The 288358-nt window shown below is 44.6% G+C and overlaps 2 protein-coding genes across 4 annotated transcripts in view; both read left to right on the top strand.

Moving 5' to 3' along the window:
- The window catches only part of SLC17A6 (solute carrier family 17 member 6), an 88347-nt gene extending 67721 nt beyond the window's left edge, over positions 1-20626 (top strand). Inside the window, exons 9-12 of the mRNA XM_082270284.1 lie at positions 2076-2208; positions 8941-9051; positions 17514-17641; positions 19870-20626. Of these exons, the coding sequence (XP_082126410.1) occupies positions 2076-2208; positions 8941-9051; positions 17514-17641; positions 19870-20205 (708 nt within the window). The 3' untranslated portion in view covers positions 20206-20626. The remainder of the gene's footprint in view (positions 1-2075; positions 2209-8940; positions 9052-17513; positions 17642-19869) is intronic.
- A 113089-nt stretch (positions 20627-133715) lies between these two features.
- Positions 133716-270297, top strand: GAS2 (growth arrest specific 2). 3 transcript variants are annotated; one of them, XM_082270297.1, is made up of 8 exons: positions 133716-133732; positions 197764-197924; positions 202112-202239; positions 215432-215573; positions 230319-230382; positions 240104-240251; positions 241717-241824; positions 269640-270297. In XM_082270297.1, the coding sequence occupies exons 2-8, from the start codon at positions 197780-197782 to the stop codon at positions 269856-269858; spliced, it is 954 nt and encodes a 317-aa protein (XP_082126423.1). In that variant the 5' UTR covers positions 133716-133732; positions 197764-197779; the 3' UTR covers positions 269859-270297. The 3 variants fall into 3 exon arrangements, with proteins under 3 accessions (XP_082126423.1, XP_082126424.1, XP_082126422.1); XM_082270298.1 differs by lacking the exon at positions 133716-133732 and adding an exon at positions 177466-177923 and having other exon boundaries at positions 202115-202239; XM_082270296.1 differs by lacking the exon at positions 133716-133732 and adding an exon at positions 177466-177923.
- The last annotated feature ends 18061 nt before the right edge of the window (positions 270298-288358 follow it).

The raw sequence follows: 288358 nt of genomic DNA, 5'->3' as shown, positions 1-288358 counted from the left end.
AAAATCGCAATAAGCGTATTTTGATTGGTTTGCGCAAAAGTTAATGCGTTTACTAACTAAGGGAAAGATTTCTGTCATTTTTGGTGTTTTTTTTTTTTTAACGAGTAATGGCGGCGATCTGCGATTTTTTTTTTTTGCGAGACTGCGACATTGCAGTGGACAGATCGGACCCTTGACTGACATTTTTGACACTTTTGGGGGTACCAGTGACATTACTACAGTAATCAGTGCTATAAATATGCACTGTTACTGTAAAAATGACACTGGCAGGGAAGGGGTTAACTTTATTGGAGAGGGAGGGGTTAATGTATGCCTGGTGCTTACTGACATGTGTGGGGGAGGGGACTGAGTGACACAAGGACAGATCGCATGTTCAGCTATGCAATCTGCAATCTGACCCTGCCTGTCACTTAGGAGATCCGCCCGCTCTGTTTACACAAGCGGGCGGATCTCCAGACTCGATTCCCCGACGATCGCTGTGACTGAATACAGCGGGAGCGAGCCTCCGGTGGCTCGCGCGCGCCGCCGAGAAGGGGGAGTGTCTGACGACGTAGGTCTACATCGTCAGACCTACAAGAGCCACTTTGCCGCAGTAGAGCTCTAGTGAGCAGCGGTAAAGTGGTAAAAATGTAATTATTGTGGGTGGCATTTTTGCATTGAAGCCAATGTGACGCGATTTTCCAATGAAGTCAATAAGGGGATTTTTTGCATTGAGGTCAATGGGACGCGATTTTGCATTGGTCAAGGGGACACGATTTTGCATTGCAGTCAATGGGACGCAACTTTGCATTAAAGTCAATAGGGGCATTTTTTGCACTAAAGTAAATGGAACACGATTTTGCATTAAAGTCATTAGGGGGCGTTTTTGCATTGAGGTCAATGGGACGCGATTTTGCATTGGTCAATAGGACACGATTTTGCATTGCAGTCAATGGGACGCAACTTTGCATTAAAGTCAATAGGGGCATTTTTTGCACTAAAGTAAATGGAACACGATTTTGCATTAAAGTCATTAGGGGGCATTTTTGCATTGAAGTCAATGGGACGCGATTTTCCAATGAAGTCAATAAGGGGATTTTTTGCATAGAAGTCAATGGACGCGATTTTGCATTGAAGTCAATGGGACTTAATTTTGCATTGAAGTCAATAGGGGGCATTTTTTGCACTAAAGTAAATGGAACACGATTTTGCATTAAAGTCATTAGGGGGCGTTTTTTCATTGAGGTCAATGGGATGCGATTTTGCATTGCAGTCATTGGGACGCAACTTTGCATTGAAGTCAATAGGGGGCATTTTTGCACTAAAGTAAATGGAACACAATTTTGCATTAAAGTCATTAGGGTGGCGTTTTTGCATTGAGGTCAATGGGACGCGATTTTTCATTGGTCAATGGGACACGATTCTGCATTGAAGTCAATAGGGGGCGTTTTTGCATTGTAGTCAATGTGTTTGTGATTTTGCATTGAAGTCATTGGGGACCCAAATTTGCATTGAAGTCGATAGTGGGCGTTTTTGCATTGAGGTCAATGGAACACGATTTTGCATTGAAGTCAATGGGACATGATTTTGCATTGATGTTAATAGGGGGTGTTTTTGCATTGAAGTCAATGGTATGTGATTTGCATTGAAGTCAATGGGATACATTTTTGCATTGAAGTCAATAGGGGACATTTTTGTATCAAAGTCAAAGGGACATGATTTTGCATTAAAGTCAATGGGACACAATTCAGCATTGAAGTCAATAGGGGGGGGGGGCGTTTTTGCATTGATAAAATCTTCCTGGGGCTGGAGTGCTTAACACACAGTGAAGATCTCGGAGCTGGTAGGATGGGCTCCTAATTACATCATCACTACGACAACCAATCACAGCGATCGCATGATCAGTCTGCGCCTCTGGTATCATCAACTCTTAAAGGGCCGGTGGAAGCCGGCAGCAAGGGGTTTAATTAATCATTTAATGATGTCATAATAAATACAGAGCTACATTCATTTGTGTTTTTATTACCTGCCTGGAGTTCAGTGGCAGAAAATAAATCTGTATAATAACTTCCGCTCTCATTCACGTTTCATGCCAGGTTGGGATGTTGTCTGCCGTGCCGCATCTGGTCATGACAATTATTGTGCCTATCGGAGGACAGATAGCCGACTTTCTGAGGAGCAGAAATATTCTGTCCACGACGACCGTTCGAAAGATCATGAACTGCGGAGGTCAGTGACACCGCCTCTTATTGGGGGACTTAAAAGGGGCATTCTGCCCATAACTGATATGACTGATATGACTGATATGATTGATATGAGTGATTTGACTGATATGACTGATATGATTGATACGAGTGATATGACTGATATGACTGATATGACTGATATGATTGATATGACTGATGTGACTGATATGAGTGACTGATATGAGTGATATTACTGATGTGACTGATATGAGTGATATGAGTAACTGATATGAGTGATATTACTGATGTGACTGATATGAGTGATATGAGTGACTGATATGAGTGATATTACTGATGTGAATGATATGAGTGATATGACTGATATTAGTGATATGACTGATATTACTGATATGACTGATATGACTGATATGAGTGACTGATATGAGTGATATTACTGATGTGACTGATATGAGTGATATGAGTGATATGACTGATATGAGTGATATGAGTAATATGAGTGATATGATTGATATGAGTGATATGACTGATCTGAGTGATTTGACTGATATGACTGATATTAGTGATATGACTGATATGAGTGATATGAGTGACTGATATGACTGATATGACTGATATGACTGATATGAGTGATATGAGTGATATGAGTGATATGACTGATCTGAGTGATTTGACTGATATGACTGATATTAGTGATATGACTGATATGAGTGATATGAGTGACTGATCTGAGTGATATGACTGATATGATTGATATGACTGATGTGACTGATATGAGTGATATGAGTGACTGATATGAGTGATATTACTAATGTGACTGATATGAGTGATATGAGTAACTGATATGAGTGATATTACTGATGTGACTGATATGAGTGATATGAGTGACTGATATGAGTGATATTACTGATGTGAATGATATGAGTGATATGACTGATATTAGTGATATGACTGATATTACTGATATGACTGATATGACTGATATGAGTGACTGATATGAGTGATATTACTGATGTGACTGATATGAGTGATATGAGTGATATGACTGATATGAGTGATATGAGTAATATGAGTGATATGATTGATATGAGTGATATGACTGATCTGAGTGATTTGACTGATATGACTGATATTAGTGATATGACTGATATGAGTGATATGAGTGACTGATATGACTGATATGACTGATATGACTGATATGAGTGATATGAGTGATATGAGTGATATGACTGATCTGAGTGATTTGACTGATATGACTGATATTAGTGATATGACTGATATGAGTGATATGAGTGACTGATCTGAGTGATATGACTGATATGATTGATATGACTGATGTGACTGATATGAGTGATATGAGTGACTGATATGAGTGATATTACTAATGTGACTGATATGAGTGATATGAGTAACTGATATGAGTGATATTACTGATGTGACTGATATGAGTGATATGAGTGACTGATATGAGTGATATTACTGATGTGAATGATATGAGTGATATGACTGATATTAGTGATATGACTGATATGACTGATATTACTGATATGACTGATATGAGTGACTGATATGAGTGATATTACTGATGTGACTGATATGAGTGATATGAGTGATATGAGTGATATGAGTGATATGAGTGATATGAGTAATATGAGTAATATGATTGATATGAGTGATATGACTGATCTGAGTGATTTGACTGATATGACTGATATTAGTGATATGACTGATATGAGTGATATGAGTGACTGATATTAGTGATATGACTGATATGAGTGATATGACTGATATGAGTGATATGAGTGATATGACTGATCTGAGTGATTTGACTGATATGACTGATATTAGTGATATGACTGATATGAGTGATATGAGTGACTGATCTGAGTGATATGACTGATATGATTGATATGACTGATGTGACTGATATGAGTGATATGAGTGACTGATATGAGTGATATTACTGATGTGACTGATATGAGTGATATGAGTGACTGATATGAGTGATATTACTGATGTGACTGATATGAGTGATATGAATGTATTGGGAAGATGATTTGGGGTTTATTCACCCGCTGCCTTCTCCTACCTCTCAGGGACTGTGGTGGTGAGTAGTGAGGATTCTGGGAAATCACTGATTTGACCAATTTTAATTCAGATGAATAGTTGCATGTAGATCTGTCTGATCTGCGGGGAACTATTCAAATAGAGAATCCGAGCAAACCTGAATCATGAAAACTGGAAAGTGTGGAGGAATTGAGTCACTCTGATAAAAAGCAATGTGCAGCTTCCCAATTCACTTCCCAGTGTCTGTACTCCCAGCACCAGCAGTACCCGGGATCCCCACACTGCCTGTTGAACTATCAAATGTATTCTACTTTATGGGGGATGATTCATTGCCATTCACACTCTTTTTTTGTCCTTCCTTCTTCCTTCCTGCTTTCTTCCTTCCTTTTTTGTTCTCCCTTTCTTCTTTTCCTCTCTTCTTTCTTTCTTTCTTTCTTTCTTTCTTTCTTTCTTTCTTTCTTTCTTTCCTATTCCCTTCCTTCCTTCCTTCCTTCCTTCCTTCCTTCCTTCCTTCCTTCCTTCCTTCCTTCCTTCCTTCCTTCCTTCCTTCCTTCCTTCCCTCTTCTTAGCTTCTTTCTTACTTCTCTTTTCTGTGTTTCTTCTTTCTTCTTACTTGCCCCTTCCTTTTTCTTTCTTCGCCTTCTCTTCTTTCTTTCTTTCTTTCTTTCTTTCTTTCTTTCTTTTTCTTTTTTTCTTTCCTATTTTCCTGTTCCTTTCCTTCCTTCCTTCTTCTTTGCTTCTTTCTTACTTATCTTTTCTGCGTTTCTTCCTTTTTCTTTCTTCTCCTTCTCTTCATCTTCTTCTTTTTCCTTCCTTGATTCCTTCCTTCCTTCCTTCTTTTCTCTTTCTTTCTTTCTTTCTTTCTTTCTTTCTTTCTTTCTTTCTTTCTTTCTTTCTTTCTTTCTTTCTTTCTTTCTTTCTTTCTTTCTTTCCGTCTCTTCTTTGTTCTTCCATCTTTTTTTTCCTTCCTTCTCCTTTCCTTCTTTCTTCGTTCTTGCTCTATGAAATTATAGGTGAGAACAGAATGAAATCATTCAGGTGATTAAACAGAACCTCTCTGTTGCACGAAGATGACTTTTGGTAGAAATCTTGTTGGTATTAATGTGATATTAAAGTCTCCTTTTTTTTTGGTTAAAAATAACAAGCATGTTCTACTTCCCTCCTCTGTGCAGTTGGTTTTGCACAGAGAAGCCCGGATCCTCCTCTTCTCGGGTCCCTCATTGGTGTTCCTGGTCCCACCCTCCTGTTGAGTGACCCCACAGCAAGCAGATTGGTATTGGGGCACCCGAGCCAAGCTGCTGCACGTTTAGTCTATTCAGACACGGAGGGAGCGGCAGCCCGGCCACACCCCCTTTCTATCCTCTCTGGCTGGCTGACTTTGACTGAGAGCAGCAGAAGCCAATGGCACTGCACTGTTGTCTCAGGCAATGGGAGGGAAGTCCCGGAAAGCCGAGAAACTCTTACAACATCGCTGGATCTAGACGGGGCTCAGGTAAGTATTAGGAGGGCTAAGGGGGGGGGGGGGGCTGCTGCACACAGAAGGTTTTTTATCTTAATGCATGGAATATATTAAGTTAAAAAAAACCTCCTGACTTTACAACCACTTTAATGTATGTAAACAAAAATATATATTTTTTCTGTATTTTGCTATTCAGTCTCACTGTGTACTATTTCCTCAAGCTCAAAATCATTTTTTTTCTTAATCTTCTGCAAATTTTTGTATCAGGAGATCCTGCCAGTAACAGGACCTATTGTTGCATGCCGACAATGCCAAGCTAATGCCTTGCTATTAACAGCATAAATGACCAAAAGTATGTGGACACCCCTCCAAAGCATGGTGTTCATATGTATCCAGTGAAGGCTACTGGTAATGCTACAGCATACAATTGTGTTCTTCCAACCTTGTGGTAACAGTTTGGTGAAGGCCCTTTTCTGTTCCAGCATAATGGCGCCCCTGTTTACAAAGCTAGCTTCATAAAGACATAGTTTGACCAGTTTGTGGGGGAACTGGAGTGTTCTGAACAGATGAATTGGAATTTGGGATGAATTGGAATGAGCCAGATCTTCTCAACCAACATCAATAAATATATGGTTTAATGAGTTTGGTGTGAAGAAACTTGGGTGGCCTTCCAGGCAGTGGTGTATTTTGGCCTAGGCCAACATGGCCCAGGCCTAGGGCGGCACTTTGCAAGGGGGCGCCAAAAAACCGATCCTCCTCCACCTGAGACTCTATTGGCCACTGGTTGCTAGAGCCGCCTCTCACAGCCCCTCTCTCTCACCCCCCCTCTCTCTCTCTGACCCCTCCTCTCTCTCACCCCCTCTCTCTCTCTGTCTCTCTCTCCCCCTCCTCTCTCTCACCCCCCTCTCATCCTCTCTCTCTCTCTCTCTCTCTCTCTCATTCCCCTGTCTCTCTCTCATCCCCCTCTCTCTCTCTCATCCCCTCTCTCCCTCTCTCTCAACCCCCCTCTCTCTCTCTCTCTCATCCCCCTCTCTCTCACCCCCCCTCTCTCCTCTCCCTCCCTCACCCACCCCCTCTCACTCTGCCCTCCTCCATCACCCACCCCCCCCCCTCTCTCTTCCGCCCCCTCTCTCCCCCCTCTCGTGAGATCTCAGGGGTTCATGCTGGGACTTGTAGTCCTTCAATTGTGGAGGGAGTCACATTCGTTTTAAAAGGAAGGAGTGGAGCAAATTTACATAGGAGGGGGCGCCCAATTTTAGTTTTGCCTAGGGCAGCACAAAACCAAAATACACCACTGCTTCCAGGCCCAACCTCAACCCCACTGAACATCTTTTGGATGACCTGGAATGAGCCAGGTCTTTTCATGCAACGTATTACTATAGTCGTTATTTAATTAGTTTGGTGTGGAGGAACTCTAGTGGCCTTAACCTCAACCCCAGTAAACTCCTTTGGGATGAACTGGAACAAACCAGGTCTTCTCATGCAACGTATTACTATAGTCGTTATTTAATTAGTTTGGGGCGGAGGATCTCAAGTGGCCTTCAAGGCCTTGACCTCAACCTTAGTAAACACCTTTTGGATGACTTGGAATGTCGATTGTAAGGCAGCTCTTCTCATACATCAGTACCCGACCTCACAAATGGGCACAAATTTTCACAGAAACCCCAAAATCTTGTGGAAAGTCTTCCTAAAAGAGTGGAGACTCTTAACCACTTAAGCCCCAGCCCTATTTCGGACACTTTTTGTTTACAAGATAAAACCAGTATTTTTTCCTAGAAAACTACTTAGAACCCCCAAACATTATATATATTTTTTTTGCAAAGACTCTGGAGAATAAAATGTCGTTCATTGCAATATTTTTTGTCACGCGGTATTTACGCAGCGGTCTTTAAAACGCCATTTTTTTTTTTAAATTTAGAAAAATCACATTTCACTGCATTTAAAAAATACTAAACAGTAAAGTTAGCCCATTTTTTTTTATATATTGTGAAAGATGATGTCACGCCGAGTAAATAGATACCTAACCTGTTACGGTTTAAAATTGCGCCCCCCCCCCCCCGTGGGATGGCGACAAACTACGGTCAATAGAGATCTCAATAGGCGACGCTTTAAATTTTTTTTAACGTTTACCAATTTAGAGTTAGAGTGTAGCTCTTTTTTTTTAAATTATTGCCCACGCTCTGGCGATCCCGGCGATACCTCACATGTGTCGTTTGAACAGCGATTTCATTCGCGGCTCGACTTCCGTATAAGTTTTTTTTTTGTGCGCGAGCTAACGGTGACAGGGGGGGCTAAACATTTTTTTTTCATATTTATTTCATTTTTTTTTAACTTTATTACAGGTTTTTTAAAAAAAAAAAAAATCTGATCACTTTTATTGCTGTCACGAGCAATGTAAACATCCCTTGTGACACCAATATGCAGTGACAGGTACTCTTTATGGAGGGATCGAGGGTCTTAAAGACCCCAAACCCCTCCACTACACTTCCATGTATGCAAAACGCCGAAAACGGCATTTTTGCATACAGTCTTTTTAAAATTTGCCGCCTTTTGCAGCACAGTAACCCGGAGGTGACGTCATGGACGCCACCTCCGGGTTACGTCATCAGAGACCCGATCAAAGCCGTTTCCGGCTTTGATCGGGACTCCATCCAGCCGGCGGATGGGCCGGCTGGGTGCTCGGGGCTCCCAGTGGGACGGGAGCCCCGAGTAAAGTCACGGAAGGCGGCGGGAGGGGGGGGGGGACGTCCCCTCCCGCTCACCTGGGTAACGATCGAGCGGCTCCCGAGCTGCAACGGTCATTACTGACGGAAAGCCGACCATCGGCTGTAAACCACGGTACCCTGGATGGTGTCTCTAGCTAGAGGCATCACCCCAGTATAACACCGCAAAGTTTGCCGACGTACCCCTACGTCACTTTGCGGTAAGTTAAGGCCACAAATGGTGGATAGCTCCATAGTCATGCTCATGATTTTGGAATGGGATGTTCAACAAAGATATGATGGTCAAGGGTCCACAAACTTCTTGTCATGTAGTTTAGTTTTTATCTTGCAAACAGTTGCAGCTTCTATTTTCTAAGAAGTGTCCAGCAAGGAGATATTGATGACTTCAGAGACCAATTTGTCTGGATTTTCAGTCTTCTGACCCTGGTGAAGTAGTTGTATTGCCACTACACGACTAAATCTCTTTCCTGAATGCCAACATTGACTTATTTCCTACCCTGTGTTCCAGGTTTTGGGATGGAGGCAACCCTTCTTCTGGTGGTCGGTTATTCGCACAGTAAAGGTGTAGCCATATCCTTCCTGGTCCTTGCTGTAGGCTTCAGCGGATTTGCCATTTCTGGTAATTAAAATATTTTCTTTTCTTTTATTTAATTTGCATCATGTGATATTTCCTTAAAATGTTGAATATTTTTACGAGGAGCAGAGATGAACAAAATAATTGAGATGGAGATATTATAAAAAAAAAAAAGTTGGGAGAGAGAGCTCATAGGTTTTTTTCTTTTGGATGTTAGTCTGCAAGGGTTTGAACTTCTGTCAGGTTTTCATTGATTTATCTGCCCCTGCTGAGTAGATTTATTTCTATACTTGTTCTGGTGATCATTATCAAAGAGACAGAGAGATAAGAAATTCAAAATTCTAGAGTAGTCACCAGAGCAGGAGGTGAGGGGAAATTTTCCAATGGGGCTGTTCTGTTCTCACTACACGTATGCCCCAAGCGTGTGTGCAGCTCAACATACAGCTAAACCTTTGTTAACTCGTTCACGTCAAAGGCAGTTGCAAGATGATTTTCGTTTAGGTCCCAGACCTAAGACTCTTCAGTTCTAACTCCCTCGTGCAGTGAATTCCCCCCCCCCCCCCCCTCTGGCCAGGAGATGTACAGGCATACAGCACTCAAGCTTGATGGAAATACATCTGATTTATTTATTCACAGCTCACACATTTATGGGCCATTTCAGCGGGAAAAAACAGTTTAAACTGGTGTACAATCCATGGGTCAGTTTAACAATAGAATATATCTACTAAGACAATACATGAAAAGGTTTTTGTTGTCCCTAACACATTGATGTAAATGTGAGACGTCTTGTGTCTAAAGTTGCTTTTGTGGAAGGGCCTTCCCGTCTATGCTCAGCTGTCTGATGTGTTAATATGTCTGTACTTATCAATGTATGACTTGTTAATGCAACTCCCAGAGACCATATTCCATTGTGAGTTGGGCACTAGCTGAAATGCACGTGGGATATCAATATTTCATTAAGGCACATTGATACACTCTTTCAACCTTCAATCCTATAATAACCAGTCTTTTTGTAACTTTAGGCTTTTATTCCAGTGAAAGAATGGTGGTCACATGAAACAGGATATAAGTCAGATAGAATGGATATGCAAATAGGATTGAAAATAGATAGGATTGATTTCAGGTGAAACTGGAAATCAACAGATAAAGCATACAATCAGTATATAAACCTAAACAAGATATGCACTGAGTACAGCTAGCAGTTCATAGGCATACCAGCGATGCTTCCTAGAAGGGTTCAGGAATCTCCCACAGGAACATGAGATGCTGCTTGGCTTGTCCATGAGGTCTAACAATTGAGATTTTCCAGAGAGAAGTGGAACTAATACCCAGTGATAGAGAGCAAGAAATACCATTGAGTACTGTCCATCATTAGTCTTTGTCACAGTGGCATCTTGTGGACAATATTGGTATTGCAAGTTTCAATAACATTCATTCTTTTCTTAGGCTGGAGGCATGACAGGGACCAACGGCTCTGGGGACAACCAAGAGGGGAATTTTGCTTTCTTCTTGTTGTGTCTCCAGGACAGGAAGCTGGGAAAAGGTTTACCAACAGGACAAAAATAACCCGTGGAGAGTGGAGACAATTAATGGAGATGCAGACTCTTGAGAGTCCAAAAATAAGATTTTTACTCTGATAAAACAGATTGGTGCATTCCGCCTATGTATATAATGCATTTCAAAGGTTTAAATAGGGTTTTCTTTATCAGGCTTGGCACATATTGTTGAAGATGGAGATAGGACTTGTAAAATACATGGTGGCGCAAACAAATTAGATAAGGAAGCCAGGGGCATTTTATGAAAGCAGTGCGCCTGTGTGCAAGAACATACCTTGAGCCCTTCTGCTAGAGAAAAACAAAGTGCGGCACATGCGCCAAAAATTGGGTGTTGTTTTCTGTAGCTTTTGGTGGTTTTAGGAAATGCTTGCTGGTTAGTAAAATAAAGATGTCTTGGCACTTTCCCAACTGTGACTTCAGGAACAGACACCCACACAGATCTCAGTGATGAACGAACACAGGAGCGATTGGCATTCAAGAAGGGGCTGGTAAACATGCCCAACTCCTCCCCCCCTGCTCTCCATACCAACACTGGTCTTCCACCCCAGCAACTGCAGGTGGTGGGAGGGTGAAGAAGGGAAGCCGAGTAGCAGCACTGTAAGAAGTGGGCACTGGGGTATTGGTGAGGGGGATGCCAGTATGACGTGATCACAGCAGTGGGAGGAGGACCCTATGGCTCCCCTGCAGCACCCGAAACTGGTGGGAGGGGAGAAGAGGAGAAATCAGCAGCTGCAGGGGAGCCACAGGCTATTGGTGCTGCAGAGGGAATTGGCAGTGCTGCGGGGGGGGGGGGGTGGATTGGATCGCCCCCGGTGTGCAGTATGTGACAGGGCACAGTGGGCCACCCTTCCCTTGGGGCCCATGTTACCTGCATACATTTGCACACTGGATGATTTGCCACCGGAGAGGAGCCCGTCCTAGGAAACCTCCACCCCTGAAATAACTAATATCCAATAAATGAAAAGAGCAGGCCAGGGAAAGTCAGGCAGGGGTGGAGAAGGCTAGATGTTGTCAGATGCTCTCCAGCCAGGAAATGGGCGGGGCTCTCTCTGACTTGCTGCAGCTTCTAAAATACATTGTGAGAAGCTCACAGTGTGCAGTGAAATCAGAGTAAGCCATTTCAATCCAGGAGAGGAGCCGCTACACCTGTACAAGGCTGAAGGTAAGGCTGGGGGTAAATTTAATGATAACTCTTAGGATTTGCCAGTACATTATAACACCCCATGGGATATTGATCCTCCCTGGAGATCTCCTTGGAGCTTAGAAGACAGGAGGTTCCATTGGAAAAATTGAGAATCTGGGGTTTAGTACCAAGGGAAGTGACATTTTTCTTTACAATGCTTCTATAAATAGTTCAGCAGAACCTGTACAGTGTGTATGATGGAACATCTGGGATCAGCATACATTCAGTATCGATATTTAAATCCTTTCATCTCTCTATCGTGCTGCTCTGGGTCAATGAACTTATTTTCATAGAGAAATATATTTGTAGATAAATTTAATCAATTTGCAAAGAGTTTCTGGTTATCATTTTTTGTGACTTTTGCCCGTGGGATGTATGACATCATTTACATAGTTACATAGTAGTTGAGGTTGAATAAAGACAATAGTCCATCCAGTTCAACCTGTGTAGGTGTGTGTGGCTGTAATCATCTCTCATAGCCCTGAATGTTCTGATCCTTGAGATATACGTCTAAGAGTCTTTTGAAAGCCACCATACTTCCCGCAGAAACCACCTCTTGTGGTAGAGAATTGTGGTAGACAATCCTGTAGCCCTAACAGTAAAGAACCCCCCACGTTGCCTGAGGTTATAACGCTTCTTCTCTAATCGCATTGTATGCCCTCGAGTCCTCATGCAATCCCTTCGACTGAACAGCTTTTTTTCGATGCCAAGATCACCATTGAGATATTTATAAATTGCTATCATGTCCCCTCTCAGGCGTCTCTTCTCCAGGGAGAATAAATCAAGCGATTGCAGACACTCTTCATAATTAAGGTCCTCCAATCCCCTAATTAGTTTAGTTGCCCTTCTCTGGAAAAAAAAGAACTACATCTTCTGTGCTCAAGTGTGGTGGTCTAGTCCTGGGTGGACTCTCCATGTTCCAGATATCCTAGGTCCATCCTCACCACCCTTTGCTGATTATACTCACAGACTGACAGAAAAGAAAGGCTTAATACAAATATCCAAGTAAAGGGCAGCCAGAACCACTATGCATGCCTCTTGTACGCTGGGAAGGTTCCACATAGGCCTGCAGATGTTGACGTGTTTCAAAGGGGGTTCCCTCGTTATCAGAGCTAAAACAGCTCTGATGAAGAGGGGACCCCCCTCGAAACACGTCAGCATCCATAGGCCCTTGTGGCACCTTCCCAGTGTACAGCCTTTATTTGGATAATGTGATATACCTTCCTATTTACTTATAATTCTTGCAGTATAAGACTTAAAAATAGTTCATGTTGATTGAAAGAGTTTAGTTCCTCTTTAAAAAAGAAAAGATTAAAAAAATAAATTAAATAAAAATGAATTGATCCTTTTTGCCCCCTTCCTTGACCTAACTGAACCCTCCCCCTCTACAGATCCATACTTACGTACCTCAATCTGATGGTCGTGGTCTCTGGAGCTTATTTACATCTGGTGTAAGTCATTGCTATGTAAGGGAAATGTAAATACTAAAGGTGCACCGAATGGAAATTTTGGTGCCAAAAAAACAAACAGAAACCAACAGTTTAAAAAAAAAAAAAAGAAAAGGAAGAAATATATATATATATAAAGTATTCCACAAAAGTAAGTACACCCCTCACATTTTTGTAAATATTTTATTTATAAAAATGTAAATAAAATATTTACAAAAATGTGAGGGGTGTACTTACTTTTGTGTAAATATTTTATTCTATCTTTTCATGTGACAACACTGAAGAAATGACACTTTGCTACAATGTAAAGTAGTGAGTGTACAGCTTGTATAACAGTGTAAATTTGCTGTCCCCTCAAAATAACTCAACACACAGCCATTAATGTCTAAACCGCTGGCAACAAAAGTGAGTACACCCCTAAGTGGAAATGTCCAAATTGGGCCCAAAGTGTCAATATTTTGTGTGGCCACCATTATTTTCCAGCACTGCCTTAACCCTCTTGGGCATGGAGTTCACCAGAGCTTCACAGGTTGCCACTGGAGTCCTCTTCCACTCCTCCATGATGACATCACAGAGCTGGTGGATGTTAGAGACTTTGCATTCCTCCACCTTCCGTTTGAGGATGCCCCACAGATGCTCAATAGGGTTTAGGTCTGGAGACATGCTTGGCCAGTCCATCACCTTTACCCTCAGCTTCTTTAGCAAGGCAGTGGTCTTCTTGGAGGTGTGTTTGGGGTCGTTATCATGGTGGAATACTGCCCTGCAGCCCAGTCTCTGAAGGGAGGGGATCATGCTCTGCTTCAGTATGTCACAGTACATGTTGGCATTCATGGTTCCCTCAATGAACTGTAGTTCCCCAGTGCTGGCAGCACTCATGCAGCTGCAGACCATGACACTCCCACCACCATGCTTGGCTGTAGGCAAGACACACTTGTCTTTGTACTCCTCACCTGAATGCCACCACACACGCTTGACACCATCTGAACCAAATAAGTTTATCTTGGTCCCATCACACCACAGGACTTGGTTCTAGTAATCTATGTCCTTGTACTGTCCTCAGCTCCCCCCTCACAGTGCCCAATTACTTTCCTCAGTTTCCCCCCCAGCTACCTATTACTATCCTCAGCTCCCCCCTCACAGCTTCTCATTACTGTCTTCAGCTTCCCCTTAGCACCCCATTACTGTCTTCAGGTTGCCTCCTCCAGGGCCCTATTGCTGTCTTCAGGCCCCCCCCCCCAGTGCCCCATTGCTGTCTTCAGTGCCCCCTCACATTGCCCCCTCTTAGCTCCTCCCCCTGTCTTATCTTACATGGAGGGCTGGAGACACAGCGGGTCTGGACAGGGGGTGAGAGCTGCAAGCTGCAAGCTGCAAGCTGGTGATTGGTTGCTAGGACCGCCCTGCATCCAAACAACTAGTCACTAACTGTTAGCTCAGGCAGCCCCGCCCTCTATCCTGAGCTGCCCAGCCTCTCGCAGATGGCTGAGAGAATTACCCAGGTGCGGTCCACACCCCCATAGCGACTCCACTAAGTATGAATCTGCGGAGGGGGGGGGGGGTTCAGTTAGGTCAGGGAAGGGGGCAAAGAAGACAAATGCACTTTGTCTTAAATTGACTTCTGATTAGGCACTCTTTTTTTTTTTTTAATTATATTTTTGTTGAAGGTATTTAAGAAATTCAAAATTTGCATAGGGAAAAAAGGAAACCATACAATGGAGGATTCTAGGACAATATCCCCCCGGACAATATCCCCCGGACATTATCCCCCGGACATTATCCCCCTGACAATATCCCCCCTGGACAACATCCCCCGGACATTATCCCCCCTGGACAACATCCCCCCGGACATTATCCCCCCGGACAATATCCCCCGGGAAACATCTCCCCTGGACATAATCCCCCCTGGTCAACATCCCCCTCGGACAATATCCCCCTAGACAATATCCCCCCTCTAACCCTAACCCTATGTCCAGGGGGATCTTTTCCGGGGGGATATTATCCGGGGGATATTGCCCGGGGGATGTTGTCCTGATACCACAATGATTTGATATCAATAAACAAAACAAGTTCTAGAACAAGACAGAAAACTTGTTGAACAGGCTTATATTTGGCAAGAATGTTATTTGCATTTCCTTTATATAGAAATGTTTTATTTGATGTGTAGGGGCCCTTTAAATCCAGGGAAATCCGGCTTGCTCTGTCGCCCAGGCGGCGCAGTTCTATCCGTGTGATTCTATTTTTATGGATTTCCTCCGGGAATATATGAATAAATAGTCTGATTTGCATTTGCCTTACTTGACACATTGAGTCAGCTTGTGAAAAACATGTATAGTGCGCAATTTTCATTAAGCAAAGTGTGCGAAGATGTGTGTCATTCTCTATATATCCGATATACAGATCACCCTTCATTTACAGCTGAAGTTCAATTCACTTATATTTTGCCTTCCCTGGTTCCTTCCTTCCCCCTCATCAACATTTATCTTACACTGAACTAAATTATAAACGCAACACTTTTTTTTTTGCCCCCATTTTTCATGAGCTGAACTCAAAGATCTCAGACTTTTTCTATGTGCACAAAAGGCCGATTTCTCTCCAAAATTGTTCACAAATCTGTCTAAATCCAATGTCCGCCGGTCATTCGCGATCTCCCGCTGGAGAGGGAGAAAAGCAGGCGGCTGATGTAAACAAAGCCGCCTGTCATTCTCCCCTGTGTAACTGCAGAGATCATACGATCCTGCTATGTAGGATCGTATGTCTCTGTGGTTACATTCAAAGCCACGCCCCTTGACAGTTAGAATCATGCCCCTAGGGACACACTTAACCCCTTGATCGCTAATAAAGTTAACCCCTTCCCTACCAGTGTCATTTTTACAGTAACAGTGCATATGTATAGCACTGATTACTGTAGTAATGTCACTGGTAACCCCAAAAGTGTCAAAAATGTCAGTCAGGGGTCCGATCTGTCCGCCGCAATGTCGCAGTCCCGCAAAAAAAAATCGCAGATCACCGCCATTACTAGTTAAAAAAAAAACAATAAAAATGACATAAATCTTTCCCGTAGTTAGTAAATGCAATAACTTTTGCGCAAACCAATCAAAATTCACTTATTGCGATTTTTTTTTTTTTTACCAAAAATATGTAGCAGAAAACAAATTGGCCTAAAATGTTAAAAAATTTCGATTTTTACATTTTTTTTGAGAATTTCATATAAAAAAAAAATGTGAAAAATATTGTTATTTTTTCAAAATTGTCGCTCTTTTTTTGTTTATAGCGCAAAAAGTAAAAATCGCACAGGTGATCAAATACCACCAAAAGAAAGCTCTGTTTGTGGGAAAATTAGGACGTCAATTTCATTTGGGTACAGCATCGCACGACCGCGCAATTGTCCATTAAATGCACGCAGTGCCGAATCGCAAAATAGGCCCTGGTCTTTGAGCAGCCAAATCCTCCGGGGCTTAAGTGATTAAAGTGAACAACTCAACACCAAGTTCACTATAAGGACCCCTTATGTATTTATACATGGAGATCATATCCCCCCTTATGTATTTATACATGGTGATCATATCCCCCCTTATGTATTTATACATGGAGATCATATCCCCCCTTATGTATTTATACATGGTGATCATATCCCCCCTTATGTATTTATACATGGAGATCATATCCCCCCTTATGTATTTATACATGGTGATCATATCCCTCCTTATGTATTTATACATGTTGATCATATCCCCCCTTAATCTCCTCTTCTCAAGAGACAATAAATTCAGTTCCTCTAATCTCTCCTCATAGCTGAGCTCCTCCATGCCTCTTATCAGTTTGGTTGCCCTTCTCTGCACTTTCTCCAGTTCCCCGATATCCTTTTTCAAGAACTGGTGCCCAAAACTGAACTGCATATTCCAGATGAGGTCTTACTAATGATTTGTACCGGGCCAAAATGATATCTCTCTCTGGAGTCCATGCCTCTCCTAATACAAGAAAGGACTTTGCTTGCTTTGGAAACCCCCTAAAGTCTGAAGGACAATAAACTGGCCCTTTGTTTGGAAAATTTGGATACCCCTGGGCTAGATAATTCTGGGCGTCCTCCAGCCAGGAAACAAGGTGGGGCTCTATCTGACTTCCTGCAGAAGCTCACAGCGTGCAGTGAAATTAGAGGAAGCCATTTCAGTCCATGAGAGGAGCCGGTACAACTGTGCAAGAATGGAGTGAAGGATCTAACCTGTCCTCAAGATTGCATATGTTGTGTACTGATTGGATTGTCTTTTTATTGCTGTGTTGTTGATGGTGCCGACTATGTCTGAATTCAATGTTCTCTCTCTCTAGGATTCAACGTCAACCATCTTGACATCGCTCCTCGCTATGCCAGCATTCTGATGGGAATCTCCAACGGTGTCGGCACCCTGTCTGGGATGGTGTGCCCCCTGATCGTCGGAGCCATGACTAAGAACAAAGTACGTCCATCTCAGGCTCCTTCCCAGGCTCATTACAGATCTGGCATCCGGCTCTGTCAGGAAGAGCGTTGAAGCTTCTAAATATAGAACCTCGAACACTCTCTCTGGTCCACATGTGACCGAGGAGTCAGGAGGTTTTAATTAACTGCGAAAGAAACAAGCTGAGCGCCACAAATACACGGACCGCCAGCCAACACTTATTACAAGTCACAGAGATGTCATCCACGCAGCGATGAATGGGATGAGGAGGGGGGAAAAAAAGAATGCCAAACTGATCTAAATTCATTGTCCTATTAAAGGGAAATCTTGTTGCATTTTTATTGTATATTAATTTTAAATTCACATTTTGGGCCATAATTGTCATGTTTGCCTAAACCTAATCAGATGGTAGAACTTTATCTCTAAGACCAAAATTGTTTTTTTGTACTCACCATGAAATCCTTTTTTGTGGAGTTTCTTGGATTTTAAAGTGAGTACAGATAACCTTGTCCACTGAGGGACTCAGTAAGTCTTTAGTCTGTGGGTTACACTGCCACCTACAGGAGATTTGGACACTGGCAACAAAAACAAAAAAACGTTAAGCCGGCCAAGGATAACCCCTCTACCCAGCATGCCTCAGTTTATTTGCTAGTGTCCCATAATTGTCATGTTTGCCTAAACCTAATCAGATGGTAGAACTTTATCTCTAAGACCAAAATTGTTTTTTTGTACTCACCATGAAATCCTTTTTTGTGGAGTTTCTTGGATTTTATAGTGAGTACAGATAACCTTGTCTACTAAGGGACTCAGTAAGTTTTTCGTCTCTGGGTTACACTGCCACCTACAGGAGATTCACTGGCATCAAAAACGAAAAACTTTAGGCCGGCCAAGGATAACCCCTCTACCCAGCATGCCTCAGTTTATTTGCTGGTGTCCTAGAAGGATTAATATCTGCTTCTTAACTCTGCCGGGAAAAGTCCAACCTCATTTTTTATAGCACAGTGGTCTCTGAATTGTGGCCTGGGGGCCAAATGCAGCCCTTTGCTTGTCTTTATCTGGCCCTTGGGGCACTATTCCATCCCCTGACACCAAGGATAGGCAATATTCCTCACAATGACACCAAAGATGGGACATTATGTACTCCCACTGATGCCAGGACATTTTTTACTTCCACTGGCCACAATCCTGCCCTCCAAAAATTTGAAGGACAGTAAACTGGTCCTTTGTTTAAAAATTTTGGTGACCCCCTGTTATTGCATTTGAACAATGGCAAACAAGTCTTTCACCTCTGGATTATACTGCCACCTACAGGAGGTTTGGACAAGGGCAAAAAATAACTATAGGCCAGCCAAGGATAACCCCTCCCCTACCTAGCATGCCTCAGCTTGTTGTACAAAGTCCTTGTACTGCGTCGTTTCGCACAGCCGAGCCAGCCTGCTGCAGTAAAACTGCGGCAGGCGATCGGCAAGTGGTCAATAATAATAATATTAATAAATACTACTACTAATAAAGATAAATAATACAAATAAATAAATACATTATTATACAAAACAAATAAAAAAATACATTATAAATACATTAAGCGCCGGTTCACACTACCGCAACGCTACTTCGGGTGGCGACCCCTGAGGTCGCGGTGCGAGCAGCGCGCCGCGACCTCGGAGCGGCCGCCAAGGACTTCATAACATTGAAGTCTATGGCGGTCGCCTCCTGGTCGCCCCAAAGAAGCTCCGGACCCTTTTTCTAGGTCGGAGCGACTTGTGTCGCTCCTATTAGAACGGGTCCGTAGCTTCCCTATGGGAGGTGACCTGCGGCGACCTGTGAGGCGACCAGATCGCCTCACAGGTCGCCCTAGTGTGAACCGGCACTTAATACAATAATATTCATAACAATATTTATAATAATAAAATAATATTTTTAAACATGTCTGCATACAGTTATTACTAATATTTCCTTCTAGACATAAAGACTTTGATCACATGACAGTACTGATATGATGATCACGTTGCTTTGTTAGAAAACAAAGCCATGTGTTTTTTGTCTCCCAAGAAATTTTGTAAATGGCACAATTTGCGGCAATTTTTTTCTAAATTTTGGTGAGGGGAAAGTTGGTATTTTGTGGCAAAATGAGTTTTGGAGAATCACTTCCCTCAACCCTGTTCCTTACCAATATATGATTTGATGTATCGCTTTAATAACCTCTCCCTTGCACATTTTCTCTAAATCATGTTTTTTAAAATCTTTTGTAGACACGTGAGGAATGGCAATACGTCTTCCTAATCGCAGCTCTGGTCCATTATGGTGGAGTCATCTTCTACGGCTTATTTGCCTCCGGAGAGAAGCAGCCTTGGGCCGACCCAGAGCAGACCAGCGACGAGAAGTGTGGCTTCATCCACGAGGATGAGTTAGACGAGGAGAGCGGGGACATTAGTCAAAATCATATCAATTATGGTACAGCCAAAACTTATGGCACAACCACGCAGGTGAACAGCGGCTGGCCCAACGGCTGGGATAAGAGAGAAGAGTTCGTACAAGAAGAAGGACAAGCGTCATACCAATATAAAGAAGATGGAGACTACTCCTAACTCAAGTTGTAGCTAGTTATTTTATTTTTTTTCATAGTGTCTGTGGTCAAATTCATCGTAGTGTTTGCACACAAGTGGTGGATCATTGAAAACACATGTCATACATGAAGATAAGATCCAGCTTTGATTACAAGCAACAATTCCGAGTGGACAAGAACAATACATCGGCTTGGCATCATCATCCATGGAATCATCTCTGGAGTTCATTTTAGAATGCCATTACCGAAAACATTGCCACCATTGATGCAGTATCCTAGATGGTCAAAGCACACTTAGATTGAGCACAGCGGAAGTATTTCCAACAAAAACAAACCGGACGTAAAAGATACCCTCTAACAGCTGAACATCTGAAACAATGTTGCCAAATCTTTGCTGTGTCACTTGAGCCTTTTTTATTTAAAATAAATAATCGTAGATCTCTTCAAGACCGATGGTAGTCAACCAATGGGACTGACTCGTAGGTCAACCATCGAGACTGACTCGTAGTCAACCATCGAGACTTACTCGTAGACAACCATCGAGACTGACTCGTAGTCAACCAACGAGACTGACTGGTAGTCAACCAACGAGACTGACTCGTAGTCAACCAACGAGACTGACTCGTAGTCAACCAACGAGACTGACTGGTAGTCAACCAACGAGACTGACTCGTAGTCAACCAACGAGACTGACTCGTAGTCAACCATCGAGACTGACTCGTAGTCAACCAACGGGACTGACCCATAGTCAACCATCGAGACTGACTCGTAGTCAACCATTGAGACTGACTCGTAGGTCAACCTTCGAGACTGACTCGTAGTCAACCAACGAGACTGACTCATAGTCAACCATTGAGACTGACTCGTAGTCAACCATCGAGACTGACTCGTAGTCAACCAACGGGACTGACCCGTAGTCAACCATCGAGACTGACTCGTAGTCAACCATTGAGACTGACTTGTAGGTCAACCTTCGAGACTGATTCGTAGTCAACAATCGAGACTGACTCACATTAGGAAATGGATGGAGATTTTACCAGCAAAAAAATAAACCTTTTGGCCAAATTTTTTTTTTATTTAGTCCTTAAAAGCAGAACAAGTCAAGATACAACTGTTTAACTCACCAAACTCTTGAAGTAATCAAAATAATTTTTCTGGAGCACATAGAGGATTGGTAAATGGTAACCCACCAACTGGTGGTATCATCGATAATGATAATGGAAGCAGCTCGCCATTTGTACAGAAATGTGAATATTTTTCCAAAAATATATCTGGGATTCATGAATGTAGGTGGATCTGGTTAATATTTGGTAGCACCTACAATCCCTATAGATATATATATATATATATATAAATACTTAACTGGTGACCCACCTAAATGCATTTACAATGGCTACACATCAAGAGACATTAAAAGAAGATACATTTAGAGTTGGGTTGTTGGAAATATCATAAATAGGTGCACAGGACAATATATTATTATTATTATTTATTTTTTTGGTTTGGGCTACAATGTTTAATATGTAACACTAGCATCTAATAGTGAATGCAGTTGTGGATGTTGACTGCAATGCTAAAGAGAGCTACTAGTTTTGTATAAACTTTAGCACAAGTTCTATATATTTGTTTTTAGAGTTCTAAAGCAAACGTACAAATACATATTTACTATCTATTGTAGAACCTCCTCTTTAAAGGGACCACATAAAAAGTGTAAACTGACCCCATAAGCTATAAGTAACCTAAACTGTGAAAGGACAACGTTTTTAAAATTTTAGTTACAGCCCTAAATTATATATTGGTAAGCACAACTTACTGTAGTTAAAGATGACAAGAAATCATTCAGGTCTATATTAAAGTTTAGGTCAAATGATTTCATAAGTTAGAAATCGATAAACTTTTATTTTTCTAAAGTTCTGAATATTTTAAAGAGCAGTTAAAAAAACTATAGAGAGTTTATTTACAGTTATTTTATTTTGTATTTGTATTAGTTTAGTATTAGTGTAGTACCGGTAGCAGTAGTAGTAGTAGCGATGGTGGTAGTAGTAGTACCCTAGTAGTAGTTTGTAGTATTAGAAGTAGTATTTATTTGAAATGTATACGATAGCTAAAAAGTAAAACTGTATCAATTTAATTTTTTTGTGTATCTATAACTATAGTAAACTAATAGAAATAAAAAAAAAAAAGGTGTATCTCTGCGCTTTGGTGCGCTGACAAAGATAAGTAATATCCCAAACTTATAATTTATCCTAAGAGAAAGTGCGTAGCGCCAAAAGTGAATGAACAGTGTAATGTGAATATTGTGTTATAAATGGACAACACGTTAAAATAAAGTCCAAAAAAGTGCTAAAGTGAAAAAAAAAAATGTGTGTGTGTGTGTATATATATATATATATATATATATATATGATATATAAATTAAAAAAGATATATGTATATATATAAAAGATATATAAATTAAAAAAAAAAAATATATATATATATATATATTTAAAAAAACAAATATATATATACATATATATATTAAAAAAAGATTGTATATATATATATATATATATATATATATATATATTATATATATATATATATATATATATATATATATATATATATATATATATAAAAAAATCTTTTTTTTAATATATATATGTATATATATTTGTTCTTTAAATATATATATATATATATATATATATATATATATATATATATATATATATATATATATATATCTTTTCTAATTTATATATCTTTTATATATATATATATATATATATACACACACACACACATTTTTTTTACAATATATATATATATATATATATTAGAAACGGTACGGTACGTTCAATGGGTTATTTTTACTCATTATTATTATTTTTATATTCTCATATATATATAAAACATTATGATTTTCTCAGTAAATTACCATAAATAAGTGATCTACTAACAGAAAAGGAACTCTGTATCTGTTTTCCCTCCTTTGAGGGTTGGGGCTCCCGCATTCGCTGGGAGAGACGTTCATCCCGGGGCCATTTTGATGTGGCTTCACCTTTGGTAAGGAAGTGAATGGAACAGCTTGTGTTGTCCATTAATAACACAGTATTCACATTTCACTGTTGTTCACTTTTGGCGCTACACACTTTTTCTTAATAGTAAAATTATAGATCAGGCTTTCTATCAGGGTTCTGTGGAACCCTAGGGTTACTCCACCAAATAATGTCCACCAATGTTAGGGCAATTTCCTACTGACATTCAATGTAAGGGGGCGTTTGTCTACTGAAGACCAATGTAAGGGCAATTTCCTACTGACATTCAATGTAAGGGCCCACTTCTGCAGTGATGTAGGAGTTTTTTTGTCCACTGACAACCAATGTAAGGGAGCATTTATCCACTTATGACCAAAGTAAGGGGGCTCTTGTCCACTAACAAACCAATGTAAGGGGGCATTTTCCCACTGACAACCAATGTAAGGGGACATTTGTCCACTGCAACCAATGTAAGGGGCGTTTGTCCACTGAAGATCAATGTAAGAGGGATTTGTCCACTGACGACCAATGTAAGGGGGCATTTTTCGACTGACAACCAATGTAAGGGGGCATTTTTCGACTGACAATCAATGTAAGGGGGCATTGTTCCACTGACAACCAATGTAAGGGGACATTTGTCCACTGACAACCAATGTAAGGGGGCATTTGTCCACTGCAATCAATGTAAGGGGGCATTTGTCCAATGCAATCAATGTAAGGGGGCATTTGTCCAATGCAATCAATGTAAGGGGGCAAATTGGTCCACTGATGACCAATGTAAGAGGGATTTGTCCACTGACGACCAATGTAATGGGGCATTTTTCCACTGACAACCAATGTAAGGGGGCATTTTTCCACTGACAAACAATGTAAGGGGCATTTTTCCACTAACAACCAATGTAAGGGGGCATTTGTCCACTGATGACCAATGTAAGGAGGCATTTACCCATTGAAGACTGATGTAAGTGGGGCATTTCTCCACTTCTGACCAATGTAAGAGGACATTTTTCCACTGGCCACCAACATAAGGTGGCATTTGTCCACTGATGACCAATGTAAGTGGAGCATTTCTCCACTGATGACCACTGTAAGAGGACCTTTTTTCACTGGCCACCAACATAAGGTGGCATTTGCCCACTGATGAACAATGTAAGGTGGCATTTGTCCACTTATGACAGGTGTAAGGGAGCAATTGTCCAATAACAACCAATGTAAGAGGCATTTGTCTACTGACGTCCAATGTAAGGAAGCATTTGCCCACTGACCACTAATCTAAGAAGCTGACCACCAATGTGAGGGGGCATTTGTCCACTGAGCACAAGGGGACACTTTTCTACTGATGACTAGAGTAAAGAGAGTAATTTTAGCAGGGATTCCTTGAGACCTCAAAATAATTATTAGGGTTCCTTCAGGGCAAGAAGGTTGACAAAGGCTGTACTAGATGAATCTTGCCACAAGTCAGTCTCTTCCCAGGTCAGCACCACGTTGTCAAGCACTAGAAGCACTTTTTTTAAAAATCCTTTTTTTGGTTTTTAGGGCCCATCCAAGCGGTTCCCTAAAATTTGATGCAGATTATTTTTTTTTGCATTGATGTACATTGCGTTGGAGCAGCCCATTCATTTTTTATGGGTCCTTAATGGGGTCCAATGAACCAATAAAATGTACCTGGCACAGCACACCACAACACGTGTTCGCACATCTATGCATTGTGATATGTTGAGGGATAAAGTGTGCTGTTTACTGTAAATCTTAACCACTCCGCTACAATGCTCCCCTCGCTGCTCACCCAACCAAAGGGTGCAAGATCCAAGACAGTCCATGACCTGTTAACAACAGGGGCAGAGAAACAAGAATGGAGCTGCTCAACTTCAAAGAGTCCAAGGTATACTGTATATATATATATGTAACCCCCAGAGAAAATCCACCTGCTCTACTTACTCATTTCACTTCAACTGGAGCTTAGTCTGAGCTCGGTGACTAAGCTCCTGCTGGAGTGAAATGCGTAAGCGAAACAGGTGTGTTTTCTCTGTATTGGGTTACATTGGTGAGCAGTGGACAAGTACCCCCTAATAAGTGTACCTTGGACTATTTCAGGTTGAGAACCTCCAGTCTCATTTCTCTGCTTCTGCTGTTTAATGTGTTGGCATGTATTGGGATCCCATTAGGAATAAAAGGGATGTAGTTGTACAATAAGTGTTACCAGGGCTGGGACAAAGGGTGGGCAGGAGGGGAAGCTGCCCAGGGTGAAGACGTAAGAGGGGGGGGGGGGGTTTACTTGACCTAAGCTATAGATTAGTGGTTAGTAAATAAGGCCAGGTAGTAGCTTCATGTCATGTCTTTGACAGCTACTGCTGTAGAAATGAAGAAAATGGCTACAAATGTGCAGTTCACCATCCATTCCAACCATGGACAGCCGGTGCAAGGAGGCAATGAATGGGCTCAAGGCAGTACACCCATTCTACGGCATGCACTAGATGTGTGGGAGAGGGCACAATTCTGCTTCTTTGCCCAGGGCACTAAATGGACCTGTCCCGGTACTAGGTGTTACCAACACAAGACAAAAAATGCTTTGGCTAGCACATACTGTAAGGGGATGGTCAGCCCTAAAGTCCAACTTTATAATAGACCAAAAGTGACAAATTCATAGATCTCAAAGAAGGCATCTTTCGACACCCAGTTTTCCCACCAACTTGGAGAAAATGTAGAAGATGTTCTAAGCTTCTTTATTAATAGACCCAAAACATCCTTTGTCCAGTTGGGACTATCCAGTCTTGGGCCTACTGCCGATTTCTATTAACCCGTGAATGGTGCCTTTACTCCATTTGCCCCAGGTCAACTTCAGTAGTGGTAGGCCAGAGGTCTATTGGGGAGGAAAGAAAGGGACTTCACTGCCCGGGACATTAGGCCTCATGCACACTTGAACTAAAAAAATCCCTGTTTTACAGGATATTGAGGGTTTATTTCTGCCTCTAAACGCCCCTCCATGTTAGCCTATATGTCCATGCACACAAAGGCATTTACAGAAGTTTAGAGGCGGGTAATTTCGAGGCAGAAGAAAAGAAACCATCACTTGTGTGTTCATGAGAGGAGAGGTTTAACAGATAATTTTAATTCTCATATAAAGACAGGCAACATGTTTTGGGGGGGAAACAGCACTCCTCCTTCATCAGGGGTTTGCCCAGCACAGCAGCCGGCTCAGAGGCTGGGAACCTGAATGGGAGAAGGAAAGCCCCATGCCTCCACGACAACGATATGAACCCAGGAAATTGAGGACTGAAATGACCGAGTGGGCAAACCTACTAAATAGATTAAACGGCAGTGGTGTTGCCCCCCAAAATGTATTGGCTTTTTTTTTTATAAGACTTTTTTATCAACAATTACAATTACCTTGAGCTCTTTAATGTTGCCCCCAAAATGCATTGGAAAATATTTTTTTGGGAAATCTAACATAGGCTTTTTAAATACAGAACCCTAAAACTTAATAAAGCAAACCAAAAATCTCAAAAATATAGAATTTATTGATACAAAAAATTATATATATTCTACAAATTATATATATACTGTATATATATATATATATGTATATATGTATATATACATATATATATATATATATATATGTATGTATATATATATATATATATATATATATATATATATATATATATATATACATACATACATGTATATATATATATATATATATATACATATATTTTTTTTTTCATAAATATAGTGTACATTACAACCTTACCATACATAGTCCTTATTCCATTAATTAATTAAAATGTGTCCAAAATACTTGGACTAAAAAAGTAGTATCTGATTGGTTGGGACAAGTAATGTCAATATTTATTAATACCAATAAAACTGTGGAGTGTTGAACCTATTCATATCAATAGTACTAAAGGAAGCATCATCCCCAAAAAGTAATCTAGGAAAACCTCAACACAGAAAGGGGGACCTTTAATATACCTCCAATAGGGACATTCACAGAAATGATCCAATAAAATAATTATACCTTTTAATACAAAAACGTAAAAAAAGAAAAACACCCAATAGGGCATTAAAACCACATCTCGTTAAATATTACATTGGATAGAAGTTCACATTGGAGATCAGAAAGACATTATCTTCAATTTAAATATACAGAATTAATAGAATGAGAGACAAAGTCTACGCGTTTTGTGGAAACGCGTAGACTTTGGTTCTCATTCTTTAAATTCTGTATATTCATATTGAAGATACTGTCTTTATGATCTCCAAGGTGAATCTCTTTCTAATCTAATATTTAACATATTGTGGGTTTAAAGCCCTATTTGGCCATTTTTACTGAGATTTTGGAAAAAATAAAATATATATTATTTCGGATAATTTCTGTGAGTGTCACTATTGAAGGTATATTGTATATTGAATGTTCCCCTTCCTGTGTTGAAATTTTGCTCCACTTTTATACATGTGGTCCCAAGTGTCAGTAGAATAATTGGTGTAGTTGGTGAAGCATTTACGTTTCATTAATTAACGTCATTAAATAAATTTAAAATTAAATAAATTAGGGTGCCCCTTCTTTCTGTATTTGATGACTGTAAACTGGACTATAATAGATCAAAATTTAAAATCACTATCCGCTTTGTAAATTTTAATTTATTTTCAGGGAGTTAAATATTAAATATTCACATCTCAAAATAAAATCTAATAAAATATATACATTTATTTAAAACCTATATAATAAAACATATAATATGTATAATTTATTGAAAAAACATTTAATAAATTTAAAATGAAATAAATTAGGGTGCCCCTTCTTTCTGTATTTGATGACTCAAAACTGGACTATAATAAATCAATATTTAAAATCACCGCTCTGCAAATTTTAATTTATTTTCAGGGAGTTAAATAAATAATATTCACATGTTAAAAAAATCTAATAAAATATATCAATTTATTTAAAACCTATATAATAAAATATATAATATGTATAATTTATTGAAAAAAACATTTAAAGCATTTCAACAGACACACCAAGCAATAACGTTTAAAAAAACTGCACAATTCTGAATTCTTTTTTTTTTTTTTTTAACGCACACCTTTCCGCTATCTTATACTGCTTAGAGCTGGTTATTTGAGACCAAACGGTAATGCAATCCGCCCATCCAATCCATAGGAGTGATTTTTTTATCACGACGCATAATCCAAACCAACATAAAATGATTCTATATGTGTGTTAGTGACTCCCCCTGTTTTTATTCCATCCATTGTACTGTGTTAGTGATTGGAGGGTCTGCTACTGCAATATCGATCCTTGAAAAAGATATCAAGGACAAAAAAAAAAATGCAAAAATATACAGGCCTTGAAAATCTTTGAAAACTAAAAAAAAAAACAAATAAAATGTTGATTTTTTATTTTATTTTATTTATTTTTTTGCTTTGTGCCTCAAAGTGATGTAAAAATGTGACCATAGCTTTTGCTGTGTTTGATGAAAAGGTGGGCAGTGTCACTTTTGTTGGTGCAAAAAAGTGTTAATAAAATGCTATTTATCTTTTTGTAAAAAAAAAAAAAACTTTTGTCGTTTTTTTGTTATTTGGTTAGTATTTATTTCCAGAATTGGTATACAAATATTATAATGATTTTTACCCATTTTAGATTCAAGTATAAAGGGGAGAAAATGAGATTGATGAGCAGGTTGGGGGTTCGTGATGTTGCATCATTCTGGGATTGGAAGTGTAAGTTTGTCCTCTGCCGGTTGCTGCAGATATTAACATGCTACTAAAGATGGCACATTGCACTTTACACCAAATGCTGGCATACCCTGATATGTGTGCCCACCTGGATGCCATTGGAGCTCCCACCTGGATGCCATTGGAGCTCACACCTGGATGCCATTGGAGCTCACACCTGGATGCCATTGGAGCTTACACCTGCATTTCATTGGAGCGCACACCTGAATGCTATTGGAGCTCACACCTGGATGCCATTGGAGCTCACACCTGGATGCCATTGGACCGCACACCTGAATGCTATTGGAGCTCACACCTGGATGCCATTGGAACTTACACTTGAATACCATTGGAGCTCACACCTGGATGACATTGGAGCTCACACCTGGATGCCATTGGAGCTCACACCTGGATGCCATTGGAGCTCTCACCTGGATGCCATTGGAGCTCACACCTGAATGCCATTGGAGCGCACACCTGAATGTTATTGGAGCTCCCATCTGAATGCCATTTGGAGCTCAAACCTGGATGCCATTGGAGCTCACACCTGGATGCCATTGGAGCTCACAACTGGATGCCATTGGAGCTCACACCGGGATGGCATTGAAGCTCACACCTGGATGCCATTGGAGCTCACACCTGGATGCCATTGGAGCTCACACCTGAATGTTATTGGAGCTCACACCTGAATGCCATTGGAGCTCAAACCTGGATGCCATTGGAGCTCAAACCTGGATGCCATTGGAGCTCACACCTGGATGCTTTTGGAGCTCACTCCTGGATGCCATTGGAGCTCACACCTGGATGCCATTGGAGCTCACACCTTAATGCCATTGGAACGCACACCTGAATGTTATTAGAGCTCACACCTGAATGCCATTGGAGCTCACACCTGGATGCCATTGAAGCGCACTCCTGAATGCCATTGGAGCTCACACCTGGATGCCATTGGAGCTCACTCCTGGATGCCATTGGAGCTCACACCTGGATGCCATTGGAGCTCACACCTGAATGCCATTGGAGCTCACACCTTTATGCCATTGGAGCTCACACCTGGATGCCATTGGAGCTCTCACCTGGATGCCATTGGAGCTCACACCTGGATGCCATTGGAGCGCACACCTGGATGTTATTGGAGCTCACATCTGAATGCCATTTGGAGCTCAAACCTGGATGCCATTGGAGCTCACACCTGGATGCCATTGGAGCTCACAACTGGATGCCATTGGAGCTCACACTGGGATGGCATTGAAGCACACACCTGGATGCCATTGGAGCTCACACCTTGATGCCATTGGAGCTCACACCTGAATGCCATTGGAGCTCACACCTGGATGCCATTGGAGCTCACACCTGGATTCCATTGGAGCGCACACCTGAATGTTATTGGAGCTCACACCTGAATGCCATTGGAGCTCAAACCTGGATGCCATTGGAGCTCAAACCTGGATGCCATTGGAGCTCACACCGGGATGCCATTGAAGCTCACACCTGAATGCCATTGGAATGCACACCTGAATGTTATTAGAGCTCACACCTGAATGCCATTGGAGTTCACACCTGGATGCCATTGAAGCGCACTCCTGAATGCCATTGGAGCTCACACCTGGATGCCATTGGAGCTCACACCTGGATGCTATTGGAGCACACACCTGGATGCCATTGGAGCTCACACCTGAATGCCGTTGGAGCTCACACCTGGATGCCATTGGAGCTCACACATGAATGCCATTGGAGCGCACACCTGAATGCCATTGGAGCTCACACCTGGATGCCATTGGAGCTCACACCGGGATGCCATTGGAGCTCACACCTGGATGCCATTGGAGCTCACACCTGAATGTTATTGGAGCTCACACCTGGATGCCATTGGAGCTCACACATGAATGTTATTGGAGCTCACACCTGGATGCCATTGGAGCTTACACCTGGATGCCATTGGAGCTCACACCTGGATGCCATTGGAGCTCAAACCTGGATGCCATTGAAGATCACACCTGGATGCAATTGGTTGTAATGGGTACTTTCACCGGGCTGCCTATTACAAAGCTTGGCCCACTCACCTCCCTGACATCAATTAAAGCCCACCAGTGGCTGAAGATGTCAGCATGCTGATTAGAAGAAGCCCACTCAAATGCCCACAGCCCACTGCAAGTTCCTAAAAGTACAGTGCAGCTGATCTGAGGTCTGAAGTGCACGCATTGTGGCTGATCTGAAGTATGGAGTGCATGCGTCGGGGCTGATATGTGATCGGCATGCATTGGAGTTGATCTCAGGAATAGCTTGCAAGCACCATGACTGATCTCAGGTCTGAGGTTTATGTATTGTGGCTGATCTGAGTTCTGAAATGCATACATTGGAACTGCTTTGAGGATTGGGGGGCATGCATTGGAGCTCACACCTAAATACCATTGAAGCTCACACAGTGGCGGCAGACGGACCACACCATACCCCCCACCACATCAGCTCCAGCCCCCACTGCCCCCCCCCGGTCCCCCACCGGCTCCAGCCCGCACTGTCCCCCACCAGCTCCAGCCCACACTGTCCCCTGTCCCACACCAGCTCCAACCCACACTGCCCCCCCCCGATCGCTGGCTCACTCACCCTGGGCAGGCAGCGGTGGCTTCCCCCTCAGTCTCCTCCCTCCTCCTCCTCTGCTCCTTGGCCAATAGCATGGCTTTTCCCTTTGGCCAATCGGGAAATGTGTCTGATATGCCTGGTGCCCCGCATGTAGATTAGGGGGCCGGACGCATGGATAGGGGGGCGATGCCCCTGTGCCCCCAATGCACCAGTCACCACTTAAACCTGGATGCCATAGGAGCTTTCCAGAATGCATGCATTGCTCTGCGTTCCAGAATGCATGCATTGGGGCTGATCTGAGGTCCAGAGTGCATGCATTGGGGCTGATCTGAGGTCCAGAGTGCATACATTGGAGCTGCATTGAGGTCTTGGGGCGTGCATTGGAGCTGATTCGAGTTTCAGGATGCATGCATTGGGGCTGATCCAAGGTCCAGAGTGCATTCATTGGGACTGATCTGAGGTCCAAAGTGCATGCATTGGGGCTGAGCCACGGTCCAGAGTGCATGCATTGAGGCTGATCCGAGGTCCAGAGTGCATCCATTGGGGCTGATCTCAGGTCTGAAGTGTGTAGATTGTGCCTGATCTCAGGTCTTAAGGTTTACGCATTGTGGCTGCACTGATGTCTGGAGTGCATGCATTGGTGCTGATCTGAGGTCTAAGTTTTATGCATAAGTGCTGATCTGAGGTCTAGATTGGATTCATTGGGGCTGATATAAGGTCTGGAGTGCATGCACTTGGGCTGATCTCAGGTCCGAGGTTTATGCATTGTGGCCGATCTGTGATCTGAAGTGCATGCATTGGGGTTGATGTCAGGTCTAGAATGCATGCATTGCAGCAGATCTCAGGTTTGGAGTTTATGTATTGTGGTTGATTTGAGGTCTGGAATGCATGTATTGGAGTTAATCTGAGGTCCAGAGTTCATGCATGGGGCTGATACCAGGTCTAGAGAGCGTACATTGTGGCTGATCTCCCTTTCCACCGCCTATAAATGTTGAAGAATGGCTTGTTTACATGAGACCGAAATCGGAAGTCACTTCTGATTTCTGACGTCACACAGTGGGAGGAGCAACATCAGTTCCTCTCACTGTGTCACAGGAACTGGATGGCGCCAGTTGCATTCTTACTGGGTTCCCCAATTGCACGGGAGAGCCTAGTAAAGGCGGTGCCAGGGGGAGGGGTGAGACCCCCTTCCGCAGCCTATAAATGTACAAGCCGGTAATGGCTTGTTTACAATTGGGACCAATTCTGTTCAATTTATTCATAAATAATATAGAGGATGGAATAAGTGGCTCAATCTCAGTTTTTGCAGATGACACAAAAATAATCTGGGCAATAACTTCACAGCAGGATAAAGAAATCGTACAGAAAGTCCTGAACAAATTAATGGAGTGGCCAACTACACGGCAAATGAGGTTTAATGTGGAGAAATGAAAGGTGATGCACTTGGGGGCTAAAAACATAAAGGCAAACTACTCACTAGGGGGTAAACCAGGGGCAGACTGGCAACTTCTGACCCAGGGGGGCAAGTACAAACCAGAGGCCCATGGTGCAGTGACTCGGCCTTCCTCCCACTTTCCCTCATCCTCCCTCCCACTTTCGAAAATCCTCCTCCTGACCCCCATTTCAAGCTGAAGCCCTGCTCAAGATACTCTCTACTTATCGGCTGAATCTGGGTTCCCGACCTGGCCAACAGGGGGAGGTTGGGGGGAGCCGGGACAACTTGGTTGGGGCTGGCCGAGGCAGAAGAGTCCCCAGTAGGGTATGGAACCGGCCTCTGCTCAGACACAGTTTACGCCATCCATGCTGGGGGGGGGGGGGGGGGCGGCGTTCTGTCCTTGTCTTCAACCCACACTTAGTAGGTCAGCGGCATGGACTTTTTACTTCTCTTCACCAGGAATCCTTTAGGAAAGTCTGGAAGAAGTGGTTCAGCCTTTTTACGGGGCATCAGGGCGGCCCAGGGGGCAACCTCCCCCCCTGCCCCCTGGCCTAGTCCTCCCCTGGAGGGAACCTCTGGGGGAATCTTGGATGGAGAAAGATCTGGGGGTCTTAGTGGAAGACAGACTGAGCAATAGCATGCATTGTCAAGCTGCAGCTACCAAAGCCAGCAGAATATTAGCATGCATAAAGAAAGGGATGTATTCCAGAGATAAAACTATAATCCTTCCACTTTATAAAACTCTGGTTTGGCCACATCTGGAATATTCCATCCTTTTCTGGTCACCAGGCCTCAGAAGGGATGTGCTGGAGCTGGAGAGAGTCCAAAGAAGGGCAACAAAATGAATACGGGGATTGAAGGACCTAAATTATGAGGAATGACTACAAACACTAAATTTATTTTCTCTGGAGAAGAGACTTGAGAGGGGACATGATAGCGATTTACAAATACCTCAATGGTGATCTCAGCATAGGAAAAAAGATATCAGTCTTAGGGAGTGTAAGAGGACACGGGGCCACACAATGAGATTGGAGGAGAAGCGGTTTAACCTTAAGCTGCATAGGGTCAGGGCGGTAAGAATGTGGAACTCTCTTCCACAATTGGTGGTGTCAGTGGGGAGTATTGATACTTTTAAAAGCCTCTAAGACGTGCGTCTCAAAGAACTCAATATACAGGGATATGGGAAATGATTATAAACACTGACACACACACACCTGCACAGGTGGAACTGGATGGACTATTGTCTTTATTCAACCTTAACCACTTGCCGACCAGTCGCCACAGTTATACGTCGGCAGGTTCCTGCAAATCGCCATACTTGTACAGCGGTCCGCTGGAGCGATCCTGGGGCGCTCGCACGTGCCAATTTGCCACTGGGGCAGCCAATCCACGGGGCCGGTGGCTGCGGTTGCCACCGGACACCCGCGATGGCTCCCCATGAAGAGAGAATGGAGGTCTGCTGTTATAAACACAGCAGACCATTCTTCTCTCTGGAATCAATGCAGAGCTCCTGTGATCCTCCTATTTGGGAACACAGGTCTCTGTATTGATTTCACAAGCCCATCCCCCTCACAGTTAGAAAGCACCCCTTAGGCATACATTTAACCCTTCGCTCCTGCGTTAACCCCTTCCCTGCCAGTGTCATTATTACAGTAACAGTGCACATTTTTAGCACTGATTACTGTAGTAATGTCACTGGTCCCCCCAATAATGTAAAAAGTGTCAGTTAGGGATCCGATCTGCCCGCCGCAATGTCGCACTACCGCTAAAAATCGCTGATCCCCACCACTACTAGTTTAAAAAATAAATAAATAAAAATGGCAAATCTTTCCCCTAGTTTGTAGACGCAATAACTTTTGTGCAAACCAAACCATTCAAAGTACGCTTATTGGGATTTTTTTTTTTTACCAAAAACATATAGCAGAATACAAATTGGCCTAAAATGATGAAAAAAATTGATTTTAATTTTTTTTTTTTTATTGGGAATGTTATATAGCAGGAAGTGAAAAAAAAAATAAATATATATACATTTTTTTTTCAGAATCGCTGTTTTTTTGTTTATAGCGCAAAAAATAAAAATCGCACAGGTGATCAAATACCACAAAAAGAAATCTCTATTTGTGAGACAAAAAGGACATCAATTTTATTTGGGTACAGCGTCGCACGACCTCGCAATTGTCCGTTAAAATACCGCAGTGCCGAATCGCAAAAAATGGCCTGGTCATTAAGGGGGGAAATCTTCCGGTCCAGAAGTGGTTAAAGCGAAGTTCCAGCCTGTACGAAAAAAAAAAAAAAACTGTAGCTGCTAACTTTTAATATAAGAACCTGTCCGGGGATCCCGCAATGTCAGCACCCCAAGCCAATCCATCCATCGGCTTCGGCATTGCAACTAAAGTTGGATACACATTATACAATTTTCTTTAGATTTTTTCCTTTAGATTTACCAAAACCATATAATATGACGTCACTCCTAAACACTTTCAATTTTTATGGAATCAGGCCGGCCCTTCCACTACAAAGAAAAGGTAAATCTGAAGGAAATCTTCCAACAAAAGTTGTATAGTGTGTATCCAGCTTTAAGGGCCATACACACTATAAGATTTTCTGAAGACTTTTTCCTTTAGATTTACCTTTTCTATGTAGTGCAAGGGCCTGCCAGATTGCATACAAATTGAAAGTGTTTAGGTCTGACCTCATATTATATGGTTTTGGTAAATCTAAAGGAAAAAGTCTTCAGAAAATCTTATTGTGTGTATGGCCCATTAGGCTTTAGACTTCACAGCCGGTTTCCTACTGCGCATGCGCGAGTCGCGCTGCAGTTGCTGAGTGATCCCGTCGTCTTCTGGGGGACACACGGGTCCCAGAAGGGCAGCGGGGGAGGGGATGGCCCAAATCACTCGGGTAAATGACGTACCACGCCGCGGCGCGATACATAGGCAGTGAAGGGGAGGAGGGCCCAAATCACTCGGGGAAATGACGTACCACGCCGCGGCGCGGTACATAGGCAGTGAAGAACAATAACAATTGGAAACAAGGTAAAACAAAAAGGAAAAAAAAAGTTAGCCAAAACTTTTTTGAGGATTTATTAATTAACTAGATGGGGCAAAGTCTTATATGTGGGTGGAACTCTGCTTTAAGTGGTTAGTAAAATATATAATAATTATTTTCTTTTATCAGTACTGACTGAAAAGATATTATCATTTCCTGTGAATGATTCAGCGATGATTCTGCGGCGGACGCGGGGGCGCTGCGATGGATCGGTGATTGCCAATGTTGCTTCTTTGTATCCAGAGATGCTGACATTTTTTTTTCATGAATCACTTTTTTTTTTATTTTTATTATTGTTATTTTTATTTTATTTTTTTTCTATTTAGTTTTTTTTTTAAATACTTCACTTCCCGCACAGGTGCATCGGAGGGAGAAAAAAGCTTCTTTCTGAAAGAGGAGGAAGATAAAGGAACGATTGTGAATGGGGGGGGGGGGGGGGGTAAATGTCAAGGCTGAATGACAGGCGGGAGGAAAACACAAAGCGCCAACAAAGGTCCCTGGATATGAAGAGAGCTGGGGCTGCGCTCCACATCAAGGCTGCGCGGTGAAGAGCTTCTGCCGATCGCTTTGTTCTCTATTGATTTATCTGAGGGGGCGGGGAAGGACGGCGTCTGCGGCATTGAATCATGCCGCATACATCCTATATTGCTAATGAAAAAGTTTTACTTGAAGGTGCAACATTGTATCATAGATAATTACAAATAACTATTATGTATCTCTTTATACCTGAATCCCCTTCCATCATTACATAGCTGTGGCCAGGGCAGCCATCAGAAATTTTGGGGCCCCTTACACAGCTTTAGACCTGGGCCCCTCCGGGCCTGACAATCAAAATTCCCCAGGGCCATCTCGCCACTCCGCCCACTAGCCATCCCACCGAGCCCTTCAGTGCACCCACTTTTGTTTGAACATTCTTACATCTTAATATATGGAAATTAATCCACTCCAGCAAAGAGACATCTCCATATATTCAGCAAAGAGACAGCCCAATCCTGCAAAAAGAAAATTCCAATCGACCAAAGAGACAGCCCAATCCAGTAAGAGACATCTCTTTGGCTGCATCGGCTTACTCTGCGGCCATCCTGCTTTAGCAATTGCTAGTTACTGCAGCAGCAACAACTCAATCTCGTTGGTTGGGCCTGTTCGGCCAGGCCCCTTGGGACGCCTGGGCCCCCTACATGTGCATGGGCTGTCCCCCCTTGATGGCTGCCCTGGCTGTGGCCCAGAACAAGTGCGGCTCCTGACATGGCATAAGGGCCACACATAATATTCAGGGCCCATTCACACCAGGGGGGGCATTCCAGGGCATTAGTTTTTTTGCACATTCCCGCGTGTCGTGTTTTAGGTTTGGTTCAGATCTATGCGGCCGCATGCTGCATGTAGAGCAGCCCATTTATTTCAAATTCGGTGCAAGAAGTCGTTCCCCCCCCCCCCTTTTTTTAATTGTTTTTTTTTTTTTCAATAACAACTCTTATTGTTTTTTTTAACCAGTTCTGGACCGGAAGGATTTGCCCCCCTTAATGACCAGGCCATTTTTTGCCATTCGGCACTGCGTTATTTTAACGGACAATTGCGCGGTCGTGCAAAGCTGTATGTAAATAAAATTGATGTCTTTTTTCCCCCACAAATAGAGCTTTCTTTTGGTGGTATTTGATCCCCTGTGCGATTTTTGTTTTTTGTGCTATAAACCAAATTAGAGCGACAATTCTGAAAAAAAAAAAAAAAAAACAATATTTTTCACATTCTGCTATATAACATTCCCCCCAATAAATAAATAAATAAAAATTTCTAAACAATTCTGAAAAAAAAGTTGGAGTCCCCAGATATTAGCGGGGTGGAGAAGGGCGATGGATTCTGTGCCAGGTGGAGTCTCAAGCAGTCCCCAGCTATTAGCGGGGTAGAGAAGGGCGATGGATGCGGTGCCATTAAGGCCTCTTTCACACGGTCCGCCTCCGTAGGCGGATCCGTGTTGCTCAGCGGGGATCGCGGATGACAGCTCCGTCTCCGCTTGCAGAGCGGAGAGGGAGGTGTCTCAGCCCCCGCTGCCCTCTATGGGGGATCGGATGAGAGTGGACCGGCTGTCCGCTCTCATCCGATCCGATCACTGAACAGATGGAAAAATAGGGTTTCCATCCGTCCAGATTTCACGGACAGGATCGGATATGGATGGCAGCGGGTGTCAGCGGAGGTGTCTCCGCTGACATCCGCTGCCCCATAGAGCTGCATAGAGGATCCGATCAGATCCGCCTAAAAAACTGACAGCCGGATCTGATCGGATCGCCCGTGTGAAAGAGCCCTAAGAGTTTAAGGTTGGCCATTGGCAGGCAAATCGGAAGTACGGCCTAAGAGCCTTGCTATTAGCAGGTGGCCATAAATGCCCTGGACACATGCAGCAGCATCTTCTGGATCCAAGCATGGTCGTGGGGGATGCCGTGTGCGGTGATATATACTTTTATTTTGCATATTACATGGTAGCAGTTGCGTGTGTTTGTCTGTTTTTTTTCCCTGTGTCTTTCAGCCTATGGTGGCTGGAGCCCATTTGCGTTCCAAGCTGCTGCTCTCTCTTCCGGCCTGGCATCCATGGGTTGCTCTTGCCCATGTGCGCTGTGGGTGGCGGGGGTGTCATTACAGTGGAGAAATTCACTCAGCGGTCAGTACTGTTGATATTGGGATTTCTCAGTGGGCAGTTTGCAGCAGTTTCCCTAAATGCTGTGTGCAATCATCACAGGTATATACTCTGCGATAACGACCGTATGTGCTGCCTGTGTGTGTGATCCTGATGGTTCTATCACCTGTGCAGGTTGGCTGTCTGTGCAGTTTCTACATTACGGATGTATCACTGCCCCCCCTTGTGGCCAGCCCTTGTGTAGCGGGGATGAGAAGGTCTGTTTAACCCTCTCTTTTCCTCACTTGCCTGGGCATTCCTTTTGGGTTTTTAACCCTTTCCTTTCTACCCTTGTTTGTTTCCTTTTTAGGGTTTTAAGTCCTTCTAGGTCAGATTGACAATACATGGCACAAGATGATAAAGACCTCATTAGGTCAATACATCAACATTCTTCTTCCAGATTTTGTCATCATTGGTCACGGTCAAGGTCCAGCCTTTATAACAGAAGCTCTGAATCCTCCTTAGGCACCACATCCACCGCCATGTCAGCCGCTCCAAGGAAAGAGCATGCTGGAGATGCAGGACTCAGGTCCCAGGGGGCAAGTCTCTGTGTGACACATATTAAGCCCAGGCAGTTGGAAGAGGGGATGGTGATTTCCAGCAAATGGAATCTCTTGTGCAAAAAACCCTTAAAGAGTGGGGTGCAAGTCACACAGAAAGTCCAACAGCCGTTACAGAGTGTTCTCCCACTAGGGACAGCCAGGAAGAACTGGAACCATCCTAACCAAGCCATCCATCTATGAAGACCCCAGAAAGTGAGGCGGAGCGAGATGAGTCCCTTTTTCCTTGTGACGCCTTTGGTCAAGGCAATGAAGGGGGCATTTACACGAGTAAGAACCTATAGAGTCTCCTACAAAGGAAGAGGAAGTTCTTTAAGCACCTCTAGAGAGAGCGCTCTAATTTCCCATTCATAACGGAAATAAGGAACATCATTTTGGATGTGTGGAGCAAGGTCGCGAGATATACCACCCTTCTGAGCAAGATGGCCAAGCTCTATCCATTCAGAGACAATGATGTGAAGCATCTAAAGGCTGTCTCGCTAGATGTTAAGACCTTGATAAGGCAAGCAAGCATGTCGCTCTTCCTTGGAAGTTGCAGTGAATGGCGGCCTGAAAGTCGGCATGGGCTCTTGTGGCCATGTTTACCCTCTTTACCCCCGCTCACTGTGCCTCTACAGTGGCTCGTTCCCGTCCAGCGACGTAGACCTACGTCGCTGGACTCCTCCCCTTGTGGGCGGCGCTCGCGCACCGCCGGAGGCTCGCTCCCGCTGTATTCAGTCACAGCAGGAGTCGGGCCAGGGGAGGAGCGGCGGCGATCGCCGCTGCTCTTCCCCGATCGTCGGGGAATCGAGTGTGGAGATCCGCCCGCTTGTGTAAACAAAGCGGGCGGATCTCCTAAGTGACAAACAGTGACAGATTGCAGGGTTCAGCATAGCTCAACCTGCGATCTGTCCCTGTGTCACTCAGTCACCTCCCCCCACACACGTCAGTAAGCACCAGGCATACATTAACCCCTCCCTCTCCAATAAAATTAACAGCTTCCCTGCCAGTGTCATTTTTACAGTAACAGTGCATATATATAGCACTGATTACTGCAGTAATGTCACTGGTACCCCCAAAAGTGTCAAAAATGTCAGTCAAGGGTCCGATCTGTCCGCCGCAATGTCGCAGTCCCACAAAAAAATCGCAGATCGCCGCCATTACTCGTTAAAAAAAAAAACACCAAAAATGACAGAAATCTTTCCCTTAGTTAGTAAACGCAATAACGTTTGCGCAAACCAATCAAAATACGCTTTTTGCAATTTTTTTTTACCAAAAATATGTAGCAGAAAACAAATTGGCCGAAAATGATAAAAAATTTAGATTTTTACATTTTTTTATAAAAAAATGTGAAAAATATTGTTATTTTTTCAAAATTTATGCTCTTTTTTTTGTTTATAGCGCAAAAAGTAAAAATCACACAGGAGATCAAATACCACCAAAAGAAAGCTCTATTTGTGGGAAAATAAAGGACGTAAATTTCGTTTGGGTACGGCATTGCATGATCGCGCAATTGTCAGTTAAAGTCGCACAGTGCAGAATCACAAAAAGTGGCCTGGACGTAAGACAGCAAAATCCTCCGGTGGTAAAGTGGTCTAAGGGTGCAAGTCACACAGAAAGTCCAACAGCAATTACAGAGTGTTCTCCTACTAGGGACAGCCAGGAAGAACTGGAACCATCCTAACCAAGCCATCCATCTATGGATGGCTTGGGCACTGGATGACATTGTCCCATTGTTCAGCTGCTTTTGAGGACAGGGTCTCCATAAAGGGTACCTGTGACCTGTACCTGCTTGTTAGTCCCTTGTGATAGCTATATAGTTAAATAAATAAAAAAAAGTAAAAAGTGTAAAAAAAATAAAAATAAATAATAATAAATAAAAAATAAATGTAAAATAAATAACGTAGTTAAATAATTTTTTAAACACATCCCTGCGCATACATGAACATGCGTAGGTCCTCACATTTGTATGTAAATGGCGATTGCACCACACATGAGGTATCGCCATGAATGTCAAATTGAGAGCAATAATTCTAGGGCCAAAATTCAACACTAAAATGATAACCTATAAAGGCTTTTAAAGCATTGCCCATGAAAAATTTTAGGTAGCGTAGTTTGTCGCCTTTTCTCGGGTCTTGGCGTAATTGGTATCGATTTACTTTGACACAATATCATCTCTTCTATTATATTGTGTTTGTGTCCACTAATATTTATTTTAGTATTTTTTCCTGAAAATATGCATTTGATAAACAGCTGTTGAAATGGCCACCATTTTATTCTCCAGGGCTTTTGCTTTCAGAAAATATATAATATTTATATGATATAAAAAAAAAATGCAACAGCCACCATTTTATTCTCCAGGGCTTCTGCTTTCAGAAAATATATATTTATATGATATAAAAATATTGCAACGGCCACCATTTTATTCTCCAGGGCTTCTGCTTTCAGAAAATATATAATATTTATATGATATAAAAAAAATGCAACGGCCAACATTTTATTCTCCAGGGCTTCTGCTTTCAGAAAATATATAATATTTATATGATATAAAAAAAATTGCAACGGCCACCATTTTATTCTCCAGGGCTTCTGCTTTCAGAAAATATATAATATTTATATGATATAAAAAAATTGCAACGGCCAACATTTTATTCTCCAGGGCTTCTGCTTTCAGAAAATATATAATATTTATATGATATAAAAATATTGCAACGGCCACCATTTTATTCTCCAGGGCTTCTGCTTTCAGAAAATATATAATATTTATATGATATAAAAAAAAATTGCAACGGCCACCATTTTATTCTCCAGGGCTTCTGCTTTCAGAAAATATATAAAATTTATATGATATAAAAAAAATTGCAACGGCCACCATTTTATTCTCTAGGGCTTCTGCTTTCAGAAAATATATAATATTTATATGATATAAAAAAATTGCAATGGCCAACATTTTATTCTCCAGGGCTTCTGCTTTCAGAAAATATATAATATTTATATGATATAAAAAAAATGCAACGGCCAACATTTTATTCTCCAGGGCTTCTGCTTTCAGAAAATATATAATATTTATATGATATAAAAATATTGCAACGGCCACCATTTTATTCTCCAGGGCTTCTGCTTTCAGAAAATATATAATATTTATATGATATAAAAAAATTGCAACGGCCAACATTTTATTCTCCAGGGCTTCTGCTTTCAGAAAATATATAATATTTATATGATATAAAAAAATTGCAACGGCCACCATTTTATTCTTCAGGGCTTCTGCTTTCAGAAAATATATAATATTTATATGATATAAAAAAATTGCAACGGCCACCATTTTATTCTCCAGGGCTTCTGCTTTCAGAAAATATATAATATTTATATGATATAAAAAAAATGCAACGGCCAACATTTTATTCTCCAGGGCTTCTGCTTTCAGAAAATATATAATATTTATATGATATAAAAAAAAATTGCAACGGCCACCATTTTATTCTCCAGGGCTTCTGCTTTCAGAAAATATATAATATTCATATGATATAAAAAAAATTGCAACGGCCACCATTTTATTCTCCAGGGCTTCTGCTTTCAGAAAATATATAATGTTTGGGAGTTCTAATTTCCCAGAAAAAAATGCTGATTTTAAAATATGTGTAAAAATTTTTAAAAAATTGCCTTGAACAGAAAGTGGGTAAAAAGGCCTCTATTTTGCCGCTGCCGTTGAGAACGGCCAGGTGCACATCACCTGATATTAAGTTCACCGATCAGTAAAGATAGTCCTTGCTGCAGCTCTTGGTTATTTTTTCCGGCTACCATAATAAAGATGTAATTGGTTTTGTATAGGAATATGACTGAGAATGCCTGAGCAGTCTGGGGGGGGGGGGGGGGGGATAAGTCGATCGTTGGATGTAATTTGGGTCGCAGATAGACGGGGACCTTTGTGTAGAAGCAGATAGGACAATTGTCTGTCTAAGTGGGATAAATAGCGCTTATCCCGGAGTAATGCCGCCTGCTTTTGTCTGCTAATATATCTTGATTGCGGCTCCGCCACTGCGTCTCCAACAACACGGATTGACTTAATAGCAGAAAATTATAGTCAATGGCTGTTATCCCCGTCACCGGATCACACCACGAGGAGAGAACCTTCCAGATGGAGGAGGACTCACCCCGAGGAGAGCCAAAGGAATGAGACAATGGCTACCGGCCAACACACCATTCACCAACACCATGGACTCACATTTCCATGGAATTATACTTAAAAAAGAATCTTCTATAAAGATTTCCACATTCCTCATATAACGTCCCTCCGATACCGACCCAGAACCATCCCAACATCACACACCATGGAGTTCTCTCCAACACTGCATCCATCTATCTACAGTGTCTGTCTGTCTATCTATCTATCTATCTATCTATCTATCTATCTATCTATCTATCTATCTATCTATCTATCTATCTATCTATCTATCTATCTATCTATCTATCTATCTATCTATCTATCTATCTATCTATCTATCCATACTATATTATCAAAAATATTGGGACGCCTGCCTTTACACACACACACATGAACTTTATTGGCATCCCAGTCTTATGCCTCGTACACACGCAACGATTATCGGCCGACCGATCGTCCGACTTTTGTCCAGAGTGGTTTTGTGTTGGTTGGAATGTGCCTAGACTGCACACGAATTTTCTCGGCCAACAAAAATCTACTTCAGAAGTGATGTCATGTGCTGGTTTACTTTCCGTGTGTTTTTTCTTCTCTGAGCATGCCCAGTCTTGCTCATCAGATTTTTGTCTGCCGAAATCTGTACTGACTGACGGAAAATCGGTCGTTGTGTTGACGGCCAACAAAAATTTTATAGCCTGCACACCAGATTTTTTTCAGCTGAAAAGGCGGAGTCGTCTGTCGAAAGCATCATACTAACAAGCCAAAAATCGGCCGATCGGACGTTGGCCCGAAAATTCCCGGCCAATAATCGATGCGTGTGTACGAGGCATTAGTCCATAGGGTTCAATATTGAGTTGGCCCATCCTTCGCAGCTATAACAGCTTCAACTCTTCTGGGAAGGCCGTCCACAAGGTTTAGGAGTGTGTCTATGGGAATGTTTGAACATTCTTCCAGAAGCGCATTTGTGAGGTCAGGCACTGATGTTCGAGAGAAAGTCTGTCTTGCCGTCTCCGCTGTATTTCATCCCAAAGGTGTTCCATCGGGTTGAGGTCAGGACTCTGTGCAGGCCAGTCAAGTTCCTCCACCCCAAACTCACTCATCCGTGTCTTTATGGACCTTGCATTGTGCACTGGTCCAAATCATATGTCGCAGGGGGGATTATGGTGCGGGGATGTTTTTCAGGGGTTGGGCTTGGCCCCTTAGTTCCAGTGAAGGGAACTCTTAAGGCATCAGCATACCAAGACAATTTGGACAATTTCACACTCCCAACTTTGTGGGAACAATTTGGGGATGGCCCCTTCCTGTTCCAACATGACTGCACACCAGTGCACAAAGCAAGGTCCATAAAGACATGGAGGAGCAAGTTTGGGGTGGAGGAACTTGACTGGCCTGCACAGAGTCTTGACCTCAACCTGACAGAACACCTTTGTTCCAGGCCTTCTTGTCCAACATCAGCGCCTGACCCCACATATGTGTTTCTGGAAGAATGATCAAACATTCCCATAGACTAATTCCTAAACCTTGTGGACAGCCTTCCCAGAAGAGTTGAAGCTGTTATAGCTGCAAAGGGTGGGCCAACTCAATATTGAACCCTACGGACTAAGACTGGGATGTCATTAAAGTTCATGTGCGTGTAAAGGCAGGCGTCCCAATACTTTTGGTAGTATAGTGTCTATCTATCTATCTATCTATCTATCTATCTATCTATCTATCTATCTATCTATCTATCTATCTATCTATCTATCTATCTATCTATCTATCTATCTATCTATCTATCTATCTATCTATCTATCTATCTATCTATCTATCTATCGTGTGCAGACACATTTGATCTAGTACATATTAACCAGTACAAAGGTAAAGGCGTTGTTGCCTTGTAACAACCAATGAAATGTTAGCTTTCACTTGCACTAGGAGAATGACAGCTGCACTTTCATTGGTTGATCCAGTTTTCTTCTTCAGTACACAGTCCCTGGAACTGGATGGTTCCTCTCTCTGTCCTATCATAGATCTAGATGTCAGGTGGAGGTTATACTCAGGTGACTCCATTAAGGCCTTCTAATCGGTGCTCTTGGTCCTCCTTGTCGCTCTTAGTCCTCCTCTGTGCTCTTAGTCCTCCTCAGTGCTCTTAGTCCTCCTTGTCACTCTTAGTCCACCTTGGTGCTCTTAGTCCTCCTTGTCACTCTTAGTCCTCCTCTGTGCTCTTAGTCCTCCTCAGTGTTCTTAGTCCTCCTTGTCACTCTTAGTCCACCTTGGTGCTCTTGGTCCTCCTTGTCGCTCTTAGTCCTCCTCTGTGCTCTTAGTCCTCCTCAGTGTTCTTAGTCCTCCTTGTCACTCTTAGTCCTCCTCAGTGCTCTTAGTCCTCCTCGGTGCTCTTAGTCCTCCTTGTCACTCTTAGTCCTCCTCTGTGCTCTTAGTCCTCCTTGTCACTCTTAGTCCTCCTCTGTGCTCTTAACCTTGCACTCTACTATGGAGCCCGGAATTCAGCATATTCCTAACAAAAGACGCTGGCTGTTATTGTATCTCTGTTTCTCTGGTAACCATTTCTATGGAATACGCAGCGGATCTGGTTTTTACAGACCGCCATCCTGCCAGTTAAGTGCCCATCCTTCATTTGTAGGTCAAAGAGAGAAGGGTACTTCATATTCCAAGTCTCTGCAATCCCCCGCTTCCTGGGGCGCCCATAGCCTCCTTCTCTTTGTTTTTCTCACATTTATTAGAGATATTCTGGGATAGTGAGATCTGAAGAAAGAAACAGGAGTAGAAGCCTGCTTTTTAACCCCTCACTGACCGCCGATTTATTATTATTATTTTTATTATTATTATTATTCAGGATTCATATTTCCAACAGTTTGTGCAGCACTTTACAATATTAAAGGGAGACAGTACAGTTACAATAAAATAAAATACAAGAGGGTTAAGAGTAGGGATGATCAAACGGTTCGGGTCAACCATTGGTTCGACCCGAACATTGACTGTTCGAAATTCAGCCGAATTTCAAACTTTTTGCTGAAAAAGTTCGGAATTCGGCAACCAGAACCGACCAAAATGCAATGGGACAGGAACTAGGCTTTAAAACCCCGTGATTGGACCAGAACCACCAGTAAAAGCCAATTGAGGGGGCAGGAGGATGCTAGGAATGTGACTGGAGTGACTAGGGGGTCCAGAGGCCAATCAGTAGTGAATACGCCCCCCAGTATATAAGATAGCCCCGCCAAATCTCTAGCACTTTAATACTGGGGCTGTGGAGAGAGTGGAAGTAGTTCTGTTACTCCTGCTGCAAAAGTGTCATTTAGCAATTATTAGTGTGAGGAAAGGGATATCTAGTGTAGTTAGGGTACTATTTTCCACTATAGTTAGATTTAATAATCTAGTTTCTGTAGGGAAAGTGTTAAGTGTCAGGGTGACTGTAGTGTAGTGAAGGGTTAACTGACTCTGACTGCTATGGCAGGGTGACCAAACCCTTCCATGACAGGGTGACCGCTATAGAGAAAAGATCGTTTGTATTAGAATTGCAGTAGAGCAGGGATAGGGCTCCGCTACTTTCACACCTGGCCGTTTTTGCTGCAGGTGTTTATTGGGCTTTTTTGTGGAAGTCTTTGGAGGCAGGCATGACATCTGAACTTCTGTGTAGGGGTATATATACACACACACATATATGTATATATACACATACACACATATAGGTGTGAAAGTAGCGGAGCCCTGTGCCTACGCTAATGAAATTATTTGCAGGCATAGGGCTATGCTCCTATCACACCTATATGTGTGTATGTGTATAAATACATATATGTGTGTGTGTATATACCCCTATACATTAGTTCAGATGTTATGCCTGCCTCCAAAGACATCTAAAAAAATGCCCAAAAAAACTGGGCGTTTTTGTTGAATGCCTGCAAATAATTTCATTAGCGCAGGCATAGGGCTCCGCTACTTTCACACCTATATGTGTATATATACATACATGTGTGTGTGTATATATACCCCTATACAGAAGTTCAGATGTTATGCCTGCCTCCAAAGACGCCCAAAAAATGCCCAAAAAAACGTCTGCAACAAAAACGCCCAGGTGTGTTGTTGCAGGCGTTTTTTTGGGCATTTTTTAGGCGTCTTTGGAGGCAGGCATAACATCTGAACTTCTGTATAGGGGTATATATACACACACACATATATGTATTTATACACATACACACATATAGGTGTGATAGGAGCGGAGCCCTATGCCTGCAAATAATTTCATTAGCACAGGCATAGGGTTCTGCTACTTTCATACCTATATGTGTGTATGTGTATATATACATACATGTGTGTGTGTATATATACCCCTACACAGAAGTTCAGATGTCATGCCTGCCTCCAAAGACGTCTACAAAAAAGCCCAATAAACGCCTGAAACAAAAACGGCCAGGTGTGAAAATAGCGGAGCCCTATCCTGCTCTACTGCAATTCTAATACAAACAATCTTTTTTTTTTCTGGTTCTGGACATGCTACAGAGCTGAAACTTCACAGCTACACTTTTTTAGACCCCCCAGACACTAAATCCAAAGAAATCTCATTTTTTTTTTCAATAATTTTTTCAATAATTGTCTCTCTATCAAAAACGACAATTTTCTAAGAACTTTTTTTTGTGTGATTAATAGTCCCTGGGGCATGACCCAGAACCCTAGGTACTTTTTAGGGGCATTTATTGGGTTTTAGGGCTTCAAAATGGTGTTTTTTTTTTTTACCGAAGTTCAGGTCCCGGATTTCTGAAATCCGGGCCGAACTTTCGGGAAGTTTGGGTGTTCTGGTCGAACCGAACTTTTCAAAAGTTCGATCATCCCTAGTTGAGAGATCCCTGCTCAGAAAAGCTTACAATCTAATAGGATGGGGCAAGTGGTACAAAAGATTGTAACTGTGGGGGATGAGCTGATAAAAGATTAGTTAGAGGTGTGATAGGCTTCCATGAAGAGCTGAGTTTTCAGGGATAGTTTGAAGGCAGCCAGAGTAGGAGATAGATGGACAAATTAAGGTAGAGTGTTCCAGAAGATGGGAGAGGCTCTGAAGAAGCCTTAGAGACTAGCATTGGAGGAGACAAGGGAGCTAGAGAGAAGTAGGTCTTGAGAGGAGCGGATGGGTTGGGTAATATTAGGTAGGGATGATCGAACGGTTCGGGTCGACCATCGGTTCGACCTGAACATTGGGTGTTTGAGGTTCGGCCGAATTTAGAACTTTTTGCTGAAAAAGTTCGGAATTCGGCAACCAGAACCGACCAAAATGCAATGGTTTGGGAAATGGGCTTTAAAAGCCTGTGATTGGACCAGAACCATTATCAAAAGCCAATTGAGGGGGCAGGAGAATGCTAGGAATATGATTAGTGAATACGCCCCCCCCCAGTTTATAAGATAGCCCCTGCCAAATTCCTAGCATTGTTATACAGGGACATGGAAGAGAGTGGAAGCAGTTCTGTTAATTTTACTTTAAAAGTGTCATTTAGCATTTATTAGTGTGAGGAAAGGGATATCTAGTGTAGTTAGAGTGCTCTTTTACACTTTAGTTAGATGCAAAAATGTAGTTTCTGTAGGGAAAGTGTGAAGTGTCAGGGTGACCGTAATGTAGTGTAGGGTTAACTGACTGCTATGGCAGGGTGACCAAACCCTTCCATATCAGGGTGACCGCTATAGAGAAAAGCTAGTTTCTCTCAAGTCACTTTCGCTGCAGTAATATGGCTTCGCCCCTGTCAGCTTGCTTTTTGGCTGCAGGCGTCTATAGTGATTTTTTGAGCACATGTTTGGAGTCAGGCATGACAGCTGTACATGTGTATAGGGGGTATATATACACACCCATCTATGTATATATACACCTGCACATATATAGGTGTGAAAGGAGCAGAAAACACTACTTGCGCTAATGAAATAATTAACACCAATATAGTTACGCTCCTATCACACCTATATATGTCTAGGTGTATATATACATATAAGTATGTGTGTATATATACCACTATACACAAGTTCAGATGTTTTGCCTGCCTCCAAAGAACCCAAGAAAATGCCCAAAAAAACGCTAGCGTCAAAAAAAAAAAAAAAGCCCAGGTGTGTTGTTGCAGGCATTTTTTGGGGGTTTTTGGAGGCAGGCAAAACATCTGAACTTGTGTATAGTGGTATATATACACACATACTTATATGTATTTTACACTTAGACATATATAGGTGTTATAGGAGCGGAGCCATATTAGTGTTAATTATTTCATTAGCGCAAGCATATATTTCTGCTACTATCACACCTATATATGTCTAGGTGTATATATACATATAAGTATGTGTGTATATATATACCCGTATACATAAGTTCAGATGTTTTGCCTGCCTCCAAAGAACCCCAAAAAATGCCCAAAAAAAGCCACTAGCGCCCAGGTGTGTTGTTGCAGGCATTTTTTGGGGGTTTTTGGAGGCAGGCAAAACATCTGAACTTGTGTATACGGGTATATATACACACATACTTATATGTATATATACACCTAGACATATATAGGTGTGATAGTAGCAGAAATATATGCTTGCGCTAATGAAATAATTAACACTAATATGGCTCCGCTCCTATAACACCTATATATGTCTAAGTGTAAAATACATATAAGTATGTGTGTATATATACCACTATACACAAGTTCAGATGTTTTGCCTGCCTCCAAAAACCCCAAAAAAAGCCTGCAACAACACACCTGGGCGTTTTTTTTTTTTTTTTTTTGGCGCTAGCGTTTTTTTGGGCATTTTTTGGGGTTCCTTGGAGGCAGGCAAAACATCTGAACTTGTGTATAGTGGTATATATACACACATACTTATATGTATTTTACACTTAGACATATATAGGTGTGATAGGAGCGGAGCCATATTAGTGTAAATGATTTCATTAGCGCAAGCATATATTTCTGCTACTATCACACCTATATATGTCTAGGTGTATATATACATACATGGGTGTGTATATATACCCCCTATACACATGTTCAGATGTTTTGCCTGCCTCAAAAGACCCCAAAAAATGCCCAAAAACGCTTGCTACTAAACCGGCAAGGTGTGAAAAGAGAGAAGCCACTATCCTGTGCTATAAGTGACAAAATGCAAACAATCTTTTTTTCTATGGTTCTGGACATGCTACAGAGCTGAAACTTCACAGGTACACTTTTCAGACCCCCCAGATACTAAATCCAAAGAAATTTTTTTTTTTTTAATTTTTTTTTTTTTTCAATAATTGGCTCTCTATCAAAAATGACAATTTTTAAGAACTTTTTTTTTGTGTGATTAATAGTCCCTGGGGTATGACCCAGAACCCTAGGCGCTTTTTAGGGGCATTTATTGGGTTTTAGGGCTTCAAAATTGTGTTTTTTGATTACCGAAGTTCGGGTCCCATTGATTTCAATGGGGTTCTGAAATCCGGGCCAAACTTTCGGGAAGTTCGGATGTTCTAGCCGAACCGAACTTTTGAAAAGTTCGATCATCCCTAATATTAGGAGACAAGATTGGTGATGTTACTTGGGGCAGAGTTGTGGGTGGCTTTGTATGTTGTTGTCAGTATTTTGAATTTAATTTGCTGCACGATTTTAAGCCAGTGGAGGGATTGGCAGAGAGAGGTGGAGGACACTGAGCGGAGGCCAGTGGAGAATTGGCAGAGAGGGGTGGAGGACACTGAGCAGAAGCCAGTGGAGGGATTGAAAGAGAGGGGTGGAGGACACTAAGTGGAGGCCAGTGGAGGGTTTTACAGAGAGGGGTGGAGGACACTGAGTGGAGGCCAATGGAGGAATTAGCAGAGAGGGGTGGAGGACACTGAGCAGAGGCCAGTGGAGAATTGGCAGAGAGGAGTGGAGGACACTGAGTGGAGGCCAATGGAGGGATTGGAAGAGAGGGGTGGAGGACACTGAGCAGTTGGTAAGGTGAATGAGTCTGGCAGCAGCATTCGGGATAGCCTATGGAGAGGTAGGCCTATGAGAAGGGAGTTGCAATAGTCAAGGCGAGAGATAAAAAGGGAGTGAATGAATAGCTTGGTGGTTTCATTTCTTAAAAAGGGATGAATTTTAGAGATGTTATGGAGGTGAAGTCTACAAGCTTTTGACAACAATTGGATTTGGGGCTGAAAGGACAAGTCAGAGTCTAGGATTACACCTAGTACCCTGGCATGAGGGTAGGGATTGATGTTTGCATTATTGACCTTCATGGAAAAGTCATGGAAGGGGCATGGGCAGGAAGGGATATTAGCAGCTCAGTTTTAGAGAGATTTCGTTTAAGGAAGTGGTGCGACATCCATGCTGATATGTCACTTAGTAAGTTAGTAATGCGAGAGGAGATTGAAGGGGTGAGGTGAGATCGATTTGGGTATCATTGGTGTATATGTGGTATTGGAAGCCGTGGGAAGTTATCAAGTGACCAAGGGAGGAGGTGTAGATAGTGAAGAGTAGGGGTCCAAGAACCCTACAGAAAGAGAAAATAGAGAGAAGGAGACAGAGTTTTAGGTAACACTGAAGGAGCGCTGTGATAGGTAGGAGGAGAACCAGAATAGAGCAGAATCCTGGGGGCCAAGGCAGTGGAGTTTATTGAGAAGGAGTGGGTGGTCAACAGTATAGCCCCGTACACACGTACCGATTGTCGGCCGTAAATATTCGGCCGCCGACCGATCGTGCGATTGTAGGCTTGTTAGTATGATGCTTCCGACAGCCGACAGCGCATTTTCGGCCGAAGAGAATCTGTCGTGCAGGCATTAAAATTTTTGTTGGCCAACACCAGAACGGCCGATTGTTCGCCAGTCAGTACAGATTTCGGCCGACAGACAGCAGATTAGCAAGACTGGGCATGCTCAGAAAAGAAAAAAGACAAGGAAAGTTAACCATCACATGACATCACTTCTGCAGTCGGCTGTTGTTGGCTGACAAAATTCGTGTGCAGTCTTTTGCAGTTTGCAACAGACACGACAGCCCTGGACAAAAGACGGCCGATCGTTCGGCCGACGATCAGTACGTGTGTACGGGGCTTAAGAAAGGCCGCAGAGAGGTCAAGTAGTAGGAGTATGGAGTAGTGGCCATTGGTTTTAGCAGTTAGTAAATCCTTAGTGAGTTTTAGTAGGGCAGTTTCCGTGGAGTGCTGCAAGCGAAATCCAGACTATAAGGGGTCAACAAGGTTGTTTTCAATGAGGTAGGAGCTAAGACGCTTGTAGACTAAGTTCCCGTTCACACTGGGGTGACCTGTGAGGCGACCTGGTCGCCTCACAGGTCGCCGTAGGTCGCTTTCCATAGGGAAGCTGCGGACCCGTTCTAATAGGAGCGACACAAGTCGCTCCGACTTAGAAAAAGGGTCCGGGGCTTCTTTGGGGCGACCCGGAGCGACCGTCATAGACTTCAATGTTATGAAGTCCGTGCCGGCCGCTCCGAGGTCGAGGTGTGCTGCTCGCACCGCGACCTCGGAGGTCGCCCCTGGAAGTCGGATCGCCACAATGTGAACGGGGCCTAAGCGTTCTAGACGTTTAGAAGTGAATAGGAGCAATGAGATGGGTATTAAGTTGTTCAGGTTAGTGGGGTCCAATGAGGGATTTTTAAGTATGGGGGTGATCTGTGCATGTTTCTGAGGGGAGCGGAAGGTGCCACTAAAAAGGGAGAGATTAAAGATGTGAGTGAGGGAGCATAGGATAGAATAAGGGGGTGACTGTCGTAGTTGCAAAGGAGCAGGATCCAGGGGACAATTGGTTAGGTGGCACCTGAGAAAAGTTTTGTCACCTCTTCAGTAGTAGCCAGTTCAAAAGAGGAGAGTGTTGACTGTTTTGTTAGGCAAGGTATGTTAAGGGGGAAGATACATATGCACAGTGGAGGTGTCCTCACGTATTGCATCAACCTAGTCTTTGAAGTGATCGACAATCTCTTGGGCAGTATAGATATGGGAAGATAAGGGAGTCCCAAATCCACAAGAGCATCTGTGACATGGGTGTCATGGGTGACCCATTGCTAGTGCTGGGCACCTGGGACACATGCCTCACATCTTTTGTCTGGTGCCCTGCCATCACTGCTGACCATGTTTTTCTGCTGCCTGTGGCTGCCTAAGGTAGTCAGATTTTTTTATACAGACATCAGGAGGGCAATCACTCCTGACCCCTACGCTCTGTATATTGCATGCACCTAACTCATACACTGTGCACATTGCATACTCCTGACCCCAGCACTATGTACAGTATATTACATACTCCTGAACCCTGCACTCTATATAATACCTGCAACTGACCCCTACACTATGTGCATAGCATATTCTTGGCCCCTGCAGTATTTACTTTACATACACCTGAACCCTGCACTCTACACAAAACATAAACCTAAACCCCTACACTCTATGCATTACATACACTGACATATGCCGTATGTACATTACATACACTTGACCCCTGCGTTATGTACATTACATACTCCTGACTCCAGCACTATATACAGTGTACTACATACTACTGCAATATCTAAATTGCATACCCCTGAACACTGGACTCTGTGCAGTACATAAACTTGACCCATACACTCTAAACATTACATACACTTGACCCCTGCACTATGTACACTCCATACTCCCAAACCCAGCTCTATATACAATACATACTTCTAAACCATACACTGCACATTACGAAAAACTGGCCCCTGTACTATGTACATTAAATAATTCTGACCCCTTCATTCTGTACATTACATGCACTTGGCTCCTGAAATCTGTACATTACATACACTTGAGCCCTGCACTATGTACATTACATACTCCTTACCCTAGCACTATGTACACAACATACTCCTGAACCCTGTACTCTGCACATTACATAAAACTTGCCTCTGCACTATGTACAATAAATACTCCTCACCTTTCTGTACATTACGTACAGTTGAGTTCTGAACTCTGTACATTGCATACTGCTGAGCCCTGCACCATGTTCATTACATAATCCTGACCCCAGCACTACTTACATTACATAAAACTAGCCCCTGCACTCTGCACATTACATAAAACTGGCCTCTGCACTATGTTCATTAAATACTCCAGACCCCTTCCCTCTGTACATTATATACACATGCCTCTTGAATTCTGTACATTATATACACCTGTGCCCTGCACAAGGTACACTACATACCCCTGACCCCAGCACTATGTACATTACATACTCCTGAACCCTACACTCTGCACAGTACATAAAACTGATCCTTGCACTATGTAAATAAATACTTCTGGCCCCTTCATTCTATACATTACATATACTTGACTCCTGAACTCTGCACATGCCATACTCCTGAGCTCTGCACAATGTACATTACATACTTCTGACCCCAACACTAAGTACAGTACACTACATACTCCTGAACACTGTACTTTATATATTATATGCACTTGACCGCTACATACTCTTGACCACTGCATTATGTACATTACATACTCCTGAACCCTGAGTTTTGCACATCACATAAAAGTGGCCTATACACTATGTACAATAAATACTCCAGACCCCTTCACTCTGCACATTATATACAACTGAGCCCTGCACAATGTACATTAAATTTCCCTGACCCAAGCATTATGCACATTACATACGCCTGACACCAGCACAATGCACATTACATACCCCTGACCCCAGCACTATGTACATTACATACTCCAACCCTACACTCTGCAAATTACATAAAACTGACCCTTGCACTATGTAAATTAAATGTTTTTGGCCCCTGCATTATGTACAATACATACACTTGACTCCTGAACTCTGTACATGACATATTCCTAAACACTGCACTCTGTATATTACATGCACCTGACCCCTACATACTCTTGACCCTTGCATTATGTACATTACATACTCCTGAACCTTGCACTCTGCATAATACATAAACCTGACCCCTACATGCTATACATTACATATACCTGCCTGCTGCACTATGTACATTACATACTTCTGAATCCTGCACACTGAACATTACATAAAACTGGCCCCTGCACTATGTACAGTACATTAAATACTTCTGACCCCGTCTGTACATTGCATACACTTGACTCTCGAACTCTGTACATTACATACTCCTGACTCCAGCACTATGTACATAACATAATCCCGAACCCTGCACTTTGCACGGGACATAAAACTGGCCTCTGCACTATGTACATTAAATACTCCAGACCCCTTCACTCTGTACATTATATACACTTGCCTCCTAAACTCTGTACATTAAGTTACCCATGACCCCACAACTATGCACATTACATACCCCTGACCCCAGCACTATGTACATTACATACTCCTGACTCCAGCATGATGTACATTCCATACTCCTGAATCCTGCACTCTGCATATTACATAATACTGACCTCTGCTCTATGTACATTAAATACTCCAGACCCCTTCACTCTGTACATTATATACACTTGCCTCCTAAACTCTGTACATTAAGTTACCCATGACCCCACAACTATGCACATTACATACCCCTGACCCCAGCACTATGTACATTACATACCTCTGACCCCAGCACTATGTACATTACATACTCCTGACCCCAGCACCATGCACATTACATACCCCTGATCCTAGCACTATGCACATTACATACCCCTAGCCCCAGCACTATGTACATTACATACCCCTGAACCCAGCACTATGTACATTACATTCTCCTGACCCCAGCACTATGTACATTACATACCTCTGACCCCAGCACTGTGCACATTACATACTCCTGACCCCAGCATTATGCACATTACATACCCCTGACCCCAGCACTATGTACATTACATACCCCTGACCCCAGCACTATATACATTACATTCTCCTGACCCCAGCACTATGTACATTACATACCCCTGACCCTAGCACTATGCACATTACATACAGTACCTCTGACCCCAGCACTATACACATTACATACCCCTGACCCCAGCACTATGCACATTACATACTCCTGACTCCAGCATGGTGTACATTCCATACTCCTGAACCCTGCACTCTGCATATTACATAAAACTGACCTCTGCTCTATACTCATTAAATACTCCAGACCCCTTCACTCTGTATCATATATATGTCTGTAATGGGCATTTCAGAAGTAATGTCCCAATTGTAATTAGTTTAAGCCTCAAGGAGTATCCCACTCATTCCCTTCTCCCATCATCCCCTTTATTCCAATAAAAACCACAAACAAAGATGTCGGAGTTGTCACTGCTTCAGTTATCACACCCAGGGCCACAGCTCACATGGGCTGGGGAGATTACCGGTACTAATGGCAGACCCACATCAGGCCATAGGCCTGGAAACCTTGCTACATATATGAAATACTTCTTGCCCCTTCATTCTGTACATTACATGCACTTGACTCCTGAACTCTGTACATTTGCATACTCCTGAACCCTGCACAATGTACATTGCATACACCTGACCCCCAAATGCAGACAGTGTATATTCAGGCATCTGTGCAGCCACTGCTCTGCCAAGCTCCAGTCTACTGAAAGTGGACAATAGACCACAAGCAAAAGCCTACACGTTTCGGGGCTTAACACTCCCCTTTATCAGGGCTTAGACCCTGTAAGTGAATATACTAAACAACAAATTGTATAAAAAGGATAAAATAATGTTTTTTTGAGTCATCAGTCAGCTGATAGAGAGCTTTCTCTGACACGCAGATCCATGAACATTATCTCGCCTGTTTTTGGGTCCAGCGCTTATTCCCCTTTAGTCGAGCTCCTGCCTGTTGCTATCTGTCCTATTCGCATCCGTACCCCCCCCCCCCTCGCCCTCCTTGCCCCCTCCCTCACTTATTGCCAATCTTCAGCAGAATCGGCACTTCTAAAGAGCAGAACGTACCTGACCCATAAATCACCGCCGTGGTATTGATTCCAGTCTGAGTCATTACGCCAGCCAGATAGAAGGCCGGGGTGATTACTAATTATGTTTTTTAGGACTGTAGCACTTTTTTCTTTACAATTCGTAAATCAGCGACTCCCAGAAACAAATTTAAAGTCTTGAAAAAGAAAAAAGAAACTTCAATCACTTTTTATAACTTCATCTTTGTTTATTAACCACTTCCTGACGAGTAAAAATCAGGATTTGTTGCCCCCAAGCATTATATTTTTTAAAAGATGCCATAGAGAATAAAATGACTATTGTTGCAATTTTTCTTATGTATAAAAAAATATTATTTTGAATTAAAAAAACAAACAAACCACAAGGCCTATCTAGAGGTATCAGGACCTCCTTCCTCCTGCTAGACACCCCACTAGTAATATAAAGATCTATATAGAGGTATCAGGACCTCCTACCTCCCTGCTAGAGATCCCTCTAGTACAGTGATGGTGAACCTTGGCACCCCAGAGGTTTTGGAAGTGCATTTCCCATGATGCTCAACTACACTACAGAGTGCATGAGCATCATGGGAAATGTAGTTCCTAAACATCTGGGGTGCCAAGGTTCACCATCACTGCCCTAGTAATATAAAGATCTATATAGAGGAATCGGGACCTCCTTCCTCCTGCAGGTGACCCTTTAGTGATATTAAGATATAAAGATCTATATAGAGGAATCAGGACCTCCTTCCTCCTGCTGGTGACCCCTCTAGTAATATAAAGATCTATATAGAGGAATCAGGACATCCTACCTCCTGCCAGTGACCCATCTAGTGATATAAAGAAGATCTATATAGAGGAATCAGGACCTCCTTCCTCCTGCAGGTGACCCCTCTAGTGATATAAAGATCTATATAGAGGAATCAGGACCTCTTTCCTCCTACTGGAGATCCCTCTAGTGATAGAAATATAGGGTATATAGAGGAATCAGGATCTCCTTGCTCCTGCTGGTAATCCCTCTAGTGATATAAAAACCTATATAGAGGAATCAGCGCCTCCTTCCTCCTGCTGGGGACCCCTCTAGTGATATAAAGAAGATCTATATAGAGGAATCAGGACCTCCTTCCTCCTGCTGGCGACCCCCCTAGTGATATAAAGATCTATATAGAGGAATCAGGACATCCTTCCTCCTGCAGGTGACCCTCTAGTGATATAAAGAAGATCTATATAGAGGAATCAGGACCTCCTTCCTCCTGCAGGTGACCCTCTAGTGATAGAAATATAGGGTATATAGAGGAATCAGGATCTCCTTGCTCCTGCTGGGGAACCCTCTAGTGATATAAAGATCTATATAGAGGAATCAGGACCTCCTTCCTCCTGCTGGTGACCCCTCTAGTGATATAAAGATCTATATAGAGGAATCAGGACATCCTACCTCCTGCTGGTGACCCCTCTAGTGATATAAAGATCTATATAGAGGAATCAGGACCTCCTTCCTCCTGCTGGTGACCCCTCTAGTGATATAAAAACCTATATAGAGGAATCAGGACCTCCTTCCTCCTGCTGGTGACCCCTCTAGTGATATAAAGATCTATATAGAGGAATCAGGACCTCCTTCCTCCTGCTGGTGACCCCTCTAGTGATATAAAGATCTATATAGAGGAATCAGGACATCCTACCTCCTGCCAGTGACCCATCTAGTGATATAAAGAAGATCTATATAGAGGAATCAGGACCTCCTTCCTCCTGCTGGTGACCCCTCTAGTGATATAAAGATCTATATAGAGCAATCAGGACCTCTTTCCTCCCGCTGGTGACCCCTCTAGTGATATAAAGATCTATATAGAGGAAATAGGATCTCCTTCCTCCTGCTGGTGACCCCTCTAGTGATATAAAGATCTATATAGAGGAATCAGGACCTCCTTCCTCCTACTGGAGATCCCTCTAGTGATAGAAATATAGGGTATATAGAGGAATCAGGATCTCCTTGCTCCTGCTGGGGATCCCTCTAGTGATATAAAGATCTATATAGAGGAATCAGGACCTCCTTCCTCCTGTCGGTGATCCCTCTAGTGATAAATATCAGAGAATTTATTTTCCGTAGGTGCATTTTTTTGCATTTGGATTCCTCTGGTTTGTCCAATCCTCCAGCAATGCCAAAGTATGTTTCATGTTACAGACACCATTAAAAATATCATCCATATTGCACCCCTTGGTGTCAAACCTTACCCACCAAACCATCAAGCTTCATGCTCATTGCAATAACTGGCTGCAAATTTTAGCGAATTCCACCAAATAAAAATAAAAGCCACAAGGAGTCAGCAGAGGCCGGGACACGTCCTCCCAGCCTCCCTCTCTTTCTCCCTCTCTCTCTCTCTTTCCCTCTCTTTGCAATTTCATTTCAATAAAGTGAAAATGCCAAAAACAACCAGTGGAAAAATGAATGAAGTGTGACATGAATTAAGCAGAGGCCATAAAACTCGGTAACATTCGCAGTAAGCCGACCCCAAGCGCTGCACTATAACCAGCAGATCAGGACCGCAGATTGGAATCCCAGATTTAAAGTAAAACTCCAGATTGATTAAGAAAGAGACGGGCTCCATCAGCTTTAGAAAAACACAACGATTTTATAAGACTTTATTGAAAATTGCTGCCTGCTCTGATTCTGTGCAGACCATCGCGGAGCAGCTGCTGACATTTTTTAAAGTGAGTGCCAAGTGGGAGGGTCTGCAGAAATACACGCTGGGTTCTGCAGCTCCGATATCCCTGTAGATGTGAGGATGCGCTGCAAGGATCACCTAAGAGTTTCAGTTTATCTATTTTAATGAGCTGCGTCTCTTGCAGTAGACATAGCAGGGTTAATTTCCAGGCAGCTCAGTTTTTTGTATATACCCGGGGGCAGTGCCAGGCCATTAGGATCCCTCCCTACCCAAGAACAAAAATGGGATATACTGCAGTTTACCAGTCCTTAGATGTGGTTGCTGCTTTAGTTTGCTTTTTTTCTGGCTTAGTTTTTCCATTTATTTTGGTCTGGTGCATACATGCCAGCTCTCCTATAATTGCCAGGACAGTCCTTCACCTTGATGATGCTGTGTCTGGGGCCATGTCCCAAGATCTCAGCGCCACACTTTTTAGAATTATTGTAGTAGGATCACAGTGCCGTTTTGTCTTTTAGTTACTGTGCATGTATTAGTGGGGAGGGGGGGTCTGCAGTGTATTAGATAGCGGGGAGGGGGGGGGGGGTTAGCAGTGTATTAGATAGCGGAGAGCAGTGTATTAGTGGGGAGGGGGGTCAGTAGTGTATCAGATAGTGGGGGGGGGGTCAGCAATGTATTAGTGGGGAGGGGGGTCAGTAGTGTATCAGATAGTGGGGGGGGGGGTCAGCAATGTATTAGTGGGGAGGGGGGTCAGTAGTGTATCAGATAGTGGGGAGGGGGGGTCTGCAGTGTATTAGATAGCGGGTAGGGGGGTCAGCAGTGTATTAGATAGCGGGGAGGGGGTCAGCAGTGTATTAGTGGGGAGGGGGGTCAGTAGTGTATCAGATAGTGTGGGGGGGGGGGGGTCAGCAATGTATTAGTGGGGAGGGGGGTCAGTAGTGTATCAGATAGTGGGGGGGGGGGTCAGCAATGTATTAGTGGGGAGGGGGGTCAGTAGTGTATCAGATAGTGGGGAGGGGGGGTCTGCAGTGTATTAGATAGCGGGTAGGGGGGTCAGCAGTGTATTAGATAGCGGGGAGGGGGTCAGCAGTGTATTAGTGGGGAGGGGGGTCAGTAGTGTATCAGATAGTGGGGGGGGGGTCAGCAGTGTATTAGTGGGGAGGGGCGGTCTGCAGTGTATTAGATAGCGGGGAGGGGGGGGTCAGCAGTGTATTAGATAGCGGGGAGGGGGTCAGCAGTGTATTAGTGGGGAGGGGGGGTCTGCAGTCTATTAGATAGCGGGGAGGGGGTCAGCAGTGTATTAGATAGCGGGGGGGGGTCAGCAGTGTATTAGTGGGGAGGGGGGTCAGAAGTGTATCAGATAGTGGGGGGGGTCAGCAGTGTATTAGTGGGGAGGGGGGTCAGTAGTGTATCAGATAGTGGGGGGGGGGTCAGCAGTGTATTAGTGGGGAGGGGGGGTCTGCAGTGTATTAGATAGCGGGGAGGGGGGGTCAGCAGTGTATTAGATAGCGGGGAGGGGGTCAGCAGTGTATTAGTGGGGAGGGGGGGTCTGCAGTCTATTAGATAGTGGGGGGGGTCAGCAGTGTATTAGTGGGGAGGGGGGTCAGTAGTGTATCAGATAGTGGGGGGGGGGGTCAGCAGTGTATTAGTGGGGAGGGGGGGTCTGCAGTGTATTAGATAGCGGGGAGGGGGGGTCAGCAGTGTATTAGTGGGGAGGGGGGGTCTGCAGTCTATTAGATAGCGGGGGGGGTCAGCAGTGTATTAGTGGGGAGGGGGGTCAGTAGTGTATCAGATAGTGGGGGGGGGTCAGCAGTGTATTAGTGGGGAGGGGGGGACGGCAGGGTATCAAATAGTGGGGAGGGGGGCCAGCACGGCTGTCCCTTGAGCCTGTGCCGCTCTCTCAGCCCCCCCAACAAGGAGTAAGAGAAGAAATAAAAAGAGAATACATGGAAGAGAGAGGGAAATTGGGGGAGGAACAAAGAAAAAGGGAGAGAAAGAACAGAAAGCCAGATAGAGAGAAAGAGAGATGGGAAAAAAAACAAGAAATTAGGATAGAGAGAGATAAAAGGGAAAGAAAGGAGAACAGAGAAGGAGTGGTAAATCCTAAAATGTACCATAAGGGGTTTTATTTCTGTATGAGAGGTAGGGACCCAGAGAGCCCTAAATGTTTGCTGGTTAGGAGCGCAAATGACTTGCCTTGCCTTGGGTGCTGCCAACCCACGCTACACCACTGGGGCTGGTATGAAATTATTTCCAGGGCTGGTTTTTATCCCCAGTCAGGCCCTGGGTGTGGGGACTGCACATAGGGGATCGGCAAAAGAATAGTTAAGTCCAGGCAGGGGTTGAGGCGACAATCAAGAGAGTAGCCAGGTCCAAGCATTAGTCAAGGAAGGCAACAATTAAGAGACAGGTTGGGGTCAAGGAAGGGGGAAGCAAGAGAATAGTCAGATAAGTCTGTATCTGCATAGGTGGGGGAATCCCACAGGTAAGTATTAGAGCTCATTGTAACAAGGAGAGCTGGTGGGAAGACAAAGCACCAACCATTTCCAGGTCTGATGCTTAAATTCTGTTAGAGATGATAGATATACATGAATGGTATTGATACATGGTTGAGATATATAAATGATAATGATACTTTGGACATCCTGGTTTGTTAGCTGTGTGAATTAAAGGTTGAACCATCACTGGAGAGCCAGGCTGTGCTATAATATCTCTGTATATATCTGAACTATCTGCCAACCCTTCTATCTGTCCGTGTCATCTTCACCCCCCTCCATCCTATGAATAGTAGAATGTCGCCCCCCATTCATGGAGCTGCAATCAGAAAACCATTCCCCGGATTTCACAAATTCCCCAGAGATTCCGCAGCTCATTCACCCTCCATCCTGAATATATGAAGCCCCTCCGACGCGATCCTTCATGAATTCTTAATTCCAACTTCTCCCTGTTATTCCGAAACCTCTCCATCCATCCGTGACCTGCAGAACACAGCCTGGAATATCACACAGACAAACAAAGATCTATACCCATCTATCTACCCATCTATCTACCCATCTATCTATCTATCTATCTATCTATCTATCTATCTATCTATCTATCTATCTATCTATTGTTCAACTATCTATCTATCCATCTATCTATCTATCTATCTATCTATCTATCTATCTATCTATCTATCTATCTATCTATCTATTCATATTTCCTTCAAATAACTAGCTATTGTTCAATTATCTATCTATCTATCTATCTATCTATCTATCTATCTATCTATCTATCTATCTATCTATCGTTCAACTATCTATCTATCCATCTATCCATCTATCCATCTATCTATCTATCTATCTATCTATCTATCTATCTATCTATCTATCTATTCATATTTCCTTCAAATAACTAGCTATTGTTCAATTATCTATCTATCTATCCATCTATCTATCTATCTATCTATCTATCTATCTATCTATCTATCTATCTATCTATCTATCTATCATTCGAATATCTAGCTATTGTTCAATTATTTATCTATATATTTATCTATCTATTATTCAAACAAATATCTATCTATTTTTCATTTAAATATCTATCTATCTATCTATCTATCTATCTATCTATCTATCTATCTATCTATCTATCTATCTATCTATCTATCTATCTATCTATCTATCTATCTATCTATCTATCTATCTATCTATCTATCTATCTATCTATCTATCTTTCTGTATTTCTATAAACAATCTGTGGTCAGGATGTGTAAATCTCTAGCACAGGAGTCTCAGGTGCGCCCGGCTCTATGACATTCCGGGTGGCGGGTCGGAGGGGGAAGCAATTGGAATCAATATGGAGTTGTTAGAGTAACAGGCGTGTCGGTTCAGGATGGCTGGCTGGGTGAAGACATGTTTGTTCTATTTAATGTGACTCCGCTCTGTCAAATTAACGTGCGCCTGACAGCGGAGGTCTAACGTAATGAATGGATGACATCTTTACAACCGATTGATAATCAAATGCTTAACTCCTTCCCACCTGGACAGGTCTGAGCGACTCACGTTCACCTTCCCTGCCTGAACAATAAAAAAAAAAAAAATTTATTGATCAAATAAAATGTTCATTTTATTTTATAAAACACGCGATAGAAAGTGACAATGTCAAAATGTATCTGACGGAAACAGCAAAAAATAGAAATTGATTTAAAAGGCCATAAAAAACACCTAAACCTCTTTAAAAGACTTCTTCTCTATCTTTACTCCATGAAAATGGGGCAAAACGACCCCTTTGATACCTCAAAAGAAATCTCGGCACGCCTTTCAGAGGAAGAAAAACAGGAGATAAAGTCTTCATATGTGGAACATTCTACAGAACATTGAACAGAAAATTGCTGCTTTGCTGCCACCAAAATAGGACAAAAAAAGCAGCAAAAAGTAAAGTAAAAAATGTTAACCATACAAAAAAAACAAAAAAATATATTTTACAAAAAAAAAATATTTTACAAAAAAACCCAAAAAAATATTTTACAAACATGTTCCATAGGCAAGATAAAATGGTTCATTTCCAGCACTGGGATTTCGGCACAGAACCTAGCAACACTTCGCCAAACCCTAAAATTTTTTCTAACCCCCAAAATAATTTTTAACCTTCTCCTAAGAAATAACCTTGAAATTTTACTCTAAAGCAGAGATGGGTGGACCTGCCCGGATAAGAAAAAGGTTCCCTAAAATTCGGCAAACCCTAACTTAGCAGTTAATCCCGCTTAAACTCTTTAGAGGGCAAATACTGTTAAAAACGTTAAGCCATTTTCAGGCTAATAGCAAAGCTTTGTAGAAAAAGTGAGTCTGTGCAAATGCAAGAGTTAAAAAAAAAAAAATACTGTATGGTCCAGCGCATGCCAAGCTGCTCTGCCCATCCTTCGGGACCTGGCAGAGCCCTGTGTATGATCCATGGGAGGACTGGGCCAGGGGGCAGGGGGGCAATTGCCCCCCTGGGCTGCTCTGATGTCCTGTAAAAAGGCTGCACCACTTCTGCCACAGACATGCCTAAAGGATTCCTGGTGGAAAGAAGTAATAAGTCCAGCCACTGACCTACTGAGTGAGGGATGCAGACAAGGATAAAGTGCAGACCCCCCCCCCCAGCAAGGATGGTGCAAACTGTGTCTGAGCAGAGGCCAGTTCCATGCCCTACTGGAGACTCTCCTCCCCTGGTCAGCCCCAACCGAGCTGTCCCAGTTCCCCCCAACCGGTTGGGAACCCGGATACAGCCGGTGAGTAGAGAAGAGCTGGAGCAGAGCCTTAGCCTGGAATGGGGGTCAGGAGGAGGACGGGAAGATCGAAAGTGGGTGGGGGGCCGAGTCACTGCACCATGGGCCTCTGGTTTGTACTTGCCCCCTGGGCCAAAAGTTGCCAGTCTGCCCCTGTACTGATCTGCTCATGTGTGGGTGTGTGAACGAGATGCGATAAGGAAGGTACAGGAAGTTATGTTTGATCTGCAAATGCACTGATTCTTCAGGGCATGCACAGATGGAACACAGTCCTGTACCTTCCTAATTGCATCATGCCTGTGCACCCCTGTATGCACAGGTGTGCTGAGGGTCCCTGATTGGTATGGAAGGCGCATGTATGAATGTGTTGGTACGCGAACGCAGAACAATCTAGAAGGCTACAAGAAATGATGTTAGGTTGAAGAATCGGTGAGTGCGCGGACCAAACACGGAGTCCTCTACATTCATAATCGTATCATGTTCATGCAACCCCCACATGCGCAAGTGTGCCAAAGGTCTCTGCTGGGTATGGAAAGCTGGGAAGAGCCCTTCAGCACATCTGCACACTCGTAGACTCGGTGTAACATAATATTTTCCTAGGCAACCAATAATAAAAAATTAATAAAAAAATAAAAAATAAACACACACAATTCTTTTAATGTAAAGTCCTTTATTTTGCACAACAAATTTATTGGGTTATTTGTTCAGGTCCAGGACCATATAGACCTAATATTTACCAGTAAAAAAGAAAGAAGTGCTGCCCTGCAGCACAAAAAAAGTAAAAAAAAAAAAAAAAAATCCAAATGTGGGAGAGGGAGGGGGCTGGAGAGCCAGATACAAATAATTTGTTTTTGGGTGTGAAGATGCACTTTAAGAGACCTGAAAATAATACAGAAGTGTGAAAATGGCCATCAGCAGGACATTCCTAATTACAGGGAATAGGCCAAAATGTACTGGAGAAAAAGAAAACAAGCTGAAGTCTTACTATTAGGCTTGGTTTACACTGGGGCGACTTGTCAGGTGACTTAAGTGGGATACACACTATAAGAAAATCAGGCGAATGATTATCCGATTTTCCTCGTTGTTTCACAGCAAATCGGAAACCGATGAAAGAATTTTCTTATGAAAATTCGTATGAAATTTCTCGTACAACAAAGGCTTTTTTTTTTGTTGTTTATTGTATCTGATCATGCGCAGTCTTTCTTTTCTTGTGCAAAAATCGTACGAAAACGGTACACATTAAACGAAAATCATTTATTTTTTCCCGTACGAGAGAAATTTTGGAGTTTGTCCCTTTGAGAATTTTTGTACGAAAATTCAGAATCGTCTGTAGAAAGTTCTGTACACACTATACGAAAATTGTACGAAAATTCTTTGGACGAAAATGTTCGCCCGATTTTCTTATAGTGTGTACGAGCCTTTGGTCGCCTGACAAGGTGCGCTCCATTTAGTGCAATAGAAGTCCCTCTGACTTAGAAAAAGGTTCCTGCACTAGTTGGGGGGTGACTTCAGAGAGGCTTGCATTGACTTCTATTAAAGACGTTATTTGCAAGCCGCGCTGAATGGGGCAGCTTCAGAGTCGGGCGACTTTGAAGCTGCCCCAGTGTGAACCGAGCCTTAGAATTAAGAGACCGCAGATGATACAACAGTGTAAAACTGGCCAGCAACAGGATATTTTTAATGAGGGAGAATAAGCCAAAATGTACTAGAGGAAAAGATTACAGGCAGGGGCTTTTAAATTGCCTGTAAGAGACTGCAGATAATACAGCAGTGTTAAACTGGCCAGCAACAGGACAGCTTTAAAAAGCAAGGCTAAGCCACAGTTTACTAGAGACAAAAAACAGGGGCTGGGGCTTTACTACAACAATTAGGATACTGCAGAGGATACAGCTGTGTAAAACTGGCCAGCAGCAGGACAATTTTAATAAGGAGGAATAGGCCAAAATGCCCTAAAGAATAAGAATACAGGCAGATGTTTTACTGTGAGAAATAAGAGACAGCAGATGAATAAACAGTGTATTACCGGCCAGCAACTGGATATTTTGATATGAATGAAGGAGAATTGGCCGAAATGTACTAGAAAAAAACAGTACCGGCAGGAACTTTACTACAAGATGATACAGCTGTGTAAAACTGGCCAGCAGCAGGACAATATTAAAGTGATTGGAAAAGCCGAAGGTGCATTCCATGCATTGGGATAAAACAATCCTTTGTGTGCAGCAGCCCCCTTCAGCCACCCTGAACATGTCTTTGTCCAGCAATGTTGCAGGAGTGTCTAAGCTGCCTGGGAGTCCCCTCCTCATTGGCTGAGATAGCAGTGCGGTGTGATTGGCTCCTGCTGCTGTCAATCAAAATCATTCAGCCAACCAGGAGAGAGAGGGGGCGGGGCCGGGTTACTGCTCCATGTCCGAATGGACACAGGGAGCTGTGACTCGGCTCGGGTGCCCCCATAGCAAGCTGCTTGCTGTGGGGACACTCAACAGGACGGAGAGGCCAGGAGTGCTGAAGAAGGACATGAAAAGAGGAGGATCTGGGCTGCTCTGTGCAAAACAAACTGCAGTAGAACTTGTTTGTTATTTTATTTATTTATTTATTTTTTTAAATGAGACTTAAAGCGGAGTTCCACCCATTTTTAATAGGTTGGAATACATAGATCTTTGTAATCCCCTTTAAAATGGCTTTTACCAATGGAAACTTTTTTTTTTTTTTTTTTGCTAGTAAATACCTAAATTTCGGCTTTATTCCTCCTCTCCTCACTTCCTGGTCCGATCGGCGATGACGTCATTCGGCGATCCGCAGTGTCTGCTGGGATGTATTCTATTCCAGAAATCTCAGTAGCTGTATCTGTACTGAGCCGTGCCTGCCCCGCCTCCGCCCCGCCTCCTCTCATTCAGTTGCATTGTATGAATGTATTAAGGCCGTTCTCTGCCCCGCCTCCACCCCGCCTCCTCTCATTGAGTTGTATTGAGAGGAGGCGGGGCGGAGGCTGGGCAGAGAACAGCCTTAATACATTCATACAATGCAATTCATTGAGAGGAGGCGGGGCGGAGGCGGGGCAGGCACGGCTCAGTACAGATACAGCTACTGAGATTTCTGGAATAGAATACATCCCAGCAGACACTGCGGATCGCCGAATGACGTCATCGCCGATCGGACCAGAAAGTGAGGAGAGGAGGAATAAATCCGAAATTAAGGTATTTACTAGCAAAAAAAAAAAAAAAAAAAAAGTTTCCATTGGTAAAAGCCATTTTAAAGGGGATTACAAAGATCTAAAGTTCCAAAAATGGGTGGAACTCCACTTTAACAATCACTTTAATGACAGAGAATAGTCCAAAATGTACTAGAGAAAATAATGCAGGCAGATGTTTTACTGTAAGAACTATGGATAAGTGAATGATACTTGGGTTAAGCTAACATAAAGCACTCAAATATGCAACCCTCAAATCCCGATCAGGAAACAATAAATAAAAATATGGGTTTAGTGGGGTCCAACCAAAAGGAAGACCTCCTCCGCACCTATAAAAAAGTAGGGATGGTAATGAGGGTTGCTAAATGGGTGAGCACAGAAAGTATCAATGCAATTGACACATCATAGACAAAAAACTCTTTTTATTAAAGTAACATCAATAAAAGCATGATAGAGCTAAAATAGATAAGACTGAATCATAGTCTAATCATAACGTAACATTATTACAAATGATGAACAGTACATGCATAGTCACAGCCAGAGAGGGACGGGTCTGACACGTTTCGCTGAATAGGTAGCTTTCTCAAAGACCCCTTTAGAATCCCAGGTGGACTATTTGCAACAAAAGGAAAAAGAATCAAAATTTATACACAATTATAACTAATCAATATACATATATATATTCATCTCATTTTTTTTTTATAATGTAAAAGTGTAAAGATATATATGATTAAATGCTCACCAAAAGTGCAAGTACAATCAACATAGAATTGAGGATTCAAGACATCAATCGTCCATAATGGATGCCGTGGATAGCTCGTGGAGGTAACCAACAATGGGGGTACACTGGACAATAGGAGACAGCAGATGATACATAAGTGTAACATTTTACTACAACAATGAGGATACTGCAAAGGTTAACGCAGTGTAAAACTGACTTGCTGCAGGACAGTTTTAATGAGGAAGAATAGGCCAAAATATACTAGAGAAAAAAATACAGACAGATGTTTTACTGTAAGAAAAAAGAGACAGCAGATGATACAGCAGTGTAACACTGGCCAACAACTGGATATTTTTAATGAGAGAGAACTGGCCAAAATGTACTAGAGAAAAGAATACAGACAGATGTTTAAGAGTCCATTCACACTAATACGACTTGTCAGGCGACTTGGTCAGCCTGACAAGTCGTGCACCATCGCGGTCCATTGTGTGGTACAGGAACGGTTCTAATAGGAGCGACACAAGTCGCTCCGACTTAGAAAAAGGGTCCTGTACTACTTCGGGGCAACCTGGAGCGACTTGCATAGACATTCATGTTATGAAGTCCGTGCAAGTCGCGCCGAAGTCGCACTGCACGCGACTTCACAGGTCGCCCCCGAAGTCGTGCCGCTTCAGTGTGAATGCGGTGTTACAGTAAAAAATAGGAGACAGCACATGATACAGCAGTGTAACATTCTACTACAACAATTAGGATACTGCAGAGGTTAACACAGTGTAAACTTGACTTGCTGCAGGACAGTATTAATGAGGAAGAATAGATCGAAATGTACTAGAGAAAAAAATGCAGGCAGATGTTTTAAGGTAAGAAATAGGAGACAGCAGATGATACAGCAGTGTAACATTTTACTACAACAGTGAAGATACTGCAGAGGTCAACGCAGTGTAAAACTGACTTGCTGCAGGACAGTATTAATGAAGAAGAATAGGCCAAAATATACTAGAGAAAGGAATACAGGCAGATATTTTACTGTAAGAAATAAGAGACAGCAGATGATACAGCAGTGTAACACTTTCCAGCAACTGGATATTTTTAATGAGCGAGAACTGGCCAAAATGTACTAAAAAAAATAGTACAGACAGTGGCTTTACTACAAGATGACACAGCAGTGTAAAACAGTGTAAAACTGACCTGCAACAGGACAGTTTTAAATAACAAAGCAAGGAAAAATTTAAAATGTTAAAAAAATTGAAAAATTAAACTTACTAAAAATGAAAAGCACAAGCTGGGGCTTTGCTACAACAATTAGGACACTGCAGAGGTTACAGAACTGTGAAATAGGCCAGCAGCAGGACAATTTTATTCAGGGATAATAGGTCTAACTGGTGTATGCCTAACCTTTATCTATGGGGATAGGGCAAATGTGAGTGATATATTGAGGGGTGGTTTAGGTGCACCCTGTTCTTGCACTTATCTTTTATTTTCTTTCAAAGGATGCAGTGGCATGCTGGGAACAAAAAGCAGCCTCAAGAACAAGTAACAAGACAATGCTCTATTTTGAGCACCCCCAAACCTAAAAAAAGGTCTTATCAATAGTAAATAAAAATCAAGAAACCCCCAAAAGAAAAGTAAAATACAAAAATAAATGAATGATTACAACAATAAATAAAATAATGGTCTTATCAACATGGGATTAAAACCAATCAATCAATTAAAAAATAATATATAAAAACAGTTTAACCTACAATAAAGGTCCTATGAACATAACATTTAAATTAATAATCAACAGCGGTGAGATTTCAGCAGCGGATATGTTGTTGTGAGATCCTCTGTACCGTCACGGGCTCTTTGAAGAGTTTCATGTTTTCTGACCTTCATCCCACCCTGACCGCCAGTGTTATGATAAACAGCCTGTCGAAGTGAGATGTACTCATCGCAGCTTGTAACGTCCTTCACCAGGGTCAGGTGTGGAGGAAAGTTACCTGTCTGATGGAGTTCTCTATTATTTATAGCTCCGATATGTTTTCTGGTATCATTGGCATGGCGCATTATTTATAGTGGAAGTGAAGATCACAGGTACTCACACCGCCCCCCGCCATGCAAAGTCCACCAGCTGTTTAGCCAAAACCGTCACCATGGTTACCTTCCGGTTACGGGGTCTTCGGTCGTTTTGTATTTCTGGAAAGGGAGAATATGAATCCTGCACATGCACATGGAAGTTAATTCATCTTGGCACCCGGCAGATAGAGTATGACAGGGGACAGTATGTGTGAGAAAGGAGTGTAGAGGATATGATAGTGGGCAGTATATGTTGGAGAGGAGCACAAAGGGTAGGACAGTGGGCAGTGTGTGTAAGAGAGGAGTGCAATTGGTATGGCAGTGGGTAGTGTGTGTGTGAGATGAGCCTAAAAAGAATGATGATGGGCAGTATGTGTAGGAGAGGAATGCACAGGGTATGACAGTGGGCAGTGTGTGTAGGAGAAGAGTGCCATAGGGTATGACAATGGGCAGTGTGTGTAGGAGAGGAGTGCAAAGGGTGTGACAGTGGGCAGTATGTGTAGGAGAGGAGTGCAAAGGGTATGACAGTGGGCAGTGTGTGTAGGAGAGGAGTGCAAAGGGTATGACAATGGGCAGTATGTGTGGGAGAGCAGTGCAAAGGGTATGACAGTGGGCAGTATGTGTAGTAGAAGTGTGCCAAAGGGTATGACAATGGGCAGTGTGTGTGGGTGAGAAGTGCCAAGGGTATGGCAGTGGGTAGTAAGTGTGCGAGATGAGCATGAAACGTATGATTATGGGCAGTGTGTGTAGGAGAGGAATGCAAAGGGTATGACAGTGGGCAGTGTTTGAAGGAGAGGAGTGTGAAGGGTATGACAGTGGGCTGTGTGTGTAGGAGAGGAGTGTGAAGAGTATGACAGGACCAAAATTTGCCGGAATGGAGTGTGGAAAGTATGACAGGGGGCAGTATGTGTAGGAAAAGAGTGCCAAATGTATGACAGTGGGCAGTGTGTGTAGGAGAGGAGTATGGAGGGTATGGCAGAGACGGTATGTACAGTAGAGGATTGTGGAGGGTATGACAGTGGGCAGTATATGTAGGAGAAGAGTGCCAAGAGTATGACAGTGAGCAGTGTGCATAGCAGAGGAGTGTGGAGGGTATGACAGTGGGCAGCGTGTGTCGGAGAGGAGTGTGGTGGGTATAATGGGGATTGTGTGTGTGGGAAAGGAGTGTGGATTGTATGACAGTGGGCTGTGTATTTAGAAGAGTGTCAGGGGGAAGACAGTGGGCAGTGTGTGTAGGAGAGGAGTGTAGTGGGTATGACAGTGTATGTAGAAGAGTGTCAGGGGGAAGACAGTGAGCAGCGTGCGTAGGAGAGGAGTGTGGAAGGTATGACAGTGGGCTGTGTATGTAGAAGAGTGTCAAGGGTATGTCAGTGGGAACTGCATGTAAGAGAGGAGTGTGGAGGGTATGAGAATGGGCTGTGTATTTAGAAGAATGTCAAGGGTATGGCGGTGGGCAGTGTGCGTAGGAGAGGAGTGTAGTGGGTATGGCAGTGTATGTAGAAGAGTGTCAAGGGTATGACAGTGGGCAGTGCTTGTAGGAAAGGATTGTAGAGAGTATGACAGTGGGTAGTATGTGTAGGAGAAGAGAGCCAAAGGTAAGACAATAAGCAGTTTGTGTAATAGAGGAGTGTGGAGGGTATGACAGTAGGCAGTGTGTGTAGGAGAGGAGTATAGAGGGTATGGTAGAGACTGTATGTACAGGAGAGGAGTGTGAAAGGTATAACAGTAGGCAGTATATTTAGAAGAATGCCGAGAGTATTACAGTGGGCTGAGTATGAGAGTGGGCAGTGTATTTAGAAAAGTGTCAAGGGTATGACAGTGGGCAGTATGTACAGGAGAGGAGTGTGGAGGGTATGACAGTGGGCAGTATGTACAGGAGAGGAGTGTGGACGGTATGACAGAAGACAGTATGTACAGGGTAGGAGTGTGGAGGGTATGACAGTGGGCCAGTATGTACAGGAGAGAAGTGTGGCGGGGATGACAGTGGGCGGTATGTACAGGAGAGGAGTGCGGGGGGTATGACAGTGGGCAGTATGTACAGGAGAGGAGTGTGGCGGGGATTACAGTGGGCAGTGTGTACAGGAGAGGAATTCGGGGGGTATGACAGTGGGCAGTATGTACAGGAGAGGAGTGTGGAGGGTATGACAGTGGGCAGTATGTACAGGAGAGGAGTGTGGAGGGTATGACAGTGGGCAGTATGTACAGGAGAGGAATTCGGGGGGTATGACAGTGGGCAGTATGTACAGGAGAGGAGTGTGGAGGGTATGACAGTGGGCAGTATGTACAGGAGAGGAGTGTGGAGGGTATGACAGTGGGCAGTATGTACAGGAGAGGAGTGTGGAGGGTATGACAGTGGGCAGTATGTACAGGAGAGGAATTCGGGGGGTATGACAGTGGGCAGTATGTACAGGAGAGGAGTGTGGAGGGTATGACAGTGGGCAGTATGTACAGGAGAGGAGTGTGGAGGGTATGACAGTGGGCAGTATGTACAGGAGAGGAGTATAGAGGGTATGACAGTGGGCAGTATGTACAGGAGAGGAGTGCAGGGGGGTATGACAGTGGGCAGTACGTACAGGAGAGGAGTGTGGCGGGGATGACAGTGGGCAGTATGTACAGGAGAGGAGTGTGGCGGGGATTACAGTGGGCAATATGTACAGGAGAGGAGTGCGGGGGGTATGACAGTGAGCAGTATGTACAGGAGAGGAGTGTGGCGGGGATGGCAGTGGGCAATATGTACAGGAGAGGATTATAGAGGGTATGACAGTGGGCAGTATGTACAGGAGAGGAGTGTGGAGGGTATGACAGTGGGCAGTATGTACAGGAGAGGAGTAGAGAGGGTATGACAGTGAACAGTATGTACAGGAGAGGAGTGTGGAGGGTATGACAGTGGGCAGTATGTACAGGGTAGGAGTGTGGAGGGTATGACAGTGGGCAGTATGTACAGGAGAGGAGTGTGGAGGGTATGACAGTGGGCAGTATGTACAGGAGAGGAGTGTGGAGGGTATGACAGTGGGCAGTATGTACAGGAGAGGAGTGTGGAGGGTATGACAGTGGGCAGTATGTACAGGGGAGGAGTGTGGAGGGTATGACAGTGGGCAGTATGTACAGGAGAGGAGTGTGGAGGGTATGACAGTGGGCAGTATGTACAGGAGAGGAGTGTGGAGGGTATGACAGTGGGCAGTATGTACAGGAGAGGAGTGTGGAGGGTATGACAGTGGGCAGTATGTACAGGAGAGGAGTGTGGAGGGTATGACAGTGGGCAGTATGTACAGGAGAGGAGTGCGGGGGGTATGACAGTGGGCAGTATGTACAGGAGAGGAGTGCGGGGGGTATGACAGTGGGCAGTATGTACATGAGCTCATCCACAACATGTATCTTGTTTTACTTTTAGATTTATTAGTCTTTTAACACCATCTGATTTATTTTTGTTCCAGGAGTGCAGAATCCATCCAATTCCCAGAGTTAATCCATCAGATGATTGCTGTGTGTCTGATCCGGGCAGGATGTTCTGTCCCCGGCTCCGCACACACCAGTTCTCTAATTGGGAGTGTGAATGACGGCTGCCTGTGACCCCCCCACCCCCGACCTCCCAGAGCCTCAGGTGCTAAAACATCAGATTGGATTCATTTCACACAAAGGATTCTGGGACTTTAATCCGCATTCTTTACTGCCGTATGCAAAGAGGAGGAAATCCCATGACAGTCATCCCCTTCACCACTTCTGTTCTCTTAAAGTGGAACTATCATTTCTAAATAGCTTTACATCTATCAATTTATATGATTTATCTAAATACATATACAGTATATCTATACACCTATAAACATATTTATATACTGAGTGTATATATATATATATATATATATATATATATATATATACCTGTATATAAAAATATAAGATATATATATATATATACTGCAGTGGCGGCTGGTGTTCAAAATTTTTTTGGGGGGCTCGCAAAAAGAAAAATGTAATAGGTATTGCTTCGCATCAAAAAACGTGGTAAAAAATTGCGTGACTTTGAGGTCATGGTACAGGCATGGCACAGGTGATGGTATAGGCATGACACAAATTTTCCACAAATAGAGCTTTCTTTTGGTGGTATTTGATCACCTCTGTGATTTTTATTTTTTGCGCTATAAACAAAAACAGTGATTCTGGGGGAAAAAAAAAACAATATTTTTCACTTTCTGCTATATAACATTCCAAAAAAAAAAAAATCTAAAATTTTCAACATTTTAGGCCAATTTGTATTCTGCTACATATTTTTGGTAAAAAAAAAATCACAATAAGCGCATTTTGATTGGTTTGTGCAAAAGTTATTGTGTCTACAAACTAGGGGAAAGATTTATGCAATTTTTATTTATTTATTTTTACTAGTAATGGCGGCGATCTGCGATTTTTAGCGGGACTGCGACATTGCGGCGGAGAGATCGGTCCCCTAACTGACATTTCTGTCACTTTTGGGGGGACCAGTGACATTACTACAGTAATCAGTGCTAAAAATATGCACTGTCACTGTAATAATGACACTGGCAGGGAAGGGGTTAACACAGCGGTGATCAAAGGGTTAAGTGTGAGACTAGGGGAGTGTTTTCTAACTGTATGGGGGATGGGCTTGTGAAATGACCATAGAGACCTGTGTTCCTATATAGAACTAAAAATGAACTGAAGAACCGCATAGTCCAAATAAAGAAAAAGACAGTCCAAATCAGTGTACTGTAGAATCCAAGCAGGAAAGGACAGGGTGCTCCTATGGTTACTTCAAACTCAGATCACCATGTGTGAAAAAAAACGTCACCAATAGATAAATTGGCCTCTTACCATAATAATATGACCCCCACGAAAGAGATCATAATCAGCCTGTAAACTCTCCACCAGTTACGGTTAACAAGTTAGTGCCCGCTTTACTCCCGATCCAGTGATATCACATAAAAAAGGAAGGGGACAACTCCCATAGCGTTATAATGTAATGTTAACTTTTATTGGTAAAAGACAACAGGTGGCAACTCACATTTAAGAGCAGGTAATCAGGCGTGTATGATAGGCATGTACCGGAGCGTCCCTGGAACTCGTGTCCTGCCAACAAAATGGCCGCCGCGTCTCTCTCGTGGACCCAACGTGACGCACCGCAGGCTCCTCCTACGCATTTCGTCAGCCTGACGAAGTCAGCATCTGACGAAACGCGTAGGAGGAGCCTGCGGTGCGTCACGTTGGGTCCACGAGAGAGACGCGGCGGCCATTTTGTTGGCAGGACACGAGTTCCAGGGACGCTCCGGTACATGCCTATCATACACGCCTGATTACCTGCTCTTAAATGTGAGTTGCCACCTGTTGTCTTTTACCAATAAAAGTTAACATTACAGTATAACGCTATGGGAGTTGTCCCCTTCCTTCTTTATGTGATATCACTGGATCGGGAGTAAAGCGGGCACTAACTTGTTAACCGTAACTGGTGGAGAGTTTACAGGCTGATTATGATCTCTGTCGTGGGGGTCATATTATTATGGTAAGAGGCCAATTTATCTATTGGTGACGTTTTTTTTCACACATGGTGATCTGAGTTTGAAGTAAGCATAGGAGCACCCTGTCCTTTCCTGCTTGGATTCTACAGTACACAGATTTGGACTGTCTGTTGTTTATTTGGACTATGCGGTTCTTCAGTTCATTTTTAGCGCTACACCTGCTTTGTTTTTACTGTTTTTAAAGATCTATATTTCTGATTCATGGATCAATGTGTTGGCAGCTCATTCATTTATTTATGTGATTTGTGATTTATCCCAGATTTTTTATATATGCGCAGCATATTCCTACAATATCTTCCTATATAGAACAATCACAGGCGCTCTGTGATAATTTCACAGAGAACAACAGTCTGCTGTGATTACAACAGCTGCCCGTCCTTCTCCTCTCAGCGGGGATCGATCGTGGGTGCCCAGCGGCAATCGCGGCCCCGTTCCCATGGATCGGCATCCCCACTGCCTAGTGGGGGTGGGAGCACGCCACTGGCGGCGCGTGCTTGCCCCCCAGCACCACGCACGCGACCGACCGTGGGCGGTCGGCAAGAGGTAAATTTATAGCATTTGTGTCACCAGTTTTTTCTCAATTTTTGGTTCATATTCTGTCTCTATCATTTAGAAAACACCTATGATAAAAATGATAGACCCTTAATTTCTTAGTAAGTGGGTAAACTTACAAAATCTGCAGGGGCTCAATGAGTTATTTTCCCCACTGTATGGCCTCGGGTTGGAATGGTTTTACCAGGATCATGGGAGCAGCTGCAGCCATGATCCTGGTGTCATTTTTTTAGCTGGCAGTTCTCTATTTTGTAAAAGTGATTGAGCAGCTATACAGCCACTTGATCACTTTTATATGGGGTGGAAGGGTTCAACCATTTCCGGGCTCTCCTGCCCCACCAGGGAACCTGGCCACTGTAGGCGGTAGTGTCGGCTGACCCTAGAGAAGAAGGGAGAACATCGGTTCCTTGATCTTCGTCCTGAACATATAGACGATCATCCGTCTTGAGTATATGGATGACCATCCGTCCTGAGGAAATGGACGACCATCCGTCCTGAGGAAATGGACGACCATCCGTCCTGAGGATATGGACGACCATCCGTCCTCAGTAGTGATGAGCCGAACACCCCTGTTCGGTTCGCACCAGAACATCTTGAACAGGGAAAATGTTCTAGTGAACATAGGAACACAAACAAGTCCTCATTTTAAAGGCTTAAATGTAGGTGACTATTAATCACCCACTGGCCAGGGAAGATTTGAACCTATAAGCCTCTAACTTGCAAGCCCGTTATTCTACCAGCTAAACCACCAAGCCAGCTATTTAACCTTAGGCTCTCTCTGCCTAACTAACTTCTATCTGAGTTTACCAGCTCTTTTATAGGGCTCTGACGTCACCAGCGCCCCATAATCCACTGCTCAGGTGCAATGAATAAGTTACTGATGTCATGTCAGAAGGGGCAGGGACAATTAATAGGTTTTAATTAAAATCCATAATTAATATTGATCACCCACTGGTCAGGGTATTTGAACCCCCAGCCTCTCATTTGCTAGCCCGTTTATTATACCAGCTCGCCACCAAGCCGGCTGATTAACCTAAGACTCTCTTAACCTAAGACTCTCTCTGCCTAACTAACTTCTATCTAAGTTTGAAAGCTCTTTTATAGGGCTCTGATGTCACCAGCGCCCCATAATCCACTGCTCAGGTACAGTTAATAAATTACTGATGTCAGTAATTTATTCACTGCACCTGAGCAATGGATTATGGGGCGCTGGTGACGTCAGAGCCCTATAAAAGAGCTGTCAAACTCAGATAGAAGTTAGTTAGGCAAAGAGAGTGTTAGGTTAAACAGCTGGCTTTGTGGCGTAGGTGCTAGAATAACAGGCTTGCAAATGAGAGGCTGTGGGTTAGATTCCCTGGCCAGTGGACGAATAATATTAATTATGGATATTAAATAAAACCTATTAAATTAGTTATGGATGCGGGGACTCGAAATTCCCGCCAAGAAGCCTATTTGTTCGCAATTTGGCGAACGGGCGGACAGGCAGTGTTTGAGTCGAACTTAGGTTTGACTCGAACAGAAGCTCATCACTAGTCCTGAGTATATGAGTGCAGAGATGTCTACTGAGCTGCGAACATCTTTTAGGAATGGTGTAAAGTTAAGAAACTATTTTTTTTCTTTTAGAAAGTTAAACTTTTTAATTCAGAGAACCGGAAATTGGTGACCTTTTTATGGTTGAATTTCGATCTCTCCCGCAGATGAAATAATGTTCTTTGTTTTCTTCTTCTTGCTGACAAACATTCTCTGCATCGCGTCCTCCGAGGAGTTCAATTCAACGAGAATTTCTGCTCGGCTCTTGCGCTCTGTTTCCATGGCAACAGGCGTCCGCAGCAGAATGATATATTGTGGTGAGACCTGAACAGCTACTGGATACATGGTGGTGCACTAATCACACAGGTGTCATTCTGCCCCGACTAGTAGACCTGAAGAAAATTAAAAATAACATGTCAGATTTTTGGTCAATTTTAACAAGTTCATAAATGTACATTGTATCTTTTTTCTCATTATATTTATACAATGTATACTGTGCAAGAATGCCCAATATTAACATGCTTAATAGGAGACCTGCAAAAAAAAAAAAATATATATATATATATATATATAAATAAATATCAGGTTTTTTGTCAATTTTATTTTATCTTTCTAAGTTGGCAAATTCATAAATGTACATTGTATCTTTTATTTTCCTCATTACATTTATACAATGTATAAAGTGCAATAAAGCCCAGCATTAACATGCTTACTAGGAGACCTGCAAAAATTTTTATAAAAATAAATGTCAGGTTTTCGGTCAATTTTATTTTATCTTTCTAAGTTAGCAAGTTAATAAATGTACATTGTATCTTTTTATTATTATTTTTATTATTATATTTATACAATATATACAATACAAGAAAGCCCAGCATTAGCATGCTTACTAAGAGACCTGCAAAGAATTAAATAAAAATAAATGTCAGGTTTTTGGTCAGTTATCCTAATTTTCTAAGTTAACAAGTTCATAAATGTACATATGTACATTGTATCTTTTTTTCCCCTCATTATATTTCTACAATATATACCGTACAAGAAAGCCCAGCATTAGCATGCTTACTAGAAAACCTGCAAAAAATAAATAAAAATAAATGTCAGGTTTTTGGTCAATTTTATCTTCTTTTTCCAAGTTAACAAGTTCATAAATGTACATTGTATCTTTTTTTCTCATTATATTTATACAATGTATACTGTGCAAGAATGCCCAACATTAATATGCTTACTAGGAGGCCTGCAAAAAAATGAAATATAAATAAATGTCAGGTTTTTGGTCAATTTTATCTTTCTAAGTTGACAAATTCATAAATGTACATTGTATCTTTTTTTTTTTTTTTCCCCCTCATTACATTTATACAATGTATAAAGAGCAATAAAGCCCAGCATTAACATGCTTACTAGGAGACCTGCAAACATTTTTATAAAAAAATAAATGTCCGGTTTTTGGTCAATTTTATTTTATCTTTCTAAGTTAGCAAGTGAATAAATGTACATTGTATCTTTTTTTTATTATTATATTTATACAATTTATACCATACAAGAAAGCCCAGCATTAGCATGCTTACTAAGAGACCTGCAAAGAATTAAATAAAAATAAATGTCAGGTATTTGGTCAATGTTATCCTAATTTTCTAAGTTAACAAGTTCATAAATGTACATATGTACATTGTTTTTTTTTCCCCTCATTATATTTCTACAATATTTACCGTACAAGAAAGCCCTCATATTTCTACAATATATACCGTACAAGAAAGCCCAGCATTAGCATGCTTACTAGAAAACCTGCAAAAAATAAATAAAAATAAATGTCAGGTTTTTGGTCAATTTTATCTTCTTTTTCCAAGTTAACAAGTTCATAAATGTACATTGTATCTTTTTTTCTCATTATATTTAAACAATGTATACTGTGCAAGAATGCCCAATATGAACAAGACCTGCAAAAAAAAAATAATATATATATATATAAATGTCAGGTTTATGGTCAATTTTATTTTATCTTTCTAAGTTGGCAAATTCATAAATGTACATTGTATCTTTTCTTTTTCTTCTCATTACATTTATACAATGTATAAAGTGCAATAAAGCCCAGCATTAACATGCTTACTAGGAGACCTGGAAAAAAAAAAAAAAAAAAAAAAATATATATATATATATATATATATATATATATATATATAAATAAATGTCAGGTCTTTGGTCAATTTTATCTTCATTTTCGAAGTTATCAAGTTCATAAATGTACATTTTATCTATTTTTTTTTATTATTATATTTCTACAATGTATACCGTGCAAGAAGGTCCAGCATTAGCATGCTTACCAGAAGACCTGCAAAAAATTAACTAAAAATAAATGTCAGGTTTTTCGTCAATTTTATTTTATCTTTCTAAGTTAGTAAGTTTATAAATATACATTATATCTTTTTTTTTCCTCATCATATTTAAAAAAATTTATACCATACAACAAAGCCCAGCATTAGCATGCTTACTAGAAGACCTGCGAACAAGTAATACAATCAGTGTCAGGTTTTTGGTCAATTTATATTATATTTATTCAATATATACCTTACAAGAAAGCCCAGCATTAGAATGCTTACTAACATATTAGTCCCTGTCTCCGGGGAACTGTCATCTCCACCCACAGCCCACTTGACACGACTACCTACTAGGTTGTCCCCCTCAGACTACACCCTCTTTTTGGTGCCCCCCATATTCTGCAATCCCCTCAGTTACTTCCCTTTTTTTACCTACTGTGCATTCTACGCAACTCAAACACGATGCAATGTGATCCCAGGACAGAGCCTGGAAAACTGCAAATGACAAGATGAGGGAAGACCCAAAACTACAAGGTGGGACGGATGGACAAAAAAACGACATAGTGAGGGGACACCCAAAACGGTGGGAGGCAAATAGAAAGCTACAAGGTGGGGGACATCTAAAACTATATAGTAGGGGGGGAGGACACCCAAAACTACATGGTGGGGGGGGGGGACACCCAATACTACATGGTGGGGGAAGATTTAAAACTACAAGGTGAGGGAAGACCCAAAATGACAAGGTGGGGAAAACCCAAAACTACAAGGTGGGGAGGGGGACAAAAAATGACATGGTGGGGGAAGGGGGGCACCCAAAGCTACATGACAGAGGGAGGACCCAAAACTACAAGGTGGTGGAAGACCCAAAACCACAAGGTGGGAGGGAAATAGAGAACTACAAGGTGAGGGACATCTAAAAATGCATAGTAGAGGGGGACAACCAAAACTACAAGGTGGGGGAAGACCCAAAACCACAAGGCTGGAGGGAAATAGAGAACTACAAGGTGGGGGACATCTAAAACTACATAGTGGGGGCAAGAAAAACTGCATGGTGGGGTGGGCACCCAATACTACATGGTAGAGAAAGACCCAAAACCACAATGCTGGAGGGAAATAGATAACTACAAGGTGGGGAACATCTAAAACTACATAGTGGGGGCAAGAAAAACGGCATGGTGGGGGAAGGGGCACCCAATACTACATGGTGGGGGAAGATTCATAATGACAAGGTAAGGTAAGATCCAAAATCATAAGTTGGAGGAAAACCCAAAATGACAAGGTGGGGGAAGACCCAAAACATCAAGGTCTGGAGGGACAAAAAAAAATATATGGCAGCGGGGAGGACACCCAAAACTACAAAGTCAGGAAAGACCCAAAACCACAAAGTGGGAGGGAAATAGAAAATTAAGAGGTGGGGGACATCTAAAACTACATAATAGAGGGGAACACCCAGAACTACAAGCTGGGGGAAGACCCAAAACTACAAGGTGGGGGGGGGCAAGAAAACTACATGGTGGGGGGGGGGTGGGGGTTGTGGGCGACATGGTGGGGGGACAACTGAAAGACAAGGTGTAAGGGAAATAGAAAACTACAAGGTGGGGGACATCTAAAACTATATAGTAGGGGGGTACCCAAAACTACAAGCTGGAGGAAGACCCAAAACTTTAAGGAGGGGGGGGGGGGGCAACAAAAACTACACGGTGGTGGGGGGAGGGACATAAAAACGACATGGTGGGGGGAAAATCAAAACGACAAGGTGTAAGGGAAATAGAAAACTACCAGGTGGGGGACATCTAAAACTATATAGTAGGGGGGTACCCAAAACTACAAGCTGGGGGAAGACCCAAAATTACAAGGCGGGGGACAACAAAAACTACACGGTGGTGGGGGGGAGGGACATAATAACGACAGGGTGGGGGGACAATTGAAACGACAAGGTGTAAGAGAAATAGAAATCTACAAGGTGGGGGACATCTCAAACTATACAGTGGGGGGGGGGGGGGTGAACCCAAAAATACATGGTGGGAAAAATTCAAAACTACAAGGTGGGGGAAGATCCAAAACTACAATGTGGGGGGTGGGAGGTGGGCACCCAAACTACATGGTCGGGGAAAGACCCAAAATGACATGGTGGGGGAAGACCCAAAACTACATTGTGGGGGGACGCCCAAAACTACATGGCGGAGGGAGAACCTAAAAATAAAAGGTTGAAGGAAAATAGAAAACTACAAGGTGGGGACATCTAAAACTACATAGTAGAGGGGGGGGGCACCCAAAACTAAATTGTGGAGGAAGACCCTAAACTACAGTGTGGCACGGGAATGCCAAAAATGACAAGGTGGTAAACATCTAAAACTACATGTTGGGTAGGAACACTTCAATTTATAAGGTGGGCAGAAACACTCGAAACTACAAGGTGGAAGGAAAACCCTTAACTCCAAGATTAGCGATGTAACGACACCCCAAAGTATGAAAGGGGTTACAGTCGTCTAGGATAATCCGCTCCTGAACACCAGGACAGCTATCGACCACTCCAATCTGCAATACATGAAGCCCATACAAATAACCCCCGCAAGTACGAGACAAGGCTCCGTATTGAGGTCAAGTGAGAATAACTCTCTTATACTCTTTATTGAAAGAAACACAGCATTTATATACACTTTGAGAATACCACATGAACAGTGACTGTGTAGACAGCCAGGTGAGCTCATTAACATACTTATCAATAGTCTCAGACCCAATTAACATACTGTCCTATTTTAGACAAAAGCACTTAGTTAATCAGTAGACATTCTTCAGGAGGGGCTGCTAGAAACAATCCCCCCCCCCCTCTCTCTGCAGCTAATACACATTGATTAGCAGACATGGCGTCTCTCATAGTTCCTGGATGCCCAAATTAGGAGTTGCACTCCCTGTGCCTTTTAGTGTATAGGAATAAGATAGATCTCCATATTTCCTGAGAGATACTGGTAATGCATATTACTGTCCCATTTGAAGTAGTCCAAACCATATTCTCAGTGTACACCACCCTCCCGGTCACCCTGCATCCATAAAAGATGCAGGGTGACTTAAACATAAGAAAGCCACACAAGGCTGGACATGGTGCCTCCCAACCTCTTTAAAGGAATTTGGGGTCCACAACCCCCATGCCCAAAGTGACTCCTGTCACAAGCGAGAACCCTCAAAATTCCAGGTTGGGTAGGAATGCACAAAGCTGCAAGATAGGCAGGGGCACCCAAAACTACAAGGTGGGCAGAAACACCCAAAATCACACAGTGAGTGGGAACAGCCAAAAATTACCTAAACAACGTGGTGAGTAAAGATGTTCCTGAACACCCAAACTACTAGACCCCTCTTAGCTGAAAACATAGACTTGGGTGGAATGGCCCCCTTTTTAGGTTCACTGAGATAAAAAGGAAACTAACAAGACAAATCTAGAGAAACGTGTTTCGTCCTAATTACCCAACAAATTAGGACACAGCACATTACCAGCCAGAAAATCAATGGGATCAATATTTAACTCTTCAACGTGTTCAAAGACGGCAGATCATGAAAGAAGATTGCCGGTCTTCAGAGCTTATGGCTGCATCCAGGAGACAAATATTCCAATTTACTTCCATAATGTTGGTTTCTGGAAATGTCCTATTAATGTCCCTCAGAGAAGTCCCTGTAATTTGTATGGATGGGGGAGCACCCATTACTGTATCCTTTTACATTGATGGCAATAGCTTTACAGAATAGGCCACTGGTGCCGATTAGAAGGCCAAAAGCCGGGGCACCCTCCTGGAAAACAGAGCGCCAAAAGCTCGTCCTAAGTCCTGGAAGCCAAACAGCTGGTGTGACACCAGTGGCAGGGCAAGGTCATCTAGAACCCAGGACTAATATGCCAAATTGTGCAACCCCCCCAAGATGTATGAGCATTATGCATCAGCAAAAATCCCCTCCTCCCCCCAAAAAAACAAAATCAAGCACTTATCTGCAGGCTTATCCTCTACACATAAATCCCTCCTCCTCCCAATACAAATCCTCCCCCTGCTGAAATCCCCTTCCAAGCAAAAATCTTTGCCACCCCCAACCCCCACAGCTCAAATCCTCTTAGTCCCCCAAATGCTCCCCCTCCCCCAAAACAAACTATCCCCTTCTAGTACAAATCCTCTACGCCTCAAATTTCCCCTCTAATCACATATCCTCCTTACCCACTCCAAATCCCCCCTCCCAGAACAATTCATATCCAATACCCAATCCTAGCACAAATACCTCCAATCATCCCTGCTAGCACAAATCCCTCCCTCCCCCCCCCCCCCCAAAAAAAAAAAAAAATTCCATCCGAGCACAAATCCCCTCCCCCCTACTATGTTACATTTTCTAGCTCAAACCCCGACCCCCCCCCCCCCCCAGAATTCCCCCACAAATTTTCAACCCCTCCCAAAAAAAATGTCCTCTTCTAGTACAATACATATCCCTTACCACTCCCCAAATTCCCCTCCCCTCAACACAAATTCCCTCCCCCGCCACCTCCTTGTGGTGCCCCTCCCCCACCTTACATAATACTACAGAACCCAGGGCAGCTGCTCCTCTCAGCCCTGGATGGCACTATGTTAAAATTCAATCACTGGCAACTTTATTGATCCATACAAGCAAACAAGGAGTCCCCACTGGGACTTCCTCAGTTGATGCATTTCACCCACAGTGCTTGGCCTAATTGTAGAGGTGCGAACATCTTTCCTAGTTTTCATGAAACTTTCATCCAATATTTGGAAAAGTCTTCTCTTGGTAAGGCAAAGATTCAGTGTAAGTGTATTGTGTATAGGAACTCTGACTTTACTTTAACTTCACTGGCTGCATGCTTGTTCCAGGTCAGTGAAGGACAGAAGCCAGAGACAACTTTTTAGAAGTAGGTCAGAAATAGGAGCGCTCTCATGACAAGTTTTCTTGAACTTTAATGGCATCCCAGTCTTAGTCCATAGGGTTCAATATTGAGTTGGCCCACCCTTTGCAGCTATAACAGCTTCAACTCTTCTGGGAAGGCCGTCCACAAGGTTTAGGAGTGTCTATGGGAATGTTTGACCATTCTTCCAGAAGCGCATTGGTGAGGTCAGACACTGATGTTGGACGAGTAGGCCTGGCTCACAGTCTCCGCTCTAATTCCTCCCAAAGGTGTTCCATCGGGTTGAGGTCAGGACTCTGTGCAGGCCAGTCAAGTTCCTCCACCCCAAACTCGCTCATCCATGTCTTTATGGTCCTTGCTTTAGGCACTGGTCCAAATCATTTTGGGGAGGGGGGATTATGGTGTGGGGTTGCTTTTAAGAGGTTGGGCTTGGTCCCTTAGCTCCAGTGAAGGGAACTCTTAAGGCTTCAACATACCAAGATATTTTAGATCATTTCATGCTCCCAACTTTGTGGGAGGAGTTTGGGGATGGCTCCTTCCTATTCCAACATAACTGCGCACCAGTGCACAAAGCAAGGCCCATAAAGACATGGAGGAGTAATTTGATTGTGTGAGTTTAAATTGTATTCTTTTCTGTTGGGGCATGAAAGGTTTTGGAAGAGTTTACCGGGCCCTGGTTTTAAAAAGATTGAGCAAAACCTTTGACCCCACACACACCTGCCTAAAAAATGCAGCTTAGTCTTTAGGGGGGGGGGCAAAAGGGACATTGGTGCTCAGTTGGGTGAGATTGGGGGTCCTGGTGCTTAGTGGGGGGAAGATGGAGGGTCCTTGTGCTTAATGGGGAGAGATGGGGGTTGTCCTGGTGCATAGTGGGGAGAGATGGGGAAATCCTGGTGCTTATTGGGGGGAGATTGGGGGTCCTGCTGCTTAGTGGGGAGAGATGGGGGGATCCTGGTGCTTAGTCGGGGGAGATGGGAGGTCCTGATGCTTAGTGGGGAGAGATGGGGGGTCTTGTTGCTTAGTGGAGAGAGTTTCTGGTGCTTAGTGGGGACAGATGGGGTTCTGGTGCTTAGTGGAGAGAGATGGGGGTCCTGGTGCTTAGTGGGGAGAGATGGGGGGTCTTTATGCTTAGTGGGGAGAGATAGGGGGTCTTGGTGCTTAGTGGGGAGAGATAGGGGTCCTGGTGCTTAGTGGGGAGAGATGGGGGATCTTGTTGCTTAAAGAAAGGAGATGAGGGATTCTGTTGCTTAGTGGGGAGAGATGGGGGGTATTGGTGCTTAGTGGGGAGAGATGGGGGGTATTGGTGCTTAGTGGGGAGAGATGGGGGGTATTGGTGCTTAGTGGGGAGAGGTGGGGGGTATTGTTGCTTAGTGGGGATAGATGAGGAATCCTGGTGCTTAGTGGGGGAATTGGGGGGTACTGGTGCTAAGTGGGGAGAGATGGGGGACTTGTTGCTTAGTGGAGGGAGATGAGGGATCCTTGTGCTTAGCGGGGAGAGATGGTAGGTATTGGTGTTTAGTTGGGGAAAATGGGGGTCCTGGTGCTTAGTGGGGGGGGGGGGAGAGATGGGAGGTCTTGGTGCTGAGTGGGGGGAGATGGAGGTCCTTGTGCTTGTTGGGGATAGATGGGGGTATTGGTGCTTAGCGGGGAGAGATGAGGGGCCCTGGTGCTTAGTGGGGGGGATGGGGGGTCTTGGTGCATAGTGGGCAGGGATGGGGGGGGCTTGGTGCCTAATGGGGAGATATGGGGGGGTCTTGGTGCTTAGTGGAGGGAGATGAGGGATCCTGGTGCTTAGTGGGGGGGGGGGGGAGAGATGGGAGGTCTTGGTGCTGAGTGGGGGGAGATGGAGGTCCTTGTGCTTGTTGGGGATAGATGGGGGTATTGGTGCTTAGCGGGGAGAGATGAGGGGCCCTGGTGCTTAGTGGGGGGGGGGGATGGGGGGTCTTGGTGCATAGTGGGCAGGGATGGGGGGGGGTCTTGGTGCCTAATAGGAATAGATGGGGGGGTTTTGGTGCTTCGTGGGGGGAGATGGGGGTCTTGGTGCTTAAGGGGAGGAGATGTAGGTCTCAATGCTTAGTGGGGGGTCTCGATGCTTAGTGGGGAGAGATAGGGGCCTTGGTGCCTAGTGGGGAGAGATGGGGGTCTTGGTGCTTAGTGGGGAGAGATGGGGGTCTTGGTGCTTAGTGGGGAGAGATGGAGGTATCAATGCTTAGTGGGGGGAGATGGGGGGTCTTGGTGATTAGTGGGAAGAGATGGGGTCTTGGTGCTTATTGGGGAGAGATGGGGGTCTTGGTTCTTAGCGTGGAGAGGATGAGGTCTTAATGCTTAGTGGGGAGAGATGGGGGGTCTTAATGCTTAGTGGGGAGAGATGGGGGTCTTGGTGCTTAGTGGGGAGAGATGGGGGGTCTTGGTGCTTAGTGGGGAGAGATGGGGGGTCTTGGTGCTTAGTGGGGGGGATGGGGGGTCTTGGTGCATAGTGGGCAGGGATGGGGGGGGGTCTTGGTGCCTAATGGGGAGATATGGGGGGTCTTGGTGCTTAGTGGAGGGAGATGAGGGATCCTGGTGCTTAGTGGGGGGGGGGGGGGAGAGATGGGAGGTCTTGGTGCTGAGTGGGGGGAGATGGAGGTCCTTGTGCTTGTTGGGGATAGATGGGGGTATTGGTGCTTAGCGGGGAGAGATGAGGGGCCCTGGTGCTTAGTGGGGGGGGGGATGGGGGGTCTTGGTGCATAGTGGGCAGGGATGGGGGGGGGGGTCTTGGTGCCTAATAGGAATAGATGGGGGGGTTTTGGTGCTTCGTGGGGGGAGATGGGGGTCTTGGTGCTTAAGGGGAGGAGATGTAGGTCTCAATGCTTAGTGGGGGGTCTCGATGCTTAGTGGGGAGAGATAGGGGCCTTGGTGCCTAGTGGGGAGAGATGGGGGTCTTGGTGATTAGTGGGAAGAGATGGGGTCTTGGTGCTTATTGGGGAGAGATGGGGGTCTTGGTTCTTAGCGTGGAGAGGATGAGGTCTTAATGCTTAGTGGGGAGAGATGGGGGGTCTTAATGCTTAGTGGGAAGAGATGGGGGTCTTGGTGCTTAGTGGGGAGAGATGGGGGGTCTTGGTGCTTAGTGGGGAGAGATGGGGGGTCTTGGTGCTTAGTGGGGAGAGATGGGGGGTTCTGGTGCTTAGTGGGGAGATATGGAGCTCTCAATGCTTAGTGGGGGGAAATGGGGGTCCTGGTGCTTAGTGGGGAGAGATGGAGGTCTCAATGCTTAGTGGGGGGAAATGGGGGTTCTGGTGCTTAGTGGGGAGATATGGAGCTCTCAATGCTTAGTGGGGGGAAATGGGGGTCCTGGTGCTTAGTGGGGAGAGATGGAGTCTTGAGTAACAATACTGAAGGTGCAGGACAATGGAAGCCCTGGGATGGTTTTTCTTTGCTCCTCTCCGGTTGGTGCCACCCCGACCATAAATGTCTTTCCTCTCCCACTCACTAACTAATTCCATAAATTGATGCGGTGTCATGCACAGCTGCTTTGGAGACGGAGCAGGGAAAGACCGGCATGTTAATTGATCTCGGGGCGTCCTGCAGCCTTGCTGCATCCAAACCTGCGACAGGCAGCAGAGGAGAGCGTTGCCTAGCAGCCGGCCACCTGAACCCAGCTAATCCGAGAACAAACCCAGCGCTGCTAAATAGCAATCTCCTTCCCGATGTCTCTATGAAAACAATAATTAGTCGGCACAGAAATACGGCACGCATCGCCCCTCGTGCCGTAATGGAATAGTCGCTAAGCAGATGAATCTGCAGAATCCCCCGGGTCACCGCTTCGTCATCGCGGACAGATTTTCATTCTCAGTTTGCTTTCTGCGTACTCCGTCATTTGTCACAGCTATCTGCTCCAATTAAAGGGGAACTCCGGGCAGACAGGAGGAGACTCAGGTCAGTCTGTCTCCTTGTCTATCCTTAAAGTGGAATTCCAGCCTAAACCTAACTAGTGTTCAAATGCTCCCTCCCCCTCCTAACACCTATGGGGACTAACCTGTGTAAGAAAGATGTGTATACTTACCTATTCTCAGGCTGCTCCGGGCCAGGCAGGTAATCCCCTATAGCAGTCAGTGGCAGCTGCAGGGGAGAGGAGAGAGCACTTCAGCAACGACTAGTAAAGCCTGGACGTTATGATGTCACCCATAAGCTCCCAAGGCCAATCTATTGTCGGTGCTCCCTTCTCTTCCCTGCAGCTGCTGCTGGCTGACACAACGGGGAGTAAAGCCTCTGAGTGGTGAGGTCATCCATAGGCTCCTATGGCCCATCCATTGTCGTTCTCCCTCCTCTCCCCTGCAGCCACTGCTGTCTGACACAATGGCTAGCAAAGCCTGGAAGTAGTGACGTCATCCATAGATTCCCATGGCCCATCCATTGTTGGCACTCCCACCTCTTCCCTCCCAAGGCCAATCTATTGTCGGTGCTCCCTCCTCTTCCCTGCAGCCACTGCTGTCTGACACAAATGCAAGTAAAGCCTGGGAATGGTGGCGTCACCCATAGGCTCCCATGGCTCGTGCATTGTTGGCACTCCCTCCTCTCCTCTGCAGCCACTGCTAGCTGACACAACAGCTAGTAAAGCCTGGGAATGGTGATATCACCCATAGGCTCCCATGGCCCGTGCATTGTTGGTGCTCCTGTTTTCCCCTGCAGCCTCTGCTTGCTGACATAACTGCTAGTAAAGCCTGGGATTGGTGATGTCACTCATAGGCTTCCATTGCCTGTCCATTGTCAGCAATCCCTCCTCTCCCTTGCAGCCACTGCTGTCTGACACAAGGGCTAGTAAAGCCTGGGAGTGGTGACATGACTCATAGGTTCCCATGGCCCATCTATTGTTGGCACTTCCTCCTCTCCTCTGCAGCCACTGCTGGTTGACAAAACAGCTAGCAAAGCCTGTGAATGGTGATATCACCCATAGCCTCCCATGGCCCGTGCATTGTTGGTGCTCCTGTCTCTCCCCTGCAGCCTCTTCTTGCTGACATAACTGCTAGTAAAGCCTGGGATTGGTGATGTCACCCATAGGCTCCCATTGCCTGTCCATTGTCAGCAATCCCTCTTCTCCTCTGCAGCCGCTGCTGTCTGACACAATGGCTAGCAAAGCCTGGGAGTGGTGACATGACCCATAGGTTCCCATGGCCCATCCATTGTTGGCACTCCCTCCTCTCCCCTGCAGCCGCTGCTGGCTGACAATACTGCAAGTAAAGCCTGGGAGTGGGGACGTCACCCTTGGGCTCCCATGGCACGTGCATTGTTGGCCTTCCCTCCTCTCCCCTGCAGCCACTGTTGGCTGACACAGGGGAGCCAGATCATGTGACCGGACTGGAGCGGTCTAGAAATAGGTAAGTATAATACATCTTTCTTACACAGTTTGGTTAGCATAGGTGTTAGGAGGGGAGAGGGGACAGATTTAAGGCTAAATAGGAATAACCTGGAATTCCACTTTAAGAAACGTAGCACTGGACCCCCAAGGTTATCCTAATGCTATGTTAATGTAAGTGACTTGGCGCATGGGCAGGTCACTTCTACACCACGCCGCACTACACCACTGCTAAGAGATCCAGATAGGAATTTATTTCAATAAAGATCAGGGGGGCGATCAAAAGGGTAACCAACGAGTTTCGGGGGTCCCAAAACCTTCATCAGGGCTAGAAAAAAAAAAGACCTATGAATACAATATTAGTGCAGTGCCCCCCTCCTCAGGGTCAGAGTTAAAACCAAATACCCGATAGCCAACGGTAGTGGATGTATAAAAATATATAAGTCAGGTAACATTGTTTATTAGGAATTTATTCAATGGTATCTGATGTCTTCATTTTTATACATCCAATACTATTGGCTTATGAGAGTTTGCTTTTATCTGTGACCCCGAGGACGGGAAATTGTATTAATATTGTATTGATAAAGAGATGTCCTCTTTTCTAGCCATGGTGAAGGGGGCGTATTTTGGACCACCGAAAAGTGTTGGCTATTTTTTTTATTGCCCCCCTGACCTTTATTGGTGTTCTACCCCACTTCCATGTGTTTTTTGTCCTGTATTGAAATGCACCAGGATACCAGTTTTTGTAGAATGCTGACATCTAGAAGTACAAAAACATCTAGACAGGTGTCCCGCGATTCTGTTTGCGGGATTTTACCGTGATTGGTTGGGTGACAATTGCGGCAAAATCGTGCTGCGTTTGGGGTGCCATTGCAAATCATGGGAAACGCACGGGCGTCCCGAGGTTAGCAATGATTCGGGATCGCGGGCAAAATCTCGGCCATTCTTCCAGCGATTTAGGACGCCAATATGTGAACGGAGCCAGAGAGATAGAAAGTAAATTTATTTCTAAACATTGTTCAAACAGGAGATAGAGAGATACAAAGTAACATTGTTTATAAACATTGATCAGACAGGAGACAGAGAGCTACAAAGTAACATTGTTTACAAACATTGCACAGACAGGAAATAGAGAGAGATACAAATTAACATTGTTTATAAACATTGCTCAGATAGGAAATAGAGAGATACAAAGTAACATTGTTTATAAACATTGATCAAACAGGAGATAGAGAGATACAAAGTAACATTGTTTATAAATATTGCTCAGAAAGGAGATAGAGAGATACAAAGTAACATTGTTTATAATCATTGATCAGACAGGAGATAGAGAGATACAAAGTAACATTGTTTGATAACTTTTGTATTTTATTTTTGTATTTTTATTTACTCATTTAAATGATTATAACTTGTATTTTCTTTTGCATTTATTTATTTATTAATTAATTAATTTGGAATTGTCAGTCCTCTGATTGGAGAGCAGGCCAGGCCGCCTATCGGAATCTCCGCACATGCGCAGTGCGATATCTAGACCTCGCTCTCCGACTGAGACGGTTAAATATTTCTCACCTAATTCGGTGCTCGGCTATAAATCCACCACGTTTTAAAAATATCTGGGAAAGTTTCCAGACCCCTCTGAGGTGAGCGCGGTAATGTGATGCCTTCAGCAGAGGAGTGCGGTCTCGCAGAGACGGAGAATTACATTTTATTATTCGGCCAACTTAGCATGCCGGATGGACTGCAATACACAGATGTACAATGTGATAAACCAGTTCATGGGACACGTTGCTGTTCAGTTGGTGATGTGATTCACTGTGTTTATACCGACTGAACAGCAAATTGATTGGTTTTATTTTAATACGTTTTACAGCTCCTTATTGTGACAGGTAGGATGGTGACAGATAGGATAGTGACAGATAGAATGGTGACAGATAGGATAGTGACAGAAAGAATGGTGACAGGCAGAATGGTTACAAGTAGGATGATTACAGGTAGGATGGTTACAGGTAGGATGGTGGCAGATAGTATAGTGACAGGTAGGATGGTGACAGGTAGGATGGTGACAGGTAGGATGGCGGCAGGTAGAATGGTGACAGGTAGAATGGTGACAGGTAGGATGGTGACAGGTGGGATGGTGACAGATAGGATGGCGGCAGGTAGGATGGTGACAGGTAGGATGGCGGCAGGTAGGATGGTGGCAGGTAGGATGGTGACAGATAGGATGGTGACAGGTAAAATGGTGACAGGTAGGAGGATGGTGACAGGTAGGAAGGCGGCAGGTAGGATGGTGACAGGTAGAATGGTGATAGGTAGGGTGGTGACAGGTAGGATGGTGACAGGTAGAATGGTGACAGGTAGGATGGTGACAGGTAGGAAGGCGGAAGGTAGAATGGCGGCTGGTAGGATGGCGACTGGTAGGATGGTGACAGGTAGGATGGTGACAGGTAGGAAGGCGGCAGGTAGGATGGTGACAGGTAGGATGGTGGCAGATAGCATAGTGACAGGTAGGATGGTGGCAGGTAGAATGGTGACAGGTAGGATGGTGACAGGTAGGAGGGCGACAGGTAGGATGGTGACAGGTAGGATGGCGGCAGGTAGGATGATGACAGGTAGGATGGTGACAGGTTGGATGGCGACAGGTAGGATGGCGGCAGGAAGGGTGGCGACAGGTATGATGGTGACAGGTAAAATGGTGACAGGTAGGATGGTGACAGGTAGAATGGTGACAGGTAGGATGGTGGCAGGTAGAATGGTGACAGGTAGAATGGTAACAGGTAGAATGGTGACAGGTAGGAGGATGGTGACAGGTAGGAAGGTGGCAGGTAGGATGGTGACAGGTAGAATGGTGATAGGTAGGATTGTGGCAGGTAGAATGGTGGCAGGTAGAATGGTAACAGGTAGAATGGTGACAGGTAGGAGGATGGTGACAGGTAGGAAGGCGGCAGGTAGGATGGTGACAGGTAGAATGGTGATAGGTAGGGTGGTGACAGGTAGGATGGTGACAGGTAGAATGGTGACAGGTAGGATGGTCACAGGTAGGAAGGCGGCAGGTCGAAGGGTGACAGGTAGGATGGTGACAGGCAAAATGGTGACAGGTAAAATGGTGACAGGTAGGATGGCGACAGGTAGGATGGTGACAGGTAGGAAGGCGGCAGGTAGAATGGTGACAGGTAGGATGGTGACAGGTAGAATGGTGACAGATAGGATGGTGACAGGTAAGATGGTGACAGGTAGGATGGCGGCAGGTAGAATGGTGACAGGTAGGATGGTGACAGGTAGAATGGTGACAGGTAGGATGGTGACAGGTAGAATGGTGACAGGTAGGATGGTAGAATGGTGACAGGTAGGATGGTTGCAGGTAGAATGGTGACAGGTAGGATGGTAGAATGGTGACAGATAGGATGGTGAAAGGTAGGATGGTAAAAGGTAGGATGGCGGCAGGTAAGATGGTGACAGGTAGGATGGTGACAGGTAGAATAGGTGACAGGTAGGATGGTGACAGGTAGAATGGTGACAGGTAGAATGGTGACAGGTAGGATGGTGACAGGTAGGATGGTGACAGGTAGAATGGTGACAGGTAGGATGGTGACTGGTAGGATGGTGGCAGGTAGAATGGTGATAGGTAGGATGGTGACAGATAGGATGGCGGCAGGTAGAATGGTGACAGGTAGGATGGTGACAGGTAGGATGGCGGCAGGTAGAATGGCGACAGGTAGGATGGCGACAGGTAGGATGGTGACAGGTAGGATGGCGGCAGGTAGAATGGTGATAGGTAGAATGGTGACAGGTAGGATGGTGACAGGTAGAATGGTGATAGGTAGAATGGTGACAGGTAGGATGGCGGCAGGTAGGATGGTGACAGGTAGAATGGTGACAGGTAGGATGGTGACAGGTAGGATGGCGGCAGGTAGGATGGCGACAGGTAGGATGGCGGCAGGTAGGATGGTGACAGGTAGGATGGCGGCAGGTAGAATGGTGATAGGTAGAATGGTGACAGGTAGGGTGGCGGCAGGTAGGATGGTGACAGGTAGAATGGTGACAGGTAGGATGGTGACAGGTAGAATGGTGACAGGTAGGATGGCAGTCGGTAGGATGGTGACAGGTAGGATGGCAGCAGGTAGAATGGTGACAGGTAGGATGGTGACAGGTAGGATGGCAGCAGGTAGAATGGTGACAGGTAGGATGGTGACAGGTAGGATGGTGACAGGTAGGATGGCAGCAGGTAGAATGGTGACAGGTAGGATGGTGACAGGTAGGATGGTGACAGGTAGGATGGCGGCAGGTAGGATGGTTACAGGTAGGATGGTGACAGGTAGGATGGCGGCAGGTAGGATGGTGACAGGTAGGATGGTGACAGGTAGGATGGCGGCAGGTAGAATGGTGATAGGTAGAATGGTGACAGGTAGGGTGGCGGCAGGTAGGATGGTGACAGGTAGGATGGTGACAGGTAGGATGGCGGCAGGTAGGATGGCGGCAGGTAGGATGGTGACAGGTAGGATGGCGGCAGGTAGGATGGTGACAGGTAGGATGGCGGCAGGTAGAATGGTGATAGGTAGAATGGTGACAGGTAGGATGGTGACAGGTAGGATGGTGACAGGTAGGATGGCGGCAGGTAGAATGGTGATAGGTAGAATGGTGACAGGTAGGATGGCGGCAGGTAGAATGGTGATAGGTAGAATGGTGACAGGTAGGATGGTGACAGGTAGGATGGCAGCAGGTAGAATGGTGATAGGTAGAATGGTGACAGGTAGGATGGTGACAGGTAGAATGGTGATAGGTAGAATGGTGACAGGTAGGATGGTGACAGGTAGAATGGTGATAGGTAGAATGGTGACAGGTAGGATGGTGACAGGTAGAATGGTGACAGGTAGAATGGTGATAGGTAGGATGGTGACAGGTAGAATGGTGATAGGTAGAATGGTGACAGGTAGGATGGTGACAGGTAGAATGGTGACAGGTAGAATGGTGACAGGTAGGATGGCGGCAGGTAGAATGGTGATAGGTAGAATGGTGACAGGTAGGATGGTGACAGGTAGGATGGCAGCAGGTAGAATGGTGATAGGTAGAATGGTGACAGGTAGAATGGTGACAGGTAGGATGGTGACAGGTAGGATGGCAGCAGGTAGAATGGTGACAGGTAGGATGGTGACAGGTGGGATGGTGACAGGTAGAATGGTGACAGGTAGAATGGTGACAGGTAGGATGGTGACAGGTAGGCGGGGAAAGGACAGAGGTAAGGACTGAGCAATTTTTTTGGTGGAATTAGCTAAGGGTTGTAGTGGATCTAAGGTCAGATTTTGACTTAACCACTTCATCTCTAGATGGTTTTACCCCCCTTCATGACCAGGCCATGTTTTGCTATTCAGCACTCTGCTACTTTAATTGGTAATTTATAACATTTTTTTCACACAAATAGAGATTTCTTTTTTAAATGTTTGCGATATACAGAGATAATAAAATCATGTAAATCCTGGTGCCTGTGCAGTTCTTGTCTATGTTCATGTCTGATACAGATCAGCCTCTGCTGAAACCTCTCACCTTGTGACTTATTACAAAGTTACAATGTACAGTCTAATCACTGGTGGGGGGGGGGGGGGGAGACTGAGAAAATTAGAAAATTATTCCTCCTCCTTCTACAAAGTTACAATGTACAGTCTGATCAATGGGGGAGGGGAGACTGAGGAAATGCTTTCTCCTCCTCCTTCTACAAAGTTACAATGTACAGTCTGATCAGGGGGGCAGGGGAGATCTCCCTCCCCCTACACCACCAAACGCTCCTATTTAGTTAGAAAATCCCATTATAGAAAGAGGAATTTGGCGTTGGGCCAACCTTACCCCCCCCCCCCCCCAATCAACATGATAATGACATTTTTGAAGAAAACCTTTCCATTTTAATTACTGACCTTAATTTAGCCCCAATGACATCATCACTGGGTCTCTGTGCTTCTCTATGCAATCATGGCTGGTGGGAGGAGCCGGCAGGGGGCTGTACATTGCTTCCTGAACGCATCCCAGCCCCCCCCCCCCCGCCCCAGTACTCCTCTCCAGAGTCCCCAGTTCTGATGCAAGCAGTGGGAGGAGTTATGTAAATATCAAATCACCTTGATGGGTGTCCGTCTGGAGGAGTGGGCGTTTCTAGGCAGACTGTATTAGCGTATACACCACCCTAGGTGAGGATGAGTCCCCATGATTGGAAGAACTGAGCTCCAATTAAAGAAAGGGGCGGGCCATGGATAGTCAGGTTGGGGAGGAAAGAGATAGATGAGGGGTCTCCATGCTATTCTCCTTGGGCTAAATCTGGCCTTTTCATGTAAAAAAGGGGACTCATTGGGGACCCCTATAAGAAGGACCTTAATGGGGACCCTGATGTAAGGAGAACTCCGATGGAGACTCTGATGTAAGGAGGACTCTGATGTAAGGGGGGACTCTGATGTAAGGGGGGACTCTGATGTAAGGGGGACTCTGATGTAAGGGGGACTCTGATGTAAGGGGGGACTCTGATGTAAGGGGGGACTCTGATGTAAGGGGGACTCTGATGTAAGGGGGGACTCTGATATAAGGGGGACTCTGATGTAAGGGGGACTCTGATGGGGACTCTGATAAATAAAGGACTCTGATGGAGACTTTGATGTAAGGAGGACTCTGATGGAGACTCTGATGTAAGGGGGACTCTGATGGAGACTCTGATGTAAGGGGGACACTGATGTAAGGAGGACTCTGATGGGGACTCTGATAAATAAAGGACTCTGATGGAGACTCTGATGTAAGGAGGACTCTGATGTAAGGGGGGACTCTGATGTAAGGAGGACTCTGATGGAGACTCTGATAAATGGAAGGCTCTGATGCTCCTATCATATCACTGATGGAAAGTTGGGGGTAAAGCAGTGATTTTGGTGATTCCTGTGAGGTCATCAGAGGAGATTCTGTGTATAAAATATATCATGTGACCTTTGTACTGAAATGTTTGGAGACCCCCTGGCTGGGCTAGATGATGCTGGATGTCCTCCAGGCAGGAAATGAAGGGGGAAGGGGGAGGGGGCGGGGCTCTATCTGCCTGGCTGCAGCTTCTATCGCCCATTATGAGAAGCTCGCAGGGTGCGGTGAAATCAGAGGAAGAGGAGAGTTCCTATACATTACATTGCAGGTGAATGATTCACATGCCCTGAGAAAACACAGCTGTGGTGAATGTCAGGTGAATGCCTGGAAATTGTCAGACGCATGTTTAGCAAATGTCAGGCAAATGTTCAACGAATGTCAGGCTAATGTCAGACGAGTGTCCAGCAAATGTCAGGGAAATGTTTGGTGATTGCCAGGTGAATGTCCAGCAAATATCAGGCGAGTGTCCAGTGAATGTCCAGCAAATGTCAGACGCATGTCCGGTGAATGTCAGGCAAATGTTCAATGAATGGCTAGCGAGTGTCCAGTGAATGTCAGGCGAATGTCAGACAAATGTCCAGCAAATGTCAGGCCAATGTCTAGCGAATGTCAGACAAATGTCCAGTGAATGTCCGGCGAATGTCAGACGCATGTCCAGCAAATGTCAGGCAAATATTCAACGAATGTCAGGCTAATGTCCAGCAAATATCCGGTGAATGTCAGACGAGTGTCCAGCAAATGTCAGAGAAATGTTTGGTGAATGCCAGGTGAATGTCCAGTGAATGTCAGACGCATGTCCAGAGAATGTCAGACGCATGTCCAGAGAATGTCAGACGCATGTCCAGCAAATGTCAGGCAAATGTCCAGCAAATATCCGGTGAATGTCCGGCAAATGTCAGACGCATGTATAGCAAATATCAGGCGAGTGTCCAGTGAATGTCCAGCAAATGTCAGATGAATGTCTGGTGAATGTCAGGCAAATGTCCAGTGAATGTCAGACGCATGTCCAGCAAATGTCAGGCAAATGTTCAACGAATGTCAGGCTAATGTCCAGCAAATGTCCGGTGAATGTCAGACGAGTGTCCAGCAAATGTCAGGGAAATGTTTGGTGAATGTCAGATGCATGTCCAATGAATGTCAGGCAAATATTCAACGAATGTTAAGCGAATGTCCAGCAAATGTTCGGTGAATGTCAGACTAATTTCCAGCAAATGTCTAGCATATTATAGGCGAATGTTCAGTGAATGTCTGGCAAATGTCAGGCAAATGTGCAACGATTGTCATGCGAATGTCCAGCAAATGTCTGGTGAATGTCTTGGAAATGTCAGGTGAATGTCACATTTAAATACCCCCCACATGTGCATTTCCTCTAATGCTCCATAGAGGGTGCTGTAAATCCTCGCTGTCTATTGGCTGCACTGCGATCTTCCCACCATTTCGGTACCCACAGAGCTGAGCGTCAGATTGGCCGCAGATGCGCTACAAATGGCGGCGTCCTCACACACCGCGCCATCCGCCATCCCACAACCTGATTATGCAGAATATATGAAATAATCGCACAGCGATGGCGTCGGTCGGTTATTAGTAGAAATGAGACGCCAGCAGGTTACACGGCCCCCGAGCTGCGCTGAGCGTGCGATCGCTGTGACTACCCCCCCCCCCCCCGCCATTCGGCAATCTCTTTATTGGGAAATAACAATCACTTCATCACATCCACGTCAGATTTCTCAGATTTCCGATCGCCCCTCCCACTCATACATTACTCGCTGGGCGGGGGTGGAGTCTAACACTGGATTAAAGTGGCTCTCCCCGGTTATCCCCCCCCCCCCCAAAAGAAATACCAACCCCCACCTTGCAATTAAAGATGTATATATTTCTTGCCTTACCTTAAAGAGATCTCAGACTTTCTATAGTGTGCGACTTCTATTATACGATCGATGGATTCTAAATGTCAGATATTCTGTGTGAATGGGGCAAAGTCGCATCTTATCGGGTTATTTACTATTCCTGGGTCAAATGTTATTCATTCATTTAAAAAAAGAGCAAAAATACAGCCACTAGATGGCGCTGATGATCATAAATTATTATTTGCTGGGCTCTTCAGCACCATCTAGTGGCGATAATGCAATATTGTTTCAATCCATGCTGTGCTTATGATTGAATACCGTTCGACCCGGAGGGAAACTTGCCAAAAAAACATTCGATTTTGTCCCCATTCACACAGAACGAAGGTGCATGAGGCGATGATTTCTGTCAAGGAAGCCACAATTAAGTCGCACGGGGATGTCAGATTCAAAGTTGCAGTGTGAAGAAGGGCTCCAAAGTCCAAAAGTCCAAAGTCCCACGATTTCCATGACTTTAATGCGACTTATCCAACTTTATATTCAATGGGTCTAAGGCTCCATTCACACTTTGTGCGATTTGTCATGCAATCAAAGTCACATGACAAACCGCACCCCATCCTCTTCAATGCCAGCTGTTCCAATTGGTGCGACTTAGCCCCCGCATTGTTCACACTTGTGCGATTTGTCATGCAACTTAGGACATCAAAGTCGCATGCCAAGCCGCAACCCATCCTCATCAATGCCAGCTGTTCCAATTGGTGCGACTTAGCAACCCCCCCCCCCCCAAGCCTCGTTCACACTGGTGCGACTTAGTACATCAAGCCGCAATGAAGTCACACAGTTTGGACACTTTTTTCCAGTGCAACTTTGGAGCATGACTTTAATGCGACTTTGCTCCGACTTTACACTCAATGGGTGTAAGGCTCCATTCACACTTTGTGCGATATGTCATGCAACTTAGGACATCAAAGTCGCATGCCAAGCCGCACCCCATCCTCTTCAATGCCAGCTGTTCCAATTTGTGCGACTTAGCCCAACCCCCCCCCCCCCGCCTCGTTCACACTGGGGCGATTTGCCATGAATCTTAAGACATCAAAGTCGCATGACAAGCCGCACCCCACATCCTCTTCAATGCCAGCTGTTCTAATTGGTGCAACTTAGCCCCCCCCCCCGCCTTGTTCACACTGGTGCGACTTAGGACATCAAGCCGCAATGAAGTCACACAGTTTGGACACTTTTTTTTCCAGTGCAACTTTGGAGCATGACTTTAATGCGACTTTACACTCAATCGGTCTAAGGCTCCATTCACACTTTCTGCGATTTGTCATGCAAATTAGGACATCAAAGTCGCATGCCAAGCCACACCCCATCCTCTTCAATGCCAGCAGTTTCAATTGGTGCAACTTAGCCCCCCCGCCTCGTTCACACTTGTGCGATTTGTCATGCAACTTAGGACATCAAAGTCGCATGCCAAGCCGCACCCCATCCTTATCAATGCCAGCTGTTCCAATTGGTGCGACTTAGCCCTCCCCCCGCCTCGTTCACACTGGTGCGATTTAGGACATCAAGCCGCAATGAAGTCACACAGTTTGGACACTTTTTTTCCAGTGCAACTTTGAAGCATGACTTTAATGCGACTTTACACTCAATCGGTCTAAGGCTCCATTCACACTTTCTGTGATTTGTCATCCAACTTAGGACATCAAAGTCGCATGCCAAGCCGCACCCCATCCTCTTCAATGCCAGCTGTTCCAATTTGTGCGACTTAGCCCAACCCCCCCCCCGCCTCGTTCACACTGGGGCGATTTGCCATGAAGCTTAAGACATCAAAGTCGCATGACAAGCCGCACCCCACATCCTCTTCAATGCCAGCTGTTCTAATTGGTGCAACTTAGCCCCCCCCCCCCGCCTTGTTCACACTGGTGCGACTCAGGACATCAAGCCGCAATGAAGTCACACAGTTTGGACACTTTTTTCCCAGTGCAACTTTGGAGCATGACTTTAATGCGACTTTACACTCAATCGGTCTAAGGCTCCATTCACACTTTCTGCGATTTGTCATCCAACTTAGGACATCAAAGTCGCATGCCAAGACGAACCCCCCATCCTCTTCAATGCCAGCTGTTCCAATTGGTGCAACTTGTCTCCTGTCAAATCGCATGATAAGTCGCATCGGAGGAAGACAGGAAGTAAAGAAAACAGAGATGGCAAAAAAAAAAACAAACTGACAAACATTTAAAAAATTTCCCATTCTATCAAAAAAAAAAAAAAAACCTCACCCCCTTTTCCCACCTCCTCCCTTCCCCCACCCTGGTAGTGTCCTCCCAGGAAGCCCATTGGAGGGCTCAGGACTAGTGTTGAGCGAACACGGACTGTATTATTCGTGTTCGTACCGAATAATTGGATTTTTTGTACCCGAACACGGACACGGACACTTTACTGTATGTTCGGGTAAAAATCCGTGTTCGGTCGTTTTATTTCCGGGTTTTGCATGCTTTGGCGCTCTTTTCATGGCGGGCTTTCAACAGCCAATCAACAATCGTTTAACTGGTGTGCCTTAAGCCATCCCAGCCATGCCTGCAAATGTCTCAGTAGCTGTGATTGGCGGTCTGAAGCATGTGACCAAGTCTTTATAAGTTCGAGGCAGCCGCAGCGGCGTCATTATGCTGCTTAGATTCAGGGACAGAGCACACATCAACGTGCTGGCTGCTGATTAGGGAAAGATAGGCAGGAAAAAACCATTTGTGTCCGGATAGAATTGAGGGACAGGTCGGAGTGTTTAGGCAGGGCGAGTTGTAGGCATTTTAGGGATAGAGTCTGCTGAATTATAGGGTCAGTGTCTTCTACAAACTACAATCGATATTGCTGTGTGGGGGGTGGGGTCTGCACTCAATCCTGATCTACGATCTCTTCTCAATCCTGTTAGGGACAGAGTCTGCTGAATTTTAGGGAAACTGTGTTCTACAAACTACAATCGATATTGCTGTGTGGTGTGGGATTGGAGATAGGCAGGTGTCAGTGATCCACATCCATTTTTCTGTGTGTGAGCTGCAGTGAACACAATCTTTTTGGGCTGCAGTGAACACAATCTTTTTGGGCTGCAGTGAACACAATCTTTTTGGGGTGCAGTGAACAAAATCTTTTTGGGGTGCAGTGAACACAATCCTTTTTGGTGTGCAGTGAACACAATCTTTGTGGGGTGCAGTGAACAAAATCCTTTGTGGGGTGCAGTGAACACAATCTTTTTGGGGTGCAGTGAACAAAATCCTTTTTGGGGTGCAGTGAACAAAATCATTTTTGGGGTGCAGTGAACACAATCTTTTTGGGGTGCAGTGAACAAAATCTTTTTGGGGTGCAGTGAACACAATCCTTTTTGGTGTGCAGTGGACACAATCTTTGTGGGGTGCAGTGAACAAAATCCTTTGTGGGGTGCAGTGAACACAATCTTTTTGGGGTGCAGTGAACAAAATCCTTTTTGGGGTGCAGTGAACAACATCCTTTTTGGGGTGCAGTGAACACAATCTTTTTGGGGTGCAGTGAACAAAATCCTTTGTGGGGTGCAGTGAACACAATCTTTTTGGGGTGCAGTGAACACAATCTTTTTGGGGTGCAGTGAACAAAATCCTTTTTGGGGTGCAGTGAACACAATCTTTGTGGGGTGCAGTGAACACAATCTTTTTGGGGTGGAGTGAACAACATCCTTTTTGGGGTGCAGTGAACAACATCCTTTTTGGGGTGCAGTGAACACAATCTTTTTGGGGTGCAGTGAACACAATCTTTGTGGGGTGCAGTGAACAAAATCCTTTGTGGGGTGCAGTGAACACAATCTTTTTGGGGTGCAGTGAACAAAATCCTTTTTGGGGTGCAGTGAACAAAATCATTTTTGGGGTGCAGTGAACACAATCTTTTTGGGGTGCAGTGAACAAAATCTTTTTGGGGTGCAGTGAACACAATCCTTTTTGGTGTGCAGTGGACACAATCTTTGTGGGGTGCAGTGAACAAAATCCTTTGTGGGGTGCAGTGAACACAATCTTTTTGGGGTGCAGTGAACAAAATCCTTTTTGGGGTGCAGTGAACAACATCCTTTTTGGGGTGCAGTGAACACAATCTTTTTGGGGTGCAGTGAACAAAATCCTTTGTGGGGTGCAGTGAACACAATCTTTTTGGGGTGCAGTGAACACAATCTTTTTGGGGTGCAGTGAACAAAATCCTTTTTGGGGTGCAGTGAACACAATCTTTGTGGGGTGCAGTGAACACAATCTTTTTGGGGTGGAGTGAACAACATCCTTTTTGGGGTGCAGTGAACAACATCCTTTTTGGGGTGCAGTGAACACAATCTTTTTGGGGTGCAGTGAACACAATCTTTTTGGGGTGCAGTGAACACAATCTTTGTGGGGTACAGTGAACAGAATCTTTGTGGGGTGCAGTGAACACAATCTTTGTGAGGTGCAGTGAACACAATCTTTGTGGGGTGCAGTGAACACAATCATTGTGGGGTGCAGTGAACTCAATCTTTGTGGGGTACAGTGAACACAATCTCATACTGAAGGTTTGAGGGTGCTGCCTGTTCCATACTCCCCCTACTCCTAGCCTTTTAGGGGTACAAACAATAGTAATTGGGGCCTAGTGTGGTTGTGTACGTGTGATATACATACACTTTTTTGGGATCATATTTTCTATTCCGCTATTTAATCAAAAACCTTTGGGGATCAGTTAAATTGGGGGATAGTCTGTGTTGGTACGTGTGAGAGAGATCCACCTTTCCAAGTTGTTGGGGTTCATCTCATACTTCTGAAGGTTTGAGGGTGCTGCCTGTTCCATACCCCCCCTACTCCTAGCCTTTTAGGGGTACAAACAATAGTAATTGGGGCCTAGTGTGGTTGTGTACGTGTGATATACATACACTTTTTTGGGATCATATTTTCTATTCCGCTATTTAATCAAAAACCTTTGGGGATCAGTTAAATTGCGGGATAGTCTGTGTTGGTACGTGTGAGAGAGATCCACCTTTCCAAGTTGTTGAGGTTCATCTCATACTTCTGAAGGTTTGAGGGTGCTGCCTGTTCCATACTCCCCCTACTCCTAGCCTTTTAGGGGTACAAACAATAGTAATTGGGGCCTAGTGTGGTTGTGTACGTGCGAGATACATACACTTTTTTTGATCATATTTCCTATTCCCCTATTCAATAAAAACCTTTGAGGATCAATTGAATTGCGGGATAGTCTGTGTCGGTACGTGTGAGAGAGATCCACCTTTCCAAGTTGTTGGGGTTCATCTCATACTTCTGAAGGTTTGAGGGTGCTGCCTGTTCCATACCCCCCCCTACTCCTCATCTAGCCTTTTAGGGGTACAAACAATAGTAATTGGGGCCTAGTGTGGTTGTGTACGTGCGAGATACATACACTTTTTTTGATCATATTTCCTATTCCGCTATTCAATAAAAACCTTTGAGGATCAATTGAATTGCGGGATAGTCTGTGTCGGTACGTGTGAGAGAGATCCACCTTTCCAAGTTGTTGGGGTTCATCTCATACTTCTGAAGGTTTGAGGGTGCTGCCTGTTCCATACCCCCCCCTACTCCTCATCTAGCCTTTTAGGGGTACAAACAATAGTAATTGGGGCCTAGTGTGGTTGTGTACGTGCGAGATACATACACTTTTTTTGATCATATTTCCTATTCCGCTATTCAATAAAAACCTTTGAGGATCAATTGAATTGCGGGATAGTCTGTGTCGGTACGTGTGAGAGAGATCCACCTTTCCAAGTTGTTGGGGTTCATCTCATACTTCTGAAGGTTTGAGGGTGCTGCCTGTTCCATACCCCCCCTACTCCTCATCTAGCCTTTTAGGGGTACAAACAATAGTAATTGGGGCCTAGTGTGGTTGTGTACGTGCGAGATACATACACTTTTTTTGATCATATTTCCTATTCCGCTATTCAATAAAAACCTTTGAGGATCAATTGAATTGCGGGATAGTCTGTGTCGGTACGTGTGAGAGAGATCCACCTTTCCAAGTTGTTGGGGTTCATCTCATACTTCTGAAGGTTTGAGGGTGCTGCCTGTTCCATACCCCCCCTACTCCTCATCTAGCCTTTTAGGGGTACAAACAATAGTAATTGGGGCCTAGTGTGGTTGTGTACGTGCGAGATACATACACTTTTTTTGATCATATTTCCTATTCCGCTATTCAATAAAAACCTTTGAGGATCAATTGAATTGCGGGATAGTCTGTGTCGGTACGTGTGAGAGAGATCCACCTTTCCAAGTTGTTGGGGTTCATCTCATACTTCTGAAGGTTTGAGGGTGCTGCCTGTTCCATACCCCCCCTACTCCTCATCTAGCCTTTTAGGGGTACAAACAATAGTAATTGGGGCCTAGTGTGGTTGTGTACGTGCGAGATACATACACTTTTTTTGATCATATTTCCTATTCCGCTATTCAATAAAAACCTTTGAGGATCAATTGAATTGCGGGATAGTCTGTGTCGGTACGTGTGAGAGAGATCCACCTTTCCAAGTTGTTGGGGTTCATCTCATACTTCTGAAGGTTTGAGGGTGCTGCCTGTTCCATACTCCCCCTACTCCTAGCCTTTTAGGGGTACAAACAATAGTAATTGGGGCCTAGTGTGGTTGTGTACGTGTGATATACATACACTTTTTTTGGATCATATTTTCTATTCCGCTATTCAATAAAAACCTTTCTAGGGCAAGATCTTAAATTACAGAAATATGAGGAGACCGTCAAATAAGGGCCGTGGCCTGGGTCGTGGTGCTGCTGGTAGAGCTCCTGTTGCAAGGAGAGGACATGGTCGATCTGTGCCAGCTACACGCACAAGTGAAACACCTTCCTCAAGTGTGAGTAGGCGACAGAACCTGCATCAGTATTTGGTAGGGCATCAAACGCCCCTAGAAGTGATGAGGCCAGAACAAGTTGAGGCGATAGTAGATTGGTTTGCTGCTGACAGTGCCTCCAGTTCCTTCACATTGTCTCCCACCCAGTCTACTGCAGAAAGGTCAGAGTTGGCACCTGCAGCCAATGTCCAACCGTCTTTCACCTCACCCCCTTGCAAATCAGGCCAGCAGTCTGAGCCCCAAGCCATACAGCAGTCTCTTATTCTTTTTGAGGACTCTGTCAGCAGGGTTTCCCAGGGCCATCCACCTAGCCCTGCCCCAGAAGTGGAAGAGATTGAGTGCAGCGATGCCCAACCACTTATTTCTCAAGATGAGTACATGCAAGGATCATCGCAGCACGTCTCCGATGATGACGAAACGCAGGTGCCAACTGCTGCGGCGTTCAGCATTGTGGAGACCGACAAGGAGGGCAGGGGTGAAGACTGGGTGGAAGATGATGTGGAGGACGATGAGGTCCTCGACCCCACATGGAATGAACGTCATGCAGGTGAACTGAGTAGTTTGGAGGAAGAGGCGGTGGTCGCACAGAGCCACCAGCACAGCAGAAGAGGGAGCAGGGTGCAGAAGCGGAGCGGCCGTGCCCTAGACACTACGCCCGCTACTGCCCAACGCAGCAAGGGAACGAGCGCACCAAAGTCAGCTCAAAGGAGTTCTCTAGCGTGGAAGTTCTTTAGAAAATGTGCTGATGACAGGACACGAGTGGTTTGCACCCTGTGCAATCAGAGCTTGAAGCGAGGCATGAACCTTCTCAACCTGAGCACAACCTGCATGATCAGGCATCTAAGTGCAAAGCACGAGCTGCAGTGGAGTACACACCTTCAAAACCAAGAAACGTCTCTGGCTCATCCTGCTTCCTCTTCTGCTGCAGTCTCGGCCGCTCCAGCCACATCTGTAGTGATACCGGCACCTGCCACCCCGCAAACAGACGATCTGTCAGCAACACCACCACCTGGGTCACCAACAACCATCTCCACAATGTCCCGTGGAAGCGTTCAGCTTTCCATCTCCCAAACACTTGAGAGGAAGAGGAAGTACCCCCCTACCCACCCGCGATCCCTGGCCCTGAATGCCAGCATTTCAAAATTATTGGCCTTTGAAATGCTGTCATTCCGTCTGGTGGAGACGCACAGTTTTAAAAACCTTATGTCGGTGGCTGTCCCACAGTACGTCGTGCCCAGCCGCCACTACTTTTCCAGGCAAGCCATCCCTTCCCTGCACAACCAAGTGGGGGAAAAAATCAGGTGTGCACTGCGCAACGCCATCTGTGCCAAGGTCCACCTAACTACGGATACGTGGACCAGTAAGCACGGTCAGGGGCGTTATATCTCCCTAACGGCACACTGGGTAAATGCAGTGGCGGATGGGCCTGAGGCGGATAGCAATTTGGCGCATGTCCTTCCACCACCGAGGATTGCAGGGCGCTTCAGTTTGCCTCCTGTTCCTAACTCCTCCTACTCCGCTTCCTCATCCTCTACCGCCTCCTCATCCGGACAGCGTAACACCTTCACCACCAACTTCAGCACGGCCAGGGGTAAACGACAGCAGGCAGTTTTACAACTTGCCTGTTTGGGGGACAAACCACACACCGCGCAGGAGTTGTGGAGGAGCATGGAACAGCAGACAAATGAGTGGTTGCTGCCAGCGAGCCTCAAGCCCGGCCTGGTGGTGTGCGATAACGGGCGAAATCTCATAGCAGCTCTGGGCCTAGCCGGTTTGACGCACATCCCTTGCCTGGCGCATGTGCTGAATTTGGTGGTGCAGAGGTTCCTTAAAAACTACCCCGATATGTCAGAGCTGCTGCAGAAAGTGCGGGCCGTTTGTGCGCACTTTCGGCGTTCTCACCCTGCTGCTGCTCGCCTGGCAGCGCTGCAGCGTAACTTCGGCCTTCCCGCTCACCGCCTCATATGTGACGTGCCCACAAGGTGGAACTCCACCTTGCACATGCTGGAAAGACTGTGCGAGCAGCAGCAGGCCATAGTGGAGTTTCAGCTGCAGCACGCACGCGTGAGTCGCTCTGCGGAACAGCACCACTTCACCACCAATAACTGGGCCTCCATGCGAGACCTGTGTGCCTTGTTGCGCTGTTTTGAGTACTCCACCAACATGGCCAGTGGCAATGACGCCGTTCTCAGCTTAACTATCCCACTTCTATGCCTCCTTGAAAAAACAATTCGGGCGATGATGGAAGAGGATGTGGCACAGGATGAGGAGGAGGAGGAGGATGAAGAGGTAACATTTCCAAGGCTTTCAGGGCAGTCATTCGCAAGGGGCTCCGAGGGTGGGTTCCTGCACACGCAAACGCCAGGGACGCAATTGTCCAGCAGGGGCACAGTTCTGGAGGATGAGGAGGATGAGGAGGAGGAGGAGCTGGAGGAGGAGATGGAACCATGTTCACAGCAGGGTGGCACCCAGGCCAGCTCATGGCCATCACTGGTGCGTGGCTGGGGGGATACAGAGGACACGGACCATACACCTCCCACAGAGGACAGCCTTTCGTTGCCTCTGGGCAGCCTGGCACACATGAGCGATTACATGCTGCAGTGTCTCCACAACGACCGCCGAGTTGCCCACATTCTAACTTGTGCTGATTACTGGGTGGCCACGCTGCTGGATCCCCGTTACAAGGACAACGTACCGTCCTTAATTCACTCACTGGAGCGCGATCGCAAGATGCGCGAGTACAAGCGCACGCTGGTAGACGCCATGCTGCTGGCATTCCCATCTGACAGCGGGGCCACAGTGGAAGCACAAGGCAGAGGAGGAGGAGGAGGAGGTCGCCAACGCAACCAGGGCACCGCCAGCACCTCAGAAGGCAGGGTTAGCATGGCCGAAATGTGGAAAAGCTTTGTCAGCACGCCACAACAAACAGCAGCACCAGCAGCTCAGATGGAACGTCTTAGCAGGAGGCAGCATTTTACCAACATGGTGGAGCAGTATGTGTGCACACGCCTACATGTAGTGAATGACGGGTCTGCCCCCTTCAACTTCTGGGTCTCCAAATTGGGCACATGGCCTGAGCTTGCCCTTTACGCCTTGGAGGTGCTGGCGTGCCCTGCAGCCAGTGTATTATCTGAACGGGTATTTAGCACGGCTGGGGGCGTTATAACAGACAAGCGCAGCCGCCTGTCCAGAGACAATGTGGACAAGCTCACGTTCATTAAAATGAACCAGGCATGGATCCCACGGGACTTTTCCGTACCTTGTGCAGAATAGCAATGGATACCGACCTTACCCACCCATTGTTCCATTTTTGCTCTTTCTCACTCTTTTGGGGTGTACCCTCATTTAAAATTTGTGAAAAGAAGCAGTGTTGGCTACCTCGTCCTCCTCCTCAGGGCCAGATTAATGTAGGGGCTATTGGAGCTGCAGCTCCAGGCCCCTACCTTTTATATAGGCCCCGGGTTGGCCATATTCACTGTTACCGCTCTTCTGTCACTTGTAAACACAGAAGTCTGGCTTCTATGCTCGCTTCCCCAGGCAGCACCCTCAGAACCTCCCCACACAGCGTGAAGGCCGGACAAGGAGGGACAGTTGGCGATGCATGGATGTGTTTATGGGCTTCAGAGACAGCATCCCATGTTGAATTAGGCATGCATGGCTGCACCCTTCCTCCTCTGGGTGCATGGCAAGGCACGGCCCTAAGGCCCTTCAAAATCCTCAGCACCAAGCCCATGATGCTGTTAATCCGGCCCTGGTCCTCCTCCACCGCCGCTTCCACCTACACCGCCCATAGGTGTGCGCAGCCTATTGCATTAAGGTGTGCACCCCAAAGTTGAAATACACATGCATGTGTTTGCCAGCAGGGAGAGTAATGTATCGGGGCCATGTACCTGTAGGCAAGGAGAAATAGAGCAGAGCAGGTCCCAGGGAGATCTTTCCCATCTCCTCACTGGCAATGCTATGTGCCCTAGGTGATTAGGGTGTGCCCAGGCACACCCAGCACACCCTGTGCGCACGCCTATGTCACCGCCACATCCACCACCACCTCAACCTCCCTCCTACTCCATATGGGCCTCGTCCTTCAGAGATGAAGAAGAACATTGTTTTATTTTTCTGTTTTTTTTTGTTGTTTTAAGTTATTTCCCTATCCACATTTGTTTGCAGAGCACTTGCCATGCTCTTAATTACGTTTTGCTGCCATTTGCAGCACTCTAGCCCTTTCCTTTGGTGTTTTAGAGCCATTTTAGTGCCTTAAAGTTCGGGTCCCCATTGACTTCAATGGGGTTCGGTGTCCGGGAAAAGTTCGGTAAAAGTCCGGGACACGGACCCGGACTTTTTTTTAAAGTTCGGCCGAACCCGTCGAACACGGACATCTAGGTGTCCGCTCAACCCTACTCAGGACACATCCTGACATTATATAGATTTCTCCTCCTGGGGTTCTCTAACCTTCATCTCCCCCTCCCCTCCCCATCAATAGTACTAATTGTCATTAGGTGGACACGTGACGGCGCCCCCTGAGCCCCCGTGATGTCATTGCGCTGAGATATATGAAGGAGTGGAGGCAGCCCATGGATTATGCAGGGAGGGGAACAATGGGGTATTGGAGAAAAATGAGCGGAACAATGAATGAATGACGGCGGGAAGACGAATGAAACATGTAACCGGATTGTAGAAAGCGGTGGAGATTTCCGGGGATTTTGGTTGGTTATTGGTCTGCCTATCAGGATAACGCCTGGATTATATTCTATGATTTATATTACAACTGCTTCTGTATAAGGGCTCAAAGAAATTGAAACGCCCATTAACGCACCTAATGCGATTTTGATGCGGTTGCGTCGCGATAAAAAAACGCTTGCCAGATAAACCCCCCTCCCCCCCAACATGCATCTAAATTTCCCTTGCCGATCGGCGTTAGGATCGTGCTTCAGGGGCCACTGACAGACAGGGAGGATGCGATGTGACGCCTTCCCACCGCTTGCTTTAACCTCATTTGTGCCAACAATTGCGCGGAGCGTTTGTGGTGCTTCCACATTGACTTGCATGTGTAGCATTCGGTGGGCATGCCGCCCGCTGAACGTCACATGTTGGGTCACCTTTGTCGCCGCGGCGAAGAATCACGACCAAGGCATAAAAACATCCTTGTCCACTGTCTATTGCAGGTTAAACGGAGGAGGGGGGGCAGTTAGCGGGTGGCAAAAACGCAACTCAATTGCACATTTTTGCTGCCCTTCAACCACTGGTCTAAACAAGGCCTAAGGATTTTTTTATAATTATCTTGATTAGTAAACGCATCTCAAACGTGCTGTAAACGTTTGAGGGGGGAGTTTGTCATGTGCTTGCAGCGAGTTTACATTGACATCAATGGAAGTGTTTGGGGAGCAGCAAAGTCTGGTAAATGCTGCATTTCAATGCCTGATGAGACACAACGTGTCGTGACATAACCTGCCAAGATGCAATGTTTCATGACGCAACCTGCTGAGATGCAACCTGCCGAGACACAATGTGCTGCGACGCAACCTGCCAAGATGTGCCATATGACGCAACCTGGTGAGATGCATCCTGCTGAGATGCAACCTGCCGAGACATGATGTGCTGAGACACAACATGCAGTGACGCAACCTGCTGAGACACAACATGCAGTGACGCAACCTGCTGAGATGCATCCTACTGAGATGCAAACCTGCTGAGTCATAATGTGCCGAGACACAACAGGCCGTGACACAACCTGCCAAGATGCAGTGTGGCATGACGCAATCTCCTGAGAAAGAAGAAGAAAGTGGCACTTCCAGACCCAGGAACTGGGAAACTTGAGTTTATTCTTCAAAACAAAGGTACAACATCAGACAACACTGCAAGACAGACTGGACAGCAGACGCGTTTCACACCTTGTGCTTAATCTCCTGAGATGCATCCTACCAAGATGAAACCTGCCAAGACACAAGGTGCCATGACGCAACCTGCCAAGATGCATCCTGCTGAGACACAACGTGCCATGACGCAACCTGCCAAGACGCAATGTACCATGACGCAACCTGCTGAGATGCATGCTGCCGAGATGCAACCTGCCAAGACACAAGGTGCCTTGACGCAACCTGCCAAGATGCATCCTGCTGAGATGCAACCTACCGAGAGACAACGTGCCGAGATGCAACCTGCCAAGATGCAATGTGCCATGACGCAACCTGCTGAGATGCAATGTGCCATGACGCAACCTGCTGAGATGCATCCTGCCGAGATGCAATCTGCCGAGACACAACGGGCCGTAACGCAACCTGCTGAGATGCATCCTGCCGAGATGCAATCTGCCGAGACACAACGGGCCGTAACGCAACCTGCCAAGATGCAATGTGCCATGACGCAACCTGCTGAGATGCAACCTGCCGAGACACAACGTGCCGTGTCGCAACCTGCCAAGATGCAATATGCCGTGACGCAACCTGCTGAGATGCATCCTGCTGAGATGCAACCTGCTGAAATGCTTCTTGCCAAGATGCAACCTGCCGAAACACAACAACGTGCCATGATGCAACCTGGTGCAACCAGTGGTCACACGGAAGCCACTCCTCAGTAAAAGGCACATGGCAGCCCCTCTGGAGTTGCCAAAAGGCACCTGAAGGACTCTCAGACCATGAGAAACAAAATTCTCTGCTCTGATGAAACAAAGACTGAACTCTTTGGCCTGAATGACAAGCGTCATGTCTGGAGGAAACCAGGCACCACTCATCACCTGGCCAATACCATCCCTACTGTGAAGTATGGTGGTGGCATCATCATGCTGTGGGGATGTTTTTCAGCGGCAGGAACTGGGAGACTAGTCAGGATGGAGGGAAAGATGAATGCAGCAATGTACAGAGACATGCTTGATGAAAACCTTCTCCAGAGCGCTCTGGTCCTCAGACTGGGGCGAAGGTTCATCTTCCAACAGGACAACGACCCTAAGCACACAGCCAAGATAACAAAGGAGTGGCTACGGGACAACTCTGTGAATGTCCTTGAGTGGCCCAGCCAGAGTCCAGACTTGAACCCGATTGGACATCTCTGGAGAGATCTGAAAATGGCTGTGCACCGATGCTCCCCATCCAACCTGATGGAGCTTGAGAGGTCCCACAAAGAAGAATGGGAGAAACTGCCCAAAAATAGGAGTGCCAAGCTTGTAGCATCATACTCAGAAATACTGGAGGCTGGAATTGGTGCCAAAGGAGCTTCACCAAAGTATTGAGCAAAGGGTGTGAATACTTATGTACATGGGATTTTTTCATTTTTTTATTTTTAATAAATTTGTAAAGCTTTCAAATAAATTTCTTCCACGTTGCCATTATGGGGGATTGGGAAGATAATATAATGCTATAAAATAAACTAAAATAAATAAATAAATTAAATAAAAAAAATAAAAAATAAATAAAATAAAATAAAATAAACCGCGCTCTCAAGCATTAATTACATGCTAGTAATATTTTCCATCAACACCGGTGAACTATAGTTGGTGACATATTTGTGAGAAATTCTAATTTTTCACAAATATGTCACCAACTATGGTTCACCGTTGTGGATGGACAATATTAGTAACATGTAATTAATGCTTGAGAGCGCGGTTTATTTTATTTTATTTATTTATTTTTTTTATTTTTTTTATTTTTTTTAATTTAATTTATTTAATTTATTTATTTAATTTAGTTTATTTTATAGCATTATATTATCTTCACATTATTTGGCCTTTAATGGCTTACAAACCTGCTGCTTCACTTTATTCATTTGTCACTATTTCTATTTATTTTTCTCTACCCATTTTAATTCAATTTGTTATTATTATTTCTATTGTCACATAGGTTGATTCACATCATTAATTCACTGTATTGTATTAATCATGGTATATTAAAAACTTCTGGACCGGAAGGATTTACCCCCGTTAATGACCAGGACATTTTTTGCGATTCGGCAATTGAGCAGTCGTGCGACGCTGTACCCAAATACAATTGATGTCCTTTTTTTCCCACAAATACAGCTTTCTTTTGGTCTTTGGGGTGCAACATATAAAGGGATGCACTGTAATAGGGGATGTAGGGAGGCAATGGGATTTTAGTAAATGTAAAAGGAAGGTGGGTGCAGGGGGTGTAGGGATTCATGGAGGAAAGAGTGCAGGGAATGTAGGAAGGAAATGGTGTGTAGGGAATGTATGAAGGGAAGCGGGTGCAGGGGATGTATGGAGGGGGTGCAGGGGGATGTTTAAGGGGAAAGGGGGTGCATGGGATGTAGGAAGATAAGGTGTCTCAGTATATGTAGAGACAATGTAGGGAGGCAAGGGGTGCAGGGGGTGTAGAGAGGGGAGAGGAGTGCAGGGGATGAAGAGGGAAGGGGGTTCAGGGATTGTTTGGAGGGATGTGGTGCAGGGGATGTAGGGAAGAAAGGTGTGGAGGGGGTATAGGAAGGTAAGAGGGTGTAGGTAATGTACGGAGGGAAGATTGTGCAGCAGAAGTAGGGAAGAAAGAAGAGTAGTGGGAAAGGTGGTGCAGGGAATGTAGGAAGGGAAGGGGATGTACAAAGGGGGTGCAGGGGGATGTGTAGGGGGAAGGGGGGTGCATGGGATGTAGGAAGATAAGGGGTTTCAGTATATGTAGAGACAATGTAGGGAGGCAAGGGGTGCAGAGGGTGTAGATAGGGGAGAGGAGTGCAGGGGATGAAGAGGGAAGGGGGTGCAGGGATTGTTTGGAGGGAAGGGGTGCAGGGGATGTAGGGAAGAAAGGTGTGGAGGAAGGTAAGAGGGTGTAGGGAATGTAGGGAGGGAATGTGGTGTAGAATAAGTAGGGAAGAAAGAGGAGTAGGGGGAAAGGTAGTGCATGGAATGTAGGAAGGGAAGGGGGTGCAGGGGGATGTGTAGAGGGAAGGGGGTGCATGGGATGTAGGTAAGAAGATAAGGGGTTTCACTATATATAGAGACAATGTAGGGAGGCAAGGGGTGCAGGGGGTGTAGAGAGGGGAGAGGAGTGCAGGGGATGAAGAGGGAAGGGGGTGCAGGGATTGTTTGGAGGGATGGGGTGCAGGGGATGTAGGGAAGAAAGGTGTGAAGGGGGTATAGGAAGGTAATAGGGTGTAGGGAATGTAGGGAGGGAAGATGGTGCAGCAGAAGTAGGGAAGAAAGAGGAGTAGGGGGAAAGGTGGTGCAGGGAATGTAGGAAGGGAAGGGGATGTATGGAGGGGGTGCAGGGGGATGTGTAGGGGAAGGGGGGGGTGCATGGGATGTAGGAAGATAAGGGGTCTCAGTATATGTAGAGACAATGTAGGGAGGCAAGGGGTGCAGAGGGTGTAGATAGGGGAGAGGAGTGCAGGGGATGAAGAGGGAAGGGGGTGCAGGGATTGTTTGGATGGAAGGGGTGCAGGGGATGTAGGGAAGAAAGGTGTGGAGAGGGTATAGGAAGGTAAGAGGGTGTAGGTAATGTACGGAGGGAAGATTGTGCAGCAGAAGTAGGGAAGAAAGAGGAGTAGTGGGAAAGGTGGTGCAGGGAATGTAGGAAGGGAAGGGGATGTACAAAGGGGGTGCAGGGGGATGTGTAGGGGGAAGGGGGGTGCATGGGATGTAGGAAGATAAGGGGTTTCAGTATATGTAGAGACAATGTAGGGAGGCAAGGGGTGCAGAGGGTGTAGATAGGGGAGAGGAGTGCAGGGGATGAAGAGGGAAGGGGGTGCAGGGATTGTTTGGAGGGAAGGGGTGCAGGGGATGTAGGGAAGAAAGGTGTGGAGGAAGGTAAGAGGGTGTAGGGAATGTAGGGAGGGAATGTGGTGTAGAATAAGTAGGGAAGAAAGAGGAGTAGGGGGAAAGGTAGTGCATGGAATGTAGGAAGGGAAGGGGGTGCAGGGGGATGTGTAGAGGGAAGGGGGTGCATGGGATGTAGGAAGATAAGGGGTTTCACTATATATAGAGACAATGTAGGGAGGCAAGGGGTGCAGGGGGTGTAGAGAGGGAAGAGGAGTACAGAGAATGAAGAGGGAAGGGGGTGCAGGTATTGTTGGGAGGGAAGGGGGGTGCAGGAAAGAAAGGTGTACAGAGGATGTAGGGAGGGAAGTGTAAGTGATGTGGTGGGAAGGGGCAGGGCCATCTTTAATATTGATTGGACCCTGGGCAAACATTTTCTTTGGCCCTCCCGAATCCACTTATCAACTATTAGTGGGCAGTGCGGGCTCAAGGGGCATCTGCTTTGGGCCCCACAACAATAACTGGGTCCAGGGCAGCTGCCCCTTTTGCCCTGTGTTAAAGACGGCCCTGGGAAGGGGGTGCAGGGAATTTAGGAAAGAAAGGGGTGCAGGGGCTGTAAGGGGGGGTAGTAGTTGAAGATGGAATGGGATGCAGGAGGAAAGCAGGTGCAGGAGACGTAGGGAGGAAATGAGGTGCAGGGGATATTGGGAGGAGCCAGAAGGCTCTTTATGGCTTATGCATCAATGTATCTTTTCCTTTTGATTGGCACTCAAAGGCACTAAGGCAGTGCACCACTGTGACACACAGGGGTTGATTTACCAAAGGCAAATAGACTGTGCACTTTGCAAAGTGCAGTTGCTCCAGAGCTTAGTAAATGAGGTAAAGCTTCACTTTGCAAAGAATATCCATTCAAGTGCAAGGAAAATTAAAAAAAAAAAAACAGCATTTTTCATGCACATGATTGGACGACGGAAGTCAGCAGAGCTTCTGCTCATTTACTAAGCACTGGAGCAATCGCACTTTGCAGAGTGCACAGTCTATTTGTCTTTAGTAAATCCCCCCCACAGTAACGCATTATAGAGTGCTGCTGCACATTGCATTTTTTGTGGCCTGTCCAGCTCCGGAGAGCTTTTGGTGATTAGCAGCCTATAGATCATGTGACATGAATGGGAATGGGCCCCAAACGTTAAAGCCAATGTCTGTATTTGTGTGCGTAGCAGGTTTGCGCTCCCTCCCTGTACGTTGTGTAAATGTATATTGGATGGCGGGGAGGAGATTGGAAAGGCGAGAGCCATTAGTAACTATAACAGATGGTCTCCCTTTCTTCGCTGCAGGCAAAGCGCCAAATGACATGACTAAATAGAAGCCAGCCATCCCGCGGCTGCGCTCTTTTTTTTTTTTCTTTTCTCCTGAGCTCGCGGGCCGAGACGCGAGACCCCCATTTTTAATAACCTTTCCTTCTGACGGAGCTTAGAGGGATTGTAACCCTGAAGAGTGTCAGAGAGGCTTCCAGCCAGGAGCAGACGCAGGCCGCCGCCGCGCCGCGCGCCCCCCCGAAAAAAACACATTCATCTCTGGCTGCAAGCTACCAACATCCAATCTCACGTATTTATTTCTCTGGGGTCAGAGGATGCAGAAAAGTAATTAAAAATCAGGCCGGTAAAAATCGCTACAAATCTGCCATCTTCTGTAAAGGGACGCAAACAAGAAAGTAGAAATTGTAACAAAAGCGCAAGGGAGGAAAAAAAAATCTGCTCTGCCATATCCGGGGATCGGTTTTTAATAAATTGTATTCTTCTTTTATCCTATAGAGTGGATCTAAATATGAAAGGGAAGATTCCGCCTTCTTAGCTCCGCCCTCCATTCTGCTTCTCTATTGTGTGAGCACAATCTCACTTCAGGGCTGCTGGAAACTGTTAAGCCCCGTACACACGCACCGATTGTCGGCCGAACGATCGGCCGTCTTTTGTCCAGTGGTGTTGTGTTGGTTGAAATGTGCTCTAGACTGCACATGAATTTTGTCGGCCAACAACAACCAACTTCAGAAGTGATGTCATGTGATGGTTAACTTTCCGTGTGTTTTTTCTTCTCTGAGCATGCCCAGTCTTGCTCATCTGGCTTTCGTCGGCCGAAATCTGTACTGACTGACGAACAATCGGCCGTTCTGGTGTTGGCCAACAAAATTTTTATAGCCTGCACACCAGATTTTGTTCGGCCGAAAAGTCACAATCGGTTGTCGGAATCATCATACTAACAAGCCGACAATCGGCCGATCGGACATTGGCCGAATATTTACGGCCGACAATCGGTATGTGTGTACGGGCCTTTACACAAATGCCCATAGACAGGGCTGGTCACACAGAAAGTCTATTGGTTTCCGTCAGTCTACAGATCTGCAACAGAAGGGAACAGCAAAGTATAACCTTTGTGCATCATTACTAAGCAAGAAGCAGTGCCTGTGTATGTGCAGAGGGTGCAGGAAATGAAGGGGGTGGGGTTGTAGGGGGAAGGAAGCGAGGGAGGTTTAGTGGGTGTAGGTGATGTGGGGAAAAAGGGGTACAGTGGAGCAAAGAATGTGGAGAGGGAAGAGGGTGCAGAGGATGTGGGGGGGGGGGAGGATACAGGGTGAAGGGGGTTCAGGGGATATGTAAAGGGAAGGGGGTTTGAGGGGTGCAGGAAGGCAAAGAGGTGCAGGGGGTGAAGGGGTGCAGAAAATGTAGGGAGGGAGGAGGGTGCATAGGATGTAGAAGTGAGGGGGTGCAGAGAATGCAGGGAGGGAGGGGTGAAAGGGGTTAAAGTGGAGATGTATGGAGGGCAGGGAGTGAATGGGGTAAGGGGTGCAAGGAATTTAGAGAAAGAAGAGGGTGCAGAGGATGCAGGAAGAAAATGAAGGTAAGGAGATGCGGGGGAGGGGGGGTTGGCGGGGTAGTGCCAAAGGGGTTGCAGGGGATGTAGATAGGGAAGCCGGTGCAGAAGATGTGGAGAGGAAAGAGAAAAAGGGGATGTAGGGGAAAAGGGGGGTAAGGGATGCAGGGAGGGAAGGGGGTGCTGGAAAATATGGAGGGGAGAGGGTGCAGGGGATGTAGAGGGACAGGGATGCAGGGGATGTAGAGGGACAGGGATGCACAGGATGTAGAGGGACAGGGATGCACAGGATGTAGAGGGATAGGGATGTAGAGGGACAGGATTCAGGAGATGTAGAGGGACAGGGATGCAGGGGATGTAGAGGGACAGGGATGCAGGGGATGTAGAGGGACAGGGATGCAGGGGATGTAGAGGGATGGGGATGCAGGGGATGTAGAGGGACAGGGATGCAGGGGATGTAGCGGGATGGGAATGCAGAGGGAAAGGGATGCAGGGGATGTAGAGGGACAGGGATGCAGGGGATGTAGAGGGACTAGGATGCGGGGAATGTAAAGGGACGGGGATGCAGGGGATGTAGAGGGACAGGGATGCAGGGGATGTAGAGGGATAGGGATGTAGAGGGACAGGGTTGCAGGAGATGTAGAGGGATGGGGATGAAGGGGATGTAGAGGGGCAGAGATGCAGGGGATGTAGAGGGACAGGGATGCAGGGGAAGTAGAGGGACAGGGATGCAGGGGGTGTAGAGGGACAGGGATGCAGGGGATGTAGAGGGATAGGGATGCAGGGGATGTAGAGGGATAGGGATGCAGGGGATGTAGAGGGATAGGGATGAAGGGGATGTAGAGGGACAGAGATGCAGGGGATGTAGAGGGACAGGGATGCAGGGGAAGTAGAGGGACAGGGATGCAGGGGGTGTAGAGGGACAGGGATGCAGGGGATGTAGAGGGATAGGGATGCAGGGGATGTAGAGGGATAGGGATGTAGAGGGACAGGGATTCAGGAGATGTAGACTGGGATGCAGGGAATGTAGAGGGAAAGGGATGGAGGAGATTTAGAGGGACAGGGATGCAGGGGATGTAGAGTGATATGGATGCAGGGGATGTAGAGGGACAGGGATGCAGGAGATGTAGAAGGTCCGGGATGCAGGGGATATAGAGGGACAGGGATGGAGGACATTTAGAGGGACAGGGATGCAGGAGATGTAGAGTGATATTGATGCAGGGGATGTAGAGGGACAGGGATGCAGGAGATGTAAAGGGACAGGGATGCAGGGGATGTAGAGGTATGGGGATTCAAGGGATAAAGTGAGACAGGGATGCAGGGGATGTAGAGGGAAAGGAATGCAGGGATGTAGAGGGACAGGGATGCAGGGGATGTAGAGTGATATGGATGCAGGGGATGTAGAGGGACAGGGATGCAGGAGATGTAGAGGGACAGGGATGCAGAAAATGTAGAGGGACAGGGATGCAGGGGATGTTAAGGGACGGGAATGCAGGGGATGTAGAGGGACAGGGATGCAGGAGATGTAGAGGGATGGGGATGTAGAGGGATAAAGTTGTAGAAGAAAAGGAATACAGGGGCATGTAGAGGGATAGGGATGCAGGGGATGTAAGGGGAAAGGGATGCAGGAGATGTAGAGGGACTGGGATGCAGGGGATGTAGAGTGACAGGGATGCAGGGGATGTAGAGGGACAGGGATGTGGGGAATGTAAAGGGATGGGGATGCAGGGGATGTAGAGCGACAGGGATGCAGGGGATGTAGAGCGACAGGGATGCAGGGGATGTAGAGCGACAGGGATGCAGGGGATGTAGAGGGACAGGGATGCGGGGAATGTAAAGGGACGGGGATGCAGGGGATGTAGAGGGACAGGGATGCAGGGGATGTAGAGGGACAGGGATGTAGAGGGACAGGGATGTATGGAGGGAGGAGATCCTGGAAATATTGAGAGGAGTCACAAGACTCTTTATCATTCTGGAAACATGAGGCGATCTCTCCATTTTCTTATTTCCTTCTCTATACATTTGAAAAGTATTTGTATATAAAGGGACATGGGGGACAGCTGAGTGCTATAAGGTGAGTACAGACACTACATTAAAGGAATGGCCCCATTATGATTTCCCCATCTGGCGGTCCCCCGTCTCATGTCACTCAGCCCACTAAACAAAACTCTGGAGCCGTTAAATCCCAATCACAAATATTTGCATGGAGTCGGCCCGGAACATGAATGGCTGTTTATGTGAAAGTTGGGAGCGGACAACGCCTCAGTCAAGTGTCATTCACATGAAGGCGTCTCGCTGAATGGGGCCTCTGTTCAATACGAGTCTTCAGTGTCCTAATAAAATACTGCAGACAGAATTGCACAGAACAGCCGGCTCATTGGAGGCTCATTATCTGGCTGATGAAGTGCTTCATAGTACTGGAGATCCATTCCCTCCATCAGATACAAGGGAGATGTCCACCTCCTGCCCGCTACTCCATGTACATAATGTATCAATCATGGTTCACTTATCAAATAAAAACCATCTTCTTGTAATTAGCAAGTGCTGAAGTTCTGTTTAAGTCAGAAAGTTCTCTCACATCCATCTTCTATCTGCAAAATTATATTAAAAAGTGGTGCCGCACTCCCAAATGCTAATGTGCTAGTATCCCTTTAAATCTGTTTGCATAGCAATTTTCAGAATCAGCATATCGTATCAAACCATATATACCATGAATAAAACAAACAATGTATCAGTCCATAAAGTGTTCTTTGCTATGAATTTGCTCAATCTTTCATAAAAAACAGGCTTGTGTTCACATATCCAAACAACTGTTTCCTAATTAGTGTTCACCACTGTGTACTCCAATCATCTGCATACATTAGCGATAATCAGTGGCGGCCCATCCATTGGGGGCGCAGGGGCACCGCCCCCCCTATCCATGCTTCCAGCCCCCTAATCTACATGCAGGGTGCCGGACACATGGATTCCAATAGGGGATTTTTTTTTTTTTTTTAAGCACGTGATTAGAGCCAGAGGCTCTAATAGGCTTCAAAAAAGGGTGGGCTCGGGGGGCAGAGCACTGCGCCCTGAGCCCACCCAGTTGTATGGCAATAGCGAATAAACATTGAATAAACACTGATTCTCCTCCCAGCCAATCAGGAAGGAGGTTTGTGAGACCCCTTTCCCAATTGTCCAAAAGGTGGAGAAGCGATCTTACTGGCCACTGGCCAGGAAGAGGGAGGAGTCACACGGCTGGCGGCTCAGCCATCCAGCACTCCCCGGCTTGGACAGGAGGAGGTAAGGAGGCAGGCCGGCTGGCTGGCTGTACGGGGGGGGGGGCCCCAAATTACCCCCTCCGAATTACCGAATTACCCCAAATTGGTTTGTGGCCCCCCCTAATTACTGAGCACCAGCCACCACTGGTGATAACCCCCTCCCCCAATGTGCCCTTCCCTGGAGGATAAGTCCAACCAATGGTCTATATGGGCTTTTGTCCCTCTCTGGGGATCTGTTTTATTCTGTCTCACTCCTTTGGTGGCAATCTTGAGTTTAGAATTCTCCTTCTCTTACACTTCTCTCCATACGCCCAAATCATAAAGAGAGAAAGCTGGACATGGTGATTTATCTTTTAAAACAAACCATTTATAAAACACTAAATACAGTATCTAACAAAAGTAAGTACCCCCTCACATTTTTGTAAATCTTTTATTCTATCTTTTCATGTAACAACACTGAAGAAATGACACTTTGCTACAATGTAAAGTAGTGAGTATACAGTGGCAAATTTACACTGTTATACAAGCTGTGCGCTCACTACTTTACATTGTAGCAAAGTCTCATTTCTTCAGTGTTGTCACATGAAAAGATAGAATAAAATATTTACAAAAATGTGATGGGTGTACTTACTTTTGAGAGATACTATATATATATATATATATATATATATATACATATACAACCCGTGTCAAAAAGTATGGAATCACCATCCTTGAAAAATATTTGTTCAATTATTTAATTGTGTAGAAAAAAAAAAACTAATCACAGACATGCCTCAAAACTATTTTCATTTAACATTCCCACCTTCTGGCTTTAAGAAACACTTAAGAAATGTTAAAAAAGAAAGAAAACTGTAGTCAATTGCAATTGTTTTTGCAGATCAAGCAGAGAAAAAAATGGAATCACTTAATTAAACAATTGATTGAGAGTAGTGATTCCATACTTTTTTCCAGGGGTTGTATATCGTATATACAGTCAGGTCCATAAATATTGGGACATCAACACAATTCTAATCTTTTTGGCTCTATACAACCCCACAATGGATTTGAAATGAAACAAATAAGATTTGATTTAACTGCAGACTTTCAGCTTTAATTTGAGGGTATTTACATCCAAATCAGGTGAACAGTGTAGGAATTACAACAGTTTGTATATTTGCCTCACACTTTTTAAGGGACCAAAAGTAATGGGACAATTGGCTGCTCAGCTGTTCCATGGCCAGGTGTGTGTTATTCCCTCATTATCCCATTTACAAGGAGCAGATAAAAGGTCCAGAGTTCATTTTGAGTGTGCTATTTGCATTTGGAATCTGTTGCTGTCAACTCTCAATATCAGATCCAAAGAGCTGTCACTATGAGTGAAGCAAGCCATCATTAGGCTGAAAAAACAAAACAAACCCATCAGAGTGATAGTAAAAACATTAGGTGTGGCCAAATCAACTGTTTGGAACATCCTTAAAAAGAAAGAACGCACCGGTGAGCTCAGCAATACCAAAAGACCCTGAAGACCACGAAAAACAACTGTGGTGGATTACAGAAGAATTCTTTCCCTGGTGAAGAAAACACCCTTCACAACAGTTGGCCAGATCAAGAACACTATCCAGGAGGTAGGAGTATGTGTGTCAGATCAAGATCACTCTCCAGGAGGTAGGTGTATGTGTGTCACCTTCACAACAGTTGGCCAGATCAAGATCACTCTCCAGGAGGTAGGTGTATGTGTGTCAAAGTCAACAATCAGTAGAAGACTTCACCAGAGTGAATACAGAGGGTTCACCACAAGATGTAAACCATTGGTGAGCCTCAAAAACAGGAAGGCCAGATTAGAGTTTGCCAAACAACATCTAAAAAAGCCTTCACAGTTCTGGAACAACATCCTATGGACAGATGAGACCAAGATCAACTTGTACCAGAGTGATGGGAAGAGAAGAGTATGGAGAAGGAAAGGAACTGCTCATGATCCAAAGCATACCACCTCATCAGTGAAGCATGGTGGTGGTAGTGTCATGGCGTGGGCATGTATGGCTGCCAATGGAACTGGTTCTCTTGTATTTATTGATGATGTGACTGCTGACAAAAGCAGCAGGATGAATTCTGAAATGTTCCGGGCAATATTATCTGCTCATATTCAGCCAAATGCTTCAGAGCTCATTGGACGGCGCTTCACAGTGCAGATGGACAATGACCCGAAGCATACTGCAAAAGCAACCAAAGAGTTTTTAAGGGAAAGAAGTGGAATGTTATGCAATGGCCAAGTCAATCACCTGACCTGAATCCGATTGAGCATGCATTTCACTTGCTGAAGACAAAACTGAAGGGAAAATGCCCCAAGAACAAGCAGGAACTGAAGACAGTTGCAGTAGAGGCCTGGCAGAGCATCACCAGGGATGAAACCCAGCGTCTGGTGATGTCTATGCGTTCCAGACTTCAGGCTGTAATTGACTGCAAAGGATTTGCAACCAAGTATTAAAAAGTGAAAGTTTGATTTATGATTGTTAATCTGTCCCATTACTTTTGGTCCCTTAAAAAGTGGGAGGCACATATACAAACTGTTGTAATTCCTACACCATTCACCTGATTTGGATGTAAATTCCCTCAAATTAAAGCTGAAAGTCTGCAGTTAAAGCACATCTTGTTTGTTTCATTTCAAATCCATTGTGGTGGAGTATAGAGCCAAAAAGATTAGAATTGTGTCGATGTCCCAATATTTATGGCCCTGACAGTATATATATGTATACACAACCCCTGTCAAAAAGTATGGAATCACCATCCTTGGAAAATGTTTGTTCAATTATTTAATTGTGTAGAAAAAAAAAATAATCACAGACATGCCTCAAAACTATTTTCATTTAACATTCCAACCTTCTGGCTTTAAGAAAAACTTAAAAATGTTAAAAAAGAAAGAAAACTGTAGCCAATTGCAACTGTTTTTGCAGATCAAGCAGAGGGAAAAAAAATGGAATCACTCAATTGAACAATTGATTGAGAGTGGTGATTCCATACTTTTTGCCAGTCATATAGCGCTGACAGCTTGTGCAGCTCTTTATAATACAAACAGAGACGGTACAATTACATGAGTTTTAAAAGGGCCCTGTTCTTAAGAGCTTACAATTTAGTTGGACTCATCCCTATTTGTCAGTATGTGGGTATTGCCCCTCTCCCTTTTCTTTATAGAATGTTCCAAGAGGCTGATAGGAAATCAATATGTAATATAAAGGATTGGTAATATACACAGAATGGTATCCATTTTTTTTTTCTTAAACTTTACAATTTTTTAATTAAATTTCCATACAAATAACAGAAATAACAGACATCTATTTTAGGTATATCTCAATCAAATGTAGCAATATAAAGATTGCATAACTTTACTCAATCACTATAGTAGGCCCTACACATGAACGGACAAAGGTTACAAACGTAACAAATGAAAGGTGAATTTTTTTATAATTTTTTTTTTTTTTTTAAACTTTACAATTTTTAAATTAAAATTTCCATACAAATAACAGAAATAACAAAGACATCTATTTTTAGCATATCACAATTAAATGTAGCAATAAAAAAATTGCATAACTTTACTCAATCACTATAGTAGGTCCTACGCATGAATGGACAAAGGTTACAAACTTAACAAACGAAAGGTGAGTTTTCTTTTATATATTTTTTTTTTTTTAAATATCAGCTTTTGTGCGGCGATCGGGGGGTCACGTTATTTGACCCCGCAGAGAGAAAAGGGAGACGCTGGCTGTGAATGGGAAGAAGAGGCGTATTCCTGGGGGACTAATTAGCGGCGGTGAAGTGACCCTGAGCTGTGTTGATGCACAGACACCCCCCCCCCCCTCGCCCACCAGTCAGCGCCGCCATTTATCTGCTGCCTGCTGGAGGGTTTCATGTAGCTCCTGTTAGTGACTTGTAATATATTTCATCGTTCCGGTGGCAGAACAAGTGACAGTTCGCAGAGCAAAATTAGCGGGGGGGAGGAGCCGCTTGTTCTCTGCCTTCTGCTACCGAGATCAGAAATAGATAAATGCGTCGTGCCAAGCGCAATACATGGATTGGGCCTCATTCATAATATTGCATTTATTCTTAATGAAAGGGTAAACTAACACCATACACCCCCCCCCCCCCCCGATTCCTGCTGTACTTACCTCCTGACTTATAAGTGCCCACACACAGTCTGGGGGTTTTATTTCTTCTTCATTCAAAACAAAGTGACAGGCCACAAATATGATTGGTTCTCAGGTCACGTGAATTGATCCCTTACTGTTAATGTGATTTATTACATTGTGGTTCCAAATAAGTAAAAAAAATAAAAATAAAAAATTGAAATACGTATTCACTTGCTGTTAATTTTCTCTTATTACATTGTAGCTTATGCTGATCCCAGATAGGTAAAAGAAATAAAGAAATCAATAAAAATAGAAAAATTGAAAAAAAAAATGATTTTACTACATTGTATCTTTTGGTGATCCCAGGCAAGTTTAAAAAAAACTAATTAAAATAAATAAAATATTTTATATAAAAAAAAACAATAAAAAAAAATGTAAGTAACAGCACACAAATATGATTTGTTAAATCATGTGAATTGATCCACTCTTTGAATTTCAGAATATTTACTGTTATTGTCAATTTATGACATTGTATCTTAAGGCGAACCCAGATCAGTTTTAAATATAAAAATTAAAATAAATAAAAAGGGTATAATTTAAATTTAAAATTAAATTTAAAAAAATTCAAGTGACAGTACACAAAATATTAATTATTGTCAATTGGTGCAAATTGATCCACTCTTTGACTGTACTTACTATTAGTTAGATTTTACTACATTGTATCTTTTGGTGATCCCAGGTAGTTTTTAAAAAAAAATGAAAATAAATAAAAAATGTTATATTAAAAAATGTAAGTAACAGCACACAAATTTGATTTGTTCTTAGACCATGTGAATTGATCCACTCTTTGAATTTCAGAATGTTTGCTGTTATTGTCATTTTATTACATTGCATCTTAAGGTGAACCCAGATCAGTTTTAAATATAAAAATAAATAAAAAAGGTATCATTTAAAAAAATTAAGTGACAGTACACAAATATTAGCTATTGTCAATTCAGGCGAATTGATCCACTCTTTGATTGTACTTACTATTAATTCAATTTTATTACATTAAAATAAAAAGTGTGTTTGTAGCACAAGATGGTAAATAGAGGTACCGCATCCCTAATCTGTATATAATCTATACTGGGAAAGATATTCCAAAGGGTGAAACCGACAGCTAAACCTGAGGTGTGCAGGTAAGTGCTGGGGTACAAAGAAAAAAAGAAAAAGTAAAGAAAAGGAAGGGAAAGATGGGAGGAAGGAAGCAGGGGAAGGGAGAGGGATGGGAGAAGCAAGGTAAAGAAAGTAAAAGAAGAGGAACTGGGGAGGGGAACTGGAAGGGACAAGAAATGGGGAAAGATGGGACAGAGAACTATAAGAAAAAAGAGGTAGGAAGAGAAATGGGAGGGCTGGTGGGACTTTTAAGGTACCAGATAATTCAAAATGATAAAGACATAATTATAAACTAGAAATGTTTATTGACATAACATCTTTAAAATCAAAGACCAACAGTGTAACATAGATACATATATATATTTTTTTACATATGCAAATACAAAAAGAACAAATACGTAAGACATAAGGCAGTAAATAAATGGTGAGGATAAATGCGTCCAATGATGAACATCAGACCAGTCCCGACATGTTTCACGGGCAACAATGCTCCGTTTCTTCAGGGGAGTGAGAATATATCAATAAATCAATATATAATGCCTGTATGATACAACAACAGTAAACATTAATTATTGGCTCAAATGCATATATGTATAACGACAAATATAAGTTGCATGCTACCATAAAATATTGAGATGCATCCGAGACCACCACCAAGGAAAGACCCACTCGTGGACCAGTTGGATAGAAGCACTCCCCAAGAAAAACGTCTCACCAGCGGATGTGGAGGGGCATATGAAGCAGGGTAAAGATATAAGCTGAAAAAACCTTCACCATCAAGAAAAATGGAGGAAAGTAAAGGGAAACTGTATATTCGGCTAGTATATATACCTCATTTGATGTGTACAATAGACCCGTTTGTATAGTCAAGATAGACAAGGTTAAAAGCAGGAGGGCTCAAGTATGGCGGCCATATTGGAACCAACACGCCGGGTAATGAACTGTTAAAATGAAAAATGCAAAAAACGTGTACCTGTAATTAGGAGTCTGTAGAGTGACTCTCCAGTAAGTAAATGGAAAAAAGGGAAGGGGGGAGACAAAAGAGCAAAAAAAGGGGGGCTTTACCTGCAAGGTAATAAATGGATAGATAGGCCCTTTCTAGTACGGGTTGGTAACTAGGAGTCTGAAAGGGAGCCCAAATACTGGATTTATGTGCTGTTGTCGCTGGGTCAAGAAAGGCCAGCCGTTAGGCAGTTCTATAAAATATTGTCGAAGAGATGAAAAAGTTCAAAAATTAATGAACCATTCTGTCACCAGGTAACAAAAAACAATGTGCTGCACAATTCTTACCCGCGTGGGACCGCCATACCGACAAACGCCGACTCCTGACTGAATAAGGCATCGGGTCCCGCTTGATATGGCCCTCAACCCGACGCCACGCTGCGCATGACGTCATACGCAACGTGGGCGGGTCAGGTCCTCAACTGTGCGCGCTTCCAGGGAGGCGCGTGCGCAGTGTCGCTCTTGTCGGGCCACAAATAGCAGCCCAGAACGGCCACAACAGCGCCGAACGAAAGAGAACTTCCGGCCAGCGGTGTGTGAGAGGACCACACATCCGCTGAGACGTCTGGGGAGCACACCACCCAGTGGCCGGAGGGGAAATGACGGAGGTGGACAAGGCTCGGATGCAAATCAATTACCCAAAAGGGGCCGCAGCATGCACAAAACATTTCACCAGTTATAAAATGCAAGAAAAGAGTGTAACAAAAAACACCAATTAGCATGTTATATAGAAAATAGAGTTCCAATCCTAACACTAAACTGCGGTTGTAAAAGAAACTAATAGGGAACATAGAGATCCCCCATAGTTTCTACGTGTTGAAACCCCTATTGTGGAATACAAGAATTTCCAATATAGGGGAAACAAGGATCAGTAAACAAATAAGAAGTATCATAATTTTAAATGCTGCAGCACTAAAAGATATAGAATCTCGGAGAGACACCAAAGAAAAAACATTTTTTATAATGTAAAGAAAGACACAGCAGCAGTATTTCCAATAATTGGAATGACTGACTAACTTACCATTTTCCAGAATCGCAGTCGGGGTGTCGCAGGAAGTGGATGGTCCGGGGACATATTGTGGGCAAAATAGGGGCATGGATGCCCCGGAATTTTATTACATTGTATGTTTTGGTGATCCCAGATAGGTTTTAAAAAAAAAAAAAAAGATTAAATAAATAAAAATTATTATATTAAAAAATACAATAAGAAAATGTAAGTAACAGCACACAAATATGATTGGTTCTCAAATCATGTTAATTGATCTATTCTTTGAATGTCAGAATATTTACTGTTATTGTCATTTTATTACATTGTATCTTAAGGCGAACCCAGATCAGTTTTAAAAATTTAAATAAAAATAAATAAAAAAGGTATAATTTAAAAAAATTAAAGTGATAGTACACAAATATTAACTATTGGCAATGCATGTGAATTGATCCACTCTTTGATTGTACTTACTATTAATTCGATTTTACGACATTGTATCTTTTGGTGATCCCAAATAGGTTTTAAAAAAAATTAAAATAAATTAAAATTATTATATTAAAAAATACAATAAAAAAATGTAAGTAACAGCACACAAATATGATTGGTTCTCAAATCATGTGAATTGATCTACTCTTTGAATGTCAGAATATTTACTGTTATTGTCATTTTATTACATTGTATCTTAAGGCGAACCCAGATCAGTTTAAAAAAAATAAATAAATAAAAATAAAAAGTGTAATTTAAAAAAATTAAAGTGACAGTACACAAATATTACCTATTGTGAATTAATGCGATTTGATCTACTCTTTGGTTATACTTACTATTAATGTGATTTTACTACATTGTATCTTTTAGTGATCCCAGATAGGGTTAAAAAAATAAATAAATAAATTATTATATTAAAAAATGACAATAAAAAACATGTAAGTAACAGCACACAAATATGATTGGTTCTCAAATCATGTGAATTGATCTACTCTTTGAATGTCAGAATATTTACTGTTATTGTAATTTTATGACATTGTATCCTAAGGCGAACCTAGATCGATTAAAAAAAAAAAAAAACAGGATAATTTTAAAAAATTTAAGTGACAGTACACAAATATTAACTATTGTGAATTCATGCAAATTGATCCACCCTTTTATTGTATTTACTATTAATGTGATGTTACTACATTGTATCTTTTGATGATCCCAGATAAGTTTAAAAAAAAAAATGAAAATAAATAAAAATTATTATATTAAAAAATGCCAATAAAAAACATGTAAGTAACAGCACACAAAGATGATTGGATCTCAAATCATGTCAATTTATCCACTCTTTGAATGTCAGAATATTTACTGTTATTGTAATTTTATTACATTGTATCTTAAGGTGAACCCAGATCGGTTTAAAAAAATAAAATAAAAAAAGTATAATTTAAAAAAAAAAATTATTGTAGTTATTACAATTTTATTACATTGTATATTCAAAAAAATGAAATTGACAATATAAAAATATTATTGCTTGATCCACCTTTTAAATGTGCTTTCTATTAATGTGATTTTATTACATTGTATCTTTTGGCTATCCCAGATAGGTCTGTGGCCTCCTGTTAAATGATTCGATGGTGCTGCAGTGTGCGTGGGTGGGGCTGCAGAGCCAGAAAAGCGGGAGGAGTCAGAACCAGCCATGACTTTATAAGATGAGGATACCAGCAATCACAATTAGTGATCCGGTACACCCTGAGCGTCAGGATGGCAGTTAGAGCCAATTAGCAGGTAGAACGTTCCCTCTAAGTAGATGTGAAATGTTTAACGTTTGACTTTGGGGCTATTTTTAGCCGGCGCTGACCCTCGCGGAACCCGCAGAGCGCCATCATCTGTCCTGCGAATTCTGTGCGGCAGGAAGAGTAATGAGACTCAGGGATGGCCGAGCGCATATTAATTGTCACCTGCGTAATGATCTCCCCCTCTCCCCCCCGGGCGCTCCATCTCTCTCACGCTGAAAGGCCACGCCGGGCGTGAATGACATTAACGATCTGATGAACGACCTCGCTGGCACGCTTCTGATGCGGTGATTGATCATGTCCAATTAATTCCTGGGAGAATCGATGGACTCGACCTCCCTCATTTACATTAATTACACAACACAATCCTCCAGTGCGGGCGCTGCAGACGGGGGGCCCGGGGAGACGCGGTAATTAAATCTGGGCAAAGTCATTTTTATTCCACGTCCCGGACACTCTTCATGAATCTCATTATCGGGGGTTTTATTTTTCTTTTAGAATTTGTTATCCCTTCATAATCAGTTCCATCATGGATCTCAGAAGTCGGAACGCGTTCACAGCCGCGGTAACTTTTCACTTTATATATAACGTTTATCTTAAAGTGCACCTGTCATCTGATATAGGTCTTCATTTCATCATAAGTACCAGTGGTACCGGATTTGCAGGGACGGTCCTGCATCTTGGCCCTCAGTCCGGCCGAATATGTGTCCCGGGCCGTGTCCTGGAATCACAGCACCAACCATACATGAGTTACTGCAAACGCCTTCAAAAGTTGCAATTAATTGTAGGGATTGGGGTTGCAAGTGGGAAGACAACTTTAGAGGTGGGGTCTGGGTGAGGCCAGCCCATATATTGAGTGTGATAGATGGCCCTACGTATTTAGAGCTGGGGTCTGGGTGGGGCCAACCCATGTATTGAGTGTGATAGGTGGTCCTACATATTTAAAGGTGGGGTCTGGGCAGGGCCAGCCCATGTATTGGGTGTCTGGGATTTGGGTGGAGTCAGCCCATGTATTGGGCAGGATGGACAGTCCTACATATTTAGAGGTGGGGTCTGGGTGGAGTCAGCCCATGTTTCGGGCAGGATGGACAGTCCTACATATTTAGAGGTGGGGTCTGGGTGGAGTCAGCCCATGTTTCAGGCAGGATGGACAGTCCTACATATTTAGAGGTGGGGTCTGGGTGGAGTCAGCCCATGTTTCGGGCAGGATGGGCAGTCCTACATAATTCAAGGTAGATTCTGGGCAGGGCCAGCCCCTGCATTGGGTGTGATGGGTTGTTCCACATATTTAGAGGTGGGGTCAGAGAAGGCAATTATGTTTTTTTGCCATCTCAACACTCCGAGTTCTACCAGAAACATTTCATGGATTGCTCCACCCATAAGTGATTTCTCAGTTTTATTACTTTAAAAGTGCGCACGTTCATATAAAAGCAACAAACTTTAATACTTAAAAATCTCCATAGGGGGCGCTTTGAACATTTTTTACAGGTTACCAGTTTGGAGTTTCAGAGGATATCTAGTGCTAGAATTACTGCTCTCACTCAGACGTTCGTGGCGGTACCTCACATGTGTGGTGCGAACACTATTTACATACAGTATCTCACAAAAGTACACATTTTAGTAAATATTTTATTCTATCTTTTCATGTGACAACATTGAAGAAATGACACTTTGCTACAATGTAAAGTAGCTTTTTGTTGCCAGCAGCCACATTAATGGCTGTGTGTTGAGTTATTTTGAGGGGACAGCAAAGTTACACTGTTATACAAGCTGTACACTCACTACTTTACATTGTAGCAAAGTGTCATTTCTTCAGTGTTGTCACATGAAAAATGTGAGGGGTGTACTTACTTTTGTGAGATACTGTACATTTCTTATGCAAATCAGAAGATTCCTCTATAGAGACATTGGTTGTACAATCTCCTCCATTCATCATCACATTGATACATTGTGTCACCAGGTAGGTGCAGCAGGTCTATTGTTCCGACAGTTGCTAAGCAACGCATCTAACAGACTGACTCCTGTGTACCGTCTTTGTTCTCCCCGCCCACTTTGGCGTCGTGGCCGCCGTTGAGTTGTGTTTGCTCAGCCTGTCTATGTGTAATACAACGTACTCCGCTCTCATTACTTTCCCCATCAGAGACATGAGCTGACGGCAAAGTAAGTAACCGATCGAGTGTGTGTGAGGGCGCCGAGCGATCGGGAGACTGGTGATTTATACATATCCTTCCATAAATGCCAATTATCTGATGACCGGTGCATATCAATCGGGATCTATCATCTATAGCAGTGATCTCCAAACTACGTCTCAAGGGCCTCCAACTGACACCAAAAATGGGGCACTATTCCTCCCACTGACACCGATGATGGGGCCCTATTCCTCCCACTGACACCAATGATGGGGCACTATTCCTCCCACTGACACCAATGATGGGGCACTATTCCTCCCACTGATACCAATGATGGGGCACTATTCCTCCCACTGACACCAATGATGGGGCACTATTCCTCCAACTGACACCAATGATGGGACACTATTCCTCCCACTGATACCAATGATGGGGCACTATTTCTCCCACTGAAACCAATGATGAGGCACTATTCCTCCCACTGACACCAATGATGGGGCACTATTCCTCCCACTGACACCAATGATGGGGCACTATTCCTCCCACTGACACCAATGATGGGCACTATTCCTCCCACTGACACCAATGATGGGGCACTATTCCTCCCACTGATACCAATGATGGGGCACTATTCTTCCCACTGACACCAATGATGGGGCACTATTTCTCCCACTGACACCGGAATTTCCAGCTGCAGGGACACAACAGGAAGTGAGTAGAAATCCCCTCCTAGACAGTAGTCATTGGTAAAGGTGTCCCCATTAGAAGTTTCATTAGAGGTGTCCCCAGTGACAGTGTAATTCTTCCCTGTGGAAGAAAATAGTAATAAAAACCTAAAAGAAGGTCTAATTATTCCACACTCCATGCAAATGAATGCTGGCCATACAATATACGAGAAATCGTTCAAACTCATTCTTGAAAAACGAACACTTGGCTGTGAGATCAGACGATCGTGCCATCATGTAATGACCGATAAATCGTTCAATGGACATACATGAATCTGTTTTTTGTTCGTTTTGTCACATATACGCGGTGCAAACAGTTCGGACAAGAAACACATTAACCCTTCAATTTATCGTTCGTTCGGCAGAAAATTTCCAAACTCGTCCTTTGTTTTTTTTTTTTTCGGCTCACAACCGATTACCGATTTGTGCCCATTAACTGGCCGAAAAACGAACGAACTGTCCAAATGACCGAATTTCGGCTGATTTTTGGTATCGTGTTTGGCCAGCATTCCTTTGGGCTTTAGATACATTTTAATATAAAAATCTCAATAATATTTATTAACCAACTGCCGACCAGCCCCCATAGTTTTACTGCGGCAGCTCGGCTCTATTACGCGAAATTACGTACCTGTACATCGCTTTGTGTATTAGGCAGCAGGGGGCGCGCACACATGCCGATTGGCCAGAGGGGGAGCCAATCAGTGGGTCCGCTGGCCACCCGCGTTCGCCCCCAATGGAGACAGAATGGAGGTTTGCTGATGTAAACAAGGCAGACCGCCGTTCGGTCACAGATGAACACAGGGATCTGGGTTTCCCCCATAAGGAACACATATCTCTGTGTTCATGCAGCAAGCCCATCCCCCACACAGTTAGAAAACACTCCCTAGGCATACATTTAACTTTTTGATCACCCTTGGTGTTAACCTCTTCCCTGCCAGTGTCATTAGTACAGTGACAGTGCATATTTTCAGCACTGATTACTGTAGTAATGTCACTGGTCCCCCCAAAAGTGTCAAGAATGTCACGGCGCCTGCGATTCCTGCCGGGCACCCGCGATCGCTCCCTGTGGAGACAGAACGGTTGTAAACACGGCAGATCGCTGTTCTGTCAGCAATGAATACAGGGAAGCTCTTATTTAGGAACACAGGTCTCTGTGTTCATCCTGCAAGCCCATCCCCACACAGTTAGAAAACACCCCCTAGGGACACATTTAACCCTTTGATCGCCCCTGGTGTTAACCCCTTCCCTGCCAGTGTCATTAGTACAGTGACAGTGCATATTTTTAGCACTGATTACTGTAGTAATGTCACTGTACCCCCAAAAGTATCAAAAATGTCAGTTAGGGGTCCGATCTGTCAGCCGCAATGTTGCAGTCCTGCTAAAAATCGCAGATCGCCACCATTACTAGTAAAAATAAAATAAAAATTACATAAATTTTTCCCCTAGTTTGCAGATGCGATAAATTTTGCGCAAAAAAATCAATATATGCTTATTGGGATTTTTTTTTACCAAAAATATGTAGCAGAATACAAATTGGCCTAAAATGATGAAAAATTTAGATTTAAAATTTTTTTATTGGGAATGTTATATAGCAGAATGTGAAAAATATTGTTTTTTTTTTTTTTTTTCAGAATTCTCACTCTTTTTTTGTATATAATAAAAACTGCACAGGTGATCAAATACCACCAAAAGAAAGCTCTATTTGTGGGGAAAAAAGGACATCAATGTTATTTGGGTACAGCGTCGCACGACCGCGCAATTGCCGTATCGCAAGAAATGGCCTGGTCATGAAGGGGGGGGGGGGGGGGTAAAACCTTCTGGTCCGTAAGTGGTAAAAGCTGAAGCTTGCTCTGTTTATATTTTACCCTAATCAAATGAATTAGGAAACAGATAATAATAATAACCAATAATAATAATATTAATAATAAATAATAAAGGTGCTGGTTGGCTAAAGTTTTTAAGATATATACATTTGTGGCGGGGGTTACATTTGTGGCGGGGTTACATTTGTGGCGGGGGCTACATTTGTGGCGGGGGTTACATTTGTGGCGGGGGTTACATTTGTGGCGGGGGTTACATTTGTGGCGGGGGTTACATTTGTGTCGGGGGTTACATTTGTGTCGGGGGTTACATTTGTGGAGGGGGTTACATTTTTGGCGGGGGTTACATTTGTGGCGGGGTTACATTTGTGGCGGGGGTTACATTTGTGGCAGGGGTTACATTTGTGGCAGGGGTTACATTTGTGGTGGGGGTTACATTTGTGGCGGGGGTTACATTTGTGGTGGGGGTTACATTTGTGGCGGGGGTTACATTTGTGGCGGGGGTTAAATTTTATGGCAGGGGTTACATTTGTGTCGGGGGTTACATTTGTGGCAGGGGTTACATTTGTGGCGGGAGTTACATTTGTGGCGGGGTTACATTTGTGGCGGGGGCTACATTTGTGGCGGGGGTTACATTTGTGGCGGGGTTACATTTGTGGTGGAGGTTACATTTGTGGTGGGGGTTACATTTGTGGAGGGGGTTACATTTTTGGCGGGGGTTACATTTGTGGCGGGGGTTACATTTGTGGCGGGGTTACATTTGTGGCGGGGTTACATTTGTGGCGGGGGTTACATTTGTGGCGGGGGTTACATTTGTGGTGGGCGTTACATTTGTGGCAGGGGTTACATTTGTGGTGGGGGTTACATTTGTGGCGGGGGTTACATTTGTGGTGGGGGTTACATTTGTGGCGGGGGTTAAATTTTATGGCAGGGGTTACATTTGTGTCGGGGGGTTACATTTGTTGTTTGGGTTGATCTCTGGAGAGTTTTTAGTTGTGTTTTGCCTCCGTCCCTTGGAATCTGGTGTGGGGTGTTGGTTGGTTTCTCAGGCCAAGAGGGTGGGACTTTTACGGGCAAGTGAAGGATACACAGTTGTTTGTAAAATAAATGATTGCAATTTATTGCAAATACAATTGTATATTCAAATAAAGAAAGTTTTTAAGACATTCGTGGTGATGTAAGGTGTTTGGGTTACAGACCCAAAGTGCATAGAAGAAATGCTAAGTTGGAAAAAGAGTTTCCGTGACAATGGTGCAATATATGTGACTTTATTTTGATGAAAGAAACTCTGTTTCTCCAGGCTGGGTTGCTTGGATGCTTCACAGAGAGTTCATCAAAAAGGTTGACCCGACGCGTTTCGGCTAACAGAGTAGCCTTTGTCAAGGGTTTTTTGTCACCATGTCTGTAGAGATAGTGACGGGTTTAATTATCATCAATGTATGTTATGTATGAAATTGGTAATAAAAGAAAACATTTTTAAAGTACATACATTTGACCTGTTTTGGTGATTTTTGTTCAGAGCTTAGAAGGTCCGCAGCGAGAATCAAGGTGAGCAACCTGCAGATGTGGTGAGTGGTAAATGTCAGGAGATATTAAAAAGAAAGGATTTTAAGAAAGAACTAACATTATCGGTGGCGTCGACTTACTGAATATTGGTTGGTCTGTTTGTATCTGGATTGGCAGATGAGATTGTCGGCAAACAATACATATATATATAGAAATATGTATCTCTCTGGACGTCCTTATATAATGACCAATCTGTTGGTGTATAATATATATACAAGGAATTGGTATCCCAAAATTTAGAAGGTGTATGTGAAAGGAAATAATTTGCATTACTTACAGGGTATATTGTAAGCTCACGGTATCTGGACAGCTCAAGGTAAAAAGGTGTTTTTTGCACGGGTGCAACTGTCCTCAAAGTCCGCTTGTATTTGGGTACTGTGCGGTATCTAAAAGCTGGAATACATGTGGCTAGTTTTGTTAAAGTTCGGAAAAAACACAGGCAAGTAAGGCCGAATGTAGTGCTTTTATTGGGAAGTGATGGTTGGAGCAATGAAAGGTAACACTTACAGTTGTTTTTGCTTTTTCTGCAGGTTGCGTCCGCTCTGTCTCCTCATTCCCTCGGTGTGAGGGTGATGTGAGGAGACGCTGATTCCCCGGCCTTTTTAAAGCCGGTTGCGCGTGCGCATTGTGCGCCGCACGTACCAGGCTTCTTGTGCGAGTGACGTCATAGCCCTGTTGTGCGCACACGCCAGCGGGGTGCGTGCGCATCGGGAGACTGATCGCACATTATTGATGGGGCCTATTATCTACAAACGTGTGGCGTAGCGATGGGCACAAGTTGTGCCCCATCCTACGCCAACATATACCTAGGAGCTTGGGAACGAGATTTTCTAACCAAGGAGGAAAACAGCCTATATACCGACCATATCACACTATGGCAACGATATATAGACGATATATTGATTGTATGGGACGGACCAGAAGAGCTAATTGAGGGATGCCTAAAGCCAATGAATACAAATAACTACAATATGTTCCTCACACTCAACTACAGCAACCATAAAGTCCCTTTCCTGGATACCTGGATCATAAAAGACGAAGAAGGTGCGATACGAACAACTCTATACAGAAAAGAGACAGCAGGAAATACGATTTTACATGCCACCAGTTTTCACCCGACCCCCCTTAAGAAAGCCATCCCGTACAGTCAATATCTACGACTGAAACGAAATTGTAACCTAGACAAAGACTTCCAAGATGAAGCAAGACTCCTGACAAACAGACTACTCAAAAGAGGCTACACAAAAACCACACTCAAAAAAGCTTACAACAAAGCGAACCAACAAGAAAGACAACATATCTTATTCCCAACCAAACAACCAGGGGGAAAAAAACATAAAGACAAAGAAAAGGAACAAAAAGACAACACACGGATTATACTAAGATATACCAACGAACATCCCTCCATAAAAAACATTCTTCAAAAGCACTGGCCTATTCTAAAAGAGGACCCAAAAATAAAACATCTGGTTTCCGACAATCCATCTATAACATACCGCAAAGCAGGTTCCTTACAACAAAACCTCATACACAGTGAATTTAAAGAAAACATCAGAAAAGACCCCTGCAAAACCAAAGGAACATATCCTTGTGGATCCTGTGCTCAATGCAATGTCATTAAAAAATGCGTGGAAACTACACTACCAAATGGGGAAAAATTCATACCAAAACATTTTGCAAACTGCAAGACCAAGGGAGTAATTTATCTGATGAGATGCGAATGCGGAGCATACTACGTTGGGAAAACCAAACAAGAAATGGGAAAAAGAATTGGAAAACATGTAAATAACATGGAACTATGCAATCCTGACCTCCCACTAGGAAGACACGTAGCGTACCAACATGGCTACAAAATGCCCAAAATAAACTTTATAGCTCTAGACAGAATCCACATCCCACATAGAGGGGGAGATTGGAACAAACGCCTCCTCCAAATAGAACTACGGTGGATACAACGTCTAAAAGCCACCATACCCCCAGGCCTAAACGAGATAGCAAGCTATCGCCCCTTCTTAGAAGGCTTTGTATCAGGAAAAACTGACTAAAACAAAAAAACAAACCCCCCCCCCCCCAAAAAAATATAAATTAGACACAAATCTACCCATGTATATACAAAAAATCTTTTAAAAAACTGACAAAATACACACCCCATCCCCTAATCCCTCCCCCTCTTTCCCCCTTTCCCCCCCCCCCTTCCCTTTCCATACGACCTCCAAACTCCCTGCTTTTTGTCCTCCAGGGTACAATGAGTTCCCCCCTTTTTTCCTTTCTTTTTACTCCTGCTGTTAAAACTAAAGATTATATGATCACACAAATAAATGTATACCTTGTATTATTTTATACCTCCATAATATATTTTCGAATAATTAATTGACCTCTGATGATTTTTCTCAACTATGAAGAACGCACCCGGCACGGAAAGCCCCTGGGTAGGGTTGAGCGAACACCTAGATGTCCGTGTTCGACGGGTTCGGCCGAACTTTAAAAAAAAGTCCGGGTCCGTGTCCCGGACTTTTACCGAACTTTTCCCGGACACCGAACCCCATTGAAGTCAATGGGGACCCGAACTTTAAGGCACTAAAATGGCTCTAAAACACCAAAGGAAAGGGCTAGAGTGCTGCAAATGGCAGCAAAACGTAATTAAGAGCATGGCAAGTGCTCTGCAAACAAATGTGGATAGGGAAATAACTTAAAACAACAAAAAAAAAACAGAAAAATAAAACAATGTTCTTCTTCATCTCTGAAGGACGAGGCCCATATGGAGTAGGAGGGAGGTTGAGGTGGTGGTGGATGTGGCGGTGACATAGGCGTGCGCACAGGGTGTGCTGGGTGTGCCTGGGCACACCCTAATCACCTAGGGCACATAGCATTGCCAGTGAGGAGATGGGAAAGATCTCCCTGGGACCTGCTCTGCTCTATTTCTCCTTGCCTACAGGTACATGGCCCCGATACATTACTCTCCCTGCTGGCAAACACATGCATGTGTATTTCAACTTTGGGGTGCACACCTTAATGCAATAGGCTGCGCACACCTATGGGCGGTGTAGGTGGAAGCGGCGGTGGAGGAGGACCAGGGCCGGATTAACAGCATCATGGGCTTGGTGCTGAGGATTTTGAAGGGCCTTAAGGGCCGTGCCTTGCCATGCACCCAGAGGAGGAAGGGTGCAGCCATGCATGCCTAATTCAACATGGGATGCTGTCTCTGAAGCCCATAAACACATCCATGCATCGCCAACTGTCCCTCCTTGTCCGGCCTTCACGCTGTGTGGGGAGGTTCTGAGGGTGCTGCCTGGGGAAGCGAGCATAGAAGCCAGACTTCTGTGTTTACAAGTGACAGAAGAGCGGTAACAGTGAATATGGCCAACCCGGGGCCTATATAAAAGGTAGGGGCCTGGAGCTGCAGCTCCAATAGCCCCTACATTAATCTGGCCCTGAGGAGGAGGACGAGGTAGCCAACACTGCTTCTTTTCAAAAATTTTAAATGAGGGTACACCCCAAAAGAGTGAGAAAGAGCAAAAATGGAACAATGGGTGGGTAAGGTCGGTATCCATTGCTATTCTGCATAAGGTACGGAAAAGTCCCGTGGGATCCATGCCTGGTTCATTTTAATGAACGTGAGCTTGTCCACATTGTCTCTGGACAGGCGGCTGCGCTTGTCTGTTATAACGCCCCCAGCCGTGCTAAATACCCGTTCAGATAATACACTGGCTGCAGGGCACGCCAGCACCTCCAAGGCGTAAAGGGCAAGCTCAAGCCATGTGCCCAATTTGGAGACCCAGAAGTTGAAGGGGGCAGACCCGTCATTCACTACATGTAGGCGTGTGCACACATACTGCTCCACCATGTTGGTAAAATGCTGCCTCCTGCTAAGACGTTCCATCTGAGCTGCTGGTGCTGCTGTTTGTTGTGGCGTGCTGACAAAGCTTTTCCACATTTCGGCCATGCTAACCCTGCCTTCTGAGGTGCTGGCGGTGCCCTGGTTGCGTTGGCGACCTCCTCCTCCTCCTCCTCTGCCTTGTGCTTCCACTGTGGCCCCGCTGTCAGATGGGAATGCCAGCAGCATGGCGTCTACCAGCGTGCGCTTGTACTCGCGCATCTTGCGATCGCGCTCCAGTGAGTGAATTAAGGACGGTACGTTGTCCTTGTAACGGGGATCCAGCAGCGTGGCCACCCAGTAATCAGCACAAGTTAGAATGTGGGCAACTCGGCGGTCGTTGTGGAGACACTGCAGCATGTAATCGCTCATGTGTGCCAGGCTGCCCAGAGGCAACGAAAGGCTGTCCTCTGTGGGAGGTGTATCGTCCGTGTCCTCTGTATCCCCCCAGCCACGCACCAGTGATGGCCATGAGCTGGCCTGGGTGCCACCCTGCTGTGAACATGGTTCCATCTCCTCCTCCAGCTCCTCCTCCTCCTCATCCTCCTCATCCTCCAGAACTGTGCCCCTGCTGGACAATTGCGTCCCTGGCGTTTGCGTGTGCAGGAACCCACCCTCGGAGCCCCTTGCGAATGACTGCCCTGAAAGCCTTGGAAATGTTACCTCTTCATCCTCCTCCTCCTCCTCATCCTGTGCCACATCCTCTTCCATCATCGCCCGAATTGTTTTTTCAAGGAGGCATAGAAGTGGGATAGTTAAGCTGAGAACGGCGTCATTGCCACTGGCCATGTTGGTGGAGTACTCAAAACAGCGCAACAAGGCACACAGGTCTCGCATGGAGGCCCAGTTAAATTAAATAGCGGAATAGAAAATATGATCCCAAAAAAGTGTATGTATATCACACGTACACAACCACACTGGGCCCCAATTACTATTGTTTGTACCCCTAAAAGGCTAGATGAGGAGTAGGGGGAGTATGGAACAGGCAGCACCCTCAAACCTTCAGAAGTATGAGATGAACCCCAACAACTTGGAAAGGTGGATCTCTCTCACACGTACCGACACAGACTATCCCGCAATTCAATTGATCCTCAAAGGTTTTTATTGAATAGCGGAATAGGAAATATGATCAAAAAAAGTGTATGTATCTCGCACGTACACAACCACACTAGGCCCCAATTACTATTGTTTGTACCCCTAAAAGGCTAGGAGTAGGGGGAGTATGGAACAGGCAGCACCCTCAAACCTTCAGAAGTATGAGATGAACCCCAACAACTTGGAAAGGTGGATCTCTCTCACACGTACCAACACAGACTATCCCCCAATTTAACTGATCCCCAAAGGTTTTTGATTAAATAGCGGAATAGAAAATATGATCCCAAAAAAGTGTATGTATATCACACGTACACAACCACACTAGGCCCCAATTACTATTGTTTGTACCCCTAAAAGGCTAGGAGTAGGGGGAGTATGGAACAGGCAGCACCCTCAAACCTTCAGAAGTATGAGATGAACCCCAACAACTTGGAAAGGTGGATCTCTCTCACACGTACCAACACAGACTATCCCCCAATTTAACTGATCCCCAAAGGTTTTTGATTAAATAGCGGAATAGAAAATATGATCCCAAAAAAGTGTATGTATATCACACGTACACAACCACACTAGGCCCCAATTACTATTGTTTGTACCCCTAAAAGGCTAGATGAGGAGTAGGGGGAGTATGGAACAGGCAGCACCCTCAAACCTTCAGAAGTATGAGATTGTGTTCACTGTACCCCACAAAGATTGAGTTCACTGCACCCCACAATGATTGTGTTCACTGCACCCCACAAAGATTGTGTTCACTGCACCTCACAAAGATTGTGTTCACTGTACCCCCCAAAGATTGTGTTCACTGCACCCCACAAAGATTCTGTTCACTGTACCCCACAAAGATTGTGTTCACTGCACCCCAAAAAGATTGTGTTCACTGCACCCCAAAAAGGATGTTGTTCACTGCACCCCAAAAAGGATGTTGTTCACTCCACCCCAAAAAGATTGTGTTCACTGCACCCCACAAAGATTGTGTTCACTGCACCCCAAAAAGATTGTGTTCACTGCACCCCAAAAATGATTTTGTTCACTGCACCCCAAAAAGGATTTTGTTCACTGCACCCCAAAAAGGATGTTGTTCACTCCACCCCAAAAAGATTGTGTTCACTGCACCCCAAAAAGATTGTGTTCACTGCACCCCACAAAGGATTTTGTTCACTGCACCCCAAAAAGATTGTGTTCACTGCACCCCAAAAAGGATGTTGTTCACTGCACCCCAAAAAGGATTTTGTTCACTGCACCCCAAAAAGATTGTGTTCACTGCACCCCACAAAGGATTTTGTTCACTGCACCCCACAAAGATTGTGTTCACTGCACACCAAAAAGGATTGTGTTCACTGCACACCAAAAAGGATTGTGTTCACTGCACCCCAAAAAGATTTTGTTCACTGCACCCCAAAAAGATTGTGTTCACTGCAGTCCAAAAAGATTGTGTTCACTGCAGCCCAAAAAGATTGTGTTCACTGCAGCCCAAAAAGATTGTGTTCACTGCAGCCCAAAAAGATTGTGTTCACTGCAGCTCACACACAGAAAAATGGATGTGGATCACTGACACCTGCCTATCTCCAATCCCACACCACACAGCAATATCGATTGTAGTTTGTAGAACACAGTTTCCCTAAAATTCAGCAGACTCTGTCCCTAACAGGATTGAGAAGAGATCGTAGATCAGGATTGAGTGCAGATTCACCCCACCCCCCACACAGCAATATCGATTGTAGTTTGTAGAAGACACTGACCCTATAATTCAGCAGACTCTATCCCTAAAATGCCTACAACTCGCCCTGCCTAAACACTCCGACCTGTCCCTCAATTCTATCCGGACACAAATGGTTTTTTCCTGCCTATCTTTCCCTAATCAGCAGCCAGCACGTTGATGTGTGCTCTGTCCCTGAATCTAAGCAGCATAATGACGCCGCTGCGGCTGCCTCGAACTTATAAAGACTTGGTCACATGCTTCAGACGGCCAATCACAGCTACTGAGACATTTGCAGGCATGGCTGGGATGGCTTAAGGCACACCAGTTAAACGATTGTTGATTGGCTGTTGAAAGCCCGCCATGAAAAGAGCGCCAAAGCATGCAAAACCCGGAAATAAAACGACCGAACACGGATTTTTACCCGAACATACAGTAAAGTGTCCGTGTCCGTGTTCGGGTACAAAAAATCCACTTATTCGGTACGAACACGAATAATACAGTCCGTGTTCGCTCAACACTACCCCTGGGCAATCCAGGGGTTAAACTAGGCACCTTGGAATATACCATCTTCCAAAAGACTCCCCTCTCCCGGGATCTTGGTTCCTTCCTCCCGTGTCGGCAGCCAATAATGTGCGATCAGTCTCCCGATGTGCACGCACCCCGCTGGCGCGTGCGCACAACAGGGCTATGACGTCACTCGCACAAGAAGCCTGGTACGTGCGGCGCACAATGCGCACGCGCAACCGGCTTTAAAAAGGCCGGGGAATCAGCGTCTCCTCACATCACCCTCACACCGAGGGAATGAGGAGACAGAGCGGACGCAACCTGCAGAAAAAGCAAAAACAACTGTAAGTGTTACCTTTCATTGCTCCAACCATCACTTCCCAATAAAAGCACTACATTCGGCCTTACTTGCCTGTGTTTTTTCCGAACTTTAACAAAACTAGCCACATGTATTCCAGCTTTTAGATACCGCACAGTACCCAAATACAAGCGGACTTTGAGGACAGTTGCACCCGTGCAAAAAACACCTTTTTACCTTGAGCTGTCCAGATACCGTGAGCTTACAATATACCCTGTAAGTAATGCAAATTATTTCCTTTCACATACACCTTCTAAATTTTGGGATACCAATTCCTTGTATATATATTATACACCAACAGATTGGTCATTATATAAGGACGTCCAGAGAGATACATATTTCTATATATATATGTATTGTTTGCCGACAATCTCATCTGCCAATCCAGATACAAACAGACCAACCAATATTCAGTAAGTCGACGCCACCGATAATGTTAGTTCTTTCTTAAAATCCTTTCCTTTTAATATCTCCTGACATTTACCACTCACCACATCTGCAGGTTGCTCACCTTGATTCTCGCTGCGGACCTTCTAAGCTCTGAACAAAAATCACCAAAACAGGTCAAATGTATGTACTTTAAAAATGTTTTCTTTTATTACCAATTTCATACATAACATACATTGATGATAATTAAACCCGTCACTATCTCTACAGACTTGGTGACAAAAAACCCTTGACAAAGGCTACTCTGTTAGCCGAAACGCGTCGGGTCAACCTTTTTGATGAACTCTCTGTGAAGCATCCAAGCAACCCAGCCTGGAGAAACAGAGTTTCTTTCATCAAAATAAAGTCACATATATTGCACCCTTGTCACGGAAACTCTTTTTCCAACTTAGCATTTCTTCTATGCACTTTGGGTCTGTAACCCAAACACCTTACATCACCACGAATGTCTTAAAAACTTTCTTTATTTGAATATACAATTGTATTTGCAATAAATTGCAATCATTTATTTTACAAACAACTGTGTATCCTTCACTTGCCCGTAAAAGTCCCACCCTCTTGGCCTGAGAAACCAACCAACACCCCACACGGGGGTTACATTTGTGGCAGGGGTTACATTTGTGGCGGGAGTTACATTTGTGGCGGGGGTTACATTTATGGCGGGGGGCTACATTTGTGTCAGGGGTTACATTTGTGGCGGGGGTTATATTTGTGTCGGGGGTTACATTTGTGGTGGGGGTTACATTTTTGGCGGGGTTACATTTGTGGCCAGGGTTACATTTGTGTCGGGGGTTACATTTGTGGTGGGGGTTACATTTTTGGCGGGGTTACATTTGTGGCGGGGGTTACATTTGTGGCCAGGGTTACATTTGTGTCGGGGGTTACATTTGTGGCGGGGGTTACATTTGTGGCGGGAGTTACATTTGTGGCGGGGGCTACATTTGTGGCAGGGGTTACATTTGTGGCCAGGGTTACATTTGTGTCGGGGGTTACATTTGTGGCGGGGGTTACATTTGTGGCGGGGGCTACATTTGTGGCCGGAGTTACATTTGTGGTGGGGGTTACATTTGTGGCAGGGGTTACATTTGTGGTGGGGGTTACATTTGGGGCGGGGGTTACATTTGTGGCGGGAGTTACATTTGTGGCGGGGGTTACATTTGTGGTGGGGGTTACATTTGTGGTGGGGGTTACATTGGCATCTCAGAAGTGCAGAATGATGGCAGTGGTAAAAAAAAAGGCACCACCTATATTTTGGATGTAGAGTAGGGATCAGGACAAGAGTTGGGACGCTCATTATTGTTGCATTACATGTGCATCTTATCTGCGTCATTGGCTAAACAAGAAAAAAAAAAGTCCATGCCTTTCACAGTCCCGATGGTGCAGAGGAAACATGAGAATGTTACATGAAAAACCTATAAATGAATGAAAAGTTATGTTATTGGTATCAATAAAAAGATACATTGATAATGATTGGTGTGGCACCATTCTCATTGCTTCCTATATCATCGTTTGCAGAAAAGTTATGGAGTAAAATCGCACATCGCCCTCCTAATTATCAAATATTATGATGAAATTTTGACCTGAAGCCGTATCTTGGAAACTGGAGCCAATTACTCAGGACTTCATTTTCCTATTACTGACCCAATTCTGCGAAAATGTAGCGACTTTCATTTCCGAGGCTTTCTCCGTGTAGACCGGAGTGACCTTTGTTTATATTTGTTTATAACTAATACATCTTCTTATTTATTTATTTCTGTATCTTCTCTTCTCTTCTCTTCTCTTCTCTTCTCTTCTCTTCTCTTCTCTTCTCTTCTCTTCTCTTCTCTTCTCTTCTCTTCTCTTCTCTTCTCTTCTCTTCTCTTCTCTTCTCTTCTCTTCTCTTCTCTTATCTTCTCTTCTCTTCTCTTTTCTGATCTTCTCTTCTCTTTTCTCTTCTCTTCTCTTCTCTTCTCTTCTCTTCTCTTCTCTTCTCTTCTCTTTTCTGATCTTCTCTTCTCTTCTCTTTTCTGATCTTCTCTTCTCTTTTCTCTTCTCTTCTCTTCTCTTCTCTTCTCTTCTCTTCTCTTCTCTTCTCTTCTCTGATCTTCTCTGATCTTCTTCCCTGATTTTATTTCTCTCTCCCTTTCACTGTCTCTCTGCCCCCTCTTTTCTTCTCTTTTCTTCCTTTCTTTCTTTTTTTTTTCCGTCGCTCTGTCTTTTTGTTTCTTTCTGTATCTCACTTCTCTTCTTTTTCTTTCTTTCTCACTTCCACTGTCTCTCTGCCCCCCCCCCTTTTTTCATTCTCCTTTCTTTCTCTTTCTTTCTTTCTTACTTTCCTACCCCTGTTCTGTTTTTTCCTTTCTTGCTGTATCTCTCCTTCCTCTCTTCCCTTATTCCCTGATTAATTTTCTTTCTTTCTCCCTTTCACTGTCTCTCTGCCCCCCTTTTCTTCTCCTTTCTTTCTCTCTTTCCCCGCTCTGTCTTTTTTTTCCTTTCTGTATCTCTCTTTTCCTTCTCTTCTCTTCTTCCCTGATTTTCTTTCTTTCTCCCTTCCATTGTCTCTCTGCCCCCCCCTTTTCTTTTCTTTTCTTTTCTTCCTTCCTTTCTTTCTTTTTTTCCCTCGCTCTGTCTTTTTCTTTCTTTCTGTATCTCTCTTCTCTTTACTCTCCCTTTCTCTTTCTTTCTTTCTCTCTTTCCCCCGCTATGTCTCTTTTTTTTGTCTGTATCTCTCTTCTCTTTTTCTTTCTTTCTCACTTCCACTGTCTCTCTGCCCCCCCCCCCTTTTTTTGTATTCTCCTTTCTTTCTCCTTCTTTCTTTCTTTCTTTCTTTCTTTCTTTCTTTCTTTCTTTCTTTCTTTCTTTCTTTCTTTCTTTCTTTCTTACTTTCCTACCCCTGTTCTGTTTATTTCTTTCTTGCTGTATCTCTCCTTCCTCTCTTCCCTTATTCCCTGATTCCTTTTCTTTCTTTCTCCCTTTCACTGTCTCTCTGCCCCCCTTTTCTTCTCTTTTCTTCCTTTCTTTCTTTTTTCCCCTCGCTCTGTCTTTTTCTTTCTTTCTGTATCTCTCTTCTCTTTACTCTCCCTTTTCTCTTTCTTTCTTTCTCTCTCTCTTTTCCCCGCTATGTCTTTTTTTTGTTGTTGTCTGTATCTCTCTTCTTTTTCTTTCTTTCTCCCTTCCACTGTCCCTCTGCCCCCCCCCCCCCTTTATTTTTTATTCTCCTTTCTTTCTTACTTTCCTTCCCCTGTTCTGTTTTTTTCTTTCTTGCTGTATCTCTCCTTCCTCTCTTCCCTTATTCCCTGATTAATTTTCTTTCTTTCTCCCTTTCACTGTCTCTCTGCCCCCCTTTTCTTCTCCTTTCTTTCTCTCTTTCCCTGCTCTGTCTTTTTTCTCTTCTCTTTTCTTTCTTTCTTTCTTTCTTTCTTTCTTTCTTTCTTTCTTTCTTTCTTTCTTTCTTTCTTTCTTTCTTTCTTTCTTTCTTTCTTTCTTTCTTCCTTCCTTTTTCTTTCTCTCTCTCTCTTTCCCTCCCTCTCTCCCTTTCTCATTCTTTTTTCTTTCTTTCTTTCTTTCCTTCTTTCTTTCTTTCTTTCTTTCTTTCTTTCTTTCTTTCTTTCTTTCTTTCTTTCTTTCTTTCTTTCTTTCTTTCTTTCTCTTGATGTGTATCTGAGGACGGGGAGTCCTGAGGATGAGGATGATGTGTATCTGAGTACGGGGAGTCCTGAGGATGAGGATGATGTGTATCTGATTACGGGGAGTCCTGAGGATGATGATGATGTGTGTCTGAGGACGGGGAGTCCTGAGGATGAGGATGATGTGTATCTGAGTACGGGGAGTCCTGAGGATGAGGATGATGTGTATCTGATTACGGGGAGTCCTGAGGATGAGGATGATGTGTGTCTGAGGACGAGGAGTCCTGAGGATGAGGATGATGTGTGTCTGAGGATGGGGAGTCCTGAGGATGAGGATGATGTGTGTCTGAGGACGAGGAGTCCTGAGGATGAGGATGATGTGTATCTGAGGATGGGGAGTCCTGAGGATGAGGATGATGTGTATCTTAGTACGGGGAGTCCTGAGGATGAGGATGATGTGTATCTGAGGATGGGGAGTCCTGAGGATGATGATGATGTGTATCTGAGTACGGGGAGTCCTGAGGATGAGGATGATGTGTATCTGAGGATGGGGAGTCCTGAGGATGAAGATGATGTGTGTCTGAGGACGAGGAGTCCTGAGGATGATGTGTATCTGAGGATGGGGAGTCCTGAGGATGAGGATGATGTGTATCTGAGTACGGGGAGTCCTGAGGATGAGGATGATGTGTGTCTGAGTACGGGGAGTCCTGAGGATGAGGATGATGTGTATCTGAGGATGAGGAGTCCTGAGGATGAGGATGATGTGTATCTGAGGACGGGGAGTCCTGAGGATGAGGATGATGTGTGTCTGAGAAAGGGGAGTCCTGAGGATGATGATGATGTGTATCTGAGGATGGGGAGTCCTGAGGATGAGGATGATGTGTGTCTGAGGACGGGGATTCCTGAGGATGAGGATGATGTGTATCTTAGTACGGGGAGTCCTGAGGATGAGGATGATGTGTATCTGAGGATGGGGAGTCCTGAGGATGATGATGATGTGTATCTGAGGATGGGGAGTCCTGAGGATGAGGATGATGTGTATCTTAGTACGGGGAGTCCTGAGGATGAGGATGATGTTGTGTCTGAGGATGGGGAGTCCTGAGGATGAGGATGATGTGTGTCTGAGGACGAGGAGTCCTGAGGATGATGTGTATCTGAGGATGGGGAGTCCTGAGGATGAGGATGATGTGTGTCTGAGTACGGGGAGTCCTGAGGATGAGGATGATGTGTATCTGAGGATGAGGAGTCCTGAGGATGAGGATGATGTGTATCTGAGGACGGGGAGTCCTGAGGATGAGGATGATGTGTGTCTGAGGACGGGGAGTCCTGAGGATGATGATGATGTGTATCTAAGGATGAGGAGTCCTGAGGATGATGATGATGTGTATCTGAGGACGGGGAGTCCTGAGGATGAGGATGATGTGTATCTGAGTACGGGGAGTCCTGAGGATGAGGATGATGTGTATCTAAGGATGAGGAGTCCTGAGGATGATGATGATGTGTATCTGAGTACGGGGAGTCCTGAGGATGAGGATGATGTGTATCTGAGGATGGGGAGTCCTGAGGATGAGGATGATGTGTGTCTGAGGACGAGGAGTCCTGAGGATGATGTGTATCTGAGGACGGGGAGTCCTGAGGATGAGGATGATGTGTGTCTGAGTACGGGGAGTCCTGAGGATGATGATGATGTGTATCTGAGTACGGGGAGTCCTGAGGATGAGGATGATGTGTATCTGAGGATGGGGAGTCCTGAGGATGAGGATGATGTGTGTCTGAGTACGGGGAGTCCTGAGGATGAGGATGATGTGTATCTGAGGATGAGGAGTCCTGAGGATGAGGATGATGTGTATCTGAGGACGGGGAGTCCTGAGGATGAGGATGATGTGTATCTGAGGACGGGGAGTCCTGAGGATGATGATGATGTGTATCTGAGGATGGGGAGTCCTGAGGATGAGGATGATGTGTGTCTGAGGACGGGGAGTCCTGAGGATGAGGATGATGTGTATCTTAGTACGGGGAGTCCTGAGGATGAGGATGATGTGTATCTGAGGATGGGGAGTCCTGAGGATGATGATGATGTGTATCTGAGGATGGGGAGTCCTGAGGATGAGGATGATGTGTATCTTAGTACGGGGAGTCCTGAGGATGAGGATGATGTTGTGTCTGAGGATGGGGAGTCCTGAGGATGAGGATGATGTGTGTCTGAGGACGAGGAGTCCTGAGGATGAGGATAATGTGTATCTGAGTACGGGGAGTCCTGAGGATGAGGATGATGTGTGTCTGAGTACGGGGAGTCCTGAGGATGAGGATGATGTGTATCTGAGGATGAGGAGTCCTGAGGATGAGGATGATGTGTATCTGAGGACGGGGAGTCCTGAGGATGAGGATGATGTGTGTCTGAGGACGGGGAGTCCTGAGGATGATGATGATGTGTATCTAAGGATGAGGAGTCCTGAGGATGATGATGATGTGTATCTGAGGACGGGGAGTCCTGAGGATGAGGATGATGTGTATCTGAGTACGGGGAGTCCTGAGGATGAGGATGATGTGTATCTGAGGATGGGGAGTCCTGAGGATGAGGATGATGTGTATCTGAGGATGAGGAGTCCTGAGGATGAGGATGATGTGTATCTGAGTACGGGGAGTCCTGAGGATGAGGATGATGTGTATCTGAGGATGGGGAGTCCTGAGGATGAGGATGATGTGTATCTGAGGATGAGGAGTCCTGAGGATGAGGATGATGTGTGTCTGAGGACGAGGAGTCCTGAGGATGAGGATGATGTGTATCTTAGTACGGGGAGTCCTGAGGATGAGGATGATGTGTATCTGAGGATGGGGAGTCCTGAGGATGATGATGATGTGTATCTGAGGATGGGGAGTCCTGAGGATGAGGATGATGTGTATCTTAGTACGGGGAGTCCTGAGGATGAGGATGATGTGTGTCTGAGGACGAGGAGTCCTGAGGATGATGTGTATCTGAGGATGGGGAGTCCTGAGGATGAGGATGATGTGTGTCTGAGGATGAGGAGTCCTGAGGATGAGGATGATGTGTATCTGAGGACGGGGAGTCCTGAGGATGAGGATGATGTGTGTCTGAGGACGGGGAGTCCTGAGGATGATGATGATGTGTATCTAAGGATGAGGAGTCCTGAGGATGATGATGATGTGTATCTGAGGACGGGGAGTCCTGAGGATGAGGATGATGTGTATCTGAGTACGGGGAGTCCTGAGGATGAGGATGATGTGTATCTAAGGATGAGGAGTCCTGAGGATGATGATGATGTGTATCTGAGTACGGGGAGTCCTGAGGATGAGGATGATGTGTATCTGAGGATGGGGAGTCCTGAGGATGAGGATGATGTGTGTCTGAGGACGAGGAGTCCTGAGGATGATGTGTATCTGAGGACGGGGAGTCCTGAGGATGAGGATGATGTGTGTCTGAGTACGGGGAGTCCTGAGGATGATGATGATGTGTATCTGAGTACGGGGAGTCCTGAGGATGAGGATGATGTGTGTCTGAGTACGGGGAGTCCTGAGGATGAGGATGATGTGTGTCTGAGTACGGGGAGTCCTGAGGATGAGGATGATGTGTGTCTGAGGATGAGGAGTCCTGAGGATGAGGATGATGTGTGTCTGAGGACGGGGAGTCCTGAGGATGAGGATGATGTGTATCTTAGTACGGGGAGTCCTGAGGATGAGGATGATGTGTATCTGAGGATGGGGAGTCCTGAGGATGATGATGATGTGTATCTGAGGATGGGGAGTCCTGAGGATGAGGATGATGTGTATCTTAGTACGGGGAGTCCTGAGGATGAGGATGATGTGTATCTGAGGATGGGGAGTCCTGAGGATGAGGATGATGTTGTGTCTGAGTACGGGGAGTCCTGAGGATGAGGATGATGTGTATCTGAGGACGAGGAGTCCTGAGGATGAGGATGATGTGTATCTGAGTACGGGGAGTCCTGAGGATGAGGATGATGTGTGTCTGAGGATGGGGAGTCCTGAGGATGAGGATGATGTGTATCTGAGGACGGGGAGTCCTGAGGATGAGGATGATGTGTGTCTGAGGACAAGGAGTCCTGAGGATGAGGATGATGTGTATCTGAGTACGGGGAGTCCTGAGGATGAGGATGATGTGTATCTGAGGACGGGGAGTCCTGAGGATGAGGATGATGTGTATCTGAGGATGAGGAGTCCTGAGGATGAGGATGATGTGTATCTGAGGATGGGGAGTCCTGAGGATGAGGATGATGTGTGTCTGAGGATGGGGAGTCCTGAGGATGAGGATGATGTGTGTCTGAGGACGGGGAGTCCTGAGGATGAGGATGATGTGTGTCTGAGGACAAGGAGTCCTGAGGATGAGGATGATGTGTATCTGAGGACGGGGAGTCCTGAGGATGAGGATGATGTGTGTCTGAGTACGGGGAGTCCTGAGGATGAGGATGATGTGTGTCTGTATCTGAGGATGGGGAGTCCTGAGGATGAGGATGATGTGTATCTGAGGACGGGGAGTCCTGAGGATGAGGATGATGTGTATCTGAGGATGGGGAGTCCTGAGGATGAGGATGATGTGTGTCTGAGTACGGGGAGTCCTGAGGATGAGGATGATGTGTATCTGAGGACGGGGAGTCCTGAGGATGAGGATGATGTGTGTCTAAGGATGAGGAGTCCTGAGGATGATGATGATGTGTGTCTGAGGACGAGGAGTCCTGAGGATGAGGATGATGTGTATCTAAGGATGAGGAGTCCTGAGGATGAGGATGATGTGTATCTGAGGATGGGGAGTCCTGAGGATGAGGATGATGTGTATCTAAGGATGAGGAGTCCTGAGGATGAGGATGATGTGTATCTGAGGATGGGGAGTCCTGAGGATGAGGATGATGTGTATCTAAGGATGAGGAGTCCTGAGGATGAGGATGATGTGTATCTGAGGATGGGGAGTCCTGAGGATGAGGATGATGTGTGTCTGAGGATGGGGAGTCCTGAGGATGAGGATGATGTGTGTCTGAGGACGGGGAGTCCTGAGGATGAGGATGATGTGTGTCTGAGGACAAGGAGTCCTGAGGATGAGGATGATGTGTATCTGAGGACGGGGAGTCCTGAGGATGAGGATGATGTGTGTCTGAGTACGGGGAGTCCTGAGGATGAGGATGATGTGTGTCTGTATCTGAGGATGGGGAGTCCTGAGGATGAGGATGATGTGTATCTGAGGACGGGGAGTCCTGAGGATGAGGATGATGTGTATCTGAGGATGGGGAGTCCTGAGGATGAGGATGATGTGTGTCTGAGTACGGGGAGTCCTGAGGATGAGGATGATGTGTATCTGAGGACGGGGAGTCCTGAGGATGAGGATGATGTGTGTCTAAGGATGAGGAGTCCTGAGGATGATGATGATGTGTGTCTGAGGACGAGGAGTCCTGAGGATGAGGATGATGTGTGTCTGAGGATGGGGAGTCCTGAGGATGAGGATGATGTGTATCTAAGGATGAGGAGTCCTGAGGATGAGGATGATGTGTATCTGAGGATGGGGAGTCCTGAGGATGAGGATGATGTGTGTCTGAGTACGGGGAGTCCTGAGGATGAGGATGATGTGTATCTGAGGACGGGGAGTCCTGAGGATGAGGATGATGTGTGTCTAAGGATGAGGAGTCCTGAGGATGATGATGATGTGTGTCTGAGGACGAGGAGTCCTGAGGATGAGGATGATGTGTGTCTGAGGATGGGGAGTCCTGAGGATGAGGATGATGTGTGTCTGAGGACGGGGAGTCCTGAGGATGAGGATGATGTGTATCTAAGGATGAGGAGTCCTGAGGATGAGGATGATGTGTGTCTGAGGATGAGGAGTGGGTGGGCAGTGTGGAGACCACATGTATCCCCATCTGGACCTTCATTTCCCGGAGTCAGCTGGCAGCGGGGTGTGGAGGGGGGGGGAAGGGGGAGGGGGGGACACAGAGCCTGTTATGAGATCTGGAATCCTTCTCTTTACAGTTCATTGCTGCTCCGGCCATAAAAAGTCTGAATATGCCGAGTCCGGGCTGTGACCCCCTCGCAGCCATAACAGGCGCAGACTTTCATCCAGAATTGTTTGTTTTCATGATTTTCTCCTCTTCTGCCCCACATTACATTCATTTCTGTCTATAACTTTCCTGTTTTTTCTTTTTTTTCTTTCTTTTTTCTTCCCCAAACCAGTAAGGTCAGCTCTACCCTGCTAAATCCTATCCAGCAAACACTGCAGATATGCTAAAGGCAGCAAATCCTGCAAGTTTGTCCTTTAACCACTTTAAACCCGGGCCTATTTTTTGACACTTGTTACAAGCTAAAATCTTTTTTCCTGGTGCCTCCATGGCAGCATACTAGTGATAGAGCTCCGCCTCGACTCCACCTTCAGGATCAGTGAATAGCATAAATTAAAAGGTATAGCCCCCCCCATCATTCTCCTTTTTTTCCTCATACCTCTTGAGCAGTGAAGATGGCAGTATGTCCCTACCTCTGCCTGTGAAAACGGGCAGCTTCCACCGGGTTCAGCCTCTCCCGTGTGCAGTCCCTGTTCTTGGGCCGCTAAACGCGCTAATAAGACTGGGAACCCCTTCTGTGGATCTTCTGGGGTCTGTGAGTAACGGCGTTTCCTAACGTGGAACAAATATGCCGTCTTTTCTAAAGATATATTTATATGCATATATAAATACATTTGTGTTGATACGTATGTATATGGAAATCATTACATATGAGGTGGAAGTTATGGTGGCAGAAGGATCAGCAGTCTGTCCTGGCTTTTCTGTTTTGTCTACTATGGTGTGTTTGTTTCCTGTACTGGCTCCCCTTTAGGTAGAATTTTCCCACTATTTATTCATTTTAATATGCCTGCTTTTATTTAAGCTGTACCTGGGGTTTGTGCCTTGTATCCTTTGTTAGCATTTATTTTCCTTTCTACCGAGGGTTTCCATGTCGGGTCCTGGGGCCGTGGCGTCCTCGTGTCTCGTTCGCGCCGGTCGCGCTGTGATGACGCGACGGTCGGCGCATGCGCATTGACTCCCGATGCGGCCATTTTTTCGGTGGGAGCAGCGGTGCGGCGACACGTCGGGTTGCGGCGGCGGCTGCGCATGCGCGGTAACTTCGCGGCGGCGGCGCATGCGCGGTAGAGATCACGGCGGCCATTTTGCCGTGGTCTTAAAAAAAAAAAAAAAAAAGAAGGGAAAAAGGACAAATAAAATATAGATTAATGATAATTTAAAACAAGTACATTTTTACAAATGATTATATCAGGAAACAGACTGGGGAGGTTAAATTTGGCAATGGATTAGGGACAGCATACTTGGCTGTTCCCTTAAAGAGGCGGTACTAAAAAAAAAAAAAAAAAAAAGAAAAGGGGGGGATCCGATTAAAGGCTTTCCTGTATCCTATTGGTACCTCGGTTCAGGTGGAGGTGGAGCTTGAGGTATTTAAGGCAGGAAGTTTAGAGTGGTAGTGTCTTCGGTTTCAGCTAGCCTTGCCCTGCAGACCCCTTTTGTTTGCTCTCACTCGGTAGGTAATTTCAGGCTGTCGTTCTTACCTTTCCTTTATATATATGTATATATATATTTGTATACATATTTTTCTTTTATAATTTTTCCCTTTTCAGCTGATCCTTTTGCCCTTACCATGAGTCATTCCTCACGAAACCAAGATCCACCTGACCGTAATAGGTATGGGACCAACTTTTCGTGAGTATTAAAAAAAAAAAAAAAAAGAGTGCGCCATTGACATCCATTATTTTTGGTTTGTCATAGTCCAGTACCATCGAAGAGATCTCAAAAGTCATCGGGAAGACGGGATGACCACAGTCCTGATCGCAGGTCACATTCCTCAAGATACCCAGAGAGATCAAGATCCAGAAGCCGTTATCGCTCTCCTTCACCACATTATTCTTCGAGAAAAAAGTGCTGGTCTTGTGGCGCGGAACCCCTCCCGAGAAAGCTGGTCTGTAAAGACTGTCTCAGGGATTATGCGGCCAGTTGTGACACGGAGAGCCGCCAAGTAGTTGATCTACTTAAACAAACAATGAAGGACTCAATTTCAGAGCTGATGTCCACCATCCCAGCTCGTCCTATACCACAGGCTTCTCAGCCACAGGAATCGGATCCGGTGATCGCAGGTCCTTCCGCTATCACTGTTAGCGCAGTTCCAGCCACTAGAGATCCTTCCTCGGAGGAACATTCGGACAAATCTTCAGATGAAGAAGAGCCTTCAGGTTTCAACTTTGCTTTAGTTCAGCCGTTTATTCAGGCGGTTAAGCAGGCCATCGCCTGGGATGAACCAGCGGAAACCCGGCCTAAGTCAAAGTCATATTTCCCTTTTCTCAAGAGGAAACAAGTCGCTTTCCCTTTAATGGGAGAAATAAGGGAAGTGATTGAGAATGAATGGAGTAAGACAGATAAAAAATTCTCCTTCAACAGAGTGAATAAATTTTATCCGTTGCCGGAAGAAGGAATACAAGCCTTATCCTCCATGCCAGTAGTGGATGCAGCGGTGGTGCGTCTAGCGAAGAACATGACCCTTCCAATGGAAGATTCAACTTCATTTAAAGATCCATTGGATAGGCGCATTGATCTTGACCTAAAAAGAGGCTATCTGGCCGCAGGGGCAGCTTGTAAGCCCGCTATTGCGCTGACTTCAGTCTCAAGTGCCATTCATTCCTGGACTGACAACGTTGAGACAGCTCTGCGACAGGATGTCCCTAAAGAGGATATTATCAAGTCACTTGAGGAATTGAAGTTAGCGGCAGACTTCGTGGGAGAAGCCGCCATTGACACAATTAGGTGCGCCTCTCGTTCAATGCTCCACTCAGTGATGGCTAAGAGGGCACTATGGTTGAGGCCTTGGACGGCTGACTTGGCATCAAAGCAGAGCTGGTGCAAAATACCTTTTGATGGTAAATCGCTATTTGGTGAAAGATTGGAGAAGGCCATTTCCAGGGTCACTGGAGGAAAGACTGGTATTCTTCCACAAGATAGGAAGGAACGCAGAACAAGGGGTTTCCTCTCAAGGTTCCGCCAGTCAAATTCTAGAGGCTACAGACAGACCCGTCCATTCAGGGACAATAAGAGGCCCTGGAAAGGTACCCAGTCTTCCTTTCTTGCATCCAGAAAAAATAAAAATCTCACTACCCCACAAGGGGAGACAAAGTCCTTTTGACGCCAGAAAAGAAGTGACCGATCCAGTGGGAGCCCGACTTCGCCACTTCTTACCAAATTGGATGACAAAATGCCAGGACCCTTGGGTCCTTTCTACCATCCGTTACGGTCACTTCTGGACATTCCAACAGCAACCACCTCGGGCGACTTACAAAAAGACGACACTACCATCATCCCCACAGAAGGCACAGGCCTTAAAGGACTTTCTAGTTTCACTTCAACTTCAACAAGCGGCGGTACCGGTACCCTATGGGGAACGCTTCACAGGTTTCTATTCAACCCTGTTCCTGGTGGAGAAGAAGACAGGGGGTTGGAGGCCGGTTATAGATTTGAAAGGTCTAAACCGCTATATTCATCTGGAAAGATTCAAGATGGAGTCTTTACAGACAATAATCCAAACAGTACAGCCTATGGATTGGTTGATATCTGTGGATCTGCAAGATGCCTACCTACACATTCCTATACTTCCCGCCTTCCAAAAATATCTAAGGTTCGCAGTAGGTCATGTCCACCTACAATTTCAAGCTCTGCCTTTCGGCCTGTGCACATCCCCAAGAGTCTTCACAAAGGTCTTGATATCGGCCCTTGCCCCCCTAAGGGAGAAAGGATTAAGAGTATATCATTACCTGGACGATATCCTCCTCCTAGCCGACTGTCCACGGAAATTGATTCTCCACAGGGACATTCTACTACAAACCCTGAAGGATCTAGGGTGGTTAGTAAATCGGCAGAAGAGTCAACTATCTCCAACCCAGGTGATGGTATACTTAGGGGCAGAATTCAACACGGCCAGAGGCACGGTCTCTCTACCCCAAATGAAGGCAACAGCAATAATTCAAAAGACACTTCATGCCATAGGAAGGGACTACATGTCAGCTTCACAATGTATGAGTCTGATCGGCTCAATGTCTTCCTGCATCCCTCTAGTGCCATGGTCACATTGGCACCTGAGGTTCTTTCAGTCGGGATTCCTGTCCCAGTGGCGCACACGTCAACTCTCGCAAACGATCCAGATAACATCGATAATGCGCAGAGGCCTTCATTGGTGGACAGATCCGGAGAATCTCGCCAAACCTCACCATCTGGGTTCTCATTCCTGGACCATGATCACATCGGATGCGAGCAGCCAGGGATGGGGAGCGCATTGCGAAACAATACAGATTCAGGGGAGATGGTCCTTTCCGGTGAAAGGCTTGGTTTCCAACATTCTGGAGCTGAGGGCGGCATTCATGGCACTAACCTCACTAGCTCCTCAGGTGAGGGCGCAGAGGGTCCTACTACGCCTAGACAACAGGGCAGCGGTTTCATACATCCAGAAGCAGGGAGGAACCCGCAGCAGGACCCTCCTGAGGGAAGTAGAGCCCATTATGATCTGGGCAGAAAGGTATCTGGTGGCCCTCAGAGCAGCCTATCTACCAGGCAGATTGAACACAGTGGCGGATCATTTATCAAGAGACTTCGAGGACACCAACGAATGGGCAATACATCCGCACATTTTTCAGCAGATCCTCAGCCTATGGGATCTCCCACAAGTAGATCTATTCGCAACTCCAGAGAACTCCAAGCTCCCGAGTTTCTTCTCACGTCTCCCTTACCCGCAAGCGGAGGAAGTGGATGCTCTGTCCTGCCCATGGCGGTTCACGACAGGCTACGCCTTTCCACCACGTCCCCTAATTCACAGGTTCTTACTGAGATTGACGAGGGAACCAGTACAGATACTGGCAATCCTTCCGTATTGGCCGAAGAGGCCTTGGTTTCCATTGGCCCTACGCATGAGCGTATGCTCCCCGATCAAGATTCCCCCCTTTCCTCACCTACTATCACAGGGGGGGAGGTTCCATCCAAGACCACAGACTCTGAACCTTCGAATATGGCTGTTGAGAGGAGGCGGTTTGAATCCTTAGGATGCTCCCAGCAAGTCATCAATACTCTCCTCAAAGCCAAAAAGCCAGCAACCAATTCCGTATATGCTAAGATCTGGAATAGGTTTGTGTCCTACGCGGAAACAGAAGAATTTGATCCCATCACGCCTTCTGTTTCAAATGTATTGGCCTTCCTTCAGTCTGGCCTAGACAGGGGTCTCGGCTTGAGTACACTTAAAGTTCAGGTGTCAGCGATTTCAGCGGCAACCAGCATCAGATGGGCAGATAATCCGCTGGTAATCACCTTTCTCAGAGGAGTTCTTAAGATTCGTCCTCCAAGTAGAAGTCCCTTTCCTCAGTGGGACCTTCCTCTGATTCTGGAGATGCTGTCCAAACACCCTTTTGTGCCGGTGGAGCAAATTTCGCTATGGAACCTGACTTTGAAGACAGTTTTTCTAGTGGCGATCACTTCCGGCAAAAGAATTTCAGACTTGCACTCCCTAGGAATAGGGGAGGAGCATATATCGTTTTTTCCTGACAGAGTGGAGCTACGGCCTCTTCGAGGTTTTACTCCGAAAGTGACTACACCAGACAACTTAAGTGAACCATGGGCATTACCAGTCTTCTCAGATTCGTGTCAGGAACTAGATGTTCCCAAGATATTAAAAGCCTATCTGGAAATGACAGCAGCCTTCAGGAACTCGGAAAAGCTTTTCGTGATTCCTTGGGGTAAAAACAGAGGAAAGGAAGCCTCAAAAAGGACCTTGGCATCCTGGGTAGTCAAGACCATTCAAAAGGCCTATACTGCACAAAACATGGATGTTCCTTCCAGAGTGAACGCACACTCAACAAGGGCAGTGTCAACTTCATGGGCAACGAGAGCAAACGTCTCATTGGAGACAATATGCAGGGCGGCATCTTGGTCGTCACAGCACACGTTTCTCAGACACTATAGAGTTGATCCAGGGGCCCTAACGACGGTTGAATTTGGAAGACGAGTTGTTCAAGCAGCAATGTCTTTGTCTAATTAAACTTTATTTTTTGATTAAGCATTATCCCACCCGTGTAAGCTAGTTATTTATCACTAGTATGCTGCCATGGAGGCACCAGGAAAACGGAAAATTGTATCATACTTACCGTAATTTTCCTTTCCTGGTGCCTATCCATGGCAGCATACTATCCCTCCCTCGGTTTTCCTATTTACGGAGAATGATGGGGGGGGCTATACCTTTTAATTTATGCTATTCACTGATCCTGAAGGTGGAGTCGAGGCGGAGCTCTATCACTAGTATGCTGCCATGGATAGGCACCAGGAAAGGAAAATTACGGTAAGTATGATACAATTTTCCGTTTTTTTGCTCGAAAATTACTTAGAACCCCCAAACATTATATATATATATATTTTTTTTTATAGCAAGGACCTTAGAAAATAAAATGGAGATCGTTGCAAAATTTTTTATCACACCGTATTTGCGCAAACGCAATTTGTTTTAGAAAAAAATTCACTTTTTTTAATTAAAAATAAGAAAACAGTAAAGTTAGCCCCATTTATTTCCATAATGTGAAAGATAATGTTACGCCACTGTGCACACACTCGTGGAATGGCGACAAACTTTGGTACTTAAAAATCCCCATAGGCGACATTTTAAAATTTTTTACAGGTTACCAGCTTAGAGTTATAGAGGAGGTCGGGGGATGGAATTATTGCTCTCACTATAACGATCGCGGCGATACCTCACATGTGTGGTTTGAACACCGTTTACATATGTGGGCGGGACTTTCGCGTGCGTTCGCTTCTGCGCACGAGCTAACAGGGACAGGGCGCTTTCATTTTTTTTTTTTGTCTTTTTTAGTTTATTTATTTAAAAAAAAATTTTTTATTCTTATTATTTATTTATTTATTTAATATGTTTATTATTATTATTTATTATTATTATTTTATTTAAAATTATTTAAAAAAAAAATTTGATCATGTGAGGTATCGCTGTGAAGTATCGCTGCTCTAACGATCGTGGCGATACCTCACATGTGTGGTTTGAACACCGTTGACATATGTGGGCGGGACTTCCACGTGCGTTCGCTTCTGCGCGAGAGCTAACAGGGACAGGGCGCTTTCATTTTTTTTTTTGTCTTTTTTAGTTTATTTATTTTAAAAAAAATGTTTTATTCTTATTATTTATTTATTTAATATGTTTATTATTATTATTATTATTTATTATTATTATTTTATTTAAATTTTTTTATTTAAAATATTATTATTATTTTATTTAAAATTATTTATTATTTAAAAAAAAAATTTGATCATGTGAGGTATCGCTGTGAAGTATCGCTGCTCTAACGATCGCGGCGATACCTCACATGTGTGGTTTGAACACCGTTTACATATGTGGGCGGGACTTCCGCGTGCGTTCGCTTCTGCGCACGAGCTAACAGGGACAGGGCGCTCTCATTTTTTTTTTTGTCTTTTTTAGTTTATTTATTTAAAAAAAAAATGTTTTATTCTTATTATTTATTTATTTAATATGTTTATTATTATTATTTATTATTATTATTTTATTTAAATTTTTTTATTTAAAATATTATTATTATTTTATTTAAAATTATTTATTATTTTATTTAAAATTATTTATTATTTTAAAAAAAAATTTGATCATGTGAGGTATCGCTGTGAAGTATCGCTGCTCTAACGATCGCGGCGATACCTCACATGTGTGGTTTGAACACCGTTGACATATGTGGGCGGGACTTCTGAATGCGTTCGCGTTCTGCACGCGAGCTAACAGGGACAGGGTGCTTTATTTTTTTTTCCCCCTATTTATTTTGTTTATTATTTTTTATTTTGACACAGTTTAAAAAAAATAAATAAAAATGTGATCATTCGTATTCCTATTACAAGGAATATAAACATCCCTTGTAATAGAAATAAGCAGGACAAGTCCTCTTTAATGAGAGATCTGGGGTCAAAAAAGACCTCACATCTACACTAAAAAAGGAAAAAAAAAAAACGTTGCTCCGGTCCTCCAAGACCATAGAGTTGAGTGAGGGCCATCTTGCCATCCTATGTCTCCATGCACACAGCAGTTTTTGGCAGGGGCGTTTTCTGGCTGTAAAAAAAAAAATTGAAAACTATTGGGTTCTGAGTGGCGTTTTTCAGCTGTAAAAACGCTCCGATGTCAATAAACGCCAAAAAACGCTGCTAACTGGCGTTTTTTTACGTTTTTTATACCATTGCTTTTTTTAAGCCTGGGTTGTGTTTGGAGGTGTCGTTGATGGAGTATAGCCTGGGGTCACACTGGTGCATGCTGAACACTGCATGTGATTTGCACCAAAAACGCATCGCATTCCTCTGCACATCACATGGGATTGTCTGTGCGATGCGATTTGAGCCGTATATTTTCTATGGCTCATATTGCATCACATTTGCACCAAAATGTTAAAGGGCCCTTTTTTTTCCCCACACCTAATCCCACTGCATGGGCGTGAACACCCATGCAATGCGATTCTGGCAAAGCGCACTGCATCTTGCAATCTTTTTCGGGGGATCGTTCATGGAACATGAAGCCCCCCCGTATACATTGTGGTGATTTGTCATCTCGAATCGCATGTCAAATCGGAGCCTATTGCCGGCAACAGCACCGGCTCACACTGAGGGCGGGTTCGATATAATTCAGCTGAACGCGCACAATTTCAAACTCTCATGTCAGTGCGACTTCGGGGGGCGATTTGACAGACATCTGTACGGGTTCATGCATAGATGTCTATTGAAATCGCCCTGAAGTCGCCAAAAATAGTGCAGAAACTACTTTTGGGAATCGGTGCGGCGCCGCAAAGTCAGGGTTGCACTGATTCGGACAGTGACGTTGCCGGCAATAGGCTCTGATTTGTCATGTGATTTGTCATCTCGAATCGCATGTCAAATCGGAGCCTATTGCCGGCAACAGCACCGGCGGGTTCGATATAATTCAGCTGAACGCACACAATTTCAAACTCGCATGTAAGTGCGACTTGGGGGGCGATTTGACAGACATCTGTAGGGGTTCATGCATAGATGTCTATTGAAATCGCCCTGAAGTCGCCTAAAGTAGTGCAGAAACTACTTTTGGGAATCGGTGCGGCGCCACAAAGTCAGGGTTGCGCCAATTCGGACAGTGAGGTTGCTGGCAATAGGCATGTTAAATCTGCCCGATGTGAACGGGGGCTTAATGTTCCATGAACGACACCCCGAAACAGATTGCAAAATGCAGTGAGCTTGACAGAATCGCTGTTCACACCCATGCGATGCGATTTTGATGCGGGGGAAAAAAAGGGTCCACCTTTGCACCAAAATGTTGTAGGACCTTTTTTTTCCCCGCACCTAAATCTTATGGCATGGGTGTGAACACTCATGCAATGCAATTCTGGCAAGCATTGCATTGTGGGAAAGTCGGAGATACTAAAATAGCAGAGAGGGGATTCTTGAGCTAAAAACGCCAAAAAAACACTGAAAAACGCCAATGCAAAAAAGCTAAAAAACGCTGAAAAACTCACTACAAAGCTGCTGGCGTTTTTATAACGTCCCGCGTGCATGAGGCCTTAACCGGTTGCTGACCGCTGCACGACTATATACGGCGGCAGTCAGCCCCGGCCAGGCAAAGTGACGTATATATACGTCACTAGCCTGTCACTTCCTTGTGAGCCAATAGCGGGCAAGCGCGCGCCCGTGGAGGTGCGCGCCCGCCCCGGCTCGTTCCCTGGGAAGTCCATGCGTGTAACCGGCGGACACGATGTCCGCCGGGCACTCGCGATCGTCCTCCGTGAAGGGAGAAAGGCAAACCAATGTAGCAGAAAACAAAATTGGCCGAAAATGTTAAAAAATTTTGATTTTTACATTTTTTTGGGGGGAATTTCATATAAAAAAATGTGAAAAATATTGCTATTTTTGCAAAATTTTCGCTCTTTTTTTGTTTATAGCGCAAAAAGTAAAAATCGCACAGGTGATCAAATACCACCAAAAGAAAGCTCTGTTTGTGGGAAAAAAAGGACGTCAAATTTGTTTAGGTACAGCGTCGCACGACCGCGCAATTGTCCGTTAAAGTCACGCAGTGCCGAATCGCAAAAAAAAGCCCTGGTCAGGAAGGGGGTAAAATCTTCCGGGGCTTAAGTGCTTAAATATGAAGCCAAATTTTTTTTTTTTCTATTAAGTGTTTCTCCCGGTTATTGCGGCCCGAGTAATCAGCGCGCCGGCTTGTAACGGGAAAACAGAATTGTCAGTTGATTGTCTGTAGCCGGGTCGGAGCAGGAGCCAGCAGCAGGAATAATACGGGAAACCAGCAGAGGCTGATGAATGTCCTCATTGTTTTCACTTATTTTGTTTGTATCTTTTTTTTTTTTTTCCCTTTTTTTTTTTTTTTTTTAAAGGGCCGGTAAGGTTTCCGGAGCTGAGAACGTCTACAGTCTGTCTCTGGCTGTGGAATTTGACAGTTTGTACATTAAATTTTTTCGCCTTCTCAGCGGGGAAAGGTTAGCGATCAGGTACATGTGAAAATAAACAATGCCCCCCCTTCCCCCCCCAATATAAGATGCCAGGATGGGGCTGGGCGGCAGAGCAGTCTGAGCATCATACGGGAAAAAAGATCCAATCACTAAAATCCTGTCAAAGTTTCGACATGATATTTTATCTGCAGTTTTCATTAAAAGCAGGGCCATAGATAACTTTTTTTCCTGGGGGGGGGGGGGGGGTCAACCTTAAGTACCCAGAGAACAATAATTAGCACGTCTGCCACGCTGTGCCAAATTGTGGTGTGTGTGTATAAAGTATGTACAGCGCCCCCAGCAGGCACATCTGTTAGTGAAGCAAATAGTAAACATGGCTTCAATGTCAGCCTCGTGGATGAGATAGGTGGTCTTCCCAGTAGCAGTGCGGCTCACGCAGATGATAGGCTACACTAGCCTAGCTGCTATGAAATTGACTGATGCTCTGGGGAAGGGGGGGGGGTTGGACCCCCCTGACCCCCCCTTGTCTACGCCTCTGATTAAAAGAAGGTCCTTGTTATAGGGTGACAACGCTCTGTCCCTGTATTTTATCTGTGCTCCTGCGTTGTCACCCTGTCACACGGATGGAGACTGCAAGCGGCCGTTTCATCACAGATTGCACAGGTATGGTCCACTGTTATCACCATTAGGAAACTCCAAACGCAAACCCAAAATTCTGATAGTAAATTTGACAGTTTTTGGATTTCTAAAAGGTTTGTAGGGATCAAAGGTGGTTCCAAAGGCTTTTTCTGCCTCATATTTGCTTCTGTTGGTCCCTCCAGCCACCCCATTTTCTATCTTAGTTTTCCTTTTTTTTTAATATTGTAATTGTATTTCCTATGAATTGTAACATTTTTAGCAAAGACACGAGTATACAATGTTATTCCAGCCCCATAGATCAATATAAAAGTCCAGTAAGGGTGGATTCATAAATAAAATGTACATAGCTGCTTCTGTTGGTCCCTCAGCACCCTTAGCTTGGCTGACAGACCCACCAGCCCCCCACCCCCACTTCTATCTTAGTTTTCCTTTTTTTTTTAATATTGTAATTGTATTTCCTATGAATTGTAATATTTCTATCAAAGACACGAGTATACAATGTTATTAGAGCCCCATGGATCATTATTAAAGCCCAGTAAGGGTGGATTCATAAAAATTTTTTACATATCTGCTTCTGTTGGTCCTTCAGCACCCTTAGCTTGGCTGACAGTCCCACCAGCCCCCCCCCCCCTCCCCATTTTCTATCTTAGTTTTCCTTTTTTTAATATTGTAATTGTATTTCTTATGAATTGTAACATTTTTAGCAAAGACACGAGTATACAATGTTATTAGAGCCCCACAGATCAATATAAAAGTCCAGTAAGGGTGGATTCATAAAAAATGTACATATCTGCTTCTGTTGGTCCCTCAGCACCCTTAGCATGGCTGACAGTCCCACCAGCCCCCCCCCCCCCCCCTTCTATCTTAGTTTTCCTTTTTTTATATTGTAATTGTATTTCTTATGAATTGTAACATTTTTAGCAAAGACACGAGTATAGAATGTTATTCCAGCCCCATAGATCAATATAAAAGTCCAGTAAGGGTGGATTCATGAAAAATTTACATATCTGCTTCTGTTGATCCCTCAGCACCCTTATCTTGGCTGATAGTCCCACCAGCCCCCCCCCCCTACCCCTTTTATCTTAGTCTTCCTTTTTTCCTTTTTTTAATATTGTAATTGTATTTCTTATGAATTATAACATTTTTAGCAAAAACACGAGTATACAATGTTATTCCAGCCCCATAGATGAATATAAAAGTCCAGGGTGGATTCATAAAAAAAAAAGTACATATCTGCTCATCCATCTGCATGTGAATTCGTTCCGTGCAAAGGGGAGAAACATCGAATGATAAATTCACTTTAGGCTGAATATGTGAATGGGGGAAATACTGCATTACAGCCAATCCCCCAACCCCCACTACAGAGCTCTCCCCTCACCCTTCAACCACCCCCCCCCCTCCCCGAGTACAGAGATTTCCCCACCCCCTTGTTCACAGCTCCCCTTCCCCCACAATACAGTGCTCTCTCACCCCCAGTGCAAACCCCCCACCCTCCTACAGAATAGAGCCCCCCTACAATTCTGGACCCCCCCATAGAAAAAAGCAACCTAACCACAGTGTAACACTCCCCTCACACCACAGAGTTCTCCCACCCCCAAGTACAAGCCCCCCCCCACAGTATAGAGTTTACCTCCACAGGAATGATCTCCCCCTATCCCCCCAGTACAGATCTCTCACCACAGTTCACAGCTCTCCCGTCCCAAGTAGAAAGCCTCCCACAGTGTAAAGCCCCCCCCCCCATAGTGCTATACCCCTCCACAGTACAGAGCCCCCCCCCAGTACAGAGCTCCCCCAACCACAGTGTAGCTTTCCCTCTCAGTACAGAGCCCTCCCACCACTCACCTGAGAACTTTCCCCACCCCCAGTACCGACCCCCCCCCCCACAGTATAAAGCATCCCCCAGTACAGATCCCCCCACAGTACAGAGCTCTCCAACCCCCAATATAAAGACCCCTAACAGTATAAAGCTCCGTCTCCTTCACAGTAAAGTGCTTTTACACCCCCCTCCCTCAGCACAACCCCCTTCCCACAGTTTAGAGCCCCTCAAAAAACAGAGCCCCCAATAGAGAGCTCCCCCCCTCATCCCCCCAGTACAGAGCCACCCAACCACAGTGTAGAGTTTTCCTCACAGTACTGAGCCATCCCACCATTCACCTGAGAGCTTTCCCCACTCCCCCTAGTTTAGAGCTCCCCTCCCCCACAATACAGTGCTCTCTTATCCCCAGTACAAAAAAGAGCCCCCCACAATGCTGGACCCCCCCCCCATAGATCAGAGTCCCCTAACCACAGTGTAACATTCCCCTCACAGCACATAGCTCCCCCACCTCCAAGTACAAGCCCCCCCCCCCCACAGTATAGAGTTTCCCTCCACAGGAAAGAGCTCCCCCTATCCCCCCAGTACAGATCCCTCGCCACAGTTCACAGCTCTCCCATCCCAAGTAGAAAGCCTCCCACAGTAAAAGCTCCCCCAATAATGCTGAACACCTCCACAGTACAGAGCCCCCCCCCCCCCCAACCACAGTGTAACTTTTCCTCTCAGTACAGAGCCCTCCCACCACTCACCTGAGAACTTTCTCCACCCCCAGTACAGCCCCCCCCCCCACCACCACAGTACAGAGCTCTCCCACCCCCAATACAAAGACCCCTCACAGTATAAAGCCTCCCCCAGTACAACCTCCTTCCCCCAGTATAGAGTCCCCCCCACAGTACAGAGCTCTCCCCCTCAGTACAGATCCCCACCCCAACCACACACACAGCACAGAGCTCTTCCACCTCCAGTACAAAGCCCCCACCACACTATAAAGACCCCCTTAAATGAGAAGCCCCCCCCCCGAACAGTACAAAGCTCTCCCCCATCCACCTATCCCCCCAGTACACTGGCACTGGTAAACAGAGAAGCTGGCAGAGAAAGTGGGCAGTGGCAGAAAACTTCCTTTACTGGCTTCTGTGTTTCCAGGTGTTTATGGAGAGGACAGGGCAGTGCCAGGGATGGTGGAGCAGAGCTGAGAAAAGATCTGCTGAGAACCTTGGATTTCCCTCTTTTCGGACAGAACGAATGCACATGGACATTGGATTTAAGTGTTGGTCCTCGGTGTCCAGGCTTCAGTCCCAGAAGAATTGTTGTGTTTACTGCATTTCATGGAGATAACAACATGGAACCAAAAGAGAAAAAAAAAGAGAAAGAATTTTTTAAGTGGTTCAGGCGAATCGTTTTATCAGGCCGGCCAGGCTGCCAGGAGCTTCCCAAACCATTCTATGCAATCTCACATTCGCTGCTCTGTAATTTAGGAGCCAGCTTCAGATTCCCATTTCATTCCCAATAGGACTTTCACCAACAAACCGACCCAACTTTTTGGACGTTCACTCCTCTATAACTAAGAAATGCCATGCAGTAAACTAAAGACCATCCATTCTGGGTTTACATCGACTTTAATGAAAAAATTCTCCTTCATTCATGTCGATGTGAAAGCCATATGTTCGTGCCGCTCGCGGAATGAAATCTATTTTATACGGGTCTTGGCAATATCCTGAACTGATTTTATTTTTCCAGTATATTTCATGCCAGCAAGCTAATGTTTAGATGTGTTTTTTTTTTTTATTGAAAGGAGTATTTTATTTTGTCTCCCTGTTTTTGCAACCCTTTCCCCTTGGTAAAAATTAAAATATATGTAAAGGAAAAAAAAGACATAATTTAAATGGATTAATTTGATCCTGTATCAATATTTCTCGGTTTCCTGACTCTGGAATATTCTGACTCTGCAATGAGAATCCAGTGACAGATCCGGTGTCCTGACCTCCCTTTCCATGTGTCACCCTGATTGGCAGGAGCTCAGTGAGGTCTGGGGGAGTCTGTAGAGTCTGTAGTCCCCCGCACTGTAAGGGTGATCCCGCGGCGAATCCGCCACTGCGACCGCCCTTATCAGAAAGCCGATCGCCTGCCATTTTTAAAAATACCGGGGTTATGGCAGCTATCTGCTGCCATAACCCTGGTATTTAGCATCAAAGGACCGACGTAAAACTGCGGCGGGCAGTCCGTAAATGGTTGATGTAATTTTAAATTTATTTTTTTTATTTTTTTATCTTTTATTTTACATTTTATATGTTTTGTATAACAAAGGTGGAAACAAAACTCAGCATTCTGTTTCAATTGTAATGTATTAATTATTTCTTATTTTACATTTTAATTAATGAATTCATCGCATTTTAACTGAACGTAATACATTTTCAAATGTTTTACTTTTTATACATATATATATATATATATATATATATAATATATTACCAAAAGTATTGGGGCGCCTGAACTTTACACACATGAACTTTAATTGCATCCCAGTCTTAGTCCGAAGGGTTCAAATGCTCATCAACAGCTTCAACTCTTCTGAGATGAATTAGAGCAGAGACTGTGAGCCAGGCCTTCTCGTCCAGCATCAGTGCCTGACCTCACAAATGTGCTTCTGGAAGATTGGTGAAACATTCCCATAGACACTCCTAAACCTTGTGGACAGCCTTCCCAGAAGAGTTGAAGCTGTTATAGCTGCAAAGGGTGGGCCAACTCAATATTGAACCCTATGGACTAAGACTGGGATGCCATTAAAGTTCATGTGTGTGTAAAGGCCGGCGTCCCAATACTTTTGGTAATATAGTGTATATATATATAGATAGATAGATAGATAGATAGATAGATAGATAGATAGATAGATAGATAGATAGATAGATAGATAGATAGATAGATAGATAGATAGATAGATACACAAAGTATATATATATATAAAAATATATATATATATATATATATATATAATATAGCAAAACTGAAAACTGATTACAAATCCCAGCATTCTGATTGGGCCTCGGACGACTATTTTTGTTATTATAGCACCATTTTTCCAGTATATTTCATGCCAACAAGCCGATGTTTAGATGTTTTTTTTATTATTTATTTTTTTATTTTTATAGAAAGGAGTTTTTTTTTATTTCGTCTTTCTATTTATCCAAACCTTTCCCCTTGTTCTTCCGTTATTGGGCTTCTACATCTAAAGAGGACCAGTCCCGCCGATCTGACCTATGATCTTCCCTGCAGTCTTGAACAGTTGTACTCCTCTCCTCTACCTCTAAAATGGAAAGTTTCCCGCACTCTTCCGGGAAGGTGTGAGCTCCTCAGACCCTCTTTGTATCGGTGCGCTGTATTCAGCCTAATGCACCCGCTCCCCGGTGTACAGTATATAATGGTATATATGGTTTGTTTATTGGACAGTAGATGGACGGAGTGTTGTGATTGGTCTGTGCAGAATTAATTTTTTATCTGCATTTTCTGAGATACACTCAGAGAACCACAAATCAAATACAACATTGAAAGAGACGGTACAGGAGGAGGAGGAATTCCATACATGAAGCCTGGCTTTCCACCTAGTTACCCGATTGCAGAATACAAACCGTATTCTAAGGGCCTGGTAAGTTAGAACTCGCTGCGTCCAGGGGTGAGACAAATATACATGGGTTCAGGCTGGGGTAGGTTAGAAGAACATGACTAAAATCCGGGGGCCAGACTGGAACCCTGCTGAAGTCCATAGGAGACAAATGAGAACAGTTCTGGCCATTTTCTCGGCAGATAGGCAAGAGATCGGCACACAGATGGAATGGGGAGGGGGGGAGGGGGGCTGGGCACTGCCCAGGGGACATGCACTAAACCTTCCCGCAACACTAAACCTTCCCTCCTATGTATCTGGTCTATAAATCAGAGGCTCTGGATGGACAGTTGGATAAATGGTTCTATATTTAGGATGTATCAGGTATATAAACCAGAGGCTCTGGATGGACAGTTGGATAATTGGGTCTATATATATTATGTATCCGGTCTAAAAACCAGAGGTTCTGGATCAACAGTTTGACTAAATGGTTCTATATTTATAATGTGTATGTCTATAAACCAGAGGCTCTGAATGGACAGTTGGATAAATGGCTCTATATTTAGGATGTATACGGCCTATAAAACAGAGGCTCTGGATGGACAGTTGGATAAATGGCACTATATTTAGTACTTATCTGGTCTATAAACCAGAGGCTCTGGATGGACAGTTGGCTAATTAGGTCTATATTTAGTATGTATCCGGTCTAAAAACCAGAGGCTCTGGATCGACAGTTGGATAAATGGTTCTATATTTAGGATGTATCTGGTCTATAAACCAGAGGCTCTGGATGGACAGTTGGATAAATGGTTCTATATTTAGGATGTATCCGGTCTATAAACCAGAGGCTCTGGATGGACAGTTGGATAAATGGTTCTATATTTAGGATGTATCCGGTCTATAAACCAAAGGCTCTGGATGGACAGTTGGATAAATGGTTCTATATTTAGGATGTATCTGGTCTATAAACCAGAGGCTCTGAATGGACAGTTGGATAAATGGCTGAATATTTAGGATGTATATGTCTATAAACCAGAGGCTCTGAATGGGCAGTTGGATAAATGGTTCTATATATTGAGGATGCATCTGGTCTATAAACCAGAGACTCTGGATGGACAGTTGGATAAATGGTTCTATATTTAGGATGCATCCGGACTATAAACTAGAGGCTCTGGATGGACAGTTGGATAAATTGCTGAATATTTAGGATGTATATGCATCTGCACCAGGATGCATCTGGTCTATAAACCTGAGGCTCTGGATGGGCAGTTGGATAAATAGTTCTATATTTAGGATTTATCCGGTCTATAAAGCAGAGGCTCTGTATGGGCAGTTGGCCATAGAACCCTATGGGGATCAATTGCATGACTCTATTGGTTTGGTGAGTTTGGTTGGGAGTTACAATGTTGTCATCTCTACTCCATAGTAATTTATTGGGGTGTTCCTGTTCCCCGTCCCCTCCTCACCATGTTCCATGTATCTGTAACGTCTCTCTGCATAGTGTAGAATCCATTATTTTTTTTATTTTTCACATTGTGTTGGAAAGTTAGAGAAGCCGATTGATTAGGAATGCAGAAATCTACTTTCTGGACAATTTCCATGAAAATTTGTTTTCTCCCCTTAAATAGTCTAATTTTGTTTTCTTGCTGAGCCGTTCTCAGTGTATTTGCTGGCGATGAAGTATTGATTTCTGCTCTAACCTGCATGGTAATGCAATCAGGGGAAAGTGTCCTCCGACGCAGACTCTCAATTATCAGTTCTTTATGTAGGAAGTCTGGCCAATCTGCATCTCATCCTGGCCCAGGAGAACCCCAAAGGATTCTGGGAATGGAGCTACAGTACTACAAAGCCAAGAGGACTACTGTACTACAGAGCACAGGGTCCCGGTGTCAATCTGAGGGGGGGCTACTGTCAGGTATTTATTCTTTCTCAAGAGATCACAGTACTCCCCCTGATGATGCCATCTTCTGCTTTTCTTTTTCTACAGAAGGACGGCGTTATCTTTGTTTAGGCATCATCCAGAGTCACCATCTTCTTCCTGGCCTAAAATGTAGGCTTGGGGGTGACACAATCAATTATTGGATGTGTTTGCAAATGTCTGGCATAGATTAGAACCCTTCTGCAGTCTGCAGGCTTGTGGGGGGCACACTGGGAGACTGGGTGGCATTGTGGTAGAGATGAAGGTTCTGGACCTGGATAAGAGACTCTGCAGCAGACTTAGTGTCCCTGTAGAGGATCTGGATGAACTGTGGGGCACTGTTGGAGTTTGGGAAGCTATGACGGGGGTTACAGGCTCTGCAACAGGCTTTGGGGGGGATGGGGGGCACTGTCAAAGGCTAGGTGTCACTATTGAGGGGAATGGTGGCTGTGAGCTGGGTTAGGATATTCTGAAGCATATTTGGTGGCCCTGTAAAGGATGACATTTCTGGAGGTAGGTGGAGGGCACTGTGGGACATTGTTAGAGTTTGGGGGCACTATGGAGTGCTGGAGGCACTGCAGTAGGCTTGGGGTGGAGTGTGTGTGGTGGTGGTGGTGGTGGTGGTGGGGGGGGGGGCAGTGTGAGAGGCTGGTTGGCACTGTGGTGGATGTGGAGGTTGTGGACAGGGGTTGGATACTCTGCAACAGATTTGGCGGTTCTGTAGAGGATGAGGTTTCTGAAGAAAGCTGCGGGGGGGGGGGGGGACTGTGGGTCACTGCTGGAGTTTGGGGGCACTATGGAGGGCTGGAGGCTCTGCAGCAGGCTTGGGGGGGGGCACTATGGGAGGTTAGGTGGCACTGTTGGATAAATGGTGGTTGTGGGCTGGGTTAGGAATTCTGCAGCAGACTTAGTGGCCCTGTAAAGGATGAGGTTTCTGGAGGAAGCTGGGGGGGGGCACTGTGGGGAACTGTTGAAGTTTGGGGGGCTCTATGGAGGGCTGGAGGCTCTGCAGCAGGCTCAGGGTGGGTAGGGAGAGGGCAGTGGGAGAAGCTGGGTGGCACAATGGTGGATATGGAGGTTGTGAACTGGGATAGGAGACTCTGCAGAAGACTTGTGGTCCTGTAGATGATGAGGATTCTGGAGAAAGCTGGGGGCCCTGTGGGAGGCTAGGTGGCACTGTTAGGGGAAAATGGTGGTTGTGGACTGGGTTAGGAGATTCTGTAACAAACTTGGTGGTCCTGTAAGGAATAAGGTTTCTGGAGGAAGCCAGTGAGCACTGTGGGGCACTGTTGGAGTTTGGGGGCATTATAAAAGGCTGGAGGCTCTGCAGAAGCCTTGGGGGGTAGCGGTGTGAGAGGTTGGGTGGCACTGTGGTGGAAATGGAAGTTGTGGCCTGGGATAGTAGACTCTACAGCAGTCTTTTTGGCCCTGTAGAGGATGAGGTTTCTTGAGGAAGCTGGGGGGGGGGGGCACTTTTGAAGTATGGGGGCATTATGGAGGACTGGAGGCTCTGAAGCTGGCTTGGGTGGGGGGAGGGGGCGTGGAAGTATGGGAGGCTGGGTGGCACTGTGGTGGAGATGGAGGTTGTGAACTGGGATAGGAGACTCTGCAGCCGACTTGATGATTCTGCAGACAACTTGGTGACTCAGTAGAGGATAAGGTTTCAGGAGGAAGCTGGGGGGCTCCGTGAGGCACTGTTGGAGTTTGGGGGCATTATGGAGGGCTGGAGGCTCTGCAGCAGGCTTGGGGTGGGTAGTGTGAGAGGCTGGGTGGAACTGTGGTAAAGAAGGAGGGTATGGACAGAGATAGGAGACTCTGCAGCAGACTTGGTGGCCCTGTATGGGATGAAGATTCTGGAGGAAGCTGGGGGGCACTGTGAGACACTGTTGGAGTTTGGGGGCACTATGGAGGCAGTGTGAGAGGCTGGGTGGAACTGTGTTAAAGATGGAGGGTATGGACAGAGATAGGAGACTCTGCAGCAAACCTGGTGGCCCTGTAGGGGATGAAGATTCTGGAGGAAGCTGGGGGGATCTGTGAGGCATTGTTGGAGTTTGGGGGCACTATGGAGGGCTGAAGGCTATGAAGCAGGCTTGAGGTGGGCAGTGTGAGAGGCTGGGTGGCACTGTGGTAAAGATGGAGGGTGTGGACTGAGATAGGAGACTCTGCAGCAGACTTGGTGGCCTTGTAGGGGATGAAGATTCTGGAGGAATCTGAAGGGCACTGTGGGACATGGTTGGAGTTTGGGGGCACTATGGAGAGTTGGAGGCTTAGAAACACTGTAGGGGTGGAGATGTAGGTTGTGAACTGGGATAGAAAACTCTGCAGCAGACTTAGTGGCCTTGTAGGGAATAAGGTTTCTGAAGGAAGCTGGGGGGGGGGGCACTGTGGGACAATGTCGGAGGCTGGGAGCACTATGAAGGGCTGCAGGCTCTACAGCAGGCTAAGGAGAAAAGTGGGAGGCGGAGGGCTCTCAGGGGTTGTGTGGGCACTGTGGGCCACTATAGGAGGTTTGGGGGCACTATGGGAACTGGGAGACTTTGTGGGAGGTTTTAGGATCTGCAGTTGGCTTGAGACCCAGAAGAAAGAAGGCTGAGGCATGGCAGTGCGCCACTGCCCAGTGGTCGAGAACCTCTGTTTTAACATAACCTCAATAACCGGTTGGCTCAAACAGTCAAAGAATTTAAAAATCAGGATCTGTTTGTGACCCTGCCCATGACACCTGTTGACCTCTGTAGATGGCCCATTTCTGATTGATCTTGGGTAGAACCAATGGGCTGCCATTGATTTTCCTGTGACCCAAAAGACCTGTATAGGCTGAAGGGGGTACTATTCCTTAATGTCCACCGCTGAGAGTGCTGGTTGGGAGGGAGCCTATCTTGGCTCCAGTGATCAGTATGAAGAAACCATCCCAGGTGCAATGGTAAGCGGCAACCTCAGCCTGGACTTCGGTGAGGAATCCCAACGCGTTTCGCTCCGCCCCTTGGAGCATAGTCATGGGGGTGGAGATCCCTTGAAATCCTGATTTTTTGCGATCGCTGTTGTTTCCCCAAGGCTGACCAGGACCCCTCAGATTACTCATATCAAATGGACGTTCATGCTTATAGAAAGATCTTTAATAATTAAAGTTCCCTCAGCTGTCTTCCAACCTCTATCTCACGTGTATGGCCTTCTTTGAGATAACAAAAAGAAAGCCAAAAAACAAGAACAAGATTTATTTGGACTCGCATTACCACGTGGGAAATCACCCGACACAATCTCCTAATCTCCCCTAAGCTCATAATGATGGCGTTTCATGTAGCTAACGAACGCGGACAAAACAAAAACACTCGGATTCCTCCGATGTCTCCCTCTTTCCCTTTTCACACAAAGGGCGCCCTGAAACAGAATCGCCTTCAGCGGATGACCCAGTTTCTGCGATATTGTCTGACGGGGGGGGATGATTATTTGGAAGTATCAACGGATGGTTTAAATGACTTTGCTGGCAAAATACAAGTGCTGTCCTTTTCTGCAAAGAGCTTCCCAAAAAAAAAAAAAAGAAAGAAAAAAAAAGTTTTGTGTGCAGTCATATAAGAAGCTCAGTGTTCGCAGCGCGGAGGGGGAGGCAGGCAGCCCTGCAGTTTGTTGAAAGTGTTACATGCCATTAGGTGCAGTGTAAACCATCCTGGGCTCTGCTCCTGACAATGGCGCTCTCAATCCGAGATGACTTTTTACTTTTATAGACTGGGGAGGAAAAAAAAAACCCCGGGTCCTAATACCGATAGCAGCATTTGCGAGAAGTTACAAAACGTTCATGTCCTGCCTGGGAGTTGGAGGCTAGACGGTCTTCCTGAAAGGGACGAGGTAAGGGGTCTGTGTTCGGAATTCTGGAAGGAATTTCAGTTTCCTGAGGACGTTCTCTGCAACGAATTAACTATATTCCGATCTATTGCTAACCAATGCAATCTATAGGATAAAGTCTACCAGGCTGGACAATCTGGGTGGCATTTCAGGTTCCTGAAACCTTCCTGAGCTGGTAATTAAAAAAATATTTTAAACTCTTGGTAACCTACACAATCCATAGGTAAAGACTTTTAGGATTTGAGCTTCCTGAACCTCTGCTGTGCTAAAACTTAATATTTCGATCTCTTGCTAACCAACGCAATCTGTAGGATAAGATTCATCAAGTTGGATGGCATTTGTGGATCCTGAAGCTTTCCTGTTCCAATATATTAATACATATTGATAACCTATGCAATCTATTGGTGGAGGTTTATGAGATTTGAGCTTTCTGAACCTTTACAGTGCTAAAAAGTAATATTTCGATCTGTTGTGACCAACACAATCTGAAGGATAAGATCCATCAAGTTGGTCATTTTGGTGGCATTTGTGGTTTCTGAGGCTTTCCTGTCCCAATATGTAACAATATATTATTAAATATTGATAACCAATGCAATCTATTGGTAAAGGTTTATGGGATTTGAGCTTTCTGAACCTTTACAGTGCTAAAAAGTAACAATTTTTCGATATATTGCTAAGCATTTCAAGCTATAGGATAAGGTCTATCAGATTGGACATTCTCTATGGCACTTCAGGTTCCAGAAGCCTGCCTAGGCTGATATATAACAATATTTTAAACCATTGAAAACCTATACACACTATAGGTAAAAATGTATAGGATTTGAGCTTTCTGAACCTTTACTGTGCTAAAAACGTAATATTTTGATCTGTTGTGACCAACACAATCTGAAGGATAAGATCCATCAAGTTGGTCTTTTTGGGTTATTTTGGTGGCATTTGTGGTTTCTGAAGCTTCCCTGTCCCAATATGTAGCAATATATTATTAAATATTGATAACCAATGCAATCTATCGTTAAAGGTTTATGAGATTTGAGCTTTCTGAACCATTACAGTGCTAAAAAGTAACAATATTTCGATCTATTGCTAAGCATTTCAACCTATAGGATAAGGTCTATCAGATTGGACATTCTCTATGGCACTTCAGGTTCCAGAAGCCTGCCTAGGCTGATATATACCAATATTTGAATCTGTTGAAAACCTATACACACTATAGATAAAAATGTATAGGATTTGAGCTTCCTGAACCTCTACTGTGCTAAAACGTAATATTTCGATCTCTTGCTAACCAATGCAATCTGTAGGATAAGATTCATCAAGTTGAATGGCATTTGTGGATCCTGAAGCTTTCCTGTCCCAATATATTAATACATATTGATAACCTATGCAATCTATTGGTAAAGGTTTATGAGATTTGAGCTTTCTGAACCTTTACAGTGCTAAAACTTAATATTTTGATCTGTTGTGACCAACACAATCTGAAGGATAAGATCCATCAAGTTGGTCATTTTGGTGGCATTTGTGGTTTCTGAAGCTTTCCTGTCCCAATATGTAACAATATATTATTAAATATTGATAACCAATGCAATCTATTGGTAAAGGTTTATGAGATTTGAGCTTTCTGAACTTTTACAGTGCTAAAAAGTAACAATATTTCGATCTATTGCTAACCAACGCAATCTGTAGTATAAGATTCATCAAGTTGGATGGCATTTGTGGATCCTGAAGCTTTCCTGTCCCAATATATTAATACATATTGATAACCTATGCAATCTATTGGTAAAGGTTTATGAGATTTGAGCTTTCTGAACCTTTACAGTGCTAAAAAGTAACAATATTTTGATCTATTGCTAACCATTTCAACCTATTGGATAATGTCTATCAGATTGGACATTCTCTATGGCACTTCAGGTTCCAGAAGCCTGCCTAGGCTGATATATAACAATATTTTAAACTATTGAAAACCTATATACACTATAGGTAAATATTTATAGGATTTGAGCTTTCTGAACCTTTACTGTGCTAAAACGTAATATTTTGATCTGTTGTGACCAACACAATCTGAAGGATAAGATCCATCAAGTTGGTCATTTTGGGTCATTTTGGTGGCATTTGTGGTTTCTGAAGCTTTCCTGTCCCAATATGTAACAATATATTATTAAATATTGATAACCAATGCAATCTATTGGTAAAGGTTTATGAGATTTGAGCTTTCTGAACCTTTACAGTGCTAAAAAGTAACAATATTTTGATCTATTGCTAAGCATTTCAACCTATAGGATAAGGTCTATCAGATTGGACATTCTCTATGGCACTTCAGGTTCCAGAAGCCTGCCTAGGCTGATATATACCAATATTTGAAACTGTTGAAAACCTATACACACTATAGGTAAAAATGTATAGGATTTGAGCTTCCTGAACCTCTACTGTGCTAAAACTTAATATTTCGATCTCTTGCTAACCAACGCAATCTGTAGGATAAGATTCTTCAAGTTGGATGGCATTTGTGGATCCTGAAGCTTTCCTGTCCCAATATATTAATACATTTTGATAACCTATGCAATCTATTGGTAAAGGTTTATGAGATTTGAGCTTTCTGAACCTTTACAGTGCTAAAAAGTAACAATATTTTGATCTATTGCTAACCATTTCAACCTATAGGATAAGGTCTATTAGATTGGACATTCTCTAAAGCAATTCAGGTTCCGGAAGCCTGCCTAGGCTGATATATAACAATATTTTAAACTATTAAAAACCTATTCACACTATAGGTAAAAATGTATAGGATTTGAGCTTTCTGAACCTTTACTGTGCTAAAACTTAATATTTTGATTTGTTGTGACCAACACAATCTGGAGGATAAGATTCATCAAGTTGGTAATTTTGGGTGGCATTTCTGAAGCTTTCCTGTCCCAATATGTAACAATATATTATTAAATATTGATAACCAATGTAATCTATTGGTAAAGGTTTATGAGATTTGAGCTTACTGAGCCTTTACAGTGCTAAAAAGTAACAATATTTAGATCTATTTCTAACTATCTCAACCTATATCAGATTGAACATTCTGGATAACACTTCAGGTTCCTGGAAGCCTTCCTAGGCTTAAATATAGCAATATTTAAAACGATTGATAACCTACACAACCTAAAGGATAAGATCTATCAGATTGGACATTCTGGATGGCATTTCAGGTTCCTGGAAGCCTGGTTATGCTGATATATAACAATATTTTAAACTATTGAAAACCTCCACAATCTATAGATACAAATGTAAAGGTTTTGAGCTTTCTGAACCTATACTGTGCTAAAACATAATATTTCAATCTATTGCTAACCAACTCAATCTGTAGGATAAGATCTATCAGGTTGGTCATTTCAGGTGGCATTTGTGGTACCTGAAGCCTGCCTGTCCTAAACTGTAAATATATATTATTAAATATTGATAACCAATGCAATCTATAGCTAAAGGTTTATGGGATTTGAGCTTTCTTAACCTTTACAGTGCTAAAAGTAACAATATTTTGATATATTCTTAACCAACTCTGTAAGATAAGGTCTACCAGATTGGACACTCTGGATGGCACTTTAGGTTCCAGAAGCCTGCCTAGACTGGTATATAACAATATTTAAAACTATTTGATAGGCTACACAACCTACAGTATAAAGTTTATGGGAAAAGTAACAATATTTTGATCGATTGCTAACCATCTCAACCTATAGGATAAGGTCTATCAGATTGGACATTCTGGATGGCATTTCAGGTTCTTTGAAGCCTGGCTATGCTGATATATAACAATATTTTAAGCTATTGAAAACGTATACAATCTATAGGTAAAAATATAAAGGTTTTGAGCTTTCTGAACCTATACTGTGCTAAAACATAATATTTTGATCTATTGCTAACCAATGTAATCTGTAGGCTAAGATCTATCAGGTTGGTCATTTCAAATGGCATTCGGTGTTCCTGAAGCTTTTTTGTCCTACTATGTAACAATATTTAAAAAAAAATTGATAACCTACGTATTCTATAGGATAAGATTTATGGAATTGAAACTTTCGAATTTTTATTGTGCTAAAACGTAACAATATTTTGATTTATTGCTAATCTACGCAATCTACAGAATTAGCTATATGTGATTATACATTCTGGGTGGCATTTCAGGTTCTTCAAGAACCCCTTCTCTAATATGTAACAACAGGGCTTTTTTTCTCAGGGAATAGGTGCAGGTACTCCCCTCTTCTGAGTCACCCCTTGTCTCTAACCCCTACCCACCTCCGAGCACTGACCTTTGGTTCCACCCTCTACCCACCTCCCAGTACCCCCCCCCCCCCCTTTTAGATACTACAGAACCAAGTATCATGTTGTGGTTCTAGGTAATTTGTATAGAATTTGTTAATGATAACTAGAAAAGCAGTAAAATAGATCCCCTGCAATAAGCAACAATAGACCCCCAAAAAAATAGCCTCCCCAGCAACAATAAATCCTCCCCTGCAACAATAAATCCCCCCAACAACAATAGCCACCTCAGCAACAATAGTTCCCGCAAGCAACAATAAATCCTCCACTGCAACAGTAGCCCCCCCCACAACAAAATGCCCTCCAGCAACAATAGATTCACCCCAGCAACAATAGATCCCCCAGCAGCCAGCATCAATAGGTCATTCAGCTCACCCCACTGACCCCAGCACCCCTTTGCCATTGCATACATTCAGACTGGAGGTGCCGGAACTATTTTAAACTGTTGCTAGCCTACACAATTTATACAGTAAGGTTTATGACATTTGAGCTCTGAACCTTTACTGTGCTAAATCGTAATAATATTCCAATGTATTGATAACCAATGCAATCTATAGGATAAGAAATATCAGATTGGACATTTTGGATGGCATTTCAGGTTCCTGGAAGCCTACCTAGGCTGATATATAACAATATTTGAAACTATTGATAACCTATGCAATCTATAGGGTAATGTTTATGGGATTTGAGCTTTCTGACCATTTATAGTGCTAAATTGTAACAATGTTCCAATCTATTGCTAGCCAACACAATCTATAGGGAAAAGATTTATAGAAACACAGAAAAGTAACAGCAGAAAAAGAGACCAAGTAACCCATCCAGTCTGCCTCCTGCTAGTTTAATGTGACGTCCTTATGTTCATGACCTTGGCTTCAAAATCCAAAATCCTGCCCTCCTGAACCTTATTCACAGCCTTCATGCATTTAAAAGTTTTCCTTCTTTCCTCCAGACTGTACATATTAAGTTCCCGAAGTCTCTCCTAACATGTATAGTGCAGGGTTCTCCAAACTTTCCAAGCGGAGGGCCAGTTTAATGTCCATCAGGCTTTAGGGGGGCTGGACTGTGGTCAATGGGAGTAGAAAATGCCATGGCATCAGTGCCCCATCATTGTTTTTAAAGGGAGGAATCATTGGAGTCAGTTGGTGGAATAGTGCTCCACTGATGGTGTCAGTAGAGGGAATGGTGCGCCATCATTGGTGTCAGTTGGTGGAATATTGCTCCATCATTGGTGTCAGTTGGTGGAATAGTGCTCCATCATTGGTGTCAGTTGGTGGAGTAGTGCCTCAATGGCCAGAAGAAGGCAAGCAAAGAGCCACATACAGCCCCTGGGCCGCAGTTTGCGTTAAAAACGGGGGTTTAGTTAGCACACATTTGCAAACACATGCATAAGCTGCAAGGCCCCTTCAAGGCACTCTGTATTACTTGCAGTCGTAACCCTTCTAAATGTATGAGAGTCTCCACAGTGAGAGCACATGTGAAGGCCAGTTATAGATGGGGGCAGGGGCTGTCTCATTGTTACTGGTGTAAATATTGGTGAGGGGACACACTGGACATCTTTGCTGCCATTGTGCTATGTGCTGGGTGTCCAGGGTGCCCCTACGTCTTCAAAGGAGAATTGGGCTACTTCCAGGCCCACCTGCCCCTATCTATCCATTAGAATGCATGTGCTCTCACTATGGAGAGTCTAATAAATTTAGAAGGGTTAGGACTGCAAGTAATACAGGGTGCCATGAAGGGGCCAATCAGCTTACGCATGCGTTTGCAAATGTGTTATAACTAAACCCCTTTTTTTAACACATACTGTTGGACAGGTTAATTTGGTTGGTAAGCAGACTGGTTGGTGTGTTAAGCTGGGAATTTTCTCTTGTTTTGGCTTTCATGCGTTTGCCCTTCCATGTGCTCCTTGCTGTGAAGGCCAGTTATAGATGGGGGTCAGGGGCCGTCTCTTTGATAAAGGAATCAGGACCTCTTTCCCCCTGCTGGTGACCCCTCTAGTGATATAAAGATCTATATAGAGGAATCAGAACCTCTTTCCTCCTGCTGGTGACCCCTCTAGTGATATAAAGATCTATATAGAATAATTAGGACCTCCTTTCTCCTGCTGGTGACCCCTCTAGTGATATAAAGATCTATATAGAATAATTAGGACCTCCTTTCTCCTGCTGGTGACCCCTCTAGTGATATAAAGATCTATATTGAGGAATCAGAACCTCCTTCCTCCTGCTGGTGACCCCTCTAGTGATATAAAGATCTATATAGAGGAATCAGGACCTCCTTCCTCCTGCTGGGGATCCCTCTAGTGATATAAAGATCTATATAGAGGAATCAGGACCTCCTTCCTCCTGCTGGTGACCCCTCTAGTGATTTGAAGATCTATATAGAGGAATCAGGACCTCCTTCCTCCTGCTGGTGACCCCTCTAGTGATTTGTAGATCTATATAGAGCAATAAGGACCTCCCTTCTCCTGCTGGTGATTCCTCCCCACTAGTGATGCATCTCAGAATTTTATTAATCTTCCCTTCTGCTTGGCCACACTATTTGACCATCTTGCAATTATCCGACATAAGCACCCCCAAATCTTTTTTTCATCTATAGGTCTGGCAAACACTATATGCCCCTATAGCTATCAGAGGATTCTTTTTTGCACAGTACATTATTTTGTATTTGGAAATTGAACTGCAGTTTCCACAGCATGGACCAGCCTTCCAGCAATACCAAATCACTTTCACCTTACAAATACTAACAGGAATATCCATCATTTTGCGCACCTTTCTTGTCATACCTTAACTGCCAACCTTTAATTGTATGACTACAAGCAGATTACATAGAAGAGGACCTATTATAAAGACCACTGGTCTTCATCTGCAGCTTTCTGATCCCATTCTGTGCCAAAATGTCAACGTAATCTATAAAATAGCAAATTTATCATACTGGATATTCTGGATGGCAATTTGGGGTAATGGAGCCTCTCTGTGCTAATATGTAACAATATTCTAACCTTTTTTTTTATTTCAGCTTCCTGAAGGGGTTATTTATCAATTTTCTGCACTTTTGTTCACCTGCATAATCTATAGCATGAGATGAGAGTCCAAAAAATAGGCAGACAGAGAACACTGCCCTAAGGACCATATATATGAGCCTATATATGAGCCACCGGGGATTAGTAACACAAAATCAAAAATTGAAGCCAAATGTAATCTTTCAAAAGTTTATTAATACAAAAGTCAAAAAGTAAAAATATTGTAATACAAAAACAGGAACCACCCACCATCACCAATAAAAAGACAACGTTTTCTCATAGTGCAAATTGGTGCGCTGGACCCCATACACACATCAATCACACTTCCCACTCAACCCAATAAATAGATGGGCAGAGCTAGTTGGGATATAGCTCCAAAAATAGCATCAGTTGCAGGACTGGAGTAAAGGGCCAGTGTAACACCAGTCACCTTACAAGATCGGGACTGAAGAAGCTGGGTTTCCGGTGAAACGCGTTGACGTCATGTAGGTGCGCGCACGCCACCAGTCACACGCCGTACAATCTGTCCACATGGGAAGACGTCATAGGATTTTGCTTTGAGGTGTACAGTTGTTCGCATTGGCGGAACACAGCGAGCATCTGCTAGTACTGTGGAGGTTATGGATATCCCTTAGAGCAATATATCTGGAAGGAGCCAAGAGGATACACTTTTCGGGTTTGGCATTTATGCGGCATGAGACTAACATATAGCCTTGAATGCACCATGTGTTATGTAGAGCGTGGAGGATAACACTATTATGGACTGAGTGAACCTGTCTAAGGTCTTTTGCATCTGCAACTTGTCTAATCCTCCGCTCCATAACAATATGCTATTATCTGCTGCATGGACTTGATTTCACACAGCCAACCTGTTTGCTTCCGCTTTATGCCTCATCAGCTGTTCTATTTCCCATTGATCTGCCTGATGGTGATTGATAAGACGGCCATATTGATCGTCTGTGATTTGGTTACATCAAGGCCAGCGGTGATTGGATTCCAGCTAGGTGCCAATGTCTGTGTCTGCTGCATTATATTTTAAGGGGAATCAGTATACCATCTGATATTGCTAATTTTTGCTTCAATTGCACATTTATTATTATTATTATACAGGATTTATATAGCGCCAACAGTTTGCGCAGAGCTTAAAGAGGAAGTAAACCCTCCTCTGACACTTGTACCTATAGGTAGGCCTATGATAAGGATTACCTATAGGTACTGTATATATCTCCTAAACATGTACCGTTTAGGAGATATTTACCTTACATGCAGACAGTGACGTCACTGGCGCATGCGCTCTGAAGGAACGGCCGCTCGTGCTGTTCCTTCAGAGCTCCGTGCCGTGACCGTCGGCTCCCGCGCACGTGCGCGGGAGTAACGTCACCGGGGCTCCGGCCAATCAGATAGCCGGATGCCGCGATCCCGGAAGACGGGCGACTGGACATGTCGCCCGTCATAGAGGTGAGCGGACGGCACGGCGGGGGCTCGTTCTAAGGTAAGTATTTCATAATGAGTTAGTATAGCGATGCATACTAGCTCATTATGTCTTTCTCTTTCAGCTTGTAAAAAAAAAAAAATTAACGGAGTTTACAACCTCTTTAACAGAATGAAGGCAGACATTGCAGTTACAATACAATTTGGTACAAAAGGAATCAGAGGGCCCTGCTTGCTAGAGCTTACAATCTAAAAGGGAGGCTCAATTGATACAAAAGGTAATAGCTGTGGGGGATGAGCTGATGGAGAAAGAGAAACATTGTATTAGTTAGTAGCCGGATAGTCTTCACTTCTGGACCGGGCCTTTTTCTGACACTTGTTGTTTATAAGTTAAAATCATTTTTTTTTTTTTGATAGAAAATTACTTAGAACCCTCAAACATTATATATATACTGTATATATACATATATATATATATATATATATATATATATATATATATATATATATATATACATTTTTTTTTTAGCAGAGACCCTCGAGAATAAAATGGAGATTGTGGCAATATTTTTTATCACACCGTATTTGCGCAGCGGTCTTACAAATGCAATTTATTTGGAAAAAATACACTTTTTTAAATTAAAAAATAAGAAAACAGTATAGTTAGCCCGAATTTTAATGTGAAAGATAATGTTACACTGAGTAAATAGATACCCAACATGTCATGCTTCAAAATTGCGTACACTTGTGGAATGGCGACAAACATTGGTACTTAAAAATCCCCATAGGTGACATTTTAAAAAATTCCACAGGCTACCAGTTTAGAATTACAGAGGAGGTCTAGGACTAGAATTATTGCTCTCACTCTAACGATCGTGGTGATACCTCACATGTGTGGTTTGAACACTGTTTACATATGTGGGCGCGACTTGCGTATGCGTTCATTAGCGCGAGTTAATGGAGACAGGGCGCTTTCATTTTTTTTCCTATTTATTTTATCTTTTATTTTTACACTGTCCTTTCTAAAAAAAACATTTTGATCACTTTTATTCCTATTACAAAGAATGTAAACATCTCTTGTAATAGAAATAAGCAGGACAGGTCCTCTTTAATGAGAGATCTGGGGTCAGAAAGACCTCACATCTCACATCTACACAAAAAAAAAAAAAAAAAGTAATTTTTTTTATCATGATGAAAAAAATGGGCTCTTTAAATCCTCCAAGGCCATAGAGTCGAGTGGGGGCCATATATGCCGCTGGGACCACTCTTATGTTAAAGCGGACCGCCTGCCGTTTAAAAAAATATCGGGGTTATGGCTGCTATCTGCTGACATAGCCCCGGTATTTAATGTCAAAGTACCGACGTAAATACACGGTGGGCGGTCCATAAGTGGTTAAAGAGAAGGGTTTTCAGGGATCGTCTAAAGATGTATAGAATAGCGGACAGTCAGACAGATTGGGGTAGAGAGTTCCAAAGGATAAGAGAAGCTCTGGAGAAGTCTTGGAGGCAAGCATGGGAGGAGGTAACAAGGGAGCTAGAGAGCAGGAGGTCTTGGGAGGACCGAAGAGAGTGGCTTGGTTGATATTTTGAGATCAGGTTAGTGATGTAGCTGGGGGCTGAGTTGTGGATGGCTTTGTAAATCATTGTTAGTACTTTGAATTTTATTCATTGGGTGAGTGGAAGCCAGTGAAGGGATTGGCAGAGAAGGGTGGAGGACACTGAAGGGTTGGTAAGGTGGATGAGTCTTGTAGCACCATTCATTATGGACTGAAGGGGGGGATAGTCTATGTAAAGGTAATCCAATGACAGTTTTGGTAGCTGTGACTGTACTCAGCGTCACTGGGAATGAAAGACAGATACTATATGTGGGGCCCTTGGAGTAATGTCACTTTGGATTGAAGTCCATGTCTCCCCAAGAGAGTAAGACTCATAGCAGATGCTAATATCATCAGCTCAACCACCTGTCTTCCACACATTGTTGAATATGCTGATTTACTCACTGGTTATCTATTGTGGGTTCTGTGTTTACACTTATGATAATGTGTATTGTACATTAAGAGCTCAAGGACGGTAGTCTGCTAGTTAATTGGCTCAGGTTGATTGAATCATTGTCATCTATTATTTACTGGTAGAAAAGTAGAATACTGTTTGTGTTGGTGGTTCTTTAGATAATTAGTTCAGGTTAATTATATTTCTGTATACAATTTCATCTGCATATGATAATCTAATCAGGCACCTGACCTAGTGGAGTAATCTGATCAGGAGGGGGATGTCCATCCTGTATATATTCGGTGTGAGTTTGTTCAAATAAAGATTCCAGTTCTCTACAAGCTAAATTCCGTCTAGTTTTGTATGGGGCCGTTATCTACTGTGGGTTCTGCTTTTACACTTATGATAGTGTATATTGTAATTCATGAGCTCGGAGACGGCAGTCTGCTAGTCAATTGGCTCAGGTTGATTGAATCATTGTCATCTATTAGTTACTGGTAGAAAAGTAGAATACTGTTTGTGTTGGTTGTTCTTTAGATAATTAGTTCAGGTTCATTTTATTTCTGTATACAATTTCATCTGCATATGATAATGTAAACAGGCACCTGACCTGGTGGGGTAATCTGATCAGGAGGGGAATGTCCATCCTGTATATATTCGGTGTGAGTTTGTTCAAATAAAGATCCCAGTTCTCTACAAGCTAAGTTCCGTCTAGTTTTGAATGGGGGGCGGCTAGAATATCTGATATCTTTGTTCAAGACTGGGGGAAGCCGTATACTGACAGAAAACAACAAACACAGTGTGGGTCACGGTTCCGTTACAGTAGCCTACCCATGTTAGTTCTGCTAATTGGCAATTGATCTACTTGGGATTTGTAGCTCCGCAATAGTTATTGGACTGTGAATTGATCTTTTGAGGTGACTGGGGTTAAACTGGCCCTTTGCTCCAGTCCTAAAACCGATGTAATTTCCTGGAGGTATCTCCCAATTAGCTCTGCCCATCTATTTAATGGGTTGAGTGGGATGCGTGATTGATGTGTGTATGGCGTTCGGCGCACCGATTTGCACTATGAGACAACGGTGTCTTTTTATTGGTGATGGCGGGTGGTTCCTGTTTTTGTATTACAATATTTTTACTTTTTGACTATAGGATAGTTGCTCATCTGAGGGGTCCAGTGAGATGCGGTGTAGCCCACACCGAGACTGCAGAGCCTGCAGAGCCAGAGATGTAAGTAGGAGACGAGGAGAGAGCCGGCACTTGGCGTCTTCCGGGTTGGCTGGCATCAGGGAGAGGCTGAGACCGCGGTGTCAGGGCGTGTGACGTCAAGGAAGGGCGGAAGAGTAGAGAACACACACAACGCGTTTCAGAGCATGCACGATGGCCACAACGGGCATGCGTGCTCCTTTGTCAAGTGTACCATTAAATTATTGCACTTAGAGGCGCTCTCTTCTCTCTCTTTTATCTGCATACTCAGAGTTGGCTTCACTCTTCTGGAGAGCTTTGCCCTTTGTTGCTGATCCATCATCAGCCCACCTGGAACTTTTATGGACCTTATTATGGACATTGATGCATTCCTTTATATATGATTTTTACTTGCTCCACCCTGCATATACACCTTGAGCGCCAACACCATTTGTTTTTGTTATTATTTGGTCCTAAGAGCAGTGTTCTCTATCTGCCAATTTTTTGGAGATGCGTTTGTTTGGCCATGGAGCCCCCACTTTATAATTGAGTGAGTAGGAGAGTTTTACAGAGGTTCCTCCTTTGGTTTGGGTACCTCACATTTCAATAGTTCCCTGGTTTATTACTCTTTCACCTTCTGGATGGTGTTCCAGGCTCCTGAAGCCTTCTTGTGCTAATATGTAACAATATTTTAATTCCTTGGTAACCTTTATAATCTATAGAATTGCATTAATGAGATTTGGACTTTCGGAACCTGTTTTGTGCTGAAATTTAACAATATTAAGATCTTTTACTGATCTCCGCAATCTATAGGATAATATATAGCAGAGAGAATTAGTTCACCTTCTTGATTTTGGCACCATAATCTAGCCCAGGGTTTCTCAACCAGGGTTCCTCCTGAGGTTGCTAGGGGTTCCTCCTGAGGTTGCTAGGGGTTCCTCCTGAGATTGCTAGGGGTTCCTCCTGAGGTTGCTGGGGGTTCCTCCTGAGGTTGCTGGGGGTTCCTCCTGAGGTTGCTAGGGGTTCCTCCTGAGATTGCTAGGGGTTCCTCCTGAGGTTGCTGGGGGTTCCTCCTGAGGTTGCTGGGGGTTCCTCCTGAGGTTGCTAGGGGTTCCTCCTGAAGTTGCTGGGGGTTCCTCCTAAGGTTGCTAGGGGTTCCTCCTGAGGTTGCTGGGGGTTCCTCCTGAGGTTGCTGGGGGTTCCTCCTGAGGTTGCTAGGGGTTCCTCCTGAAGTTGCTGGGGGTTCCTTCTAAGGTTGCTAGGGGTTCCTCCTGAGGTTGCTGGTTCCTCCTGAGGTTGCTGGGAGTTCCTCCTGAGGTTGCTGGGGGTTCCTCCTAAGGTTGCTAGGGGTTCCTCCTGAGGTTGCTGGGGGTTCCTCCTGAGGTTGCTGGGGGTTCCTCCTGAGGTTGCTAGGGGTTCCTCCTGAAGTTGCTGGGGGTTCCTTCTAAGGTTGCTAGGGGTTCCTCCTGAGGTTGCTGGTTCCTCCTGAGGTTGCTGGGAGTTCCTCCTGAGGTTGCTAGGGGTTCCTCCTGAGGTTGCTGGTTCCTCCTGAGGTTGCTGGTTCCTCCTGAGGTTGCTAGGGGTTCCTCCTGAGGTTGCTGGGGGTTCCTCCTGAGGTTGCTAGGGGTTCCTCCTGAGGTTGCTGGGGGTTCCTCCTAAGGTTGCTGGGGGTTCCTCCTGAGGTTGCTAGGGGTTCCTCCTGAGGTTGCTGGGGGTTCATTGAGCAATGGGCAATTTCTGCCTCTCAGATTAGTTTCCAATGACACCATTGTTCCTTTCAGCTCTCTGTAAGGGAGTAATTCTTCCCAATGATGAGAAGAGTAAGGAGCATTCTTCCCACTGACTGTCACGCCAATGTGTCATGAGTTGTAGATTTTTCATTTTTAGCAGGAGTTCCCCGAGACCAGAAATTTATTTCAAGGGTTCCTCCGTGTTGAAAACATTTAGAAAGCCTGATCTAGGATAAGGTAAGGGGTGTTTATGAATGGAGTTTCAACCTCTAGAAGGGGTTCTATGGTACTATCTAGTGATGTTCCAAACCATTGCTGACCTAGACAGTCTATATTAGAAGTCTTCAAGTGTTTCAGGGCTCTACATCATATACCCCTTACATCAGAGTCCCCATCTGAGTCCCTCTCTTCATCAGAGTCCCCAGCAGAGACCACCTAAGATCATTATCCCCCCATCAGAGTTCTCCCTTACTTATAGGTCCCCATCAAAGTCCCCCATTGCATCAGGAACCACATCAAAGTTGCCCTTAAAGCAGCGTCCCCATCAGAGTCCATCTTTCTTTAGAGTTCCCCACACATCAGGGGCCCGTCAGAGTCCCCTACTCACATCAGGGGCCCCATCAGAGTCCCCCATACATCAGGGTCCCCATCAGAATCCCACCTTACATCAGAGCCTCCATCAGAGTCACCCTTACATCAGAGCCTCCATCAGAGTCACCCTTACATTAGAGCTGAGGGCTCTTGAGAGGAATACTTAGGCAGGGTGCTGGGATGTTTTCAGGAAGTGATGTACAGTACCCTGCGACCGCCCCCCCCCCCCCCCTACCAGCCATGATCTGCTTTAGTGGTCCAGGGTCACAAAGGTCTCACTTGAGACTGGGCCCTGGCGTTCTGCCACTGTCGGGGGAGGGGGGGGCATTAATAGTTCAGCTACTGGACTTCATGCTTCCCGCGGTGCATGCACAGGAGGAGAGGGGTGGGGAGAAAAGGTGCAGATTGGCTCTCTCCTCTCCCATCTGGAAGGAGGGGGGGGGGGGAAACTGTCAGTGCAGGCTCTGGGGTGTATGAGAGAGACCCTCCCAGCTCAGAGTCCTGCTGAGGAGGCACTAATGAGGAGGCAATGATAGGCGGCATTGATGGGCACTGATAGGCTGCACTGATAGGCTGCACTGATGGGCACTTATATGAAGCATTGATAAACACTGATAGGTGGCAATGATAGGCAGCACTGATGGGAACTGATAGGAGGCACTGATGGGTGGCATTGATGACCACTGATAGGGGGCACTGATAGGCTGGACTTATTCGCACTAAAGGGTGGCATTGATGATCACTGATGGGGGGCACTGATAGGTGGCATTGATTAAAATAAACTCTGTAATGAAAATGGAAAGGTAATATTTGAACATTTTAATAGCAAGCTAATAGAGGGAGGGGGGGGGGGCAGGGAAGGTAAAATATAAGCAGATCGAACTTCAGATTCAAAGAGGAACTCCATGAAAATGTTTTATTCTCCCATGCAGTGGGGCTGTGTGCTTTAACTGCTCCTTTTTTCTAGGGGGTGCAGGGAAAAGCTGTACTTACCTGGTCCTTCCATCCTCCGCAAAACTGCTGTCCCCCACATTCAGCGGTGGATTCTTCCTGCCATCCTCACGTCCAGAGCTGCTCTATGGGCATGATGACGTCAGGAACATTCCATTCATAAGATCGCTAGTGTATGGGGGGGGGGGCAGAAGCTGCGGGGACCGGTCTTGCGCTCGGAGGATCGGTGGCTCTGCAATCCTCTAGACAAAATCGAACAGTTAACTCATTCGATGTGGGCACAGCCCCACTGCATGGGGAAATATAGTGTTTTCCCGGAGTTCTTCTTTAGCTATCTGTTTTGCCTTCTATACATTATTTCACCAATCTACAAACAGAAAGTTTTTTTCTTATTTTTTTATAGGATTTATTTATTTTTTGTTACAATTCTAATTATCTACATTTTTATTTTGTGGTGTAGTAATTAGTTGCAGGGATGCGGTTATGAGATTCACTAATGGCGAGCGCTCATCGCTGTGACTGAGGATCCTGCGGAGGAGTCATTGCTGTTCATAATGAGCGCCAATCATGGGAAATCCCAGAATTTTCTCCTTTTATAATTCCACAGATAAATTGTGTCTGCACCCATCATTACCACAGAGAGGGAGACTCTGGGCTTTACTTATATATCAGAGAATACAGGGGCTGCCAGGAAATACCAGTCACCTGGCTGTCTCCCGCTCCAAGGTTTCCTGACACCCCACATAAGCATGCAGCCAGCAAAGCCACTTCTCATCCACATCCTTATTAAATAATATCTATCTATCTATCTATCTATCTATCTATCTATCTATCTATCTATCTATCTATCTATCTATCTATCTATCTATCTATCTATCTATCTATCTATCTATCTATCTATCTACAGTGCTTTGTGAAAGTATTCGGCCCCCTTGAACTTTTCGACCTTTTGCCACATTTCAGGCTTCAAACATAAAGATATAAAACTGTAATTTTTTGTGAAGAATCAACAACAAGTGGGACACAATCATGAAGTGGAACGAAATTTATTGGATATTTCAAACTTTTTTAACAAATAAAAAACTGAAAAATTGGGCGTGCAAAATTATTCAGCCCCCTTAAGTTAATACTTTGTAGCGCCACCTTTTGCTGCGATTACAGCTGTAAGTCGCTTGGGGTATGTCTCTATCAGTTTTGCACATTGAGAGACTGAAATTTTTGCCCATTCCTCCTTGCAAAACAGCTCGAGCTCAGTGAAGTTGGATGGAGAGCGTTTGTGAACAGCAGTTTTCAGTTCTTTCCACAGATTCTCGATTGGATTCAGGTCTGGACTTTGACTTGGCCATTCTAACACCTGGATATGTTTATTTGTGAACCATTCCATTGTAGATTTTGCTTTATGTTTTGGATCCTTGTCTTGTTGGAAGACAAATCTCCATCCCAGTCTCAGGTCTTTTGCAGACTCCATCAGGTTTTCTTCCAGAATGGTCCTGTATTTGGCTCCATCCATCTTCCCATCAATTTTAACCATCTTCCCTGTCCCTGCTGAAGAAAAGCAGGCCCAAACCATGATGCTGCCACCACCATGTTTCACAGTGGGGATGGTGTGTTCAGGGTGATGAGCTGTGTTGCTTTTACGCCAAACATAACGTTTTGCATTGTTACCAAAAAGTTAGATTTTGGTTTCATCTGACCAGAGCCCCTTCTTCCACATGTTTGGTGTCTCCCAGGTGGCTTGTGGCAAACTTTAAACAACACTTTTTATGGATATCTTTAAGAAATGATTTTCTTCTTGCCACTCTTCCATAAAGGCCAGATTTGTGCAGTATACGACTGATTGTTGTCCTATGGACAGAGTCTCCCACCTCAGCTGTAGATCTCTGCAGTTCATCCAGAGTGATCATGGGCCTCTTGGCTGCATCTCTGATCAGTCTTCTCCTTGTATGAGCTGAAAGTTTAGAGGGACGGCCAGGTCTTCGTAGATTTGCAGTGATCTGATACTCCTTCCATTTCAATATTATCGCTTGCACAGTGCTCCTTGGGATGTTTAAAGCTTGGGAAATCTTTTTGTATCCAAATCTGGCTTTAAACTTCTCCACCAGGGGCATACCTAGAGCATTTGGCACCGGGGCGGATCCTATATCTGGCACCCCCCCCCCCCAGGCAACGAACATTGACGTGTCATGTGTAAAATGTATGGAGACCCCCTTTTACATTACACAGAACCCTTACCCCTGGACCCCTTTACATTACACAGCCCCCGTACCCCTGGACCCCTTTACATTACACAGCCCCCTTACCCCTGGACCCCTTTACATTACACAGCCCCCCAATATAACCCCTTTACAATACAAAGCCCCCACCAATAGAACCCCTCTACAATAAATCCCCCTATAGAACCCCTATACAATACAAAGCCCCCCCCATAAAACCCCTATACAATACAAAGCCCCCCCCCATACAACCCCTATACAATACAAAGCCACCCCCCCAAAAAAAGAACCCCTTTACAATACAAAGTCACCCCCCCCTCAAAATAACCCCTTTACAATACAAAGCCCCCCCCCCCTCAAAATAACCCCTTTACAATACAAAGCCCCCCCACCCCCCCTCAAAATAACCCCTTTACAATACAAAGCCCCCCCGCCCCCCCCCTCAAAATAACCCCTTTAAAATACAAAGCCCCCCCGCCCCCCCTCAAAATAACCCCTTTAAAATACAAAGCCCCCCCGCCCCCCTCAAAATAACCCCTTTACAATACAAAGCCCCCCCGCCCCCCCTCAAAATAACCCCTTTACAATACAAAGCCCCCCCCCCTCAAAATAACCCCTTTACAATACAAAGCCCCCACCAATAGAACCCCTCTACAATAAATCCCCCCATAGAACCCCTATACAATACAAAGCCCCCCCCATAGAACCCCTATACAATACAAAGCCCCCCCCCATAAAACCCCTATACAATACAAAGCCCCCCCCCATACAACCCCTATACAATACAAAGCCACCCCCCAAAAAAAGAACCCCTTTACAATACAAAGTCACCCCCCCTCAAAATAACCCCTTTACAATACAAAGCCCCCCCCCTCAAAATAACCCCTTTACAATACAAAGCCCCCCCCACCCCCCCTCAAAATAACCCCTTTACAATACAAAGCCCCCCCCGCCCCCCCCCCTCAAAATAACCCCTTTAAAATACAAAGCCCCCCCGCCCCCCCCCCTCAAAATAACCCCTTTACAATACAAAGCCCCGCCGCCCCCCCTCAAAATAACCCCTTTACAATACAAAGCCCCCCCCTCAAAATAACCCCTTTACAATACTAAGCCCCCCCCCTCAAAATAACCCCTTTACAATACAAAGCCCCCCCACCCCCCCTCAAAATAACCCCTTTACAATACAAAGCCCCCCCCCCTCAAAATAACCCCTTTACAATACAAAGCCCCCCCCCTCAAAATAACCCCTTTACAATACAAAGCCCCCCGCCCCCCTCAAAATAACCCCTTTACAATACAAAGCCCCCCCCGCCCCCCCCTACCTTTTTAGGAGGAGAGCGGAGGAAGAGGAACTGTTTAAAGCAGAGAGGATGTAAAGGACTCACTGTCACTCCCGAGCCCTGAATACACAGCGATCGGCGCCTCGGCGGGAACTACAGAAGTTACTATGCTGGTTAATGAGCAGGTGATTGGTTGATAGGCGGTCCTAGCAACCAATCGCCTTCTCATTAACTAGCATAGTAAACTGCGGCAGCGCCGATCGATGTGTATTCAGGGCTCGGGAGTGACAGTGAGTCTCTCACATCCTCTCTGCTTTAAACAGTTCCTCCTCCTCCGCGGTGGAAGCAGTCTGGCGGCCGGCCCCGGGTGTCACCCTGATCTTCCCTGACACACTGACACCCCCCTAATGTGTGGCACCCGGGGCGGACCGCCCCCCCTATTGGTACGCCACTGTTCAACAGTATCTCGGACCTTCCTGGTGTGTTCCTTGTTTTTCTGCGCTCTAAACGGACCTCTAAGACTATCACAGTGCAGGTGCATTTATACGGAGACTTGATTACACACAGGTGGATTCTATTTATCATCATTAGTCATTTAGGTCAACATTGGATCATTCAGAGATCCTCACCGAACTTCTGGAGAGAGTTTGCTGCACTGAAAGTAAGGGGGCTGAATAATTTTCCACGCCCAATTTTTCAGTTTTTTATTTGTTAAAAAAGTTTGAAATATCCAATAAATTTCATTCCACTTCATGATTGTGTCCCACTTGTTGTTGATTCTTCACAAAAAAATTACAGTTTTATATCTTTATGTTTGAAGCCTGAAATGTGACAAAAGGTCGCAAAGTTCAAGGGGGGGCGAATACTTTCGCAATGCACTGTATTTATTTGTAACTTTACATACCACCACTTAATATTTCCCATCCAATTGTTTACATTTATTTATTGGTGACACATAACCTTTACATACCACCACCCGCCTATTCATTTAGGCAGCGCCGTACCCCTTTTTCCCCCCCCAATTTTGTACATTCATTGGATTTCAGTTCTTTCAATCATGGAGGCTCAGCCCCACATGTGGGCGGTCTGTATGCAAATACAGGAATTTCCACGCCTCCATGCTGACATCATCCATCCAGGCATATTGATATTTGCATAACTCCTCCCAAGAACCTGCCCACTGCTTGCATCAGGGCTGAGGGCTCTTGAGAGGAGTACTGTGATGTGTTCAGGAAAGCTATGTACAGCCCCTCCCACAGCCAGAATCTGCTTGCATTGCATAGAGAAGAGCAGTGACCCAGTGATGACATCATCATCAGTATGTAATGGAAACGTGTGATGTGAGATTTTGTCATGATTACGGTATTTCTTCTCCCCCCAGACTCTCCTCTTCGGTCATGATGTGCCCCACGTTGAGTCCGGCAGGACGTAGTCCGGGCCTCTCCGACATGCACCAGTACAGCCAATGGCTGTCCATCCGGCACGAAGCCAACCTGCTGCCCATGAAGGAGGACCTGGCTCTATGGCTGACCATCATGCTGGGTAAGAACATTGACTACAAGGCTCAGACCACCCACAGCAGACTGCTGGGCTGGCTGTAAATATCTGCTGGAGACTGTTGGTTCTGCCCCCCCCCCCATTTCTCTGGAGTTGGGGTGACTCCACACACCTGTATCTTCTCCAGCAGGGATGGGTGGGAGCCCCTCATAATGGGCACAGCGGGTGTACAGACCCAGGAACTCAGCACAGGGATGGTGGGAACCCCTCATAATGGGCACAGCAGGTGTACAGACCCGGGAACTCAGCACAGGGATGGTGGGAGCCCCTCATAATGGGCACAGCAGGTGTACAGACCCGGGAACTCAGCACAGGGATGGAGGGAACCCCTCATAATGGGCACAGCAGGTGTACAGACCTGGGAACTCAGCACAGGGATGGGGGGAACCCCTCATAATGGGCACAGCAGGTGTACAGACCCGGGAACTCAGCACAGGGATGGGGGGAACCCCTCATAATGGGCACAGCAGGTGTACAGACCCGGGAACTCAGCACAGGGATGGTGGGAACCCCTCATAATGGGCACAGCAGGTGTACAGACCTGGGAACTCAGCACAGGGATGGAGGGAACCCCTCATAATGGGCACAGCGGGTATACAGACCCGGGTACTCAGCACAGGGATGGAGGGAACCCCTCATAATGGGCACAGCAGGTGTACAGACCCGGGAACTCAGCACAGGGATGGAGGGAACCCCTCATAATGGGCACAGCGGGTATACAGACCCGGGTACTCAGCACAGGGATGGAGGGAACCCCTCATAATGGGCACAGCAGGTGTACAGACCCGGGAACTCAGCACAGGGATGGTGGGAACCCCTCATAATGGGCACAGCAGGTGTACAGACCCGGGAACTCAGCACAGGGATGGAGGGAACCCCTCATAATGGGCACAGCAGATGTTCAGACCCAGGAACTAAGCACACCTCTCATATATCAGTTTTCAGCCAGATATTAGCCCTCGTAATTCAGTTATTATCCCTTGTGTATTAGTTATCGGTCAGCTATCGGTCCTTGTATATCAGTTCTCACCTCTTGTATACTGGTTATAACCCCCTATATATCAGTTATCAGCCCTCGTATACTGAATATCAGCCCTCATATATCAGTTATCAGGTCTTGTATATTGGTTATCAGCCCTCATATATCAATTATCAGACAGTTATCAGGCCTCATATCAGTTCTCAGGCCCTGTATATCAGTTATCAGCCCCCGTATATCAGTTATCAGTCCTCGTATACTGAATATCAGCCCTCATATATCAGTTATCAGCCCTCGTATATCAATTATCAGCCCTCGTATATCAATTATCAGCCCTCGTATATCAGTTATCAGCCCTCATGTACTGAATATTAGCCCTTCATATATCAATTTTTTGCCTTCATATATTGATTACTAACCCTTGTATATCAGTTCTCAGACAGTTAACAGACCTCATATATCAATTTTTAGATAGTTATCAGCCCTTGTACATCAGTTATCAGCCCTCGTATATCAGTTATCAGCTCTCATAAATCAGTTCTCAGCCCTCGTATATCAGTTATCAGCCCTTGTATATCAGTTATCAGCCCTCGTATATCAGTTATCAGACCTTGCATATCAGTTATCAGCCTCGTATATCAGTTATCAGCCCTCGTATATCAGCTATCAGTCCTTGTATATCAGTTATCAGCCCTCGTATATCAGTTATCAGCCCTCATATATCAGTTATCAGCCCTCGTATATCAGTTATCAGCCCTTGTATATCAGTTTTTAGCCAGTTATCAGCCCTTGTATATCAGTTATCAGCCCTTGTATATCAGTTATCAGCCAGTTATCAGCCGTCATATGTCAGTTATCAGCCCTCGTATATCAGTTATCAGTTCTCGTATATCAGTTATCAGCCCTCGTATATCAGTTATCAGCCCTCGTATATCAGTTATCAGTTCTCGTATATCAGTTATCAGCCCTCGTATATCAGTTATCAGTTCTCGTATATCAGTTATCAGCCCTCGTATATCAGTTCTCAGCCCTCGTATATTGTACCCTCATACACCGCTGAGTCTCCTGTGAGAAACCTTTCGGGATAATAATGGATTTTCCATAGAAATGAATAAAGTTTTTCCCTGCAGCCGGGTGCAGATCGCTGGTTCCAGTTATTCGGGGCGCGCTGTAAAATATGTCGGGGGCTCTGTCTCAGAAGCGAAGTACCGCCCCCTCGCCGGTATAAAGCACGGCGAATTGAAAGCCGACACCTAATATATTTTTCATTGGATACAGATGTTCCCGGCCAATGTAATTGTGCTGCCAGAGCTTAGCTGGACTAAAAAAAACCAACATGCTGAAAAGGGTCCTGCGATGTGCGGAGAGAGGAGAGCGCCCAAAACTTGGAGGGAAAACTAGAAAATAAAAAAAGTTCTAAACTGAAGTCACATGACACCACTGACTCCATTGTCACTGAGTTACAGCTCCTTCTCTAGGGCTTCCTTCTCATATCTGTGAATTGGATGCGAGTCGCATGACATGTGAACCAAACTGGCTTTCTATGGAGCCGGTGCAGCGGCAGTGCGTTTTCTGATCACTGCAATGCGGCGGCATTGCATTTTCTGATCACTGCGGTGCAGCGGCTGTGCGTTTTCTGATCACTGCAATGCGGCGGCATTGCATTTTCTGATCACTGCGGTGCAGCGGCAGTGCGTTTTCTGATCACTGCGGTGCGGCGGCATTGCGTTTTCTGATCACTGCGGTGCAGCGGCTGTGCGTTTTCTGATCACTGCGGTGCGGCGGCATTGCGTTTTCTGATCACTGCGGTGCGGTTCAGATACGAATTCCAGGCTCATTGCCTTCTATGAATCACACATCTCATCAGTTTTGAGCAGGAATTGAGAAGAAAAAATAGCGTGAGGGTTCCCCCCCCCCCCCCCCAATCTATACTAGACCCTCAGGTGAGGTATGGAATTTGAGGGGCAACCCACGCCAAAAGTAAAGAAAATGCTTCCCCCCCCCCCCCCCCCCGAATCCATACCAGATCCTTAGGTCTGGTATGGATTTTAAGGGGAACCCCATGCCAAAATTAAAAAACAAAAAACAAAAACACATTGCCCCACCTCCCCCAAATCAATACTAAACCCCTAGGGAGACCCATGCCAAAATAGAAAAAAAAAAAACCTGTGGCCCCCCTCCCCCTCCAAATCCATACCAGACCCTTAGATTTGGCATGGATTTTGAGGGGAACCCCATGCCAAAATTTAAAAGAAAAAAAAACTGTCCCCCCCCCCCCAAATCCATACCAGAACCCTAGGGAGACCCATGCAAAAAAAAACTGTACCCCCCCCCCCTACAAATCCATACCAGAACCCTAGGGAGACCCATGCAAAAAAAAAAAACTGTGCCCCCCCCCTCCAAATCCATACCAGACCCTTAGATTTGGTATGGATTTTGAGGGGAACCCCATGCCAAAATTAAAAAAAAAAAAAAAACTGCCCCCCAAATCCATACCAGAACCCTAGGGAGACCAATGCCAAAATAATTAAAAAAAAAACTGTACCCCCCCCCCTCGAAATCCGTACCAAACCCCTAGGTCTAGTATGGATTCTGAAGGGGAACACCACTCTAGAATTTTTTAAATAAATGCGTGCCCCCCCCCCCCCCCCTATTGTGTTTTTAAAGGAAAAGAACTCACAAAATGCATGCAAAAACGAGGGTTTAAAAACACAAAAAGCACCGCAAAACATGCCTGGAAAATGCATCAAATGCAAGCACACAGATGTGAACCTACCCTCCCCTAAATCAATGCTAGGCCCCTAGGAAGACCCATGCCAAAATAGAAAAAAAAAAAAAAAACACCTGTTGCCACCCCCCCCTCCAAATCTATACCAGACCCTTACATTTGGTATGGATTTTGAGGGGAACCTCATTCCAAAATTTAAAAGAAATAAAATATCCCCCCCCCCCCCCCAAATCCATACCAGAACCCCAGAACCCACCATGCCAAAAAGAAAACACCCAAGAATCATTGTCTTTGAGTCTTATCAAAAACAGTCATTAGGCAGGGGTGCAAATGACATTCCCTTGTACACCGATGGCCTGTAGGGGGCGCTTTTTATGCAGATTATGGTTGGGTTTGGCTGACTCAATATGTAGGTAAGAGATGATAAAGTCATTTTCTAACACCGATTTCTGCATGTGTGTTCAGCAGGGAAGGAGGTGACAGCGGAGACCTTCATGGAGAAGCTGGATAACGGAGCCCTGCTGTGTCAGCTGGCCGAAACTCTACAGGACAAATTTAGGGAAAAGCTGAAGGAGGCGGGAAAGTCAGACAAGGTGAGCAGAGTGATGCTTTAAACTCCTATTGGAGCGGTCATAGATATATATTTCATGCTAAGTATATGCATGCTCAGTAATGTGTCCCCCAAATACGGAGCCATCTTTGTTCAGGCATCATTATGGGTCACTTAGATGCTGCATCATAGATGACACATTCATTTAAATCCTGGTGGCTGTGCAGTGATTGGCTGTGTCCACAAATGTCTGACAGATCAGCCCCCTACTGCAACCTCCCACCTGGCTACAAAGGTACAGTGCTGGTCTGATCACTAGGGGGGGGGGGGGGGGAGTTGGCTGGTTGCTTTAACTGCCTGATCTGCAGAAAAATGAAACAGAGTTTATACAAATGTAATAATGTTACTTTGTATCTCTCTATCTCCTGTCTGATCAATGTTTATAAACAATGTTACTTTGTATCTCTCTATCTCCTGTCTGAACAATGTTTATAAACAATGTTACTTTGTATCTCTCTATCTCCTGTCTGAACAATGTTTATAAACAATGTAACTTTGTATCTCTCCATCTCCTGTCTGAACAATGTTTATAAACAATGTTACTTTGTATCTCTCCATCTCTCGTATTGACAATGTTTATAAACAATGTTAGTTTGTATCTCTCTATCTCCTGTCTGAACAATGTTTATAAACAATGTAACTTTGTATCTCTCCATCTCTCGTATTGACAATGTTTATAAACAATGTTGCTTTGTATCTCTTTATCTCCTGTATGAACAATGTTTATAAGCAAAGTTACTTTGTATCTATCTCCCATCTGATCAATGTTTATAAACAATGTTACTTTATATCTCTCTATCTCCTGTCTGAACAATGTTTATAAACAATGTTACTTTGTATCTCCCTATCTCCTGTCTGATCAATGTTTATAAACAATGTTACTTTGAATCTCTCCGTATCTCATATTAACAATGTTTATAAACAATGTTGCTTTGCATCTCTCTATCTCCCATCTGATCAATGTTTATAAACAATGTTACTTTGAATCTCTCCATCTCTCGTATTAACAATGTTTATAAACAATGTTACTTTGTATCTCTCTATCTCCTGTCTGAACAGTGTTTATAAACAAAGTTACTTTGTATCTATCTGTCTCCCATCTGAACAATGTTTATAAACTATGCTATTTTGTATACCTTTATCTCCTGTCTAAAAATGCTCATAAATAATGTTAGTTTGTATATATCTCCTGTCTAAACAATGTTTATAAACAATGTTATTTTCTGTCTATCTGTTTATAATATTTATAAACAATGTTACTTTGCATCTCTCTATCTCCTGTCAGATCAATGTTTATAAACAATGTTACTTTGTATCTGTCTCCCATCTGAACAATGTTTAAAAACAATGTTACTTTGTATCTATCTGTCTCCCATCTGAACAATGTTTATAAACAATGTTACTTTTCATCTATCGCTTGTCTAAAAATGTTCATAAATAATTTTACTTTGTATCTCTATCTCCTGTCTTAACAATGTTTATAAACAATGCTACTTTCTATTGCTCTATCTCCTGTCTGATCAATGTTTATAAACTATGTTACTTTGTATCTTTCTCCTTGCTAAATAATGTTTGTAAACACTGTTACTTTGTATCTCTCTATCTCCTGTCTGATCAATGTTTATAAACAATGTTACTTTGTATATCTCTATCTCCCGTATGAACAATATTTATAAACAATGTTACTTTGTATCTCTCTATCTCCTGCCTTACTGCACCTATCTGTACAATGTTGCTGTATTTTCCCAGTAACCCCACATCATTCTGTACTCGGGGGAGAAGGAGGGGGGTGTACTGCACATGCTCTGTGTACCTCGGTGAGGTTGTGTTGAGGGGTGTGGCCTGCTCAGGGTCCATAGCTGGGTGATGGGTGGAAGGGTTTGTGAATAATGACACCGGTGCTGTACATTGTCACATCTCAGGAATGTATCCATGAAAACGTTTGCAGTTATTGAAAGTTACACAATCAGCAACAATACAGATGATAATTAGGATTCCTCTAGGAACAGCTGATTGGCTGTAATGGGTCATGTGATCCTGTGAAAGGATGCCTAAATGGGTCATGTGATCCTGTGAAAGGATGCCAGGAATTCAGTTTGATGATCCCAGTAATGAACTGGGAAATCAGGTCAACTGAACTGTTATAGGGAGGAACAATGCCTTCAAACATGGACTGCATCAGGCGGTGTCAGGACAAGGTTCCTTCAGCACCTAAGAAAAAAATTCCACAGAGCGCCCCCTATAGGGGGCTTATTGCCCGCAAACTGTGTCGTTTCCTCCACTCCTGGGCATGTTGTGGCTGAGTTGGATAGTTCAGTTTTGTAAGCTGGCCTCATATATCTCTCGGATATTCTGCCTGTGAGATCCAACATCAAACATTACAATTTTCAGCCAAGTCCTGCGCTCATTACAATGCTAGGTGAGGGCAGGGCTGCTGTTAGAAATCACGGGGCCCTCTACAGCCTACCTGGCAGCAGGCAGAACAGAGGGGGGGGGGGGGGGGTGGTGATCAGAAGCAGGCAGAACAGGGAGGGGGATCTGCATCAAAGAAGCAGGCAGAACAGAGAGGGGGATCTGCATCAAAGAAGCAGGCAGAACAGAGAGGGGGATCTGCATCAAAGAAGCAGGCAGAACAGGTAGGGGGATCTGCATCAGAGAAGCAGGCAGAACAGGGAGGGGGATCTGCATCAGAGAAGCAGGCAGAACAGGGAGGGGGATCTGCATCAGAGAAACAGGCAGAACAGGGAGGGGGATCTGCATCAGAGAAGCAGGCAGAACAGGGAGGGGGATCTGCATCAAAGAAGCAGGCAGAACAGAGAGGGGGATCTGCATCAAAGAAGCAGGCAGAACAGAGAGGGGGATCTGCATCAAAGAAGCAGGCAGAACAGGTAGGGGGATCTGCATCAGAGAAGCAGGCAGAACAGGGAGGGGGATCTGCATCAGAGAAGCAGGCAGAACAGGGAGGGGGATCTGCATCAGAGAAACAGGCAGAACAGGGAGGGGGATCTGCATCAGAGAAGCAGGCAGAACAGGGAGGGGGATCTGCATCAGAGAAACAGGCAGAACAGGGAGGGGGATCTGCGGGGATCAGAAGCAGGCAGAACAGGGAGGGTGATCTGCGGGGATCAGAAGCAGGCAGAACAGGGAGGGGGATCTGCATCAGAGAAGCAGGCAGAACAGAGAGGGGGATCTGCGGGGATCAGAAGCAGGCAGAACAGGGAGGGGGATCTGCGGAGATCAGAAGCAGGCAGAACAGAGAGGGGGATCTGCATCAGAGAAACAGGCAGAACAGGGAGGGGGATCTGCATCAGAGAAACAGGCAGAACAGGGAGGGGGATCTGCATCAGAGAAGCAGGCAGAACAGGGAGGGGGATCTGCGGGGATCAGAAGCAGGCAGAACAGGGAGGGGGATCTGCATCAAAGAAGCAGGCAGAACAGAAAGGGTGATCTGCATCAGTGAAGCAGGCAGAACAGAGAGGGGGATCTGCGGGGATCCGAAGCAGGCAGAACAGGGAGGGGGATCTGCATCAGAGAAGCAATTACAGGAAGGATGCCCTGTGTCTGTGTCTCTCCCTGCAGCAGCTGAAAGCTGGCAGGAGGGGGGGGGGACTGGCTTTCAGCTGCTGAAGACAGGACTTCCTTCTGTACTTGCCCCCCGTGCTGTTAGGGCCCCCCTGTGTGAACCGGCAATTAAAAGTGTGATCTGTCCTGCTACCAGCCAGGCAGCAGAATACCCCGGCACTGGATGGAATCCCGTGAGATAACCGCAAATGTGACCGGTTACTGCTTAAAGCTGGCATATGAACACCTGGCAGCAACTTAAAGCTGAACTCCAGACACAAGACCTTTGATATAATAATTTTCCCCAATAGCCATAGAGGATATAAAGTTCACTCTGTGTGCACCAACTGCCTTTGCAAACCTGGACATTACCTTGTAAAAGTAGCAGTGACATCATCACTGTGCTGTACATAGCCTGTGCAGAAAGCAGAGCTGTGGGAGGGGCCCTGCTGACTCCACCCACTACAGGCTGCCTGCAAATAACTACAATAGGGGGTGGAGACAAGATCAGTCACCAGTGGCCAGTTTTCAGCTTTCAGCGCTGTCACACTTTGAATGGCAATTGTGCGGTCATGCTACACTGTACCCAAATTATATTTATATCATTTTTATGCTGGTATTTAATCACCACTGGGGTTTTTTATTTTTTTGCTAAACAAACAAAAAAAAGACAGAACATTATGGGAAAAAAACGTTTTTTCTTAGTTTCTGTAATGAAATTTTGCAAATAAGTAAAAAAAAAAAAAAAAAAGAAGAAAATGGAAAAAAAAGTATCAAAATGGTCAAGTAACTGTTACAATAGAAGCGAAAAAATTACTGTTCTGCGCAGCGAGCAAAGTGTTAAAATTCCACTTAATCCCCTCCAGCCAATTCATTTGGAAAAAGGCGAGCTATAAAAGTCCGGGGCTCTCGGATTTCACAACACCGGTGCAGCGCGGGACCCCAGGAGCCAACTCCTTGGAATGGTTGCTGGATGACATCATGGCTTCTCACATCCTGCCTTAAACCACATGCCTCGCCACCAGCAGGATGGGGCAGCCCCGGGCAGCTGGGGAACCATCAGACTGATACTTGAGAAGCGGGGCTGCGGGCATCTCTGATGAACGGCGCAGTTGGAAACATTAGACGGTGTCAACCAGATTCATTCTCACCACCTGGAAAGATAATTATTCCTCCGGAATCCGCAGATCGCAACCCGCCGGGGAGGGAGAGAGAAATAAATTGGGCTAGTTTTTTTTTTTTTAAAATGAACATTTTAGTCTGGTGTTTGTTTTATTCAGAGATCCCATTTGGGGTCCGAGGGGCGGCTGTACACGGGTCAGCCATGTTCGGCGATCGCACATATGGTTTGGCGTGTTTAGGCACCGGAACGTTTGTCCCTGGCATGGTTGGCGCAGTGGCGGCTGGTGCTCCGTCAGTCGAGGGGGGGGGGGTTCAGACGGATCCCCAGCCATCATTTAGCCTGCACCACCATATCCCCCCATGCCAGTTTACTTACCTTGCTCCGCGGGACTGACAGGCGGCGGCTTCCCCCTCAGTCTCCATGTTCCCTCTCAGCGGCCGTGTCCTCCCTCCTTCTTGGCCAATAGGATGCCTTCTCCTTTCAGCCAATCGGGAAACAGGTCTCAGGACCCACTTCTTGATTGGCCGGGAGGAGAATCAGTGTGGCAATAGTGAATATTCATTCGCTATTGTCGCACAACTGGGTGGGCTCAGGGCGCAGTGCTCTGCTACCTGAGCCCACCCTTTTTGGAAACCTATTAATCACATGAATCACATGCTTCAAATTTTTTTTAAAAAAATCCCCATTGGAATCCATGCATTTGGCGCCCTGCATGCAGATTAGGGGGCCTGGCGCCCCCCTGCGCCCCTGTGCCCCCAATGGACGGGCCGCACTGGGTTGGCATATAAGTCATATTGATAATTAGAAAATGACTTTTGCATGGTCAGGGGGTCAGAGTTAGGGCCAATTAACACTCTGGCATTGCACTAATGTGTGTGTTACGCTCCCTTTACCCCAATGCATTGCAGTACACATCGTACATGTGCTGGGGGGAAGGGGAGCCATTCAATCCGTAACTACCATTACTAATAAGAGGCATGGAGGAGCTCCGCTATGAGGAGAGATTAGAGGAACTGAATTTATTCTCTCTTGATAAGAAGAGATTAAGGGGGGGATATGATCACCGTGTATAAATACATAAGGGGGGATATAATCTCCGTGTATAAATACATAAGGGGGGGATATAATCTCTGTGTATAAATACATAAGGGGGGGATATGATCTCCAGGTATAAATACATAAGGGGGGATATGATCACCATGTATAAATACATAAGGGGGGATATGATCTCCATGTATAAATACATAAGGGGGGATATGATCTCCATGTATAAATACATAAGGGGGGATATGATCACCATGTATAATACATAAGGGGGGATATAATCACCATGTATAAATACATAAGGGGGGATATGTTTTCCATGTATAAATACATAAGGGGGATATGATCTCCATGTATAATACATACGGGGGGATATGATCACCATGTATAAATACATAAGGGGGGATATGATCTCCATGTTAGGGATGCACCAAAATGAAATTCTTGGCCGAAGCCGAAGCCGAATAATAATAAAATGTTTGGCCGAAGGCCGAATACCGAATGCGGTGTTTTGCATTTTTTCCATTTATTTTGCCAATTTTTTGTCCTCTCTCTTGTCCTCTCACTCTCTCTCTTGTCCTCTCATGTCTCTCTCTCTCCCTAAATGTTACTGTAGGGAATGGGATTCAGTGCACACTGCAGCCTTGTACCATAGGGTTAATGTTAGTGACACTGTAGGGATTGGGAAGGATGCTGGGAATGGAAATCAGGAAGCATGCAGGCAGCCTTGTAAATTTTAATTGCAGATACAGGGCACTGGGCAGGTCAGGGTTAATATGGTAACATCAATTACTCAGTGACAGTCAGTCAGTCAGTGTCAGTGTGGACTCGATCAGATTATACAGTGACAGACAGTCTCTCATAGTGGTGGTAGTAGGAGGCTGGAAAGGAGCACAGCCGCATACATACATTACTCACTCGTGCACTGCAGCCCGCCCCACACATTCAGTGAGTCTTACTCTCCTCCCTAGTTTTTTCAATGGCACATTCAGGAAGCCAATCACGCCGTGAGTAGCGGCACAGCGGAACCAATCAGGTGTGCAGGCACGCGTGATTGGTTCGCTGTGCAGCTAATCACGGCGTGATTGGCTTCCTGAATGTGCCATTGAAAAAACTAGGGAGGAGAGTAAGACTCACTGAATGTGTGGGGCGGGCTGCAGTGCACGAGTGAGTAATGTATGTATGCTCACCGCTGAAGTGTCCCGGCTTCCCCTGCCTAACACGGAAGTCTGTGAGTCCTCCTCCGAGTCCCTTCCCCCTGTAGATATTGTGACCTCGGCGATATGAATATCGCCTACGGCCACAGAACGATAGTCAATATCATATCGACTATCGTTCAGCCCTATTATTCGGCACAAAATTATTCGGCCTTTTGACTTATTCGGCCGAACACCGAAAGTGCTATTTTTTCTATTTTCGGCCGAATAATGTTCGGCCGCCGATTATTCGGTGCATCCCTACTCCATGTATAAATACATACGGGGGGCTATGGTCACCATGTATAAATACATAAGGGGGGCTATGATCTCCATGTATAAATACATAAGGGGGGATATGATCTCCATGTATAAATACATACGGGGGGATATGATCTCCATGTATAAATACATAAGGGGGGATATGATCTCCATGTATAAATACATACGGGGGGCTATGATCTCCATGTATAAATACATAAGGGGGGATATGATCTCCATGTATAAATACATACGGGGGGCTATGATCTCCATGTATAAATACATACGGGGGATATGATCTCCATGTATAAATACATAAGGGGGGATATGATCTCCATGTATAAATACATACGGGGGGATATGATCTCCATGTATAAATACATAAGGGGGGGATATGTTCTCCATGTATAAATACATAAGGGGGGATATGATCTCCATGTATAAATACATAAGGGGGGATATGATCTCCATGTATAAATACATAAGGGGGGGATATGATCTCCATGTATAATACATAAGGGGGGGATATGATCACCATGTATAAATACATACGGGGGGATATGATCTCCATGTATAAATACATAAGGGGGGGGATATGATCTCCATGTATAAATACATACGGGGGGGATATGATCTCCATGTATAAATACATACGGGGGGATATGATCTCCATGTATAAATACATAAGGGGGGAGGATATGATCTCCATGTATAAATACATACGGGGGGCTATGATCTCCATGTATAAATACATAAGGGGGGATATGATCTCCATGTATAAATACATACGGGGGGATATGATCTCCATGTATAAATACATACGGGGGGCTATGATCTCCATGTATAAATACATAAGGGGGGATATGATCTCCATGTATAAATACATACGGGGGGCTATGATCTCCATGTATAAATACCTACGGGGGGATATGATCTCCATGTATAAATACATAAGGGGGGATATGATCTCCATGTATAAATACATAAGGGGGGATATGATCTCCATGTATAAATACATAGGGGGGTATGATCTCCATGTATAAATACATAAGGGGGGGATATGTTCTCCATGTATAAATACATAAGGGGGGATATGATCTCCATGTATAAATACATAAGGGGGGATATGATCTCCATGTATAAATACATAAGGGGGGGATATGATCTCCATGTATAATACATAAGGGGGGATATGATCACCATGTATAAATACATACGGGGGGATATGATCTCCATGTATAAATACATAAGGGGGGGATATGTTCTCCATGTATAAATACATAAGGGGGGATATGATCTCCATGTATAAATACATAAGGGGGGGATATGATCTCCATGTATAAATACATAAGGGGATATGATCTCCATGTATAAATACATAAGGGGGGATATGATCTCTATGTATAAATACATAAGGGGGGATATGATCTCCATGTATAGATACATAAGGGGGGGATATGATCTCCATGTATAATACATAAAGGGGGATATGATCACCATGTATAAATACATAAGGGGGGGATATGTTCTCCATGTATAAATACATAAGGGGGGATATGATCTCCATGTATAAATACATAAGGGGGGATGTGATCACCATGTATCATTACATAAGGGGGGATATGATATCCATGTATAAATACATAAGGGGGGGGATATGATCACCATGTATAAATACATAAGGGGGGGGATATAGTCTCCATGTATAAATACATAAGGGGGGATATGATCTCCGTGTATAAATACATAAGGGGTCCATATAGTGAACTTGGTGTTGAGTTATACACTTTAAGGTCATCACAGAGGACAAGGGGGCACTCTTTTCGTCTAGACTCTAGAGGAAAACAGATTTTGTCTCCAAATACGGAAAGGTTTCTTCACCGTAAGAGCTGTGAAAATGTGGAATAGACTCCCTCCAGAGGTGGTTCTGGCCAGCTCAGTAGATTGGATTCTTTCCTAGGTGTACATGATATAAATGGGTACTAATATTTATAGGTAAAGTTGATACAGGGAATATCTGATTTCCTCTCGGGGGATCAGGAAGGAATTTTTCCCCTGCTGTAGCAAATTGGATCATGCTTTGCTGGGGGTTTTTCGCCTTCCTTTTGATTAACTGCGGGTATAGGATTGTGTATATGGGAATGTATGGCTGGGTTTTCTTTACTGTTTTTTTTATTTTTTATTGGTTGAGCCAGATGGACTTGTGTCCTTTTTGAACCTGACTAACTATGTAACTATGTAACATGCATTGTAGCAAAGTGTAGCTTGTGGCAATGCATTAATGAGTTGCTTTGCACTACCAAAAAACGGTGTATCCATCCCAGGACGAACATGAGAAGCTGCTACCCCCCCCCCCTCCCCAAGATGCATGAGCATTGTGTTTCAAAAAAAATGAACACCCCCCCCCAAAAAAATAATTGGGCACCACCCCCTAAGCATAAGGTTTCCCTCCTCTCAGTATAAATACCCCCCCCCCCCCGCTGAAATCCCCCCTCCCAGCACAAATCTCTGCTCCCTCCATCCCCCAAATCTCCGCAACGTGAATGCCTCCCCAAAAGAAATCACCCCTCATAGCACAAACCTTTCACCCCTCAATTGCCCCCTCTGAGTATACAATCCCCACCCCCACACACTCCAAATCCCCCTCCTAGCACTAATATTCTGCTCCATCCCCCCTCCTAGCACAAACACCTCCCAATCATCCCTACTAGTACAAATTTCCTCTCCCCCCCCCCCAAAAAAAAAAAATGATGATACAATGACCCACCACACCCAATGACGTTTACTCCTTTTCCAAATGACCAATCCCTAGATGGCTCCTGAATTTAAACAAGCAAGCAGGGGATTTTGGGGACATTGTTGGTCAAAAATGTTCAGGACCATATTTGGTCAATGACATCACCCAGGATCCTCGATCTTTATGTTTACAAACAGAAGATGTCGGGGATCTGTTAGTGTCAATAGTGCTATGGCTGCTAAATGACAGATCCCTGGCTCCTGACTATAAATTAAAAATTTAATTTTTAAAGGAATACCTCACACTGCTTTACAACTGTGTACGCAGCTTTAAATCATCTCCAAAGCAGGTTACTTAAAGGAATTCTGTATTTTTAATGATTTTTTTTTAAGCTGCATAAGACCCCCTTGACCCATTGAACAATATTAAAAAAAAAATTTGTTTGTATTAGCCCATGTCTTCCATGGCAGTGCCAAGCAACCCATTCCTTAGTAAACAAAAGCTTACAAGTTGTCCTTGAGAAAGGCCAGAAAAAAATAACAAGATTCGGCTCCTATAGACTTTAATGGGGTTCCCAGTTGGTATGTTTGGAGATAGCAGATTTGCTGGATTTGCAGAACCTCCTGGGATCTGAAATTTGTCTCGTTCCTTATTGTATCAAACTTTTTTGCATCTTTTATTGGTCTATTCATTTTTATCTTATTATATTTTGGCTGGAGTTCAGTTTAAAGGGCTGGGTTAATGGATATATTTAGGGCTGGCTGGGGGTAAGAGAGAGGGAGGTGAGTATTGAGCTTAGGGATAACTTAACATTTGGTTAGGACTGAGGTTGAGATTGGAGATTAGAATGAGGTTTAGGTGTTTGGTTGAGGATTAGGGATTAGGTTGAATTTTGATATTAGGGTGAGTGATATGGAATAAATTAAGGATGGAAGTTGCATTGAGGATTAACCTTAGACTGAGGGTTTGGTTAAAGGTAATGGGTACGTTTGAGGATTTCATTTAGGGATTAGGCTGAGAGCGTTGGTTTGGAGTTAGGGTGAAGATTGTGGTTGGCATAACAGACTGAGAAATTTTTACTTTACAGAATATTGGGATTAGTAGAATTGGGTTTAGGTGGAAATAGTGGTTGGTTTGAAAGTAATTGTTAGGGGTTATGCTGAGTACTGTGGTTGGAGTTAGGTTCAGAATTAGGGTGGGGCGTTAGGATTTCAGGATTAGGGTGTAGAGTTAGAAAGAGTGTAAAGGTTGTGGGTTAAGGTGAATATTGAGGATAGAGGAGGAGTTGAGGCTGAGGATTAATGTTAAGGCAATTGGACTGGGGCTAAGGGCTGGTGTTAGGTTGAGGATTGATGTTGGGATTTGGTTAAGTATAAGGGTTGAAGATGAGGCAAAGGGTTGGGAGTTGGGTTTAAGATTGAGATTGGGGTTAGATTAAGTGTAAACTGTAAAGTTGGGGCTAAAGGTGGGGGGTTAAGTTCAGGATAGAGACTGGGCTAGGATAGGTGTAAGGAGTAAAGTTGATGTTAAGTGTTGGGGGTTAGATTAAAGATTGAGGTTGGGGTTAGTTTAAGTGTAAGTGGTAAAGATGAGGCTAAGAGTTGAGGGTTAAATTGAGATTTGGGTTAGGTTTAGGGTAAGGGTAAAAGGTTAGACTGAGGTTAAGGGTTAAAGTTAGTTTGAGGATTGAGGTTGGGGTTCGGTTAAGTGTAAGAGGTAAAGTTGAGGCTAAGAGTTGGGGGTTAGGTTCCAGGCAGAGGATGGGATTAGGTGACCTGTAATGGGAAAAGTTGATAAGTGTTGGGGATTAGGTTGAAGCATAAGGTTGGGTTAGATTAAGTCAAAGGGTAATAGTTGAAGTAAAAGATTGAGTGTTGGGTTAAGAATTGAGGAGGAGGTTCGGCTAAGTGTAAAGGTTGAAGTAGAGGCTAAGGGTTGAGAGTTAGGTTGAGATTAGGGTTAGGTTTCGAGTAAGGGCAAAGGTTTAGGTTGATGGTAAAGTTAAGGGGTCAGATTGTAACAGTGAAGAGTTTGGTTGAGAGTAAAATTGAGGTGAAGGGTTGGAGTTAGGCTGAGGATTGAGGTTGGGGTTAGGTAAAGTTTAAGGGGTAAAGTTGAGGTAAAAGGTTGAGGGTTAGGTTGAGATTAGGGCTAGGTTTCGAGTAAGGGCAAAGGTTTAGGTTGAGGGTAAAGTTAAGGGGTTAGATTGTAACAGCAAAGAGTTTGGTTGAGAGTAAAATTGAGGTGAAGGGTTGGAGTTAGGCTGGGGATTGAGGTTTGGGTTAGGTAAAGTTTAAGGGGTAAAGTTGAGGTAAAGGGTTGGTGATTAGGTTAAAAAATGAGGCTGTGGTTAGGTTAAGTCCAAGGGTTAAGGCTCAGGCCAAGGGTTGCGGTTTAGGTTGAGGATTGAGGCTGGATTTCGGTAAAGTGTCAACTGTAAAGTTGAGATAAAAATTTGGGGATTATATTCAGGATTGAGGCTGGGGTTAGGTGAAGTGTAATGGGTGAAGTTGAGGATAAGTGTTGGAGGTTAGGTTGAAGTTTAAGGGGTAAATTTGAGGTAAAGTGTTGGGAGTTAGGTTGAGAATCGAGGCTAGAGTTAGGTTATGTGTAAGAGGCAAGGAGATAGGTAAAGTTTAGGGTTAGGTTTAGGGTAAGAGTAAAGTTTTAGGTTGAGGATGAAGTTGAGGGGTTAGAGTGAGGGTAACAGTCAAGGGATAGGTAGAGGATAATAGTAAGGGGTTAATTTGACAGGGTTAGGTTTATTTTGGAACATTGTTGGGACACCTACAGTAAATATCAATGTCAAATAAATGCAGGTGCCAAAATTTCACCTGTTAAAACGTGCCATAGGAGTTTTTGGTACAACCCAACCACCGCCTGCTGAATATTAATAATTACAATAGGACTGTTGTGGGAAAATGATGGAATTTTTGTCGTCTTTTTTGTTTTATCCTTAACCCTTCACAGTGGTTGCTCATTGGATGTGCCAGGCAAGGTGTCTTTTATGAACAAATGTTTGATGTAAATCAGACTGCATGTTACCAATAAAAAAGGGTTCCTATAGATCAGTGATGGTGAACCTTGGCACCCCAGATGTTTTGAAACTACATTTCCCACGATGCTCAAGTAGACTGCAGAGTGCATGAGCATCATGGGAAATGTAGTTCCAAAACATCTGGAGTGCCAAGGTTTGCCATCACTGCTGTAGATGGACCTTCACGGCTGTAACAAGCTTCATGTATTTCTACAGAGTCTCCCATCCAAGAGGATTCCATGCCGAGCCAACGCCCCATCTGGATCCTTCTTCGCAAGAGACAACACGGCCAACTTCCTGTCCTGGTGTAGAAGTATAGGTGTCGGGGAGACCTGCTTGTTTGAGTCTGAAGGACTCGGTAAGTCACCAGCTTTAGTAACACTTCTGCTCGAGTCACTTTTCTTATACTCATTGAATTGTTTGAAGTATCTGTATAGCTGCTGGTTCACTTCTACGCACCCCTGGTACATCTGCACCCCATCTCAGCATGGAAACCAACCCCTTCCATGCGCACAGGGCTCCATTTTCCCACCAGCGTACCTGGGACCAGCATGGCGAATGGCCAGCCAGAGGGATCAGAGACCAGCGAACATCTGTTTGCTGATCTCCACTACCTAATAAGGGCCCGGAAGTGAAATGCATTACATTACTTCCAGGTTCTGCTGTCACGTTCCTGGCCTCTGTGGCTGTGAAAGAAGCTAATGAAGCATGATCTGCTCTACATTAGCTTTAGTGGAGGGCAGTTAAGGTATCTAATCTAATAGACCAATGATCTTCAAGGTATGCGGCCTTTTGCTTGCCTTTATCTGGCCCTTTGGCACTATTCCATTCACTGACTCAAGCAATGAGACATAATTCCTCCCAATGATACCAATAATAGGGCACATTTCCTCCCAATGACACCAATGATGGGGCACTATTCCTCCCACTGATACCAATGATGGCACACTATTCCTCCCACTGACAACAATGATGGGGCACTATTCCTCCCACTGACACCAATGATGGGGCACTATTCCTCCCACTGATACCAATGATGGGGCACTATTCCTCCCACTGACACCAATGATGGGGCACTATTACTCCCAATAACACCAATGATGGGGCACTATTCCTCCCACTGACACCAATGATGGGGCACTATTCCTCCCACTGATACCAATGATGGGGCACTATTCCTCCCACTGACACCAATGATGGGGCACTATTACTCCCAATAACACCAATGATGGGGCACTATTCCTCCCACTGACACCAATGATGGGGCACTATTCCTCCCACTGATACCAATGATGGGGCACTATTCCTCCCACTGACACCAATGATGGGGTACTATTCTTTCCATTGACACCAATGATGGGGAAATATTCTTTCCACTGACACCAATGATGGTGCACTATTCCTCCCACTGACACCAATGATGGGGCACTATTCCTCCCACTGACACCAATGATGGGGCACTATTCCTCCAACTGATACCAATGATGGGGCACTATTCCTCCCACTGACACCAATGATGGGGCACTATTCCTCCCACTGACACCAATGATAGGGCACTATTCCTCCAACTGATACCAATGATGGGGCACTATTCCTCCCACTGATACCAATGATGGGGCACTATTCCTCCCACTGACACCAATGATGGGGCACTATTCCTCCCACTGACACCAATGATGGGGCACTATTCCTCCAACTGATACCAATGATGGGGCACTATTCCTCCCACTGATACCAATGATGGGGCACTATTCCTCCCACTGACACCAATGATAGGGCACTATTCCTTCCACTGACACCAATGATAGGGCACTATTCCTCCCACTGATACCAATGATGGGACACTATTCCTCCCACTGACACCAATGATGGGGCACTATTCCTCCCACTGATACCAAAAATGGGGCCTTGTTTACTTCCACTGACACCAGTACATTTTCTCCTCCCACTTGCCCAAGTCTACTCCCCTAAAGTCTGAAGGATAATAATCTGGCCCTGTGTTTAGAAAGTTTGGAGACCTCTGTATTACACTTCTGATGTCTCAATAAGGTGAACCTGTCACAACAAAATTATATCACATAGGGAACTTTTTTGTCCCCTGTGTAAATAAAGTTCTAGTAAAAAAAAAAGTGTTAAAAAAAAAAAGTTTAAAAAAAATGTGAGCTCACCCACATACATGCTCATACAAATTTAAACACAGATGTTGTGGATGCCTGCGCACATAAATGTCAATTGTGCTTCACATTCCCAATTTTCACGGTTAACTCTTAACTGATGACCAGAAGAGGCTTTGAAAGCGTCACCTATGGAAAATATAGGGAAATAAAGTTTGTCGCTGTTTTAAAGTCGCACATAATTTGGAGGTTTGACATGTTGGGTATCTATTTACTCGGTGTAACCTTATCTTTTATATTTTGCTAAAAAAAATAAATTAATAGATTACATTTGTGTGCCCTAAAATTAACTTTAGTGTATTTTTTAAATTGTTAAACTGTTGCACTAATATTGTGTGACATAATCTGAAGCTACCGCTATTATATTCCTCAGGGTCTCTGCTTTCAGAAAAAAATATAATATTTTGTTGTTTTTAAGTAATCTTCAGACGAAAAGAAGATTTTTTAAACGTGTTTGTCGTTGTTTCACGGGCGCACACAACTTTATGGGTTGACTTGATGGGTACCCATTTACTTGGCACAACCTCATCTTTTTTTATTTTATATCACACTTGTTTGCTGTAAAATTAACTTTTGTTTATCTTTTACTGAAAATGTTTGCTTAAAAAATCATTCCATAACTATCATGTGACATATAGTATCTCACAAAAGTGAGTACACCCCTCACATTTTTGCAATTATTTTATTCTATCTTTTCATGTGACAACACTGAAGAAATGACACTTTGCTACAATGTAAAGTAGTGAGTGTACAGCTTGTATAACAGTGTAAATTTGCTGTCCCCTCAAAATAACTCAACACGCAGCCATTAATGTCTAAACCACTGGCAACAAAAGTGAGTACACCCCTTAGTGACAATGTCCAAATTGGGCCTAATTAGCCATTTTCCCTCCCCAGTGTCATGTGACTCATTAGTATTACAAGGTCTCAGGTGTGAATGGGGAGCAGGTGTGTTAAATTTGGTGTTATCGCTCTCACTCTCTCATACTCATCACTGGAAGTTCAACATGGCACCTCATGGCAAAGAACTCTCTGAGGATCTGAAAAAAAGAATTGTCGCTCTACATAAAGATGGCCTAGGCTATAAGAAGATTGCCAAGACCCCGAAACTGAGCTGCAGCACGGTGGCCAAGACCATACAGCGGTTTACCAGGACAGGTTCCACTCAGAACAGGCCCCGCCATGGTCCACCAAAGAAGTTGAGTGCACGTGCTCAGCGCCATATCCAGAGGTAGTCTTGGGGAAATAGACGTATGAGTGCTGCCAGCATTACTGCAGAGGTTGGAAGGGGGTGGGGGGTCAGCCTGTCAGTGCTCAGACCATATGCCGCACACTGCATCAAATTGGTCTACATGGCTGTCATCCCAGAAGGAAGCCTCTTCTAAAGATGATGCACAAGAAAGCCCGCAAACAGTTTGCTGAAGACAAGCAGACTAAGGACATGGATTACTGGAACCATCTCCTGTGGTCTGATGAGACCAAGATAAACTTATTGGGTTCAGATGGTGTCAAGCGTGTGTGGCGGCAACCAGGTGAGGAGTACAAAGACAAGTGTGTCTTCCTACAGTCAAGCATGGTGGTGGGAGTGTCATGGTCTGGGGCTGCATGAGTGCTGCCGGCACTGGGGAGCTACAGTTCATTGAGGGAACCATGAATGCCAACATGTACTGTGACATACTGAAGCAGAGCATGATCCCCTCCCTTTAGAGACTGGGCCGCAGGGCAGTATTCCAACATAACGACCCCAAACACCTCCAAGACAACCACTGCCTTGCTAAAGAAGTTGAGGGTAAAGGTGATGGACTGGCCAAGCATGTCTCCAGACCTAAACCCTATTGAAAATCTGTGGGGATCCTCAAACAGAAGGTGGAGGAGTGCAAGGTCTCTAACATCCACCAACTCTGTGATGTCATCATGGAGAGGTGGAAGAGGACTTCAGTGGCAACCTGTGAAGCTCTGGTGAACTCCATGCCCAAGAGTAACCCAGGCAGTGCTGGAAAAAAATGGTGGCCACACAAAATATTGACACTTTGGGCCCAATTTGGACATTGTCACTTAGGGGTGTACTCACTTTTGTTGCCAGCGGTTTAGACATTAATGGCTGTGTGTTGAGTTATTTTGAGGGGACAGCAAATTTACACTGTTATACAAGCTGTACACTCACTACTTTACATTGTAGCAAATTGTCATTTCTTCAGTGTTGTCACATGAAAAGATAGAATAACATATTTACAAAAATGTGAGGGGTGTACTTACTTTTGTGAGATACTATAGAAAAAAATTGAACCTAAAATGATTTTTTAAACATGTTTGACAAAACGCAAAAACGGTTCTGTTAATAAAAGAGTTAAAATGTAGGGAATAAAGAAAAGTAAAGTCCGCGGCTTTGCGCCGTGCGATCTTTTCAATCGGAAAGAAATGATTGCTGAAAAAATGTCAAATATGTGCGAGTGAAGAAGACGGCCTTTATATTTCATATCAGGGAAGAGTCTATTTTAGGTTCGAGTTTCCTTTTCATATCAAAGCGTCTTTATCAGAGGCGATCGCAGCGCCAAACACATGACTGCCAGTCAGCCCGACGAATAAAGAGCTGAGATGTTCGGCCGCGATAGATAACGGGACGGCGGAGCGCGGGATAAATGGCGGCTCTGTGCGCGGAGATGAAAAGCCTTCTGTCGGATGACACCAGATCCTCGGCCCTGGGGTCCTCTGTGTGGAGATGACTCCCCGTATCTCCATCTCCATCTCTGCTATTGTAACAGAGACACCAGGATGGAGCAGCTCCCCGCGGAATAAGATCTCTGCGTATTGTCATCGCTCGCGAGGATGAGCCAGAACTCTCACCACCTCTTCACTTCTTCTGCTCCCTGAATACGGCTTACTGGCTCCTAAAATTTAAAAAAAGAAAAACCTATTATGTAAAAAAAAAAGTCTATTTTCTTTGGCCTTACACTTCCCCTCCCATCTCAAATCCTCTCCCTTCCCAAATCCCCCATCTTAGTACAAATCTGTTAAAGTTTCTCCTTTGAGCAAACCCCCCCCCCCCTTCCCAAATTTCCCCACAAGCTCCATTCCCTCCTCCTAGCAGAACTGCCCCGCCCCCCCCTTAAATGTCCCCTCCTATAACAGACCTCCCCTAACCATCCCTGCTAGCACAAATCCCCCCGATCATCCCTGCTAGCACCCCCCCCCCCCCCAATCATACCTGCTAGCACAAAGCCCCCCCAATCATCCCTGCTAGCACAAATCCCCCCCCCCCCAATCATCCCTGCTAGCACAGATCCCCCCCCCCCCCAATCATCCCTGCTAGCACAGATCCCCCCCAATCATCCCTGCTAGCACAAATCCCACCAATCATCCCTGCTAGCACAAATTCAACCCCACCCTCCTTCCTGAATTTCCCCACCTAGCACACATCCCTCCAATCATCCCTACTAGCACAAACCCTGCACAGTCCCAATCTGACAGTCCGGATGCAGGAGTGCTGCAGTGGCAGAAGGAGGAGCTGGAGGGGAGAGAGAGCACAGCCCACACCCCCTCCTGGCTCTCTTCTGCTCTCCAGATTAGGCTTGTCACTTCCTGTGGTAAGCTGACAGGAGTAGTGATGCTGCTGTCACTACTCCTGTAAGCTTGTAGCGGCAGGAACGCTCCACGCGGCTCATCCCCCTCCCCCACCTCATGATACCGCTTCCCCTCCTGCCCTCCCCTTGTCCCAGCCCTGGTTGCATGCAAATACAGCCTGCCTAGGAATGCCCACTCCTACAGACAGACACCCACCCACCCATCAGGGTGATTTGATATTTGTATAACTCCTCCCAAAAACTGCCCTACTGCTTGCATCAGGGATGAGGGTATTTAAGAGGAATACAAGGGCAGGGGGCTGTAATGTTTTCAGGAATCCTACTGGCCCCTCCCACCAGCCAGCACTGGTACTTACCAGTGCACTCCAGAGCATAAAAGCATCCTGTGTCTTCTTGTGACTCCGGTGCACTCCAGAGCACCTTAAGTCTTCTTGTACCCTCAGTGAGTCCTTGTGTGCCCCAGGACTCCCATGCAACCAAGTGCATCCTGTGTCTCATTGTGTTGCCTGTGTGCCCCATGACTCCCATGTACCCCTGTGCTCCCCAAGACTTCTGTTCACCTGTTTGCGCCTCATGAGTCTCATGCACCCTTGTGCTCCCCATGAGTCCCATGCACTCCTGTGCTCCTCATGACTCCCATGCACCCTTGTGCTCCCTATGTTCCTATGTTCCCCTGTGTGTCCCATGACTCCCATGCACCCCTGTGTGTCCCACGACTCCTGTGCACCCCTCTGCACATCATGATTCCCATGCATCCATGCTTGCCCCATAAATGACTTCCATAAACTCTTGTATGCCCCAAGACTCCTGTGCACCCCTGTGGGCCCCAAGACTCCTGTGCACCCTTGTATGTCCCATGACTCCCATACACCCCTGTGCTCCCCATGACTCCTATGCATTCCTGTGTGTTACATGACTCCTGTGCACCCCTCTGCACCCCTGGACCTCCATGCACCCCTGTGTGACCCATGACTCTCTTGCACCCTTGTGTTCCCCATGACTACCATGCACCACTGTTCGTTACATGACTCCCATACACCCCTGTGCTCCCCATGACTCCTATGCATTCCTGTGTGTTACATGACTCCCGTGCATCCCTCTGCACCCCTGGACCTCCATGCACCCCTGTGTGACCCATGACTCCCATGCACCCCTGTGTGACTCATGACTCTCTTGCACCCCTTTGCTCCCCAAGACTTCTGTGCACCCATTTGCACCCCATGAGTCTCATGCACCCCTCTTCTCCCCATGACACCCATGCGCCCCATGACTCACAAGCTCCCCAAGAGTCCCATACACTCCTGTGCTCCCCATGACTCCTGTGCACCCTTGTGCTCCCTATATTCCATGTACCCCTGTGTCTCCCACGACTCCCATACACCCCTGTGTGTCCCACGACTCCTGCGCACCCCTCTGCACATCATGTTTCTCATGCATCCCTGTGTGCCCCATAAATGACTTCCATAAACTCTTGTGTGCCCCAAGACTCCCGTGCACCCCTGTGCGTCTCATGACTCCCGTAATCCCCTGTGCTCCCCATGACCCTTTTGCACTCCTGTGTGTTACATGACTCCTGTGCACCCCTCTGCACCCCATGACTTCCATGCAACCCTGTGTGACCCGTGACTCTCTTGCCCCCCTGTGTGACCTATGACTTCCATGTACCCTTGTGTGCCCCATGACTCTCCTGCACCCCTGTGTGACCCATGACTCTCGTGCACCCCCTGTGTGACTCATGACTCTCTTGCACCCCATGTGTGACTCATGACTCTCTTGCACCCCTGTGTGACCCATGACTCTCTTGCACCCTTGTGTGCCCCACAACTCCTGTGCACCCCCGTGCGCCTCATGACTCTGTTTTACTCTGGCACGCTCCACACTTGTATGGCTTGCTACACTCTACCAGGGCCACCAATAGAAATCATGGGACCCCATACAGACTCCCTGACCCCTCTTGGGACAGCTGTGGTTCCCCTTGCCCCCTTCTGAACTGATGGCACCTGGGGAACTTTACCTTACTTGCTGGGAGCTGCGGGGGAGGACTCCACCTGACCCCAGTGGAAAATAGTCCCCTTTCCTCCCCAGGCCCCCCTGTTGAACTAATAGATCCCGGGCCCAGGGCAAGAGGGCTGGCCCTACTCCCTTATCAGTGTCCCTGCACTGTCCGTACCCTCTGCTGCCTCTCTGCCCTCAGTACATGCCTACTATCACCCGGACTTCCCTCTCACGGGATATCCCTGCCATGACACGTCCTATACATCATTCATCCAGATGGTCCCATCTCTGCTAGTGGAGTGGGAAGGGGTGTGTCCCTATTCTGACCCATTCTCCACCCTGTGTAATCTGATCCCTCCTACCTACTAGGGCTATTCACAGCATAGAAGTAAATCAGCCTAGAAAATTCAGCTGGCTGCAAGAAGAAAAGATAAAATATTCACAAGCAATAAAAAAAAGTTTAGCTCTCCATATGTAATAATTAAAGAAAAAAACAAATAAACATTCAGACCACAGGGCTGCCATAAGATAAATCGCTTCCTTTGAAAAGGAATTTTTCTTCCTCCTTTATTAGTGGAGAAAGGTCAGAGTATGGACAGTGAGTGCTGCGCGCTGACAATGGTGTGTCTGTTCCTCATTTTATGCTTGACGTGTCGTAGACAGTCGGCCAGCTGACGGTTTGTACTGCGTCTGCCAAACTTTCAATTCCCTCCCCCCAAAAAAAAAATGCTGCGTAACCTTTCAAGAAGCAATACCAGTAACTGTGTGATGGACAAAGCCAGATTTCAGTGATTCCCCTTCCAGGAAGATTTTATGATGATTTTTGTATAGCTACTGATAAAAACTGCAGCCAGACAGATGCATCCAATCACCATTAAATAAATACATATATATATATATATATATATATATATATATATATATATATATATATATATATATATATATAAGAGAGAGAGAGAGAGCCTCCCGCTGCAAGGAATGCATGTTGTGCTATATGCTTGATGGCCCCTGGAAGAGTTCTGCCTTAGGCAGGAGCCACTATTGCCTTTCCAGGTCCTGTGCAGTAATGACTCACCATCATTACAAGATATTGTATGTAGTTGTTTCTTTTTGGGAAATAATTATATTATAACTGTGTGTATATATATATATTTATAATATTGATAGTTATGTATGCTTTTTGTATTTTTTTTTAATAACTATAACATTATAATTTTTCTATATAATATCATTTTATATAATAACATTATATATTTATACTATTATAATACTAATAGTTATGTATGTGCTTAGTTTTTTTTTTTAATATGTATATTATTAGAATTGTAAATATAATATTATTTTATATTATAATGACTCACGATCATTACAAGATATAGCATGAGGTTGTTTAATTTTTTGTTAAATAATTCTATTATAACTGTGTGTGTGTGTGTGTGTGTGTATGTGTATATGTATATGTATATATATATATATATATATATATATATATATATATATATATATATATATATATATATATATATATATATATATATATAATTTTATATTATAATATTAATACTTATGGAAGTTTTTAGTTTTTTTTTTATATTAGAATTTTATATATGATATTATATTATAATATTATATATTTATAATATTTTATGACATTAACAATTATGCATGTTTGTGTGTTTTTTAATACTTATATTATTATCATTTTATACACATTAATAATTATGGAAGTTTTTAGTTTTTTTAATATTAGAATTTTATATATGATATTATATTATAATATTATATATTTATAATATTTTATAACATTAATAGTTATGTATGTTTGTTTTTTATTTTTTAAATGCTTATATTATTATCATTTTGTACATAATATCATTTTAAATTATATTATTAGTGAATATGCAATGCTGGCAGCACTCATACGTCTATTTCCCAAAGATAATTTCTGGATATGACGCTGAGCATGTGCACTCAACGTCTTTGGTGGACCATGGCGAGGCCTGTTCTGAGTGGAACCTGTCCTGTTAAACCGCTGTATGGTCTTGGCCACCGTGCTGCAGCTCAGTTTCAGGGTCTTGGCAATCTTCTTATAGCCTAGGCCAGTGGTGGCGAACCTTGGCACCCCAGATGTTTTGGAACTAAATTTCCCATGATGCTCAACTACCCTGCAGAGTGAGTGGGAAATGTAGTTCCAAAACATCTGGGGTGCCAAGGTTCGCCACCACTGGCCTAGGCCATCTTTATGTAGAGCAACAATTCTTTTTTCAGATCCTCAGAGAGTTCTTTGCCATGAGGTGCCATGTTGAACTTCCAGTGACCAGTATGAGAGAGTGAGAGCGATAACACCAAATTTAACACACCTGCTCCCCATTCACACCTGAGACCTTGTAACACTAACGAGTCACATGACACCAGGGAGGGAAAATGGCTAATTGGGCCCAATTTGGAAATTTTCTTTAGGTGGAGGAGCGCAAGGTCTCTAACATCCACCAGCTCTGTGATGTCATCATGGAGGAGGGGAAGAGGACTCCAGTGACAACCTGTGAAGCTCCGGTGAACTCCATGCCCAAGAGGGTTAAGGCAGTGCTGGAAAATAATGGTGGCCACACAAAATATTGACACTTTGGGCCCAATTTGGACATTGTCAATAAGGGGTGTACTCACTTTTGTTGCCAGTGGTTTAGACATTAATGGCTGTGTGTTGAGTTATTTTGAGGGGACAGCAAATTTACACTGTTATACAAGCTGTACACTCACTACTTTACATTGTAGCAAAGTCTCATTTCTTCAGTGTTGTCACATGAAAAGATAGAATAAAATGTTTACAGAAACGTGAGGGGTGTACTTACTTTTGTGAGATAATGTGTATCATTTTTTTTTTAAATGTTAATAAGGTTTACAATTCTTTTATTTTACTTTTTTTTTTTTTTAATTAAATTTATAGCATTATATTATTAATAGTTATGTATGTTTGCGGTTTTATTTTTTAATACTTAGAATATTATAATTTTATATATAATATCATTTTTTATTATAATATTTTATACTTATAATATTAATAGTATTAATGTTATAATAGTATAATATATTATATTAATATTTGTAATAATATTATTATCTTTATTTTCTCCTTTGTTGTAAGCCAATGCCTTCTAGATGCGGCCCCAGCTGTATATTGGTAGGACGCTGATTTTTATCATTGCTCGTCCATCACCATTTCACATGTCGCCATCGTTGTATTCCCAGTGTCCTCTATACACATCACCTCTGCTCTGATTTGCGCATCAAACATTTATTTCAAAGTGTATCTAAACCCCAGAACAAAAATATCATAAATTGTAGCTTACCAGTCCGTAGATGTGATGGTTGCACTGATTTTTTTTTTTTTTTTTTAGGCCTTTTTTTTCCTTTATTTTCACCCGGTGATCCTGCCAGTAACACATTTCCTGTCCTAAGGTGACAACACTACTATTTATAAAACTATGTAGCTGATGACTTCCTGTGCTACACCCTTATCAGTTACATTGTTCCTAGTTATTTCTGAAGACTACAGAACACCCCCCTTTTTCATCCCCATAACATAGGCGGAGGTGGTTTGTAGTCCTTAGAAATAAATGGGAACAAATTAACCGATAATTGTGCAGCACAGGAGGTTATCAGCTCACAAGATTTCTGGCAGGATCAATAGGTCCTCTTTGCATTGCATTTATAGATAGAACAAATCTCTTTCAATGGGATATTTAGAGTGACACTAAATTCTGGTTTAACAGGCCAAAATGTAGCCAATCAGAGTCGTTTATTGCTGGGGTGTAAATACACTTTAGCACAATGCAGAGGTCTCTGGGCACCATTCTGAGATCTCTGTGTCTCTCCATTACTAATCGTACATTGGAGTGATTGGAGTGGTTGTATGTGCACCATTCACTCAGATCCCCATCTGACCACGGTTCACTATTATAAGAGTATCCCATTTGGAATGTCTCAAGGTGTGTGTAGATGGGGTGTGTGTAGATGGGGTGTGTGTAGATGGTGTGTAGATGGGATTTGTGTAGGTGGGGTTTGTGTAGATGGGGTTTGTGTAGATGGGGGTGTGTGTAGATGGGGTTTGTGTAGATGGGGTGTGTAGATGGGGTGTGTGTAGTTGGGGGGGGTGTGGTAGATGGGTCGTGTGTAGATGGGGGTGTGTAGATGGGTCGTGTGTAGATGGGGGTGTGTAGATGGGGTGTGTAGATGGGGTGTGTGTAGATGGGGTGTGTGTAGGTGGGGTTTGTGTAGATGGGGTGTGTGTAGATGGGGTGTGTGTAGGTGGGGTTTGTGTAGATGGGGTGTGTGTAGATGGGGTTTGTGTAGATGGGGTGTGTGTAGTTGGGGGGTGTGTAGATGGGGTGTGTGTAGATGGTGTGTAGATGGGGGTGGGTGTAGATGCTGTGTAGATGGGGTGTGTGTAGATGGGGTGTGTAGATGGTGTGTAGATGGGGTGTGTGTAGATGGGATTTGTGTAGATGGGGTTTGCGTAGATGGGGTTTGTGTAGATGGGGTGTGTGTAGATGGGGTGTGTGTAGGTGGGGTTTGTGTAGATGGGGTGTGTAGATGGGGTGTGTGTAGATGGTGTGTGCGTAGATGGGGGGTGTAGATGGGGGTGTGCGTAGAGGGGGTGTGTAGATGGGGTGTGTGTAGATGGTAGGGGGGTGTAGATGGGGGTGTGTATAGATGGTGTGTGTAGATGGGGGAGGGGTGTAGATGGGGGTGCGTGAAGATGGGGTGTGAAGATGGGGTGTGTGTAGATGGGGGTGTGTAGATGGGTCGTGTGTAGATGGGGTGTGTGTAGATGGTGTGTGCGTAGATGGGGGGGTGTAGATGGGGGTGTGTAGATGGGGGTGCGTGTAGATGGTGTGTGAAGGTGGGGTGAGTAGATGGGGTGTGCGTAGATGGGGGTGTGTAGATGGGTCGTGTGTAGATGGGGTGTGAAGATGGGGTGTGAAGGTGGGGTGTGTAGATGGGTTGTGCGTAGATGGGGGGGTAGATGGGTTGTGCGTAGGTGGGGTGTGTGTAGATGCGGTGTGAGAATGGGGTGTGTAGATGGGTCGTGTGTAGATGGTGTGTGTGTGAAGATGGTGTGTGAAGGTGGGGTGTGTAGATGGGGTGTGCGTAGATGGGGGGGTAGATGGGTTGTGTGAAGGTGGGGTGTGTAGATGGGGTGTGCGTAGATGGGGGTGTGTAGATGGGGTGTGTGTGAAGATGGGGTGTGAAGGTGGGGTGTGTAGATGGGGTGTGCGTAGATGGGGGGGTAGATGGGTTGTGTGTAGGTGGGGTGTGTGTAGATGCGGTGTGAGGATGAGGTGTGAGGACGGGGGTGTGTGTAGATGGGATGTGAGGACAGGGTGTGTAGATGGGTAGTGAGGACAGGGTGTGTAGATGGGGTGTGAGGACAGGGTGTGTAGATGGGGTGTGTAGACGGGGGGGGGGTGTGTAGATGGGGTGTGAGGACGGGGTGTGTAGACGGGGTGTGAGGATGGGGTGTTAGTATGGGGTGTGGGTATTGTTATGCTAGGAGGCAGGATTTGATGATGATATATGCTAGGAGGGATGAATGGGGAAGGATTTTTTCTGGGAGGGGGGGATTTGGTGGAAGATTTGTGCTGGGAGGGGGGTTTGGCAGAGGCAGAGGAATTATGCAAGGAGGGGGGGATTGGCTGAGAGGGGGATTTGTGCTAGAAGGGGAAATTTGGTGGTGGGGGGGGGGGGTGGATGTTGTGCTAGGAGGGGGGATTTGGTGGGAGGAGGGGGGAATGGGGAAGGATTTTTTCTGGGAGGGGGAGATTCGGGGGGAAGATTTCTGTTGGGAGGGGGCAGAGGAATTATGCTAGGAGGGAGAATTGGCAGAGAGGGGAATTTGTGCTAGAAGGGGAAATTCAGTGGGGAGGGGGTTGGGGTTGTGCTAGGAGTTTGGATTGGAGGGAAAGATTTATACTAGGGGGCAGGATTTGATGGGGTTATAGAAGGGGGAATTGGGAAGGATTTGTGCTGGGAGGGGAGGTTTGGGGGGGGGGGGGATTTGTGCTAAGAGGGGGGATGGAGAGATTTGTGCTGCAAGGAGGGGGGGGGGGGGTTGGCTGGGGCAGAGAATTTTATACTAGGAGGGAGGATTTGGTGATGATATATGCTAGGAGGGAGGAATAGGGAAGGATTTTTCCAGGGAGAGGGGGATTTGAGGGAAGATTTATGTCGGGAGGGGGTTTATGCTAGGAGGGAGGATTGGCAGAGAGGGTGATTTGTGCTAGAAGGGGAAATTAGGTGGTGAGGGGGGGTTGTTGTGCTAGGATGGGGGATTTGGTGATGATATATGCTAGGAGGGAGGAATGGGGAAGGATTTTTCCTGAGAGAGGGGGATTTGAGGGAAGATTTATGTCGGAAGGGGGATTTGGCAGGGGCAGAGGAATTATGCTAGGAGGGGGGATTGGCTGAGAGAGGGATTTGTGCTTGAAGGGGAAATTCAGTGGTGGGGGGGTTGTTGTGCTAGGAGGCGAGATTTGTTGGGGTGATGATATGTGCTAGGAGGGGAGAATGGGGAAGCATTTTTTCTGGGAGGGGGAGATTTGGGGGAAGATTTATGCTGGGAGGGGGCAGAGGAATTATGCTAGGAGGGGGGGATTGGCAGAGAGGGGGGTTTGTGCTAGAAGGGGAAATTCAGTGGGGAGGGGTTGTGCTAGGCGTTTGGATTGGAGGGAAAGATTTGTACTAGGAGGCAGAATTTGATGGGGTTCTAGGAGGGGGGAATGGGGAAGGATTTGTGCTGGGAGGGGAGGTTTGGGGGGAAGGATTTGTGCTAAGAGGGGGGAGGAAGAAATTGGTGTCGGGAGTGGTGATTGGGGGGAGGGTTACAATAAATTTGTGATGGGAGTTTATTTCAGCAGTGGAGAGATTTGTACTAGGAGGAGGGGATTTTTTTGCAATGTGGGGAGAATTTTGGCTTGAAAAGGGAATTTATGCTAAAGGGGGTGAGCATGCTGTGTTTTTATTGAGGGGGTGTTGCTGACATATGATGCCTACAGTTTGGCATCTTCATCCTGGGCACTGGATGACCTTGTCCCGGCACTGCCTACAAGTACGGGACATTTTAGACTCCTGACCCAATCAACACAAAAGAACAAAGCTTTGTGCATTTCATTATTATTTTTATTAATTAATTTATTTATTATTATTATTGTTATTATCATTATTATTATATATTTTTTATTATTATTATTTTTTTATTAATTTTTATTATTATTATTATTTTTATTAATTTTTTTATTAATATTATTATCAAGATTAATAATATAACCAATTTTCCTCTCTTTTCTCTCCTAGTTCTTCACAAGCAGCCCCGGGAAGTGTGTCTCTGCCTCTTGGAGTTGGGTAGGATAGCAGCAAGGTACGAGAATTCCTTATGGAGCAGTTTCACATTTTCTACATATTTTACGTCTCAGATTTTTTTCCCCCTTAAAATAACAACATTTGTCTTGAAATAATAAACCTTTTTTTTTCGCTCTTGTAATAATAACCCCCGAAGAACTGGAGCGTTCAGTGTGACCGATAATGAACATCTTGTGAGCAAATGTGAGAGGGAGAGACTAAGGGCTCAGAGCTCCACCGTGGTGTTTTAAAGGAGATCTCCTGAGCACAATGATCAGGGAATGTTTATATATTATTATTATTATTATAAATATTATACAGAATGTATATAATAATATAGCACCAACAGATTACATTGTGCTTTATAATATTAAGCAGGGGTGTCAAACTCAATTTCATCAAGGGGCCACATAAGCAGTAAGATTGTCCTCAACGGGCCGGTTTTATCTCGGGTGTACTACATACGTACGTGCTACGAGTACATAGTTTAGGAGTGCACTACATACAGAGTGTAGAGTTCGGGAGTGCACTACATACAGAGTGTAGAGTTCAGGAGTGCACTACATACAGTGTGTGGAGTTCAGGAGTGCACTACATACAGAGTGTAGAGTTCAGGAGTGCGCTACATACAGAGTGTAGAGTTCAGGAGTGCGCTACATACAGAGTGTAGAGTTCAGGAGTGCGCTACATACAGAGTGTAGAGTTCAGGAGTGCGCTACATACAGTGTGTGGAGTTCAGGAGTATGCTACATACAGAGTATAGAGTTCAGGAGTGCACTACATACAGAGTGTAGAGTTCAGGAGTGCGCTACATACAGAGTGTAGAGTTCAGGAGTGCACTACATACAGTGTGTGGAGTTCAGGAGTATGCTACATACAGAGTATAGAGTTCAGGAGTGCACTACATACAGAGTGTAGAGTTGAGGAGTGCGCTACATACAGAGTGTAGAGTTGAGGAGTGTGCTACATACAGAGTGTAGAGTTCAGGAGCATGCTATATACAGAGTGTAGAGTTCAGGAGTGTGCTACATACAGAGAGTAGAGTTCAGGAGTGCACTAAATACAGAGTGTAGAGTTCAGGAGTGTGCTACATACAGAGTATAGAGTTCGGGAGTGCTCAACATACAGAGTGTAGAGTTCAGGAGTGCGCTACATACAGAGTGTAGAGTTCAGGAGTGTGCTACATACAGAGTATAGAGTTCAGGAGTGCACTAAATACAGAGTGTAGAGTTCGGGAGTGCACTACATACAGAGTGTAGAGTTCGGGAGTGCACTACATACAGAGTGTAGAGTTCAGGAGTGCACTACATACAGTGTGTGGAGTTCAGGAGTGCACTACATACAGAGTGTAGAGTTCAGGGGTGCGCTACATACAGAGTGTAGAGTTCAGGAGTGCGCTACATACAGAGTGTAGAGTTCAGGAGTGCGCTACATACAGAGTGTAGAGTTCAGGAGTGCGCTACATACAGTGTGTGGAGTTCAGGAGTATGCTACATACAGAGTATAGAGTTCAGGAGTGCACTACATACAGAGTGTAGAGTTCAGGAGTGCGCTACATACAGAGTGTAGAGTTCAGGAGTGCACTACATACAGTGTGTGGAGTTCAGGAGTATGCTACATACAGAGTATAGAGTTCAGGAGTGCACTACATACAGAGTGTAGAGTTGAGGAGTGCGCTACATACAGAGTGTAGAGTTGAGGAGTGTGCTACATACAGAGTGTAGAGTTCAGGAGCATGCTATATACAGAGTGTAGAGTTCAGGAGTGTGCTACATACAGAGAGTAGAGTTCAGGAGTGCACTAAATACAGAGTGTAGAGTTCAGGAGTGTGCTACATACAGAGTATAGAGTTCGGGAGTGCTCAACATACAGAGTGTAGAGTTCAGGAGTGCGCTACATACAGAGTGTAGAGTTCAGGAGTGTGCTACATACAGAGTATAGAGTTCAGGAGTGCACTAAATACAGAGTGTAGAGTTCAGGAGTGTGCTATATACAGAGTGTAGAGTTCAGGAGTGAGCTACGTACAGAGTGCAGAGTTCAGGAGTGCGCTACATGCAGAGTGTAGAGTTCAGGAGTGTGCTACATACAGAGTATAGAGTTCAGGAGTGTGCTACATACAGAGTATAGAGTTCAGGAGTGCACTAAATACAGAGTGTAGAGTTCAGAAGCGTGCTATATACAGAGTGTAGAGTTCAGGAGTGTGCTACGTACAGAGTTCAGGAGTGCACTAAATACAGAGTGTAGAGTTCAGGAGTGTGCTACGTACAGAGTGCAGAGTTCAGGAGTGCGCTACATACAGAGTGTAGAGTTCAGGAGTGTGCTACATACAGAGTATAGAGTTCAGGAGTGCACTAAATACAGAGTGTAGAGTTCAGGAGCGTGCTATATACAGAGTGTAGAGTTCAGGAGTGTGCTACGTACAGAGTGCAGAGTTCAGGAGTGTGCTATATACAGAGTGTAGAGTTCAGGAGTGTGCTACGTACAGAGTGCAGAGTTCTGGAGTGTGCTACATACAGAGTGTAGAGTTCAGGAGTGTGCTACGTATAGATTGCCGAGTTCAGGATTGCGCTACATACAGTGTGTAGAATGTAGGAGTGCGCTACATACAGAGTGTAGAGTGCAGGAGTGCGCTACATACAGAGTGTAGAGTTCAGGAGTGCACTACATACAGAGTGTAGAGTTCAGGAGTGCGCTACATACAGAGTGTAGAGTTCAGGAATGTGCTACATATAGAGTGTAGAGTTCAGGAGTAAACTGCGTACAGACTGCAGAGTTCAGGAGTGCGCTGCGTACAGACTGCAGAGTTGCACTGGAGATGGGAGCAGAGAAGCGGAGCTTCCCCTTTTGGGTGGAGCTCCACTTTAATATTAAAATCTTCACAACAACAATCCCAAAAAATAAAAAAATAAATTGTAGTGGAAAAGTCCACACTGCCCAGAACCAGGCAACAATTGTGCGAGCGTTCCATCCAATAAGTGGGTGCCATTTGGGAATGTGGGAGGGGCTTCTGGCGGATGGAATTACAATATCTGTAAAGTTATTTCATGTTAAAGACCGATCGGTGAGAGAATTGAAGGGAAGGTTTTTTTTTTTCCCCTTTCATGGTTTTCCAAGGTAATCCGGGACCGCTGGCTGCTCCGTCTCCTGCAGAGATTTTTTAGATCTAAGAAAGTCTCATTTTTCCATTTTTATTATTCCCGTCATTCTATAAATAGCCGAATGCGTTTTCCTGCCATCTTCCAGCGGGCGGAGGAGGCGGCGGCGTGTAATATCGCAGCGATTTGGGCAGGCGCGGGCCCTGGCTCCTCCAGCAGGTTCTTTTTATGTGCAGGTGTCGGCCCGGAGCCCAGAGGGAATTCCGAGATTTACGGCCAGAGGCCAGACAGACAGGAAGTCGATGGAATTTTTGTAAGCAATACCTCTCGGCTCTGTCGAACGCTTCATCCGACGGCTGCAATAACAGGCGAGACCGGCGGTTCTAATAAAGCCTCACATTGGCACCCGGCGCCGACCACACACATTGCAATCTGGCGGGATCGTCCTTCTATCTCACGTTTTGAATCCAGCTCCTGCGTCCAATACCAGAAGATAGACGGGAAGGATGGGACGCGGCAGAAAATTTATTTGTTTAAACCGTCGCATTGCAGCTCCTTTGGCGTTATTCTACAAAGGAGCAATGAATGTGCGTGTGTGTGCGTTTATACCGATTTTTACAAGGTGATGGTGGCAATTAGTGAATTGGATTTGGGTGCCCACAAACATTCGGATTAAGGGCTCATTCACGTTAGCAGTTGAGCTGCCTTTTTTACCACCCAACAAACTCCACCCCCTTTACCTGCAGAGACGCGGCCGGGGGTGCACGCTTGCTGCGCCCATAATACTTTTTTTAACCACTTCTGGACCGGAAGGATTAAGGATTTGCCCCCTTAATGACCAGGCCATTTTTTTGCGATTGCAGTGCGTTAATTTAACTGACAATTGCGCAGTCGTGCGACGCTGTACCTAAATAAAATTGATGTCCTTTTTTTCCAACAAATCGAGATTTTTTTTTTGGTGGTATTTGATCACCTCTGCAATTTTTAGTTTTTGATTTTTTTGCACTATAAACAAAAAAAGAGCGACAATTCTGGAAAAAAAAAATATATATATATCATTTTTTTTCAAAATTGTAGCTCTTTTTTTGTTTATAGTGCAAAAAAAAATCAAAAACTAAAAATTGCACAGGCGATCAAATACCACAAAAAAAATATATATATATATATATACAGTGGGTACGAAAAGTATTCAGACCCCCCTTAAATTTTTCACTCTTTGTTATATTGCAGCCATTTGCTAAAATCATTTAAGTTCATTCTTCTTCCTCATGAATGTACACATAGCACCCCATACTGACAGAAAAACACAGAATTGTTGACATTGTTGCAGATTTATTAAAAAAGAAAAACTGAAATATCACATGGTCCTAAGTATTCAGACCCTTTGCTGTGACACTCATATATTTAACTCAGGTGCTTTCCATTTCTTCTGATCATCCTTGAGATGGTTCTACACCTTCATTTGAGTGCAGCTGTGTTTGATTATACTGATTGGACTTGATTAGGAAAGCCACACACCTGTCTATATAAGACCTTCCAGATCACAATGCATGTCAGAGCAAATGAGAATCATAAGGTCAAAGGAACTGCCTGAAGAGCTCAGAGACAGAATTGTGGCAAGGCACAGATCTGGCCAAGGTTACAAAAAGATTTCTGCTGCACTTAAGGTTCCTAAGAGCACAGTGGCCTCCATAATCCTCAAATGGAAGACGTTTGGGACGACCAGAACCCTTCCTAGAGCTGGCCTTCCGGCCAAACTGAGCTATCGGGGGAGAAGAGCCTTGGTGAGAGAGGTAAAGAAGAACCCAAAGATCACTGTGGCTGAGCTCCAGAGATGCAGTCAGGAGATGGGAGAAAGTTGTAGAAAGTCAACCATCACTGCAGCCCTCCACCAGTCGGGGCTTTATGGCAGAGTGGCCCGACGGAAGCCTCTCCTCAGTGTAAGACACATGAAAGCCCGCATGGAGTTTGCTAAAAAACACCTGAAGGACTCCAAGATGGTGAGAAATAAGATTCTCTGGTCTGATGAGACCAAAATAGAACTTTTTGGCCTTAATTCTAAGCGGTATGTGTGGAGAAAACCAGGCACTGCTCATCACCTGTCCAATACAGTCCCAACAGTGAAGCATGGTGGTGGCAGCATCATGCTGTGGGGGTGTTTTTCAGCTGCAGGGACAGGACGACTGGTTGCAATCGAGGGAAAGATGAATGCGGCCAAGTACAGGGATATCCTGGACAAAAACCTTCTCCAGAGTGCTCTGGACCTCAGACTGGGCCGAAGGTTTACCTTCCAACAAGACAATGACCCTAAGCACACAGCTAAAATAAGGAAGGAGTGGCTTCACAACAACTCCGTGACTGTTCTTGAATGGCCCAGCCAGAGCCCTGACTTAAACCCAATTGAGCATCTCTGGAGAGACCTAAAAATGGCTGTCCACCAACGTTTACCATCCAACCTGACAGAACTGGAGAGGATCTGCAAGGAGGAATGGCAGAGGATCCCCAAATCCAGGTGTGAAAGACTTGTTGCATCTTTCCCAAAAAGACTCCTGGCTGTATTAGATCAAAAGGGGGCTTCTACTAAATACTGAGCAAAGGGTCTGAATACTTAGGACCATGTGATATTTCAGTTTTCCTTTTTTAATAAATCTGCAACAATGTCAACAATTCTGTGTTTTTCTGTCAGTATGGGGTGCTATGTGTACATTCATGAGGAAGAAGAATGAACTTAAATGATTTTAGCAAATGGCTGCAATATAACAAAGAGTGAAAAATTTAAGGGGGTCTGAATACTTTTCGTACCCACTGTGTATATATATATATATATTTATTTATTTTTTTATTTATTTATTTTTTCGCTTTCTGCTATAAAACATTCCCAAAAAAATTTTTTTTTCATCATTTTAGGCCAATTTGTATTCTGCTACATATTTTTGGTAAAAAAAAAATCACAATAAGCGTATTTTGATTGGTTTGCGCAAAAGTTATCGCGTCTACAAACTACAGGAAAGATTTGTCATTTTTATTGTTTTTTTTTTTTTTTTACAAGTAATGGCGGCGATCTGCGTCTTTTTAGCGGGACTGCGACATTGCGGCGGACAGATCGGACCCCTAACTGACATTTTTGACACTTTTGGGGGGACCAGTGACATTACTACAGTACTCAGTGCTAAAAATATGCACTGTCACTGTAATAATGACACTGGCAGGGAAGGGGATAACACAGTGGTGATCAAGGGGTTAAATGTGAGCCTAGGGGGTGTTTTTGAACTGTGGGGGTGTGGCTTGTGAAATGATCATAGAGACCTGTGTTCCTATATAGAAGGATCACAGGCACTCTGTGTTCATTACAGAGAGAAGAACGGTCTGCTGGGTTTACAACAGCTGACCGTTGTTCTCTCTCAGCGGGGAGCAATCGCTGGTATCAGACGGCAATCGTGGCCACCATCTCCATGGATCAGCATCCCGGCTGCCTAGTGGGGGCGGGAGTGTGCCACTGGCGGTGCGCGCTCGCCCCCAGCACCGCTCCCACGAACCGACGCACCCATATGTCGATTCGCGCAGCCGAGCCAGCCTGCCGCAGTATATATGCGGCGGGTGGTCGGCAAGTGGTTAATGGCCGCGGCAGGAATGATACCTTCTGTCACTTCTGGCAGGCCTAGCGCCCACTGAGTGTGACCCGTTGGGCTTCTCCGCAAGCGCCCCACAACCGCGTGCAATGCGGTTACAGCGTGCTGGTGCAGGGTTCAAGGAGTTAAAGCAGGCAGTCACCACCTGTCAAATGCTCTCTGAAGAGCGATCGGAACGCCTGCTGAGCGCGATCCATTCAAGTGATTCGGGGTTCCCCGCTGACAGCTGAATGTGAACAAAAGAATTGCTGGCAATAAAAACTTGGAGTGCCCCCCCCCCCCCCCCATTTGGGTCTGGTATGAATTTTAAGGGTAATCCCATGCCAAAATGTGAAAAAAAAAATGGCATGGGAGTGTGCCCCCCTCCCCAAATCCATACTAGAACATTATCCAAGTATGCAACGACGAAGGGGGGGGGGAGAGAGCACTCGCCCCCAAACTTTGGTATGGGGGGACTCCCCCTCAAAGCATCTTGTTCCCATGTTGATGGGGACAAGAGCCTCTGACCCACAACCCTGGCCCCGTGTTTATGGGGGTCTGTGGGCAGGGGCTTATTGGTATCTGGAACCTTGATTGGTATCTTTTGATCTGACTTTGAGATGATTGAGACAATTCTTTGGCTCTGGAATGGTTGAAACCCCACTCCAAATGTATATTTTAAAAAAAAATAGTGTGCAGTACCCCCCCCCCCCCAATCCATACAAGGTCCTTTGGGTTTGGAATGAATCTTGAGGGGGGAACACCATGGCAAAATGTTAAAAAAAAAGTGTGGGGTCCCCCACAAAATCCATACCAGACCCTTATCCGTGCATGCAGCCCAGAAGGGCAGGAAAGGGGGGACGAGCGAGCGCCCCCCCTCCTTAACTATACCAAGCCACGTGCCCTCAACATGGAGGGGGTGGGCGCTTTGGGGTAGAGGGTCTCTGCCCCCCATTCCGAAGCACCATGTCCCTATATGGATAGGGCCTCTTCCCCACAATCCTGGCTGGTGGTTGTGGGGGTCTGCGGGCAGGGGACTTATCAGATTTTGGAAGAAAGGGGGCCCCCCGGATCCCGCCCCCCCCCCCCATGTGAATGAGTTGGGGTACATTGTACACCTACCCATTCACAAAAAAAAAAGCAGTGTAGTGTTAAAAAAAAACAAGAGACAAATCCTTTGTTAAAAATGAAGAATGTCCCCCGTCGTAGCCCCAACGTCAAGCACAATGTCTTCTTTCTCCTCTTCCTCCACTGATGTCTTCTCTCTCGGCTTCCTCCACCGATGTCTTCCTTCTCCGCTTCCTCCACCGATGTCTTCTCTCTCCGCTTCCTCCACCGATGTCTTCTCTCTCCGCTTCCTCCACCGATGTCTTCCTTCTCCGCTTCCTCCACCGGTGTCTTCCTTCTCCGCTTCCTCCACTGATGTCTTCTCTCTCCGCTTCTTCCACCGATGTCTTCTCTCTCCGCTTCCTCCACCGATGTCTTCCTTGTCCGCTTCCTCCACCGGTGTCTTCTTTCTCCGCTTCCTCCACCGATTTCTACTCTCTCCTCTTCCTCTACTGATTTCTACTCTCTCCGCTTCATCCACCGATTTCTTCTCTCTCCACTTCCTCCACCGATTTCTACTCTCTCCACTTCATCCACCGATTTCTTCTCTCTCCGCTTCCTCCACCGGTGTCTACTCTCTCCGCTTCATCCACCGATTTCTTCTCTCTCCACTTCCACCACCGATTTCTACTCTCTCCTCTTCCTCTACCGATTTCTACTCTCTCCTCTTCCTCTACTGATTTCTACTCTCTCCGCTTCCTCCACCGATGTCTTCTCTCTCCGCTTCATCCACCGATTTCTACTCTCTCCGCTTCCTCCATCGATTTCTACTCTCTTCGCTTTATCCACCGATTTCTTCTCTCTCCACTTCCTCCACCGATTTCTACTCTCTCCTCTTCCTCTACCGATTTCTACTCTCTCCTCTTCCTCTACTGATTTCTACTCTCTCCTCTTCCTCTACCGATTTCTACTCTCTCCTCTTCCTCTACTGATTTCTACTCTCTCCGCTTCCTCCACCGATTTCTTCTCTCTCCGCTTCATCCACAGATTTCGTCTCTCTCCGCTTCCTCCACCAATTTCTACTCTCTCCGCTTCCTCCACCATTGTCTTCTTTCTCTGCTTCCTATGCCAAAGTCTTCTTTCTCCGCTTCCTCCACCGATGTCTTCTTTCTCCTCCAAAGTCTCCTTTCTCCGCTTCCTTCGCCGATGTCTTCTTCCTCTGCCTCCACCACCGCCTCCAACCATTCTTCAGCTGACGCTGGCTCCCACCATTCTGTTAGCTCCAGTCTGACAGTTCCTAAATAGCTATTGGACATGGCCATCAGGTGGCGTCAACCTGAGACACTGCCCCCTTTTGACATCACAGATCCCCCCCTAACCCCGAAGCACCCCCCCCTATGTTGAGGGCATGTGGCCTGGTATGGTTCAGGAGGGGGGGGTGCTCGCTCAACCCCCCCCTTTCCTGATCTGCCGGGCTGCATGCTCAGATAAGGGTCTGGTATGGTCTTTGGGGGGGGTCCCACACCGTTTTTGATTTGATGTCACAGCACAAGTCGCATGTCACAAGTTGGATCAGTTAAGATGATGATCAGACTTGGATGGGACTTCCATTCAAATCAATGGGCTGAAACCGCACTCAAGTCAGATCAAATAGTTAAGAAACCTTTTTCCAAAGTTGGACTGACACAAGTCGGACCAGTTAAGACGGTTTCATAGATAGTCATTGATTTTGACATGTCATGTGTGCTCTCGAAGTTGGAGCATATATCAGACCAGTGTGACTCGGCCCTTACTCTGATTAGTGAATTGCTGCATTTTTCAAGGTATGTTTACTGGTGACAGGTGCTGCCTAATTGTGGCTGCTCTACATCACCACCTGTTGGCCATAACTGGTACTGTTATGCTGCAACTTGCTTCTCTTTTTTTGCGTCTGCCTTGAGGACAGGTGAAGCCCTCACAGCTAATCATGTGATTCCTTTCTGATTGGCAGGTTTGGCGTGGAGCCGCCTGGTTTGATAAAACTGGAAAAGGAGATTGAACAGGAAGAAACACTATCGACCCCGACACCGTCACCGTCCCCCTCCCCGACAAAGTCATCGTCTGGAAAAAAGAGCGCTGGGAAGCTATTAGATGACGCGGTAAATATATATTAGTGTATCGATTAAAAAAATACAATGACGAATAATCATCAGAAAAATAAGCTAAGAGGAGAAGGGGAAGAAGGAGTTAACTATAGCTGAGTAGGTTAATCTAAGGGTTAAATAGGAAACAAATGGAACAAACAAACAAAAACTTCTTTTTTTTTAACTTGTCAGATTGCTTTAAGTGACATCATATTCAGATAAAATCTCCTCCTTCTGATTTGTAGATGTAATAGTAAATAGAGTAAACACAAAAGTAACAATGTTAATTTGTATCTCCCTATATACCATCTGATCAATGTTTATAAACAATGTTACTTTGTATCGCTTTATCTCCTGTCTGATCAATGTTTATAAACAATGTTACTTTGTATCTATCTATCTATCTCCTGCTGATCAATGTTTATAAACAATGTTACTTTGTATCTCTCTATTTTCTGTCTGAACAATGTTTATAATCAATGTTACTTTGTATCTCCCATCTGAACAATGTTTATAAACAATGTTACATCGTATCGGTCTATCTCCAGTCTGATCAGTGTTTTTAAAAAGCGTTGCTTTTTATATCTCTATCTCCTGTCTGAACAATGTTTATAAACAATGTTACTTTGTATCTCTGCATCTCTTGTCTGAGCAATGTTTATAAACAATGTTACTTTGTATCTCTGCATCTCTTGTCTGAGCAATGTTTATAAACAATGTTACTTTGTATCTCTCTATCTCCTGTCTGAGCAATGTTTATAAACAATGTTACTTTGTATCTCTCTATCTCCTGTCTGATCAATGTTTATAAACAATGTTACTTTGTATCTCTCTATCTCCTGTCTGATCAATGTTTATAAACAATGTTACTTTGTATATCTCTATCTCCCGTCTGATCAATGTTTATAAACAATGTTACTTTGTATCTCTCTATCACCTGTCTGAGCACTGTTTATAAACAATGTTACTTTGTATCTTTCTATCTCCTGTCTGAGCAATGTTTATAAACAATGTTACTTTGTATCTTTCTATCTCCTGTCTGAGCAATGTTTATAAACAATGTTACTTTGTATCTCTCTATCTCCCGTCTGATCAATGTTTATAAACAATGTTATTTTGTATCTCTCTATCTCCCGTCTGATCAATGTTTATAAACACTGTCAGATGTCAGTTTTTTCTTTCTTTCTGACACAATATCTCCAGGCTGTCATTATGACAGTCAGGAATTGGCTGGTTAGCACACTGTAGGGTGAATATCCTCTGCAGTGATGGTGTTACATTGTATCACGCCCTGCACTGAGGCGTACACGGGAGTCCAGTGACTGGCAGGGGAGCCGAGCTGCATACAAAGTGTAAATGTAGACACCGGCGAGTGAAGCGCCCGGCTCCGGCTGTATTGTGATCCCTTTAGAGGTAAGTTCTCATATTTTGCCGGAAGACCCGCAGCCTAACGCCCCCCCCTCCCCCCTTTGTGTTTCAGGTGCAGCACATTTCTCAGGACCCTCCATGTAAATGCCCCAACAAATTCTGTGTGGAACGCCTCTCTCAGGGGAGGTATAAAGTGGGGGAGAAGATCCTCTTCATCAGGGTAAGTCTACTCTGCCTTAAAGGGGACCTGTCATAATAGAGATATGAGAACTACTATGGCTGACCGTACAGACCTCAGAGCTTCCATTTTACTTCTGCTTCTTTAAATTAAAGCAAGCATGTAGCCAGTGAAGTCTAAAATGCCAGTCAAAAAGCTGTCCTGGAGCTCCAGTCAGTGCTTTTGCCTAGGGCTAAAATGATGTCCTCAGTCTGCTGCAGGTAGGAGGAAGCATTTCCTCAGTTCCCCCCCTCAGTGATTACACTGCAACATTGTAACTTTGTAGCAAGTCACCAGGTGAGAGGCTGCAGCAAGGGGCTGATCTGTGTCAGACACCTACACAGGAAAACCTCAGTTGTGCTGCACATGCTGGAGTAAGAGCAATAATTCTAATTCATGATTGACTGATGATCTGCAGGTGATTTTAAAGCATGGAAAACAAAGGCCCAGGAGTGGCCGGTCCAAAAGGGTGCTGCCCCCCCTGGTTTGCATGCGGGGTGCCGGACTCATAGCTTTCTGGGGTTTTTTTTTTCAAGCACATGATTAGAGCCTGAGGCTTTAATTGGCTTGAAAAAGGTTGGGCTCTGGGCGCAGTGCCAACCCACTTGTGACACTAGCGAATGAGTATTCTCCTCCCAGCCAATCAGGACAGGAGGCGGGTCTATAGAAGACCGGGTTGCCCAGGAGAAGAAGTGGGGGAATTCGCAGCGCCGCGCCCCTGGAGGGGTGAGTGCGGACCTGGGGGGGGGGGATGTTTGCCACTGCAAAGGGCACCAAAGTTTGTTGCTGTCGTACGCAATTTGAAGGTTTGACAAGTTTGGTATCTATTTACTTGGCGCAACTTCGCCTTTTTTATTTTACCCAAAAATGGGGTCATTTATTTTATGTACCCCAAAATTAACTTTGGTGTATTTTTTTTTTCTTTTTAATTATAGACACTAATATTGTGTGACATAAATATCTGGTACCACCTCTATTATATTCTTCAGGGTCTCTGTTTTCTGAAACAAAAAAATATAATATATTTCATATTTTATTTTATTGATAATAATTTTATTTTAAATTTAAATAATATAAAATATATAAAAAAATAAAATTATATAATAATATGTAAGGAGGACATTGATGGGGACACCGAATGTAAGAAGGACTCTGACGTGGACTCTGATGTAAGGAGGACTCTGATGTAAGGGGGAACGCTGATGTAAAGGGGGACCCTGATGTAAGGGGGGACTCTGATGATGACGCTCCGAGCACTGCCAAGGGAATGGTGTATTTTTTTTTTTTTTTAAATGATAGACACTAATATTGTGTGACATAAATATCTGGTACCACCACTATTATATTCTTCAGGGTCTCTGCTTTCTGGAAAAAAATATAATATATTTAATATTTTATTTTATTGATAATAATTTTATTTTAAAAAATATATTAAAAAAATTATATAATATTATTTATATTTATATTTATTTATAAATATATTTATAATATTATATTTATAATAAAATATTATTTTATGTTAACTTTTTTTTCTTTTTATTATTTACATTTTAAATTCTATTTTTAATATTTTCTCTGATGTGGACTTTGATGTAAGTGGGGACTCTGATGGGGACCCTGAAATAAGGGGGGTTCTGATGTGGACCCTGATGTAACGGGGGGATATTGATGGGGATCCTGATGTAAGGAGGGCATTGATGGGGACACCGAATGTAAGAAGGACTCTGACGTGAACTCTGATGTAAGGGGGGACTCTGATGTAAGGGGGGACTCTGATGTAAGGGAGGACTCTGATGTAAGGGGGGACTCTGATGTGAGGGGGACTCTGATGTAAGGGGGGACTCTGATGATGACGCTCTGAGCACTGCCAAGGAAAGGGCATGGTGTATTTTTATTTTTATTTTTTAAATGATAGACACTAATATTGTGTGACATAAATATCTGGTACCACCACTATTATATTCTTCAGGGTCTCTGTTTTCTGAAAAAAAATATAATATATTTAATATTTTATTTTATTGATAATAATTTTATTTTGAATTTAAATAATATAAAATATATATAAAAAAAATTATATAATAATATTTATATTTATTTATAAATATATTTATAATATTATATTTATAATAAAACATATTTTATGTTAACTTTTTTTATTATTTACATTTTTAAATTCTATTTTTTAATATTTTCTCTGATGTGGACTTTGATGTAAGTGGGGACTCTGATGGGGACCCTGAAATAAGGAGGGTTCTGATGTGGACCCTGATGTAATGGGGGATATTGATGGGGACCCTGATGTAAGGAGGGCATTGATGGGGACACCGAATGTAAGAAGGACTCTGACGTGGACTCTGATGTAAGGGAGGACTCTGATGTAAGGGGGGACTCTGATGTAAGGGGGGACTCTGATGATGACGCTCCGAGCACTGCCAAGGGAAGGGCATGCTGTATTTTTTTTTTTTTAAAAGATAGACACTAATATTGTGTGACATAAATATCTGGTACCACCACTATTATATTCTTCAGGGTTTCTGCTTTCTGGAAAAAAATATAATATATTTAATATTTTATTTTATTGATAATAATTTTATTTTAAATTTAAATAATATAAAATATATAAAAAAATAAAATTATATAATAATATTTATATTTATTTATAAATATATTTATAATATTATATTTATAATAAAATAATATTTTATGTTAACTTTTTTTTCTTTTTATTATTTACATTTTAAATTCTATTTTTAATATTTTCTCTGATGTGGACTATGATGTAAGTGGGGACTCTGATGGGGACCCTGAAATAAGGGGGTTCTGATGTGGACCCTGATGTAACGGGGGGATATTGATGGGGATCCTGATGTAAGGAGGGCATTGATGGGGACACCGAATGTAAGAAGGACTCTGACGTGGACTCTGATGTAAGGGGGGACTCTGATGTAAGGGGGGACTCTGATGTAAGGGAGGACTCTGATGTAAGGGGGGACTCTGATGTGAGGGGGACTCTGATGTAAGGGGGGACTCTGATGATGACGCTCTGAGCACTGCCAAGGAAAGGGCATGGTGTATTTTTATTTTTATTTTTTAAATGATAGACACTAATATTGTGTGACATAAATATCTGGTACCACCACTATTATATTCTTCAGGGTCTCTGTTTTCTGAAAAAAAATATAATATATTTAATATTTTATTTTATTGATAATAATTTTATTTTGAATTTAAATAATATAAAATATATATAAAAAAAAATTATATAATAATATTTATATTTATTTATAAATATATTTATAATATTATATTTATAATAAAACATATTTTATGTTAACTTTTTTTATTATTTACATTTTTAAATTCTATTTTTTAATATTTTCTCTGATGTGGACTTTGATGTAAGTGGGGACTCTGATGGGGACCCTGAAATAAGGAGGGTTCTGATGTGGACCCTGATGTAATGGGGGATATTGATGGGGACCCTGATGTAAGGAGGGCATTGATGGGGACACCGAATGTAAGAAGGACTCTGACGTGGACTCTGATGTAAGGGAGGACTCTGATGTAAGGGGGGACTCTGATGTAAGGGGGGACTCTGATGATGACGCTCCGAGCACTGCCAAGGGAAGGGCATGCTGTATTTTTTTTTTTTTAAAAGATAGACACTAATATTGTGTGACATAAATATCTGGTACCACCACTATTATATTCTTCAGGGTTTCTGCTTTCTGGAAAAAAATATAATATATTTAATATTTTATTTTATTGATAATAATTTTATTTTAAATTTAAATAATATAAAATATATAAAAAAATAAAATTATATAATAATATTTATATTTATTTATAAATATATTTATAATATTATATTTATAATAAAAAATATTTTATGTTAACTTTTTTTTTTTTTTAATTATTTACTATTTTAAATTCTATTTTTTAATATTTTCTCTGATGTGGACTTTGATGTAAGTGGGGACTCTGATGGGGACCCTGAAATAAGGAGGGTTCTTAAAGGGGTAAAGCTTCTAATGAGATGAATGTAGGAAGGTCTCTCCCATAGAAGGACACATACAGGTGATCGGTACACTCACACATTAGAAACAATAAATTCCTCCTTCGATGTGAGAACGAATGTCCCCGGAGATTTCTAATTTATTTTCCTATTAATTATTCAGCAGGAAAAGCAGCGTTTGATTTTTAGCCGGAGCTCAGCGGACGGCGTTGGGAAATCGATGCTCGTTGGCGCGCGCAGCGAGGACGCGCCGGGGGTTTTCAGGAACGAGGTGGCCGGTCCTACCAGAGCGACTTCCAACCGCTAACTCAACTTGACGGACGGGGCGTAATCCGGTTGCCTTGGCAACAGAGCCGGGATCTCTCTTTGGGGATTTGCAGGCAGCAGAGGCTTTAGCAGTGAGTGATGTGCGCAGCGCGGATTGATGTCTGTTTAGTACATTAGCACGCTATAAATCGCCGCGACGCTTCGCCCCGAGGCCGCCCTGCGAAAATTAAACACGCACCTCGTTTATGATATAAGTCCGTATGATTGCAGCCCGCCAACGCCTGCATTGCACTTCCCCCCATAATGCATTGAGAGCGCCCGCTTTCATTTCTCATTGCTATTCAGGTTGCTGCATCCATCTGGCTATACCTGTAGAGCTGAAGTTTATTCTGTTTATATTTTGTCTTCTCTTTTCTGTTTTTATTACATACCATATTTAAGGACAAGTGACATCATCACTGCGTCTCTGTGCTTCTCTATACATTGCAGGTAGATCATGGCTGGTTGGAGGGGCCAGCAGGGTGCTGTACATACTGCCAAGGGAAGGGCGAAATCCCCGCTGACACCAGCTCCGCTCCGAGCTCTACAGAGGGAGGGGCCACTGAGGTCAGCCCCGCTCTGAGCACTGCCAAGGAAAGGCCGAGAACCCCGCTGACGTCGGCCCCACTCCGAGCACTGCAGAGGGAGGGGCCGTTGAGGTCAGCCCCACTCCGAGCACTGCATAGGGAGGAGTCACTGAGGTCAGCCCCGCTCCCAGCACTGCAGAGGTAGGGGCACCTACAATGGGCATGGGAGCATCAGAACTGTACCACAGAGCAATGGAAGAGGGTTGAAAATGGTTTGAGGAACCCAAAAATTAGTTTAACCACTTAAGCCCCGGAAGATTTTACCCCCATTCCGACCAGGGTTTTTTTTGCGATTCGGCACTGCGTGAATTTAACGGACAATTGTGCGGTCGTGCGACACTGTACCTAAACGAATTTGACGTCCTTTTTTTCCCACAAACAGAGCTTTCTTTTGGTGGTATTTGATCACCTGTGTGATTTTTACTTTTTGCGCTATAAACAAAAAAGAGCATAAATTTTGCAAAAATAACAATTTTTTTCACATTTTTTTATATGAAATACCCCCCCAAAAAATGTAAAAATCTAAATTTTTTTAACATTTTTGGCCAATTTGTTTTATGCTACCTATGTTTGGTAAAAAAAAATCGCAAAAAGCGTATTTTTATTGGTTTGCGCAAAAGTTATCGTGTTTACTAACTAAGGGAAAGATTTTTGTCATTTTTGGTGGTTTTTTTTTAACGACTAATGGCGGCGATCTGCAATTTTTTTTTGCGGGACTGCGACATTGCGGTGGACAGATCGGACCCCTGACTGACATTTTTGACACTTTTGGGGTACCAGTGACATTTCTACAGTAATCAGTGCTATACATATGCACTGTCAATGCAAAATGACACTGGCAGGGAAGGGGTTAACTTTATTGGGGAAGGAGGGGTTAAGTGTGTCCTAGGGGTGTGCTTCTTACTGTGATTGGACATGGCTACTGGTGTAGGAACAGTGATCAACGGTCCTACATAGTAGAACCGTATGATCACTATTCATACACAGGGGAGAATGACAGGCGGCTTGTTTACATTAGCCGCCTGCCTTTCTCCCTTCACGGCGGACGATCGCCGAGTGACCGGCGGACATTGGGTCCGCCAGTCACACGCACGGACTTCCCAGGGAACGAGTCGGGGCGGGAGCGCGCCTCCACGGGTGCGCGCTCGCCTGCTATTGGCTCACAAGGAAGTGACAGGCTAGTGACGTATCGGTACGTCACTTTGCCTGGCCGGGGCTGACCGCCGCAGTATATGTACTTGCGGCGGTCGGCAACCGGTTAAGCTGTTGACTTGGCCTCCAAATTCACCAGATCTCAATCCAATCTGTGGGATATGCTAGAAATCCAATCCATGGAGGCCCCACCTCTCAACTTACAGGATTTAAAGGACAGAGGTCCAGTGGAGTCCATGCCTCGAAGGGTTATGGTGGGTGGTCATAATGGTATGGCTTATGGTAGACTCTGGAAGCCCCCCTTTATAATTAGAGGGTAACTAGATATCTGCCACTTCCCAGGGAAATAAGTACAGCGTACCCCTTACCTATTCCCACAAAGAGTTAAAAAGTACAGCCAACGCCAGTTTGGCCACCATGGACTTCAGTGGTGTTCAGATTCGGCTAAATTGCCAGTGAATTGGACTCAGACAAGTCCATACAATCCCTGTGCAGCTATGGCAGGAACCCCCTACACACTGAACCGGTCACAGCCTCTGCTGGCCGGGAATCATCGCTCCCTTCCTGCGAGTTCCGGGAGAAAGAACCTTCAAAATAACAAAGTAACAATTTTCCATAAAATCCGATATTTCTCGGAATCTGCAGTATGCACGGCTCTCGCCGTCCTCTGCGACCTCCTCTCAGCCATCTTGGCAGTCCGATCCGCTGGCTCTGACCTGGAACTTTGATATTTAATTAAAACACGCGGACAGCTCACCGCCAAGGGGGAGGGCCCCCGAATTCATCACCTTAACGGCCTCTGCCGACCTTTGCTGGTATTAAACCTTTGTGCTTTTTTTTTCTGAAACTGCAATTGTCATCTGGTGGGCTCATCTAAAAAAAGATTGTCAGCGTCCTGCTGTGTGTAGACAGATCCATGAAGAGCTCTGCAATGTGAGAGGTAAAATGACACAAAACTGAGAAAAATCCTATGTGCTTCTACCTTATAGAGCTACAAGATTAAAGGTGAACTTCAGACTCAAAAACTTTCATTCAAATACTTTCCCTGAATAGCCAAAAGGGATATAAATCCACTTTGTGAGCACCAAATGCCTCTGCGATCCCAGATGTTGCCTTGTAAAAGTGGAAGTGACATCATCACTCTGTTGTACATAGAGCTGTGGGAGGGGCCCAACAGACCCCATCCACTGCATGCTGCCTGCAAAAAACTACAGGAGGGGGCGGAGACAAGACCAGCCACCCTGCAAAAGGAGAGAGAGAGAGCAGAGCTGTGGAAGGGGCCCAGCAGGCTCCACCCACTGTAGAAAACTACAGGAGGGGGCGGAGACAAGACCAGTCCCCTATTTATAAGGAGAGAGAGCAGAGTTGTGGGAGGGGCCCAGCAGCCTCCACCCACTGCAGAAAACTACAGGGGGGCGGAGACAAGACCAGTCACCCTGCACTAGGAGAGAGAGCAGAGCTGTGGGAGGGGCCCAGCAGCCTCCACCCCCTGCAGAAAACTACAGGAGGGGCGGAGACAAGACCAGTCCCCCATTTACAAGGAGAGAGAGCAGAGTTGTGGGAGGGGCCCAGCAGCCTCCACCCACTGCAGGAAACTACAGGGGGGCGGAGACAAGAACAGTCCCCCATTTACAAGGAGAGAGAGCAGAGCTGTGGAAGGGGCCCAGAAGGCCCCACCCACTACAGAGAACTACAGGAGGGGACGGAGACAAGACCAGTCCCCCATTTACAAGGAGAGAGAACAGAGTTGTGGGAGGGGCCCAGCAGGCTCCACCCACTGCAGAAAACTACAGGAAGGGGCGAAGACAAGACCAGTCACCCTGCACAAGGAGAGAGAGCAGAGCTGTGGAAGGGGCCCAGAAGGCTCCACCCGCTACAGAGAACTACAGAAGGAGCGGAGACAAGACCAGTTCCCCATTTACAAGGAGAAAGAGCAGAGTTGTGGGAGGGACCTAGCAGGCTCCACCCACTGCAGAAAACTACAGAAGGGGGTGGAGACAAGACCAGCCCCCCATTTACAAGGAGAGAGAGCAGAGTTGTGGGAGGGACCTAGCAGGCTCCACCCACTGCAGAAAACTACAGGAGGGGGCGAAGACAAGACCAGTCCCCCATTTACAAGGAGAGAGAGCAGAGTTGTGGGAGGAACCTAGAAGGCTCCACCCACTACAGAAAACTACAGGAGGGGCGGACACAAGACCAGTCACCCTGCACAAGGAGAGAGAGTAGAGCTGTGGGAGGGGCCCAGCAGGCTCCACCCACTGCAGAAAACTAAGGGAGGCGCAGAGACAAGACCAGTCCCCTTGCACAAGGATAATGAGAGCAGAGCAGTGGGAGGGACGCAACAGGCTCCACCCACTAGAGGCTGCCTGCAGAAAACTACAGGAGGGCGGCAGAGACAAGACCAGTCCCCCTGGACAGGGAGAGAGAGCAGCAGTGGGCTGTCTTTATTACAGGAAGTCTCATGCTGGTTTACTGCACAAATCTGGAGGAAATACACAAAGCTCACCGAGATTCAAGAAGAAGACACATGATGAATTTATTTACTTGCCTCTGAACTTGCTACTTATTGTGACCGCCCTAGCATAGCCCCCTTCCGTTCTCCATATAAACAAGACCCCACACCTCTTCCAATCATTTCTTCTAGAATTAATTTTTTCTATAATATGACAAAACATTGCAGTGCCAGCCCCCCCACCCCCCAGGCCATTTGTTAGACAATCCCATGCTTATTAGCCTAAACATTTACCAGAACAGTTTAGCATGTGACTTCCACTGAGGTCAATGTGGTTCAGATTCGGAACCTGCGAACTCCAGTAATGTTCTATGAACGTGCATCAAACTGAGCCCAGGTACACTGGTATCTTCCTTAGTTGTGAAGGTACTTGGCCAACCTCTGAGGGACCATATGCAGACTTTACAAGAGCTTATAGTTGGCTTCCCTCAAGGAAGCCCAGCCTCTACCTATTGGCAGCTCAACAAATGATGACTCTGTGTCTTAGTTCAGTCTATGTCGGCCTTTCTCATCCTTTTACACCAAAGGAAACCTTGAAATAAATTTCAGGTCTTGAGTGAACCCCTGCTAAGGGTCAGTGGGAAAAATGCCCCCTACATTGGTGGTCAGAATACCACCCTTAGCAGCAGATAAAAAGATCATTGGTGTCATAATGATGACTCTGCCAAGTGGTTTTGGCCCCAGAACTATGCAGGCACCAGTAAAGGAAGGTCAATCAATCACAGCTCAAGAAACCCCTAGCCACCTCTGGAGGAACCTTTTTAAGAACGGCTTCTCTATTCAGTGAGTGGAGATGTGGTAAAGTGAGCGGCACCTGATGGTGCAGTAATGAGATTATGAGGGCTCGGTCCTGAAGCCGCACTGAATTATGGCGTAAAACAGAACTGTTTAACATTTGACTTCCATTGAGTTCTCTTGGGTTTGGATTTGGCACCTGAACTCCAGTAATGTTCTATGAACCTGCCTCAAACTGAATCCAGGTATATTCGGCTTATCATTATCGTGACGGTACTTGGCCAACCACTGAGGAAGCATATACCATTGTGATAGGAACTCATAGTTGGCTTCCACCTCTATAGATGATGACACAGAGTCTTAGTTCAGTCTATGCCGGCCTGTCTTCTCAACCTTTTACTCCAGAAGAACCCTTAAAATAAATTTAAGTTCTTGAGGGAACCCCTGCTAAAAGTAGTTTATTAAGGCTCAGGTGAAAAAATGCCCCCTAAATTGGTGGTCAGTGGGAAAAATGCCCCTTAATTTGATGGTCAGTGGAAAAAATACCCCCTACATTTGTGGTCAGCTAGGAAAATGCCCCCTACGTGCGTGGTCAGAATACCACCCTTAACAAGAGATATATAAAGATCATCGGTGTCATGCCGATGACTCTGCCAAGTGGTTTTGACCCCAGAACTATGCAGGCACCAGTAAAGGAAGCTCAATCGGCCACTGCTCAAGGAGCCTCTAAGGGACCATATACCATTGTGATAGGAGCTTATAGTTGGCTTCCACCCCTATAGATTATGACACCGAGTCTTAGTTCAGACTATGATGGCCTTTCTCAACCTTTTTACCCCAGAAGAATCCTTGAAATAAATTTAAGGTCTTGAGGGAACCCCTGCTAAAAGTAGTTTATTGAGGCTCAGGTAGAAAAATGCCTCCTACATTGGTGGTCAGTGGGAAAAATGCCCCTTACGTTGATGGTCAGTAGAAAAATGTCCCCTACATTGGTGGTCAGTTGGAAAAATGCCCCTTACGTTGATGGTCAGTTGAAAAATGTCCCCTACATTGGTGGTCAGTTGGAAAAATGCCCCCACATTCGTGATCAGATTACCACCCTTCACAAAAGATATAAAGATGATTGGTCTCATTCCGATGACTCTGCCAAGTAGATTTGCCCCCAGAACTATACAGGCACCAGTAAAGGGAGGTCAATCAGCCACTGCTCAAGGAGCCTCTGAGGGACTATATACCATCATGATAGGAGCTTATAGTTGGCTTCCACCCCTATAGATGATGACACCGAGTCTTAGTTCAGACTATGCCGGCCTTTCTCAACCTTTTACCCCAGAAGAATCCTTGAAATAAATTTCAGGTCTTGAGGGAACCCCTGCTAAAAGTAGTGTATTGAGGCTCAGGTAGAAAAATGCCCCCTACTTTAGTGGTCAATGGGAAAAATGCCCCCTACATTGTCAGTCAGGTGAAAAAATGCCCCCTACATTGGTGGTCAGTGGGAAAAATGCCCCCTACATTGGTGGTCAGCTAGAAAAATGCCCCCTACATGCGTGATCAGAATACCACCCTTAACAAGAGCTATAAAGATCATCGAAGCTATTCCGATGACTCTGCCAAGTGGTTTTGGCCCCAGAACTATGCAGGCACCAGTAAAGGAAGGTCAATCAGCCACTGCTCAAGGAGCCTCTGAGGGACTATATACCATCGTGATAGGAGCCTATAGTTGGCTTCCACCCCTATAGATTATGACACCGAGTCTTAGTTCAGACTATGATGGCCTTTCTCAACCTTTTACCCCAGAAGAATCTTTGAAATAAATTTAAGGTCTTGAGGGAACCCCTGCTAAAAGTACGTTATTGAGGCTCAGGTCGAAAAATGCCCCCTACATTGGTGGTCAGTGGGAAAAATGTCCCTTACGTTGATGGTCAGTTGAAAAATGTCCCCTACATTAGTGGTCAGTTGGAAAAATGCCCCCTACATTAGTGGTCAGATTACCACCCTTGTAAAGATGATTGGTGTCATGCCGATGACTCTGCCAAGTAGATTTGGCCCCAGAACTATGCAGGCACCAGTAAAGCAAGGTCAATCAGCCACTGCTCAAGGAGCTTCTGAGGGACCATATACCATTGTGATAGGAGCCTATAGTTGGCTTTCACCCCTATAGATGATGACACAGAGTCTTAGTTCAGACTATGCCGGCCTTTCTCAACCTTTTACCCCAGAAGAATCCTTGAAATAAATTTCAGGTCTTGAGGGAACCCCTGCTAAAAGTAGTGTATTCAGGCTCAGGTAGAAAAATGCCGCCTACGTTCGTGGTCAATGGGAAAAATGCCCCCTACATTGGTGGTCAGTGGGAAAAATACCCCCTACATTGGTGGTCAGTGGAAAAAATGCCCCCTACATTGGTGGTCATTGGGAAAAATGCCCCCTACATTGGGAGTCAGTGGGAAAAATGTCCACTACATTGGTAGTTAGAATGCCAACCTTTACAACAGATAAAAAGATCATTGGTGTCATGACGAAGACTCTGCCAAGTAGTGTTGGCCCCAGAACCATGCAGGCACCAGTAAACGAAGGTCAATCAGCTCAAGTAACCCCTAACCACCTCTGGAGGAACCCTGGTTGAGAACGGCTGCTGTAGGCAGTGAGTGGAGATACGGCAAAGTGCGCGGCACCCGATGGTGCAGTAATGAGATTATGACGGCTCGGTCCTGAAGCCGCACTGAATTACAGTGTAATCGCCTCTGAGTGTTCTCCAATACGTCTGTATCATCTCCTCGATGTGACACCGTCTTATTAAGGGTTGGCGGCTCCCAATCTGTAATATCGTGCCCCCATTCATCACGACAGCTTCAGGAAGGCAGATTGGTGTCTGCGGCCTCTGCAGGATAAGTGATTACAGGGATAAGACGATTGAGGCGGAGAGCATGCCGGGCTGATCGGGGAGATAGGAACACAGACGGGGCTATTATCTGGTCTTATGTTTGTTCAATGGGAAGATGGTGAGACAAAGAGCAACTCACAGCAATACATCCTTCGACCCGGGGACAGTGATGTCTACATTACCCACAATGCATGGGTGACAGGGGGATCCCACATACACAGTTTTATTTCTATATGTACTGTATCATTTAAAGTGAACATTAGGGAGATGCTACATAGTTTCACTTTGTTACTCGAACTGACTTACTCTGACTTTATGGCTAAGATTCACCAAGTGAGAGTCCTTACTGATCAATGAGACTCTCACTGCAGAGTTGAATGGTACTTATAGGGGGAAGGGTGTAAAGGAAATGGGGTGCAGGGGATGTAGAAGGAAGGTGATGCAGGGGGTGTAGAGGAAAGGGGGTGCAGGGATGTAGAGGAAAAAGGGTGTAGGTGATGTAGTGGAAATAAGGTGAATGGGGCTGTAGAGTAAAGAGGATGCAGGGGATTCAGAGGGAAGGAAGTACAGGGGATGTAGAGGAAAAGTTGTGCAGGAGATGTAGAGAGAAGGAAGTGCAGGAGAAGTAGAGTAAAGGGGGTGTAGGGGATGTAGAGGAAAAGGGGTACAGGACATAAAGAATAGGGGGTGCAGGAAATGTAAAGGAAAGAGGGTGGAGGGGATGTAAGGGATGTTGAGGAAAAGGGGTGCAGGGGATGTAGAGGGAAGGAAAGGGTGCAGGGGATGTAAAGGGAAGGAAAGGGTGCAGGAAATGTAGAGGGAAGGTGGTAGAGGGGATGTAGAGGAAAGGGGGTGCAAAGGTTGTAGAGAAAAATGATTGCAGGGGATGTAGAGGAAAGGGGTGCAGGGGATGTAGAGGGATGTAGAGGGAAAAAAGTGCAGGGAAAAGAGGAAAGGAGGTGCGGGGGATGTAGAAGAAAGAGGGTACAGGGAGTGTAGAGGGAAGGTGGTGCAGAGGATGTAGAGGGAAGGAGGTTCAAGGGATGTAGTGGAAAGGGGGGGGGGTGCAGGGGAAGTAGAAGGAAGGAGGGACAGGGATAATAGAGGAAAGAGGGTGCAGGGGATGTAGAGGAAAAGGGGTACATGGGATGTAGAGAAAAGGGGGTGCAGGGGATGTAGAGGAAAGGGGAAGCAGGGGATGTAGAGGAAAAGGGGTGCATGGGATGTAGAGGAAAGAGGGTGCAGATATGTAAAGTAAAAGGGGTTCAGGGGATGTAGCGGAAGGGGTGCAGGAAATGAAGAGGGTGGGGGGGGGGGTGTAGAGGGAAGTGGGCGAGGCGATGTAGAGGAAAGGGAATAGAGGGGATGTAGAGAAAAGAGGGAGCAGGGGATGTAGAGGGAAGGGGTGCATGGGGATATAGAGGGAAAGAAGTGCAGGGGATGTAGAGGAAAGGGGGTGCAGAAGGGAGAAGTAGGTGCAGGGGTGTAGAGGTGGGGGGGGGGTGCAGGATAGGTACAGGATATGTAGAGAAAATGAAGTGCAAGATGTGTAGGGGTGGGTGGTGCAGGGGATGTAGAGGAAAGGGGGAGCAGGGGATGTAGAGGGAATGAGGTGCAGGGGATGTATAGAAAAGGGGGTGCAGGGGATGATGAGGAAAGGGGGAGACGGGGATGTAGAGGAAAGGAGGTTGGGGGGTAGCATTGGAAAAAAGGGGATGTAGAGAGAAAAAGATGTAGAGAATGTAGTGGGGGTGGAGGACAGGTGCAGGATATGTAGAGAAAATGGGGTGCATGATGTGTAGGGGTGCACGGTGCAGGGGATATAGATGGAAGAAGGCATAGATGATGTAGGGGGAGGGCATCCAAGGGGCTGTAGAGAAAAGTTAGTGCAGAAGATGAAGGGAGAAGGGGTTGCATGTAGTGAGAAGGAGGTGATGCAGAAGATGAGAAAGTGGCGGGGGTGTGTGTGGGGGTTGTAGGAGTGGGAAGGGGTGCAGGTAATGTAGCTCAGAAAACATGAAGCCACCCCTCTTTCCCCTTCTTTGGTACTTAGTTGGTCTCCATATAAAGTAGACCCCCCCACACACACACCACTTCCAGTAATATATTCTACCATTATTTTTTCCTATAATATGAAGCAAGAGGCGGAGCCTGTACAAAATGACATCATCATTCAGGTGTGCCATGGATGATATCTAAATTCACACTTCATAATAAAGGGAACCTGTCAGGCTGACAAGGAAGGCGAGAACTCTCACTTAAAAATGAGGAGCGTGGAGCTGTGGGATTTGGGGATTTGTGTGGCCCAGGGGCCATTTGACATTTCTAATTATTCATACAGAAGTAAAAAAAAAAAATAAAAAATTGCTAGCCCTTTAGCCAAAATCTATGCATTGTCTTTGAAATGGACATGTGAGATCTACTTAGAGCAAACCTGCCATCTGCTGGAGGGTTGAGGGACTGCTGCTCTGATCCTTTAAAGCAGAGGATTGTGGAATGACATGAGATAGGAAAGATATTAAAATGATTGATGATTTCATATACAAGACTCCTGATTTCCTGATAAAAAAAAAAAATCAACTTTCTTTTTTTCTTCTTAAACCATTCTTACCCGCTTGTGTTTTGTAAATATTACATCAAAACCTGTACTGAGAGAAATGCAGAGACTGCCTTTGGTGACCTGCTTCACCGAGACGGATGGATAAGATTGAGGACTTGGGGGAGAATATTGATGGTGGGTCCTCAATCGTATCCTCGAAGTCCCCTCTTGTTGGCAAGGAAATATGAGAACCGCCCCTTCGGCGTACAAAACTGTCACACGCCCTAAAACGTTGACCTGTCACGGCCGCCCGTCTCACGTTTTACTGATAAAACCCCGACTTGTAGCCAAATGTTACTCATTAACCTTTTGCCTGCCGGACACTTTCACCCCCTTCTTGCCCAGGCCAATTTTTAGCTTTCAGCGCTCTCACATTTTGAATGACAATTACTCAGTCGTGCAACACGGTACCCATATAAAATTTGTATCATTTTATTCACACAAATAGAGCTTTCTTTTGGTGGTATTTACTCACCACTGGGGTTTTTATTATTTGCTAAATAAACAATAAACAAAGATTGAAGAATTTGAAAAAAAAAAAACTTTTATATAGTTTGTTATAAAATGTTGGAAGTGGGTAATTGTTTTCTTTCACTGATGGGCACTGACAGGCTGCACTAATGTGCGCTATAGAGGCAGCACCGATGGGCACTGTTAAGACAGCACTGATGTGCGCTGATGAGGAGGCACTGGTGGGCACTCATGAGGCTACACTGATAGGCAGCATTATTGGGCACTAATGAGGAGGCACTGGTGGGCACTGATGAGGCTATACTGATAGGCGGCACTGATGAGACTGCACTGGTGGGCACTGATGAGGATGCACTGATAGGCAGCACTGATGGGCACTGATGAGGCTGCACTGATGAGGAGGCACTGGTGGGCACTGATGAGACTACACTGGTGGGCACTGATGAGGCTGCACTGATAGGCGGCACTGATGGGCATTGATAGGTACCACTGAGAAATGGTACTGATAGGCAGCACTGATGGGCTGCACTGATGGGCACTGATGAGGAGACACTAGTGGGCACTGATGAGGCTACACTAATGAGACTGCACTGGTGGGCACTGATGAGGCTACACTAATGAGACTGCACTGGTGGGCACTGATAAGGCTGTACTGATAGGCGGCACTGATGGGCACTGATAGGCTGCGCTGATGGGCACTGATGGGCACAGATAAGTGGCACTGATGGGCACTGATGGGCACAGATAAGTGGCACCGATAGGCAGCACTGATGATGGGCACTGATAGGTGACTCTGATGAGGAGGGACTGGTGGGCACTGATTGTCAGCACTGGCGGGCACTGTTGGGACTGCACTGATTATCAGTGTAAATGTCCTTTTCAGGAAAGCCCGTTAATGACTCTCCTCTCCTCTCGCTGTCAGTGTGAGGAAAGGAATGCTGATAACCGGCTTCTAATTACATCCAGGATCAGCTGTGATTGGACACAGCTGATGATGGGGTAAAGAGGAATTTGATTACCTGTGCGATTTTTATTTTTTGCGCTATAAACAAAAAAAGAGCGACAATTCTGAAAAAAAAAAACCAAAAAAACGCAATAATTTTTACTTTATGCTTTAAAACATTTCCAATAAATTTTTAAAAAAAATAAAATTTTTATATCAGCTTAGGCCAATATGTATTCTGCTACATATTTTTGTTAAAAAAAAAAAAAAAAACACAATAAGCGTATATTGATTGGTTTGCGCAAAAGTTATCGCGTCTACAAATGATGTGATATTTTTATGGAACTTTTATTTATTTATTTTTTACTAGTAATGGCGGCGATCAGCGATTTTAAAGCGGAGTTCCGGCCACAAAATCGACATACTCGATTTTGGCCCATCCGCTTGCTTTTGGTCACCTGAAAAAGAAATGGATAGTTACGATTTTTTTTTTGTTTACTTACCTTGTTGTTGAAGAAAATATACTCACCTTTCTTCCACTTCCTCCCTCTGCGGCCGCGGCCCGCGCCGTCACTTCCTCTTTGCATTGATTCCTGGGAGCTGAACGTCATCGCTCCCAGGAATCAATGCCCTGCGCCGGCCCCGCTCGTCACTTCCGGTGCGGGCGCATCATTCCTTGCTAAACAGCTTCTGGACATGCCCAGAAGCTGTGGAGGGATCATGCGCCCGCACCGGAAGAGACGAGCGGGGCCGGCGCAGTGCATTCTGGGAGAAGAAGACGCGGAAGAGGACGCAGAAGAGGACGCGCTGGCTTCAGCTGCCCACATCCGAGATGGCAGCGCAGGAGAAGAAATTTTCAAGGTAAGTATTTCTTCTAAAAGGTAAGTGCGACCCGGGACAGTTCAGAGGCTATCCATTGTGGAATGTACTAGCCCTGACTGTCCCGGAGGGAATTTTATTGAAAAAACATTTTCGTGGCCGGAACTCCGCTTTAAGCGGAACTGCGAGATTGTGGTGGACAAATCAGGCATCCATCTGACACTTTGGACACTTTTTGGGGACCAGTGACAATAATACAGTGATCAGTGCTAAAAGAAATGCACTGTCACTGTACTAATGACACTGGGTGGGAAGGGGTTAACACCAGGGGTGATGAAAGGGTTAAGTGTGTCCCTAGGGGTGCTTGCTAACTGTGGGGGAGGTGCACTGATTGGGGGGGAAGACAGAGATCCGGGATCTCCATCTTGTCGCCTTGCAGACCCCCATTCTGCCTCTCCTGGAGATGATCGCGGATGGCCGGCAGGCATCGGGTCCACCAGAACCATTGATTGACATCCCCACTAGCCAATCACGGTGTGATCACGCTGCTGGTGGCGCAATGGCACCATCTAATGGCTATTAAACAAAACAGCGTACAGGTACGCTGTTTCACGCAATAGTGCCATTTTGCCGCAGTATATACATGGCGGCTGGTCTGCAAGTGATTAAAGAGGTTGTAAATGAAGAAGGTGCATTCTATGCAGTAATATATAAAGCCTTCTGTGTACAGCAGCCGCCCTCTAATACTTACCTGAGCCCCATCTCTATCCAGCGATGTCCACGAGTGCCTCAACCTCCTGATTGGCTGGGAACACAGCAGTGGCGCCATTGGTTCCCACTACTGTCTATCAAAGTCAATCAATCAGGAGATAGAGGGAGTGGGGCTGACCAACAGCTCCTTGTCTGAATGGACACACAAAGCTGCAGCTCAGCTTGGGTGCCCCCATAGCAAGCTGCTTGCTGTGGGGGCACTCAACAGGAGGGAGGGGCCAGGAGCAGCAAAGAGGGACCAGAGAAGAGGAGGATCTGTGCTGAGGTGTTCTGTGCAAAACCAACTGCACAGAGGAGGAAAGTAGAACATGTTTGTTATTAAAAAAATTAAATTGATTAAAATTTATAAAAAAAAAAAAAAACGAGACTTTACAATCACTTTAACCACTTAAGCCCCGGAGGATTTGGCTGCTAAACGACCAGGGGCTATTTTGCGATTCGGCACTGCGTGACTTTAACGGACAATTGCGCGGTCATGCGACGCTGTACCTAAACTAATTTGGCGTCCTTTTTTCCCCACAAACAGAGCTTTCTTTTGGTGGTAACAAAAAAAGAGCGTCAATTTTGCAAAAATAGCAATATTTTTCCCTTTTTTTTATATGAAATTCCCCCCAAAAAAAATGTAAAAATCAAAATTTTTTAACATTTTCAGCCAATTTGTTTTATGCTACCTATGTTTGGTAAAAAAAATCGCAAAAAGCGTATTTTGATTGGTTTGCGCAAAAGTTATTGCGTTTACTGACTAAGGGAAAGATTTTTGTCATTTTTGTTGTTTTTTTTTTAACGCGTAATGGCGGCGATCTGCGATTTTTTTTTGCGGTACTGCGACATTGCGGGGGACAGATCGGACCCTTGACTGACATTTTTGACACTTTTGGGGTTACCAGTGACATTACTACAGTAATCAGTGCTATATATATGCACTGTTACTGTAAAAATACACTGGTAGTGAAGGGGTTAACTTTATTTGAGAGGGAGGGGCTGTGTGTGTCCCTAGGGGCGTGATTCTTACTGTGATTGGCTGTGGCTTCAGCTGTATGCAGAGTGATCAACGGATCTACATAGTAGATCCATATGATCATCTCTCATACAGAGGGGAGAATGACAGGTGGCTTGTTTACACAAGCTGCCTGACTTTCTCCCTCTCCCCCGCCGATCGCAGAGTGGCCGGCGGACATCGGGTCCGCCGGTCACACGCGCGGGGGGGTACGTGACCACGCGGGAGCGCGCCTCCGGCGGCGCGCGCTCGCTCCCTAGACCCTCACAAGCTAGTGACGTAGCCCTACGTCACTTTGCCTGTGAGGGGCTGACCGCCGACGTAGATCGGCGTGCGGCGGTCGGCAAGTGGTTAAGGCTTGACACGTTGGGTATCTATTTACTCAGCACAACCTCCTCTTTTATATCATTTACTGAAAATGGGTAATATACTGCATTTATCTGCCCTAAAAAAACGTTATTCATTGAAACTTTGCGCTTATTAAACCTTAAAACAAATATTGTGTGACATTAAAAATTGGAACCACCGCCATTTTATTCTCGGGGATCTCTGCTTTCAGAAACCATAGAATGTTTGAGGGGTTTTAACTAATCTTTAGGCCAAAAATTTTATTTTAACCACTTGCCAACTGCCAGCAGTGCATATACTGTGGCAGATCGGCCCTGTCAAGTGAAACAATGTAACTGTATGTCGCTTCCCAGGACCACTAGTGGAGGTGCGCGCCCCATTCACCACGGGGAAGCTAATCTACGCGATCGCTCCCCGTGGAGACAGAATGGCAGACCGCTATTCTGTCAGTGATGAACACAGGGATCCTCCTATTTAGGATCACAGGTCCCTGTGTTTTTTCCATAAGCCCATCCCCAACACAGTTAGAAAGCACCCCCTAGGGACACATTTAACCCTTTGATCGCCCCTGATGTTAACCCCCTTCCCTGCCAGTGTCATTAGTACAGTAACAGTGCATATGTATAGCACTGATTACTGCAGTAATGTCACTGGTTCCCCCCAAAAGTGTCAAAAATGTCAGTCAGGGGTCCGATCTGTCCGCCGCAATGTCGCAGTCCTGCTAAAAATCGCAGATCGATGCTATTACTAGTAAAAAAAAAAAGAAAAAAAAATGACATAAATCTTTCCCCTAGTTTGTAGATGTGATAACTTTTGCGCAAACCAATCAAAATACGCTTAGTGCGATTATTTTTACCAAAAATATGTAGCAGAAAACAAATTGGCCTAAAATGATGAAAAAAAATAGATTTTTTATTTTTTTATTTTTTGAGAATGTTATATAGAAGAATGTGAAAAATATTGTTTTTTGTTCAGAATTGTCGCTCTTTTTTTGTTTATAGCACAAAAAATAAAAAATCGCAGAGGTGACCAAATACCACCAAAAGAAAGATATGTTTGTGAGAAAAAAAGGACATCAATTTTATTTGGGTACAGCGTCGCACGACCGCGCAAATGTTTGTTAAAGTAACGCAGTGCCGAATCGCAAAAAATGGTCTGGTTACTAAGGGGGGGGGGGGGGGGAAATATTCCGGTCCAGAAGTGGTCAAACCTGTGTGCACAAAAATGCAAAAACAAGAGAGTAGAGGCAAATGCCGAGGATTTTTGTTGGGTTTTTTCGTACGCCGTCAGTGCCGTATTTTTAACCTGTTGCAGTCTGTGTGCTGTGAATAAGGGAAGTGTAAACTGATATCCTTCTAGGATTATAACCCTCCTCATCCTGTGAAGTTCCATGTTTCTGACCATTGTTGGTGTCCTTTGGAGGAACCTCTCTCCCGCCCGCCCGCCCGCCGTCTTTCCTCCTCCTCCATCCCAGGCCTGTTTGTTCTGCTCTGTACATTAAATATTTACAATGTCAGCTCAGCCCAAGGCTGCGGCGCTCAGTCTATTGGTCCTCTGATGACACCGGGGTTAATGTGTATTTATTGTAGGAGTGCGATGCCTCCATGGCGCTCCTACTGCATACATGTTTCTTCATTTACACCCGCCGGTGCCCTTGAAAACGACTTGACACCCTTTCCTGGCACCAACAGCCGCCATTAACTACTTCTCACCACCAGGGGGTGCTGAGATAACTCCGGACCCAAATCCTTTCATATCTCTCTTCTCCCAACATCTGATGTATCAATCTGTACAGATACATTATTTACACAATTCTTTGAATTTGCATCCAATCAGGCAAGCCTTCAAACTTCATAGATATAGTTGATGGTGGATCTAAAGATAATTGTACAATAAGATCGCATGGCCACTTTCGGACACTCTAGTTTAAGCTGACATTTTCAAACCTCATTGGACCTCGCTGAAAGTAACTGTCATTTTCAAACTTTATTGGATCTAGCTGACAATAACTGTCATTTTCAAGACTTATTGGCTCTAGCTGAAACGAACTGTCATTTTCAAACCTCATTGGATCTATTTGACAATAACTGTCATTTTCAAACCTCATTGGACCTTGCTGAAAGTAACTGTCATTTTGAAGACGTACTGGATCTAGCTGAAAGTAACTGTCATTTTCAAACTTTATTGGATCTAGCTGACAATAACTGTCATTTTCAAGACTTATTGGCTCTAGCTGAAACGAACTGTCATTTTCAAACCTCATTGGATCTATTTGACAATAACTGTCATTTTCAAACCTCATTGGACCTTGCTGAAAGTAACTGTCATTTTGAAGACGTACTGGATCTAGCTGAAAGTAACTGTCATTTTCAAACTTTATTGGATCTAGCTGACAATAACTGTAATTTTCAAGACTTATTGGCTCTAGCTGAAACTAACTGTCATTTTCAAACCTCATTGGATTTATTTGACAATAACTGTTATTTTCAAACCTCATTGGATCTAACTGACTTGCTGATAAAGATTTAAATGTGTGTGAGAAAAAAACAAAAAATTGCCCTGGTAGAAAAGCAGGTAAAGCCCAATTCAAGCGTCATAATAAAAAACACGGCGCCTCACCTAGATTAGACATGAAAAACAGCTCTAGGCTGCAAAACTCCCCTCTGTCCAGACACTGTCACCCGCTGCAATTCCTTTTCACCACTAGATGTCCTCAGTCTTCCTGGTTTAATAATACCTGGAGTGGAGACTGAGGACATACTGTGAGTGCGGAGGGCATTGTTTGGCTGGAGTTCTGCTAATGGGCGGATCAATTCAAATTTAATAATTCAGTTATGGGTTGATGCTGGTGACTTGAATTGCAAACTAGAGATCCCCTGATGGTGGACCTTTTTGTTCCTTTATCCAAAATCTTCCATTTCTTTAGAATTAAACCCAACCATGAGAGTGGGACTCCCATAAAAGCCAGGTGGGCGGAGTTGGGAACTCAGATATGAGACCGCCATGCGTTTCAGCTCTGTCAGTGTGAGCGTAAAGCCGGCACAGCAACCCAAAGACCCACCATGGTGTCAGCAGCCATATGGAAAATAGGGAAGATAATTCCACCTTCAAAGATCCAGAATCATATTATTGCTGCAGAGATTTTGAATTGATTTTTAGGGGAGATAGACCCCCCCCCCCTTCCCCGCCCCGTCAGATCCCATTGCGGCTTCAAAAAATATATTCCTATCAGGTCTTTAATTATGGGTGAACGTGCGTCTCCATCCACAACTCAGACATCAGCCTTGTAGCGGGATGATCCGTGCGCAGAGACCCCTCTTCACTCTGCATGCACGTAGCCTTGAGGACGCAGGCGTCTCCATGGCAACCCAGCCCATGCCCCAGACTTGTGGATTATTTATAAAAAAGGAAAATGCTCCAAGAATAAATCTGACTGCTGAGGCTTTCCTCTCATTGGCGGGGGCTGAGATCCCAAAAAAAGCCAAAAAACACCAACAACGTACAGTGTGTGAGAATCCCACAATGTAACACAGAGGACCGTTATTTGGCTTTCATTTTAGGTGGATGAAAATTGCCAAACTAAGGCCAATTCCATCTCTTAGTTTATATTCAGCGATCGTATCCTATATGTTTAATATTATGTATGTAAAGTATATACAGTATATATATAGTATCTCACAAAAGTAAGTACACCCCTCACATTTTTGTAAATATTTTATTCTATCTTTTCATGTGACAACACTGAAGAAATGACACTTTGCTACAATGTAAAGTAGTGAGTGTACAGCTTGTATAACAGTGTAAATTTACTGTCCCCTCAAAATAACTCAACACACAGCCATTAATGTCTAAACCGCTGGCAACAAAAGTGAGTAAACCCCTAAGTGAAAATGTTGAAATTGGGCCAAAGTGTCAATATTTTGTGTGGTCACCATTATTTTCCAGCACTGCCTTAACCCTCTTGGACATGGAGTTTACCAGAGCTTCACAGGTTGTCACAGGTTGTCACTGGACTCCTCTTCCACTCCTCCATGACGACATCATATTTTATTCTATCTTTTAGATAGAGGAGCGTAAGCTCTCTAACATCCACCACAGAGCTGGTGGATGTTAGAGAGCTTGCGCTCCTCTATCTAAAAGATAGAATAAAATATTTACAAAAATGTGAGGGGTGTACTCACTTTTGTGAGATGCTGTGTATTAATATATAAATATATATATATATATATATATAAACAGGTAATCCTGCGACCCTGTAGATTGTCCACAACGAATGGAGGAGATAAGGGGAGCCACAAAGAGGAAGGTGATGCACTCAATCCACATGTGTAATGTTCATCCCGCAGTCAAGAAAGCAATACTCGCCATTGGAAAGCCACTAAGAAAAATAAAGGCTCCATAGTGTAATAACCTTTAATGCTTTATTATGCAATTAAAGTTGAACTGACACTGTGTATAAGAAATCTCACTAAAAGTAGAATAAAGCCAGTCGGGTTGCAGGACGACGCCATATGGGACAAAACGCGTCGGGTCGCGAAGTGCTGACGTCGCCTGAGTGATCCAGAAAGGACGGGCTTGCAAAACGACGTCATATGGGATGAAACGCCTCGGTTCGCTCTGTGCCGACGTCACTTGAGTGATCCCGAAAGGACGGGCAGAGGTGCAAGCCGGCTGGCTTTATTCTACTTTTAGTGAGATTTCTTATACACCGTGTAAGTACAATTTCAATTGCTTAATAAAGCGTTAAACGTTTTTACACTATGAAGCCTTTATTTTTCTTTGTGGCTTTGAGTATTGCTTTCTTGAGTGCGGGATGAGTGGATTGAGTGCATCACCTTCCTCCTTGTGGCAGCTCCACCTCAAGGCTCCCCTTATCTCCTCCATTCGTTGTGGACAATCTACATCAGGGGTCTTCAAACTATGGCCCTCCAGTCACTATTTTAGCGCAACTTGTATTATTATATTTATATTTTGTGTTATCTCACTTGAAGTTGCAGCTGTTTTTGGTCACAAGCGCGGTTATATACAATTTGATGTATATACATTTTCTAGCAAAAAATACTGATATTTACTTGTGAAGAACAATTGTCAGAAAAAGGCCGGGTCCTTCAGAGGTTTTAATGTATTGCCATGCGGTGCAAACCCATGCAATGTGCGTTTTGCGACGTTAAGGCAATGCGATAATGTGAATGGAGATGAGAAAATTCCAGAATCCTGCCTTAAGCTCGGCACTTCCATCCTAATGTCATTTCATAGCTCGATATGAAGAAAAATCCATATTGCGCCTTCACAATTGACAGGAGGCGTATGAAAGCCCCGGGGCGCTGGGACGGGATTCCGCTGGGAACTTAAGAACAATTACTGAGAGTGAAAACCGGCCTCCAGAAATCTCATCACATCCCATCTGACCTTTCACAGCGCACAATCTGATTATCCCGCGTCTCACGTGGCCCATCGCCCACCGTAAGGGACCTTCATAGAGGTGATAATAAAACGCACAGATCATGGTGCACAAATCATTCCAAATTTTATAAAACTTCAGCGGGTGGAAAAGTGCAAAGTGCTCCGAGCTCCCGGCATCAACACAACAATACAAGGAAACATAGAAGACTCGTTTATCCTGGAAAAGTCTTTCTCAAGCAGGTTCTATGGAACGTTTTGGTTCCTCCAGAGGTCACTAGGGGTTCCTTAAGCAATAAGTGGTGGATTAATCTCCATCCTACACTGAGCATTAATATAAGGGGGCAATGTTATATCCAATGTGAGGGGTAACATCTACAATGACCTCCAATGTAAGGGGCCCTATTCCATTGGCCGCCAATGCAAGGTGGCACTTTTCCACTGACCACCAATGTCGGGGGGGGGGGGGGTTGTCCTTCTCTACTGACCACCAATATAAGGGGGGTCCTTCTCTACTAAAGGAGCCCTTCTCCCTTGACCACCAGTGTAAGGTGTTCCTTCTCTACTGGCCACTAATGTATAGTGGTCCTTTTACCCTGACCACTAATGTAAAGGGAGACCTTTCTACTGAATACCAATGTATTCCACTGACCATCAATGTAAAGGGCCCTATTCCATTGACCGCCTCTGCAAGGTGGCACTTTTCCACTGACCACCAATGTCGGGGGGGGTCCTTCTCTACTGACCACCAATATAAGGGGGGGTCCTTCTCTACTAAAGGAGCCCTTCTCCCTTGACCACCAGTGTAAGGTGTTCCTTCTCTACTGGCCACTAATGTAAAGTGGTCCTTTTACCCTGACCACTAATGTAAGGGGACACCTCTCTACTGAATACCAATGTATTCCACTGTCCATCAATGTAAAAGGCCCATTTCCACTGACCACTAATGTGAGAGGGTCCTCCTCCACTGACCAGTAATTTAAAGGGGTCCTTCTCTCGACCATCAATGTAAGGTGCCACTTTCCAGAGACTACCAATGTAAGGGGGTCCTTCTCTACTGAACACCAATGTAAAGGTGCTCTTCACTGATCATCAATGTAAGGGGCACTTTACGATTGGCCACCAAAACAAGGGGTCTGAGCTCTGGGCATAAACCCAACCCAGTAACATAATAAAGCAAAACACAAATATATTCTGGAGAAGTCTTTCTCAGGCAGATTCTGTGGAACTGTTGGGACCCTCCCGAGGTCGCTAGGGGTTCCCTGAGCAATACTTGAATTGATCTTCCACCTACACTGAGCAATAATATAAGGGAGCAATGTTATATCCGAGTTGAGGGAGCACTTCAACAGTGACCTAAAGTGGAAGGGGCCCTTTCCACCGACTCCCAAAGTAAGAAGCCCTTTTCACTGACCACTAATGCAAAGAGAAACTTCTCTTCTGACCACCAATGTGAAGGGGGAAGTGGGGTGGTCTTCTCCACTGGCTACCAATGTAAGATGGCTCATCCCAACTGGCCACCAATGTACAGGGGGGGGGGGTCTTCTCCACTGGCTACCAATGTAAGATGGCTCATCCCTACTGGCCACCAATGTAAGGGAACCCTTTTCCACTGGCTACCAATGCAAGGGGGTCCCCTTTCACTGACCACCAATGTAAAGAGGAGTTTTCCACTGACCACTGATTTAAAGGGGTGCTTTCCACTGATCCCCAATGTAAGGGGAAGGAAGAAGGACGGCATTGACTTTGCTTCCTCCTGCCTGCAGCAGACTGATGACAATGACATCATCTCATCTCAGCCTAGGCAAAGTCACAGAGTGGAGCTCAAGGTCGGCTTTTTCTTTTTTTTTGAAGTGTTTGTATACTCCAATTTCTTATTTTTACCTACAGGTAAGCCTATGATAAGTCTTACCTGTAGGTAAAATGAATATCTTCTGAACCTGCACAGTTTAGGAGATATTCACCCTGTATGCAGTCGCTAACCCCAGCGGCGCATGCGCTCTGAAGATCCGGCGTACCGTGCCGAAACTTCAAAGCTTCTTGCCGTAACAGAGGGCTCCCGCTCGTATGCGTGGGAGTGACGTCATCGCGGTTCCAGCCACTCCTAGCCCTGGAGCACACGATCCTGGAAAAAAGGACTGGAGAAGATGTCAGCCCTCCCAGGGGTGAGTGGGTGCCGCTGAGATGGCTTTGTTCCAAGGTAAGTATTCCATAATGTGCTAGCATGCCATGCATACTAGCACATTATGCCTTTATCTTCCAGGATTTTTTTTTATTTTTTCAGCGGGTTTACAACCGCTTTAATAAAAGGTAGAGCTTTTTGTAAAATGATACTGTCGCTGTATATTGTGACATGTCCAGAATTTATTAATGGAGACTTTTAAAGCTACTGAAAGATTAAAAAGAGAATACAAACATGTATATGCAATAGTTCATATTGACTGGAAAAAATACTACTAATAATATTAAATACCATATGTTTAAACAAAAAGATATAAAATATAATTTATAAAATAAATATATATATAAACAATAAACTGTATAAAGTATATTTTATATATTACATTTTCTTTTTAAATTTTTTATTATTATTATACATAATAATAATAGTAAGAAGAAGAAGACGAAGAAGAAAAGTATAACATTTGTTTTTTTAAAAAAAACAAAAAACAACTCTATATATATATATATATATATATATATATATATATATATATATTTTTTTTTTTTAATATATATATATATATATATATATATATATATATATATATATTTATATTTTTATATATATATATATATATATATATATTTTATTTTTCATTATTTTTTTATTATTTTTTAGTATTATTTTTTTATTATTATTTTTATTTATATTATATATATATATATATATATATATATATATATATATATATATATATATATATATATATATATATATATATATATATATATATATAATTTATATATATATATAATATATTTAAAAAAACAACAACTATATATATATATATATATATTTACATTTTATATAATATTAATAATCTATATATTTAAATTACAGTTTTTTAATATAATAATAATAACAATAATAATAATAAAAAATATAATTTTTATTTTTTTATATAATTAATTAAAATTAAAATGAAATAATTCATGAATTTTAAAAAGTCTAAATATAATTAAATTAATAATTTATAGACTGTATATAATACATTTTTATTCAATGACAATTATTTTTGAATTTTAAGATTTTTATTTAATTCCTTTTTCCCTTTCCAGATGCTTCACAACAAACACGTGATGGTCCGTGTCGGAGGCGGCTGGGAAACGTTCGCCGGCTATCTGCTGAAACACGACCCGTGCCGGATGCTGCAGATATCCCGTGTAGACGGCAAGACCTCCCCCATCCAGAACAAATCGCCGACCATCAAAGACATGAGTCCCGACACCTACCTGGTGGTGTCGGCTCACTACAAGTCGAAGAGGGAGGTGAAGTGAGACGCCGCTGTTGGCGCTGGGAATCGCCAATAAAACGCCTAACGCTGCCAATCTGGGCGAGCGACAGTTAGAAGTGTAATTTGCATATTGAGTATGTTTAGTGTGTAAAGAAAACATACCGAGTATTATTGTGTTATAATGAAGGTGGCGCTCTGATCCCCAATCACAGGAAGGGATCTCATACATTCCCCTCATTGGTGGGAGCCAATCATCTTGAGCTGGATATAGAAAGCTCCAGTCGTCTTTTTTACTGTAATTTTATGTTTATTGCTGGAAACAATTGTTGTCTCTGTGGTGTCATGGCCGTATATTTTATTGTTGGGACACGGTGGGAATAGGGATCGTCAGAAATAAAGTGGACCTTTCTCTCCCCCCCCCCCAGATACGAAATGACACATTGAATACAGCTCTATATCCATACTCATAAATGTTTCCTTTTTTTCTTCCCCTTCTGCATGTCTGCAAGCACTGGTGACTTAACCAATGCCTCTACGTGGCCTCCTGGGATGGCTTCATCACCAGTGTCTTCCAGCTGCCTCTTGCCAAGGTTACATCACCATTGCCTTCCTGCTCCATCCGGGGAATGCTTCATCACCAGTGCCTTCCTGCTCCCTTCTGGGAATGCTTCATCACCATTGCCTTCCTGCTCCCTTCTGGGAAGGCTTCATCACCAGTGCCCTCCAGCTGCCTCTTGCCAAGGTTACATCACCATTGCCTTCCTGCTCCATCCTGGGAATGCTTCATCACCATTGCCTTCCTGCTCCCTCCTGGGAAGGCTTCATCACCATTGCCTTCCTGCTCCCTCCTGGGAATGTTTCATCACCAGTGCCTTCCTGCTCCCTCCTGGGAAGGCTTCATCATCAGTGCCTTCCTGCTCCCTCCTGGGAAGGCTTCATCACCATTGTCTTCCTGCTCCCTCCTGGGAAGGCTTCATCACCATTGTCTTCCTGCTCCATTCTGGGAAGGCTTCATCACCATTGCCTTCCTGCTCCCTCCTGGGAAGGCTTCATCACCATTGCCTTCCTGCTCCATCCTGGGAAGGCTTCATCACCAGTGTCTTCCAGCTGCCTCTTGGTTAGGATACAGCCGAGCCCAAAAGTTTTGAGAACTACACAAATATTAATTTTCACAAAGTCTGCTGCCTCAGTGTTTTTAGATCTTTTTGTCAGATGTTACTATGGGATACTGAAGTATAATTACAAGCATTCCATAAGTGTCAAAGGCTTTTATTGGCAATTACATGAAGTTTATGCAAAGAGTCAATATTTGCAGAGATGACCCTTCTTTTTCGAGACCTCTGAAATTCTCCCTGGCATGCCGTCACTCAATTTCTGGGCCACATCCTGACTGATGGCCGCCCATTCATACATAATCAATGCTTGGAGTTTGTCAGAATTTGTGGGGGTTTTTTTGTTGACCCGCCTCTTGTGGAATGTCTTCAAGCTCTCATTGGGATTGAGGTCTGGGGAGTTTCCTGGCCATGAACCCAACATTTTGATGTTTTGTTCACCAAGCCACTTAGTTATGACTTTGCCTTATGGCAAGGCGCTCCATCATGCTGGAAAAGGCATTGTTCCTTATCAAACTGTTCTTGGATGGTTGGAAGAAGTTGCTCTCGGAGGTTGTATAGCAAGGAGCACCATCATGCTGGAAAAGGCATTGTTCCTCACCAAACTGTTCTTGGATGGTTGGGAGAAGTTGATTACGGAGGATGTATAGCAAGGCGCTCCATCATGCTGGAAAAGGCATTGTTCCTCACCAAACTGTTCTTGGATGGTTGGGAGAAGTTGCTCTCGGAGGATGTATAGCAAGGAGCACCATCATGCTGGAAAAGGCATTGCTCCTCATCAAACTGTTCTTGGATGGTTGGGAGAAGTTGATTACGGAGGATGTATAGCAAGGCGCTCCATCATGCTGGAAAAGGCATTGTTCCTCACCAAACTGTTCTTGGATGGTTGGAAGAAGTTGCTCTCAGAGGATGTTTTTGTAACATTCTTTATTCATGAGGGTGTTCTTAGGCAAAATTGTGAGTGAGCCCCTCCCTTGGCAAAGAAGGAACCCCACACCTGAATGGTCTCAGGATGCTATTGTTGGCATGACACAGGACTGATGGTAGCGCTCACCTTTTCTTCTCCGGGCAAGGTTTTTTCCTGATGCCCCAAACAATCGGAAAGGAGATTCATCAGAGAAAATGACTTTCCCCCAGTCCTCAGCAGTCCAATCCCTGGACCTTTTGCAGAATATCAGTCTGTCCCGGATGTTTTTCCTGGAGAGAAGCGGCTTCTTTGCTGCCCTTGCTGACGCCAGGCCTTCCTCCAAAAGTCTTCTCCTCCCTGTGTGTGCGGATGTACTCACACCTCTGCCTGCTGCCATTCATGAGCAACCTCTGCACTGGTTCTGTCCCAATCCCGCAGCTGAATCAACTGTAGGAGACGGTCCTGGAGCTTGCTGGACTTTCTTGGGTGCCCTGAAGCCTTCTTCACAAATGCAGTGCAAATGTTTTTTATGGGATTTCATGGCAAAGAGGGACTTTGCAATTAATTGCAATTCATCTGATCGCTCTTCATAACATTCTGGAGTATATGCAAATTGCCATCATAAACACTGAGGCAGAAGACTGTGAAAATTCATATTTGTGTCATTCTCAAAACTTTTGGCCATGGCTGTACATCACAATGGCCTCCCTGCTCCCTCCTGGGAAGGCTACAGCACCAGTGCCTTCCTGTTGTCTTCTGGGAAGGCTACAGCACCAGGGTATCCTTGCTGCCTTCTGGGGAGGATACTGTACATCACCAGTGCCTTCTGCTGCCTCTTGGGAGGGTTAGATAACCAGGACCTTCCTGCTGCCTCCTGGGAAGCCTACATTCACCAGGGCCCCCCTCCACTCCCTCCTGGGAAGGCTATGGCACCAGTGCCTTCCTGGGAAGGATATTGCAAATCACCAGTGCCTTCTGCTGCTTCTTGGGAGGGTTAGATCACCAGTGCCTCCCTGCTGCCTCCTGGAAAGGCTACAGTACCAGGGTATCCCTGCTGCCTTCTGGGAAGGATACTGTACATCACCAGTGCCTTCTGCTGCTTCTTGGGAGGGTTAGATCACCAGTGCCTTCCTGCAGTCTCCTGGGAAGGGTACATTCACCAGGGCCCCCCTCCACTCCTTTCCGGGAAGGCTATGGAACCAGTGCCTTCCTGTTGTCTTTTAGGAAGGCTACAGCACCAGGGCCTCCCTGCTCCCTCCTGAGAAAGCTATGGCAACAGTGTCTTCCCGATGCTTCCTGGGAAAGCTAGATGATCTGTGCCTTCCCAGAAGCTTTTGTCACCAGTGCCTTCCTGCTGCCTCCTGGGAAGTCTATGAAACCAGGGCCTCCCTGCTCACTTTTGGGAAGGCTACATTACCTGGGCCTTCCTGCTGCCTCCTGGGAAGGCTATGGCACTAGTGTCTCCCTGCCGACTCCTGGGAAGGATACAGCCACAGCGCCTTCCTGATGCCTCTTAGGAAAGCTACATCATCAGTGCTTCCCAACTGCCGCCTAGGAAGGCTATGTCACCAGAGCCTTGCTGCTTCCTCCTGGGAAGGCTATGTCACCAAGACCTCCCTGCTCCCTCCTGGGAGGGCTACATCACCAGATCCTCCCTGCCCCCTCCTGGGAATGCTACGTCTCCAGATCCTTCCTGCTCCCTCCTGGGAAGGCTACATCACCAGATCCTTCCTGCTCCCTCCTGGGAAGGCTACACCACCAGATCCTCCCTGCTCCCTCCTGGGAAGGCTATGTCAACAGATCCTCCTTGCTCCTTCCTGGGAAGGCTACGTTACCAGGACCTCCCTGCTGTCTCCTGGGAAGGCTATGTTACCAGTGCCTCCCTGCTCTCTCCTGGGAAGGCTATGTTACCAGTGCCTCCCTGCTCTCTCCTGGAAAGGCTACATAACCAGAATCCTCCCTCCTCCCTCATGGGAGGGCTATGTCACCAGTGTCTCCCTGTCACCATAGCTTTTCTGGGAGCTTATGTAGCTAAATAGCGAGATCTTGTGAAAATTTGTGAAATCGATTTTCTTTAGGAAAACATTTTTTTTTCATTTTTTTTTACCAGACGGCAGCTCCTGGCTCTGTGTATGCAGTAATGTGGTCTGTGAATGTTTATACATTGTCATGGCTTCTCCGAGGGTGTCAGGTGGTGTAATGAGGCTGAAGCCATGTCAATGGTGACACAAATACAAACCGCGTCAGATGGTGCGCCATGTCCCCAGCAAAAGGGTCCCCAATCATTTCCTTCTCTATTCAAAACGACTAGAGATACATTTTAGGGCTGAACTCCAGTCACACATAAATACACAGACAATATATATATATATATATACAGTGCATCCGGAAAGTATTCACAGCGCTTCACTGTTTCCGCATTTTATGTTACAGCCTTATTCCAAAATGGATTCAATTCATTAATTTTCCTCAAAATTCTACAAATAATCCCCCATAATGACAACGTGAAAGAAGTTTGTTTAAAATCTTTGCAAAATAATTCAAAAATAAAAAACAAAAGAATCCCATGTACATAAGTATTCACACCCTTTGCCATGACACTCAGAATTGAGCTCAGGTGCATCCCGTTTCCACTGATCGTCCTTGAGATGTTTCTACAACTTGATTGGAGTCCACCTGTGGTAAATTCAGTTGATTGGACATGATTTGGAAAGGCACACACCTGTCTATATAAGGTCTTACAGGTAACAGTGCATGTCAGAGCACAAACCAAGCCATTAAGTCCAAGGAATTGTCTGTAGACCTCGGAGACAGGATTGTATGGAGGCACAGATCGGGGGAAGGGTACAGAAATATTTCTGCAGCATTGAAGGTCCCAATGAGCACAGTGGCCTCCATCATCCGTAAATGGAAGAAGTTTGGAACCACAAGGACTCTTCCTAGAGCGGCCGCCCGGCCAAACTGAGAGATCGGGGGAGGGGGGCCTTAGTCAGGCATGGAACCAAGAACCCAATGGTCACTCTGACAGAGCTCCAGCATTTCTCTGTGGAGAGAGGAGAACCTTCCAGAAGAACAACCATCTCTGCAGCACTCCACCAATCAGTATGGTAGAGTGGCCAGGCTGAAGCCACTCCTCAGTATAAGTCACATGACAGCCCGCCTGGAGTTTGCCAAAAGGCACCTGAAGGACTCTCAGACCATGAGAAACAAAATTCTCTGCTCTGATGAAACAAAGATTAAACTCTTTGGCCTGAATGGCAAGTGCCATGTCTGGAGGAAACCAGGCACCGCTCATCACTTAGTCAATACCATCCCTACAGTAAAGCATGGTGGTGGCAGCATCATGCTGTGGGGATGTTTTTCAGCGGCAGGAACTGGGAGACTAGTCAGGATGGAGGGAAAGATGAATGCAGCAATGTACAGAGACATTCTTGATGAAAACCTTCTCCAGAGCGCTCTGGACCTCAGACTGGGGTGAAGGTTCATCTTCCAACAGGACAACGACCCTAAGCACACAGCCAAGATAACAAAGGAGTGGCTATGGGACAACTCTGTGAATGTCCTTGAGTGGCCCAGCCAGAGCCCGGACTTGAATTCGATTGAACATCTCTGGAGAGATCTGAAAATGGCTGTGCACCAACGCTCCCATTCCAACCTGATGGAGCTTGAGAGGTCCTGCAAAGAAGAATGGGAGAAACTGCCCAAAAATAGGAGTGCCAAGCTTGTAGCATCATACTCAGAAAGACTGGAGGCTGTAATTGGTGCCAAAGGAGCTTCACCAAAGTATTGAGCAAAGGGTGTGAATACTTATGTACACGGGATTTTTTCGATTTTTATTTTTCATAAGATTGTAAAGATTTCAAACAAACTTCTTTCACAATCATTATGAGGGATTGTTTGTAGAATTTCTGCTGTACAGGGACTGCAAAAGGGAGATATCAGGTCAGATTCGGGTACTTATACTGCTTGTATTAAAAAAAAAAAAAAAAAAAAAATAATGATGGATCTCTGATTACAGAGCTGCATAAATCTGTGTCTTTTATATCTGCTGGAGTTCAGCTTTAATTATCATTAAAGGCAGAATGCGGATTGACAATCAATATCCTCGCTGAGTTTGGATCTGTTAGATACATTTCTGTTATTGTATAATAATTGTATAATGCACCCCGAGTATTTAAAGGGTATGTACACTCCAACAATGACCTTTTCTTATTGGCTGCCTTACGGTCTGTTATATATCCCATTAAAAGCATTTTGTTGTATCTGTTCAATAAATCCCATATAACTTCAATAAAACAAATTCCATAAAATAAATTCAACAAATAAATGGCATAAAATAAGTTCAGTAAATAAATTCTATAAAATAAATTCAATAAATTCATTCAACAAACAAATTTAAAAAAGCAAATAAATGTAATACATACATTCCTTAAAATAAATTCAATAAAATAAAATGAATTCAATAAATAAATTCCATAAAATAAAATAAATTCAATGAAAAAAATCCAATAAATCAATAAAATAAAATGAATTCAATCAATAAATTCCATAAAATAAATTTGATAAATCAATTCACTTTTAGGCGATGCCTGAAAGTGTATCTCTTCAGGGAAGCCTATCCTGCTTTCGGCTAATCTTCAGTTCATCCCTCACAGTTATTACCTATTGTTACACCGGCCCCTCCCTATACCTATTGTTCCACCAGCCCGTCTCTATACCTAGTGTTCTACCAGCCCATCCCTATACCTAGTGTTCTACCAGCCCATCCCTATACCTAGTGTTCTACCAGCCCATCCCTATACCTAGTGTTCTACCAGCCCATCCCTATTGTTCCACCAGCCCGTCCCTATATCTAGTGTTCCACCAGCCCGTCCCTATGCCTATTGTTCTACCAGCCCATTCCTATGCCTATTGTTCCACCGGCCTGTCCCTATACCTATTGTTCCACCAGCCCATCCCTATACCTAGTGTTCCACCAGCCCCTCCCTATACCTATTGTTCCATCAGCCTGTCCCTATACCTATTGTGCCACCAGCCCGACCCTATACCTATTGTTCCACCGGCCCGTCCCTATACCTATTATTCCACCGGCCCTTCCCTATACCTATTGTTCCACCGGCCCGTCCCTATACCTATTATTCCACCGGCCCTTCCCTATACCTATTGTTCCACCGGCCCGTCCCTATACCTATTATTCCACCGGCCCTTCCCTATACCTATTGTTCCACCAGCCCTTCCCTATACCTATTGTTCCGCTAGCCCGTCCCTATACCTATTGTTCCACCAGCCTGTCCCTATACCTATTGTTCCACCAGCCCCTCCCTATACCTATTGTTCCGCTAGCCCGTCCCTATATCTATTGTTCCACCAGCCCCTCCCTATACCTATTGTTCCACCAGCCCGTCCCTATACCTAGTGTTCCACCAGCCCGTCCCTATACCTAGTGTTCCACCGGCCCCTCCCTATACCTTTCGTTCCATCGGCCCGTCCCTATACCTATTGTTCCATCGGCCTGTCCCTATACCTACTGTGCCACCAGCCCGACCCTATACCTATTATTCCACCGGCCCGTCCCTATACCTATTATTCCACCGGCCCTTCCCTATACCTATTGTTCCACCGGCCCGTCCCTATACCTATTGTTCCACCGGCCCGTCCCTATACCTATTGTTCCACCAGTCTGTCCCTATACCTAGTGTTCCACCAGCCCCTCCCTATACCTATTATTCCACCGGCCCGTCCCTATATCTATTATTCCACCAGCCCATTCCTATACCTAGTGTTCCACCAGCCCCTCCCTATACCTATTATTCCACCGGCCCGTCCCTATATCTATTATTCCACCAGCCCGTCCCTATACCTCTTGTTCCACCAGCCCCTCCCTATTAAATTGAAAGCTTGCAGGACCCTCCTAACCCTCTTGTATTAAACTGCATTGTTGCTGTATTGTCTCTCTTTATATTGTAAAGCGCTGCGAAAACTGTTGGTGCTATATAAATCCTGTATAATAATAAATAAATTATAACAAATTCCATAAAATGAATTCAATAAAATAAATTCAATCTAAAAATTCAATCACATAAAATGAAATAATAAAAAAAAATGTAAACAAAACATAAAATAACAAAACAATTTCAATAAAACAAATTTAATTGAAAACTCAATAAATAAAATAAATTCAATCTAAAAAATTCAATAAAATAAAATGAAATAATAAAAAAATTTAAAAGAAACATAGAAACAAAATAATTTCAATAAAGACATTCAATAAAACAAACTCAATTGAAAATTCAATAAATAAAATAATAAAATTATAAAATAAATTCAATAAAAGTGCAAACAAATCCCCATTGAATCAGCCAGAAATAACTTCCTGTGCTGCACTCTTATCAGTTACATTGTTTCCAAACTGGACTACAGAACCCCTCCCCTCAATGTTATATACAATAGGAGGGGACAGGGACTTCAAGTATTTTTTATTTTTTTTTGCACTTATTGAACAGGAATAACAAAACACTTTCAATGGTATATTTATCAGACCAAAAGGGAACAAATATTACATTCCTGTTTTTAAATTTAGACAATAGTCCATTTTGCTTTATTAGAAGCCTCTGATGGAAGCTGACGCTCTCTGACCAGTGGACAGCACAATGGATCTCAGCAGGTCCATGGGTCTGGAAATGACAATTTCCATCAGAAGCTTCTCACACAGGTGTTCCGCTTTGTTCCCCCCCCCCTTTTTTTTTTTTTTTCTTGTCGCTCACATTTTGTATTTTTTATGTTTATAACTGGAATGAAGATGAAACATTGTGACGATGGATTTGTATTTTCTGTTAATTGGTAGATTGTAGATCTCGGCTCTGTACGCCCGGCTTTATGTAGGTAGAGAAGTTTCCTCGTTTTGATAAAGTTTTTTTTTTGTAAAACAAATTCTGGTGTGCGGAGTGTTAATTATTACTTCTGTTGTCCCGAGGCAGCCAGGGATCCTCTCCTGAACTGAAACGGCGTCTTCCAAATTCACTGCACACTGTGAGCTTCTCACCATGTGCATTAGAAGCTGCAGCAAGTCAGAGAGAGCCCCGCCTCATTTCCTGGCTGGAAAACATCCAGCATCATCCATCTTCCCCCCACCCCCCCTTTCATTCATTGGATTTCAGTTCTTTCAATCATGGAGGCTCAGCGTCACCTACAGTTGTTTGCATGCCAATACAGCCAGCCCAGGAACGCCCACTCCTCCAAACTGACACCCACCCATCATACATATGCATAACTCCTCCCAAGAGCCAGCCCACCCCTTGTATCAGGGCTGAGCGACATCCCCTACCATTCCATGTATAGGCATCAGAGAGGGACAGGAAGTGAGGGGAAATCTCCTCAATGGGGTCAGTCTCTGATATAAAAGCCTCACTGTGATATTTTTAAGCTTTGACTTCCTCATATTATACTACCCAACGCATTTCAGAGGCTCCCAAATTTATTTTTTCATCAGGGCATAGAGATGGAGGAAGAAGACTCCTAGTGGTAAGAAGTGAGAGCATAGTTGCCAACATTTAAAACATTTTTCCAGGGACACTTTGCAGCACAGCTATCAATTACCACACCCACTTCCCTGAAAGCTCCGCCCACTCTGCATAATTAATCTCACCTACTTTTTAGATTATAGAGTCTACTCAATATAGAATTACAGGAAATTAAAAAGGGAATTTCAAACTTAAGGCCACAGTTGGAATAATTCTCCCATTCAGCTGCACTACTTCTGCGTAATATTTATGGGCAGCCTGATTAACAGGCGCTTCCAGGGACAATATAAATTACCTGGGACAGGCTCCTATTTGCAGGGACTGTCCCAGGAAAAAAGGGACAGTTGGCAAGTATGTGAGAGGATGGTGCACCAAGCCACCTGTTCTTCGATTGACGAGATTCCCCGATCATCATTCCCAGCTCTGCTCATGTCTGCCTGGAACTCTTGGATGTCCCCACCCACCTTTGTGTTTCAGCTCCTTCTGCTACATTCTACATCATATAAATGTAAAAAAAATCCAGAAAACACAGAGATGGTGAAAACCAATCATAATGGGCACAGCGGGTGTACAGACCCGGGAACTCAGCACAGGGGTGGTGGGAACCCCTCATAATGGGCACAGCGGGTGTACACAGGGGCGTCACAAGGGGGGTGCGGACCGCACCAGGGTGTCCACCGTGGGCAGGGTGACACCCAGGCCCGGATTGGCCAATCGGGAGAACCGGGAGAATTCAGGACTGGTTGCTTAGCTGAGAGGAGGCGGGATGAAGAGAAGACATCCTCGGGTCTGAGAGGAGGTGGGACGGAGAGGATGCGGGGCGGAGGCGGGACGAAGTGCTTAGCTGGGAGGAGGCGGGATGGAGAGAAGACATCCTCGGGTCTGAGAGGAGGCGGGACGGATTGCTTAGCTGGGAGGAGATGGGACGGAGGTAGAGAAAATATTAAATCAGCTAGCTCTGCATTACAATTATGCTCGACCTCCGTCCTGCCTCCTCCCAGCTAAGCAGTTCGTCCCACCTCCTCTCAGACCCGAGATGTTTTCTCTCCGTCCTGCCTCCGCCCCGCATCCTCTCTGTCCTGTCTCCTCTCAGTCTCGGTCCCGCCTCCTCTCTGTCAGCAGTGACGTCGGGGCGCCATTTTTAAATCTAAAGTAAAATACTGCAGTGGCCCAGCAGTGACACGCTCCTCTCATCACGGCCAGGTAAGACCCCTCCACAGCCTCTGACCATCTCCCCCCTGTACCATGTCTGCAGCCTCTGACCAACTCTCCCCCTGTACCATGTCTGCAGCCTCTGACCATCTCTCCCCCTGTACCATGCCTGCAGCCTCTGACCACCTCTCCCCCCTGTACCATGTCTGCAGCCTCTGACCACCTCTCCCCCCTGTACCATGTCTGCAGCCTCTGACCACCTCTCCCCCTGTACCATGTCTGCAGCCTCAGACATCTCCCCCCTGTACCATGTCTGCAGCCTCTGACCACCTCTCCCCTTGTACCATGTCTGCAGCCTCAGACATCTCCCCCCTGTACCATGTCTGCAGCCTCTGACCACCTCTCCCCCTGTACCATGTCTGCAGCCTCAGACATCTCCCCCTGTACCATGTCTGCAGCCTCTGATCACCTCTCCTCCTGTACCATGTCCACAGCCCCTAACCATCTCCCCCCTGTACCATGTCTGCAGCCTCAGACATCTCCCCCCGTACCATGTCCACAGCCTCTAACCATCTCCCCCTGTACCATGTCCCCAGCCTCTAACCATCTCCCCCTGTACCATGTCCACAGCCTCTAACCATCTCCCCCTGTACCATGTCCACAGCCTTTAACCATCTCCCCCCCTGTACCATGTCCACAGCCTTTAACCATCTCCCCCCCTGTACCATGTCCACAGCCTTTAACCATCTCCCCCCCTGTACCATGTCCACAGCCTCTAACCATCTCCCCCTGTACCATGTCCACAGCATTTAGGGGGAGGTTAGGGGGCCCTTCATGTTTTGTGCACCGGGGCCCTGAAGGTTGTAGTTACGCCACTGGCTATGGGATATGATATTGTAATTTAAAGGTAATGTTAATTCTCCTAGTTATTAATGTCGCTATTTCCATTAATTTAGTGTTATATGCTATGATTTACGAACGCACTGGGTGACACCAACCCTAGTGATGCCACTGGGTGTACAGACCCGGGAACTCAGAACAGGGATGGAGGGAACCCCTCATATTTGTAACTCGTATTTACAGCACAGTGTTACATACTGAAAGTCATGAACTTCAAAAAAGAAGACGGGGACACCGGTGTCAGTGAAAGGATAATTTTATAGAATTACTCAGAATTAAATAAACAGGATAATATAATTTTTATAACATTTTATATAAATATCACAGCTTATACTTTAAACCTGACCAAACACTGAACAGGATTCCTCCGCAGGTGTGACCAGTGAGTGTCGCTTCACACAAGGAATGCATTTAAAGTGTATCTGTAAAACCAGTATCTGTAAAGGTGGCCATTCCGAGGGTGGGTGAGGACGCCCCCCCCCCCCAGCGACATCATGAGGCACTATGCACATTGGCAGTGTGAACATTGGCAGATGGCTGCACCTGGTCGCCAGCGAGTGGATTGGTTGAAAGGAGGCAGCATAGCGACATTTGGCATATCGCTGGCTGCAAGCATAATGATTGGCTGAAAGAGTCTTCAGGCGACCAGATGGCCACTTGTCAGAAATTTTTGGTTTAATGACTGTGCAGCCTGTCAGGGCACCAATCGCAGCCTTCACTTTGTGCACGATACCGCTACACTCCAACGAGGACCCATACACTTTGGAAATCGCTTACTCAACTATCAGACACATATAAGTTATAAATATCTCTACTATTTACTGGTAAGAAAGGCCGGAGCTTCAGCCTACAAGAAGCCTGAAATGGAAATGACAGGTACTATTAGTAGGGTACCCCCCTGGAAATGAGAGGTACTATTAGTAGGGTACCCCCCCTGGAAATGAGAGGTACTATTAGTAGGGTACCCCCCAATCCTACTGTCCATAAAAGTAAGCTGTATAAGATTGGCATTGGTCTATTAGCTTACACAGGGTTAACAACGATCTCCCCTCCTTCAGGTGACAGCGTTTAGACCTGATCTGACAAGTGCATTCTGGGAGGGTGAGAAGAGGGCCTCAAATCCAATACTTCTAGGTATGAGGGAGTATTTCTGAAGGCTCAGAGTAATGGGTCATGGAGAGTAGTAGCTGGGATTGCTAGCAAGAGAACCCATCACTTTGCCTTCAATGGGTTTGAATTTGCCTTATCTACTCACAGCTTCAGTCATTGAAAATGTTGGTTTTTATCGCCACCTGCAGGACGACGCAAGGCGCAACAACAAAGCAACTAAAATGGACTGGTGCCACCTAGTGTCTTCAGCTAGTAACAGTGCAAGGAACAACTCTCCAATATAGGTAACAGGCTGAACAAACCAGAGCAGCGGGAGCGGTCTGAAAAACGTTGAGAACAAAAACACGTTACTCGTTGAGGGACATAGCTTTAATAAGATGTGTCAGAAGGTCAACAAGCAAGCAGTTTCCATCAGGGGTGGGCAGAAAATACTAAGCAAACACCAGGTGAGCCTAAGCCCATAATGCAGTGGTCTCCAAACTGTGGCCCTTTGCTTGTGCCTTTATGTGGCCTTGGAGCACCATCCCTCCCAATTATACTAACAACGGGGCACTATTCCTCCCACTGACACCAATGATGGGGCACTATTCCTCCCACTGACACCAATGATGGGGCACTATTCCTCCCACTGACACCAATGATGGGGCATTATTCCTCCCACTGACACCAATGATGAGGCGCTATTCCTCCCACTGACACCAATGATGAGGCACTATTCCTCCCACTGACACCAAAGATGGGGCACTATTCCTCCCACTGACACCAATGATGAGGCGCTATTCCTCCCACTGACACCAATGATGGGGCGCTATTCCTCCTACTGACACCAAAGATGGGGCACTATTCCTCCCACTGACACCAATGATGAGGCGCTATTCCTCCCACTGACACCAATGATGGGGCGCTATTCCTCCCACTGACACCAATAATGGGGCCCTATTCCTCCCACTGATACCAACAATGGGGCATCATTCCTTTAACTGATATCTAATAATAGGGCGCTATACCTCCCACTGATACCAACTATGGGGCACTATTCCTTCCACTGATACCAACAATTAGGTGCTTTTCCACCCATGAAAACCAATAATGGGGCACTACTTACTTCCATTGACAACAGGGCATTTTCTATTCCTACCAGTCACAGTCCAGTCCCCCCCCCCCCCCCCAAAAGCCTGAAGAACAGTAAACTGGTTCTTTCACCGAGAAAAAAAAAAAGCGAGCCACTCGGTATACTCTTCTTGTCAATCTTTATTGGCTACATTAAATCAGTACAGTAAACTGCATTAGCATTTTGTGCACTGCACTGATTTTATGTAGCCAATAAAGATCGACAAGAAGAAAGAACAGAGTGACCAGATTTTTTTTTTTTTTGCTTTTAAAGGGCCAGTTTAGTGTCCTTCAGGCTTTATAGGAGGCAGAGTCTGACTTTTGTTTTTGCTTTGAATAGACTGTATTGGGGACTGAACATCCCAGCCTGAGCACTGCTCTTCAGCATGTCACCTAAGGTAGGAGGCAGTTAAAGCTTGGGTATGATTTTGGTTTTTCTAAACTGGCCCTTTGTTTAGAAAGTATGGAGACCCCTAAGGAATGGCTGATCCGCTAGTGGCACAAACTTGCACCCAAAGCCTGGACGGGTCTCAGGTCACTTCCAAAAAAGATGGACGAGTTGTTTTTGCCCCAAAAGTTGAAGGTGTGGGTAAAATCAGTTAAGGTGCCCATTGAATACAGAACTTTCTTCAAAAGGGATGATGCTTATTGGTTATAAACTTTCATGGTGGTATAGGGGCCAATTCTTCAGGCCGGGGTTGTAAGATATATTAAGATAATAATGGAGGACAAATACCAAGCCTAAAGCCCCGTACACACGTAGCGATTGTCGGCCGTAAATATTCGGCCAACGACCGAACGGCCGATTGTAGGCTTCTTAGTATGATGATTCCGACAGCCGGCAGTACATTTTCGGCCGAACAGAATCTGTCGTGCAGACTTTAAAATTTTTGTTGTCCATCACCAGAACGGCCGATTGTTCGCCAGTCAGTACAGATTTCGGCCGACAGACAGCAGATTAGCAAGACTGGGCATGCTCAGAAAAGAAAAAAAGACAAGGAAAGTTATGCATCACATGACATCACTTCTGCAGTCGGCTGTTGTTGGCCGACAAAATTCGTGTGCAGTCTTTTGCAGTTTTCAGCAGACACGACAGCCCTGGACAAAAGACGGCCGATCGTTCGGCCGACGATCAGTACGTGTGTACGGGGCTTTAGGGAGGAAGTTCTCTCCATTGCTGTCTCAAGTGTGTTCTAAACACCTTTCGTGAAGAAAAGGACCTTGAAGACCCAGAAAATTGCATTGACGGAGGGTTGCATCAACTTTACGACCAACAAGCCATCAACCTTTCTGAATATTTCTCAAAGTAGGTCCTGTCCACAGGGACGGCTCTGCTAAGCCTGTAACATAACTTTTGGGGCAAAAACCTTCCGTTGCCCATTGCAGCGGGTTCCAGCAACAACAGTGTAGGATTGTTCAGAACACCTCTGACGTTAACCACCAAGGGCAACCAGTCTTGTAGGTACCCCATCATGCCAATCTTAGAGACTAAGGCTTAATGGGGGGGAGGCCAAAAGTACTGCTCACCCCAATAAACATCCAGAGAAATTGAATCAGCATAACTCCCAAGACTGGAACCATGGATCCTCCTTGGATGCTAGGCTAAAAGAGACAATCTCTATGTAAGGATGGGTTTAGGGAGGAAGTTCTCTCCATTGCTGTCTCCAAGTGTGTTCTAAACACCTTTCCTGAGGAAAAGGACCTTGAAGACCCAAAAAATTGCATTGACGTGTTATGTCAACTTTACGATCAACAAGCCATCACCCTTTCTGTAGAAATATTTCTCAAAGTAGGTCCTGTCTACAGGGACGGCTCTGCTAAGCTTGTTTCAGCTCTTAACCTTTGGGGCAAAAACCTTCCGTTGCCCATTGCAGCGGGTTCCAGCAACAACAGTGCAGGATTGTTATGAACACCTCTGACGTTAACCACCAAGGGCAACCAGGAAACTCCATTTGCGACCCCCTCCCCATATCTTGTAGGTCACCATTGTGCCAATCTTGGAGACTAAGGCTTGATGGCGGAAGACCGAAGTGCTGGTCACCCCAATAAACATCCAGAGAAACTGAATCAGCACAACTCCCAAGACTGGAACCATGGAGAAGGGAGTGAGGAGTCCCTTCCTCCTTAGATGCTAGGATAAAAGAGACAATCTCTATGCAAGGATAGGTTTAACCACTAGGTGGTGCTGGCCCCTCAGGTAGCTTTTATTATTGCACCTAGCATTCTCCTCCTGCAGGCGGCAACATAAACCCACACATCTAATGACTGAAGTGGTGTGTCTCCGGGAATGATGGGACCTTTCTCATCTATCTCTTGTTTTAGTACTTATGGGGAAATGTCAAGGTGCAGGTTTCTAGGCTATCATCCTCATCCTGGGTAAGTCACTGGCATGCAGACAGGGACCGCACTGTCACTGGCTGGTCTCCTATTCCTAGTCAGCAATTACAGCCAGGGATAAGATGAGCTAGCTCCCATGTCCCTGTCCTGACTGGTTCGCTTTAGGAACTATAGGGAGCAGGTGACTGCAATACGAGGGATTAGAGACACCACAGGCCTGACTTTCAGGAACTGTCGAGGTGCAGGTTTCTGGGCTGTCGTCCTCATCCTGTGCGAGTCACTGCTATGCAGACAGGGACTGCACTGTCACTGGCTGGTCTCCTATGCCTAGTCAGCAAATACAGCCAGGGACAAGATGAGCGAGCTCCCATGTTCCTGTCCTGATAGGTTCTCTTTAACAGCTGTAAGGAGAATGTGGCTACAATAGGAGGGATTAGAGACACTATAGGTCTGATTCTCAGGAACGGTCACCCTCATCCAGCCATGCCATGCAGACAGGGACTGCACTGTTACTGGCTGGTCTCCTATTCCTAGTCAGCAATTACAGCCAGGGACAAGATAAACTAGCTCCCATGTTCCTGTCCCCACAGGATCTCTTTAGGAACTGTAGGAAGCAGGTGGCTGCAATAGGAGGAATTATAGACACCATAGGTCAGACTCTCAGGAACTGTCGAAGTGCAGGTTTCTGGGCTATCATCCTCATCCTGTGTGAGTCACTGCCATACAGACAGGTACTGCACTGTCACTGGCTGGTCTCCTATTCCTAGCCAGCAATTACAGCCAGGATCAAGATGAGCTAGTTCCCATGTTCCTGTCCTGATAAGTTCTCTTTAGGAACTGTAGGAAGCAGGTGGCTACTATAGGGGGAATTAGAGACACAATAGGCCTGACTCTCAGGAACGGTCACCCTCATCCAGCTATGCCATGCAGACAGGGACTGCACTGTCACTGGCTGGTCTCCTATTCCTAGTCAGCAATTACAGCCAGGGACAAGTTGAGCTAGCTCCCTTGTTCCTGTCCTGACATGTTCTCTTTAAGAACTGTAGGGAACAGGTGGCTGCAATAGAAGGAATTAGAGACACCATAGGTCTGACTTTCAGGAACTGTTGAGGTGCAGGTTTCTGGGCTATCATCCTCATCCTGGGTGAGTCCCTGCCATGCAGACAGGAACTGCACTGTCCCTGGCTGCTCTCCTATTCCTAGTCAGCAATTACAGCCAGGGACAAGATAAGCTAGCTCCCATGTTCCTGTCCCCACATGTTCTCTTTAACAGCTATAGGGAGCAGGTGGCTGCAATAGGAGGGATTAGAGACACCATAGGTCTGACTCTCAGGAACGGTCATCCTCATCCAGCCATGCCATGCAGACAGGGACTGCACTGTCACTGGCTGGTCTCCTATTCCTAGTCAGCAATTATAGCCAGGGACAAGATGAGCTAGCTCCCATGTTTCTGTCCTGATAAGTTCTCTTTAACAGCTGTAGAGAGCAGGTGGCTGCACTAGGAGGAAGTAGAGCCACCAGAGGCCTGACTCTCAGCTGTGAGTTTAGGCCAAGAATGTAAAATTCCAAAATAAGATAACTAAATGTCATGACCATCCGACTGATTGAGACTTCCAAAGTGACAGGTTCTCTTTAAAAAACAAAAATGAGCCACTCTTATCACACAGCTTGACACAGGAACTGTCTGTGTTGCCTCAGTAACCAATCAGACTCAGACCTGTTTCTTAAAACAACTGAAGAGCAGAAATGTGACGATGGGGAGCGGTCAGTATTGCCAGGTCGACCAATGAGATTCCAGCTGCCGGTGTCCAAAGGCAGAATCTGATTGGTTGTCATACCTCTGGAATACCATTCACACACATAGAGCCAATAGTCCTTCATTTGGGGGGCCACATGTAGTGTGTGAGTGTCATCAAAAGCAGCCGGGTTCCTGTTATACTTGTAGGGATTGGATAGAATTGGCAACCTCATAGCAGGAACCTGCTGCAGGCGAAGCAGAGGAGGGAGAAGAACGGATCCTTCCCCTCCCTGAAGGATATACAAAATAGGGACGCTGCACTCCGCTTTATGGAGGTCAGATAAGGTCAGTCAGACATCTCCTCCCCCTGCAGACATGACCCCCCCACCCCGACGCGTTTCACCCACAACAAAGGCTTCCTCATAGGAGTCTTAGGCCCATACTATGGGCGAAATGCGCCAACTATGGAGTCACATCTGACCGGAAAGGAGATATCGGACTGACCTTGTCTGGTGTCAAAGCTTGCTGTGGTTCAGCAAAATAGTAAAGCGGAATGCAGCTTGAATTATTACAGATCTGGTGCGGAATGGACAATGGTGATTGGTTGCGATGAGCAACACAGACGAGTTCTCTGTCAGACACATCGGTTTATAATTT

The sequence above is a fragment of the Pelophylax lessonae genome, assembly GCF_965119305.1.
Source record: "Pelophylax lessonae genome assembly, chromosome: 10".
Lineage (NCBI taxonomy): Eukaryota > Metazoa > Chordata > Amphibia > Anura > Ranidae > Pelophylax > Pelophylax lessonae.
This window is presented reverse-complemented; position numbering and strand designations above follow the sequence as displayed.

Bases quoted from the DNA above. Each gene is read 5' to 3' on its own strand.
- GAS2 (XM_082270297.1), top strand. From the start codon at position 197,780: ATGATGTGCCCCACGTTGAGTCCGGCAGGACGTAGTCCGGGCCTCTCC. The intron at 240,252-241,716 runs GTAAATATATAT...TTTGTGTTTCAG, and splicing joins GGAAGCTATTAGATGACGCG to GTGCAGCACATTTCTCAGGA. The intron at 241,825-269,639 runs GTAAGTCTACTC...TTCCCTTTCCAG, and splicing joins AGAAGATCCTCTTCATCAGG to ATGCTTCACAACAAACACGT.